Genomic DNA, 288358 nt, shown 5'->3' with positions numbered 1-288358 from the left:
GTATCAGTGGCGGGTGTATGTATAATGTGTGCATATGTATGTGTATATTTATGGTGTATGTGTCATGTGTATATATGATGTGTGTATGGTGTCTGTGTATGTGTGTAGGTACTGTATGATGTAGGGGGCAGCGGCAGGTGTATGTATGATGTGTGCATATGTATGGTGTATTTATGGTGTGAGTGTGTTTATATGATGTGTGTATGGTATATGTGTGATGTGTGTATGTAATGTATGATGTGGGGGGGGGAAGCGGCGGGTGTATGTATGATGTGTGCATATGTATGGTGTATATTTATGGTGTGAGTGTATGTGTATATATGATGTGTGTATGGTATATGTGTGATGTGTGTATGTAATGTATGATGTGGGGGGGGCAGCGGCAGGTGTATATTTATGGTGTATGTGTATAAATGATGTGTGTATGGTATATGTGTGATGTGTGTATGTAATGTATGATGGGGGGGCAGCGGCGGGTGTATGTATGATGTGTGCATATGTATGTGTATATTTATGGTGTGAGTGTATGTGTATATATGATGTGTGTATGGTATATGTGTGATGTGTGTATGTAATATATGATGTGGGGTGGGCAGCGGCAGGTGTATGTATGATGTGTGCATATGTATGTGTATATTTATGGTGTGAGTGTATGTGTATATATGATGTGTGTATGGTATATGTGTGATGTGTGTATGTAATATATGATGTGGGGTGGGCAGCGGCAGGTGTATGTATGATGTGTGCATATGTATGTGTATATTTATGGTGTGAGTGTATGTGTATATATGATGTGTGTATGGTATATGTGTGATGTGTGTATGTAATGTATGATGTGGGGGGGCAGCGGCAGGTGTATGTATGATGTGTGCATATGTATGTGTATATTTATGGTGTGAGTGTATGTGTATATATGATGTGTGTATGGTATATGTGTGATGTGTGTATGTAATGTATGATGTGGGGGGGAAGCGGAAGGTGTATGTATGATGTGTGCATATGTATGTGTATATTTATGGTGTGAGTGTATGTGTATATATGATGTGTGTATGGTATATGTGTCATGTGTGTATGTAATGTATGATGTGGGGGGGCAGCGGCAGGTGTATGTATGATGTGTGCATATGTATGTGTATATTTATGGTGTGAGTGTATGTGTATATATGATGTGTGTATGGTATATGTGTGATGTGTGTATGTAATGTCTGATGTGGGGGGGGGCAGCGGCAGGTGTATGTATGATGTGTGCATATGTATGGTGTATATTTATGGTGTGAGTGTATGTGTATATATGATGTGTGTATGATATATGTGTCATGTGTGTATGTAATATATGATGTGGGGTGGGCAGCGGCAGGTGTATGTATAATGTGTGCATATGTATGGTGTATATTTATGGTGTGAGTGTATGTGTATATATGATGTGTGTATGGTATATGTGTGATGTGTGTATGTAATATATGATGTGGGGTGGGCAGCGGCAGGTGTATGTATGATGTGTGCATATGTATGTGTATATTTATGGTGTGAGTGTATGTGTATATATGATGTGTGTATGGTATATGTGTCATGTGTGTATGTAATATATGATGTGGGGTGGGCAGCGGCAGGTGTATGTATGATGTGTGCATATGTATGTGTATATTTATGGTGTGAGTGTGTGTATATATGATGTGTGTATGGTATATGTGTGATGTGTGTATGTAATGTATGATGTGGGGGGGCAGCGGCAGGTGTATGTATGATGTGTGCATATGTATGGTGTATATTTATGGTGTGAGTGTATGTGTATATATGATGTGTGTATGGTATATGTGTGATGTGTGTATGTAATGTATGATGGGGGGCAGCGGCAGGTGTATGTATGATGTGTGCATATGTATGTGTATATTTATGGTGTGAGTGTGTGTATATATGATGTGTGTATGGTATATGTGTGATGTGTGTATGTAATGTATGATGTGGGGGGCAGCGGCAGATGTATGTATGATGTGTGCATATGTATGGTGTATATTTATGGTGTGAGTGTATGTGTATATATGATGTGTGTATGGTATATGTGTGATGTGTGTATGTAATGTATGATGTGGGGGGGCAGCGGCAGGTGTATGTATGATGTGTGCATATGTATGGTGTATATTTATCGTGTGAGTGTATGTGTATATATGATGTGTGTATGGTATATGTGTGATGTGTGTATGTAATGTATGATGGGGGGGCAGAGGCGGGTGTATGTATGATGTGTGCATATGTATGGTGTATATTTATGGTGTGAATGTATGTGTATATATGATGTGTGTATGGTATATGTGTGATGTGTGTATGTAATGTATGATGGGGGGGGCAGCGGCAGGAGTATGTATGATGTGTGCATATGTATGTGTATATTTATGGTGTGAGTGTGTGTATATATGATGTGTGTATGGTATATGTGTGATGTGTGTATGTAATGTATGATGTGGGGGGGGGCAGCGGCAGGTGTATGTATGATGTGTGCGTAAGTATGGTGTATATTTATGGTGTGAGTGTATGTGTATATATGATGTGTGTATGGTATATGTGTGATGTGTGTATGTAATATATGATGTGGGGGGGCAGCGGCAGGTGTATGTATGATGTGTGCATATGTATGTGTATATTTATGGTGTGAGTGTATGTGTATATATGATGTGTGTATGGTATATGTGTCATGTGTGTATGTAATATATGATGTGGGGTGGGCAGCGGCAGGTGTATGTATGATGTGTGCATATGTATGTGTATATTTATGGTGTGAGTGTGTGTATATATGATGTGTGTATGGTATATGTGTGATGTGTGTATGTAATATATGATGTGGGGGGGGCAGCGGCAGGTGTATGTATGATGTGTGCATATGTATGTGTATATTTATGGTGTGAGTGTATGTGTATATATGATGTGTGTATGGTATATGTGTCATGTGTGTATGTAATGTATGATGTGGGGGGGGGGCAGCGGCAGGTGTATGTATGATGTGTGCATATGTATGGTGTATATTTATGGTGTGGGTGTATGTGTATATATGATGTGTGTATGGTATATGTGTGATGTGTGTATGTAATGTATGATGTGGGGGGGGGCAGCGGCAGGTGTATGTATGATGTGTGCATATGTATGGTGTATATTTATGGTGTGAGTGTATGTGTATATATGATGTGTGTATGGTATATGTGTGATGTGTGTATGTAATGTATGATGGGGGGGCAGCGGCAGGTGTATGTATGATGTGTGCATATGTATGGTGTATATTTATGGTGTGAGTGTATGTGTATATATGATGTGTGTATGGTATATGTGTGATGTGTGTATGTAATGTATGATGTGGGGGGGCAGCGGCAGGTGTATATTTATGGTGTGAGTGTATGTGTATATATGATGTGTGTATGGTATATGTGTGATGTGTGTATGTAATGTATGATGTGGGGGGGCAGCGGCGGGTGTATGTGTGATGTGTGCATATATATGGTGTATATTTATGGTGTGAGTGTATGTGTATATATGATGTGTGTATGGTATATGTGTGATGTGTGTATGTAATGTATGATGTGGGGTGGGCAGCGGCAGGTGTATGTATGATGTGTGCATATGTATGTGTATATTTATGGTGTGAGTGTGTGTGTATATATGATGTGTGTATGGTATATGTGTGATGTGTGTATGTAATGTATGATGTGGGGGGGAAGCGGCAGGTGTATGTATGATGTGTGCATATGTATGTGTATATTTATGGTGTGAATGTATGTCTATATATGATGTGTGTATGGTATATGTGTCATGTGTGTATGTAATATATGATGTGGGGTGGGCAGCGGCAGGTGTATGTATGATGTGTGCATATGTATGTGTATATTTATGGTGTGAGTGTGTGTATATATGATGTGTGATGTGTGTATGTAATGTATGATGTGGGGGGGAAGCGGAAGGTGTATGTATGATGTGTGCATATGTATGTGTATATTTATGGTGTGAGTGTATGTGTATATATGATGTGTGTATGGTATATGTGTCATGTGTGTATGTAATGTATGATGTGGGGGGGCAGCGGCAGGTGTATGTATGATGTGTGCATATGTATGTGTATATTTATGGTGTGAGTGTATGTGTATATATGATGTGTGTATGGTATATGTGTGATGTGTGTATGTAATGTCTGATGTGGGGGGGGCAGCGGCAGGTGTATGTATGATGTGTGCATATGTATGGTGTATATTTATGGTGTGAGTGTATGTGTATATATGATGTGTGTATGATATATGTGTCATGTGTGTATGTAATATATGATGTGGGGTGGGCAGCGGCAGGTGTATGTATAATGTGTGCATATGTATGGTGTATATTTATGGTGTGATTGTATGTGTATATATGATGTGTGTATGGTATATGTGTGATGTGTGTATGTAATATATGATGTGGGGTGGGCAGCGGCAGGTGTATGTATGATGTGTGCATATGTATGTGTATATTTATGGTGTGAGTGTATGTGTATATATGATGTGTGTATGGTATATGTGTCATGTGTGTATGTAATATATGATGTGGGGTGGGCAGCGGCAGGTGTATGTATGATGTGTGCATATGTATGTGTATATTTATGGTGTGAGTGTGTGTATATATGATGTGTGTATGGTATATGTGTGATGTGTGTATGTAATATATGATGTGGGGGGGCAGCGGCAGGTGTATGTATGATGTGTGCATATGTATGTGTATATTTATGGTGTGAGTGTATGTGTATATATGATGTGTGTATGGTATATGTGTCATGTGTGTATGTAATATATGATGTGGGGTGGGCAGCGGCAGGTGTATGTATGATGTGTGCATATGTATGTGTATATTTATGGTGTGAGTGTGTGTATATATGATGTGTGTATGGTATATGTGTGATGTGTGTATGTAATATATGATGTGGGGGGGGCAGCGGCAGGTGTATGTATGATGTGTGCATATGTATGTGTATATTTATGGTGTGAGTGTATGTGTATATATGATGTGTGTATGGTATATGTGTCATGTGTGTATGTAATGTATGATGTGGGGGGGGGCAGCGGCAGGTGTATGTATGATGTGTGCATATGTATGGTGTATATTTATGGTGTGAGTGTATGTGTATATATGATGTGTGTATGGTATATGTGTGATGTGTGTATGTAATGTATGATGTGGGGGGGGGGCAGCGGCAGGTGTATGTATGATGTGTGCATATGTATGGTGTATATTTATGGTGTGAGTGTATGTGTATATATGATGTGTGTATGGTATATGTGTGATGTGTGTATGTAATGTATGATGGGGGGGCAGCGGCAGGTGTATGTATGATGTGTGCATATGTATGGTGTATATTTATGGTGTGAGTGTATGTGTATATATGATGTGTGTATGGTATATGTGTGATGTGTGTATGTAATGTATGATGTGGGGGGGCAGCGGCAGGTGTATATTTATGGTGTGAGTGTATGTGTATATATGATGTGTGTATGGTATATGTGTGATGTGTGTATGTAATGTATGATGTGGGGGGGCAGCGGCGGGTGTATGTGTGATGTGTGCATATATATGGTGTATATTTATGGTGTGAGTGTATGTGTATATATGATGTGTGTATGGTATATGTGTGATGTGTGTATGTAATGTATGATGTGGGGTGGGCAGCGGCAGGTGTATGTATGATGTGTGCATATGTATGTGTATATTTATGGTGTGAGTGTGTGTGTATATATGATGTGTGTATGGTATATGTGTGATGTGTGTATGTAATGTATGATGTGGGGGGGAAGCGGCAGGTGTATGTATGATGTGTGCATATGTATGTGTATATTTATGGTGTGAATGTATGTCTATATATGATGTGTGTATGGTATATGTGTCATGTGTGTATGTAATATATGATGTGGGGTGGGCAGCGGCAGGTGTATGTATGATGTGTGCATATGTATGTGTATATTTATGGTGTGAGTGTGTGTATATATGATGTGTGATGTGTGTATGTAATGTATGATGTGGGGGGGAAGCGGAAGGTGTATGTATGATGTGTGCATATGTATGTGTATATTTATGGTGTGAGTGTATGTGTATATATGATGTGTGTATGGTATATGTGTCATGTGTGTATGTAATGTATGATGTGGGGGGGCAGCGGCAGGTGTATGTATGATGTGTGCATATGTATGTGTATATTTATGGTGTGAGTGTATGTGTATATATGATGTGTGTATGGTATATGTGTGATGTGTGTATGTAATGTCTGATGTGGGGGGGGCAGCGGCAGGTGTATGTATGATGTGTGCATATGTATGGTGTATATTTATGGTGTGAGTGTATGTGTATATATGATGTGTGTATGATATATGTGTCATGTGTGTATGTAATATATGATGTGGGGTGGGCAGCGGCAGGTGTATGTATAATGTGTGCATATGTATGGTGTATATTTATGGTGTGAGTGTATGTGTATATATGATGTGTGTATGGTATATGTGTGATGTGTGTATGTAATATATGATGTGGGGTGGGCAGCGGCAGGTGTATGTATGATGTGTGCATATGTATGTGTATATTTATGGTGTGAGTGTATGTGTATATATGATGTGTGTATGGTATATGTGTCATGTGTGTATGTAATATATGATGTGGGGTGGGCAGCGGCAGGTGTATGTATGATGTGTGCATATGTATGTGTATATTTATGGTGTGAGTGTGTGTATATATGATGTGTGTATGGTATATGTGTGATGTGTGTATGTAATGTATGATGTGGGGGGGCAGCGGCAGGTGTATGTATGATGTGTGCATATGTATGGTGTATATTTATGGTGTGAGTGTATGTGTATATATGATGTGTGTATGGTATATGTGTGATGTGTGTATGTAATGTATGATGGGGGGCAGCGGCAGGTGTATGTATGATGTGTGCATATGTATGTGTATATTTATGGTGTGAGTGTGTGTATATATGATGTGTGTATGGTATATGTGTGATGTGTGTATGTAATGTATGATGTGGGGGGCAGCGGCAGATGTATGTATGATGTGTGCATATGTATGGTGTATATTTATGGTGTGAGTGTATGTGTATATATGATGTGTGTATGGTATATGTGTGATGTGTGTATGTAATGTATGATGGGGGGGGCAGCGGCAGGAGTATGTATGATGTGTGCATATGTATGTGTATATTTATGGTGTGAGTGTGTGTATATATGATGTGTGTATGGTATATGTGTGATGTGTGTATGTAATGTATGATGTGGGGGGGGGCAGCGGCAGGTGTATGTATGATGTGTGCGTAAGTATGGTGTATATTTATGGTGTGAGTGTATGTGTATATATGATGTGTGTATGGTATATGTGTGATGTGTGTATGTAATATATGATGTGGGGGGGCAGCGGCAGGTGTATGTATGATGTGTGCATATGTATGTGTATATTTATGGTGTGAGTGTATGTGTATATATGATGTGTGTATGGTATATGTGTCATGTGTGTATGTAATATATGATGTGGGGTGGGCAGCGGCAGGTGTATGTATGATGTGTGCATATGTATGTGTATATTTATGGTGTGAGTGTGTGTATATATGATGTGTGTATGGTATATGTGTGATGTGTGTATGTAATATATGATGTGGGGGGGGCAGCGGCAGGTGTATGTATGATGTGTGCATATGTATGTGTATATTTATGGTGTGAGTGTATGTGTATATATGATGTGTGTATGGTATATGTGTCATGTGTGTATGTAATGTATGATGTGGGGGGGGGCAGCGGCAGGTGTATGTATGATGTGTGCATATGTATGGTGTATATTTATGGTGTGAGTGTATGTGTATATATGATGTGTGTATGGTATATGTGTGATGTGTGTATGTAATGTATGATGTGGGGGGGGGCAGCGGCAGGTGTATGTATGATGTGTGCATATGTATGGTGTATATTTATGGTGTGAGTGTATGTGTATATATGATGTGTGTATGGTATATGTGTGATGTGTGTATGTAATGTATGATGGGGGGGCAGCGGCAGGTGTATGTATGATGTGTGCATATGTATGGTGTATATTTATGGTGTGAGTGTATGTGTATATATGATGTGTGTATGGTATATGTGTGATGTGTGTATGTAATGTATGATGTGGGGGGGCAGCGGCAGGTGTATATTTATGGTGTGAGTGTATGTGTATATATGATGTGTGTATGGTATATGTGTGATGTGTGTATGTAATGTATGATGTGGGGGGGCAGCGGCGGGTGTATGTGTGATGTGTGCATATATATGGTGTATATTTATGGTGTGAGTGTATGTGTATATATGATGTGTGTATGGTATATGTGTGATGTGTGTATGTAATGTATGATGTGGGGTGGGCAGCGGCAGGTGTATGTATGATGTGTGCATATGTATGTGTATATTTATGGTGTGAGTGTGTGTGTATATATGATGTGTGTATGGTATATGTGTGATGTGTGTATGTAATGTATGATGTGGGGGGGAAGCGGCAGGTGTATGTATGATGTGTGCATATGTATGTGTATATTTATGGTGTGAATGTATGTCTATATATGATGTGTGTATGGTATATGTGTCATGTGTGTATGTAATATATGATGTGGGGTGGGCAGCGGCAGGTGTATGTATGATGTGTGCATATGTATGTGTATATTTATGGTGTGAGTGTGTGTATATATGATGTGTGATGTGTGTATGTAATGTATGATGTGGGGGGGCAGCAGCAGGTGTATGTATGATGTGTGCATATGTATGGTGTATATTTATGGTGTGAGTGTATGTGTATATATGATGTGTGTATGGTATATGTGTGATGTGTGTATGTAATGTATGATGGGGGGCAGCGGCAGGTGTATGTATGATGTGTGCATATGTATGTGTATATTTATGGTGTGAGTGTATGTGTATATATGATGTGTGTATGGTATATGTGTGATGTGTGTATGTAATGTATGTTATGGGGGGGGCAGCGGCAGGTGTATGTATGATGTGTGCATATGTATGGTGTATATGTATGGTGTATGTGTGATGTGTGTATGTAATGTATGATGGGGGCAGCGGCGGGTGTATGTATGATGTGTGCATATGTATGTGTATATTTATGGTGTGAGTGTGTGTATATATGATGTGTGTATGGTATATGTGTGATGTGTGTATGTAATGTATGATGTGGGGGGCAGCGGCAGATGTATGTATGATGTGTGCATATGTATGGTGTATATTTATGGTGTGAGTGTATGTGTATATATGATGTGTGTATGGTATATGTGTGATGTGTGTATGTAATGTATGATGTGGGGGGGCAGCGGCAGGTGTATGTATGATGTGTGCATATGTATGTGTATATTTATGGTGTGAGTGTATGTGTATATATGATGTGTGTATGGTATATGTGTGATGTGTGTATGTAATGTATGATGGGGGGGGCAGAGGCGTGTGTATGTATGATGTGTGCATATGTATGTGTATATTTATGGTGTGAGTGTATGTGTATATATGATGTGTGTATGGTATATGTGTGATGTGTGTATGTAATGTATGATGTGGGGGGGGCAGCGGCAGGTGTATGTATGATATGTGCATATGTATGTATATATTTATGGTGTGAGTGTATGTGTATATATGATGTGTGTATGGTATATGTGTGATGTGTGTATGTAATGTATGATGGGGGGGGGCAGAGGCGGGTGTATGTATGATGTGTGCATATGTATGGTGTATATTTATGGTGTGAGTGTATGTGTATATATGATGTGTGTATGGTATATGTGTGATGTGTGTATGTAATGTATGATGTGGGGGGGGCAGCGGCAGGTGTATGTATGATGTGTGCATATGTATGTGTATATTTATGGTGTGAGTGTATGTGTATATATGATGTGTGTATGGTATATGTGTGATGTGTGTATGTAATGTATGATGTGGGGGGGGCAGCGGCAGGTGTATGTATGATGTGTGCATATGTATGTGTATATTTATGGTGTGAGTGTGTGTGTATATATGATGTGTGTATGGTATATGTGTGATGTGTGTATGTAATGTATGATGGGGGGGCAGCGGCAGGTGTATGTATGATGTGTGCATATGTATGTGTATATTTATGGTGTGAGTGTATGTGTATATATGATGTGTGTATGGTATATGTGTGATGTGTGTATGTAATGTATGATGGGGGGGCAGCGGCAGGAGTATGTATGATGTGTGCATATGTATGTGTATATTTATGGTGTGAGTGTATGTGTATATATGATGTGTGTATGGTATATGTGTGATGTGTGTATGTAATATATGATGTGGGGGGGGGGCAGCGGCAGGTGTATGTATGATGTGTGCATATGTATGGTGTATATTTATGGTGTGAGTGTATGTGTATATATGATGTGTGTATGGTATATGTGTCATGTGTGTATGTAATATATGATGTGGGGTGGGCAGCGGCGGGTGTATGTATGATGTGTGCATATGTATGTGTATATTTATGGTGTGAGTGTATGTGTATATATGATGTGTGTATGGTATATGTGTGATGTGTGTATGTAATATATGATGTGGGGGGGCAGCGGCGGGTGTATGTATGATGAGTGCATATGTATGTGTATATTTATGGTGTGAGTGTGTGTATATATGATGTGTGTATGGTATATGTGTGATGTGTGTATGTAATATATGATGTGGGGGGGCAGCGGCAGGTGTATGTATGATGTGTGCATATGTATGTGTATATTTATGGTGTGAGTGTATGTGTATATATGATGTGTGTATGGTATATGTGTCATGTGTGTATGTAATATATGATGTGGGGGGGCAGCGGCGGGTGTATGTATGATGAGTGCATATGTATGTGTATATTTATGGTGTGAGTGTGTGTATATATGATGTGTGTATGGTATATGTGTGATGTGTGTATGTAATGTATGATGGGGGGGCAGCGGCAGGTGTATGTATGATGTGTGCATATGTATGATGTATGTGTGATGTGTGTATGTAATGTATGATGGGGGGAGTAGCGGCGGGTGTATGTGTGATGTATGTATGTAATGTATAATATAGGGGGCAGTGGCCCGGTGTATGTATATCTTTATGCGTGGATGTTTTGTACAGGGGCGGACTGACAAGTGCTGCTGCCAGTTGTGCCGTCTAATTTTATTTATTTTTAGTGACTTCTCGCCACCCGCACTAAATTGCACCCCCAGAATCCCGCCCCCCTTCATACTCACCCGGCGACCAAGAGCCCCAAGGTTGCACGCAAACACGCCCGAACCAAAACTACAACTTCCAGCATGTTGCACCGTAACCTAAACTGTAGAACTATAAAGTGCAACATGCTGGGAGTTGTAGTTTTGGTTCAGGTCAGCTGCAGAGCCATAGGCTGCATCAGGGCATGCTGGGTGTTGTAGTTATCTAGTAACTAAATGCAACTTCCAGCAATTTCTGACACATAATTAGAGTAAATAAAATGTATCCCCTAAACTGGAGAAGCAGAACCCCCCCCCCAGTAACACAGCGGCGTTCAGTGTTTTCCAACCAAAAGGCTCCATATATAAGTCCCCATGAAGTCTGAAAAATAGTGATTAAAATATTTTAAGAAGTGCGTATATATGTGAATAAGCCCCTTTCCAGTAAAGTTCCGATAAAAACTACAGATCATGTCACACAAGATTACCCTCATCCCTGTATATGGAAAAATTGGAGTTATAGGGGTCAGATGGGGGGGGGGGGGGGCAATTTTCTGGGCTTGCCTCGGGTGTAAAAGGGTCTAGCTACAGCCCTCCCGCCGCTAATAGTCTGGCATGCTGCGATCCCTGTGGCCGCTAGTAAACCATTAGATCACCGCTGTCAACATTGACATCAGTGTCTAAAGGGATCTTATATCCATCCCTGGTGGTCTAGTGGGGGGGATCAGACTATTTTGGTTGAAATTATTTTATCTACCATGACAAGTGGATTTTCTTGAGGGACAAGTAGATTGTGTTCTCACTCGACCGCCAGTCGACTCAACTTCAGAAGCTAATAACTATTGGAAGGATTAAGATTTTTTAATAGAAGTAATTTACAAATCTGTTTAACTTTCCGGAGCCGGTTGATATATAAAAAAAAGTTTTTGCCTGGAATACCCCTTTAAATGTGGCCTCTCCTTTTGTCCTACAAGTCACGCCAAAAGCTTTGACTTATTTCTAGATCTCAACAATTTTATTAGGAAATTAACTATTAAAAGACATTTTATACTAAAAGGCGACTCAAATGATGGGCCAACACTGGCAGGGCCCAACAACGTGGACACCCCCACCTTTATTCACTCTGATCACAAGCCCAAATCAGTATTCTACCCACTACATTCCAGGGGCAGTTTCTTGGAAACTTTTTCTAGCCTCCTCTCCCAGGATCTAGAGAAAATGACTAAGAACAAGAAATCATACACTAATAATTTATCAAGACAAGAACAACAGCGAGATAGTAATCCGACCAGGTGATAAGGGTGGGGGTGTGGTTATTTTAAATACTAAAGACTATGACAGGCATTTATCAAGCGATTTAGTTAATTTTTCTTTACTAAAAATGTCACAAAAATGTCGCACCTGTGACTACGCGATTTTACAAGGTTACAAGGTTTTGCAAATCTTTTTGTGTGTCTTTTTAACCCCTTAAGGACCAAACCCATTTTGGCCGTAAGGACCAGAGCGTTTTTTGAAAATCTGACCACTGTCACTTTAAACATTAATAACTCTGGAATGCTTTTATCTATCATTCTGATTCCGAAATTTTTTTTTCGTGACATATTCTACTTTAACATAGTGGTAACATTTGTGGTAACTTGCATTCTTTCTTGTTGAAAAATCCCAAAATGTCATGAAAAAATTGTAAATTTTGCATTTTTCAAACTTTGAAGCTTTCTGCTTGTAAGAGAAAGGGATATTCCAATTTTTTTTTTTATTATTCACATATACAATATGTCCACTTTATGTTTGCATCATAAAATTGACAAGTTTTTACTTTTGGAGACATAAGAGGCTTCAAAGTTCAGCAGCAATTTTCCAATTTTTCACAACATTTTCAAAATCAAAATTTTTCAGGGACCAGTTCCGTTATGAAGTGGATTTGAAGGGCTTTCATATTAGAAATGCCCCACAAATGACCCCATTATAAAAACTGCACCCCCCAAAGTATTCAAAATGACATTCAGACAGTGTTTTAACCCTTTAGGTGTTTCACAGGAATAGCAGCAAAGTGAAGGAGAAAATTCAAAATCTTCATTTTCTACACTCGCATGTTCTTGTAGACTCAATTTTTGAATTTTTGCAACGGGTAAAAGGAGAACATTTTTAATTGTATTTGTAGCCCAATTTCTCTTGAGTAAGCACATACCTCATATGTCTATGTAAAGTGTTCGGCGGGCGCAGTAGAGGGCTCAGAAGGGAAGGAGCGACAAGGGGATTTTGGAGAGAACATTTTTCTGAAATGGTTTTTGGGGGGCATGTCACCTTTAGGAAGCCCCTATGGTGGCAGGACAGCAAAAAAAATCCACATGGCATTATATTTTGGAAACTAGACCCCTTGGGGAACGTAACAAGGGGTAAAATGAACCTTAATACCCCACAAGGGTTTCACGACTTTTGTATATGTAAAAAAAAAAAATTTTTGTCCCTAAAATGCTTGGTTTCCCAAAAATTTTACATTTTAATGAAGGGTTAAAGCAGAAAATACCCCCCAAAATTTGAAGCCCAATTTCTCCCGATTCAGAAAACACCCCATATGGGGGTGAAAAGTGCTCTGCTGGCGCACTACAGGTCTCAGAAGAGAAGGAGTCACATTTTGGCTTTTTGGAAGTAAATTTTGCCCTGGGGGCATGCTGCATTTAGGAAGCCCCTATGGTGCCAGGAGAGCAAAAAAAAAAAACACATGGCATACCATTTTGGAAACTAGACCCCTTGGGGAACGTAAAAAGGAGTAAAGTGAACCTTAATACCCCACAGGGGTTTCACGACTTTTGCATATGTAAAAAAAAATAATAATAATTTTACCTAAAATGCTTGGTTTCCCAAAAATTTAACATTTTTACAAAGGGTTAAAGAAGAAAATACCCCCCCCCCCCCCAACATTTGAAGCCCAATTTCTCCCGATTCAGAAAACACCCCATTTGGGGGTGAAAAGTGCTCTGCTGGCGCACTACAGGTCTCAGAAGAGAAGGAGTCACATTTTGGCTTTTTGGAAGCAAATTTTGCTCTGGGGGCATGCCGCATTTAGGAAGCCCCTATGCTGCCAGGACAGCAAAAAAAAAAACTACATGGCATTACATTTTGGAAACTAGACCCCTCGGGTACTTCCACCTCACAGGTTTTTTGAACAGTGAGCCATAAAAGTGAAAAATTAGATTTTTTTTGCACTATATTGATAGTGTTACCCCAAATGTTTCATTTTCACATTGGGTAATAGGGCAAAAGGCCCCCAAAATTTGTAGAACAATTTTGTCTGAGAAAAAAAATACCCCATATGTGGATGTAAATTGCTCTGTGGACGCACTGCAATGCTCAGAATAGAAGGAGTGAAAATTTTGTTGAAATTGAAGTCGGGGGTCATGTGCATTTATAAAGCCCCCAATAGCAAAAAAAAAAAAAACACATGTGACACCATTTTAGAAACTACACCCCTCAATGAACGTAACAAGGGGTACAGTGGGAAATAATACCTCACAGGTTTTTTAAAAGTGGGCCATACATTTTCCAGGAATGGATGAAGGGTAGCTTTTGAAAATTGCAATTTATAACTTATGCAATGCTTCATCTTACATAGTTAGTACGGTCGAAAAAAGACATATGTCCATCAAGTTCAACCAGGGAATTGAAGGGTAGGGGTGTGGCGCGATATTGGGGAAGGGATGGGATTTTATATTTCTTCATAAGCATTAATGTTATTTTGTTCCAGGAATGTATCTAATCCTGTTTTAAAGCTGTTAATTTTTCCTGCTGTGACCAGTTCCTGAGGTAGACTGTTCCATAAGTTCACAGTTCTCATGGTAAAGAAGGCGTGTCACCCCTTGAGACTAAATCTTTCTGGTAACAACTAACATGTGACTCCGAATTGTCGCCTGGAAATACGACAGAGCTCAGCGAGAACTCTTCGCATTTGAGGCGGAGGTTTGTTACGGACCTAACAGTTACATACATTCAGAGGAAAATACAAGAAAGGAACACCCACATGTGAGCCTATTACAAACTACACCCCCTAGGGAAGGTGTATAGGGTGAAGTGGAGATTTGGAACAGACGGGTGTTCCCTTCATTTATTTTCCAGGAATGGATGAAGTGTACTATGGGGGGAAGAAAATTGCAATTTTAGTACTGATATGCCAATTATTTTCCCAGAATGATGACCCAGAGTACAGCCAAAAGTAAAAATGATGCCCGCCCCAAACCCTATACTCTGAATCATCATTCTGGGAAGGGGATGTGTGGGGCCGTCCCTATTCTGTCACCTCAAATGCACAACCCGCTAAGGTGGGGAGGGAGCGTTGCGCATTTGAGGCAACTGCAAACCTCCAATGCTGTTGACTCTGTGTCCCATGACCAATTTTTTAGGGAGAAGAATAAAAAAAAAAGATATTGCCGTTATTGGGAAAAAGTTTATTTTTTTTTTGGGGGGGGGGGGGGTTTGGTATAAAATTTGGAAGACAATGTACCCTGAACTGGTACATTGGAGTCGAATTTTGGGGAATGAAAATTAGGGCAAAGGATGGAAAATTTAGTACTCCATGGAAGTGTGATACTCCCTGAAGCAGCCTATGCAGAGGCCCGGATTATCTGGGCAAGTGTCGCATTGAGTGGTGGTGTCCTTCCGAATCCCCCTCTTGCGACACAATCTGCATTTCTTCTGAGATCGTCCCTTCTTTCCAGTGTGGGGGATCACACCTGGAAAGTGTTGGCCGGGGACCTGAAGTTCCAGAGGTGCTCTGACCCGCTCTTTGGCGGTCACCATAGATGAGGGTCTTTAGAACTTCCTCTTGGAACTCCAGGTATGTCCCTGTGTTGCCAGCGTACTTGTACAGTACAAAAGAGTTGTACATGGCAACCTGTACCATGTAGACCGCAACTTTTTTGTACCATACCTTTGTTTTCCGCATGGCATTATATGGCTTGAGGACTTGATCAGAAAGATCAACTCCCCCCATATACCGATTGTAGTCCAGAATTCAATCGGGCTTGAGGACCGGCCCCACAGTACCTCACACAGGGACAGGGGTGCTGCCATTCCCATGAATAGTGGTGAGCAAAAGGACATCCCTCTTGTCCTTATACCGGACCAACAACAGGTTCTCATGGGAAAAGGCACGGGACTCATCCCGGGGGATAGGAGTCTGCAGGGGATAGGAAGGAAGGCCTCTTTGATTCTTCCGGACTGTCTCACAAGCGACCGTGGATCTGGCGGCGAGGGATGTGAAGAGAGGGATACTAGTATAAAAGTTATCCACGTAAAGGTGGTAACCTTTATCTAGCAATGGGTGCAAAAGGCTCCAAACGATTTTCCCGCTAACACCCAGAGTGGGGGAACAATCTGGGGGTTCAATGCGGGAATCTTGTCCCTCATATACTCTAAACTTGCAAGTGTACCCGGAGGTACTCTCGAAAAGTTTATACATCTTCACGCCCGCTTGGTAGGGATGTATTGCCGGAAGCTGAGTCTCCCCTTAAAGATGATGAGAGAATCATCAATAGCGACCTCCCTTCCAGGGACATAGGCCTCCCAAAATCTGGCCCCAAAGTGATTGATGACCGGCCTGAATTTATACAGGCGGTCATACACGGGATCAGTTCGGGGGGGACATGCCGCATTATCAGCATAATGCAAACCTTTCCGAACGTGGAACGTGCCATGGCCATACTGTAGAGCGGGGTCTGGTAAAAGACGTCCCCACTCCAATGTTGCCTGACACTGTTTTTTTAACTAGACCCATATGCAGCGCAAGGCCCCAAAAGGTCCTCATTTCGGCTGCATCGACTGGAGTCCAGCCACCGGGTCTAGCTAAAAATGAGCCCGGGTTAGCGGCGATGAACTGTTTGGCGTACAGATTCGTCTGTGTAACCATTAGATTAACAAAGTCGTCACTGAAAAAATGACCGAAAAAGTCCTTTTCAGTGAACCCGGCGATGTTAATCTTGATTCCTGAGTCACCAACAAACTCAGGAATCACGGGCTCGTGGTCCGCTGGCTCAGCCCAGACAAGTTCTCTGGTACGAGGTACCAGTGACCTTGGAAGGGGGGCTTCACTAGTATGAGCGCCAGGGGGACTCAAACTAGCATGGGGCACAGGGTCAAGGGCAGAGGAGGTTTGCGGCGCCGCACGGCGGCGTCTCCGCTGCCTTGGTGACTCATCATCAGAACTAGATGATGAGGAGGACAATGAAATAAGGAAGGTGGGGTCTTCATCGTCCTCTGAGCCGCTCTCGGTGTCGGAGGCAATTATGGCATATGCCTCCTCCGCCAAAAACGCTCTGCAGGCCATTTCCCTACTCTAATGGGGATGGGGGGGGGGGGGGGGGGAAACTTTATTGGTGTGTGGTGTGGTGCAAGACTACCTCCCTAACCTGCCCTATCCCTAACCCCTAACCCTAACTAAACTAACCCGCCCTAACAGAAAAAAATAAAAAGGGGACTTTTTTTTTTTTTAAAGGGACTTCTAGTGCAAAAAAGCCTTGCGCCAAAAAAAAGCGTTTATCTAATCAGTGATGTGCGCTCTGATTAGCGCTTGTGGCGGCAGGGGGCGCAGAAGTCAGTGGGGGGGTCCGGCCACTCAGTCCAGAACAGTGGCTGGTGGCTTGTACACAGACCTCCACACAAAAAACCCGAAAAATAAAATAAAAAAAACGCTTAACCCCGAAAAAATGCACCCGCTTGAACCCCCAAAAAAACGCTGATCAATGATAAATCACTGACAGCGGTTGGACAGGCTGCACACACAGGTACGGTCCGTCCACACAGTACATGCCTGCTACTGGTGGCACGGACCGCCTATGGGTGCAAAAAAAGAAAAACGCGTTAACCGAAAAAAGTGCCTTTACCACAAAAAAAAAACGCTGATCAGTGATAAATCACTGACAGCGGTGAGGCACACCACACACACACAGGTACGGTCCGGCCACACAGCACACGCCTGCTACTGGTGACACGGACCGCCTATGGGTGCAAAAAAACGCTAGAAAACGCGAAAAAAAAGTGCCGGCACCACAAAAAAAAAACAACACTGATCAGTACTACGGGACTGATCAGCGGCGGGTGGGCTTCTTTAACAAACGGTGGCGGACCACTCTTTTATAACTGAGAGGGTCCGCACACACGCTGAGGGAAAAAAAAAAGATCTGCGCCCAAAAAAAAAGGCTGGCGGCAGACCGCAGCGACCCAGCAGGGCCGGGGTCACGCAGCTAAAGGTGCTACGGACCCACGGACACCCACTGAGGTACGCCGGAAAAAAAATGTAATTTTTTTTTTAACCATAACCTGTCCCTACCTAAATCTAACGCTATCCCTGGGGATTTCTGTGCCAAGGGGCCACAGAAAGGGAGCAAGGGGCACTTTTTTTTTACAGTGAGGGAATGGTGGCAGCACGGGGCTCCGTCCTGCTCGCCAGATCTCTGTGAAATGGCGGGCAGAACGAAGCAACATGCTCCTAGCCCCCACCATTCTCTCCCATTACACTGTGATTGGTGTGGCCACTTTGGCCACCCAATCACAACTGCACTGAGGGGGGTGGCCACAATGCCAGCCCCCAGTACAGCACGGATGGTGAGCAGTCATCATCTATATCCGGGTCACAGGTTCACACGTGACCCTGATGACGCGGAACCGCTGCAGAATGCCGGTTAATACTTAACGGCGTCCTGCAGCGATCGCCGGTATAGGAGGTCCTCCGGACCTCCTCCAGCACACTGCCGGGATGTCTGCTGATTGAAATCAGCAGACATCCGGCTCCGATCCCCGCCCGGCGAGCGGCGGGGAACAGAATCGCAGCACATCGCTCGTCTGAATTGATAAGCGATGTGCTGCGATCGCCGACATGGGGGGTCATGATGACCCCCCTGGGCGATATGCAGAGATGCCTGCTGAACGATTTCAGCAGGCATCCGGCTCCGGTCCCCAACCGGCTAGCGGTGGGGACCGGATTTCCCACGGGCGTATGGATACGCCCTGTTTCCTTAAGGACTCGGAATGCAGGGCGTATCCATACGCCCTGTGTCCTGAAGAGGTTAAAAAATCTACTATCTACCCCCACCCCCTATTCCAGAACTGCATTTTCTATAAACGTTTTATTTATGATATATTTTTTATCTGGAAAGGCACACGGGTTTTATTGGAGGAGTTTTTATGTGTTCTTAATAATAATACTTGGGGTCTTCAATTCACACAAAATGTTTATAAAGACAATGCAGATGTGATAGTCTTCCATAATGGTCTGGGTAAACTTTTAACCAAAACGTTTTTTTAAAAAGTCGATAGCAGCAGCTATCTTGATTTAAGTAGTTCACATTATAAGAAATGGTTGACTAACGTCCCATTTGGACAGTTTAAGCGAATTAGACGGAACTGCACGTCCGACCAAGATTTTAATTACCAGAGTAAGATTCTTAAAGATCGTTTTAAAGCTAAAAGTTATCCCAGATCCATTGTGGAGGATTCCTTCAGAAGAGCCAGTAGCTTGTCCCAGGGGGGCTATCTAATAAACAAAACTACTCTTAACTCTGACAATAAGTGGACCACAAATTTCATTACCACTTACACCAGGGAACACAGGCAAATTCAGGAGATTCTACAAAAACACTGGCCCATTGTCCTCAGTGACCCGTTCCTGCGAGAAGCCCTTCATTACATTCAGGAGGGCGAGGACACTACGTAACATTATAGCGCCCAGTAGATTAAAAACTAAAGCTTCTTCCAACACTACTTTCCAATCTATCAATGGAGTGTCCAGATGTGGCCATGTGCAATGTAAGTGTTGTGCTAGCATTAATCGCCGTGCCAAGTCTTTGGCTCCAGGAGCACTGGTGAAACCTTCCCTATCAACACCCTCCTGAATTGTTCCACACAAGACGTAGTGTATCTCCTGGATTGTGCCTGTGGGATCCATTATGTGGGTAGAATGGTCAGGTGCCTACGCGAAAGGATCACAAAACATAGAAATAATTCAGAAAACGGCTTTATGCTACATAGTGTATCCAGGCACCTGACCGAGCACCATCACCAGGATTTTACATTTATTACTGTGACCCCAATTGAAAGTGTACCCAAAGACAACCCTCAGCGGTTCAATACTCTTCGCAGACGTGAGAACTACTGGATATATAAAATAAGAACACTAGTTCTGTCTGGCCTTAAAGGAAAACTCCAGAATATAAAAATTGTCGCCCATAGTGCCGGCAGTAAAAAAAATAAAGATGTACATACCTTCCTCCGTTCCCCCGGGGCCTCCGGTAACCAGCTCTGGTCTCTGCCGCGATCCTCTTCCTGGTTGCCGGTGGTCGGATGAATCATACTGCGCTCAGCCAATCACCAGCCGCAGCGAAGTCAGACTCGGCCGGCGATAGGCTGAGCGGCAGTGTGAAAACGCTTCAGGACACAAAATTCTTCACCACACCGGCACCTGCGGCCGGGGACGAAAACGTCACACTGCCGCTCAGCCTATCGCCGGCCGAGTCGGGACTTCACTGCAGCCGGTGATTGGCTGAGCGCAGTAAGACTCTCCGACCACCGGCAACCAGGAAGAGGATCACGGCGGAGGCCGGAGCCGGTTACCGGTGGCCCCGGGGGAGCGGAGGAAGGTATGTACATCTTTATTTTTTTTAATGCCGGCACTATGGGCGACAATTTTTATATGCCGGAGTTCTCCTTTAATGAACTGATAGAATGATCTCTGTGATCCCCATTAGGCATGAACATGACATGTTTGTCTTTTAATTGTTTTATTTATTTTATTTATACATTCTACCCATATATACAATTCTTGATATCAGTTTTTATATATGTGTGTATTTTTATGTTCTTAATATTTTAGCAGTTTTTACGACCGTTTATTTGGAATTCATACATTTTATAGATTTTTTATTACCCTCTATCGGTTTTATGCGCAAATAATTTATTACCCCCTGCTCCTTTAAATGTATGAACTCCAAACATAATAGAATATATATATATTTTGTTAAGTTTTTACCACTGCTATGTATTTATCTGTATATTTATTTATGAGTGCACACGTACAATAGTATTGTATATTGTGTGTACCATGTATCCTCTGGTCAAAGTAGCCTATTCACCTATTGTCCATTTATAGTATAACTTTAGGGCCCACCTTATTACCTATTATGGTGCCCGCATTGTCCGAATATCATGTAGAATATGTATACTATGTATCCTCTGGTCTAAGCAGCCGTTTAACCTAATGTCCATTTATGGGTATTATAACTTTAGGGCCCATTTCTACTACCTATTATGGTGCCTGCACTGTCCTAATAACATAATGATGGGTCATATGCTCCCCTATAGATTTATCCTCCCCGTCTGCCACATCGCTAACTAATCCGGGCCATCTACCTACTCATTCATCCACACATCATTTACCAATCTATATCCACACCATTGACAACAATGTACCTACAACCATTATCAGTGAAGGTCTGTCCCCCATTCAGTAAGCTCTCATTATGCTGCAGTAGCGTAGATCGCACTGTTTACATCAGCGATCCTCGCTGGCATCTATTGGCTATGCGCGGTCACGTGTCCGCCGTGCATAGCAACTCATCCTTAGTAACTGGGTGCCTGGAAGCTCACGGAAGCTGCGCCTGCTCGTTCTCACTGACAGGCGCGCACTTCCGGCCCTGCGCCCGCTGCACACACTAATTAAAATACTCTAAATGAATTCTAGTAGTATATATATGTTTGTGTAAGTGGTATTCCTTATATTTGTGTATGAAACATGTAGAATAAGCATTTATAGTGTGTAAATCATCTATTGTATATGTCAACCTGCATGATGTCATCAAGCCACGCCCCTTTTACCTGTACCTTGGCGGGTTTTTTGTGTGTTTGTATATAAGTTCACTGATCTGACTGTAAGCATCCTGATCTGAGGAAGGGAGGGCACCTCCCGAAACGCGCCATCCCCATTTTTTATTTTCTTGATTTAATAAAAGTGGTTCCACTGCGAACCTTTTACATTATATATCCAGTCCATCTCCTTCATTTTCAAAGAAGCCGCAGCGCCATCTCCAAAGGTTTTTTTCCGCAAATTTCTCCTCTTTCGCAACAGGACAGCAGTGCAGCTGTTCCCTGCAACCCAGAAGGCAAGCAGCGACTCCTACGCACATTGAGTACCCCATTATCACTGGAGTGGCAGGCTTTTATTTATCCTACTCAAGGTGAGTGGCCATCTATATGGTCTCCTCTGTCAACCCTTGAATTCACTACTCTTGTTATCAAGGGTAATGTGCTAGGCGCCGGTACCGGTCTCCTCTCTTTTTCCTCCTACAGAATCATCCAGGATGTGGGTCTTATCATCTTGGGTGTAGCTCCGGATGGTGGTGCCATCATATACACATTGTTTCAAGCACGATGGGAAGGGGGTGCGAGCTAGCTAGAGGCCATTTTAGCAAGCATATTCTAAATAGGCATTTTACCTTATCCATTACAACCCTAACCCCCTAACCCTTATCATAACCCCTATCCCTGCTAACACCTAACCTCTAACCCCTAACCCTAAAACTAACCCTGACCCTAACCCCTCACCCTGCTAACCCTATCTCTTTTCCGTTCTGGTGTGCAAGGTGCCAGGGCATCAGGATTTACATTTCCGTCCAAATGTCCTTAAGGGTTAAATATTAGGACAATTTAAATTTTTGTTTCTTTCTCTTCGCGGTCTAAATGCCAGAATTATTTAATTTTTCCGTCCACAGGCCCATTAGAGGCTTCTTTTTTGCAGGACCAATTGTACTTTGTAATGACACCTTTTATTTTTCCAATAAAATGTACAGAATACTATAAAGGATGATGAAAAAATGATTTGTGCATTAAAATTGAAACAAAAATAATCCAAGTATATTTTACTGTAAAACGGACATGTTATCTTTATTCTATGGGTCATTCCTAGTCAGTGATTTGAATCTTCATTTGGGGAAAAAAGATTTTCATATTTATTTATTTACTAGCTGAGTACCCGGTGTTGCCCGTTTTTCCCATCCTAATCCTTGTTGGGGAGGAAAATCAACAAAGGAGGAAGCTTTTGACTTCAAATCCCGTACTCATATATTGTTGTCATATCCCGTCGTCCTGTCCCATCCTCCTGTCCCGTCCTCCTGTGGGGCTGATTTGTGATGAAGAAATTGTAAGCTGAAAATAGAAGGGGATGTGTCTTTTGTGGCTTAAACAGTGGGCGTGTCTTTGTGAGATGGGGTGTGGCTTGCAAGCCGAACTGACACATTCACCAGGAGATGCAGAGCGGAGCTTGTGGAGTAAGGTACTGGAAGTCCCATATACTTGCATGGGAATTGAAACAAAAACCCATCTTTTACATAAGGGTGAAGGTAAGGGTTAATTTAACTATCATATATTTTTATTTGACATATAAGTAACATGGGACCAAGTATTATCGAAATATCTCCAGCTGTACGGACGTTATGTGGGAACATACATTTCCCATTGATTTGCATGGGAACAAAAACCCCGACCCTCACAAATGGGGGTAGTTAAGGGTTAAATTAACTATCCTATATTTTAAGTGGACATATAAGTAGCATGTGACCAAGTATTATCAAAATATCTCCAGCCGTTTGGAAGTTATGCAGTAACATATATTTCCCATAAACTTGTATGGGACTTTTAAACAAAAACCCTGACTGTTCGTGGATTTGGACCGTCACTAGGCTGTATCAAGAGTCCTACCGGACATAATACTGTTTGTGAAGATTCGACCAGAGTTCTAATTGACTTTGAAACCTGTTATTACAACATCCCTTCCCCTTATCCCCTTACACCCTTCCCTTCAATTCCCTGGTTGAACTTGATGGCCTTTTTCCTTTGTCAACCATACTAACTATGTAACTATGTTATGGGACAGTGAGCCATGTTATGGAGGTGTGTGCCGAGCTTGAGATTATACTGGGCAGAGACTTCCCATATTTTTGGCAGTTGTGGGATGAGGAGAGTGTGCCAGAGAAACCGCACACAACGATTCCTGAGGTAATGATGACTGGTGTGTCACTACTGGACTGTGTGTTATGAAGTAATGTGAACTGTTGCCAAGTCTGACGGCACAAAAGAAAACCTGTGTAAGCTGGTAGTAGGTGGTAAAAAGATGATTGCTTTGCTAGAGCCTTGGGGTATAATAAGTCTGGTGAAGCCGGACCCTGTCATAGTATCTATACAGGCAGTTATTTGGGATTGTAAAACTGTTAATGTCTGTTTTTCTACCCCCTATGGTACTGTGAGTCACAAGGTTGCAATAGAGCCCTCCTTGGAGTATGATGTAGTACTGGGAGTAACATCTGGAAGAGGTGATGTTGAACGGAAAAGAAGCTACAGAGATGTCTGTGGATAATGCAGAAGTACTGAAGAGAGTACATGTGGAGCTGGGTGCTGCGCTTACTGTCACATACAGAGTCCTGAGTGAAGGAGATGTGATGTCTGGACCAGAGATGGATCTTGATCAGGAAGGTCGAACCACTGGACCAGATGTTGTTGTTACAGACCCAGGAGCTCTTGACGTTTCTGCGAGTTAGCGGAGAGACGGTGGTGAAGTGAAAGAGAAGTCTGCCGGAGAGCAGAGAAACGGTTCAGAGAGACTGTCCGGGGACAACCCTGAGGCCCAAGGGGCCAAGATGCTTGCAAAGGGGATGACAACCCCTAAAGGAGGAAAAAAGTTGGAACAAGTTGGCTTGAAAGAGCAGGAAGCAAAGCTTGAGCTGCAGAAAAATGTGTTTGCGGCTCTGCAGGAGGAACTGTCCTGCTCCCAGAAGCAAGGAGATAGAATTTGAGATTCTGGCCAAGCAGGTCCCTTTCAAGGATGAAGAAGTGATTGTCCTGTGTGAGGCATATCTGGCTCTACAAAGTGATCACAAGGCTAGGTTTGTAGCCATGGCAAAGCTGGAGAAGGAGAAAGTAGTAATGGCTCATAAGGTGCAGAGCCTGGAGGCGCAGAACGAAACACACCTTAAGTCTCACGCAGCTACCTTAGATTCACTGGGAACTCAGCTCTCCGAACAAGAGGCTCAGCTAAAAGTCTATGAGCAGAAAGTGTCCAAGATGGCGCAGCTGAATAAAGACAATGAGCAGATGAGAGAACAACTGCTGTCCCTGGAGGATACTGTCAAAAACTTGACAGAATTGCTGGAAAGTAAGAAGGTGAACTCTTCTAAGCTCAAGAGTGAGCAGCAGAAATATATAAAGCTACTGAAGACTGAGATGCTTTCTCTAAAAGTCTGAGCAATGGACTCAAGAAACGGTAGAGTCTGAAGACCATGAGAGGAAGCCTTATGAGAAGTCCTCTGAAGCTGAGACTGAGGTGAAACCCTATGAAAGGTCCTCTGAAGCTGCAGAGATATGGACATTGGATGGTGAAAATGCTGAAGCAGAGAAGTTCTCTGAGGCAGAAGCTAAACCAGAGATAACTGCAGAAATTCTGCAAATGGGTGATACAGGCTTGGTTTGCCACCAGCAAAGTTCGGGCAATGGCCGCACCGGTGACAGAAGAAGACAAAGGCCTGGAGCATCTGCCTTGTCCGCACCTAGTGTCCAGAGCACTGCACAGACCAAAGTGCAAAGTGAGGAACCTGGCATTGGAAAAGTGTCACATGAATAGAGAATTCTACAAGGAATTTGTCAAAGGTGACCAAAAGTCTTGTGCTTGGTTGCCGGTGAAAGTGCGAATGAAAGAAGATTATGCCATTGAAGTGGTGCATATAAAATCTGCTGAAGAGGTAACACAAGTGCCCAAGGGGGGGGGGGGGGGGAAATGATATGTGACACTGTGGCAAGGGAAGGGTGCATTTCCCTAGCTAACCCTGGAGATTCCTCCACCTGTGGCCTAATTATTGAGGTAGCAGAAAAGGGAAGTGTGTCGGTCCCGGCGCTCATCAACGGCCAGGACCCGCGGCTAATACCACACATCGCCGATCGCGGCAATGTGCGGTATTAACCCTTTAGAAGCGGCGGTCAAAGCTGACCGCTGCTTCAAAAGTGAAAGTATCCCGGCTGCTCAGTCGGGCTGTTCGGGACCGCCGCGGGGAAATCGCGGCATCCCGAACAGCTTACAGGACACCGGGAGGGCCCTTACCTGCCTCCTCGGTGTTCGATCGACGAATGACTGCTCCGTGCCTGAGATCCAGGCAGGAGCAGTCAAGCGCCGATAACACTGATCACAGGCGTGTTAATACACGCCTGTGATCTGTGTAAAAGATCAGTGTGTGCAGTGTTATAGGTCCCTATGGGACCTATAACACTGCAAAAAAAAAAAGTGTTAATAAAGGTAATTTAACCCCTTCCCTAATAAAAGTTTGAATCACCCCCCTTTTCCCATAAAAAAAAATAAAATAGTGTAAAAAAATAAATAAATAAACATATGTGGTATCGCCGCGTGCGTAAATGTCCGAACTATAAAAATATATCATTAATTAAACCGCACGGTCAATGGCGTACGCGCAAAAAAATTCCAAAGTCCAAAAAAGCTTATTTTTGGTCACTTTTTATACCATTAAAAAATTTATAAAAAGTGATCAAAAAGTCCGATCAAAACAAACACCGTACTGATAAAAACTTCAGATCACAGCGCAAAAAATGAGTCCTCATACCGCCCAGTACGTCGAAAAATTTAAAAGTTATAGGGGTCAGAAGATGACATTTTTAAACGTATAAATTTTCCTGCATGTAGTTATGATTTTTTCCAGAAGTACAACAAAATCAAACCTGTATAAGTAGGGTATCATTTTAACCGTATGGACCTACAGAATAATGATAAGGTGTCATTTTTACCGAAATATGCACTGCGTAGAAACGTAAGCCCCCAAAAGTTACAAAATGGTGTTTTTTCTTCGATTTTGTCGCACAATGAGTTTTTTTTCCGTTTCGCCGTGAATTATTGGATAAAATGACTGATGTCACTGCAAAGTAGAATTGGTGACACAAAAAATAAGCCATAATATGGATTTTTAGGTGGAAAATTGAAAGGGTTATGATTTTTAAAAGGTAAGGAGGAGAAAACGAAAGTGCAAAAACTAAAAAACCCTGAGTCCTTAAGGGGTTAAAAGGAAGTCAGACAGAATAGTTGGTGCTCTCCCCACAAGACAGCAAGGTGGCTGTAGGGGTAGGCAGGGGTCCTGGTGAGGACACACAGCCCAAGTTGTGAGTAGCCCCAGGAGTTATGTGGACGAGACACAGCAAGAGGTTGCAAACGCTGTGTGTGAACAGTGAGTAAGTAGAAGGTCAGGCCACGCTGGATTGTTTAGTTAGTGACTAGACGGTCTAGGGTTTTGTTTGTTCCTCTCTTATGTTTTCATTTATCCTGCAACCTGTCTAATAAAGCTGGCGAGGTGCCGGACTTGCATGAAGTACTGCTGATTGAAGTGGAAATGTATCCTGTGGCGGTGTCAGGGACGATCCCAGAGCTATCCCCAGGGGGAAATCCTTACAATACATACATACACACACATTGGCCCAGAACTATCCAAATGTGTGAGAGAAAAGCAACCAATAACAGCTCAGCTTTCACTTTACCAGAGCTTGTTAGCTGAGCTGTGATTGGTTACTGTGGGAAAATCACTCCACTATTTCTCTCACACGTTTTGATAAATCTGGGCCATTGAGTTTTATATATATATATATATATATATATATATATATATATAAAAGATTGTTACACTTTTGAAGTCCCTCTAGGCACTAATCAATGTTATGCTAGTGCAGTGGTCTCCAAACTGCATTGCACCTTATGTTCCAAATAAAACTAAAGCTCTCAGCATGCCCGACACCCAGAGGCTGTCCGAGCATGCTGGAAGTTGTGGTTTTACAACAGGACTGCAGGTTGGAAACCACAGTGCTAGTGCATAGCATTGATCAGTTAGATCGGTGCTCTACGGGTACAACCTGTCTGAGGCAGACTGTATCAGCAGAATTACTGTGGCAGGCACTGGGGTCTAGTAATGGTCCCTGGTGCCAAATTTGTGTTGTGATCGTGCACTAGGAGCGACCCTTGTCACTCAGCCTTTTAACCCCTTAACGACCACAGACATAAATGTACGTCCTGGTTTGGCGGGACTTCCCTCACCAGGACATACATTTACATCCTGTGTATGACCGCAAGCATCTGAACGGTGCTCGTGTCATACACGGCAGGTACCAGCTGCTAGTAGCAGCCGGGGACCCGCCGGTAATGGCGGACATCCGCAATTGCGAGGATGTCCGCCATTAACCCCTCAGATGCCGTGATCAATACAGATGACGGCATCTGCGGCAGTGCGGTACTTTGAATGGATGATCGGATCGCCCCCAGCGCTGCTGCGGCGATCCGATCATCCAGCATGGCGGCTGGAGGTCCCCTCACCTTGCTCTGGCCGTCTCCTGGGGTCTTCTGCTCTGGTCTGAGATCGAGCAGACCAGAGCAGAAGATCACCGATAATACTGATCATTGCTGTGTCATATACATAGCACTGAACAGTATTAGCGATTAAAAGAAGGATTTCTATAGATAGTCCCCTATGGCGACATAAAAAGTGTAAAATAAAAGTTGAAAAATTTTAAAATAAAACGTAAAAAAAGTGAAAAATCCCCTCCCCCAATAAAAATGAAAATTGTCAGTTTTTCCCATTTTACCCCCAAAAAGCATAATTTTTTTCTATAAACATATTTGGTATCGCCGCGTGCGTGAATGTCCATACTATCAAAATATAATGTTAACTATACCGTACGTTGAATGGCGTAAACGTAAAAAATTTAAGTCCAAAAATGCAGCTTTTTTGTCACATTTTATAAAAAAAAAAAAGAGAAAAAAATTATCTAAAAGTTTTACATATGCAAATGTGGTATCGATAAAAAGTACAGATGACGGCGCAAAAAATGAGCACTCATACCACCCTATATATGGAAAAATGAAAAAGTTATAGGTGGTCAAAAAAGGGCGATTTTAGATTACTGATTTTGTACAAAAAGTTTTAGATTTTTTTTGGAGCGGTACAAAAATATAAACGTATCTAGCCATGGGTATCATTTTAATCGTATTGACCCACAGAATAAAGAACACATGTCCTTTTTACCGTAAAGTGTATAGTGTGAAAACAAAACCCTCCAAAATGCGCAAAATAGTGGTTTTCATAAAAATTTCTTCCCTAAAAATTTTATTAGGTGGGTTCGCCGTACATTTTATGGTAAAATGAGAGATTTCATTGCAAAGTACAATTGGTCTCGCAAAAAAAAAGCCCTTATATGGGTCTGTAAATGCAAATGTAAAGGAGTTATAGATTTTAGAAGGCGAGGAGGAAAAAAACGAAAATGTGGAAATAAAATTGTCCTGGTCCTTAAGGTGAAAATGGGCTTGGTCCTTAAGGGGTTAAATGTAGCAATCACTATTGATGGGGAGTGTGGGCTACTGATTTTCCCATTTAACTTTTTGATATGTAAATGCCATTTTATTTGTATAATTTATTTAATAAACATTGACGCCTATTAGTTTTTCATTTGACTGGCATATTCTATTTTCCTGACATATTGGTTTAATTTTTCTCTTCTGACACTTTGTTGTCTCCTTTAATTTACTTGTATGTTCTCTTTTTATAACCTTTTCTGTTTGTTAATAGCACACAGTTGACTAGGAACAACCAGCACCATTTGTTGCTACCTCTGCACCTCCTATAGCTACGTCCCTGGTTGGATTTCCAAATTCAAGTGTACCGGTCATTAGCAAAAACTTTTTAGATAATACCACTATATGCATATTTGTAATACACATTGGTTAAAAAATTAGTATATTTTGGGGTGAAAACATACTATGCCTGCAGCTATTATCTGTGTGTCTCCCGCTTGTCCTCAGTGTACAGAGCCCCGCTTGTCCTCGGTGTACAGAGCCCCGCTTGTCCTCGGTGTACAGGGCCCGCTTGTCCTCAGTGTACAGAGCCCCGCTTGTCCTCGGTGTACAGAGCCCCGCTTGTCCTCGGTGTACAGAGGCCCGCTTGTCCTCGGTGTACAGAGCCCCGCTTGTCCTCAGTGTACGGAGCCCCGCTTGTCCTCAGTGTACAGAGCCCCGCTTGTCCTCAGTGTACGGAGCCCCGCTTGTCCTCAGTGTACAGTGCCCCGGACTCCTTACAGAGACACACAGGCAATAGCTGCAGGGACCAAAATATACATATTTTAAAGCAAAGTATATTACAAATATACATATAATGTTATGTTCTACATTATGTAAAAGCTTTTGCTAATAAGAAAAAAGTTTTATAATCCATGATACAATTTACATCTTTGGGGTGCTGTAGGTTCTCCCACAATGACATAGAAAGAGATTTATCATTCTTTTCAAACGTTTGGCTTCTATATGACAATTTTTTTTAACTTACTTTTGCTTACATGCGACCTATTTATGAAATAGTCGCACGACCTTGATAAATAAATTGCACGTAAGCAAAGCCCGGGAAACCCGCTTACAAAAGCATTTTTTAAAACAGAAAAGTGTTCCCTTATGTTAATAGCTGAAGTTCTTTATCTACCCTTTTATTACTAGTAGCATTGTTAGAGAGTGACGGGGAGGGGGCAGGTGTACCGCATCGGGTAACACCCTGATTGGCCAGCCTGGCACTAAATAGCTGCACTCCAACTATCCTGCAACAACCCATCCACCCTCATCAGAAATAAAAAGTATTAAAAACATACTATGCCGCACCATGAATATGTGTACTCTGGAGGCTTTTTTGTTTAATAGTGAAGCCACAAAAAAAAAGTCTCTGTACGTTACCCACCCCAAAATGTGCATGAAGCTGTATTACTATGGATGTTTTTTTTTTTTTTTAACCCCTTAACCCTTTAAGGACCCAGCCAATTTTCACTGTAGGACCCGGCCATTTTTTGCACATCTGACCACTGTCACTTTAAGCATTAATAACTCTGATGCTTTTACCTTTCATTCTGATTCCGAGATTGTTTTTTCGTGACATATTCTACTTTACGTTAGTGGTAAAATTTTGTCGATACTTGCATCGTTTCTTGGTTAAAAATTCCAAAATTTGATGAAAAAATTGAAAATTTTGCATTTTTTTTACTTTGAAGCTCTCTGCTTATAAGGAAAATTAATATTCCAAATAAATTATATATTGATTCACATATACAACATGTCTACTTTATGATTGCATCATAACGTTGACATGTTTTTACTCTTACCTCCGTTTCTTTTATTGAAAAAGAAAATATATAATACCCATTAACCTCTTAAGGACCCAGCCATTTTACACCTTAGGACCCGGCCATTTTTTGAACATCTGACCACTGTCACTTTAAACATTAATAACTCTGGAATGCTTTTAGTTATCATTCTGATTCCGAGATTGTTTTTTCGTGACATATTCTACTTTAACATAGTGGTAAAAAAAAAAATTGTAACTTGCATCCTCTATTATGAAAAATTAGAAAATTTTTCATTTTTCTAACTTTGAAGCTCTCTGTTTGTAAGGAAAATGGATATTCAAAATATTTAATTTTTTTTTTCACATATACGATATGTCTACTTTATGTTTGCATCATAAAATTGACAAGTTTTTACTTTTGGAAGACACCAGAGGCTTCAAAGTTCAGCAGCAATTTTCCAATTTTTCACAACATTTTCAAAATCAAAATTTTTCAGGGACCAGTTCCGTTATGAAGTGGATTTGAAGGGCTTTCATATTAGAAATGCCCCACAAATGACCCCATTATAAAAACTGCACCCCCAAAAGTATTCAAAATGACATTCAAAAGGTTTGTTAACCCTTTAGGTGTTTCACAGGAATAGCAGCAAATTGAAGGAGAAAATTCAAAATCTTCATTTTTTTACACTGGCATGTTCTTGTAGACCCAGTTTTTGAATTTTTACAAGGGGTAAAAGGAGAGAAATCTTCCTAAAATGTGTAGCCCAATTTCTCTTGAGTAAGGAAATACCTCATATGTGTATGTCAAGTGTACGGCGGGAGCAGTAGAGGGCTCAGAAGGGAAGGAGCGACAATGGGATTTTGGAGAGTGAGTTTTTCTGAAATGGTTTTTGTGGGGCATGTCGCATTTAAGAAGCCCCTATGGTGCCAGAACAGCAAAAAAAAAAAAAAAAAAAAAAACACATGGCATACTATTTTAGAAACTACACCCCTCAAGGAACACATCAAGGGGTACAGTGAGCCTTAAAACCTCACAGGTGTTTGACGACTTTTTGCTAAAGTCGGATGTGTAAATGAAAAAAAATATATTTTTCACTAAATTGCTGGTTTTCCCCCACATTTTATATTTTTACAAGGGGTAATAGGAGAAAATGACCCCCAAAATTTGTAACCCCATTTCTTCTGAGTATGGAAATACCCAATGTGTGGACATCAAGTAATCTGCTGGCGCACTACAATGCTCAGAAGAGAAGGAGCACCATTGAGCTTTTGAAGACAGAATTTGGTTGGAATAGAAGTCGGGGGCCATGTGCGTTTACAAAGACCCCGTGGTGCCAGAACAGTGGACCCCCCCCCCCCCCCCCCCACGTGACCCCATTTTGGAAACTACACCACCCACAGAATTTAATAAGGGGTGCAGTGAGTATTTACACCCCACTGGCGTTTGACAGATCTTTGGAACAGTGGGCTGTGCAAATGAAAAATTACATTTTTCATTTTCACGGACCACTGTTCCAAAAATCTGTTAGACACCTGTGGGGCGTAAATGCTCACTGTACCCCTTATTACATTACGTGAGGGGTGTGGTTTCCAAAATTGGGTCATATGTGGGGGGTCCATTGTTCTGACTCTATGGGGGCTTTGTAAACACACGTAGTCTTCAATTCCGGACAAATTTTATCTTCAAAATCCCAATGGTGCTCCTTCTCTTCTGAGCATTGTAGTTCGCCCGCCGAGCACTTTACATCCACATATGGGGTATTTTCTTACTCAGAAAAAATGGGGTTACATATTTGGGGGGGGGCTTTTTTCCTATGTTTCCTTGTGAAAATGAAAAATTTTGGGTAACACCAGCATTTTTGTTAAATTTTTTTTTTTCATTTTTCCATCCAACTTTAATGAAAATTTGTCAAACACCTGTGGGGTGCAAAGGCTCACTATACCCCTTGTTACTTTCCGTGAGGGGTGTAGTTTCCAAAATGGGGTCACATGTGGGTATTTATTTTTTTGCGTTTATGTCAGAACCGCTGTAAAATCAGCCACCCCTGTGCAAATCACCAATGTAGGCCTCAAATGTACATAGTGCGCTCTCACTCCTGAGCCTTGTTGTGCACCCGCAGAGCATATGGGATATTTCTGTACTCAGGAGAAATTGCGTTACAAATTTTGGGGGGCTTTTTTTCCTTTTAACACTTGTGAAAATAAAAAGTAAAGGACAACACCAGCATGTTAGTGTAAAATTTTAAATTTTTTTACACTGACAGGCTGGTGTAGCCCCCAACTTTTCCTTTTCATAAGGGGTAAAAGGAGAAAAAGCCCCCCAAAATTTGTAACACAATTACGGAGATACCCCATATGTGGCCCTAAACTGTTTCCTTGAAATATGACAGGGCTTTGAAGTGAGAGCGCCATGCGCATTTGAGGACTAAATTAGGGATTGCATAGGGGTGGACATAGGGGTATTCTACGCCAGTGATTCCCAAACAGGGTGTCTCCAGCTGTTGCTAAACTCCCAGCATGCCTGGACAGTCAGTGGCTGTCCACAAATGCTGGGAGTTGTTGTTTTGCAACAGCTGGAGGCTCCGTTTTGGAAACACTGCCGTACAATACATTTTTCATTTTTATTGGGGGGACAGTGTAAGGCGGTGTTTATGTAGTGTTTTACCCTTTATTATGTGTTAGTGTAGTGTAGGTGTTTATGTAGTGTTTTACCCTTTATTATGTATTAGTGTAGTGTAGTGTATATGTAGTGTTTTACCCTTTATTATGTGTTAGTGTAGTGTAGTGTATATGTAGTGTTTTACCCTTTATTATGTGTTAGTGTAGTGTAGTGTATATGTAGTGTTTTACCCTTTATTATGTGTTAGTGTAGTGTAGTGTATATGTAGTGTTTTATCCTTTATTATGTGTTAGTGTAGTGTAGTGTATATGTAGTGTTTTACCCTTTATTATATGTTAGTGTAGTGTATTGTATATGTAGTGTTTTACCCTTTATTATGTGTTAGTGTAGTGTATTGTATATGTAGTGTTTTACCCTTTATTATGTGTTAGTGTAGTGTAGTGTATATGTAGTGTTTTACCCTTTATTATGTGTTAGTGTAGTGCAGTGTATATGTAGTGTTTTACCCTTTATTATGTGTTAGTGTAGTGTAGGTGTTTATGTAGTGTTTTACCCTTTATTATGTATTAGTGTAGTGTAGTGTATATGTAGTATTTTACCCTTTATTATGTGTTAGTGTAGTGTAGTGTATATGTAGTGTTTTACCCTTTATTATGTGTTAGTGTAGTGTAGTGTATATGTAGTGTTTTACCCTTTATTATGTGTTAGTGTAGTGTAGTGTATATGTAGTATTTTACCCTTTATTATGTGTTAGTGTAGTGTAGTGTATATGTAGTGTTTTACCCTTTATTATGTGTTAGTGTAGTGTAGTGTTTTTAGGGTACATTCACACGGGCGCAGGTTTACAGTGAGCTTCCCGCTAGAAATTTGCGCTGTGGCGAAAAATTTGCCGCAGCTCATACTTGAAGCAGGAAACTTACTGTAAACCCGCCCATGTGAATGTACCCTGTACGTTCACATGGGGGGGCAAACCTCCAGCTGTTTCAAAACTACAACTCCTAGCATGTACTGACAGACCATGAATGCTGGGAGTTGTAGTTTTGCAACAGCTGGAGGCACACTGGTTGGAAAACCTTCAGTTAGGTTCTGTTACCTAACTCAGTATTTTCCAACCAGTGTGCCTATAGCTGTTGCAAAACTACAACTCCCAGCATGTACTGATCGCCGAAGGGCATGCTGGGAGATCTAGTTATGCAACAGCTGGAGGGATCGCAACTACAACTCCCAGCATGCCGAGACAGCTGTTTCGGCATGCTGGGATTTGCAGTTTTGCAACATCTGGAGGACTACAGATAGAGACCACTGCACTGTGATCTCCAGACTGTGGACCTCCAGATGTTGCAAAACTACAAATTCCAGCATGCACAGACAGCAAATAGCTATGTGGGCATGCTGGGAGTTGTAGTTTTGCAAGATCTAGAGTGCTACAGTATAGAGATCACTGTGCAGTGGTCTCTAAACTGTAGACCTCCAGCTGTTGCAAAACTGCATCTCCCACCATGCCCAGCAGCTGTCTGGGCATGCTGGGAGTTGTAGTTTTGCAACATCTGGAGGGCTACAGTCTCAGACTGTAGCCCTCTAGATGTTGCTAGGCAACTTACCGACTTCCGTCGGATCCAGGGATCCTGTTCTGCTGCACGACATCGCCGCCCGCGCCGATCACCGCCGCCGATCCCGTCCCGCAGCTTCCACCGACGGGTAAGTGGATCTTTGGCGTTCGGTCCCCATCGTTTCCCCCGTTCTGCCCCGCCTATTGTGGGTGGGCAGAACGGGGGAAAACTAAAGTAAACCCCCCCCCCCCCGCCCCTAATCTACTATTGGTGGTCGCGTCTAGACCACCAATAGCAGAGATAGGAGGGGTGGCACCCTGCCACCTCACTCCTATCGCTACAGGGTGATCGTGGGTGCCTTAGACAACCGCGATCCCCCTTATATTCCGGGTCACCGGGTCACATAGACCCGAATGACCCGGAATTGGCGCAAATCGCAAGTGTGAATTCACTTGCGATTTGCGCCGATCACCGACATTTGCATTTGCACGGGGTGCCTGCTGATCGATATCAGCCCAGTGCGCGGCGGGGACCGAAATTCCCACGGGCGTACAGGTACGCCCTGGGTCCTTAAGACCCAGGTACAGAAGGCGTATCCATACGCCCTAGGTCCTGTACGGGTTAAGGACCCAGGGTGTATGGGTACGCTCTGGCTCCCTGGTACTTAACCCCTTGGGGACCGAGCCCATTTTGACCCTAAGGACGGGAGCATTTTTTGCAATTCTGACCACTGTCACTTTAAGCATTAATAACTCTGGGATGCTTTTACCTTTCATTCTGATTCCGAGATAGTTTTTTCGTGACATATTCTACTTTAACATAGTGGTAAATTTTCGTCGTTATTTGCATCCTTTTTTTGTGAAAAATCCCCAAATTTCATGAAAATTTGGAAAATTTTGCATTTTTCTAACTTTGAAACTCTCTGCTTGTAAGGAAAATGGATATTCCAAATAAAATATATATTGATTCACAAATACAATATGTCTACTTTATGTTGACATCATAAATTTGACATGTTTTTACTTTTTGAAGACATCAGAGGGCTTCAAGTATAGCAGCAATTTTCACAAAAATTTCTAAATCTGAATTTTTCAGGGACCAGTTAAGTTTGAAGTGGATTTGAGGAGCCTTTCTGTGAGAAATACCCCATAAATGACCCCATTATAGAAACTACACCCCTCAAAGTATTCAAATGACATTCAGAAAGTTTGTTAACCCTTTAGGTGTTTCACAAGAATAACAGCAAAGTGGAGGAGAAAAATCAAAATCTGCATTTTTTACACTAACATGTTGTTGTAGACCCATATTTTTTATTTTTACAAGGGGTAAAAGGAGAAAAAGGCCCCCAAAATTTGTAACCCAATTTCTCTCGAGTAAGGAAATACCTCATATGTGGATGTAAAGTGCTAGAGGGCTCAGAAGGGAAGGAGCGACAATGGGATTTTAAAGAGCAGATTTAGCTGAAATGGTTTTTGGGGGGCATGTCGCATTTAGGAAGCCCCCATGGTGCCATAACAGCAAAGAATACCCCACATGGCATACTATTGTGGAAACTACATCCCTCAAGGAACATAACAAGTGGTACAGTGAGCCTTAACACCCCACTGGTGTTTGATGACTTTGCGTTAAAGTTGGACGTGAAAATCAAAACATTTTTTTTTTTTACTAAAATGCTAATGTTACCTGAAAATTTTTCATTTTCACAAGGGGTAATAGGTGAAAATGTCCCCCAAAATTTGAAACCCCATGTCTCTCAAGTAAGGAAATACCTCATATGAGGATGTAAAGTGATCTGTGGGTGCATTAGAGGGCTCAGAAGGGAACGAGAGACATTGGGCTTTTGGAAAGCAAATTTTGCTGAAATGGTTTATGGGGGGCATGTCTCATTTAGGAAGCGCCCATGGTGCCAGAACAGCGAAAAACACCCCACATGGCATACTATTTGGAAACTACACCCCTCAAGGAACGTAATAAGGGGTGCAGTGAGCATTTACACCCCACTGGCGTTTGATAGATCTTTGTAACAGTGGGCTGTCCAAATGAAAAATTAAATTCTTCATTTTCACGGACCACTGTTCCAAAAATCTGTCAGACACCTGTGCGGCGTAAATGCTCACTGTAGGTTCTGTGAAGGGGTAGTTTCCAAAATGGGGTCACATGTGGGTGTTTATTTTTTGCGTTTATGTCAGAAATGCTGTAACCAGCAGCCACCCCTGTGCAAATCACCAGTTTAGGCCTCAAATGTACATAGTGCTCTCACTCCTGAACCTTGTTGTGCGTCCGCAGAGCATTTTACATCCACATATTGGGTATTTCCGTACTTGGGAGAATGTGTGCTACAAATTTTGGGGGTCTTTTTTTTTTTCCATTCACCTCTTATAAAAATGAAAAGTATGGGGCAACACCAGTATGTTGGTGTAAAAAAAACAAAATCAGGCTGGTGTAGACCCCAACTTTACATTTTCATAAGGGGTAAAAGGAGAAAAAGCCACCAAAAATTATCTCCCGAGTACGGAGATACCCCATATGTGGCCGTAAACTGTTGCTTTGAAATACGACAGGGCTCCGAAGTGAGAGAGCACCATGCGCATTTGAGGCCTAAATTAGGGATTTTCATAGGGGTGGACCCGGATGCAGCATTACACTTGCCTCCGCCACCAAAAATACTGTATGTCAGTTTTCCCCAAACAGGGTGCCTCCAGCTGTTGCAAAACTCCCAACATGCCTGGACAGTCAATGGCTGTCAGTTTGGAAAAACTGGCGTACAAGACATTTTTTGCTTTTATTGTGTGTGTGTGGGGGGGGGGGCACAGTGTAAGGGTGTAGTGTATATCTAGTGTTTTACTCTTTATTTAGAAGTAGTGTAGTGTAGTGTTTTTAGGGTACATTTACACAGGCGGAGGTTTACAGTTTGTTTCCCTCTGCAATGCAAAATTAGCCGCATCTTAAACTTGAAGCGGGGAAATTGCTTTAAACCCCCGCCTGTGTGAATGTACCCTGGGGGGCGGGGAACAAAACTACAGCTGCCAGCATGCACAGTTGTAGTTATGCAACAGCTGGAGGCACACTGGTTGGGATTGGGAAACACTGAGTTAGGTGACAGACTACCGCAGTGTTTCCGCACCACTGTCTGTTTCCTAACTCAGTGTTTCCCAACCCGTGTGCCTCCAGCTGTTGCAAAACTACAACTCCCAGCATGCATGGACTGTCAGTGCATGCTGGGAGTTATAGTTTTGCAACAGCAGGAGGCACACAGGTTGGGAAACACTGAGTTAGTAAAAATACAATGTTTCCCAACCAGTGTGCCTCCAGTTGTTGCAATACCACAACTCCCAGCATGCCCAGACAGCCGAATCGGCCAATCACAGGGGAGAGGAGGAGCTGGCACCCTGCCACCTCGCTCCTATCCTCTAGGATGATCTCTGACAGCCCCGATCATCCCTATTTTCCAGGCTATCAGGTCATCAGAGACCCGATCAGCCCGGAATAGCCGCAAGTTGCCGATCAGGACCCCCCCAGGCTTTTGCACAGATTCAGCATTTGAATCATTCAGCAGGCATCCCGGTCCCCGCCCGCCACGCGGTGGGGACCGAAATTCCCACGGGCGTACAGGTACGCCCTTGGTCCTTAAGTGCCAGGGAGCAAGGGAGTACCTGAATGCCCTTCGTCCCCAACAGGTTAAGGACCCAGGGCGTAGCTGTACGCCTGTGGGAATTTCGGTCGCCGCCGCGCGCCAGTCAGGGACCGGACCAGGATTACTGCTGATATCTATCAGCAGGCATCCCATGCACATGCCAAGGGTCATATGGGTCTCCGGTGACCCAGAAAATAAGGGGGATTGGGGTTGTCCAAGACACCCACGATCCCCCTGAAGGGATAGGAGTGAGAAGCGACCGACCAATAGCAGATCGGGGGTGGGGGGGGGGTTAAAGTTCGGTTCCCCCGTTCTGCCCACCCACAGTAGTGGGGGAGGACAGGGGAACTGTCCTGTTACTGGAGTCGGAGGTCCAATTACCATTGGCGGGGGTGGTGATCGGCGGGCGGCTGGCTCCCTGATGCGGCGTGCTGCAGACTACGGAAGCTGGTGAGTTTCCTAGGAACATCTGGAGGGCTACAGTTTGGAGACCACTATACAGTGGCCTCTAAACTGTAGCCCTCCAGGTTTTGCAAAACTACAACTCCAAGCATTGGCAAATAGCCATTGACTGTCCAAGCATGCTGGGAGTTTTTCAACAGCTGGAAGCACCCTGTTTGGGAAAGACTGCTGAATAGTATTTTTGGTGGCGGAGGCAATTTTAATGCTTACATCTGGGTCCGCCCTTATGCAATTCCCTAATTTAGCCCTCAAATGTGCATGGCGCTTTCTCACTTCGAAGCCCTGTCATATTACAAGGAAACTGTTTAGGGCCACATATGGGGTATTTCCGTACTCGGGAGAAATTGTGTTACAAATTTTGGGGGACTTTTTCTCCTTTTACACCTTATGAAAAGGAAAAGTTGGGGTCTACACCAGCATGTTAGTGTAAACATTTTCTTTTTTTTACACTGACATGCTAGTGTTGCCCCATACTTTTTATTTCCACAAGAGGTAAAAGGAAAAAAAGACCCCTGAAATTTGTAACGCAATTTCTCTTTGAGTACGGAAATACCCCAAATGTGGGCGTAAAATGCTTTGCGGGTGCACAACAAGGCTTAGGAGTGAGAGCGCACTATGTACATTTGAGGTCTAAATTGGGGATTTGCACAGGGGTGGCTGATTTTACAGCGGTTCTGACAAACGCAAAAAAATAAATACCCACATGTGATCCCATTTTGGAAACTACACCCCTCACGGAACGTAACAAGGGGTATAGTGAGCCTTAACACCCCACAGGTGTTTGACGAATATTCGTTAAAGTTGGATGGGAAGCTGAAAATGTTTATTTTTTTTTACTAATTTTTTTTTCATTTTTCATTTTTACAAGAGAAAATAGGAAAAATAGCCTCCCAAAATTTGTAACCCCATTTCTTCCGAGTAAGAACATAGCCCATATGTGGATGTAAAGTGCTCTGTAGGCGAACTACAATGCTCAGAAGAGAGGGAGCGCTACATAGCCCCCATAGTCCCAGAACAATGGACCCTCCCCACATGTGACCCCATTTTTGGAAACTACTCCCCACACGGAATGTTATAAGGGGTACAGTGAGCATTTACGCCCCTCAGGTGTCTGACAGATTTTTTGGAACAGTGGTCCGTGAAAATGAAAAATTGTATTTTTTATTTGCTCAGCCCACTGTTCCAAAGACCTGTCAAACGCCAGTGGGGTGTAAATACTCACTGCACCCCTTATTTAATTCTATGAGGGGTGTAGTTTCCAAAATGGGGTCACATTCTCTCTCCAAAAGCTCAATGGCGCTCCTTCTCTTCTGAGCATTGTAGTGCGCCAGCAGAGCACTTTACGTCCACACATAGTGTATTTCCATACCCAGAAGAAATGGGGTTACAAATTTTGGGGGGCATTGTCTCCTATTACCCCTGTAAAAATGTAAAATTTTGGGGGGAAAAATGCAAAAAAAAATTTTCATCATTTACACATCCGACTTTAACAAAAAGTTGTCAAACACCTGTGAGTTGTTAAGGCTAACTGTACCCCTTTTTACGTTCCTTGAGGGTATAGTTTCCGAAATGGTATGCCATGTGTTTTTTTTTTTTTTTGCTGTTCTGGCACCGTAGGGGCTTCCTAAATGTTACATGCCCCCCAAAAACCATTTCAGCAAAATTTGCTTTCCGAAAGCCAAATGTGACTCCTTCTCTTCTGAGCATTGTAGTACGCCCGCCGTGCACTAGAATGTCATTTTGAATACTTTGAGGGGTGCAGTTTTTATAATGGGGTAATTTATGAGGTATTTCTAATATGAAGACCCCTCATATCCGCTTCAAAACTGAACTAGTCCCTGAAAAATTCAGATTTTGAAATTTTTTTGAAAAATTTTAAAATTGCTGCTGAACTTTGAAGCCTCTGATGTCTACCAAAAGTAAAAACATTTCAACTTTATGATGCAAATATAATATATTGTATATAATATAAATATCCCAGGAGAGCAGCACAACCAGATAGTGCTTCAGGTAGCTGGTGCACGCTGTGTAGGAGCCTTGGTTCGGGATCCCAATAGATAAATCCAAAGAGGCAGCAGCACACAAGGTATACGGTGCAAAAAAGTATGTGGTTTTATTGCATCAGTGCATACAGAGCAACGTTTCTGCGACCTCCTCGTCGCCTTTCTCAAGCTCAACTAAGTGACCCCTCAGTGCAGTTTAAATACATTCAGTAATTACAACAATTGTTAACATAAGTGTGAGTATAGGGCATGACATAGTATACAACAAAGCGTCATACATTAGTGATCCAGTGATGGTGACGATAATTCCTCATCAGTGATTCCTCCCAGTGCAGGTGGATGTGGGCGGATACTTGAGATCTACGTTATTTAAATATATACATAATGTACAGAGTTATCATAAGCACTTACCCAACAGAGCATATCGCGGACTATAACACGTTGAATGAGCGGGGCAAAAAAGTGACTGCGCAGGTCAGAGCAGAACTGCCAATCAGAGGCAGACTGCGCTGATCGCGTGCACCCAATCGCATTCTGTGCAGTGTTGACATGCGTACTTGTAAAAAGAAGTCATGTGCGCCATCTTGGTAAAGGGAAAGAGTATCACATACTGCCCATAGTGTCAGGCGCTAGCGCAGCGCCATGTCAGTATGTCGCTATTCTCAATATTCCAAAGTCATCAATCCAGTAGTGTATGCAGGACCATTACTGCACTTAGGCAAACACTAATGGGCATTCCCGTGTTCTGTTTGCATGGGGCATAAAGCAGGTAGAGCTGGCATGGCTCATACCTTACGGCCATATATGGGGTTACGGGTGTATACATGCAAGTTGACCCATGTTTACACATATGTCATGCAAGTATGCGATGGGGAGCAGACTAACACCGGCTGGACAACCACTGATGCTGCACCTGACGCTACCCGATATTCCCGGCCGTGACATAGTATCCTGCAACCCCCAGAACAATGTGGATACCTCTATATAGTATTTGTTTTCAGTATTGCAGATAAACCGTCCTGCAGAGCTGGATGTATGGATGCTTAAACGTAATGAACATTTTTTAGGGTAGTAAACATATTATAGAAGGAGCGGAGAGTCTTGAAAAAAAACAACATGTTTTTTTAAAAATCCAAAAGGATAATGCTCTGTTGGTGGCTGTACATATTGTATTTCCATACATCTGAAAATTAAACAGAAGAGAAAAAAAATTAGAAGGGTCTGTTCACATACAGTACACAGAGAGTAATATAAACAAAACTTTAGGGGCTACATTGGAGGGCTATCTTTGACTCATTTTAGAAGTGGTTTTAAATTCTGCATTAAGACCCTGTGGTCTCATCGTATTCAACCTGAATATCCATCGAAGTTCACATTTTTTTAACATAGTTATACGGTCCCCACCCCGTTTCGGGGGTGGAATATGGTCAATGACCATAAATTTTAATTCACGTTCCTGGTGGTTGGCTTCAGCAAAATGTTTAGAGACTGGCAAGTCAAGTCGTTTTTTTCTGATAGTGTAGCGATGTTGGTTCAGACGAGTCCGAAGATCCAGACTCGTCTCACCAACATAGAGTTTCTGACAAGGGCACCACAATAGATAGATGACAAAGTCAGAATTGCACGTCAAATAAAATTTAATCACGTGTTCTTGTTTCGTCTGTGGGTGCACAAATTTAGTGCCTTTCTGCATGTAGCTGCAGTTAACGCAGCTGCGACATGGAAAGCATCCCTTATTACTAACCGTCAAGTATTTTTGTTGTGTCTTTGGTTTTTCAGATATGTCTGTTCTGACAATTTTGTCCTTTAGGTTAGGAGCCCTGCGGAAGGACATTAAGGGGGGTTCCTGAAACTCTTTCACCTGGGAGTGTCCCTCCCTCACCAGATACCAATATTTACGTACAATTGATGAAATTTGATATGAACAGTCACTATATGTGGAAATAAATGGAATTCTACTGTCCACATTTCTTGAAATTGTACTGTCAGTTTGTCCGTTTCGTTTTTGTTGTCTTAGATTAATAATGCGAGTACGTTGTTCCTGAATCAGTTTTTTAGGATACCGTCTTTCTAGAAAATCGTTAGTCATTTTAGATAGTGCTTTCTCTAGCTTCAAGTCATCGTCCGTAATTCTCTCAGCCCGGAGCATCTGGCTGAAAGGAAGGGACCTTATCATGGCTCTTGGATGCCCGCTATCGAACCTCAGTAATGTGTTACTGTCCGTGGGTTTATAATACATGTCTGTCGTCAGTTTGTCACCATTCTTGCTCACTGTCACGTCCAAGAAATTTACAGAGGTCATTGAATGGGTCAAGGTAAATTTAATGTCAACATGTATGTTATTGAGAAAATTGAAAAATATCAACAAATCCTCTGCAGTACCGGTCCAAAGTAAAAAGATATCATCTATGTAGCGCCACCACCTCAGCACTTGGCTGAAGTGGGGCGATACATAGATGTAATCCTCCTCAAGGTGGGCCACATAGATGTTCGCATATGTGGGCGCCACGTTGCTGCCCATTGCTGTCCCCCTCTTTTGCATGTAATAAGTGTCATTAAATATGAAATAATTACATTCCAGTACTACCTTCAGTAATGAAACAATGAAGTCAATTTTGTGTGGCGGACAATCTGACAAAATAAGTGCATTTTCCACTGCATGAACACCCCCATCATGACTGATGGAGGTGTACAAGCTTGTGACATCTAAGGTGGCCAGGATGGTCTGGTGGTCGACAGTCACATCATTGATTTTATTCAAAAAATCTGAGGTATCCCTAATGTATGATTGGGCATTGGTGGCATAAGTACGTAGTAATCTATCTAAAAAGATAGAGATATGTGATGTCACCGATTCTCGGCCTGACACAATAGGCCTGCCTGGAGGTCTTTCACGATTTTTGTGTATTTTTGGTAATAAATATAGCATTGGTGTAACCGGGTAATCAACTATTAAGTATTTACGTAGACTGTCATCAACCAGACCATCCTCAAAGCCACACTCCACCAACTGGGTAATACGAGTAATAATTTCTTTCTTAGGGTCTTTGGAAAGTGGCCGGTATACATTCACATCATTAAGCTGTCTTTCAGCTTCTTGTATATACTGGAGCTTGTCCATGACCACTATAGATCCGCCTTTATCAGCCGGTTTTATGACTAGGCGGTGGTCATGGACAAGCTCCCTCACAGCATCAAGTTCTTCCTGTCTCATATTTGGATGTTTAAGACGCTTATTCTGAGTACTCAATTTTTTAAGATCACGTTTAACACATTCTTCATATGTACTGATGGCATGAGATTCTAAAGGGGGTTGAAATTCACTGGGAACCCGTAAATTAAAGTCCTTCAGTGACATCATGGAGGAATCACCAATGTTGTCCTCACCCATGCGGTCACTGTCAACTGAAATTTTAGGGGCCTGCAAGGAAAACCACAACTTAAGTTTCAATTTGCGAATGAATTGAGTAACGTCTAGCTCAAGTTCAAACCAGTCTACATACATACTGGGACAAAAGCTTAAACCTTTCGATAAGACCTGTATTTGTGTATCAGTCAAGACAACAGAAGATATATTTACCACGGCATTGCTTTTCAGGCTCTCTTTTTCTTGTGACGGTTGTTGAAATTGTTGGGGTTGCTCTTGGCAACCGCTGTGCTCCTGTTCTGATTCTGGTTCTGATTTCTTGTTTTTACTCCCTCGGTGATGTTTACGTCCTCCCCGCCTTTGTTGTCTGGAGATTGTCCTTGGATATCTAAAAAAGGCTCTCTTTGTTCATCCCGTGAGGAGGGATCTGGTACCTGTGTATTAGAAATTCCTTGTTCTGTAAATATGTCCTTGGTTCTCCTATTCCGTCTGAAAGAAAATGGTGTATTGGTCCACAAATAGACTCTAGATAGAGAATAGTCCTGAGTGTCTCTAGACCACTTGTGTCTCTTAGTCTCCTCCAAACCGGATCGCATTTTGCTTAGAAAGTTGTCCTGTTTGTCAAAAAAAGCAATAGATTCTTCATTGGTTAGATGCTGTTTTAGTGATGCTTCTAGCTCAGAGACCTTAATCTTAGTCATCTCAAGATCCTTTTGTAAAAATTCTAGTTGTAATAACACTAGTTCCAGACAATATTGGTTGGTTATGCTCTCAAAGCGATTTCTATATTCAATGTCCATTGCATAAGCACAGTCTTTTGGTTGCACCCTCATGCCTCTTGGGACACGTGCAGCTTTATAATATTCCCTTAGAGTGGTATAATGCAGTTGCAACGTCATAGATTTCTTTGTTTCAGCCTCATAGCTACGCTGTAGATCAGTGATGGAAGGTATATATACCTTCCATCACTGATCTACAGCGTAGCTATGAGGCTGAAACAAAGAAATCTATGACGTTGCAACTGCATTATACCACTCTAAGGGAATATTATAAAGCTGCACGTGTCCCAAGAGGCATGAGGGTGCAACCAAAAGACTGTGCTTATGCAATGGACATTGAATATAGAAATCGCTTTGAGAGCATAACCAACCAATATTGTCTGGAACTAGTGTTATTACAACTAGAATTTTTACAAAAGGATCTTGAGATGACTAAGATTAAGGTCTCTGAGCTAGAAGCATCACTAAAACAGCATCTAACCAATGAAGAATCTATTGCTTTTTTTGACAAACAGGACAACTTTCTAAGCAAAATGCGATCCGGTTTGGAGGAGACTAAGAGACACAAGTGGTCTAGAGACACTCAGGACTATTCTCTATCTAGAGTCTATTTGTGGACCAATACACCATTTTCTTTCAGACGGAATAGGAGAACCAAGGACATATTTACAGAACAAGGAATTTCTAATACACAGGTACCAGATCCCTCCTCACGGGATGAACAAAGAGAGCCTTTTTTAGATATCCAAGGACAATCTCCAGACAACAAAGGCGGGGAGGACGTAAACATCACCGAGGGAGTAAAAACAAGAAATCAGAACCAGAATCAGAACAGGAGCACAGCGGTTGCCAAGAGCAACCCCAACAATTTCAACAACCGTCACAAGAAAAAGAGAGCCTGAAAAGCAATGCCGTGGTAAATATATCTTCTGTTGTCTTGACTGATACACAAATACAGGTCTTATCGAAAGGTTTAAGCTTTTGTCCCAGTATGTATGTAGACTGGTTTGAACTTGAGCTAGACGTTACTCAATTCATTCGCAAATTGAAACTTAAGTTGTGGTTTTCCTTGCAGGCCCCTAAAATTTCAGTTGACAGTGACCGCATGGGTGAGGACAACATTGGTGATTCCTCCATGATGTCACTGAAGGACTTTAATTTACGGGTTCCCAGTGAATTTCAACCCCCTTTAGAATCTCATGCCATCAGTACATATGAAGAATGTGTTAAACGTGATCTTAAAAAATTGAGTACTCAGAATAAGCGTCTTAAACATCCAAATATGAGACAGGAAGAACTTGATGCTGTGAGGGAGCTTGTCCATGACCACCGCCTAGTCATAAAACCGGCTGATAAAGGCGGATCTATAGTGGTCATGGACAAGCTCCAGTATATACAAGAAGCTGAAAGACAGCTTAATGATGTGAATGTATACCGGCCACTTTCCAAAGACCCTAAGAAAGAAATTATTACTCGTATTACCCAGTTGGTGGAGTGTGGCTTTGAGGATGGTCTGGTTGATGACAGTCTACGTAAATACTTAATAGTTGATTACCCGGTTACACCAATGCTATATTTATTACCAAAAATACACAAAAATCGTGAAAGACCTCCAGGCAGGCCTATTGTGTCAGGCCGAGAATCGGTGACATCACATATCTCTATCTTTTTAGATAGATTACTACGTACTTATGCCACCAATGCCCAATCATACATTAGGGATACCTCAGATTTTTTGAATAAAATCAATGATGTGACTGTCGACCACCAGACCATCCTGGCCACCTTAGATGTCACAAGCTTGTACACCTCCATCAGTCATGATGGGGGTGTTCATGCAGTGGAAAATGCACTTATTTTGTCAGATTGTCCGCCACACAAAATTGACTTCATTGTTTCATTACTGAAGGTAGTACTGGAATGTAATTATTTCATATTTAATGACACTTATTACATGCAAAAGAGGGGGACAGCAATGGGCAGCAACGTGGCGCCCACATATGCGAACATCTATGTGGCCCACCTTGAGGAGGATTACATCTATGTATCGCCCCACTTCAGCCAAGTGCTGAGGTGGTGGCGCTACATAGATGATATCTTTTTACTTTGGACCGGTACTGCAGAGGATTTGTTGATATTTTTCAATTTTCTCAATAACATACATGTTGACATTAAATTTACCTTGACCCATTCAATGACCTCTGTAAATTTCTTGGACGTGACAGTGAGCAAGAATGGTGACAAACTGACGACAGACATGTATTATAAACCCACGGACAGTAACACATTACTGAGGTTCGATAGCGGGCATCCAAGAGCCATGATAAGGTCCCTTCCTTTCAGCCAGATGCTCCGGGCTGAGAGAATTACGGACGATGACTTGAAGCTAGAGAAAGCACTATCTAAAATGACTAACGATTTTCTAGAAAGACGGTATCCTAAAAAACTGATTCAGGAACAACGTACTCGCATTATTAATCTAAGACAACAAAAACGAAACGGACAAACTGACAGTACAATTTCAAGAAATGTGGACAGTAGAATTCCATTTATTTCCACATATAGTGACTGTTCATATCAAATTTCATCAATTGTACGTAAATATTGGTATCTGGTGAGGGAGGGACACTCCCAGGTGAAAGAGTTTCAGGAACCCCCCTTAATGTCCTTCCGCAGGGCTCCTAACCTAAAGGACAAAATTGTCAGAACAGACATATCTGAAAAACCAAAGACACAACAAAAATACTTGACGGTTAGTAATAAGGGATGCTTTCCATGTCGCAGCTGCGTTAACTGCAGCTACATGCAGAAAGGCACTAAATTTGTGCACCCACAGACGAAACAAGAACACGTGATTAAATTTTATTTGACGTGCAATTCTGACTTTGTCATCTATCTATTGTGGTGCCCTTGTCAGAAACTCTATGTTGGTGAGACGAGTCTGGATCTTCGGACTCGTCTGAACCAACATCGCTACACTATCAGAAAAAAACGACTTGACTTGCCAGTCTCTAAACATTTTGCTGAAGCCAACCACCAGGAACGTGAATTAAAATTTATGGTCATTGACCATATTCCACCCCCGAAACGGGGTGGGGACCGTATAACTATGTTAAAAAAATGTGAACTTCGATGGATATTCAGGTTGAATACGATGAGACCACAGGGTCTTAATGCAGAATTTAAAACCACTTCTAAAATGAGTCAAAGATAGCCCTCCAATGTAGCCCCTAAAGTTTTGTTTATATTACTCTCTGTGTACTGTATGTGAACAGACCCTTCTAATTTTTTTTCTCTTCTGTTTAATTTTCAGATGTATGGAAATACAATATGTACAGCCACCAACAGAGCATTATCCTTTTGGATTTTTAAAAAAACATGTTGTTTTTTTTCAAGACTCTCCGCTCCTTCTATAATATGTTTACTACCCTAAAAAATGTTCATTACGTTTAAGCATCCATACATCCAGCTCTGCAGGACGGTTTATCTGCAATACTGAAAACAAATACTATATAGAGGTATCCACATTGTTCTGGGGGTTGCAGGATACTATGTCACGGCCGGGAATATCGGGTAGCGTCAGGTGCAGCATCAGTGGTTGTCCAGCCGGTGTTAGTCTGCTCCCCATCGCATACTTGCATGACATATGTGTAAACATGGGTCAACTTGCATGTATACACCCGTAACCCCATATATGGCCGTAAGGTATGAGCCATGCCAGCTCTACCTGCTTTATGCCCCATGCAAACAGAACACGGGAATGCCCATTAGTGTTTGCCTAAGTGCAGTAATGGTCCTGCATACACTACTGGATTGATGACTTTGGAATATTGAGAATAGCGACATACTGACATGGCGCTGCGCTAGCGCCTGACACTATGGGCAGTATGTGATACTCTTTCCCTTTACCAAGATGGCGCACATGACTTCTTTTTACAAGTACGCATGTCAACACTGCACAGAATGCGATTGGGTGCACGCGATCAGCGCAGTCTGCCTCTGATTGGCAGTTCTGCTCTGACCTGCGCAGTCACTTTTTTGCCCCGCTCATTCAACGTGTTATAGTCCGCGATATGCTCTGTTGGGTAAGTGCTTATGATAACTCTGTACATTATGTATATATTTAAATAACGTAGATCTCAAGTATCCGCCCACATCCACCTGCACTGGGAGGAATCACTGATGAGGAATTATCGTCACCATCACTGGATCACTAATGTATGACGCTTTGTTGTATACTATGTCATGCCCTATACTCACACTTATGTTAACAATTGTTGTAATTACTGAATGTATTTAAACTGCACTGAGGGGTCACTTAGTTGAGCTTGAGAAAGGCGACGAGGAGGTCGCAGAAACGTTGCTCTGTATGCACTGATGCAATAAAACCACATACTTTTTTGCACCGTATACCTTGTGTGCTGCTGCCTCTTTGGATGTATATAATATAAAGATATCTCCTGTATGATGGTGACATAATATATTGTATATAATAATATAAATGTTACGCCGAGCGCTCCGGGTCCCCGCTCCTCCCCGGAGCGCTCGCTACACTTCCCTCACTGCAGCGCCCCGGTCGGTTCCACGGACCCGGGGCGCTGCGTTACCACCTCCGGCCGGGATGCGATCCGCGATGCGGGTAGCGCCCGCTCGCGATGCGCACCCCGGCTCCCGTACCTGACTCGCTCCCCGTCAGTTCTGTCCCGGCGCGCGCGGCCCCGCTCCCTAGGGCGCGCGCGCGCCGGGTCTTTGCGATTTAAAGGGCCACTGCACCGCTGATTGGTGCAGTGGTTCCAATTAGTGTTTACACCTGTGCACTTCCCTATATCACCTCACTTCCCCTTCACTCCCTCGCCGGATCTTGTTGCCCTAGTGCCAGTGAAAGCGTTCCTTGTGTGTTCCTTGCCTGTGATTCCAGACCTTCTGCCGTTGCCCCTGACTACGATCCTTGCTGCCTGCCCCGACCTTCTGCTACGTCCGACCTTGCTTCTGTCTACTCCCTTGTACCGCGCCTATCTTCAGCAGCCAGAGAGGTTGAGCCGTTGCTAGGGGATACGACCTGGTCACTACCGCCGCAGCAAGACCATCCCGCTTTGCGGCGGGCTCTGGTGAAAACCAGTAGTGACTTAGATCCGATCCTCTAGCACGGTCCACGCCAATCCCTCTCTGGCACAGAGGATCCACCACCTGCCAGCCGGCATCGTGACAGTAGATCCGGCCATGGATCCCGCTGAAGTTCCTCTGCCAGTTGTCGCTGACCTCACCACGGTGGTCGCCCAGCAGTCACAACAGATTGCGCAACAAGGCCAACAGCTGTCTCAACTGACTGTTATGCTACAACAGTTACTACCACAGCTCCAGCAATCATCTCCTCCGCCAGCTCCTGTACCTCCTCCGCAGCGAGTGGCCGCTTCTGGAATACGACTATCCTTGCCGGATAAATTTGATGGGGACTCTAAGTTTTGCCGTGGCTTTCTTTCCCAATGTTCATTACACTTGGAGATGATGTCGGACCAGTTCCCCACTGAAAGGTCTAAGGTGGCTTTCGTAGTCAGCCTGCTGTCTGGAAAAGCCCTGGCTTGGGCCACACCCCTCTGGGACCACAATGACCCCGTCACTGCCTCTGTACACTCCTTCTTCTCGGAAATTCGAAGTGTCTTTGAGGAACCTGCCCGAGCCTCTTCTGCTGAGACTGCCCTGTTGAACCTGGTCCAGGGTAATTCTTCCGTTGGCGAGTATGCCGTACAGTTCCGTACCCTTGCTTCAGAATTATCCTGGAATAATGAGGCACTCTGCGCGACCTTTAAAAAAGGCCTATCCAGCAACATTAAAGATGTTCTGGCCGCACGAGAAGTCCCTGCTAACCTACATGAACTCATCCATCTTGCCACTCGCATTGACATGCGTTTTTCCGAACGGCGTCAGGAGCTCCGCCAGGATATGGACTCTGTTCGCACGAGGCGTTTCTTCTCCCCGGCTCCTCTCTCCTCTGGTCCCCTGCAACCTGTTCCTGTGCCTTCCGCCGTGGAGGCTATGCAGGTCGACCGGTCTCGCCTGACACCCCAAGAGAGGACACGACGCCGCATGGAGAATCTCTGCCTGTACTGTGCTAGTACCGAACACTTCCTGAAGGATTGTTCTATCCGTCCTCCCCGCCTGGAAAGACGTCCGCTGACTCCGCACAAAGGTGAGACAGTCCTTGATGTCTACTCTGCTTCTCCACGTCTTACTGTGCCTGTGCGGATGTCTGCCTCTGCCTTCTCCTTCTCTGCTGTGGCCTTCTTGGACTCTGGATCTGCAGGAAATTTTATCTTGGCCTCTCTCGTCAACAGGTTCAACATCCCGGTGACCAGTCTCGCCAGACCCCTCTACATCAATTGTGTAAACAATGAAAGATTGGACTGTACTATACGTTTCCGCACGGAGCCCCTTCTAATGTGCATCGGATCTCATCACGAGAGGATTGAACTGTTGGTCCTCCCCAATTGCACTTCTGAAATCCTTCTTGGACTTCCCTGGCTTCAACTCCATTCCCCAATCCTGGATTGGTCCACTGGGGAGATCAAGAGTTGGGGGCCCTCTTGTTCCAAGGACTGCTTAAAACCGGTTCCCAGTAAACCTTGCCGTGTCCCTGTGCTTCCTCATGTAACCGGTCTCCCTAAGGCCTATATGGACTTTGCGGACGTTTTTTGCAAAAAACAAGCTGAGACTCTACCTCCTCACAGGCCTTATGATTGTCCCATTGACCTCCTCCCGGGCACTACTCCACCCCGGGGCAGAATCTATCCTCTGTCCGTCCCAGAGACTCTTGCCATGTCTGAATACGTCCAAGAAAATTTAAAAAAGGGCTTTATCCGTAAATCCTCCTCTCCTGCCGGAGCCGGATTTTTCTTTGTGTCCAAAAAAGATGGCTCTCTACGTCCTTGCATTGACTACCGCGGTCTTAATAAAATCACGGTTAAGAACCGCTACCCCCTACCCCTCATCTCTGAACTCTTTGATCGTCTCCAAGGTGCCCATATTTTTACCAAACTGGACTTAAGAGGTGCTTATAATCTCATCCGCATCAGAGAGGGGGATGAATGGAAAACGGCATTTAACACCAGAGATGGACACTTTGAGTATCTGGTCATGCCCTTTGGTCTATGCAACGCCCCTGCCGTCTTCCAAGACTTTGTTAATGAAATTTTTCGTGATCTCCTATACTCCTGTGTTGTTGTATATCTGGACGATATCCTGATTTTTTCTGCCAATCTTGAAGAACACCGCCAGCATGTCCGTATGGTTCTTCAGAGACTTCGTGATAATCAACTCTATGCCAAAATAGAGAAATGTCTGTTTGAATGCCAATCTCTTCCTTTTCTAGGATACTTGGTCTCTGGCCAGGGACTACAAATGGACCCAGATAAACTCTCTGCCGTCTTAGATTGGCCACGCCCCTCCGGACTCCGTGCCATCCAACGTTTTTTGGGGTTCGCCAATTATTACAGGCAATTTATTCCACATTTTTCTACCATTGTGGCTCCTATTGTGGCTTTAACAAAAAAAAATGCCGATCCCAAGTCTTGGCCTCCTCAAGCGGAAGACGCCTTTAAACGACTCAAGTCTGCCTTTTCTTCGGCTCCCGTGCTCTCCAGACCTGATCCATCTAAACCCTTCCTATTGGAGGTTGATGCCTCCTCAGTGGGAGCTGGAGCTGTCCTTCTACAAAAAAACTCTTCCGGGCATGCTGTTACTTGTGGTTTTTTTTCCAGGACCTTCTCTCCGGCGGAGAGGAACTACTCCATCGGGGATCGAGAGCTTCTAGCCATTAAATTAGCACTTGAGGAATGGAGGCATCTGCTGGAGGGATCAAGATTTCCAGTTATTATTTACACCGATCACAAAAACCTCTCCTACCTCCAGTCTGCCCAACGGCTGAATCCTCGTCAGGCCAGGTGGTCTCTGTTCTTTGCCCGATTTAATTTTGAAATTCACTTTCGGCCTGCTGATAAGAACATTAGGGCCGATGCTCTCTCTCGTTCCTCAGATGCCTCTGAAATTGAACTCTCTCCTCAACACATCATTCCTCCTGACTGCCTGATTTCCACTTCTCCAGCCTCCATCAGGCAAACTCCTCCAGGAAAGACCTTTGTTTCTCCACGCCAACGCCTTGGGATCCTCAAATGGGGTCACTCCTCCCATCTCGCAGGTCATGCGGGCATTAAGAAATCTGTGCAACTCATCTCTCGCTTCTATTGGTGGCCGACTCTAGAGACTGATGTGGTGGACTTTGTGCGAGCCTGCACTATCTGTGCCCGGGATAAGACTCCTCGCCAGAAGCCCGCTGGTTTTCTTCATCCTCTACCTGTCCCCGAACAACCTTGGTCTCTGATTGGTATGGATTTTATTACTGACTTACCCCCATCCCATGGCAACACTGTTATTTGGGTGGTCGTTGATCGATTCTCCAAAATGGCACATTTCATCCCTCTTCCTGGTCTTCCTTCAGCGCCTCAGTTGGCTAAACAATTTTTTGTACACATTTTTCGTCTTCACGGGTTGCCTACACAGATCGTCTCGGATAGAGGCGTCCAATTTGTGTCTAAATTCTGGAGGGCTCTCTGTAAACAACTCAAGATTAAATTAAATTTTTCTTCTGCATACCATCCTCAATCCAATGGACAAGTAGAGAGAATTAACCAGATCTTGGGTGACTATTTACGACATTTTGTTTCCTCCCGCCAGGATGACTGGGCAGATCTTCTACCTTGGGCCGAATTCTCGTATAATTTCAGAATCTCTGAATCTTCCTCCAAATCTCCGTTTTTCGTGGTGTACGGCCGTCACCCTCTTCCCCCCCTCCCTACCCCCTTGCCCTCTGGTCTGCCCGCTGTGGATGAAATTTCTCGTGATCTTTCCACCATATGGAAAGAGACCCAAAATTCTCTCTTACAGGCTTCTTCTCGCATGAAGAGATTCGCAGATAAGAAAAGAAGAGCTCCTCCCATTTTTTCCCCTGGAGACAAGGTATGGCTCTCCGCTAAATATGTCCGTTTCCGTGTCCCGAGCTATAAGTTGGGACCACGCTATCTTGGTCCTTTTAAAGTTTTGTGTCAAATTAATCCTGTCTCTTACAAACTTCTTCTTCCTCCTTCTCTTCGTATCCCTAATGCCTTTCACGTCTCTCTTCTTAAACCTCTCATCCTCAACCGTTTTTCTCCTAGATCTGTTCCTCCCACTCCTGTTTCCGGCTCCTCGGACATCTTCTCTGTCAAAGAGATCTTGGCCTCTAAGAAGGTCAGAGGAAAAACTTTTTTTTTAGTGGATTGGGAGGGTTGTGGTCCAGAAGAGAGGTCCTGGGAACCTGAGGACAATATCCTGGACAAAAGTCTGATCCTCAGGTTCTCAGGCCCCAAGAAGAGGGGGAGACCCAAGGGGGGGGGTACTGTTACGCCGAGCGCTCCGGGTCCCCGCTCCTCCCCGGAGCGCTCGCTACACTTCCCTCACTGCAGCGCCCCGGTCGGTTCCACGGACCCGGGGCGCTGCGTTACCACCTCCGGCCGGGATGCGATCCGCGATGCGGGTAGCGCCCGCTCGCGATGCGCACCCCGGCTCCCGTACCTGACTCGCTCCCCGTCAGTTCTGTCCCGGCGCGCGCGGCCCCGCTCCCTAGGGCGCGCGCGCGCCGGGTCTTTGCGATTTAAAGGGCCACTGCACCGCTGATTGGTGCAGTGGTTCCAATTAGTGTTTACACCTGTGCACTTCCCTATATCACCTCACTTCCCCTTCACTCCCTCGCCGGATCTTGTTGCCCTAGTGCCAGTGAAAGCGTTCCTTGTGTGTTCCTTGCCTGTGATTCCAGACCTTCTGCCGTTGCCCCTGACTACGATCCTTGCTGCCTGCCCCGACCTTCTGCTACGTCCGACCTTGCTTCTGTCTACTCCCTTGTACCGCGCCTATCTTCAGCAGCCAGAGAGGTTGAGCCGTTGCTAGGGGATACGACCTGGTCACTACCGCCGCAGCAAGACCATCCCGCTTTGCGGCGGGCTCTGGTGAAAACCAGTAGTGACTTAGATCCGATCCTCTAGCACGGTCCACGCCAATCCCTCTCTGGCACAGAGGATCCACCACCTGCCAGCCGGCATCGTGACAATAAAGATATCTCCTGTATGATGGGGACATAATATATTGTATATAATAATATAAAGATATCTCCTGTATGATGGGGACATAATATATTGTATATAATAATATAAAGATATCTCCTGTATGATGGGGACATAATATATTGTATATAATAATATAAAGATATCTCCTGTATGATGGTGACATAATATATTGTATATAATAATATAAAGATATCTCCTGTATGATGGTGACATAATATATTGTATAAAATATAATAATATAAAGATATCTCCTGTATGATGGTGACATAATATATTGTATATAATAATATAATGATATCTCCTGTATGATGGTGACATAATATATTGTATATAATAATATAAAGATATCTCCTGTATGATGGTGACATAATATATTGTATATAATAATATAAAGATATCTCCTGTATGATGGTGACATAATATATTGTATATAATATAATAATATAAAGATATCTCCTGTATGATGGTGACATAATATATTGTATATAATAATATAATGATATCTCCTGTATGATGGTGACATAATATATTGTATATAATAATATAAAGATATCTCCTGTATGATGGGGACATAATATATTGTATATAATAATATAAAGATATCTCCTGTATGATGGGGACATAATATATTGTATATAATAATATAAAGATATCTCCTGTATGATGGTGACATAATATATTGTATATAATATAATAATATAAAGATATCTCCTGTATGATGGGGACATAATATATTGTATATAATATAAAGATATCTCCTGCATGATGGTGACATAATATATTGTATATAATAATATAAAGATATCTCCTGTATGATGGGGACATAATATATTGTTTATAATAATATAAAGATATCTCCTGTATGATGGGGACATAATATATTGTATATAATAATATAAAGATATCTCCTGTATGATGGTGACATAATATATTGTATATAATATAATAATATAAAGATATCTCCTGTATGATGGGGACATAATATATTGTATATAATAATATAGAGATATCTCCTGTATGATGGGGACATAATATATTGTATATAATAATATAAAGATATATCCTGTATGATGGGGACATAATATATTGTATATAATAATATAAAGATATCTCCTGTATGATGGGGACATAATATATTGTATATAATAATATAAAGATATCTCCTGTATGATGGGGACATAATATATTGTATATAATAATATAAAGATATCTCCTGTATGATGGTGACATAATATATTGTATATAATAATATAAAGATATCTCCTGTATGATGGTGACATAATATATTGTATATAATATAATAATATAAAGATATCTCCTGTATGATGGGGACATAATATATTGTTTATAATAATATAAAGATATCTCCTGTATGATGGGGACATAATATATTGTATATAATAATATAAAGATATATCCTGTATGATGGGGACATAATATATTGTATATAATAATATAAAGATATCTCCTGTATGATGGGGACATAATATATTGTATATAATAATATAATGATATCTCCTGTATGATGGGGACATAATATATTGTATATAATAATATAAAGATATCTCCTGTATGATGGGCACATAATATATTGTATATAATAATATAAAGATATCTCCTGTATGATGGTGACATAATATATTGTATATAATAATATAAAGATATCTCCTGTATGATGGTGACATAATATATTGTATATAATAATATAAAGATATCTCCTGTATGATGGTGACATAATATATTGTATATAATAATATAAAGATATCTCCTGTATGATGGTGACATAATATATTGTATATAATAATATAATGATATCTCCTGTATGATGGTGACATAATATATTGTATATAATAATATAAAGATATCTCCTGTATGATGGAGACATAATATATTGTATATAATAATATAAAGATATCTCCTGTATGATGGTGACATAATATATTGTATATAATATAATAATATAAAGATATCTCCTGTATGATGGTGACATAATATATTGTATATAATAATATAAAGATATCTCCTGTGTGATGGTGACATAATATATTGTATATAATAATATAAAGATATCTCCTGTATGATGGGGACATAATATATTGTATATAATATAATAATATAAAGATGTCTCCTGTATGATGGTGACATAATATATTGTATATAATATAATAATATAAAGATATCTCCTGTATGATGGTGACATAATATATTGTATATAATAATATAAAGATATCTCCTGTATGATGTGGACATAATATATTGTATATAATAATATAAAGATATCTCCTGTATGATGGGGACATAATATATTGTATATAATAATATAAAGATATCTCCTGTATGATGGTGACCTAATATATTGTATATAATGATATAAAGATATCTCCTGTATGATGGTGACATAATATATTGTATATAATAATATAAAGATATCTCCTGTATGATGGGGACATATTATATTGTATATAATATAATAATATAAAGATGTCTCCTGTATGATGGTGCCATAATATATTGTATATAATAATATAAAGATATCTCCTGTATGATGGGGACATAATATATTGTATATAATAATATAAAGATATCTCCTGTATGATGGGGACATATTATATTGTATATAATATAATAATATAAAGATGTCTCCTGTATGATGGTGACATAATATATTGTATATAATAATATAAAGATATTTCCTGTATGATGGTGACATAATATATTGTATATAATAATATAAAGATATATCCTGTATGATGGTGACATAATATATTGTATATAATATAAAGATATCTCCTGTATGATGGTGACATAATATATTGTATATAATATAATAATATAAAGATATCTTCTGTATGATGGGGACATAATATATTGTATATAATAATATAAAGATATCTCCTGTATGATGGTGACATAATATATTGTATATAATAATATAAAGATATCTCCTGTATGATGGTGACATAATATATTGTATATAATATAATAATATAAAGATATCTCCTGTATGATGGGGACATAATATATTGTATATAATAATATAAAGATGTCTCCTGTATGATGGGGACATAATATATTGTATATAATATAATAATATAAAGATATCTCCTGTATGATGGTGACATAATATATTGTATATAATATAAAGATATCTCCTGTATGATGGGGACATAATATATTGTATATAATATAAAGATATCTCCTGTATGATGGGGACATAATATATTGTATATAATAATATAAAGATATCTCCTGTATGATGGTGACATAATATATTGTATATAATAATATAAAGATGTCTCCTGTATGATGGTGACATAATATATTGTATATAATAATATAGAGATATCTCCTGTATGATGGTGACATAATATATTGTATATAATATAATAATATAAAGATATCTCCTGTATGATGGGGACATAATATATTGTATATAATATAATAATATAAAGATATCTCCTGTATGATGGGGACATAATATATTGTATATAATAATATAAAGATATCTCCTGTATGATGGGGACATAATATATTGTATATAATAATATAAAGATATCTCCTGTATGATGGTGACATAATATATTGTATATAATAATATAAAGATATCTCCTGTATGATGGTGACATAATATATTGTATATAATAATATAATGATATCTCCTGTATGATGGGGACATAATATATTGTATATAATATAATAATATAAAGATATCTCCTGTATGATGGGGACATAATATATTGTATATAATAATATAAAGATGTCTCCTGTATGATGGGGACATAATATATTGTATATAATATAATAATATAAAGATGTCTCCTGTATGATGGTGATATAATATATTGTATATAATAATATAAAGATATCTCCGGTATGATGGTGACATAATATATTGTATATAATAATATAAAGATATCTCCTGTATGATGGTGACATAATATATTGTATATAATAATATAAAGATATCTCCTGTATGATGGTGACATAATATATTGTATATAATAATATAAAGATATCTCCTGTATGATGGGGACATAATATATTGTATATAATAATATAAATATATCTCCTGTATGATGGGGACATAATATATTGTATATAATAATATAAAGATATCTCCTGTATGATGCAAACATAAAGTAGACATATTGTATATGTGAATCAATATATAATTTATTTGGAATGTCCATTTTCCTTATAAGCAGAGAGCTTCAAAGATAAAAAAAAATCAAAATTTTCATAACATTTTGGAATTTTTCACCAAGAAATGATGCAAGTATGGATGAAATTTTACTACTAACATAAATTTAAATATCACGGAAAAACTATCAGAATGAAAAGTAAAAGCATCTAAGAGTTATTAATGCTTAACCCCTTAACGACAAAGGACGTATATTTACGCCCTACGCCGGCTCCCGTGATATGCCGCGGGGTCACGCGGTGTCCCCGTGGCATATCGGGTCAGTCCCGGCGGCTATCAACGGCCGGGACCCGCGGCTAATACAGGACATCACCGATCGTGGTGATGCCCTGTATTAACCCTTCAGACGCGGCGATCAAAGCTGATTGCTGCGTCTGAAGTGAAAGTGACACGGCTTCTCAGTCGGGCTGTTCGGGACCGCCACGGTGAAATCACGCCGTCCCGAACAGCTTACAGGATACGGGGAGGGCCCTTACCTGCCTCCTCGGTGTCCGATCGACGAATGACTGCTCCGTGCCTGAGATCCAGGCAGGAGCAGTCAAGCGCCGATAACACTGATCACAGGCGTGTTAATGCACACCAGTGATCAGCATAGGAGATCAGTGTGTGCAGTGTTATAGGTCCCTATGGTATAAGAGATCAGTGTGTGCAGTGTTATAGGTCCCTATGGGATAATAATGATCAGTATAAGAGATCAGTGTGTGCAGTGTTATAGGTCCCTATGGGATAATAATGATCAGTATAAGAAATCAGTGTGTGCAGTGTTATAGGTCCCTATGGGATAATAATGATCAGTATAAGAGATCAGTGTGTGCAGTGTTATAGGTCCCTATGGGATAATAATGATCAGTATAACAGATCAGTGTGTGCAGTGTTATAGGTCCCTATGGGATAATAATGATCAGTATAAGAGATCAGTGTGTGCAGTGTTATAGTCTCCTATGGGATAATAATGATCAGTATAAGAGATCAGTGTGTGCAGTGTTATAGGTCCCTATGGGATAATAATGATCAGTATAAGAGATCAGTGTGTGCAGTGTTATAGTCTCCTATGGGATAATAATGATCAGCATAAGAGATCAGTGTGTGCAGTGTTATAGGTCCCTATGGGATAATAATGATCAGTATAAGAGATCAGTGTGTGCAGTGTTATAGGTCCCTATGGGATAATAATGATCAGTATAAGAGATCAGTGTGTGCAGTGTTGTAGGTCCCTATGGGATAGTAATGATCAGTATAAGAGATCAGTGTGTGCAGTGTTATAGGTCCCTATGGGATAATAATGATCAGCATAAGAGATCAATGTGTGCAGTGTTATAGGTCCCTATGGGATAGTAATGATCAGTATAAGAGATCAGTGTGTGCAGTGTTATAGGTCCCTATGGGATAATAATGATCAGTATAAGAGATCAGTGTGTGCAGTGTTATAGGTCCCTATGGGATAGTAATGATCAGTATAAGAGATCAGTGTGTGCAGTGTTATAGGTCCCTATGGGATAATAATGATCAGTATAAGAGATCAATGTGTGCAGTGTTATAGGTCCCTATGGGATAATAATGATCAGTATAGGAGATCAGTGTGTGCAGTGTTATAGGTCCCTATGGGATAGTAATGATCAGTATAAGAGATCAGTGTGTGCAGTGTTATAGGTCCCTATGGGATAGTAATGATCAGTATAAGAGATCAGTGTGTGCAGTGTTATAGGTCCCTATGGGATAATAATGATCAGTATAAGAGATCAGTGTGTGCAGTGTTATAGGTCCCTATGGGATAATAATGATCAGTATAAGAGATCAGTGTGTGCAGTGTTATAGGTCCCTATGGGATAATAATGATCAGTATAAGAGATCAGTGTGTGCAGTGTTATAGGTCCCTATGGGATAATAATGATCAGTATAAGAGATCAATGTGTGCAGTGTTATAGGTCCCTATGGGATAATAATGATCAGTATAGGAGATCAGTGTGTGCAGTGTTATAGGTCCCTATGGGATAGTAATGATCAGTATAAGAGATCAGTGTGTGCAGTGTTATAGGTCCCTATGGGATAGTAATGATCAGTATAAGAGATCAGTGTGTGCAGTGTTATAGGTCCCTATGGGATAATAATGATCAGTATAAGAGATCAGTGTGTGCAGTGTTATAGGTCCCTATGGGATAATAATGATCAGTATAAGAGATCAGTGTGTGCAGTGTTATAGGTCCCTATGGGATAATAATGATCAGTATAAGAGATCAGTGTGTGCAGTGTTATAGGTCCCTATGGGAGCTATAACACTGCAAAAAAAAAGTTTTAAAAAAAAGTGTTAATAAAGGTCATTTAACCCCCTTCCCTAATAAAAGTTTGAATCACCCCCCTTTTTCCATAAAAAAAAAAAACCGTGTAAATAAAAATAAACACATGTGGTATCGCCGCGTGTGTAAATATCTGAACTATAAAAATATATTGTTAATTAAACCGCACGGTCAATGGCGTACATGTAAAAAAATTCCAAAATCCAAAAAAGCTTATTTTTGGTCACTTTTTATACCATTGAAAAATGAATAAAAAGTGATCAAAAAGTCCGATCAAAACAAAAATGGTACCACTAAAAACGTCAGATCACGGCGCAAAAAATGAATCCTCACACCGCCCAGTACGTGGAAAAATAAAAAGTTATAGGGGTCAGAAAAGGAAATTTTTAAAAGTATACATTTTCCTGCATGTAGTTATGATTTTTTCCAGAAGTGCGACAAAATCACCTATATAAGTCGGGGATCATTTTAACCATATTAACCTACAAAATAATGATAAGTTGTCATTTTTACCGAAATATGCACTGCGTAGAAACGGAAGCCCCCAAAATTTACAAAATGGCGTTTTTTCTTCGATTTTGTCGCACAATGATTTATTTTTTTCCGTTTTGCCGTGAATTTTTGGGTAAAATGACTAATGTCCCTGCAAAGTAGAATTGGTGACGCAAAAAATAAGCCATAATATGGATTTTTAGGTGAAAAATTGAAAGGGTTATGATTTTTAAAAGGTAAGGAGGAAAAAACGTAAGTGCAAAAACTGAAAAACCCTGAGTCCTTAAGGGGTTAAAGTGACAGTCAGATGTGCAAAAAATGGCCGGGTCCTTAAAGCGCAACTGTCATGAGTTTTAACCCCCTTAAACCAGCCCCAGCTTGACAATGTTGTTAGAAAGCAGCAAAAGGTATGATTTAACTGTTCTTTCTAACAGCTTTAATGATGCTAAAAAATGCTTTTAACGATAGTCAGCAATAGTCGGATAGGCGTGGCTATGCCCGCAGCTGCCACGCCTATCCCCTGTATGTCAGTGCTGGGGACGCTGTGTGATTGGTCCACAGGTCCCAGCATTGAGAACCCTTATTACTGTACTGTACTGTAGAAGAATAAACGGCGCCCGTTCATCTATGCACTCCGGTGATGCGGGCAGCCAGCACTTACAGCAAGCACTAGCTCTCTTTCTGCCAGTACATGCTTCCTATAGTCCAATGCGCGGCATAATGCTGTAGCGGAATGATCTGGCCAGATCCGACTGTTGCTGACTATCGTTAAAACAATTTTTTAGCATCATTAAAGCTGTTAGAAAGCAGCAAAAGGTATGATTTAACTGTTATTTCTAACAACGTTGTCAAGTTGGGGCTGGTTTATGGGGGGTTAAAACTCATGACAGTTGCGCTTTAAGGGAAAAATTGGCTGGGTCCTTAAGGGGTTAAGGAAACATTTTAGTGACACAATTATTTTGTGCCTCATTCTATTTTAACACAACATTAATTTTAAAATTTAGTGGGTACACCAGCATGTACGTGTCCTAAAATTAACAAGATGTGCAGTGTGTATTTTAAACCTTAAAATTTATAGAGTTGTTAGTTATATAATATTTTTTTTCTATAATTAACATTAATGTAGTAGCTTTGTTTCATTAACAACAACTTTTTACCCCGGAATGGGTTAGGGTCAATTTAACATGTTTTGTTGTTTCGTTGCGCAACAAAACATGTAGAGGGGCATATTCAGCTTTTCTATAACCTCCTGTGTGTTTTAGTAACCAGTGATACTGCAGACCACTGGTTGTGATTATTATACTGGGATAGCGTTCAGCTTCCAGCTTACCACTAATACAGTTAGAACCCACAAGGAGGCCAGGTTTTAATTTCTTGATCACAATTATAATTTATCTGATATTCGTAATAAAAGTTAAGTTTTAGGGGGTGGGAAAAATAAGGGTATTCATGACCTAGGGCTTGTCCCTGGGTCAAAGGTGTTCAAGCTTTGTTTCATGATGCAGAACAAGAACAGTTGTTAAAGTGGGTGTTAATGTCCTTTTCTGCAGACGTATGCACTTTCTGTAAGCCAGGTTGGACCTGGAATACATATGCCACTTTTAAATGGAGATGCAACTTTTTTTCTTCATAAATGGTGACTGTGGCAATTGATAAATACATGACCACTGCAAAGTAAAAAAATAATTACTACGTGAGCAGATTTCAGAAATGTGCTTTGGAATAAGCAAAAATCAAAAGTCGCAGCATATATAAAAAAGTTGCACGTGCGCAAGTACATGCAACTTTTTTACGCAAAAAAAAATCTACTACGGAGCTTGATAAATCTCCTTCATAGTTCTCTTTAATTGATCTAAAACATGCCATTAAAATAATTCTGCTTCACGAGTCAGAGGTTTGTTTCATAAAGTTAAAGGAGATTTATCATTCTTTTCAAACGTTTGGCTTTTATATGACCATTTTTTTAACTTACTTTTGCTTACATGCGATCTATTTATGAAATAGTCACACGACCTTGATAAATAAACAAAAGCATTTTTTAACTCCTCGGGGACGAAGGGCGTATGCATACGCCCTCGCGTCCCGTCACTTAAGGACGGAGGGCGTATCCATACGCCCTCGGCATTTCCGATCACTGCCGCTCGCCGGGCGGTGATCGCACCAGGATGCCTGCTGATATCTATTGCAGCGCAGCGATCCGGGCAAATCGGGTCACTGGTGACCCGATCTCCCAGAAAATAAGACTGATCGGAGCTGTCAGAGACAGCTCCGACCAGCCTAAAGCATAGGAGCGAGGTGGCAGTGTTGCCACCCCCTCCTATCCCCTGCCATTGGTTGGTCAGGCTGACCACCAATGGCAGGAGGGGGGCGGGGGGTTAGAGTTCATTTCCCCCCGCTCTGCGCACCGATCGGAGGCGGTACAGAGCGGGGGGAACACGGGCGGCGAAGGGGGGGACATGGCCCGGCTTACCCAGACCTGCGGCGGCGGAGGCATCTCGAAGCAGCGGCGGCAGGAGGAAGAGCGGCGGCCGGAAAGTGCGGCTGAGAAGGCTGCAGTGAAGATCGCGATAAGTGATCTTCACTGTGGCCTTCTAAAAGCTGCAAAACTACAACTCCCAGCATGCCCACACAGCCAAAGGCTGTCTGGGCATGCTGGGAGTTGTAGTTTTGCAACATCTGGAGGGTCACAGTTTGGAGACCACTGTGTAGTGGTCTCTAAACTGTGGTCCTCCAGATGTTGCAAAACTACAACTTCCAGCATGCACTCACTGTCTGGGCATACTGGGAGTTGTAGTTTTGCAACATCTGAAGGGCCAGATATTGCAGAACTACAGGCCCAGCATCCCTGACTGTACGAATTGTAGTTTTGCAACAGCTGTAGGCACACTGGTTGGGAAACACTGAGCTAGAGTCTGTTTCCTAACTCAGTGATTCCAACCCGTGTGCCTCCAGCTGTTGCAAAACTACAACTCCCAGAGTGCACTGACAGACCGTACATGCTGGGAGTTGTAGTCTTGCAGCAGCTGGAGGCACATGGGTTGGAATCACTGAGCTAGAGTCTGTTTTCTAACTCAGTGGTTCCCCACCAGTGTGCCTACAGCTGTTGTAAAACTACAACTCCCAGCATGTACGATCTGTCAGTGCATTCTGGGAGTTGTCATTTTGCCACAGCTGAAGGTTTGGGGTGCCCCCCCCCCCCCCCCCCCCATGTGAATGTACAGGGTTTACACGGACGGGTTTACAGTGGGTTTCCTTCAAGGAAACTTACTGTGAACCCCTGCCTGTGTGAATGTACCCTAAAAAACACTATACTACACTAACAAATAATAAAAAGTAAAACACTACCCCCCCCCCCCCCCCCCCCAATAAAAATGAAAAACGTCTCATACGGCAGTGTTTCCTAAACGGCGCCTCCAGCTGTGGCAAAACCACAACTCCCAGTGTTGCCGGACAGCCATAGACTGTCCTGGCAGGCTGGGAGTCTTGCAACAGCTGGAGGCACCCTGTGGGAGACACTACTGTAGGGTTTTGGTGGAGACAAGCCCCATCCTTGTAACCGGGTCCACCCCTACTGCAAATTCCTTATTCAGGCCTCAAATGCGCATGGCGCTCTCTCACTTCAGAGCCCTGTCGTATTTCAAGGCAACAGTTTAGGACCACATATGGGGTATCTCCGTACTCGGGAGAAATTGCGTTACAAATTTTGGGGGGATTTTTCTCCCATTACCCTTTGTAGAAATGGTAAATTTGGGGGAAAAAACTGCACTTTAGTGAAATTTTTTTTTTTCATTTACACATCCGAATTTAACGAAAAGTCGTCAAACACCTGTGGGGTGTTAAGGCTCACCGGACCCCTTGTTACATGCCTTGAGGGGTGTAGTTTCCAAAATAGTATGCCATGTGTTTTTTTTTTTTTTTGCTGTTCTGGCACCATAAGGGCTTCCTAAATGCGACATGCCCCCAAAAACCATTTCAGCAAAACTCAAAACTCTCCAAAAGCCCATTGTCGCTCCTTCCCTTCTGAGCGCTCTACTGCGCCCGTCGAACACTAGACATACACATGAGGTGTTTCCATACTCGAGAAAAATTGGGTTACAAATTTTGGGGGTCTTTTTCTCCTTTTACCCCTTGTAAAATTTCAAAAACTGGGTCTACAAGAACATGCGAGTGTAAAAAATTAAGATTTTGAATTTTCTCCTTCACTTTGCTGCTATTCCTGTGAAACACCTAAAGGGTTAACAAACTTACTGAATGTAATTTTTAATACTTTGAGGGGTGCAGTTTTTATAATGGGGTAATTTATGGGGTATTTCTAATATGAAGGCCCTTCAAATCCACTTCAAAACTGAACTGGCCCCTAAAAAATTCTGATTTTGAAAATTTTGTGAAAAATTGGAAAATTGCTTATGAACCCTTATGCCCTCTGATGTTTTCCAAAAGTAAAAACATCTCAACTTTATGATGCAAACATAAAGTAGACATATTGTATATGTGAATCAAAATATTATTTATTTAGAATGTTTATTTTCCTTACAAGCAGAGAGCTTCAAAGTTAGAAAAATGCAAAATTTTTTATTTTTTCATCAAATTTTGGAATTTTTCACCAAGAAATGATGCAAGTATCGACAAAAATTTACCACTAACATAAAGTAGAATATGTCACGAAAAAACTGTCTCGGAATCAGAATGAAAAGTAAAAGCATCAGAGTTATTAATGTTTAAAGTGACACCCTGTAAATGGGGGGCGTACCACATCGGGTGACACCCTGACTGACCTGCCTGGCACTAAATAGCTGCACTCCAACTATCCCGCAACAACCCATCCACCCTCCTCACAAATTAAAAAATATTAAAAACATACTATGCCGCACCATGAACATCCGTACTCTGTAGGCTTTTTTGTTTAATTTTGAGCCCACATTTTGTGACGTTGGTGGGCGGAGCAAGCTTTTGAATATGTCCCCCAATATCTGTGTTCAGGAGCCTGGAACAGGAAGTTCTTTGATTTCAGTGAAAACAGAAATAAAGGTTATTACTGGCCTGCCATTTATATTCCCCCTAGGGCAGAAGGGCCTTGGTGATTGCTTTCCTTTTGGGGTAATTCCCCTTGTGTCCTCACCATCTTTGGGACCCTCTGGCTACTATGCACATTACATCCCAGCTTAACGGCTTTGAACTTTTATCATTTGATTTTTCCTAAATTCCAAAGGAAGCAACTTTCTATTTAAGTAAAAGTCAAGAATAAAAAAAAAAATAATAATTCAATTCAATTCAATTGAAGGGAACTCTGTAGTTCCATTTACTTGAATAGCTTCAGAAAGTTACAGTACCAGGCACTGGTTAAAGAGCTACATCTGGTTAAAAATAAAGTGGAATTACTGTAAGAATCTTCATCTGGCTGATCGGTGCTGGGAGTGGGACCGCCACCACCAATATAAATATCAGGGGTTGTTCAGTATTAGAAAAATGCTACTTTTTTTTTTAAACAGCACCATTACTGTCCACAGGTTGTGTGTGGTATTTCAGCTCAGCTCCATTGACGTGAATGAGACTAAGCTGCAGTACTACACAAGTGCTGCTATTTTTGCAAAGCAAAACAACAAAATAAGAAAACAGCATTTTTTTTATTCTGGACAACCCCTTTAAAGGGGTACTCTGCCCCTAGACATCTTATCCCCTATCCAAAGGATGTGGGATAAGATGTCTGATTACGGGGGTCCCAGTGCTGGGGACCCCGCGATCTCTCCTGCTGCACCCCCATACATCAGCAGCCTGGAGCTATGTTTGCTCCGTGGCTGATGACGTGTGATACAGAGGACGGGGTATCGTGACGTCACGGTCCTGCCTCCTTGTGACATCACGCCCCACCCCCTCAATGCCAGTCTATGGGAGAGGGCGTGGTGGCTATCACACCCCCTCCCATAGGCTTGCATTGAGGGGGTGGGGCGTGATGTCACAAGGGGGCAGGGCCGTGATGTCACAATACCCCGTTCTCTGTATCTCACGTCATCAGCCACTGAGCAAACATAGCTCCAGGCTGCTGATGTATGGGGGTGCAGCAGGAGAGATCTCGGGGGTCCCGGCTCTGGGGATAAGATGTCTTTGGATAGGGGATAAGATGTCTAGGGGTGGAGTACCCCTTTAAAGAGAATCTGTCAGCTGTATTTGCTGCTAAGAATTGTAGCCATAAATGCATAACTATAAGGGTTTGTTCACACGCGCATATTTTTGCTGCAGATTTTGCTGCCCATATAAATGCAAACTGCAGCTTTTCTGGAGCTGATGTTAGTTGCTAAACTTATAAAATCCCCTTTTTATTTTAACAAATTGTTAAGGAAGCGGAGCCAAGCTACTAAAATGCCATACCCTCTCATGCCTCCTCTGTCATTGATGTACAGAAACCTGTCCGCCAAAGGAAAGGCTGGGAGGTGAGAGTGAGCGAGGCGTCATAAGGCACTTGAGAAGCTTGGCTCCACCTCCTTGACCATTCCCTTTAATGCCAAAGCCTCCAAACCACTTTTTAAATTCTTCATATTCTCAAATGTAATAGGTAAGATGTCCAAACTTGGTTTAATAAAGTTTTTTTTATTGATTACAAGTATATAAAAGGTATCACGATAGCCCCATCTATAAGGTTAAGTGCTTGAAACAGCATAAAAGTTTTTTTTTTCCCCATTTTAAAACATATCTGACAATCACAGAATTTCATGCCAGAATAAAAAATAGCATAAAGCATATTTTATGTTGTGTATACCTCTAAGTAAAATATATTTGTCAATGTTTGTAAGGTTTATAAGCAGTGACCCTAACCTTAACTGTTCTTTTCAATTTTGCAAACAGTAATAATTTCAATAAAATATATTTAAAGTCACTTATCAAAGTAAACAAAAACAATAATGGAGAAAACAGCAAACTTCAGTACATGGACAATTTTTGTTAAGATTCACATCCCCAAAAATAGAAGAAAAAAAAAATAATAATCACATAATACAACTGACATGTTCAAAAAAACTATTTAAATAATTTTAAATATTTTATTTTTTGCCTTTTATACTTAAATTTATTAGAAATGCTTTATACATATTCTGAACTTTGAAGAAGACTTAAGAAAAAAAAATTGGGAATGATACGTAAAAGCGATAAAGTGGCACAAATTCATCAAAACAAGTGTTGAACTACAGTCTAGGAGGTAGATTACTTTTTATATTGATGACAGAGAAGGGTAAATAGACAATAGTAACCAAGAGAAATAAACTGAGGAATTTACTGCTCTGGATCATAGTGATTAAAAAAAAAAAAATATTATTCTAAGCGGCCAAAATGACTTCCAGCTACTCCACAGTACGGAGAAAGAGATGTGCGCAATATACCTCATCTGTTACTTATAAGAGCAACATCCATCCTTTATAATAAATGAAAGGAAAGGACATGTTCACACATCGCAGGCCCGATCTGCAACCGATACCAAATACAATGATCCGACACCAGATACATTGATCCGACACCAAATACAATGATCCAAACACCAAATACAATGATCCGACACCAAATACAATGATCCGACACCAGATACATTGATCCGACACCAGATACATTGATCCGACACCAGATACATTGATCCGACACCAGATACATTGATCCAACACCAGATACAATGATCCGACACCAGATACAATGATCCGACACCAGATACATTGATCCGACACCAAATACAATGATCCAAAAATCAAATACATTGATCCGACACCAAATACATTGATCCGATACCATATACAATGATCCGACACCAAATACATTGATCCAACACCAAATACATTGATCCGACACCAGATACATTGATCCGACACCAGGTACAATGATCCGACACCAGATATAATGATCCGACACCAGATACATTGATCAGACACCAAATACAATGATCCAAACACCAAATACATTGATCCGACACCAGATACAATGATCCGACACCAGATACATTGATCCGACACCAGATACATTGATCCGACACCAGATACCATGATCCGACACCAGATACATTGATCCGACACCAGATACAATGATCCGACACCAGATACATTGATCCAAACACCAAATACATTGATCCGACACCAGATACAATGATCCGACACCAGATACATTGATCCGACACCAGATACATTGATCAGACACCAAATACAATGATCCAAACACCAAATACATTGATCCGACACCAGATACAATGATCAGACACCAGATACAATGATCAGACACCAGATACAATGATCAGACACCAGATACATTGATCCGACACCAGATACATTGATCCGACACCAGATACATTGATCAGACACCAAATACAATGATCCAAACACCAAATACATTGATCCGACACCAGATACAATGATCAGACACCAGATACAATGATCAGACACCAGATACATTGATCCGACACCAGATACAATGATCAGACACCAGATACAATGATCCGACACCAGATACAATGATCAGACACCAGATACAATGATCAGACACCAGATACATTGATCCGACACCAGATACATTGATCAGACACCAGATACATTGATCCGACACCAGATACAATGATCCGACACCAGATACAATGATCAGACACCAGATACAATGATCAGACACCAGATACATTGATCCGACACCAGATACATTGACCGTTTTGCACATTGTCTGATTCGCAGTGTGTGAACAGACCCTAATGGTATATTCACACATACAGGATCTGCTGCAGATTAATGTGCAATCATTTACTTTACATTGTAGCAGGTCCTGTACATGTGAATGTGCCAGAAAAATATTTTTTTACGTTCCATACCTTTAGACTACAGCTCTGTGTGATATAAAAATGTGAAATTGAAGTTTGGTAAAACAATGTAGTAGGAAGAATAGTGATGTGCCTACTGCTGGGAATCTTATCGTTCTGAACGGTAATTGAATTCATATATTAGGCTTCAATTGCAGGATTTATAGAAAAAAAAATTTCAATCAGTTTGGTACTTTTCATCAAAGTACTTGTGTCAAATGCAGCAATATTTGAAAAACCCTGAATTGCCAACTTTAAAAATGTTTAGATTTTTATTTTTTAAATAAAGTCTGCAGGGACGATGGGTAAAGTCTACTTTATGTCCTGTATAAGGTCTTCCTCGTTCCGTGGACTGATGGCAATGAGCAGCTCCATGTTGGATGTCAGGAGTCCTCCTGGAATGAACAGTTTTTCAGCATGCCAGAAAACACAGAGGAAATGCAGACGATCCGGTGGTGAGAGCTGTGCGCCGCCTGCAGGGCGATCTCTGTAGTGCTTCATCTATCTTCATCATGCAACAGATATTCCATGTTTAGATGATCGCTGGAAAATGATACAGCTTAAACCGACCCCCCTGCAAAAGACAAAGATAAAGTTATATTAAAAATATTTTTCTTCTCTCAAGAGTCTCAGAGTTGAGAAAACTTGCAGTAAAATGGCTCGTAGTGAACTTCGCAGCTCGGCTGTTGATTACTTTAGTCTGCATAAATTAGTCCAGCTTTCCAAGGGCTCTGGATGCCTGGAAAAGTCTGGGATGAAAGTCTTAGGTCTCCTAGGTCTGTATCCACCTTTTCCAGGCAAATGGTGCCCTTGGAAAGCTGAACTAATTTATGCAGACTAATATAATCAACAGCTGAGCTGCGAGGTTCACTACGAGCCAATTTACTGTAAATTCGCTCAACTCTAGTCTCAGTGCTAATACCATAAATGTCCTATTAAGCGCTACTGATAAAGAGTAAAAAACTAAGGGAGAGACTTTAAGGAAAAGGAGGGAGCTGTACTATCTACAGGGAGAGGGGGCTGTACTATCAAGAGCGAGGGGGCTGTACTAACTACAGGGAGAGGGGGCTGTACTGACGAGAGGGAGAGGGGGCTGTACTATCAAGAGCGAGGGGGCTGTACTAACTACAGGGAGAGGGGGCTGTACTATCAACAGGGAGAGAGAGGGGGGCTGTACTAACTGTTACGCCGAGCGCTCCGGGTCCCCGCTCCTCCCCGGAGCGCTCGCTACACTCTCGCTACTGCAGCGCTCCGGTCAGATCCACTGACCCGGTGCGCTGCGATACCGCCTCCAGCCGGGATGCGATTCGCGATGCGGGTGGCGCCCGCTCGCGATGCGCACCCCGGCTCCCGTACCTGACTCGCTCCCCGTCGGTCCTGTCCCGGCGCGCGCGGCCCCGCTCCCTAGGGCGCGCGCGCGCCGGGTCTCTGCGATTTAAAGGGCCACTGCGCCGCTGATTGGCGCAAGTGGTTCTAATTAGTGTGTTCACCTGTGCACTCCCTATGTATACCTCACTTCCCCTGCACTCCCTCGCCGGATCTTGTTGCCATTGTGCCAGTGAATGCGTTTCCTTGTGTGTTCCTAGCCTGTGTTCCAGACCTCCTGCCGTTGCCCCTGACTACGATCCTTGCTGCCTGCCCCGACCTTCTGCTACGTCCGACCTTGCTTCTGTCTACTCCCTTGTACCGCGCCTATCTTCAGCAGTCAGAGAGGTTGAGCCGTTGCTAGTGGATACGACCTGGTCACTACCGCCGCAGCAAGACCATCCCGCTTTGCGGCGGGCTCTGGTGAAAACCAGTAGTGACTTAGAACCGGTCCACTAGCACGGTCCACGCCAATCCCTCTCTGGCACAGAGGATCCACCTCCTGCCAGCCGGCATCGTGACAGTAGATCCGGCTGAAGTCCCTCTGCCAGTTGTCGCCGACCTCACCACGGTGGTCGCCCAGCAGTCACAACAGATAGCGCAACAAGGCCACCAGCTGTCTCAACTGACCGTGATACTACCACAGCTTCAGCAATCATCTCCTCCGCCAGCTCCTGCACCTCCTCCGCAGCGAGTGGCCGCTTCAGGCCTACGACTATCCTTGCCGGATAAATTTGATGGGGACTCTAAATTTTGCCGTGGCTTTCTTTCTCAATGTTCCCTGCACTTGGAGATGATGTCGGACCAGTTTCCTACTGAAAGGTCTAAGGTGGCTTTCGTAGTCAGCCTTCTGTCTGGAAAAGCTCTGTCATGGGCCACACCGCTCTGGGACCGCAATGACCCCGTCACTGCCTCTGTACACTCCTTCTTCTCGGAAATTCGAAGTGTCTTTGAGGAACCTGCCCGAGCCTCTTCTGCTGAGACTGCCCTGTTGAACCTGGTCCAGGGTAATTCTTCCGTTGGCGAGTACGCCGTACAATTCCGTACTCTTGCTTCTGAACTATCCTGGAATAATGAGGCCCTCTGCGCGACCTTTAAAAAAGGCCTATCCAGCAACATTAAAGATGTTCTGGCCGCACGAGAAATCCCTGCTAACCTACATGAACTCATTCATCTAGCCACTCGCATTGACATGCGTTTTTCCGAAAGGCGTCAGGAGCTCCGCCAGGATATGGACTTTGTTCGCACGAGGCGTTTTTTCTCCCCGGCTCCTCTCTCCTCTGGTCCCCTGCAATCCGTTCCTGTGCCTCCCGCCGTGGAGGCTATGCAGGTCGACCGGTCTCGCCTGACACCTCAAGAGAGGTCACGACGCCGCATGGAGAATCTCTGCCTGTACTGTGCCGGTACCGAACACTTCCTGAAGGATTGTCCTATCCGTCCTCCCCGCCTGGAAAGACGTACGCTGACTCCGCACAAAGAGGAGACAGTCCTTGATGTCAACTCTGCTTCTCCACGTCTTACTGTGCCTGTGCGGATATCTGCCTCTACCTTCTCCTTCTCTACTATGGCCTTCTTGGATTCCGGATCTGCAGGAAATTTTATTTTGGCCTCTCTCATCAACAGGTTCAACATCCCGGTGACCAGTCTCGCCAGACCCCTCTACATCAATTGTGTTAACAATGAAAGATTGGACTGTACCATACGTTTCCGCACGGAGCCCCTCCTAATGTGCATCGGACCTCATCACGAGAAAATTGAGTTTTTGGTCCTCCCCAATTGCACTTCCGAAATTCTCCTCGGACTACCCTGGCTTCAACACCATTCCCCAACCCTGGATTGGTCCACTGGGGAGATCAAGAGTTGGGGTTCCTCTTGTTTCAAGGACTGCCTTAAACTGGTTCCCAGTTCTCCTTGCCGTGACCCTGTGGTTCCCCCTGTAACCGGTCTCCCTAAGGCCTATATGGACTTTGCGGATGTTTTTTGCAAAAAACAAGCTGAGACTCTACCTCCTCACAGGCCTTATGATTGTCCTATTGACCTCCTCCCGGGCACTACTCCACCCCGGGGCAGAATTTATCCTCTCTCTGCCCCAGAGACTCTTGCTATGTCTGAGTACATCCAGGAAAATTTAAAAAAGGGCTTTATCCGCAAATCCTCCTCTCCTGCCGGAGCCGGATTTTTCTTTGTGTCCAAAAAAGATGGCTCCCTACGTCCTTGCATTGACTACCGCGGTCTTAATAAAATCACGGTAAAGAACCGCTACCCCCTACCTCTCATCTCTGAACTCTTTGATCGCCTCCAAGGTGCCCACATCTTTACCAAACTGGACTTAAGAGGTGCTTATAATCTCATCCGCATCAGAGAGGGGGATGAATGGAAAACGGCATTTAACACTAGAGATGGACACTTTGAGTATCTGGTCATGCCCTTTGGCCTGTGCAACGCCCCTGCCGTCTTCCAAGACTTTGTTAATGAAATTTTTCGTGATCTCTTATATTCTTGTGTTGTTGTGTATCTGGACGATATCCTGATTTTTTCTGCCAACCTAGAAGAACACCGCCAGCATGTCCGCATGGTTCTTCAGAGACTTCGTGACAATCAACTTTATGCCAAAATGGAGAAATGTCTGTTTGAATGTCAATCTCTTCCTTTCCTAGGATACTTGGTCTCTGGCCAGGGACTACAAATGGATCCAGACAAACTCTCTGCCGTCTTAGATTGGCCACGCCCCTCCGGACTCCGTGCTATCCAACGTTTTTTGGGGTTCGCCAATTATTACAGACAATTTATTCCACATTTTTCTACCATTGTGGCTCCTATCGTGGCTTTAACCAAAAAGAATGCCAATCCTAAGTCATGGCCACCTCAAGCGGAAGACGCCTTTAAACAGCTCAAGTCTGCCTTTTCTTCGGCTCCCGTGCTCTCCAGACCTGACCCATCTAAACCCTTCCTATTGGAGGTTGATGCCTCCTCAGTAGGAGCTGGAGCGGTCCTTCTACAAAAAAATTCTTCCGGGCATGCTGTTACTTGTGGTTTTTTTTCTAGGACCTTTTCTCCGGCGGAGAGGAACTACTCCATCGGGGATCGAGAGCTACTAGCCATTAAATTAGCACTTGAGGAATGGAGGCATCTGCTGGAGGGATCAAGATTTCCAGTTATTATTTACACCGATCACAAGAACCTCTCCTATCTCCAGTCTGCCCAACGGCTGAATCCTCGCCAGGCCAGGTGGTCTCTGTTCTTTGCCCGATTTAATTTTGAAATTCACTTTCGGCCTGCCGATAAGAACATTAGGGCCGATGCTCTCTCTCGTTCCTCGGATGCCTCGGAAGTAGAGCTCTCTCCGCAACACATCATTCCTCCTGACTGCCTGATCTCCACTTCTCCAGCCTCCATCAGGCAAACTCCTCCAGGGAAGACCTTCGTCTCTCCACGCCAACGCCTCGGAATCCTCAAATGGGGTCACTCCTCCCATCTCGCAGGTCATGCGGGCATCAAGAAATCCGTGCAACTCATCTCTCGTTTCTATTGGTGGCCGACTCTGGAGACGGATGTTGTGGATTTTGTGCGAGCCTGCACTGTCTGTGCCCGGGATAAGACTCCTCGCCAGAAGCCCGCTGGTCTTCTTCATCCTCTGCCTGTCCCCGAACAGCCTTGGTCTCTGATTGGTATGGACTTTATTACAGACTTACCCCCATCCCGTGGCAACACTGTTGTTTGGGTGGTCGTTGATCGATTCTCCAAGATGGCACATTTCATCCCTCTTCCTGGTCTTCCTTCAGCGCCTCAGTTGGCAAAACAATTTTTTGTACACATTTTTCGTCTTCACGGGTTGCCCACGCAGATCGTCTCGGACAGAGGCGTCCAATTCGTGTCAAAATTCTGGAGGGCTCTCTGTAAACAACTCAAGATTAAATTAAACTTTTCTTCTGCCTATCATCCTCAATCCAATGGGCAAGTAGAAAGAATTAACCAGGTCCTGGGTGATTATTTACGGCATTTTGTTTCCTCCCGCCAGGATAACTGGGCAGATCTTCTACCATGGGCCGAATTCTCGTATAACTTCAGAGTCTCTGAATCTTCCTCCAAATCCCCATTTTTCGTGGTGTACGGCCGTCACCCTCTTCCCCCCCTCCCTACTCCCTTGCCCTCTGGTTTGCCCGCTGTGGATGAAATATCTCGTGATCTTTCCACCATATGGAAAGAGACCCAAAATTCTCTCTTACAGGCTTCATCACGCATGAAGAAGTTTGCTGATAAGAAAAGAAGAGCTCCCCCCATTTTTTCTCCTGGAGACAAGGTATGGCTCTCCGCTAAATATGTCCGCTTCCGTGTCCCTAGCTACAAATTGGGACCACGCTATCTTGGTCCTTTCAAAATTTTGTGCCAGATTAATCCTGTCTCTTACAAACTTCTTCTTCCTCCTTCTCTTCGTATTCCTAATGCCTTTCACGTTTCTCTTCTTAAACCACTCATCATCAACCGTTTCTCTCCCAAACTTGTTTCTCCCACTCCTGTTTCCGGCTCCTCGGACATCTTCTCCGTAAAGGAGATACTGGCCTCCAAGAAGGTCAGAGGGAAAACTTTTTTTTTGGTCGATTGGGAGGGTTGTGGTCCTGAAGAGAGATCCTGGGAACCTGAGGACAATATCCTAGACAAAAGTCTGCTCCTCAGGTTCTCAGGCTCTAAGAAGAGGGGGAGACCCAAGGGGGGGGGGTACTGTTACGCCGAGCGCTCCGGGTCCCCGCTCCTCCCCGGAGCGCTCGCTACACTCTCGCTACTGCAGCGCTCCGGTCAGATCCACTGACCCGGTGCGCTGCGATACCGCCTCCAGCCGGGATGCGATTCGCGATGCGGGTGGCGCCCGCTCGCGATGCGCACCCCGGCTCCCGTACCTGACTCGCTCCCCGTCGGTCCTGTCCCGGCGCGCGCGGCCCCGCTCCCTAGGGCGCGCGCGCGCCGGGTCTCTGCGATTTAAAGGGCCACTGCGCCGCTGATTGGCGCAAGTGGTTCTAATTAGTGTGTTCACCTGTGCACTCCCTATGTATACCTCACTTCCCCTGCACTCCCTCGCCGGATCTTGTTACCATTGTGCCAGTGAAAGCGTTTCCTTGTGTGTTCCTAGCCTGTGTTCCAGACCTCCTGCCGTTGCCCCTGACTACGATCCTTGCTGCCTGCCCCGACCTTCTGCTACGTCCGACCTTGCTTCTGTCTACTCCCTTGTACCGCGCCTATCTTCAGCAGTCAGAGAGGTTGAGCCGTTGCTAGTGGATACGACCTGGTCACTACCGCCGCAGCAAGACCATCCCGCTTTGCGGCGGGCTCTGGTGAAAACTAGTAGTGACTTAGAACCGGTCCACTAGCACGGTCCACGCCAATCCCTCTCTGGCACAGAGGATCCACCTCCTGCCAGCCGGCATCGTGACACTAACTACAGGGAGAGGGGGCTGTACTATCAAGAGCGAGGGGGCTGTACTAACGAGAGGGAGAGGGGGCTGTACTAACGAGAGGGAGAGGGGGCTGTACTAACGAGAGGGAGAGGGGGCTGTACTAACGAGAGGGAGAGGGGGCTGTACTAACGAGAGGGAGCTGTACTATCAAGAGCGAGGGGGCTGTACTAACTACAGGGAGAGGGGGCTGTACTAACTACAGGGAGAGGGGGCTGTACTAACTACAGGGAGAGGGGGCTGTACTATCAAGAGCGAGGGGGCTGTACTAACTACAGGGAGAGGGGGCTGTACTAACTACAGGGAGAGGGAGCTGTACTATCAACAGGGAGAGAGAGGGGGCTGTACTAACTACAGGGAGATAGGGCTGTACTATCAACAGGGAGAGGGGGCTGTACTAACTACAGGGAGAGGGGGCTGTACTAATTACAGGGAGAGGGGGCTGTACTAATTACAGGGAGAGGGGGCTGTACTAACTACAGGGAGAGGGGGCTGTACTAACTACAGGGAGAGAGAGGGGGCTGTACTAACTACAGGTAGAGGGAGCTGTACTATCAAGAGGGAGGGGGCTGTACTAACTACAGGGAGAGAGAGGGGGCTGTACTAACTACAGGGAGAGAGAGGGGGCTGTACTAACTACAGGGAGAGAGTGGGGGCTGTACTAACTCCAGGGAGAGTGAGGGGGCTGTACTAACTACAGGGAGAGAGAGGGGGCTGTACTAACTACAGGGAGAGAGAGGGGGCTGTACTATCAAGGGAGAGGGGGCTGTACTAACTACAGGGAGAGGGGGCTGTACAATCAAGAGGGAGGGGGCTGTACTAACTACAGGGAGAGGGAGGGGGCTGTACAATCAAGAGGGAGGGGGCTGTACTAACTACAGGGAGAGGGAGGGGGCTGTACTAACTACAGGGAGAGGGAGCTGTACTAACTATAGAGAGAGGGGGCTGTACTAACTATAGGGAGAGGGGGCTGTACTAACTATAGGGAGAGGGGGCTGTACTAACTATAGGGAGAGGGCCGTACTAACTATAGGGAGAGGGGGCTGTACTATCTATAGGGAGAGGGGGCTTTACTAACTATAGGGAGAGGGGGCTTTACTAACTATAGGGAGAGGGGGCTGTACTATCTATAGGGAGAGGGGGAGCTGTACTATCTATAGGGAGAGGGGGCTGTGCTAACTACAGGGAGAGGGGGCTGTACTAACTAGGGAGAGGGGGCTGTACTAACTATAGGGAGAGGGGGCTGTACTAACTATAGGGAGAGGGGGCTGTACTAACTACAGGGAGAGGGGGCTGTACTAACTAGGGAGAGGGCCGTACTAACTATAGGGAGAGGGGGCTGTGCTAACTATAGGGAGAGGGGGCTGTGCTAACTATAGGGAGAGGGGGCTGTACTAACTATTGGGAGAGGGCCGTACTAACTATAGGGAGAGGGGGCTGTACTAACTATAGGGAGAGGGGGCTGTGCTAACTATAGGGAGAGGGGGCTGCACTAACTATAGGGAGAGGGGGCTGCGCTAACTATAGGGAGAGGGGGAGCTGCACTAACTATAGGGAGAGGGGGCTGCACTATCTATAGGGAGAGGGGGCTGCACTAACTATAGGGAGAGGGGGCTGTACTAACTATAGGGAGAGGGGGCTGCACTATCTATAGGGAGAGGGGGCTGCACTATCTATAGGGAGAGGGGGCTGCACTAACTATAGGGAGAGGGCCGTACTAACTATAGGGAGAGGGGGAGCTGTACTATCTATAGGGAGAGGGGGCTGCACTATCTATAGGGAGAGGGGGCTGCACTAACTATAGGGAGAGGGCCGTACTAACTATAGGGAGAGGGGGAGCTGTACTATCTATAGGGAGAGGGGGAGCTGTACTATCTATAGGGAGAGGGGGCTGTACTAACTATAGGGAGAGGGGGCTGCACTAACTATAGGGAGAGGGCCGTACTAACTATAGGGAGAGGGGGAGCTGTACTATCTATAGGGAGAGGGGGAGCTGTACTATCTATAGGGAGAGGGGGAGCTGTACTATCTATAGGGAGAGGGGGCTGTACTAACTATAGGGAGAGGGGGCTGTACTAACTATAGGGAGAGGGGGCTGTACTATCTATAGGGAGAGGGGGCTGTACTATCTATAGGGAGAGGGGGCTGTACTATCTATAGGGAGAGGGGGCTGTACTAACTATAGGGAGAGGGGGCTGCACTATCTATAGGGAGAGGGGGCTGTACTAACTATAGGGAGAGGGGGCTGTACTAACTATAGGGAGAGGGGGCTGTACTAACTATAGGGAGAGGGGGCTGTACTAACTACAGGGAGAGGGGGCTGTACTAACTACAGGGAGAGGGGGCTGTACTATCTATAGGGAGAGGGGGCTGTACTAACTATAGGGAGAGGGGGCTGTACTATCTATAGGGAGAGGGGGCTGTACTAACTATAGGGAGAGGGGGCTGCACTATCTATAGGGAGAGGGGGCTGTACTAACTATAGGGAGAGGGGGCTGTACTAACTAGGGAGAGGGAGGGGGAGCTGTACTATCTATAGGGAGAGGGGGCTGTACTATCTATAGGGAGAGGGGGCTGTACTATCTATAGGGAGAGGGGGCTGTACTATCTATAGGGAGAGGGGGCTGTACTAACTATAGGGAGAGGGGGCTGCACTATCTATAGGGAGAGGGGGCTGTACTAACTATAGGGAGAGGGGGCTGTACTAACTATAGGGAGAGGGGGCTGTACTAACTACAGGGAGAGGGGGCTGTACTAACTATAGGGAGAGGGGGCTGTACTATCTATAGGGAGAGGGGGCTGTACTAACTATAGGGAGAGGGGGCTGTACTATCTATAGGGAGAGGGGGAGCTGCACTAACTATAGGGAGAGGGCCGTACTAACTATAGGGAGAGGGGGAGCTGTACTATCTATAGGGAGAGGGGGCTGCACTATCTATAGGGAGAGGGGGCTGCACTAACTATAGGGAGAGGGCCGTACTAACTATAGGGAGAGGGGGAGCTGTACTATCTATAGGGAGAGGGGGCTGCACTATCTATAGGGAGAGGGGGCTGCACTAACTATAGGGAGAGGGCCGTACTAACTATAGGGAGAGGGGGAGCTGTACTATCTATAGGGAGAGGGGGAGCTGTACTATCTATAGGGAGAGGGGGAGCTGTACTATCTATAGGGAGAGGGGGCTGTACTAACTATAGGGAGAGGGGGCTGTACTATCTATAGGGAGAGGGGGCTGTACTAACTATAGGGAGAGGGGGCTGCACTATCTATAGGGAGAGGGGGCTGTACTAACTATAGGGAGAGGGGGCTGTACTAACTAGGGAGAGGGAGGGGGAGCTGTACTATCTATAGGGAGAGGGGGCTGTACTATCTATAGGGAGAGGGGGCTGTACTATCTATAGGGAGAGGGGGCTGTACTATCTATAGGGAGAGGGGGCTGTACTAACTATAGGGAGAGGGGGCTGCACTATCTATAGGGAGAGGGGGCTGTACTAACTATAGGGAGAGGGGGCTGTACTAACTATAGGGAGAGGGGGCTGTACTATCTATAGGGAGAGGGGGCTGTACTAACTATAGGGAGAGGGGGCTGCACTATCTATAGGGAGAGGGGGCTGTACTAACTATAGGGAGAGGGGGCTGTACTAACTAGGGAGAGGGAGGGGGAGCTGTACTATCTATAGGGAGAGGGGGCTGTACTATCTATAGGGAGAGGGGGCTGTACTATCTATAGGGAGAGGGGGCTGTACTATCTATAGGGAGAGGGGGCTGTACTAACTATAGGGAGAGGGGGCTGCACTATCTATAGGGAGAGGGGGCTGTACTAACTATAGGGAGAGGGGGCTGTACTAACTATAGGGAGAGGGGGCTGTACTAACTACAGGGAGAGGGGGCTGTACTAACTATAGGGAGAGGGGGCTGTACTAACTACAGGGAGAGGGGGCTGTACTAACTATAGGGAGAGGGGGCTGTACTAACTATAGGGAGAGGGGGCTGTACTATCTATAGGGAGAGGGGGCTGCACTATCTATAGGGAGAGGGGGCTGTACTATCTATAGGGAGAGGGGGCTGCACTATCTATAGGGAGAGGGGGCTGTACTATCTATAGGGAGAGGGGGCTGCACTAACTATAGGGAGAGGGGGCTGTACTATCTATAGGGAGAGGGGGCTGTACTATCTATAGGGAGAGGGGGCTGTACTAACTATAGGGAGAGGGGGAGCTGTACTATCTATAGGGAGAGGGGGCTGCACTATCTATAGGGAGAGGGGGCTGTACTATCTATAGGGAGAGGGGGCTGTACTAACTATAGGGAGAGGGGGAGCTGTACTATCTATAGGGAGAGGGGGCTGTACTAACTATAGGGAGAGGGGGCTGTACTAACTAGGGAGAGGGAGGGGGAGCTATAGTAACTACTGTTCTAATTTCAGTTAAGTGTAGAGAGGGACACAGAGGAAAGCACGGAACGTCATTTATGCTACTACTATATACTGTGTATTGTGTGTGTGTTATATTACATTTGAGTAGCCGTATTAGTCCAGCGATGCAGATGCAAATCCAAAAATGTTGCAGTATCTTGTAATACCTTTTTTATTGGACTAACAGAATTTTGTAGAGGAAATTGTCCTGCTATAGGAACATAGACTAAGCAGTTACTTAATTATCAGTCTCCCCCCTCCCTCCCCCGTTTTCTCATCCTTATCTATTTATGGCCCATCTCAGTGTGAATTCTCCACATCTATTGTCTTAACCCCTGTATATCTGTGAGATGTAACCTGTGTCTTCTACTTGTGAGCTTAGATTTGCGTTGGACTTGATAAAGGGAGGAATCCCGAAAGCTTCTCTACAAAATTCTGTTATCGTGTTTCCCCGAAAATAAACCCTACCCCGAAAGTAAGCCCTAGCAGTATTTTCAGGGTGGGCTGCAATATAAGCCCTACCCCGAAAATAAGACCTAGGCCAGGGGTAATCAACTGGCAGACCACGGTCCAGATCTTGACCATGGCCGCCAGTAATGCCCGCAGACCCGACCTGTAGCAGTGTGGAGGATGGGGGGGGGGCTTTAGCAGTGTGGAGGATGTGGGCTGTAGCAGTGTGGAGGATGGGGGGCTGTGGGAGGATGGGGGGCTGTAGCAGTGTGGAAGATGGGTGGGGCATCCTCCACACTGCTACAGCCCCCCATCCTCCACACTGCTACAGCCCCCATCCTCCACACTGCTATAGCCCCCCATCCTCCCACAGCTCTCCACACTCCTGCAGCCCCCCCCCCCCCCCCATAAATAAATAAGCCCTACCCTGAAAATAAGGCCTAGTGTGTTTTTTTGGGACTAAAATTAATATAAGACCCGGGCTTATTTTCGGAGAAACACGGTAGTCTAATAAAAAAGGTATTACAAGATACTGCAACATTTTGGGATTTGCATATATATATATACATACATACATACCGTATATACTCAAGTATAAGCCGAGTTTTTCAGCACGATTTTTCGTGCTGAAAACACCCCCCTCGGCTTATACTCGAGTGAACTCTCCGCCCTCAGTGGTCTTCAACCTGCGGACCTCCAGAGGTTTCAAAACTACAACTCCCAGTAAGCCCAGGCAGCCATCGGCTGTCCGGGCTTGCTGGGGGTTGTAGTTTTGAAACCTCTGGAGGTCCGCAGGTTGAAGACCACTGCGGCCTTCGACATCATCCAGCCCCCTCTCACCCCCTTAAGTTCTGTACTCACCTCTGCTCGGCGCTGCAGGACTGTCCGGTGGGGAGGTCGTCCGGTGGGATAGTGGTTCCGGGCTGCCATCTTCACCGGGGGGGCCCTCTTCTCCACGCTTCGGGCCCGGAATAGAGGCGTTGTCTTGACGACGACGCAGAGGTACGTTCATTACCAACGTCCCTCTGCGTCATTGTCAAGGCAACGCCTCTATTCCGGGCCCGAAGCGCGGAGAAGAGGCCCCCCGGTGAAGATAGCAGCCCAGAACCACTATCCCACCGGACAACCTCCCCACTGGACAGTCCTGCAGCACCGGACCAGCGCCGAGCGGAGGTGAGTACAGAACTAAAGGGGGTGAGAGGGCGCTGGATGATGTCGAAGGCCGCAGTGGTCTTCAACCTGCTGACCTCCACAGGTTTCAAAACTACAACTCCCAGCAAGCCCGGACAGCCGATGGCTGCACGGGCTTGCTGGGAGTTGTAGTTTTGAAACATCTGGAGGTCCGCAGGTTGAAGACTACTGTATCAGACATTGACAAGCGGTGATGATGATGACATGTGGTGATGATGACAAGGAGATGATGAAGAGGGGGGGTGGGATTATGACAAGAGGATGATGACAAGAGGATGATGAAGGGGGGTGGGGATGATGACAAGGGGATGATGAAGGGGGTGGGGATGATGACAAGGGGATGATGAAGGGGGGTGTGGGATGATGACAAGGGGATGATGAAGGGGGGGTGTGTGGGATGATGACAAGGGGATGATGACAAGGGGATGATGAAGGGGGGGTGTGGGATGATGACAGGCGGTGAGGATGAAAGGGGGGATGATGACAGGCGGTGATGATGAAGGGGGTCTGGATGATGAAAGGAGGGGATGATGTATTTCCCACCCTAGGCTTATACTCGAGTCAATAACTTTTCCTGGGATTTTGGGGTGAAATTAGGGGCCTCGGCTTATATTCGGGTCGGCTTATACTCGAGTATATACGATACATACAGACACACAGTATGCATATGTATACATGCATTTAACAAGTTGACTTACTTTTATCTGGATTCTTGCCGTCCATCTTCCCTCTTATTGGAGTAGTCTGCAGAGCTTCTAGTTCGGGGTCCACTAACTCTATCTCTGAACTTTGTACTAAACTTGTCCTTTTTTTTCTTCTTGGCTAAATGCTTATTTGGCAACTTGTTCTTCTGCATCCGCATGTGGAGTTTCCTATGTGTTTTTCCAAATGGCTGGTGCAGAACTTGGAGTGTGGCTTTCTTAGATTTTTTCCCCTCGTTACCCATTTGGCCCTTGGGTAGTCTCAAAGGGCTCGAGTTCCTTACCATAGGTATACCCTGCTTCTTTGACTTCACAGGAGGAGCAGATTTTACGTTCTGCTTGGCTTTGATGGGCACTGCTGGTGGCAGAACAGGAGCAGGTGCCAAGCTCCTTGCTCTAGTTTTACCCAAATTTAACTCTGTGTTTTGCATCTGTATCTCAGCATCTGCTGTTCTCCGAGTGATGGTGTTTTTTTTTTTCTTGACAGACAATGGCTTCTTTGATGGTTTGGGGCTTGCTTTTTTGGTGGGTGGAGAAGCTGGCTTTTTGGGACAACTAAAGGAGGCATGCTTGTTCAAGCTTTTGATATAAGTAAACTCTCGATTGCAATAGGGGCAAAAATGAGGCACCGGGTCGATAGATCTGTGCCTTGCCTTCTTGTTCTTTTGTAAAATTGCCTTTTGCACTAGCTGGTTTTTTCTTTTTATTGCACCCAATTTGAGCTTTCCTGAAGACATTTTGCCAAGTTCAATAGTAAAATTAAGTTTTTTCGGCTGACCCATTCGTCTAAATGAATTCTTATCTGCAGCTTCCAAAACTACCACCCCTACTCCATTCTTATGCTGCACAGTCTGTTTCAAGGGGATTGGATTTTTTTTCGGAGTGTACCTTTTTTTGTCACTGGCAGAAGCACACACCAATATATGCTTGTGTAATTCAGGCATATTGTCAACACCCTTCCCACATTTAGTGCAACGTATAGCAGTAGTGAAAGTTTGTGGAATATTATGGGTAGTAAAATTTGTTGCAGTTGCTCCAAGAGCCAGGGGATTTTTGTTGTGGTATTGAAAAGGTGGTGGCTTAAAGCTTGGGTAGTGCTGATTGAGTCCCATGCGCACATCTGGATCTTTACATTTTTCTCCAGCAGCCATAATTTTTATTGTTGTATACAGTTCTTCAGAAGAATCATTTAAATCCCCATCATCCTCTGGAGATGGCGTCATGGGGTCATCATCCATCCTTTGACTGTGGATTAAATTTGCTCTGTTGGGGTCTGTGAAGTTCTGTGGCCTAAGCGTCCCACTTTCCAACTCCCTATGACTGTACTCTTTATCTGCATGCAGGTCCTGCTGATGCTGCTGCAAGTTACAAAGAAAAGCAAACTCCTTTTTGCATATAGAGCATACAAAAATCTTCCCCACCCCATGTAGCATCGAACGATGTTCTGAGAGATACGATACGTCTTTAAAAAGTTGCACACAGAATTCACATTTGAAAGGCCATTCCTCGGCATGCACAACAAGATGCTTGGCAAGGTCTTTAATAGATACAAATGGAGAGTCACAAACATTGCACACAAAGGACTTACTAAAACTTTCACAAATTGAGTCATTTTGACTCCTCTGCAAAGAGTCTTCGGTTGGTGCTTCCTCATGATGCTTCTCTTGCTTAAATATAGGTGCAGAGGATTCTGAATTTAAAGACGGAGATAAAACTGAAGAAACTACAGACAAAGGTGGAGGAGATGAACATGATGATGCAGATGATGATGATGATGATGAAGTGGTAGAAGAAGACGATGAAGAGGAAAGGGTAGGTGGGCCAGGGGAAGCGCACCCAGAAGGGTCATCAGTAGTAAGGGAAGGAGAAGGAGACACTGTGCGGGAGAGAACTGGAAGTGGGGATTGTGTACTCGCAGAAAGGGGTGAAGCACAAGATGGAGTAGGAGGTACACTGCATGAAGAATCTGGGAGTGAAGGAGCAATAGTTGTAAGAAGAGGTGGTGGCAATGTAGCATCTGTTAAAAATGGAGGACATGGGTTAGGTGAAGGAGCTTCAGAAGGTGTTAGTATAGGTGGTGACTCGCATTCTGCTATACATGTGCTTTCAAGAAAAGCAGAAGCAGCTTCTAAAGGAATAGGAACATCTTCACTTGAGCCAGCACTATGTTCTCCTAAAGGTCTGAGCTCATCTGTTCTGCAGGGAAGCGCAATAGTATCTGGCTGCGAAACACATTCCTCCGAAGCCTCTAACCCATCGTATTCATTTAGCAGGACCTTTTTTAACATACACGTTGTAGGCTTCTTCTTCTTTACACCAATTGTATTCCCTTTATATTCCTTTGCTTCACTGTCAGACAGTGACTTCCTATTTATGCTAAGATCAAGTACAGACTCCCAAGGAACCTGTGATCGACACTTGCTTTCACATTTCACTTTTACTCCACTGGATAAGTCCAAGGGTTGCTGGTTACAAGCACTGGCAAAAGATGCACTGGCAGCCCAGTCCTTATTGATCTTTAGATCTTCACATGGGCTCAGGTTATCTCTTTCTTCTCTACCAGATAAACTCCAGACAGGTGAGCTGCTTTGACTTTCTAACTTTGGTATTTTTGGGCCAAGTCCTTCATTCCAAGAAGATTTTCCTTCTTTAGGAGCTGGGCTGAGTTGTGGTGAACTTGGAGGAGAGCTGGTACGTCTTTTAAATCTGTTGGAATTAGCTGGCAAGGAAGACATGGCCGGGCTCAACTTTGGAATTTCGGAGAGTAATGATGGACTAATCTGAGACTTATTGCTTTCCTGCATTTGAAGTAGCTGCTTCAGTTTAGAAGATAAGTAAACATTTTTCTCCTTTGTAAAGGGCAAATTATCACCGACAGAAACACTAAGAGGAATTGTTAAGGAGCAAGAAGGTGTAACAGGCTCAAGCTCCACTTCAGTTTTAATTTTCGACAGTAAAGGAGGGCTGATTGTTCGTCTCTTCTTAGGCTCCAAGATTCCACTGCCAGAAGAGTCACTGAGTGGATTAGGATTATCGGGGGAAGGTTGGAGAGGTCTTACAGTTTGAGAAACTTCAACCTTGATAGGGGAAAGTAAGCAGTTAATTCCAAGGACCTCTGCAGTGTTGGTCTCTACCTCAATCACATCACATGTGCTACTTGTGCACGTTGGCAATTTACCATCAATAAAGTAGGTCAGATTCTCAGATATATTGTTGGAGATATCCATAATATACACATCGTCTGCTTCTCCATCTTCCTCGATTTCTGTGTTAGCTATGTATATGTTCTCTACTGGGGACATCTGTTCAGGTTTCAGTTGTGGATCTTCGAGCAGGTGCCCTTTTCGTCTGACTCCTTTTGGTATAAGATGACGTTCGTGAACTCTGCGTTGGTGCCGGCGCATGTTTGTATGGGTTCCAAAGACTTTCTTACAATATTTGCAAGGGTGCAATTCTCTGCTTGACTCGCTGTTTTCTTCGGAGAGTACAGAATGTGAAGTCTCCCTATCAGAATCAGTCATTCTACTTTGTATTCGAGAACTGCTGTATTCATCAGTTGCATTGAGAGAATCTATTATGTGTTTGTGAGCATGACCAAATTCACCAGAAGTAGTCAACACTAAAGACTTCCTTTTCGGGCCGGACTCATGACGTCTTTCATGTCTTCTCCGGTTAATCTGCGTTCCGAATGCTTTACCACAGTATCGACACTTGAATGCATGATTTACTGTAGAGACATGAATATGCATGTGTCGCTCTAGCCCTTGTTTTGTTGTGAATTTCCTCTCACAATGCTGGCATGGGAACATGAAAGCCTCTGCTAAATCTCCATTAACATCTCCTTTAGGTTTAAGGATTTTCATGGGTTTCTTTTTGGGTGACCCCTCGGGAGTCTCATCAGATGTACTCCTGAGGTCATCAAGCATCTCCACACTCTCTTCCTCCTGAGTGATAGACTCCCGCTCTGAACTTTCTTTCTGCAAGTCATCGATGGTCTCCTGCTCGATGAGGACATCCTCCACAGTCTGGTTGTCTGATAATGCAGGTAGTTCAGTGGTAGGGATGGAAATCGGATCTGGAAGGACATTGTGATTCACCATTTCTTGGATCACGGCTGTTTGTTCAAGAGACAGGACAGGAGAGCCAAGTGGCTTGGCATCCTCCTCGTTGGGAGCTGCAAAGACGAGAGAGATTGTTTGAGACATGTACTCCCCATTAATATGGGCAAGACTAGTATGTAACACAAAACATCAAGGAACTATAGAGAATTCCACCTGTAGTTCTGACATGAGCTTGGACCTCATTCATTCTCAGAATAAATGGCCTGTGTTGTTCTGTATAATGGGTGTAAACACCTTCTGCACTGGTGAAAGAATCAGCCAACTACAAATCTCCTATATAATAATAGATGGTGATATGATAGATGGAGGAGGTGTATAGTGATATAAGAGATGGGGAGGGACAGTATAGTGATATAATAATAGATGGAGAAGCAGCAAAGTGATATAATAGATGGAGGAGGAGCAGTATAGTGATATAATAATAGATGGAGGAGGGGCAGTATAGTGATATAATAATAGATGGAGGAGGAGCAGTATAGTGATATAATAATAGATGGAGGAGGAGTATAGTGATATAATAATAGATGGAGGAGCAGTATAGTGATATAATAATAGATGGCGGAGGAGCAGTATAGTGATATAATAATAGATGGAGGAGCAGTATAGTGATATAATAATAGATGGAGGAGGAGTATAGTGATATAATAATAGATGGAGGAGCAGTATAGTGATATAATAATAGATGGCGGAGGAGCAGTATAGTGATATAATAATAGATGGAGGAGGAGGAGTATAGTGATATAATAATAGATGGAGGAGGAGTATAGTGATATAATAATAGATGGAGGAGGAGTATAGTGATATAATAATAGATGGAGGAGGAGCAGTATAGTGATATAATAATAGATGGAGGAGGAGTATAGTGATATAATAATAGATGGAGGAGCAGTATAGTGATATAATAGATGGAGGAGGAGTATAGTGATATAATAATAAATGGAGGAGCAGTATAGTGATATAATAATAGATGGAGGAGCAGTATAGTGATATAATAATAGATGGAGGAGGAGTATAGTGATATAATAATAGATGGAGGAGGAGTATAGTGATATAATAATAGATGGAGGAGGAGCAGTATAGTGATATAATAATAGATGGAGGAGGAGTATAGTGATATAATAATAGATGGAGGAGGAGTATAGTGATATAATAATAGATGGAGGAGCAGTATAGTGATATAATAATAAATGGAGGAGCAGTATAGTGATATAATAATAGATGGAGGAGCAGTATAGTGATATAATAATAGATGGAGGAGCAGTATAGTGATATAATAATAGATGGAGGAGCAGTATAGTGATATAATAATAGATGGAGGAGCAGTATAGTGATATAATAATAAATGGAGGAGCAGTATAGTGATATAATAATAGATGGAGGAGGAGTATAGTGATATAATAATAGATGGAGGAGCAGTATAGTGATATAATAATAGATGGAGGAGCAGTATAGTGATATAATAATAGATGGAGGAGCAGTATAGTGATATAATAATAGATGGAGGAGCAGCAGTATAGTGATATAATAATAGATGGAGGAGGAGCAGTATAGTGATATAATAATAGATGGAGGAGCAGTATAGTGATATAATAATAGATGGAGGAGCAGTATAGTGATATAATAATAGATGGAGGAGCAGTATAGTGATATAATAATAGATGGAGGAGCAGTATAGTGATATAATAATAGATGGAGGAGCAGTATAGTGATATAATAATAGATGGAGGAGCAGTATAGTGATATAATAATAGATGGAGGAGCAGTATAGTGATATAATAATAGATGGAGGAGCAGTATAGTGATATAATAATAGATGGGGGAGGAGCAGTATAGTGATATAATAATAGATGGAGGAGCAGTATAGTGATATAATAATAGATGGAGGAGCAGTATAGTGATATAATAATAGATGGAGGAGGAGCAGTATAGTGATATAATAATAGATGGAGGAGGGGCAGTATAGTGATATAATAATAGATGGAGGAGCAGTATAGTGATATAATAATAGATGGAGGAGGGGCAGTATAGTGATATAATAATAGATGGAGGAGGAGTATAGTGATATAATAATAGATGGAGGAGCAGTATAGTGATATAATAATAGATGGAGGAGGAGTATAGTGATATAATAATAGATGGAGGAGGAGTATAGTGATATAATAATAGATGGAGGAGCAGTATAGTGATATAATAATAGATGGAGGAGGAGTATAGTGATATAATAATAGATGGAGGAGGAGTATAGTGATATAATAATAGATGGAGGAGGAGTATAGTGATATAATAATAGATGGAGGAGCAGTATAGTGATATAATAATAGATGGAGGAGGAGCAGTATAGTGATATAATAATAGATGGAGGAGCAGTATAGTGATATAATAATAGATGGAGGAGGAGCAGTATAGTGATATAATAATAGATGGAGGAGGAGCAGTATAGTGATATAATAATAGATGGAGGAGGGGCAGTATAGTGATATAATAATAGATGGAGGAGCAGTATAGTGATATAATAATAGATGGAGGAGGGGCAGTATAGTGATATAATAATAGATGGAGGAGCAGTATAGTGATATAATAATAGATGGAGGAGGAGTATAGTGATATAATAATAGATGGAGGAGCAGTATAGTGATATAATAATAGATGGAGGAGGAGGAGTATAGTGATATAATAATAGATGGAGGAGCAGTATAGTGATATAATAATAGATGGAGGAGGAGTATAGTGATATAATAATAGATGGAGGAGGAGTATAGTGATATAATAATAGATGGAGGAGGAGTATAGTGATATAATAATAGATGGAGGAGCAGTATAGTGATATAATAATAGATGGAGGAGGAGTATAGTGATATAATAATAGATGGAGGAGGAGTATAGTGATATAATAATAGATGGAGGAGCAGTATAGTGATATAATAATAGATGGAGGAGGAGCAGTATAGTGATATAATAATAGATGGAGGAGGGGCAGTATAGTGATATAATAATAGATGGAGGAGCAGTATAGTGATATAATAATAGATGGAGGAGGGGCAGTATAGTGATATAATAATAGATGGAGGAGCAGTATAGTGATATAATAATAGATGGAGGAGCAGTATAGTGATATAATAATAGATGGAGGAGGAGCAGTATAGTGATATAATAATAGATGGAGGAGGAGCAGTATAGTGATATAATAATAGATGGAGGAGGAGCAGTATAGTGATATAATAATAGATGGAGGAGGAGTATAGTGATATAATAATAGATGGAGGAGGAGCAGTATAGTGATATAATAATAGATGGAGGAGGAGTATAGTGATATAATAATAGATGGAGGAGCAGTATAGTGATATAATAATAGATGGAGGAGGAGTATAGTGATATAATAATAGATGGAGGAGGAGCAGTATAGTGATATAATAATAGATGGAGGAGCAGTATAGTGATATAATAATAGATGGAGGAGGAGCAGTATAGTGATATAATAATAGATGGAGGAGGAGTATAGTGATATAATAATGGAGGAGGAGGAGTATAGTGATATAATAATAGATGGAGGAGCAGTATAGTGATATAATAATGGAGGAGGAGGAGTATAGTGATATAATAATAGATGGAAGAGGGGCAGTATGGTGATATAATAATGGAGGAGGAGCAGTATAGTGATATAATAATATATGGAGGAGGAGCAGTATAGTGATATAATAATAGATGGAGGAGGAGCAGTATAGTGATATAATAATAGATGGAGGAGGAGCAGTATAGTGATATAATAATAGATGGAGGAGGAGCAGTATAGTGATATAATAATAGATGGAGGAGGAGTATAGTGATATAATAATAGATGGAGGAGGAGTATAGTGATATAATAATAGATGGAGGAGGAGCAGTATAGTGATATAATAATAGATGGAGGAGGAGTATAGTGATATAATAATAGATGGAGGAGCAGTATAGTGATATAATAATAGATGGAGGAGCAGTATAGTGATATAATAATAGATGGAGGAGCAGTATAGTGATATAATAATAGATGGAGGAGCAGTATAGTGATATAATAATAGATGGAGGAGCAGTATAGTGATATAATAATAGATGGAGGAGGAGCAGTATAGTGATATAATAATAGATGGAGGAGGAGCAGTATAGTGATATAATAATAGATGGAGGAGGAGCAGTATAGTGATATAATAATAGATGGAGGAGGAGCAGTATAGTGATATAATAATAGATGGAGGAGCAGTATAGTGATATAATAATAGATGGAGGAGGAGTATAGTGATATAATAATAGATGGAGGAGGAGTATAGTGATATAATAATAGATGGAGGAGGAGTATAGTGATATAATAATAGATGGAGGAGGAGTATAGTGATATAATAATAGATGGAGAAGGAGTATAGTGATATAATAATAGATGGAGGAGGAGCAGTATAGTGATATAATAATAGATGGAGGAGCAGTATAGTGATATAATAATAGATGGAGGAGCAGTATAGTGATATAATAATAGATGGAGGAGGAGCAGTATAGTGATATAATAATAGATGGAGGAGGAGCAGTATAGTGATATAATAATAGATGGAGGAGGAGTATAGTGATATAATAATGGAGGAGGAGGAGTATAGTGATATAATAATAGATGGAGGAGCAGTATAGTGATATAATAATAGATGGAGGAGGAGCAGTATAGTGATATAATAATAGATGGAGGAGGAGCAGTATAGTGATATAATAATAGATGGAGGAGGAGCAGTATAGTGATATAATAATAGATGGAGGAGGAGCAGTATAGTGATATAATAATAGATGGAGGAGGAGCAGTATAGTGATATAATAATAGATGGAGGAGGAGTATAGTGATATAATAATAGATGGAGGAGGAGTATAGTGATATAATAATAGATGGAGGAGCAGTATAGTGATATAATAATAGATGGAGGAGCAGAATAGTGATATAATAATAGATGGAGGAGGAGTATAGTGATATAATAATATAATGGAGGAGCAGTATAGTGATATAATAATAGATGGAGGAGCAGAATAGTGATATAATAATAGATGGAGGAGGAGCAGTATAGTGATATAATAATAGATGGAGGAGGAGTATAGTGATATAATAATAGATGGAGGAGCAGTATAGTGATATAATAATAGATGGAGGAGGAGTATAGTGATATAATAATAGATGGAGGAGCAGTATAGTGATATAATAATAGATGGAGGAGGAGCAGTATAGTGATATAATAATAGATGGAGGAGGGGCAGTATAGTGATATAATAATAGATGGAGGAGGGGCAGTATAGTGATATAATAATAGATGGAGGAGGAGCAGTATAGTGATATAATAATAGATGGAGGAGGAGCAGTATAGTGATATAATAATAGATGGAGGAGGAGGAGTATAGTGATATAATAATAGATGGAGGAGGAGCAGTATAGTGATATAATAATAGATGGAGGAGCAGTATAGTGATATAATAATAGATGGAGGAGGAGCAGTATAGTGATATAATAATAGATGGAGGAGCAGTATAGTGATATAATAATAGATGGAGGAGGAGTATAGTGATATAATAATAGATGGAGGAGGAGGAGTATAGTGATATAATAATAGATGGAGGAGGAGTATAGTGATATAATAATAGATGGAGGAGGAGTATAGTGATATAATAATAGATGGAGGAGGAGTATAGTGATATAATAATAGATGGAGGAGGAGTATAGTGATATAATAATAGATGGAGGAGCAGTATAGTGATATAATAATAGATGGAGGAGGAGTATAGTGATATAATAATAGATGGAGGAGCAGTATAGTGATATAATAATAGATGGAGGAGGAGTATAGTGATATAATAATAGATGGAGGAGCAGTATAGTGGTATAATAATAGATGGAGGAGCAGTATAGTGATATAATAATAGATGGAGGAGCAGTATAGTGATATAATAATAGATGGAGGAGGGGCAGTATAGTGATATAATAATAGATGGAGGAGCAGTATAGTGATATAATAATAGATGGAGGAGGAGTATAGTGATATAATAATAGATGGAGGAGGAGCAGTATAGTGATATAATAATAGATGGAGGAGGAGTATAGTGATATAATAATAGATGGAGGAGCAGTATAGTGATATAATAATAGATGGAGGAGGAGGAGGAGTATAGTGATATAATAATAGATGGAGGAGGAGCAGTATAGTGATATAATAATAGATGGAGGAGCAGTATATAATATATGGAGGAGGAGCAGTATAGTGATATAATAAAAGATGGAGCAGCAGGATAGTGATATAATAATAAGATGAGGAGCAGTATAGTGATATAATAATAGATGAGGAGCAGTATAGTGATATAATAATAGATGGAGGAGGAGTATAGTGATATAATAATAGATGGAGGAGGAGCAGTATAGTGATATAATAATAGATGGAGGAGGAGTATAGTGATATAATAATAGATGGAGAAGCAGTATAGTGATATAATAATAGATGGAGGGGAGGAGCAGTATAGTGATATAATAATAGATGGAGGAGGAGTATAGTGATATAATAATAGATGGAGGAGCAGTATAGTGATATAATAATAGATGGAGGAGGAGCAGTATAGTGATATAATAATAGATGGAGGAGCAGTATAGTGATATAATAATAGATGGAGGAAGGGGAGGGCAGTATAGTGATATAATAATAGATGGAGGAGCAGTTATAGTGATATAATAATAGATGGAGGAGGAGTATAGTGATATAATAATAGATGGAGGAGCAGTATAGTGATATAATAATAGATGGAGGAGGAGCAGTATAGTGATATAATAATAGATGGAGGGAGGGGCAGTATAGTGATATAATAATAGATGGAGGAGCAGTATAGTGATATAATAATAGATGGAGGAGGAGTATAGTGATATAATAATAGATGGAGGAGCAGTATAGTGATATAATAATAGATGGAGGAGGAGCAGTATAGTGATATAATAATAGATGGAGGAGGAGGCAGTATAGTGGTATAATAATAGATGGAGGAGGAGCAGTATAGTGATATAATAATAGATGGAGGAGGAGCAGTATAGTGATATAATAATAGATGGAGGAGGAGCAGTATAGTGATATAATAATAGATGGGGGAGGAGTATAGTGATATAATAATAGATGGAGGAGGAGCAGTATAGTGATATAATAATAGATGAAGGAGGAGTATAGTGATATAATAATAGATGGAGGAGGAGCAGTATAGTGATATAATAATAGATGGAGGAGCAGTATAGTGATATAATAATAGATGGAGGAGGAGTATAGTGATATAATAATAGATGGAGGAGGAGCAGTATAGTGATATAATAATAGATGGAGGAGGAGCAGTATAGTGATATAATAATAGATGGAGGAGGAGCAGTATAGTGATATAATAATAGATGGAGGAGGAGCAGTATAGTGATATAATAATAGATGGGGGAGGAGGAGTATAGTGATATAATAATAGATCGGGAGGAGGAGTATAGTGATATAATAATAGATGGAGGAGGAGCAGTATAGTGATATAATAATAGATGGGGAGGAGGAGTATAGTGATATAATAATAGATGGAGGAGGAGGAGTATAGTGATATAATAATAGATGGAGAGGAGAGTATAGTGATATAATAATAGATGGAGGAGGAGGAGTATAGTGATATAATAATAGATGGAGGAGGAGTATAGTGATATAATAATAGATGGAGGAGGAGCAGTATAGTGATATAATAATAGATGGGGGAGGAGTATAGTGATATAATAATAGATGGAGGAGGAGGAGTATAGTGATATAATAATAGATGGAGGAGGAGGAGTATAGTGATATAATAATAGATGGAGGAGGAGCAGTATAGTGATATAATAATAGATGGAGGAGGAGCAGTATAGTGATATAATAATAGATGGGGGAGGAGTATAGTGATATAATAATAGATGGAGGAGGAGGAGTATAGTGATATAATAATAGATGGAGGAGGAGCAGTATAGTGATATAATAATAGATGGGGAGGAGTATAGTGATATAATAATAGATGGAGGAGGAGGAGTATAGTGATATAATAATAGATGGAGGAGGAGGAGTATAGTGATATAATAATAGATGGAGGAGGAGCAGTATAGTGATATAATAATAGATGGAGGAGGAGCAGTATAGTGATATAATAATAGATGGGGAGGAGTATATGATATATAATAGATGGAGGAGGAGGAGTATAGTGATATAATAATAGATGGAGGAGGAGCAGTATAGTGATATAATAATAGATGGAGGAGGAGGAGTATAGTGATATAATAATAGATGGAGGAGGAGCAGTATAGTGATATAATAATAGATGGAGGAGGAGTATAGTGATATAATAATAGATGGAGGAGGAGTATAGTGATATAATAATAGATGGAGGAGCAGTATAGTGATATAATAATAGATGGAGGAGGAGCAGTATAGTGATATAATAATAGATGGAGGAGGAGGAGTATAGTGATATAATAATAGATGGAGGAGGAGCAGTATAGTGATATAATAATAGATGGAGGAGCAGTATAGTGATATAATAATAGATGGAGGAGGAGCAGTATAGTGATATAGATAATAGATGGAGGAGGAGGAGTATAGTGATATAATAATAGATGGGAGGAGAGTATAGTGATATAATAATAGATGGAGGAGGAGGAGTATAGTGATATAATAATAGATGGAGGAGGAGTATAGTGATATAATAATAGATGGAGGAGGAGCAGTATAGTGATATAATAATAGATGGAGGAGAGGAGTATAGTGATATAATAATAGATGGAGGAGGAGCAGTATAGTGATATAATAATAGATGGAGGAGGAGTATAGTGATATAATAATAGATGGAGGAGGAGTATAGTGATATAATAATAGATGGAGGAGCAGTATAGTGATATAATAATAGATGGAGGAGGAGCAGTATAGTGATATAATAATAGATGGAGGAGGAGGAGTATAGTGATATAATAATAGATGGAGGAGGAGCAGTATAGTGATATAATAATAGATGGAGGAGCAGTATAGTGATATAATAATAGATGGAGGAGGAGCAGTATAGTGATATAATAATAGATGGAGGAGGAGGAGTATAGTGATATAATAATAGATGGAGGAGGAGTATAGTGATATAATAATAGATGGAGGAGGAGGAGTATAGTGATATAATAATAGATGGAGGAGGAGTATAGTGATATAATAATAGATGGAGGAGGAGCAGTATAGTGATATAATAATAGATGGAGGAGGAGCAGTATAGTGATATAATAATAGATGGAGGAGGAGCAGTATAGTGATATAATAATAGATGGAGGAGGCAGTATAGTGATATAATAATAGATGGAGGAGGAGCAGTATAGTGATTATAATAATAGATGGAGGAGGAGCAGTATAGTGATATAATAATGGATGGGGGAGGAGCAGTATAGTGATATAATAATAGATGGAAGAGGAGCAGTATAGTGATATAATAATAGATGGAGGAGCAGTATAGTGATATAATAATAGATGGAGGAGGAGGAGTATAGTGATATAATAATAGATGGAGGAGCAGTATAGTGATATAATAATAGATGGAGGAGGAGTATAGTGATATTAATATAGATGGGGGAGGAGTATAGTGATATAATAATAGATGGAGGAGGGCAGTATAGTGATATAATAATAGATGGAGGAGGAGTATAGTGATATAATAATAGATGGAGGAGGAGTATAGTGATATAATAATAGATGGGGGAGGAGTATAGTGATATAATAATAGATGGAGGAGGGGCAGTATAGTGATATAATAATAGATGGAGGAGGAGTATAGTGATATAATAATAGATGGAGGAGGAGCAGTATAGTGATATAATAATAGATGGAGGAGGAGTATAGTGATATAATAATAGATGGAGGAGGAGTATAGTGATATAATAATAGATGGAGGAGGAGGAGTATAGTGATATAATAATAGATGGAGGAGGAGCAGTATAGTGATATAATAATAGATGGAGGAGGAGCAGTATAGTGATATAATAATAGATGGAGGAGCAGTATAGTGATATAATAATAGATGGAGGAGGAGTATAGTGATATAATAATAGATGGAGGAGCAGTATAGTGATATAATAATAGATGGAGGAGCAGTATAGTGATATAATAATAGATGGAGGAGGAGTATAGTGATATAATAATAGATGGAGGAGGAGTATAGTGATATAATAATAGATGGAGGAGCAGTATAGTGATATAATAATAGATGGAGGAGCAGTATAGTGATATAATAATAGATGGAGGAGCAGTATAGTGATATAATAATAGATGGAGGAGCAGTGTAGTGATATAATAATAGATGGAGGAGCAGTATAGTGATATAATAATAGATGGAGGAGCAGTATAGTGATATAATAATAGATGGAGGAGCAGTATAGTGATATAATAATAGATGGAGGAGGAGTATAGTGATATAATAATAGATGGAGGAGGAGTATAGTGATATAATAATAGATGGAGGAGCAGTATAGTGATATAATAATAGATGGAGGAGCAGTATAGTGATATAATAATAGATGGAGGAGCAGTATAGTGATATAATAATAGATGGAGGAGGAGTATAGTGATATAATAATAGATGGAGGAGGAGCAGTATAGTGATATAATAATAGATGGAGGAGCAGTATAGTGATATAATAATAGATGGAGGAGGAGTATAGTGATATAATAATAGATGGAGGAGGAGCAGTATAGTGATATAATAATAGATGGAGGAGGAGTATAGTGATATAATAATAGATGGAGGAGGAGGAGTATAGTGATATAATAATAGATGGAGGAGGAGTATAGTGATATAATAATAGATGGAGGAGCAGTATAGTGATATAATAATAGATGGAGGAGCAGTATAGTGATATAATAATAGATGGAGGAGGAGTATAGTGATATAATAATAGATGGAGGAGGAGCAGTATAGTGATATAATAATAGATGGAGGAGGAGCAGTATAGTGATATAATAATAGATGGAGGAGGAGTATAGTGATATAATAATAGATGGAGGAGGAGCAGTATAGTGATATAATAATAGATGGAGGAGGAGTATAGTGATATAATAATAGATGGAGGAGGAGCAGTATAGTGATATAATAATAGATGGAGGAGGAGCAGTATAGTGATATAATAATAGATGGAGGAGGAGCAGTATAGTGATATAATAATAGATGGAGGAGGAGCAGTATAGTGATATAATAATAGATGGAGGAGGAGCAGTATAGTGATATAATAATAGATGGAGGAGGAGCAGTATAGTGATATAATAATAGATGGAGGAGCAGTATAGTGATATAATAATAGATGGAGGAGGAGCAGTATAGTGATATAATAATAGATGGAGGAGCAGTATAGTGATAATAATAGATGGAGGAGGAGTATAGTGATATAATAATAGATGGAGGAGGAGGAGTATAGTGATATAATAATAGATGGAGGAGGAGGAGGAGTATAGTGATATAATAATAGATGGAGGAGGAGCAGTATAGTGATATAATAATAGATGGAGGAGCAGTATAGTGATATAATAATATATGGAGGAGGAGCAGTATAGTGATATAATAAAAGATGGAGCAGCAGGATAGTGATATAATAATAGATGGAGGAGGAGTATAGTGATATAATAATAGATGGAGGAGGAGTATAGTGATATAATAATAGATGGAGGAGGAGCAGTATAGTGATATAATAATAGATGGAGGAGGAGTATAGTGATATAATAATAGATGGAGAAGCAGTATAGTGATATAATAATAGATGGAGGAGGAGCAGTATAGTGATATAATAATAGATGGAGGAGGAGTATAGTGATATAATAATAGATGGAGGAGCAGTATAGTGATATAATAATAGATGGAGGAGGAGCAGTATAGTGATATAATAATAGATGGAGGAGCAGTATAGTGATATAATAATAGATGGAGGAGGAGCAGTATAGTGATATAATAATAGATGGAGGAGCAGTATAGTGATATAATAATAGATGGAGGAGCAGTATAGTGATATAATAATAGATGGAGGAGGAGCAGTATAGTGATATAATAATAGATGGAGGAGGAGCAGTATAGTGATATAATAATAGATGGAGGAGGAGCAGTATAGTGATATAATAATAGATGGAGGAGGAGCAGTATAGTGATATAATAATAGATGGAGGAGGAGCAGTATAGTGATATAATAATAGATGGGGGAGGAGTATAGTGATATAATAATAGATGGAGGAGGAGCAGTATAGTGATATAATAATAGATGAAGGAGGAGTATAGTGATATAATAATAGATGGAGGAGCAGTATAGTGATATAATAATAGATGGAGGAGCAGTATAGTGATATAATAATAGATGGAGGAGGAGTATAGTGATATAATAATAGATGGAGGAGGAGCAGTATAGTGATATAATAATAGATGGAGGAGGAGCAGTATAGTGATATAATAATAGATGGAGGAGGAGCAGTATAGTGATATAATAATAGATGGGGGAGGAGGAGTATAGTGATATAATAATAGATGGAGGAGGAGTATAGTGATATAATAATAGATGGAGGAGGAGCAGTATAGTGATATAATAATAGATGGGGGAGGAGGAGTATAGTGATATAATAATAGATGGAGGAGGAGGAGTATAGTGATATAATAATAGATGGAGGAGGAGCAGTATAGTGATATAATAATAGATGGAGGAGGAGGAGTATAGTGATATAATAATAGATGGAGGAGGAGTATAGTGATATAATAATAGATGGAGGAGGAGCAGTATAGTGATATAATAATAGATGGGGGAGGAGTATAGTGATATAATAATAGATGGAGGAGGAGGAGTATAGTGATATAATAATAGATGGAGGAGGAGGAGTATAGTGATATAATAATAGATGGAGGAGGAGCAGTATAGTGATATAATAATAGATGGGGGAGGAGTATAGTGATATAATAATAGATGGAGGAGGAGGAGTATAGTGATATAATAATAGATGGAGGAGGAGCAGTATAGTGATATAATAAGAGATGGAGGAGGAGGAGTATAGTGATATAATAATAGATGGAGGAGGAGCAGTATAGTGATATAATAATAGATGGAGGAGGAGGAGTATAGTGATATAATAATAGATGGAGGAGGAGCAGTATAGTGATATAATAATAGATGGAGGAGGAGGAGTATAGTGATATAATAATAGATGGAGGAGGAGCAGTATAGTGATATAATAATAGATGGAGGAGGAGGAGTATAGTGATATAATAATAGATGGAGGAGGAGGAGTATAGTGATATAATAATAGATGGAGGAGGAGTATAGTGATATAATAATAGATGGAGGAGGAGTATAGTGATATAATAATAGATGGAGGAGCAGTATAGTGATATAATAATAGATGGAGGAGGAGCAGTATAGTGATATAATAATAGATGGAGGAGGAGGAGTATAGTGATATAATAATAGATGGAGGAGGAGCAGTATAGTGATATAATAATAGATGGAGGAGCAGTATAGTGATATAATAATAGATGGAGGAGGAGCAGTATAGTGATATAATAATAGATGGAGGAGGAGGAGTATAGTGATATAATAATAGATGGAGGAGGAGTATAGTGATATAATAATAGATGGAGGAGGAGGAGTATAGTGATATAATAATAGATGGAGGAGGAGTATAGTGATATAATAATAGATGGAGGAGGAGCAGTATAGTGATATAATAATAGATGGAGGAGGAGCAGTATAGTGATATAATAATAGATGGAGGAGGAGCAGTATAGTGATATAATAATAGATGGAGGAGCAGTATAGTGATATAATAATAGATGGAGGAGGAGCAGTATAGTGATATAATAATAGATGGAGGAGGAGCAGTATAGTGATATAATAATGGATGGGGGAGGAGCAGTATAGTGATATAATAATAGATGGAAGAGGAGCAGTATAGTGATATAATAATAGATGGAGGAGCAGTATAGTGATATAATAATAGATGGAGGAGCAGTATAGTGATATAATAATAGATGGAGGAGGAGCAGTATAGTGATATAATAATAGATGGAGGAGCAGTATAGTGATATAATAATAGATGGAGGAGCAGTATAGTGATATAATAATAGATGGAGGAGGAGGAGTATAGTGATATAATAATAGATGGAGGAGCAGTATAGTGATATAATAATAGATGGAGGAGGAGTATAGTGATATAATAATAGATGGGGGAGGAGTATAGTGATATAATAATAGATGGAGGAGGGGCAGTATAGTGATATAATAATAGATGGAGGAGGAGTATAGTGATATAATAATAGATGGAGGAGGAGTATAGTGATATAATAATAGATGGGGGAGGAGTATAGTGATTGTCACGATGCCGGCTGGCAGGTAGTGGACCCTCTGTGCCAGAGAGGGATTGGCGTGGACCGTGCTAGTGGACCGGTTCTAAGCCACTACTGGTTTTCACCAGAGCCCGCCGCAAAGCGGGATGGTCTTGCTGCGGCGGTAGTGACCAGGTCGTATCCACTAGCAACGGCTCACCTCTCTGGCTGCTGAAGATAGGCGCGGTACAAGGGAGTAGGCAGAAGCAAGGTCGGACGTAGCAGAAGGTCGGGGCAGGCAGCAAGGATCGTAGTCAGGGGCAACGGCAGAAGGTCTGGAAACACAGGCAAGGAACACACAAGGAACGCTTTCACTGGCACTAAGGCAACAAGATCCGGCAAGGGAGTGCAAGGGAAGTGAGGTAATATAGGGAAGTGCACAGGTGAAAACCCTAATTGGAACCACTGCGCCAATCAGCGGCGCAGTGGCCCTTTAAATCGCAGAGACCCGGCGCGCGCGCGCCCTAGGGAGCGGGGCCGCGCGCGCCGGGACAGAACAGACGGGGAGCGAGTCAGGTAGGGGAGCCGGGGTGCGCATCGCGAGCGGGCGCTACCCGCATCGCGAATCGCATCCCGGCTGGCAGCAGGATCGCAGCGCCCCGGGTCAGAGGACGTGACCGGAGCGCTGCAGCGGAGGGAGTGAAGCGAGCGCTCCGGGGAGGAGCGGGGACCCGGAGCGCTCGGCGTAACAGTACCCCCCCCCTTGGGTCTCCCCCTCTTCTTGGAGCCTGAGAACCTGAGGAGCAGACTTTTGTCAAGGATGTTGTCCTCAGGTTCCCAGGATCTCTCTTCAGGACCACAACCCTCCCAGTCTACTAAAAAAAAATTTTTCCCTCTGACCTTTTTGGCAGCCAAAATTTCCTTGACCGAGAAGACGTCCGAGGAGCCGGAAACAGGAGTGGGAGGAACAGATTTGGGAGAAAAACGGTTGAGGATGAGTGGTTTGAGAAGAGAGACGTGAAAGGCATTAGGGATACGAAGAGAAGGAGGAAGAAGAAGTTTATAAGAGACAGGATTAATTTGACACAAAATTTTGAAAGGACCAAGATAGCGTGGTCCCAACTTGTAGCTAGGGACACGGAAGCGGACATATTTAGCGGAGAGCCATACCTTGTCTCCAGGGGAAAAAACGGGGGGAGCTCTTCTTTTCTTATCCGCGAACCTCTTCATGCGTGAAGAAGCCTGTAAGAGAGAATTTTGGGTCTCTCTCCATATAATGGAAAGGTCACGAGAAATTTCATCCACAGCGGGCAGACCAGAGGGCAAGGGGGTAGGGAGGGGGGGAAGAGGGTGACGGCCGTACACCACGAAAAATGGGGATTTGGAGGAAGATTCAGAGACCCTGAAGTTATACGAGAATTCGGCCCATGGAAGGAGATCTGCCCAGTCATCCTGGCGGGAGGAAACAAAATGTCGCAAATAATCACCCAGGATCTGGTTAATTCTTTCTACTTGTCCATTGGACTGGGGATGATATGCAGAGGAAAAATTTAATTTAATCTTGAGTTGTTTACAGAGAGCCCTCCAGAATTTAGACACGAATTGGACGCCTCTATCCGAGACGATCTGCGTAGGCAACCCGTGAAGACGAAAAATGTGTACAAAAAATTGTTTAGCCAACTGAGGCGCAGAAGGAAGACCAGGAAGAGGGATGAAATGTGCCATTTTGGAGAATCGATCAACGACCACCCAAATAACGGTGTTGCCACGGGAAGGGGGTAAATCAGTAATAAAATCCATACCAATCAGAGACCAAGGCTGTTCGGGGACAGGCAGAGGATGAAGAAAACCAGCGGGCTTCTGGCGAGGAGTCTTATCCCGGGCACAGATAGTGCAGGCTCGCACAAAGTCCCCAACATCCGTCTCCAGAGTCGGCCACCAATAGAAGCGGGAGATGAGTTGCACAGATTTCTTGATGCCCGCATGACCTGCGAGATGGGAGGAGTGACCCCATTTGAGGATTCCGAGGCGTTGGCGTGGAGAAACAAAGGTCTTTCCTGGAGGAGTCTGCCTGATGGAGGCAGGAGAAGTGGAGATCAGGCAGTCAGGTGGAATGATGTGTTGCGGAGGGAGATCAACTTCTGAGGCATCCGAGGAACGAGAGAGAGCATCGGCCCTAATGTTCTTATCGGCAGGACGAAAGTGAATCTCAAAATTAAATCGGGCAAAGAACAGAGACCACCGGGCCTGGCGAGGATTCAGCCGTTGGGCCGACTGGAGGTAGGAGAGGTTCTTGTGGTCGGTGTAGATAATAACAGGAAATCTTGATCCCTCCAGCAGATGCCTCCATTCCTCAAGTGCTAATTTAATGGCTAGAAGCTCTCGATCCCCGATGGAGTAGTTCCTCTCCGCTGGAGAGAAGGTCCTAGAGAAAAAACCACAAGTGACAGCATGCCCGGAAGAATTTTTTTGTAGAAGAACAGCTCCAGCTCCTACTGAGGAGGCATCAACCTCCAATAGGAAGGGTTTGGAAGGGTCAGGTCTGGAGAGCACGGGAGCCGAAGAAAAGGCAGACTTGAGTCGTTTAAAGGAGTCTTCTGCTTGAGGAGGCCAGGACTTGGGATCAGCATTTTTTTTGGTTAAAGCCACGATAGGAGCCACAATGGTAGAAAAATGTGGAATAAATTGCCTGTAATAATTGGCGAACCCCAAAAAGCGTTGGATAGCACGGAGTCCGGAGGGGCGTGGCCAATTTAAGACGGCAGAGAGTTTGTCTGGATCCATCTGTAGTCCCTGGCCAGAGACCAAATATCCTAGAAAAGGAAGAGATTGGCATTCAAACAGACATTTCTCAATTTTGGCATAGAGTTGGTTGTCACGAAGTCTCTGAAGAACCATACGGACATGCTGGCGGTGTTCTTCTAGATTGGCAGAAAAAATTAGGATATCGTCCAGATATACCACAACACAGGAGTATAACAGATCACGAAAAATTTCATTGACAAAGTCTTGGAAGACGGCAGGGGCATTGCACAGTCCAAAGGGCATGACCAGATACTCAAAGTGTCCATCTCTGGTGTTAAATGCCGTTTTCCACTCGTCCCCCTCTCTGATGCGGATGAGGTTATAGGCGCCTCTTAAGTCCAATTTAGTGAAGATGTGGGCACCTTGGAGGCGATCAAAGAGTTCAGAGATGAGGGGTAAGGGGTAGCGGTTCTTAACCGTGATTTTATTAAGACCGCGGTAGTCAATGCAAGGACGTAGGGAGCCATCTTTTTTGGACACAAAGAAAAATCCGGCTCCGGCAGGAGAGGAGGATTTACGGATAAAGCCCTTTTTTAGATTCTCCTGGACGTATTCGGACATGGCAAGAGTCTCTGGGGCAGAGAGAGGATAAATTCTGCCCCGGGGTGGAGTAGTACCCGGGAGGAGGTCGATAGGGCAATCATAAGGCCTGTGAGGAGGTAGAGTCTCAGCTTGTTTTTTGCAGAAAACATCCGCGAAGTCCATATAGGCCTTAGGGAGACCGGTTACTGGAGGAACCACAGAGTTACGGCAAGGGTTACTGGGAACCGGTTTTAGAGAGTTCTTGGAACAAGAGGACCCCCAACTCTTGATCTCCCCAGTGGACCAATCCAGGGTTGGGGAATGAAGTTGAAGCCAGGGAAGTCCAAGGAGAATCTCCGAGGTGCAATTGGGGAGGACCAAAAGTTCAATCCTCTCATGATGAGATCCGATGCTCATAAGAAGGGGCTCCGTGCGGAAACGTATGGTACAGTCCAATCTTTCATTATTTACACAATTGATGTAGAGGGGTCTGGCGAGACTGGTCACTGGGATGTTGAACCTGTTGACGAGAGAGGCCAAAATAAAATTTCCTGCAGATCCAGAGTCCAAGAAGGCCACTGTAGAGAAGGAGAAGGCAGAGGCAGACATCCGCACAGGCACAGTAAGACGTGGAGAAGCAGAGTAGACATCAAGGACTGTCTCACCTTTGTGCGGAGTCAGCGTACGTCTTTCCAGGCGGGGAGGACGGATAGGACAATCCCTCAGGAAGTGTTCGGTACTAGCACAGTACAGGCAGAGGTTCTCCATACGGCGTCGTGTCCTCTCTTGAGGTGTCAGGCGAGACCGGTCGACCTGCATAGCCTCCACGGCGGGAGGCACAGGAACAGATTGCAGGGGACCAGAGGAGAGAGGAGCCGAGGAGACGAAACGCCTCGTGCGAACAGAGTCCATATCTTGGCGGAGTTCCTGACGCCTTTCAGAAAAACGCATGTCAATGCGAGTGGCTAGGTGAATAAGTTCATGTAGATTAGCAGGAATTTCTCGTGCGGCCAGAACATCTTTAATGTTGCTGGATAGGCCTTTTTTGAAGGTCGCGCAGAGGGCCTCATTATTCCAGGACAATTCTGAAGCAAGTGTACGGAATTGTACGGCATACTCGCCAACGGAAGAATTACCCTGGACCAGGTTCAACAGGGCAGTCTCAGCAGAAGAGGCTCGGGCAGGTTCCTCAAAGACACTTCGGATTTCCGAGAAGAAGGAGTGTACAGAGGCAGTGACGGGGTCATTGCGGTCCCAGAGCGGTGTGGCCCATGACAGGGCTTTTCCGGACAGAAGACTGACTACGAAAGCCACCTTAGACCTTTCAGTGGGAAACAGGTCCGACATCATCTCCAGATGCAGGGAACATTGGGAAAGAAAGCCACGGCAAAACTTAGAGTCCCCATCAAATTTATCCGGCAAGGATAAGCGTATCCCAGGAGCGGCCACTCGCTGCGGAGGAGGTGCAGGAGCTGGCGGAGGAGATGACTGCTGAAGCTGTGGTAGCAACTGTTGTAGCATAACGGTCAGTTGAGACAGCTGTTGGCCTTGTTGCGCTATCTGTTGTGACTGCTGGGCGACCACCGTGGTGAGGTCAGCGACAACTGGCAGAGGAACTTCAGCGGGATCCATGGCCGGATCTACTGTCACGATGCCGGCTGGCAGGTAGTGGACCCTCTGTGCCAGAGAGGGATTGGCGTGGACCGTGCTAGTGGACCGGTTCTAAGCCACTACTGGTTTTCACCAGAGCCCGCCGCAAAGCGGGATGGTCTTGCTGCGGCGGTAGTGACCAGGTCGTATCCACTAGCAACGGCTCACCTCTCTGGCTGCTGAAGATAGGCGCGGTACAAGGGAGTAGGCAGAAGCAAGGTCGGACGTAGCAGAAGGTCGGGGCAGGCAGCAAGGATCGTAGTCAGGGGCAACGGCAGAAGGTCTGGAAACACAGGCAAGGAACACACAAGGAACGCTTTCACTGGCACTAAGGCAACAAGATCCGGCAAGGGAGTGCAAGGGAAGTGAGGTAATATAGGGAAGTGCACAGGTGAAAACCCTAATTGGAACCACTGCGCCAATCAGCGGCGCAGTGGCCCTTTAAATCGCAGAGACCCGGCGCGCGCGCGCCCTAGGGAGCGGGGCCGCGCGCGCCGGGACAGAACAGACGGGGAGCGAGTCAGGTAGGGGAGCCGGGGTGCGCATCGCGAGCGGGCGCTACCCGCATCGCGAATCGCATCCCGGCTGGCAGCAGGATCGCAGCGCCCCGGGTCAGAGGACGTGACCGGAGCGCTGCAGCGGAGGGAGTGAAGCGAGCGCTCCGGGGAGGAGCGGGGACCCGGAGCGCTCGGCGTAACAGTGATATAATAATAGATGGAGGAGGGGCAGTATAGTGATATAATAATAGATGGAGGAGGAGTATAGTGATATAATAATAGATGGAGGAGGAGCAGTATAGTGATATAATAATAGATGGAGGAGGAGTATAGTGATATAATAATAGATGGAGGAGGAGTATAGTGATATAATAATAGATGGAGGAGGAGGAGTATAGTGATATAATAATAGATGGAGGAGGAGCAGTATAGTGATATAATAATAGATGGAGGAGGAGCAGTATAGTGATATAATAATAGATGGAGGAGCAGTATAGTGATATAATAATAGATGGAGGAGCAGTATAGTGATATAATAATAGATGGAGGAGCAGTATAGTGATATAATAATAGATGGAGGAGGAGTATAGTGATATAATAATAGATGGAGGAGCAGTATAGTGATATAATAATAGATGGAGGAGCAGTGTAGTGATATAATAATAGATGGAGGAGGAGTATAGTGATATAATAATAGATGGAGGAGGAGTATAGTGATATAATAATAGATGGAGGAGCAGTATAGTGATATAATAATAGATGGAGGAGCAGTATAGTGATATAATAATAGATGGAGGAGGAGTATAGTGATATAATAATAGATGGAGGAGGAGCAGTATAGTGATATAATAATAGATGGAGGAGCAGTATAGTGATATAATAATAGATGGAGGAGGAGTATAGTGATATAATAATAGATGGAGGAGGAGCAGTATAGTGATATAATAATAGATGGAGGAGGAGTATAGTGATATAATAATAGATGGAGGAGGAGGAGTATAGTGATATAATAATAGATGGAGGAGGAGTATAGTGATATAATAATAGATGGAGGAGCAGTATAGTGATATAATAATAGATGGAGGAGCAGTATAGTGATATAATAATAGATGGAGGAGGAGTATAGTGATATAATAATAGATGGAGGAGGAGCAGTATAGTGATATAATAATAGATGGAGGAGGAGCAGTATAGTGATATAATAATAGATGGAGGAGGAGCAGTATAGTGATATAATAATAGATGGAGGAGGAGCAGTATAGTGATATAATAATAGATGGAGGAGGAGCAGTATAGTGATATAATAATAGATGGAGGAGGAGCAGTATAGTGATATAATAATAGATGGAGGAGCAGTATAGTGATATAATAATAGATGGAGGAGGAGCAGTATAGTGATATAATAATAGATGGAGGAGCAGTATAGTGATATAATAATAGATGGAGGAGGAGTATAGTGATATAATAATAGATGGAGGAGGAGCAGTATAGTGATATAATAATAGATGGAGGAGCAGTATAGTGATATAATAATAGATGGAGGAGGAGCAGTATAGTGATATAATAATAGATGGAGGAGCAGTATAGTGATATAATAATAGATGGAGGAGCAGTATAGTGATATAATAATAGATGGAGGAGGAGCAGTATAGTGATATAATAATAGATGGAGGAGGAGCAGTATAGTGATATAATAATAGATGGAGGAGGAGTATAGTGATATAATAATAGATGGAGGAGGAGCAGTATAGTGATATAATAATAGATGGAGGAGGAGCAGTATAGTGATATAATAATAGATGGAGGAGGAGCAGTATAGTGATATAATAATAGATGGAGGAGGAGCAGTATAGTGATATAATAATAGATGGAGGAGGAGCAGTATAGTGATATAATAATAGATGGAGGAGCAGTATAGTGATATAATAATAGATGGAGGAGGAGCAGTATAGTGATATAATAATAGATGGAGGAGCAGTATAGTGATATAATAATAGATGGAGGAGGAGTATAGTGATATAATAATAGATGGAGGAGGAGCAGTATAGTGATATAATAATAGATGGAGGAGGAGCAGTATAGTGATATAATAATAGATGGAGGAGGAGTATAGTGATATAATAATAGATGGAGGAGGAGCAGTATAGTGATATAATAATAGATGGAGGAGGAGCAGTATAGTGATATAATAATAGATGGAGGAGGAGCAGTATAGTGATATAATAATAGATGGAGGAGGAGCAGTATAGTGATATAATAATAGATGGAGGAGCAGTATAGTGATATAATAATAGATGGAGGAGGAGCAGTATAGTGATATAATAATAGATGGAGGAGGAGTATAGTGATATAATAATAGATGGAGGAGGAGTATAGTGATATAATAATAGATGGAGGAGCAGTATAGTGATATAATAATAGATGGAGGAGCAGTATAGTGATATAATAATAGATGGAGGAGGAGTATAGTGATATAATAATAGATGGAGGAGGAGCAGTATAGTGATATAATAATAGATGGAGGAGCAGTATAGTGATATAATAATAGATGGAGGAGGAGTATAGTGATATAATAATAGATGGAGGAGGAGCAGTATAGTGATATAATAATAGATGGAGGAGCAGTATAGTGATATAATAATAGATGGAGGAGGAGCAGTATAGTGATATAATAATAGATGGAGGAGCAGTATAGTGATATAATAATAGATGGAGGAGGAGTATAGTGATATAATAATAGATGGAGGAGGAGTATAGTGATATAATAATAGATGGAGGAGCAGTATAGTGATATAATAATAGATGGAGGAGGAGCAGTATAGTGATATAATAATAGATGGAGGAGCAGTATAGTGATATAATAATAGATGGAGGAGGAGCAGTATAGTGATATAATAATAGATGGAGGAGCAGTATAGTGATATAATAATAGATGGAGGAGGAGTATAGTGATATAATAATAGATGGAGGAGGAGTATAGTGATATAATAATAGATGGAGGAGGAGTATAGTGATATAATAATAGATGGAGGAGGAGCAGTATAGTGATATAATAATAGATGGAGGAGGAGTATAGTGATATAATAATAGATGGAGGAGGAGTATAGTGATATAATAATAGATGGAGGAGGAGCAGTATAGTGATATAATAATAGATGGAGGAGGAGCAGTATAGTGATATAATAATAGATGGAGGAGGAGTATAGTGATATAATAATAGATGGAGGAGGAGTATAGTGATATAATAATAGATGGAGGAGGAGCAGTATAGTGATATAATAATAGATGGGGGAGGAGCAGTATAGTGATATAATAATAGATGGAGGAGGAGCAGTATAGTGATATAATAATAGATGGAGGAGCAGTATAGTGATATAATAATAGATGGAGGAGGAGCAGTATAGGGATATAATAATAGATGGAGGAGGAGTATAGTGATATAATAATAGATGGAGGAGGGGCAGTATAGTGATATAATAATAGATGGAGGAGGAGCAGTATAGTGATATAATAATAGATGGAGGAGGAGCAGTATAGTGATATAATAATAGATGGAGGAGGAGCAGTATAGTGATATAATAATAGATGGAGGAGGAGTATAGTGATATAATAATAGATGGAGGAGGAGTATAGTGATATAATAATAGATGGAGGAGGAGTATAGTGATATAATAATAGATGGAGGAGGGGCAGTATAGTGATATAATAATAGATGGAGGAGGAGCAGTATAGTGATATAATAATAGATGGAGGAGGAGCAGTATAGTGATATAATAATAGATGGAGGAGGAGTATAGTGATATAATAATAGATGGATGAGCAGTATAGTGATATAATAATAGATGGAGGAGGAGCAGTATAGTGATATAATAATAGATGGAGGAGCAGTATAGTGATATAATAATAGATGGAGGAGCAGTTTAGTGATATAATAATAGATGGAGGAGGAGCAGTATAGTGATATAATAATAGATGGAGGAGCAGTATAGTGATATAATAATAGATGGAGGAGGAGCAGTATAGTGATATAATAATAGATGGAGGAGCAGTATAGTGATATAATAATAGATGGAGGAGGAGGAGTATAGTGATATAATAATAGATGGAGGAGCAGTATAGTGATATAATAATAGATGGAGGAGCAGTATAGTGATATAATAATAGATGGAGGAGGAGTATAGTGATATAATAATAGATGGAGGAGCAGTATAGTGATATAATAATAGATGGAGGAGCAGTATAGTGATATAATAATAGATGGAGGAGGAGGAGTATAGTGATATAATAATAGATGGAGGAGCAGTATAGTGATATAATAATAGATGGAGGAGCAGTATAGTGATATAATAATAGATGGAGGAGGAGTATAGTGATATAATAATAGATGGAGGAGCAGTATAGTGATATAATAATAGATGGAGGAGGAGCAGTATAGGGTATATAATAATAGATGGAGGAGGGGCAGTATAGGGTATATAATAATAGATGGGGGAGGGGCAGTATAGTGATATAATAATAGATGGGGGAGGGGCAGTATAGTGATATAATAATAGATGGGGGAGGGGCAGTATAGGGTATATATTACTGGGCCTACGGGGAATGTTGAGAGATTTCATTTCTAAGCTATAAAACAGGAAGTAATTACTAGTTACATAGAACGTAAAATAATTTTAGATGAATTTATGTCGCCTTTTTTTATCAGCCGACATATAAAGTTCTCACCGTCTGGTGAATCTTTCATTGTGGCTGAAGCCACGTCCGGGCCGCGTCTCTTCTTTTCTTGCTTGTTGTGGTTTAGGTTCCTTTTAAGAGATCTCCTCCGACCTGTAAGATAAACAACATAAAATACAACATCATATACTCCATCATGGAAAACCACGCCCAGTCACACAGTATATACCGCCCGGTCACACAGTATATACCGCCCAGTCACACAGTATATACCGCCCAGTCACACAGTATATACCGCCCAGTCACACAGTATATACCGCCCGGTCACACAGTATATACCGCCCAGTCACACAGTATATACCGCCCAGTCACACAGTATATACCGCCCGGTCACACAGTATATACCGCCCGGTCACACAGTATATACCGCCCGGTCACACAGTATATACCGCCCGGTCACACAGTATATACCGCCCGGTCACACAGTATATACCGCCCGGTCACACAGTATATACCGCCCGGTCACACAGTATATACCGCCCGGTCACACAGTATATACCGCCCGGGCACACAGTATATACCGCCCGGGCACACAGTATATTCCGCCCGGTCACACAGTATATACCGCCCGGTCACACAGTATATACCGCCCGGTCACACAGTATATACCGCCCGGTCACACAGTATATACCGCCCGGTCACACAGTATATACCGCCCGGTCACACAGTATATACCGCCCGGTCACACAGTATATACCGCCCGGTCACACAGTATATACCGCCCGGTCACACAGTATATACCGCCCGGTCACACAGTATATACCGCCCGGGCACACAGTATATACCGCCCGGTCACACAGTATATACCGCCCGGTCACACAGTATATACCGCCCGGTCACACAGTATATACCGCCCGGTCACACAGTATATACCGCCCGGTCACACAGTATATACCGCCCGGTCACACAGTATATACCGCCCGGTCACACAGTATATACCGCCCGGTCACACAGTATATACCGCCCGGTCACACAGTATATACCGCCCGGTCACACAGTATATACCGCCCGGTCACACAGTATATACCGCCCGGTCACACAGTATATACCGCCCGGTCACACAGTATATACCGCCCGGTCACACAGTATATACCGCCCGGTCACACAGTATATACCGCCCGGTCACACAGTATATACCGCCCGGTCACACAGTATATACCGCCCGGTCTCACAGTATATACCGCCCGGTCACACAGTATATACCGCCCGGTCACACAGTATATACCGCCCGGTCACACAGTATATACCGCCCGGTCACACAGTATATACCGCCCGGTCACACAGTATATACCGCCCGGGCACACAGTATATACCGCCCGGGCACACAGTATATACCGCCCGGGCACACAGTATATACCGCCCGGTCACACAGTATATACCGCCCGGGCACACAGTATATACCGCCCGGTCACACAGTATATACCGCCCGGTCACACAGTATATACCGCCCGGTCACACATTATATACCGCCCGGTCACACAGTATATACCGCCCGGTCACACAGTATATACCGCCCGGTCACACAGTATATACCGCCCGGTCACACAGTATATACATATATATATATATATATATATATATATATATATATACACACACACACACACACACACACACTGTATATAGAACGCACTGTACATATATATATATACACATACTGTATATACAGGGGTGTGGAAATTTAAACTTGTCCACGGGACTCAAACGGAGCAAAAAGATGTATATAATTGGTGAAGTGAACTTGAAATAGTAAAAGATAATTTTGCAGATTTGGTGGTTTTCTTTTCTGCGCCATTTACCTTGTGGTCAGATAACATGTTGTTTTGATACTTTACGTCGCCTGATTACAGCGATACCAGATTTGTATAGTTTCCGTCATGTTTTACTAATTTTAAACTTTTTCGATTTTTTTTAATTGCCCTTTTTTGACTCTTGTAGCTTTTTATTTAATTATTTTCCCCGCATACCAGGCTGTATGAGGGCTAATTTTTTGCGCCATAATCTGTCTTTTGTATCCGTACCATTTTGGTATTGATCTGACTATTTAATCGTTTTTAAACTTTTTTTTTTCTGGGATATTATAAAAATTGCAATTCTGTGGTTTGGTATTTTTTTTTACATTTACGTCATTTACTGTACAGGATACATAATGAAATATTGTAATAATTCGTCCAATTACGCACGCAGCGATACTAAATATGTTTATTTTTATTATGTTTACATGTTTTTATTTAGGAAAAGGGGGGATTTGAACTTTAAACATGGAACGGGTTAATGTGTGTATTTTAAACTTTTATTAATAATCTTTTTTTTTTTTTACACTTTATTAGACTTTTAGGAGGAATCATTAGATTCCTCATACAGATCAGTTCTATTGAACTCTATTGATCTGTGTGCTCTGTGATCTATTGATAGAGCCTAGTCCAGCCGGGATCCATCAATGACAGAGCCACAGACACCAGGGAACAGAGGTAAGCCCTCCGGCTACCTCTATAATGGATCTCCCCCATGCGATCACGCTATGGGGGGGGATCCACCCCACTAGCCCACCAGGGAGCATTCACATGTCCCTTTAGATGCTGCTGTCAGCTTTGACAGCGGCGATCTAAAGGGTTAAAAGCCAGCCGCAGCGATCGCTGCATGCTGGCTATTAGCGGCGGCCCCCGGGGGCTGCAGAGTACAGAGAGGGCAGGAGTCGGGAGCCGCTCCATACAGACTGCTGAGCGCTGCCACGCTTGTCAGGCCCTGCTTGCCCGGCACCCGGAACTGCATTACCCGGGCATCGGGCGGTAAGAATTCCACATCCCTTAGTATGGTATATACAGTATATCTCTGTGGATATTCACCCCATATACAGGAAGGTGCGGTACTGCAGTTATCGTGATGCCCAATTCCAATACTATATTGCCTGGAAGATCGTGAGTATAAATAAGAAAAAAAGAGCTTAGAAGGAATTCACAAACCCAGTGTGCCGGAAGAACGAGACCGACCGCTGAATACAAAACGTCTCGAGGCGCCACCTCCTCATATCACACAGAACCAGAGCCGACGTAACCGTATGTCCTTGTGTACACTGAGGACTAGGACCACCTCCTCATATCACACAGAACCAGAGCAGCAGAGCCGACGTAACCGTATGTCCTTGTATACACTGAGGACTAGGACCACCTCCTCATATCACACAGAACCAGAGCCGACGTAACCGTATGGCCTTGTGTACACTGAGGACTAGGACCACCTCCTCATATCACACAGAACCAGAGCAGCAGAGCCGACGTAACCGTATGTCCTTGTGTACACTGAGGACTAGGACCACCTCCTCATATCACACAGAACCAGAGCAGCAGAGCCGACATAACCGTATGGCCTTGTGTACACTGAGAACTAGGACCACCTCCTCATATTACACAGAACCAGAGCAGCAGAGCCGACATAACCGTATGTCCTTGTGTACACTGAGGACTAGGACCACCTCCTCATATCACACAGAACCAGAGCAGCAGAGCCAACGTAACTGTATGTCCTTGTGTACACTGAGGACTAGGACCACCTCCTCATATCACACAGAACCAGAGCCGACGTAACCGTATGTCCTTGTGTACACTGAGGACTAGGACCACCTCCTCATATCACACAGAACCAGAGCCGACGTAACCGTATGTCCTTGTGTACACTGAGGACTAGGACCACCTCCTCATATCACACAGAACCAGAGCAGCAGAGCCGACATAACCGTATGGCCTTGTGTACACTGAGGACTAGGACCACCTCCTCATATTACACAGAACCAGAGCAGCAGAGCCGACGTAACCGTATGGCCTTGTGTACACTGAGGACTAGGACCACCTCCTCATATCACACAGAACCAGAGCAGCAGAGCCGACGTAACTGTATGTCCTTGTGTACACTGAGGACTAGGACCACCTCCTCATATTACACAGAACCAGAGCAGCAGATCCGACGTAACTGTATGTCCTTGTGTACACTGAGGACTAGGACCACCTCCTCATATCACACAGAACCAGAGCAGCAGAGCCAACGTAACTGTATGTCCTTGTGTACACTGAGGACTAGGACCACCTCCTCATATCACACAGAACCAGAGCAGCAGAGCCGACGTAACTGTATGTCCTTGTGTACACTGAGGACTAGGACCACCTCCTCATATCACACAGAACCAGAGCAGCAGAGCCGACGTAACTGTATGTCCTTGTATACACTGAGGACTAGGACCACCTCCTCAAATTACACAGAACCAGAGCAGCAGAGCCGACGTAACCGTATGTCCTTGTGTACACTGAGGACTAGGACCACCTCCTCATATCACACAGAACCAGAGCAGCAGAGCCGACATAACCGTATGGCCTTGTGTACACTGAGGACTAGGACCACCTCCTCATATTACCCAGAACCAGAGCCGACGTAACCGTATGGCCTTGTGTACACTGAGGACTAGGACCACCTCCTCATATCACACAGAACCAGAGCAGCAGAGCCGACGTAACCGTATGTCCTTGTATACACTGAGGACTAGGACCACCTCCTCATATTACACAGAACCAGAGCATCAGAGCCGACATAACTGTATGTCCTTGTATACACTGAGGACTAGGACCACCTCCTCATATTACACAGAACCAGAGCAGCAGAGCCGACATAACTGTATGTCCTTGTGTACACTGAGGACTAGGACCACCTCCTCATATTACACAGAACCAGAGCATCAGAGCCGACATAACTGTATGTCCTTGTATACACTGAGGACTAGGACCACCTCCTCATATAACACAGAACCAGAGCCGACATAACTGTATGTCCTTGTATACACTGAGGACTAGGACCACCTCCTCATATTACACAGAACCAGAGCATCAGAGCCGACATAACTGTATGTCCTTGTATACACTGAGGACTAGGACCACCTCCTCAAATTACACAGAACCAGAGCAGCAGAGCCGACGTAACCATATGTCCTTGTGTACACTGAGGACTAGGACCACCTCCTCATATCACACAGAACCAGAGCAGCAGAGCCGACATAACTGTATGTCCTTGTGTACACTGAGGACTAGGACCACCTCCTCATATTACACAGAACCAGAGCAGCAGAGCCGACGTAACCGTATGTCCTTGTGTACACTGAGGACTAGGACCACCTCCTCATATCACACAGAACCAGAGCAGCAGAGCCGACGTAACCGTATGTCCTTGTATACACTGAGGACTAGGACCACCTCCTCATATTACCCAGAACCAGAGCAGCAGAGCCGACATAACTGTATGTCCTTGTATACACTGAGGACTAGGACCACCTCCTCATATTACACAGAACCAGAGCCGACATAACCGTATGTCCTTGTGTACACTGAGGACTAGGACCACCTCCTCATATCACACAGAACCAGAGCAGCAGAGCCGACGTAACCGTATGTCCTTGTATACACTGAGGACTAGGACCACCTCCTCATATTACCCAGAACCAGAGCAGCAGAGCCGACATAACCGTATGGCCTTGTGTACACTGAGAACTAGGACCACCTCCTCATATTACCCAGAACCAGAGCCGACGTAACCGTATGGCCTTGTGTACACTGAGGACTAGGACCACCTCCTCATATCACACAGAACCAGAGCAGCAGAGCCGACATAACCGTATGGCCTTGTGTACACTGAGGACTAGGACCACCTCCTCATATTACCCAGAACCAGAGCCGACGTAACCGTATGGCCTTGTGTACACTGAGGACTAGGACCACCTCCTCATATTACAAAGAACCAGAGCAGCAGAGCCGACGTAACTGTATGTCCTTGTATACACTGAGGACTAGGACCACCTCCTCATATCACACAGAACCAGAGCAGCAGAGCCGACATAACCGTATGGCCTTGTGTACACTGAGGACTAGGACCACCTCCTCATATTACCCAGAACCAGAGCCGACATAACTGTATGTCCTTGTGTACACTGAGGACTAGGACCACCTCCTCATATTACCCAGAACCAGAGCCGACATAACTGTATGTCCTTGTGTACACTGAGGACTAGGACCACCTCCTCATATTACCCAGAACCAGAGCCGACATAACTGTATGTCCTTGTGTACACTGAGGACTAGGACCACCTCCTCATATCACACAGAACCAGAGCAGCAGAGCCGACGTAACTGTATGTCCTTGTATACACTGAGGACTAGGACCACCTCCTCATATTACACAGAACCAGAGCCGACATAACTGTATGTCCTTGTATACACTGAGGACTAGGACCACCTCCTCATATCACACAGAACCAGAGCCGACATAACTGTATGTCCTTGTGTACACTGAGGACTAGGACCACCTCCTCATATTACACAGAACCAGAGCCGACATAACTGTATGTCCTTGTATACACTGAGGACTAGGACCACCTCCTCATATTACACAGAACCAGAGCCGACATAACTGTATGTCCTTGTATACACTGAGGACTAGGACCACCTCCTCATATAACACAGAACCAGAGCCGACATAACTGTATGTCCTTGTATACACTGAGGACTAGGACCACCTCCTCATATTACACAGAACCAGAGCATCAGAGCCGACATAACTGTATGTCCTTGTATACACTGAGGACTAGGACCACCTCCTCAAATTACACAGAACCAGAGCAGCAGAGCCGACGTAACCATATGTCCTTGTGTACACTGAGGACTAGGACCACCTCCTCATATCACACAGAACCAGAGCAGCAGAGCCGACATAACTGTATGTCCTTGTGTACACTGAGGACTAGGACCACCTCCTCATATTACACAGAACCAGAGCAGCAGAGCCGACGTAACCGTATGTCCTTGTGTACACTGAGGACTAGGACCACCTCCTCATATCACACAGAACCAGAGCAGCAGAGCCGACGTAACCGTATGTCCTTGTATACACTGAGGACTAGGACCACCTCCTCATATTACCCAGAACCAGAGCAGCAGAGCCGACATAACTGTATGTCCTTGTATACACTGAGGACTAGGACCACCTCCTCATATTACACAGAACCAGAGCCGACATAACCGTATGTCCTTGTGTACACTGAGGACTAGGACCACCTCCTCATATCACACAGAACCAGAGCAGCAGAGCCGACGTAACCGTATGTCCTTGTATACACTGAGGACTAGGACCACCTCCTCATATTACCCAGAACCAGAGCAGCAGAGCCGACATAACCGTATGGCCTTGTGTACACTGAGAACTAGGACCACCTCCTCATATTACCCAGAACCAGAGCCGACGTAACCGTATGGCCTTGTGTACACTGAGGACTAGGACCACCTCCTCATATCACACAGAACCAGAGCAGCAGAGCCGACATAACCGTATGGCCTTGTGTACACTGAGGACTAGGACCACCTCCTCATATTACCCAGAACCAGAGCCGACGTAACCGTATGGCCTTGTGTACACTGAGGACTAGGACCACCTCCTCATATTACAAAGAACCAGAGCAGCAGAGCCGACGTAACTGTATGTCCTTGTATACACTGAGGACTAGGACCACCTCCTCATATCACACAGAACCAGAGCAGCAGAGCCGACATAACCGTATGGCCTTGTGTACACTGAGGACTAGGACCACCTCCTCATATTACCCAGAACCAGAGCCGACATAACTGTATGTCCTTGTGTACACTGAGGACTAGGACCACCTCCTCATATCACACAGAACCAGAGCAGCAGAGCCGACGTAACTGTATGTCCTTGTATACACTGAGGACTAGGACCACCTCCTCATATTACACAGAACCAGAGCCGACATAACTGTATGTCCTTGTATACACTGAGGACTAGGACCACCTCCTCATATCACACAGAACCAGAGCCGACATAACTGTATGTCCTTGTGTACACTGAGGACTAGGACCACCTCCTCATATTACACAGAACCAGAGCCGACATAACTGTATGTCCTTGTATACACTGAGGACTAGGACCACCTCCTCATATTACACAGAACCAGAGCCGACATAACTGTATGTCCTTGTATACACTGAGGACTAGGACCACCTTTTCTCTGAAATCCTCTCTCTGCTTAAACAAATGAGGCAGAATTGGTGCTTACTGGGGACTTGAATTTGAAGCAGAAATACAAAGTCCAATTGACTTCATAGGATTTTACTCCCAGATTCACAGAACTTTCTTATTAATTCTTCCAGTGGAAATTAAATCTACATTTCTGGGTGAAAATTACTCAACAAATTTCAGGAAATCCCCCGAACTCTGCTCCTCCTCGTGTTTCCATCGTTCTGCCCCATTATGACAAAGTGATCACATAACTGAGCAAATCTTTACTAATTTATTGCAGTGACAGAAGTATTCATACCCTTTACTATGACATGTGACAGAAGTATTCATACCCTTTACTATGACATGTGACAGAAGTATTCATACCCTTTACTATGATATGTGACAGAAGTATTCATACCCTTTACTATGATATGTGACAGAAGTATTCATACCCTTTACTATGATATGTGACAGAAGTATTCATACCCTTTACTATGATATGTGACAGAAGTATTCATACCCTTTACTATGATATGTGACAGAAGTATTCATACCCTTTACTATGATATGTGACAGAAGTATTCATACCCTTTACTATATGTGACAGAAGTATTCATACCCTTTACTATGATATGTGACAGAAGTATTCATACCCTTTACTATGATATGTGACAGAAGTATTCATACCCTTTACTATGATATGTGACAGAAGTATTCATACCCTTTACTATGACATGTGACAGAAGTATTCATACCCTTTACTATGATATGTGACAGAAGTATTCATACCCTTTACTATGATATGTGACAGAAGTATTCATACCCTTTACTATGATATGTGACAGAAGTATTCATACCCTTTACTATGATATGTGACAGAAGTATTCATACCCTTTACTATGATATGTGACAGAAGTATTCATACCCTTTACTATGATATGTGACAGAAGTATTCATACCCTTTACTATGATATGTGACAGAAGTATTCATACCCTTTACTATGATATGTGACAGAAGTATTCATACCCTTTACTATATGTGACAGAAGTATTCATACCCTTTACTATGATATGTGACAGAAGTATTCATACCCTTTACTATGATATGTGACAGAAGTATTCATACCCTTTACTATGATATGTGACAGAAGTATTCATACCCTTTACTATGACATGTGACAGAAGTATTCATACCCTTTACTATGATATGTGACAGAAGTATTCATACCCTTTACTATGATATGTGACAGAAGTATTCATACCCTTTACTATGATATGTGACAGAAGTATTCATACCCTTTACTATGATATGTGACAGAAGTATTCATACCCTTTACTATGATATGTGACAGAAGTATTCATACCCTTTACGGCCTCTAGTCTTCTTGGTGATGAGGCCACAAGGTTAACATACCTCAGGGATGTGGAATTCCTATGGCCTGAAGCCCGGGACATGCAGTTCCGGGCACCGGGCAGGTGAATTTTTCCGGTCCTTAGCCCAACTTCGGGCAAGCAAAGCCGGACCTGAAACACGCAGCGGCGCTCAGCAGTCTGTATGGAGTGGCTTTGGACTCGAGCCCGCTCTGTACACTGCAGCCCCCGGCAGTTCTCAGTAGCCAGGGGCCACCGCTGTAGTGGATCTCTCCACCCAGCACCCCCGCCCCCCACAATCACAAGCTGCGGTAATTGCAGCATGCTGGCTATTAACTCTTTAGATCGCCGCTGTCAAAGCTGACAGCGGCGTTAAAGGGACATGTGAATGCTCCCTGGTGGGCTAATGGAATGGATCGTCCCACCCCCATCCCCCCCCCACCCCATGGAGCGTGATTGCGGGGGGGGGGGGGACTTTCTCGGGTGGGTTGGTGGAGAGATCCACTATAGAGGTAGCCAGCTTACCTCTGTTCCCTGGTGTCTGTGGCTCTGTCATTGATGGATCCCGGCTGGACTAGGCTCTATCAATAGATCACAGAGCACACAGATCAATAGAGTTCAATAGAACTGATCTGTATGAGGACTCTAATGATTCCTCCTAAAAGTCTAATAAAGTGTAAAAAAAAAAAAAAAAAGTCATAAAAATGTAAAAGACGCACATTAACCCCTTCCATGTTTAAAGTTCAAATCACCCCCTTTTCCTATATAAAAACATGTAAACATGAATGAAAATGAAAATAAACATATTTAGTATTGCTGCGTGCGTAATTGCACGAACTATTAAAATATAACATTATGTATCCTGTACAGTAAATGACGTAAATGTAAAAAAAAATACCAAACCACAGAATTGCAAATTTTTATAATATCCCAGAAAAAAAAAGTTAAAAAGCGATTAAAGGACATCTGCAGCGTGATTAACACTTATCCCCTATCCACAGGATAGGGCATAAGTGTTTGATCGCGGGGGGTCCCGTGCAGGGGGCGTGCCAGCCGCAGCATGAAGTTGCGGGCGGCACACTTCCTCCATACATCTCTATGGGAGAGGTGGGGAGGCAGGGAGCCTCCCCGCCTCCCCCAATAGAACTGTATTGGGACAGGGAGGAGACGGGGCGTCACCGTCGACCTCTAGGTCGACGCTACACTCCTTAGCGCTCACTATGAGCGCTAATGGCGGTGCCCTGTTAGGGAGATCGCGGGGGGGTCCCAGCGGTCGGACCCCCCCGCAATCAAACACTTATCCCCTATCCTGTAGATAGGGGATAAGTGTATATTGCGCTGCAGTTTTCCTTTAAAAAGTCAAATCAATACCAAAATGGTACCGATACAAAAAACAGATTATGGCGCAAAAAATGAACCCTCATACAGCCTGGTATGCGAAAAAAAAAGCTACAGGGGTCAAAAACTGGCAAAGTTCAGAATTTTTTAAAAATTTGTAAAACATGACGGAAACTATACAAATTAGGTATCGCTGTAATCAGGCGACGTAAAGTATCAAAACAACATGTTATCTGACCACAAGGTAAATGGCGTAAAAAAGAAAACCACCAAATCTGCAAAATTATCTTTTACCATTTAAATTTCACTTCACCAATTCATATATATATATATATATATATACATATATATATATATACACACACACAGTACAGACCAAAGGTTTGGACACACCTACTCATTCAAAGAGTTTTCTTTATTTTCTTATTTTCATGACTGAATATTGTAGATCAACTCAGTAGGGACTCATTAGGGTTATAGGTTGAACTTGATGGACTCTGGGCTTTTTTCAACCTCATGAACTATGTTACTATGTTACACTGAAGGCATCAAAACTATAAATTAACACATGTGGAATTATATACATAACAAAAAAAGTGTGAAACAACTGAAAATCTGTCATATTCTAGGTGGAAAGTGTCCCCAAGTGCAGTCACAAAAACCATCAAGAGCTACAAAGAAAGTGTCTGCCATGCGGAGCCCCAGGAAAGGACGACCAAGAGTCACCTCTGCGGAGGAGGAGAAGTTCATCCGAGTCACCAGCAATCTCAGAAATGGTTACCAGCAGCTCAAATTAGAGAGCAGGTCAATGCCACACAGAGTTCTAGAGCAGACACATCTCTAGAACAACAGAGGAGACTGTGTGAGGCCTTCATGGTAGAATATCTGCTAGGAAACCACTGCTAAGGACCGGCAACAAGCAGAAGAGAGAACACATGGAATGGACATTAGACCAGTGGAAATCTGCGCTTTGGTCTGATGAGTCCAAATGTGAGATCTTTGGTTCCAACCACCGTGTCTTTGTGCGACGCAGAAAAGGTGAACGGATGGACTCTACATGCCTGGTTCCCACCTTGAAGCATGGAGGAGGAGGAGGTGTGATGGTGTGGGGGGGGGGGGGGGGGGGGGCTTTGCTTGTGACACTGTTGGGGATTTATTCAAAATTGAAGGCATACTGAACCAGCATGGCTATCACAGCATCTTGCAGCGGCTGCTATTCCATCCGGTTTGCGTTTAGTTGGATCATCATTTATTTTTCAACAGGACAATGACCCCAAACACCTCCAGGCTGTGTAAGGGCTATTTGACCAAGAAGGAGAGTGATGGGGTGCTGCGCCAGATGACCTGGCCTCCACAGTCACCGGACCTGAACCCAATTGAGATGGTTTGGGGTGAGCTAGACCGCAGAGTGAAGGCAAAAAGGGCCAACAAGTGCTAAGCATCTCTGGGAACTCCTTCAAGACTATTGGAGACCATTTCAGGTGACGACAGCTCATCAAGAGAATGCCAAGAGTGTGCAAAGCAGGAATTAAAAGGAAGAACCTAGAATATGACAGGTTTTCAGTTGTTTCACACTTTTTTGCTATGTATATAATTCCACTTGTGTTAATTCATAGTTTTGATGCCTTCAGTGTGAAACTACAATTTTCATAGTCATGAAAATAAAGAAAACTCTTTGAATGAGAAGGTGTGTCCAAACTTTTGGCCTGTACTGTGTATATATATATTTTTTTGGTTTGGAGAATATGTTATTGAAAAATTAAGAAGGTATCATTATAGTAGTTAGTTATGGCTATTATAGGGCGAGGAGGAAAAAATGAGAGTGTAAGAGCGAAAATTGGTCCGGACAAGTGAATCGTCATGATTTTGTCCGTTTTAGTCCCGGGGACAAGTAGTTTTTTATTACATTTCCACACCCCTGACACCTGGGTTTTGGGATTTTCTGCCATTTTTCTCTGAAGATCCTCTCAGCTCTGTCAGGTTGGCCATCTGCTTAGGGTCATTGGGGAAGATTTATCTAAACAAGTGAAGAGGAAAAGTGGTGCAGTTGCCCAATTAGGTTGCTACTTCCTTTTCAGAAAGGAAAAAAATAAATCTTCTCCTACACAGGGTTTGATACATCTCCCCCATTATCTTGTTGGAAGGTGAAGCTTCTGCCCATTCTGAGGTCTAGAGCTCTGGATCAGGTTTTCATTAAGAAGGTTTCCATTCAGCTTTTCCTCAACATTGACCATTCTCCCGGTCCCCATAGCATAAATGTTGCCCCCTCCATGATCACTGTAGGCATGTATTGGGCCGGTGATGGGCAGTGCCTGGTTTCCCCCAGACAGGATGCTGCCCCCACCATGATCACTGTAGGGATGGTATTGGGCAGGTGATGGGCAGTGCTTGGTTTCCCCCAGACATGATGCTGCCCCCACCATGATCACTGTAGGGATGGTATTGGGCAGGTGATGGGCAGTACCTGGTTTCCCCCAGACATGATGCTGTCCCCACCATGATCACTGTAGGGATGGTATTGGGCAGGTGATGGGCAGTACCTGGTTTCCCCCAGACATGATGATGCCCCCACCATGATCACTGTAGGGATGGTATTGGGCAGGTGATGGGCAGTACCTGGTTTCCCCCAGACATGATGCTGCCCCCACCATGATCACTGTAGGGATGGTATTGGGCAGGTGATGGGCAGTGCCTGGTTTCCTCTATACATGATGCTGCCCCCCCCCATGATCACTGTAGGGATGGTATTGGGCAGGTGATGGGCAGTGCCTGGTTTCCTCTATACATGATGCTGCCCCCACCATGATCACTGTAGGGATGGTATTGGGCAGGTGATGGGCAGTGCCTGGTTTCCTCTATACATGATGCTGCCCCCACCATGATCACTGTAGGGATGGTATTGGGCAGGTGATGGGCAGTGCCTGGTTTCCCCCAGACATGATGCTGCCCCCACCATGATCACTGTAGGGATGGTATTGGGCAGGTGATGGGCAGTGCCTGGTTTCCTGCAGACAGGATGCTGCCCCGACCATGCACATGCTGATCCCTTAGATGCTTTTCTGTAATCTCTAGGGCTCTTTCATGTGCTATTCCTGAGGAGGCTTCTTTCGTCCATAAAGCCCAGATTGTTGCAGTGATGGCTTGGGACCTTCTTGAAGTTTTCTCCAATCTGCACACAGGACCTTTGGAGCTCAGCCAGAGTGACCATTGGTTTTTGGTCTCCTCTTCTAATCAAGACCCTTCTGCATGGTTACTTAGTTCGGTGGGGAGGCAGCTCTAGGAAGAGTCCCGGTTGCTCCTTCTTCCACATTAGAATTATGGAGGCCACTGAGCTCTTGCAAATTTTCAATGCAGCAGAAATGTTTTGTCCCCTTCTCCAGATCTGTGCCTCTACATAATCCTGTGTCTGAGCTCTACAGGCAGTTCTTTCCTCCTCATGGTTTGGTATTTGCTCTAATATACATTTTAATCTGTGAGATGTTTTCACATCTTGTCCAATCAGCTGAATTTACCACAGGTGACTCCAATCAAGGTGGAGAAACATCTTCAAGGGGATCAATTATCCTAGCGATGGTGCCCCCAGTGATCAGACATTTATCCCATCGATGGAGCCCCCAGAAATCAGAAATTTATCCCAGCGATGGAGCCCCCAGAGATCAGATATTTATCCCAGCGATGGAGCCACCAGTGATCAGATATTTATCCCAGCGATGGAGGCCTCAGAGATCAGACATTTATCCCAGCGATGGAGCCCCCCAGAGATCAGACATTTTTCCCAGCGATGGAGCCCCCCCAGAGATCAGACATTTATCCCAGCGATGGAGGCCTCAGAGATCAGACATTTATCCCAGCGATGGAGCCCCCCAGAGATCAGACATTTATCCCAGCGATGGAGGCCCCAGAGATCAGACATTTATCCCAGCGATGGAGCCCCCAGAGATCAGACATTTATCCCAGTCGATGGAGCCCCCAGAAATCAGACATTTATCCCAGCGATGGAGCCCCCAGAGATCAGATATTTATCCCAGCGATGGAGCCATCAGTGATCAGATATTTATCCCAGCGATGGAGGCCTCAGAGATCAGACATTTATCCCAGCGATTGAGCCCCCAGAGATCAGACATTTATCCCAGCGATGGAGGCCCCAGAGATCAGACATTTATCCCAGCGATGGAGGCCTCAGAGATCAGACATTTATCCCAGCGATGGAGCCCCCAGAGATCAGACATTTATCCCAGTGATGGAGCCCTCAGAGATCAGACATTTATCCCAGCGATGGAGCCCCCCAGAGATCAGACATTTATCCCAGTGATGGAGGCCCCAGAGATCAGACATTTATCCCAGCGATGGAGGCCCCAGAGATCAGACATTTATCCCAGCGATGGAGCCCCCCAGAGATCAGACATTTATCCCAGTGATGGAGGCCCCAGAGATCAGACATTTATCCCAGCGATGGAGCCCCCCAGAGATCAGACATTTATCCCAGTGATGGAGGCCTCAGAGATCAGATATTTATCCCAGTGATGGAGGCCCCAGAGATCAGACATTTATCCCAGTCGATGGAGGCCCCAGAGATCAGACATTTATCCCAGCGATGGAGGCCCCAGAGATCAGACATTTATCCCAGCGATGGAGGCCCCAGAGATCAGACATTTATCCCAGTCGATGGAGCCCCCCAGAGATCAGATATTTATCCCAGTGATGGAGGCCCCAGAGATCAGACATTTATCCCAGTCGATGGAGCCCCCCAGAGATCAGACATTTATCCCAGTGATGGAGGCCCCAGAGATCAGACATTTATCCCAGTCGATGGAGGCCCCAGAAATCTTTAAACCCAACATCATTTTTGGTCTTACATCATATTGATTTCCGAAGTGACCAAACATCATGAGGCCATAGACAGATCCTGTGGATCAATATTTTAGGCCAATGATGTGCATTAATGTGGTAATATTCATCCACACTGGGCATCTCCGTAATCAAATGGAACACTGCATGCACAGCATGGTTGTACCAACACCTAGCACCTGCAGCAGCTGCATATCAGCAGATCATTTCATGTTACTTCAAACAGGAGAACAACCTTTACACATACAGTCAGGTCCATAAATAATGGGACATCGGCACAATTCTAACATTTTTGGCTCTATACACCACCACAATGGATTTGAAATGAAGCATACAAGATTTGCTTTAACTGCAGACTGTCCGCTTTAATTTGAGGGTATTTACATCCAAATCAGGTGAACGGTGTAGGAATTACAACAGTTTGCATATGTGCCTCCCACTTGTTAACCCCTTAAGAACCATGGACGTACGCGTACGTCTAAGCATCCTGGTAGTTAAGGACCAAGGACGTACGCATACGTCCGTGGGAAATTCGGTCCCTGCCGCGCGCCGGGCGGGGACTGGACCGGGGTGACTGCCGATGTCGATCAGCAGTCACCCCACCCAAATACCCATGGGGGTCATCAGACCCCCCCATGTCGGCGATCGGCCCAAATCGCAAGTGAAATCACACTTGCAATTTGCGCGATTCCGGGTCTATGGTGACCCGGAATATAAGGGGGATCGCGGTTGTCCAAGACACCCACGATCCCCCTGAAGCGATAGGAGTGAGGTGGCTGGGGTGCCACCCCTCCTATCCCTGCTATTGGTGGTCTAGACGCGACCACCAATAGCAGATCGGGGGCGGGGGGGTTAACTTTCGTTTTACCCGTCCTGCCCACCAACAATAGGTGGGGCAGAACGGGTAAACCGAAGAGGAGCGGCGCCGGAGTCCACTTACCCTGCGGACGAGGCTGCGGACGACGATTGGCGTTGGAGATTGGCGGGCGGCGATGTCATGCAGCAGGCTTCCTGGATCCGACGGAAGCCGGTAAGTTGCCTACCAATATCTGGAGGGCTACAGTCCGAGACCACTATACAGTGGTCTCTATACTGTAGCACTCCAGATGTTGCAAAACTACAACTCCCAGCATGCCCAGACAGCTGTTTGAGCATGCTGGGATTTGTAGTTTTGCAACAGCTGGAGGGCTACAGTTTGAGACCACTATATGGTAGTCTCTGAACTATAGCCCTCCAGATCTTGCAAAACTACAACTTCTAGCATGCCCACACAACTGTTTGCTGTCAGGGCATGCTGGGATTTGTAGTTTTGCAACATCTGGAGGGCCACTGCAGTGGTCGCTATACTGTAGCTCTCCAGCTGTTGCATAACTACATCTCCCAGCATGCCCTTCGGTGATCAGTACATGCTGGGAGTTGTAGTTTTGCAACAGCTGGAGGCACACTGGTTGGAAAATATTGAGTTAGATAACAGAACCTAACTGAACGTTTTCCAACCTAATAAAGGGTAAAACACTACATATACGCCCCCTTACACTGTCCTCCCCAATAAAAATTAAAAACGTCTTGTACGGCAGTATTTCCAAAACGGAGCCTCCAGCTGTTGCAAAACAACAACTCCCAGCATTTCTGGACAGCCACTGACTGTCCAGGCATGTTGGGAATTTAGCAACAGCTGGAGGCACCCTGTTTGGGAATCACTGGCGTAGAATACCCCTATGTCCACCCCTATGCAATCCCTAATTTAGTCCTCAAATGCGCATGGCGCTCTCACTTCAAAGCCCTGTCGTATTTCAAGGAAACAGTTTAGGGCCACATATGGGGTATTTCCGTAGTCGGGAGAAATTGCACTAAAAATTTTGGGGGACTTTTTCTCCTTTTACCCCTTATGAAAAGGAAAAGTTGGGGTCTACACCAGCCTGTTAGTGTAAAAAAAAAAAATGTTTTACACTAACATGCTGGTGTTGCCCTTTACTTTTTATTTTCACAAGAGGTAAAAGGAAAAAAAGACCCCCAAAATTTGTAACGCAATGTATGGAAATACCCCATATGTTGGCGTAAAATGCTCTGCGGGCGCACAACAAGGCTCAGGAGTGGGAGCGCACTATGTACATTTGAGGCCTAAAGAGGGGTGGCTGATTTCACAGCGGTTCTGACATAAACGCAAAAAAAGAAATACCCACATGTGACCCCTTTTTGGAAACTGTATGAGAAAGGAATGATAGCACGGCACTCACCATCCAACAGTGATTTATTCAGATCGGGGTACAGTCCATGTGTAGATCACATCAGTACAGTGGAATCTGGGGGAGACAGGAAAGAGAGCTCATAGGAGCTTGTGCAGCAACGTTTCGCGGTAAAAACCGCTTGGTCACGCCTTACAGACCAGTTCACACCGCCAGGTAATATCCTCTTACCTGGCCGTGTCAGAACTACGCCGCAATGATTGACGTCTAGACAACCAATAAGATACGAGGGAATGCGCTAACCACTGTCTTGTGTACGGGCGAATCAGGGTCAACATAGCCACAGTGGGTCTAAGTATGTGTCCCTCCAGCAGTTCGCCCTGCCAAATTGAATAAGATCGCTACGGACAGTATATTGGTGACAGCGCTCCCGTCCAGCCGTCATGCCCGCAGGGTAGGGGAATCGAGCGCCACCATGGGCGCAAGTATGTGTCCCTCCAGCAGTTGCTAAAGCGCTGTTCATTAAGCTAATACAGCTAATACAAAAAATGAGTGGGTCCTGAGGATCACAAAAAATCATAGTCACAGTCCGGTTTAGCAGGTTGCTGGATTATTAGGTCACTGGCAGAAATATGTAGCAGATTAGCAGAAGATGTTCAGTTTGTTTCTCGCATTAAACCCTGCAGGGCTGATAGCATTAAGTTTAGAAATCCATTTGGCTTCTTTCTGTAAAAGTGTTGTTTTTTTGTCTTGTCCAGGTTGAGGTCCTTTTACACTCTCTAAGCCAAAGAAGGATAACACTGCAGGGTCTCCGGCATGACAGTCCTTCACGTGTTCTGCAATACTGGGGACTCCGGTCCCTAAGCGGGTAAGTCTATAGTGTTCTCTGAATCTGATGAACATTGATCTCGTGGTGCATCCTATATAAAACATTTGGCAAGGACATTTTATGCAATAAATTACATGGTTTGTCCTACATGTAATGAAGTCCTTCACGTACACTTCATTCCCACCAACTTGATAGTTTTTTCCCTGGGAGAAGGAACTTGCAAAAAGAACAATTTCTACATCTATAGTTCCCAATCGGGTTTGATTCGTTGAGCCAGGTTTTCTTTGTCCCACCTTTTGACTTGTATGTGCTCCGGACTAAAACGTTCTTAATGGTGGTAGTTTTCCGGTATGCCACGACTGGTTTATTTTTTGCAGTTTCTCTCAGACTGGGGTCATCCTCAATTAAATGCCAATGCCTATGTATGGCTTGTCTAATTTCATTTGCCATCGGACTGTACTTGAAGGAAAATGCAAATTTCTTGTTTTCATTTTTATCTTTATCTTTCTGCTCTTGGTTCGTTTTATTTAGCAGAGAGTTCCTATTCACCTCTTTCGCTTTCTCAAGCGCATTATCCAAAGCTTTCTTGGGATAGCCTCTTGATACTAAATGCAATTTGAGCATATTGGCTTGCATTATGAAATCCTCTTCCTTACTGTTTATTCTCCTAAGCCGGAGGAATTGACTGTAAGGGACATTTTTCTGAAAAATAATTTCTTTCAGTTTGACAGTTTATGGTACAAGCAGTGCACGGGAACGGCAATGGGGACGCCGGTCTCGTGCACTTTTGCAAATATATTTCTTGCATATTTGGATGCAAAGATGATATACTCGGAAAATAACCCATTTCTGCGTCACCTGAAAATGTACAAAAGATTCGTGGACGATGTATTCATTATATGGCACGGGTCAGAATATGAATTTTCACAATTCGTCCAATACCTTAATGAATGTAAGCATATGAATATGGCATTCACATCTGTCTTCAGCGGGGAGGAATTGCCTTTTCTGGACGTAATAGTCTCCTTACAGGAAGGTACAGTCACTACAAAGGGTTATAGAAAACCATCAGCACCCTTGCTATATCTACATTACAACTCCTTCCATCCATCCCACACGAAAGAAGCTGTCCCTTACAGTCAATTCCTCCGCCTTAGGAGAATAAACAGTAAGGAAGAGGATTTCATAATGCACGCCAATATGCTCAAATCGCATTTAGTATCAAGAGGCTATCCCAATGGATAATGCGCTTGAGAAAGCGAAAGAGGTGAATAGGAACTCTCTGCTAAATAAAACGAACCAAGAGCAGAAAGATAAAAATGAAAACAAGAAATTTGCATTTTCCTTCAAGTACAGTCCGATGGCAAATGAAATTAGACAAGCCATACATAGGCATTGACATTTAATTGAGGATGACCCCAGTCTGAGAGAAACTGCAAAAAATAAACCAGTCGTGGCATACCGGAAAACTACCACCATTAAGAACGTTTTAGTCCGGAGCACATACAAGTCAAAAGGTGGGACAAAGAAAACCTGGCTCAACGAATCAAACCCGATTGGGAACTATAGATGTAGAAATTGTTCTTTTTGCAAGTTCCTTCTCCCAGGGAAAAAACTATCAAGTTGGTGGGAATGAAGTGTACGTGAAGGACTTCATTACATGTAGGACAAACCATGTAATTTATTGCATAAAATGTCCTTGCCAAATGTTTTATATAGGATGCACCACGAGATCAATGTTCATCAGATTCAGAGAACACTATAGACTTACCCGCTTAGGGACCGGAGTCCCCAGTATTGCAGAACACGTGAAGGACTGTCATGCCGGAGACCCTGCAGTGTTATCCTTCTTTGGCTTAGAGAGTGTAAAAGGACCTCAACCTGGACAAGACAAAAAAACAACACTTTTACAGAAAGAAGCCAAATGGATTTCTAAACTTAATGCTATCAGCCCTGCAGGGTTTAATGCGAGAAACAAACTGAACATCTTCTGCTAATCTGCTACATATTTCTGCCAGTGACCTAATAATCCAGCAACCTGCTAAACCGGACTGTGACTATGATTTTTTGTGATCCTCAGGACCCACTCATTTTTTGTATTAGCTGTATTAGCTTAATGAACAGCGCTTTAGCAACTGCTGGAGGGACACATACTTGCGCCCATGGTGGCGCTCGATTCCCCTACCCTGCGGGCATGACGGCTGGACGGGAGCGCTGTCACCAATATACTGTCCGTAGCGATCTTATTCAATTTGGCAGGGCGAACTGCTGGAGGGACACATACTTAGACCCACTGTGGCTATGTTGACCCTGATTCGCCCGTACACAAGACAGTGGTTAGCGCATTCCCTCGTATCTTATTGGTTGTCTAGACGTCAATCATTGCGGCGTAGTTCTGACACGGCCAGGTAAGAGGATATTACCTGGCGGTGTGAACTGGTCTGTAAGGCGTGACCAAGCGGTTTTTACCGCGAAACGTTGCTGCACAAGCTCCTATGAGCTCTCTTTCCTGTCTCCCCCAGATTCCACTGTACTGATGTGATCTACACATGGACTGTACCCCGATCTGAATAAATCACTGTTGGATGGTGAGTGCCGTGCTATCATTCCTTTCTCATACTGTATGCTATCATTGTCTAAGCGCTTGTGCACCGCTGCAGTGAACAGTACAGATTTCCCTACATTAAGCTAATAGCCCCCAGATACCCAGTGCTGGGTGCTCTCATCTCTATTCATATTTGCCATTTTGGAAACTACACCCCTCACGGAATGTAACAAGGGGTAAAGTGAGCCTTAACACCCAACAGGTGTTTGACAAATTTTCGTTAAAGTTGGATGGGAAAATGATTTTTTTTTTTTTAATTCACTAAAATGCTGGTGTTACCCTAAATTTTTCATTTTCACAAGGTAAAATAGGAAAAAAGCCCCCCAAAATTTGTAACCCCATTTCTTCTGAGTAAGAACATACCCCATATATGGATGTAAAGTGCTCTGCGGGCGAACTACAATGCTCAGAAGAGAAGGAGCGCCATTGGGATTTTGAAGAGAAAATGTGTCCGGAATTGAAGGCCACATGTGTTTACAAAGCCCCATAGTGCCAGAACAATGGACCCCCCAACATGTGACCCCATTTTGGAAAGTACACCCCTCACATAATGTAATAAGGGGTACAGTGAGCATTTATGCCCCACAGGTGTCTGACAGATTTTTGGAACAGTGGTCCGTGAAAATGAAAAATTTTATTTTTCATTTGCTCAGCCCACTGTTCCAAAGATCTGTCAAATGCCAGTGGGGTGTAAATACTCACTGCACCCCTTATTACATTCTGTGAGGGGTGTACTTTCCAAAATGGGGTCACATGTTGGGGGGTGGGGCCACTGTTCTGGCACCACAGGGGGCTTTGTAAACGCACATGGCCCCTGACTTCCATTCCAAACATATTCACTCTTCAAAAGCTCAATGGCGCTCCTCCTCTTCTGAACATTGTAGTTCGACCGCAGAGCACTTGACGTCCACACATGGGGTATTTCCATACTCAGAAGAAATGGGGTTACAAATTTTGGGGGTAATTTTCTCCTATTACCCCTTGTAAAAATGTAAAATTTGGGGAAAAGCAGCATTTTTGTGATTTTTTTTTCATTTACACATCCAAGTTTAACAAAAAGTTGTGAAATACCTGTGAGGTGTTAAGGCTAACTGTACCCCTTGTTACGTTCCTTGAGGGGTGTAGTTTCCAAAATAGTATGCCATGTGGGTATTTTTGCTGTTCTGGCACCATAGGGGCTTCCTAAATGCGACATGCCCCCAAAACCATTTCATCAAAATTTGCTTCCCAAAAGCCAAATGTGACTCCTTCTCTTCTGAGCATTGTAGTTCACCCGCAGAGCATTTTACGCCCTAACATGGGGTATTTTCATACTCAAAAGAGATGGGGTTACAAATTTTGGGGGTCATTTTCACCCATTACCCTTTATAAAAATGGTAAATTTGGTAAAAAACCTGCACTTCAGTGAAAAAAATTTTTTTCTTCATTTACACATCTGACTTTAATGAAAAGCTGTCAAACACCTGTGGGGTATTAAGGCTCACTGGACCCCTTGTTACTCTGTTCTGGCACCATAGGGGCTTCCTAAATGTGACATGCCCCCCAAAAACCATTTCAGAAAAACTCACTCTCCAAAATCCCATTGTCGCTCCTTCTCTTCTGAGCCCTCTACTGCGTCCGCTGAACACTTGACATCCACATATGAGGTATTTCCTTACTCGAGAGAAATTGGGTTACAAATTATGAGAGGATTTTTCTCCTTTTACCCCTTGTAAAAATTCAAAAACTGGGTTTACAAGAACATGCGAGTGTAAAAAATGAAAATTTAGAATTTTCTCCTTTGCTGCTATTCCTGTGAAACACCTAAAGGGTGTTACTGAATGTCATTTTGAATACTTTGAGGGGTGCAGTTTTTATAATGGGGTCATCTGTGGGGTATTTCTAATAAGAAAGCCCTTCAAATCCACTTCAAACCTCAACTGGTCCATGAAAAATTCTGATTTTGAAAATGTTGTGAAAAATTGGAAAATTGCTGCTGAACTTTGAAGCCTCTGATGTCTCCAAAAGTAAAAACATCTCAACTTTATGATGCAAATATAAAGTAGACATATTGTATTTGTGAATCAATATATAATTTATTTGGAATGTCTATTTTCCTTACAAGCAGAGAGCTTCAAAGTTAGAAAAATGCAAAATTTAGAATATTTCACGAAAAAACAATCTCGGAATCAGAATGAAAGGTAAAAGCATCAGAGTTATTAATGCTTAAAGTGACAGTGGTCAGATGTGGTTAGCGAGTTTTGCACATTTACACTCAAAACAATCCCTATTTACAATACATAAAAAATTACGCCTGATATGTGGATGACATATTGGTAATATGGTCCGGTAGTGAGCAACAGTTTTCGGATTTTGGCGCACACCTGAACGGGATAAATTCTGAGAATATGTCATTCACTAGCCACTTCGGTGGAGACACGCTCGACTTCCTAGATGTAAGGGTAAAAAATGTACAAAACTCGCTAACCACAGAGGGATACAGAAAAGAAGTAGCCAGGAATACCTTATTGCACTATAACAGTTCACATAGATATGCAATAAAAAAGGGCATCCCATACGGGCAATCCGCTTAAAGTGGAATAATAGCAGTGAAGGAACATACATATAACAAGCTAATGAGTTAACAGAAAGGTTAAAAGAACGAGCCTATCCAATAGAATTGATAAGAAAAAGCAGACATAAAGTAGACCTGAAAGACAGAAAAGAACTACTAGTCGAAAGAAAGAAAATAACCCCAGAAAAACGATTCACATTCGTGTTTGACAACTCACCAATGAACAAAAAGATAGAAGCCGCAATAAGACGAAATTGGTATATAATAGTCAGATGAAATACTAAAAGCTGTAGCATTGAGGAAACCAAGGATTACATATAGAGATGAGCGAACTTACAGTAAATTTGATTCGTCACGAACTTCTCGGCTCGGCAGTTGATGACTTTTCCTGCATAAATTAGTTCAGCTTTCAGGTGCTCCCATGGGCTGGAAAAGGTGGATACAGTCCTAGGAGACTCTTTCCTAGGGCTGTATCCACCTTTTCCGGAGCACCGGAAACCTGAACCATATTATGCAGGAAAAGTCAGCAACCGCCGAGCGGAGAAGTTCGTGACGAATCGAATTTACTGTAAATTCGCTCATCTCTATTTACATACAAAAAGAACAAAACAATAGGAGACGAGCTGCCCAGAATAAGGAGGAAAGAAAAAGAACATGGTTAGGAGACTTCACCGAAAGGGAATCTAAAATGCAGAAACTACAATGACTGTAAATACAACATGGTAATGAGGCATCTAAGGCTAGGGCCCATTTACCATACAGTAAACGAATTGATAACTTGCAAGTCCAAAAATATTGTATATGCAATTCTCTGCCCGTGTGGCTTCTTTTATATTGGGAAGACGCACCGCCAGTTGTTCGTTCGGATCAGGGAGCATTTTTACTCCATCCAAACGAGTAGACAAAGAGCGACTCGCTTAATATCACATGTAAAGGAGGCACACGGAAATAACCCTGAAGTTCTCCGATTTGTAGGCCTCGAAATCGAACCCAGAGAAGGAGAAAATACAGAGAGAACGCTTCTTAAAAGGGAGTTGCATTGGATACTAAGGTCAAATGCATTGGGCCCTTTAGGGTTAAATGAAAGAGCAGATACAGCGGTATACCTGTGATTTGCTCCGCCTCTCCTCGGGTGTTGCACATCACGTGTGTGGGTGGTCACTAATGGGTTTTACCTGAATATAAAGTGCACTTGTCCAGACAGAGTGGTGTGGCCGGATAAAGCACTGATCAGTGCGAAACGGAGCTTGTCGCCTGTTGGTATCCCCCCTGTAAATGTCCCCTCCCTATGAATTTATGTGAGTATTTCTCCAAATAAAGAAGTCGGAAGACGTGAATTTGGTGAGTCGCCGTTTTTTTCTATACCTTCGCTTGGTTATGAACACAAAACCGTGAAATAACTCTGCAACTCAGATCATCAGAAAACATGACACTGGCCGAACAGATTCAACGTGTGAAGTTACTTAGATGCTAAAAACAGTTTAACATGTATACACCTCGTCAAGGAGAGAGCAAAAAGAAAAAAAATAAGCTTTTAAGGCACTTTGAATCAGATATGATGCAGATTCTGCACTATTCATTGTACGGATGACACAGAGGACATGTCTTTGAGGATCCCCTTAACCTACATATAGTCCATTAGAAGACGGCTGATGTTAGGGAGGAACATAAATGGAGAAGTCAAAACCCACTGAGACTCAAGCTACCGCTATTGCCTTCACCGGGGCTGACACTACCTATAGGCGATGTAGAAGCCAGCCTAGAGTGCCCAGTGGATGTGGGTGCTCCCCAGGGATCCAAGATACACGTCCTGGACTCAGGAGTGAGTGTAGCTTTAAACGGTGTGTGCCTCTAAGATGCATACAGAGGTTGAAGAACGACATGGCCGTAACAGGACAGAGCAACACTGTTCCATCCTGTCACTTCAGGCAGCGTTTACTGTGCAGAAAGTGTCTCTGTATGATGTTATATTCACAGAAGGAGAAGAAGCCACAGGGAGAAGAGCATCTGGAGCTTCAGGGGAATGATGGAATGGTGTCTTTTAAATTGGGGGCAATCTAAGGGGATATGGGGGCACTGTGAGATCAGAGATCATATGGAGCAAAGTGACGCAATATGGGGGTAGTGAGAGGGGATATAGTGGTAAAGTGAGGTGGCCTGCTATAAGGGGGCAATGTTACAGGTCTGCTATATAGGAGCAATGTGAGGGAATATGGGCATAAAGTGGGCACTATTACTATGTGGAGCAATACACATGGGATAGTTTGTATAGAGGTGAGAATTGTGCTGGACAAGGAGTCTAAAATGCTTGTGGTCTGTAGAGCCTGTGTACAGCTGGTATCACCCTCAATATAGTCACTGTATGTAATCCCTTATATGGTCTGAAGAGCATGTGTACGGCTGGTATCCACCTCAATATAGTCACTGTATGTAATCCCTTATATGGTCTGTAGAGCCTGTGTACGGCTGGTATCCACCTCAATATAGTCACTGTATGTAATCCCTTATATGGTCTGTAGAGCCTGTGTACAGCTGGTATCGCCCAGTCACTGTATGTAATCCCTTATATGGTCTGTAGAGCATGTGTACGGCTGGTATCCACCTCAATATAGTCACTGTATGTAATCCCTTATATGGTCTGTAGAGCCTGTGTACGGCTGGTATCCACCTCAATATAGTCACTGTATGTAATCCCTTATATGGTCTGTAGAGCCTGTGTACAGCTGGTATCCACCTCAATATGGACACTGTATGTAGGAATATTAATCTGTATAAAGTACATTTTATTTAATAACAGTATAGTGCAGAAAAACAGGGGTGTGACTAAGGGGCAGAAACAAAGGGGTGGAGCCAAGGGGTAGCAAAATGAGGTTTTGCCTAGGGTGGCAAGAAACCTTTCAACAGCCGTGGCTTTCACCATGTAGAAGAAAACAAGGAGTCCTGTAATATGTAGGACTGTTCCACCAGATGGTCCAGATGAAGTCAGAGCAGATTCATGGTCTCTTTTTTTAACTCCTTAGTAGAGGGCAGCAGGGTAATATACATATAATACTGCATGGTATTACTGAAATCATATCAAATTGCAATACACACGTACCTTAAGTGAAGTCATATGCAAAGTATAAAAAGTATGGTACAGTGCAGGTAAAAGAATAAAGGAGTAGCACAGTGTATAGGATGTGGCCATCAGACCTACATCCACTATGCCCACTACCCAATTGCCCCAGGTTCTCAGACACCCCTAATTTAAGGCAGACAGGGATAGATAAATAATGTATAGCTTCCTCCAAACCAGCGACGGGAGTGAAAGGGCGCTGGACACACAGTATAAGGAAAGGATTTGGTTTAATCACCCATGATGCAACGCATTTCACAGTAAGACTGCTTCATCAGGCATCCTGATGCCTTACTGTGAAACATGTTGCATCATGGGTGATTAAACCAAATCCTTTCCTTATACTGTGTGTCCAGCTACCTTTTACTCCCTTCGCTGGTTTGGAGGAAGCTATACATTGTGGATTTTAGAGACGTGGAGCGGCTGCAGGCCCCTCAATCATACACACTGTTCCATCGTTACACTTGGTGGAGTGTAACTTTATGGGGTTAGCGCTACCTTACTTACCCTGTATATATATTTTAATGTTACAACACCACGGAGCGCTGTCTTCATTTGTTTCAGTCAGATAAATAACAAGGCATATATCCCAATTATGTCGTGTAGCATTTAGTGACCATGCCATAAATGGGTACCCACAACCCTGGATACAACGAGTGGAGCTTCAGTGTCCCTCACCCAGCAGCGGGCATAGTGGATGTAGGTCTGATGACCACATCCTATACACTGTGCTACTCCTTTATTCTTTTACCTGCACTGTACCATACTCAATATACTTTGCATATAACTGCACTTTAGGTATGTGTGTATTGCAATTTCATTTGGTTTCAGTAACACCGTGCAGTAAATTTATTTATCTATTCATAGTGTTGCTATAGTTGTCTTATATAGTTTTTGTATGCTTATATAGTAGGTATTTGTGTCTTTCGAGGACGCTTGTTGTAACAAATAAGTAGAAACGCGTTGGGAGACTATACCAGCATATGTTTTAAATGATTTAATTGCCTAGTGTGAGACCTCTGATACATAGGAGATTGGTATCACTTTGATTGTTGTTGGCTCGGTTGGAAGTAATTTGCCATTGTCTGACTGTAGCTACAAGCAGTGGCTAGGAGAATTTTTTTACTCACTTAGGGATTCACATTTTGTACTGGTGGTTTTTAATGAGTTATTAATAAAAGTTGTTTTTAGGCACTTCTTTGTTTGATTAAGTTTTGCCAACTCTCCCTGATGACAGAATTCAGGGGACAGAAGGATCGGCATGTGGGAATTCAAATGCTTGATCCTTCGCTCGTGAGGTAGGTAAGTCAAGATTCAATATAGCAGAAACAGGTTCTATTCGGCACCGCTCATACAGGTGGATCTCTTAATTGCATAAACTGGATCCTAAACACCTTCAGACAAGCTAACCCCTGTTGGCTTAGAATAGCAGTGCTTCACGTGTCAAAAGTGGAGTAATCGGCACATATATACTTCCATAGAAAGAAAACCGGAGCACATACCAATTCTGTTGATAGCCGTTGATTCTCTATTACATAGCTTCAATGTCGGGGTTTGCGGGAGAGGGTGGACCCGCAGCGGGAAGGGGAACGTCAGGCAACGGTCCATGTCACGCTGGAATGCGCTTCGTCAGGCCCTACGTCACCGGACTTGAGGGAGTGTTTTAACATCACCACGGGATGAATGGGAAGGGAGTGACGTATACATGGATCAAGGACGGGGAACAAAGGTAAGACAACAGTGAAACATGAAAAACAAAAAAGTGATGATAAAAACAATAACACTTGTCATAGAATCAAGTAGATGCACCATGGAAACTGCTAAATAAATACTCAAGCCCCAATGGGCCCGTAGCATTTGTACAGAGAATCCATCTGGATTCTTGTAACGGTAAATGTTGGTGCATGTCTCCTCCATTTGAGGACTGTTCAATCCTCTCAAGGACCATAAATTTGAATGCCTTTGGATTTCCCTCATGGTTCTCACACATATGTTGGATGAATCTTGTGCAGCCTTTTTTTGTGATTAATGAACGAATATGTTCTCTTATTCTATGATACAGTGGTCTTTTTGTCTTGCCTATGTAGTAACGCCCGCATAAACAAATGAGGGCGTATACCACATAGGTCGTTTTACACGTAGCAACATTTTCTGTGTGGTCATTCCGCCGTGTGAACATGGCTTCAGCCTGCTTGAATGTCAACATTCGATCCTTCTCTTCCCTGACATCAGTTTTTGAGAGTTGGAAGGACCCACACCCATGAGACAACTAGTCGGAGAGTTCAGATGACCTTGATGTAATGTGTATAGAGCCTTAAAGCTTTACTGTCACTTATGAAAAGTTTTTTTAATGTCACATAGAGATTTGGTTAGGGGATAAGATGTCTAGGGGCAGAGTATCCCTTTAAGGCTCCGTACAGTTCAGAGGTCACTGAGTGGCCCTGAAGGAAATCCTTTTCGCTAGAAGCAGCTGATGGTCAAACATTCAACGGATGAACAAACAATGAGCCACTGCGGCCACCCACATCCCTAGCCCATATGGGCTATTCTAATTATTTAACCATTTAAGAAATATACTGGGGCAGTTAGGGTGTAGAGACCCAGATCAATATCTACCCTATATGGTGGTTATCTCCGCTGCCAGCTATTTTAACTGTTTAGATGCCACTATGAACATTGACATCGGAATTTAAATGGTAGCCCCACATGTCATTGGTGGTTCAGTGGTTTGGATCAACTCGCTGTAACAAGATTGCGTGCTGTGATAGATAGCCAGGCTATACTAGCAGATAACAGATAATTCAATTCAAGGCATTGCAATGAGCAATCAAATGATTCCTTATAGAAGTCTCTAGTCAAAAATGTGTTCATTGTTACAAAAAATTTTCAATCCCCTCTATAACAAAAACAAGAACAGGAAGAATGTACACAAAAAAAGCAATAACTGATTTCGCCATTTCTGCATGTGGTGATAACGTAAAAAAATACCAAATGCCAGAATTGTCGTTTTTCGGTCACATCACATTCCACAGAAAACGCTGTGAAAAGCGGTCAAATGATTACAAAGTTATGGCACAAAAAATGACTCCCCACACAGCTTCATAGACCGAAAAGTAAAGAATAATAATAGATGAGGAAGTTTGCTAAATTAAAGTTTTTTTTCCTTTTTCAATTTTACCTAACAAAACTATTGTAGGAAAATTTCAAACATGGCTTCAAGCTGCACTTCAGTTGCTATCAGCAAAAAAAAAAATTTCCAATGGCAAATATTCGTATACGGTTAAAATAACCACTTTAATGTAATGTGTCGGTGAACTTGAGCAAAATCCACAGAAGTTTTGGCTACTTAAGGCTCTGGCTAATTTAGCAGGAGTTCCCATCACACGGCTCAGTCAGTCAGCTGGATCCTCCGTGTGACCCTTTAATTTCCGCGGCCGCACATCCCCCTGACAAACCAGAACTTTCTCTCGGCTGATTGTTGGCCCAATTATCAGGAACGTTCATTTGCTAATCCGGTAAGAGCTGATCTTTTTATTTTACTTTTAACCCCCTTTTTATTTTAACCCCCTTCCCTCAGAAACCCTCCCCGCCACCACCTGCCCCTCCGCACCCACAAACATGACGATGATAATAGAATCCCAAGTTTCACATGGCATATAACATCATATCCAAAAAGATTTCAGGGCAGGAATATCTGCAACATATATAAAATGCGCAAAACCCCCAGTCCCACCCCAGAGGGCTCCGTCCTACATCCTATAGGACCTAACAAGCATGGTTTAGGCTCCAATGGTGGGATAATCCCATATACTGTACAAATGAGCAATAGCACATCCCTCCAGTAAGGAACCAAAAGAGTGCTGTTCCACACCATTTAAATAAGTGAGTCCCTGACTGGCCACACCGTGGTCCGGTGGAATAATCATTTTCTACACCCTGTGTATTGGGAACAGCTGTGACAAGCGATTGCGGTATGCAAAGGGTTGTGGAATCATATCGTCCGACGCTCGGGACATGCAGTACTGGGCACATGGCAGGTGAATTCTTCAGGCATTTAGCCCTGCTTCGGGGCAAGCAGAGCCAGGCCCGGATGTTCCGAGTGAGCACCGCTTTAACCCTTTGCCAAAGAATGGCGTCATTATACAGTGGTGCAGCAGCACCACAGAGGTATGAAGCGAACATTGGGGCGGAGCGCACTTCATACCGACTTGGTCCCAGCTGCTATCAGCAGCTGGAACCCATGGATTATGCCAGACATCAGGCCGGTGTCCTGCATTAACCCTTTAGACGTCGTAATAAAAGTTGATTGTGGCTTCTAAAAATGACAAAATCTAGTGCCAGTAGCTCAGGGTGTAGCATTGCAGGCTGTAGCAATAGATCGCCAATAAAACTGATCAATGCTGTTCCATGTGTAATAGTCTCCTATGAGGAGAATACGGTGTGAATAAAGTTAATTAAAAAAAAGTTAATAAATATGAATTAACCCCTTTTATAATAAAAGTTTGAATCACCCCCTCTTTTCCCATTTTGTAAATAAAATTATATTAACAAAAAAATAAACATAAAACATGTGGTATTGCCATGTGTGTAAATGTCTGACCCATTAAAATATTATGTTAGTTAAACTGCATAGTAAACATAAAAAATATACCAAAGTCAAGAATTGCATATTTTTGGTCACTTCATATACCGGAATTTTTTTTTATAATGTCCCAATAAAAACTAATAAAAACTAAAAGACCATGACACACACACACACACAAAAAAAAATAATAAAAAAAAGCCCTTATACATCCCATTATACTGTAAAATAAAAGTTATGAAGGGTCAGAAGAAGAGGCTTTAAAAAATACTTATTATCTTATGGACCGACAGAATAGTGCACAATTTGGTGGTAAAATAAGTGATGTTTTGAAAGTATTACGGCTTTTAGAGGGAAAAAAAAACAAAACCTCCCCTCATTTTGTGTACCAGGACAAGTGCATTGTGCTCCAGTTTTAGTAGTGGTTTGTTTTTTTTGTAGTTTTATTTTGTAATTTCCACACCCCTGACAAAACAGTGGACTACACCTCATCTGACCGAGGTCCCACATCACCCTTCTATTTACTATGGACCACCAAGGGAAATTTGTTATGTGGGAGTGTAAATGTTCTTTATACATCCAATGATGGACTCCAATATAGCATTAGTATGGATCTCCAGTGATCCCACCTTACAGTATAGCATTAGTATGGATCTCCAGTGATCCCGCCCTACAGTATAATATCAGTATGGATCTCCAGTGATCCCGCCCTACAGTATAGCATTAGTATGGATCTCCAGTGATCCCGCCCTACAGTATAATATCAGTATGGATCTCCAGTGATCCCGCCCTACAGTATAGCATTAGTATGGATCTCCAGAGATCCCGCCCTACAGTATAGCATTAGTATGGATCTCCAGTGATCCCGCCCTACAGTATAGCATTAGTATGGATCTCCAGTGATCCCGCCCTACAGTATAGCATTAGTATGGATCTCCAGAGATCCCGCCCTACAGTATAGCATTAGTATGGATCTCCAGTGATCCCGCCCTACAGTATAGCATTAGTATGGATCTCCAGTGATCCCGCCCTACAATATAGCATTAGTATGGATCTCCAGTGATCCCGCCCTACAGTATAGCATTAGTATGGATCTCCAGTGATCCCGCCCTACAGTATAGCATTAGTATGGATCTCCAGAGATCCCGCCCTACAGTATAGTATTAGTATGGATCTCCAGAGATCCCGCCCTACAGTATAGCATTAGTATGGATCTCCAGAGATCCCGCCCTACAGTATAGCATTAGTATGGATCTCCAGTGATCCCGCCCTACAGTATAGCATTAGTATGGATCTCCAGAGATCCCGCCCTACAGTATAGCATTAGTATGGATCTCCAGTGATCCCGCCCTACAGTATAGCATTAGTATGGATCTCCAGTGATCCCGCCCTACAGTATAGCATTAGTATGGATCTCCAGTGATCCCACCCTAAAATATAGCATTAGTATGGATCTCCAGTGATCCCGCCCTACAGTATAGCATTAGTATGGATCTCCAGTGATCCCGCCCTACAGTATAGCATTAGTATGGATCTCCAGAGATCCCGCCCTACAGTATAGCATGAGTATGGATCTCCAGTGATCCCGCCCTACAATATAGTATTAGTATGGATCTCCAGTGATCCCGCCCTACAGTATAGCATTAGTATGGATCTCCAGTGATCCCGCCCTACAATATAGTATTAGTATGGATCTCCAGTGATCCCGCCCTACAGTATAGTATTAGTATGGATCTCCAGTGATCCCACCCTACAGTATAGCATTAGTATGGATCTCCAGTGATCCCGCCCTACAATATAGTATTAGTATGGATCTCCAGTGATCCCGCCCTACCGTATAGCATTAGTATGGATCTCCAGTGATCCCGCCCTACAATATAGTATTAGTATGGATCTCCAGTGATCCCGCCCTACAATATAGTATTAGTATGGATCTCCAGTGATCCCGCCCTACAGTATAGTATTAGTATGGATCTCCAGTGATCCCGCCCTACAGTATAGCATTAGTATGGATCTCCAGTGATCCCGCCCTACCGTATAGCATTAGTATAGATCTCCAGTAATCCTGCCCTACAGTATAGCATTAGTATGGATCTCCAGTGATCCCGCCCTACAGTATAGTATTAGTATGTATCTCCAGTGATCCCGCCCTACAGTATAGTATTAGTATGGATCTCCAGTGATCCCGCCCTGCAATATAGTATTAGTATGGATCTCCAGTGATCCCACCTTACAGTATAGCATTAGTATGGATCTCCAGTGATCCCGCCCTACAGTATAATATCAGTATGGATCTCCAGTGATCCCGCCCTACAGTATAGCATTAGTATGGATCTCCAGTGATCCCACCTTACAGTATAGCATTAGTATGGATCTCCAGTGATCCCGCCCTACAGTATAATATCAGTATGGATCTCCAGTGATCCCGCCCTACAGTATAGCATTAGTATGGATCTCCAGTGATCCCGCCCTACAGTATAGCATTAGTATGGATCTCCAGTGATCCCGCCCTACAGTATAGCATTAGTATGGATCTCCAGTGATCCCGCCCTACAGTATAGCATTAGTATGGATCTCTAGTGATCCCACCTTACAGTATAGCATTAGTATGGATCTCCAGTGATCCCGCCCTACAGTATAGTATTAGTATGGATCTCCAGTGATCCCGCCCTATAGTATAGTATTAGTATGGATCTCCAGTGATCCCGCCCTACAGTATACCATTAGTATGTATCATAAAAATGGCAGAGTTGTAGATATATAAAAAAATAAAAAGGAGGAACGTGGCAGCTTGAGCTAAATGATCTGAATATACCATTCGTCTACAGCTGCTCCAATCTACATATCCCTCTCCACTCCCAGAACTCAGCATCATGTAAAGAGTAACATTCAGGCAGAACGGGGTTCTGCCATAGGTGTAAATTTAGGGTATCCCAATAAATCAAGCATAGTCCTGGCCTTTACCCAAATCTTACACAGTAGATGAGTAGAGGGGAAGCATCAGGGGGCCTGGTGAGAGCACCAATGTCCAGAATATGTAAAGGTACACGGCCACCATGCCTAGCTATAAACATTCTACCTGTGGGACCCAAAGCAGTTACACCCGCCCAGCCCATGATTTGATATATTTGGGATGTAATAAAATATAACCAATGATTAGGTAAAGTAAACCCATTATAGGTCCTACTCCACTGCAATGTCTCTAGCCGAATCCTAGCATACTGCCCCACCCCCCCACACAAGCTGTCTTAAGAGGCGCTGTATTCTTTGAAAGTACGACATAGAAACATAGAATGTGTCGGCATATAAGAACCATTTGGCCCATCTAGTCTGCCCAATAATCTGAATCCTATCAATAGTCCCTGGCCCTATCTTATATGGAGGATAGCCTTATGCTTATCCCATTGCATGACAATCCACACTGGAGAACTTTGGAGTATGTAAAGCAGTTGGGGCATCAGTACCATCTTTGCCACCTATCAGCTCTTTGGTGCCCCACACTTCACAGTAACATAGGTTGGAAGTTATGTTTCTTTTGTTATGTAGTGGTGGTACCGGGGTACTGCAGGTTAGTTTTCATTTAACCTCTTCAGGACATAGGGCGTATGGATACGCCCTGCATCCCGAGTCCTTAAGGACCGAGGGCGTATCCATACGCCCGTGGGAATTCCGGCCCCCACCGCTAGCCGGTTGGGGACCGGAGCCGGATGCCTGCTGAAATCGTTCAGCAGGCATCCCGGCATATCGCCCAGGGGGGTCATTATGCCCCCCCATGTCGGCGATCGCCGCAGATCGCTGGACAATTCAGTCCAGCGATCTGCGGCGATTCCGGGTCAATCGGGTCTCCAGTGACCCGGTGACCCGGAATTACTGGCTGTTCGGGGCCGTCTCTGACGGCCCCGAACAGCCAGAGCCTGCAGGGGTGAGGGGGCACTGGTGCCACCTCACGATCGCCCTGATTCGTCGGCTGGATTACCGGCCGACCAATCAGGGCGCCTGCTGCGGGTGTCACTCCCGCACCCGCTCCGCCCCTCTTCTGGAGGACGTGAGCGGGTGCGGGACGTGCACCCCGGGTGCTGGGGACCCCGATCCCCGGCGTTAATGTTGGGAGCTAGGCCCCAGGAGCAGCGGCGACGACGAGGGACTGACCTGCAGCGTCTGGATCGTTGGAGGTGAGTGACAGCCTCCTGCTGTTGCTTAGCAACAGCTCCCAGCATGCAAAAAGGGCATGCTGGGAGCTGTAGTTATGCAACAGCAGGAGGCAGACCACCACAACTCCCAGCATTCCCTTATGGGCATGCTGGGACTTATGGTTTTGCAACAGCTGGAGGCACATTCTTTCTATGGAAAAGTGTACCTTCAGCTGTTGTATAACTACAACTCCCAGCTTGCACAAACAGCTAAAGTGCATGCGGGGAGTTGTAGTGGTGCATCTGCTGGTTGCATAACTACAACTCCCAGCATGCCCGTTGGCTGTCGGTGACTGCTGAGAGTTGTAGTTTTGCAACAGCTGAAGGCACACTGGTTGTGAAACTCAGAGTTTTTTTTTTTACCTAACTCAGTGTTTCACGACCGGTGTGCCTCCAGATGTTGCAAACTACAACTCTCAGCAGTCACCGTACACCATGCACCGTACATGCTGGGAGTTGTAGTTTTGCAACAGCTGGAGGCACACTGGTTGTGAAACACTGAGTTAGGTCACAAACTCAGTGATACATAACCAGTGTGCCTACAGTTGTTGCAAAACTGCAACTCTCAGCAGTCACCGACAGCCAACGGGCATGCTGGGAGTTGTAGTTATGCAACAGCTGGATGTCCCCCCCAATGTGAACGTACAGGGTACACTCACATGGGCGGAGGATTACAGTAAGTATCTGGCTGCAAATTTGAGCTGCCGCAAACTTTCTGCTGCAGCTCAAATTGCCAGCGAGAAACTACTGTGAACCCCCGCCCGTGCGACTGTACCCTAAAAACACTACACTAACACACAATAAAATAAAAAGTAAAAAACACTACATATACACATACCCCTATACAGCCCCCCTCCCCTCCCCAATAAAAATGAAAAACGTCTGGTACGCCACTGTTTCCAGAACGGAGCCTCCAGCTGTTGCAAAACAACTCCCAGTATTGCCGGACAGCCGTTGACTGTCCAGGCATGCTGGGAGTTTTGCAACAGCTGGAGGCACCCTGTTTGGGAATCACTGGCGTAGAATACCCCTATGTCCACCCCTATGCAATCCTTAATTTAGGCCTCAAATGCGCATGGCGCTCTCACTTTGGAGCCCTGTCGTATTTCAAGGCAACAGTTAAGGGTCACATATGGGGTATCGCCGTACTCGGGAGAAATTGTGTTACAAATTTTGGGGGGTATTTTCTGGTTTTACCCTTTTTAAAAATGTAACATTTTTGGGAAAACAAGCATTTTAGGTAAAAAAAAAATTTTTTTTTTACATATGCAAAAGTCGTGAAACACCTGTGGGGTATAAAGGTTCACTTAACCCCTTGTTACGTTCCCCGAGGGGTCTAGTTTCCAAAATGGTATGCCATGTGTTTTTTTTTTGCTGTTCTGGCACCATAAGGGCTTCCTAAAGGTAACATGCCCCCCAAAAACCATTTCAGAAAAACGTACTCTCCAAAATACCCTTGTCGCTCCTTCCCTTCTGAGCCCTCTAATGCGCCCACCGAACAATTTACATAGACATATGAGGTATGTCCTTACTCGAGAGAAATTGGGCTACAAATACAAGTAAAAATTTTGTCCTTTTACCCCTTGTAAAAATTCAAAAATTGGGTCTACAAGAACATGTGAGTGTAAAAAATGAAGATTGTGAATTTTCTCCTTCACTTTGCTGCTATTCGTGTGAAACACCTAAAGGGTTAAAATGCTGACTGAATGTCATTTTGAATACTTTGGGGGGTGTAGTTTTTATAATGGGGTCATTTATGGGGTATTTCTAATATGAAGACCCTTCAAATCCACTTCAAACCTGAACTGGTCCCTGAAAAATACTGAGTTAGAAAATTTTGTGAAAAATCGGAAAATTGCTGCTGACCGTTGAAGCCCTCTGGTGTCTTCCAAAAGTAAAAACTCATCAATTTTATGATGCAAACATAAAGTAGACATATTGTATATGTGATCCCAAAAAAAATGTATTCGTAATATCCATTTTCCTTACAAGCAGAGAGCTTCAAAGTTAGAAAAATGCAAAATTTTCAAATTTTTCATCAAATTTACGGATTTTTCACCAAGAAAGGATGCAAGTATCGACAAAAATTTACCACTATGTTAAAGTAGAATATGTCACGAAAAAACAATCTCGGAATCAGAATGATAACTAAAAGCATTCCAGAGTTATTAATGTTTAAAGTGACAGTGGTCAGATGTGCAAAAAAACGCTCCGGTCCTTAAGGCCAAAATGGGCTCCGTCCTGAAGGGGTTAAACTGCAGTACTCTAGCACCACCACTACACAGCTACCAGCCCAGTTCATTGTTTAGTGTGGGCACGATCGGCTGGGTGTCACCATCCTCCAGGGATAGCCCAGCAAATCTTGAGGATATCCCAGCAATCATTTAAGCCCAGAAAAACTCATTTAAGTCTCATTCGTAATTAATGACTCCACTTCAGCATTAGAAAAAATGGTCTAGAACTCAAATTGTAAAATTAGAATTCAAAGCACTATAAGAGCCAGACAGAGATGCCAACACATTGGGGACTGGTGTAGTGGATCTGATGGTGACCAACACATTGGGGCCTGGTGTAGTGGATCAGATGGTGACAACACATTGGGGACTGGTGTAGTGGATCTGATGGTGACCAACACATTGGGGCCTGGTGTAGTGGATCAGATGGTGACAACACATTGGGGACTGGTGTAGTGGATCTGATGGTGACCAACACATTGGGGCCTGGTGTAGTGGATCAGATGGTGACAACACATTGGGGACTGGTGTAGTGGATCAGATGGTGACAACACATTGGGGACTGGTGTAGTGGATCTGATGGTGACCAACACATTGGGGCCTGGTGTAGTGGATCTGATGGTGACCAACACATTGGGGCCTGGTGTAGTGGATCAGATGGTGACAACACATTGGGGACTGGTGTAGTGGATCTGATGGTGACCAACACATTGGGGACTGGTGTAGTGGATCAGATGGTGACAACACATTGGGGACTGGTGTAGTGGATCTGATGGTGACCAACACATTGGGGACTGGTGTAGTGGATCTGATGGTGACCAACACATTGGGGCCTGGTGTAGTGGATCAGATGGTGACAACACATTGGGGACTGGTGTAGTGGATCTGATGGTGACCAACACATTGGGGACTGGTGTAGTGGATCAGATGGTGACCAACACATTGGGGACTGGTGTAGTGGATCAGATGGTGACAACACATTGGGGACTGGTGTAGTGGATCAGATGGTGACAACACATTGGGGACTGGTGTAGTGGATCTGATGGTGACGACACATTGGGGACTGGTGTAGTGGATCAGATGGTGACAACACATTGGGGCCTGGTGTAGTGGATCTGATGGTGACCAACACATTGGGGCCTGGTGTAGTGGATCAGATGGTGACAACACATTGGGGACTGGTGTAGTGGATCTGATGGGGACCAACACATTGGGGACTGGTGTAGTGGATCAGATGGTGACAACACATTGGGGACTGGTGTAGTGGATCTGATGGTAACAACACATTGGGGACTGGTGTAGTGGATCTGATGGGGACCAACACATTGGGGACTGGTGTAGTGGATCTGATGGTAACAACACATTGGGGACTGGTGTAGTGGATCTGATGGTAACAACACATTGGGGACTGGTGTAGTGGATCTGATTTGACTGGTTTAGCTCAGTCCTTGTGATCTGAAGTGGATCTGATGGAGACCAGCGCACAGTCAATAGATAATCCACTAACCAGCTGTCATTTCCAGCAAGAAGGATGTATCTGATGTACAAGAATTGAGCATTACTTATGCATACAAGATCACACACCATATAAACACCATGACCTACATAAGGGAAACACTGCCCATTGCCAGTTACTTAGTCACAAGCGAGACCAAGTGTTATGACAGCTCAGAATGTCACTAGTGCCATATGAAACTGCATGAAAGCTTAACCCTACGGTAAAGGGATTGCTCCTAAAAAGAGAAGCATATTGAGGGACATTTATCAAGGTTTGCTTATGTATTCTTCTTTTTTAGTACTTTTTTCCTTACTTTTTTTTTGCTTATGTGTGACTTATTTATCAACTGGTTTCAGCCTGTGGATAATTTTCTTTCACGTAAGCAATTTTTCCTTTTTTACTTTGGTAGTAGCTTTTTCTTCTCCATATTTGAGCTGGAATAAATGTAGTAAATTTTTAACCCTGTTGCGACTTTTTTTTGGCGCAGTTGCGACTGTCGCAGTTAATAAATACCTGACTACCCGTAGTCCATTTTAAATGTATTACTACGTAGTTAATGTTTGAAAAACTTGCTTTTCTCGCTTTCCAGTCAAAATGTCGCACGAAAAATCGCGTAGTCGCAGTTGCGACAATTATAGTAAAGAAAACCTGACTAAACCCGTTGATAAATGTCCATAATTGTGATCATTCTTGCTCACATGTGACTCTGGTCCGGTTGATCATGGATCTGATTAGCAGAAGAATTAGACAGCGTTAGTTTCTCTTTGAAGTAACTGGAAGAATTTTCGAACCATAACCCACTGGAAAAGTTTTTGGGTCATAAAAGGGCCTTTCAGAGGGGGAGATTATGAGCTGATTGGGATTAATATTTCCCCTTGTAAAAGACTCTGTGATCAGCAGACGAACAAGAATTGCTTATTCACTGACAGATCACTGGGATCATGGCCAGTCAACAGCACCCCCCCCCCCCTTATGATATGTGGACAACTATTATATACGAGAAGGGCCAGCATCTTTATAGAGCTTGAGAGAAGGCTCATTAAACAAACACTGATCCTTTAGATCACTGGTCCCCAAATCTGCCCCTCAAAAATGCCCCCAGCCTCTGGGACAATTTTTAGAACTGTTACCCAATGATTGCTCTGGAGTGTCTTGAAATGGGGGATGTATACATGATTTTATGGTGGTCACAAGCTTCAAATTTTAACCCATTGTAAGAATGTTGAGGACCTTAACCCCAATGGATCATATATTCAGGACCCTTAGTAAACTTAGTGACACTGAACACCATATATTTCTTTATTATTGGCAAAACCACAAAGACAAAAAGTAAAAACCTCTTCAAGCTAAAGTAGAAATTCACAATCCCTCGTATTCGAGCTACAATTTGTCAGAACTTAAAGCGTAACTGCAGAATATATGTTTAAATCTCCTACAACTCTGTAGCTCAAGGGTACGTAGACTTGCATGGGACGAGAGTGAAGAGTGCAGCTTCATTCCCCACTCCGTGTATACGCTAAGTGCACAATTCTCCCGGCTCGATGGTCAGTCAATTTCTACGACAAATCAGTAGGTTTTCCTTATGACAGCGCTGATTTAACCATTTAATGGCATTATTTTGGTCAGAATCTTCTTCTAAACATTTTGCAGAATCTGTAGGATAAGTTACAATACTTTCAGTCAGGTGGGGAACAACCACAGAGAAAAACTGGAAAAGATTTTTCTCCTCGTCAGTCTTTCGTAGGTACAGAGCTATTCTCCCCTTTTGCTTTAAAAGCTGTATAAATCGAGGTTAAATATACAAATCCAGGTAAATTACAAAATGTCATTAAAGGGGTATTCCAAGATGTTTTTTATTTGACTATGCTACAGGGGCTGAAGTGTAGTTCATAATATAGTGTCTGTACCTGTGTGTGATGCTTTCTCACAATTCTTCTGTGATTTTAACCCCAATATTTATTGTTAACAGCATTTAAAGACTTGTCTCAGACTTTTCCCAGGTTGCAATGCGGCTGAGGCCTTACTCACTAATCAGCTGATGACAGGGAGCCTGTCTGCTTCAATGGGTGGAGCGATCGCTTGGTGGGAGATAGATCAATCTGAAACTAATGCAACAGCTGGAGGCACCCTGATTGAAAACCACAGGTCTTTTGAATGGATGCAGCTCATTAATGTTTCAATGGGTGGGGTGGTTGATGTGTGGGAGGGAGGAAAATGGAATTATGGGATTTGTAGGCAAAAAAGAAAAAGAAACATTGTTATGGTAATCTCACGACATAGCCATTTAGCCCCAAGACAAGCGCAGATCCTTCCTAAGCATGTCCATTACTGTCTGCCAGGTACATACTAAAATCACCTTATGGTGGAGAACCCCTTTAAGTATAGATACAAGAACTGACTTAAAAGGGTTCCCTGATGGAATGTTTTATTTTCATATGTCCCCAGCCTCCGCGCCCTCGTAGCCAGACCTGTAGATGTGACATCACATCACCGCTCAGCCAATCACTTATTGTGGCACCTCGGCCAACGATTGGCCAGATCCACTGTCAGTTCCCCTTGGTGTAGACACTAAGCTCTGCATTTCGGGGGGAAAAAAAAATTCCACCAGACAACCCTTTTAAAGTATCTCAGGACACAGGGACATTTCTAAAGTTACAATTGGTTGGGGTCTGAGTGTAGGGATTGGCCTCAGACAGTCAGTTGGTGCAGATGACTCCCCGGGGGTCACCACCTCATCTCTAGTCAGTGACAACCTCAATCCATGGACATTACAGTGCGACTAATCCTGACCGGAGGATCTGGCCTCAGTTTAGTAACATATTGGCGTCATTACATGTGACGGCTTACATTGGAATTTCACATTTCTTCTCAGGAAGTTGAGCAACAGATCTCAATAACTCATTAAAATACTTCACAGATCACCATTTCCTTGTTCCCCCACTAGGCCCTACTCCAGCGGCTGTACAAAAACTATCCCCAACGTAATGTATACATGTACACTACACACAGGACACACTATAAAATATAATTGTATTAACTGACACTATGTATACACACAATAAATGTGTAGAACACAACAAAATACAGTAGCAAATATGTATACGCCAGTCCTAGACTAAAATATAGTGTAATATATATCTACAAATACTGCATACACACACTATATATAGTATACATGACATATATAACCACACTATACAGTATAGAGCGGATCCATGATCTACACAATACATACATAATCTATATATACGGTATAAACACTATATACAGCACATACGAGATCTACGCACAATGTATACCGTACTTCACAGACAGACGAGCATTGGTAAATGAAATGTGATTAAACACCAGAACAGCTGATGAGATCCAGGAGGACAGCCATAATCCCGGCCCGTGATCCCTCTCTGCTCTGTTACTATCCTGGGACGCCGTCCGATCTGCAGTTTAACCGGAATAGCATGAAGCTGTCGGTCTCCCAGATCAGCCATGAAGCCACCGTCTGAACTTCACTTGCCACCCTAACTCCTGTATAAACCTGACACCCAGCTCACCGCACAGCAGAGCCAGACCAATACAAGAAGGAGCCAACAATCCAGGCCCTTTCTGGCTGCAGTAGGAAGGGGAGGGCGCGGAATCTGCAGAGCTGGCACATCATATGATTCAGCCATGGTGGAAGCTACAAGAATACATGCAGACAGTGCAGTCTGGGAAAGGTCACAGCGACATGCAGGCACACACACAGCATGGAGACCCCCGCCTCCCCCTCCTCTCAGCCCAGCTTACCCCTCCTGGATTTGGGCGAGCTCCTCTTGCTCCTGTGGCTGGCAGCTCTCTCCTCCTCTATGGCAGCTGCTACCTCGGGGTTGTCTACTCCATTGTACCAGACTAAGAGCTCCTCTCCCGGCTCAATTGGCTGCAAGAATTACAGAGACAAATATAACACCAATCAGAGGGGAGATTGTTAGTACATTGCAAAAAAGGGAGAGGGAAAGGGAGAGAGAAGCAGGCTGAGGGCCAGAGGGCGTGGAGAGGCGCTGGGGATTATAAACAGCTGTAGTCTGCACTGACTACTGACTAACCAAACAGGAAGAGCAAGAGGGGGAGGGCTGCTGACTGGGCCAGGAGGGAAGGATTCTTCCCTCTGCTGGAAGGAGGACTGCACCTTCCCTGCCCCTCACCAGGGTAAGAAGGGCCACAGCATATACCAGGGCAAGAAGGGTGACAGCTGCAGCTTATACCAGGGCAAGAAGGGTGACAGCTGCAACTTATACCAGGGCAAGAAGGGTGACAGCTGCAGCTTATACCAGGACAAGAAGGGTGACAGCTGCAGCTTATACCAGGGCAAGAAGGGTGACAGCTGCAGCTTATACCAGGACAAGAAGGGTGACAGCTGCAGCTTATACCAGGGCAGGAAGGGTGACAGCTGCATCTTATACCAGGGCAAGAAGGGTGACAGCTGCAGCTTATACCAGGGCAGGAAGGGTGACAGCTGCAACTTATACCAGGGCAAGAAGGATGACAGCTGCAGCTTATACCAGGGCAAGAAGGGTGACAGCTGCAGCTTATACCAGGGCAAGAAGGGTGACAGCTGAAGCTTATACCAGGGCAGGAAGGGTGACAGCTGCAACTTATACCAGGGCAAGAAGGGTGACAGCTGCAGCTTATACCAGGACAAGAAGGGTGACAGCTGCAGCTTATACCAGGGCAGGAAGGGTGACAGCTGCATCTTATACCAGGGCAAGAAGGGTGACAGCTGCAGCTTATACCAGGGCAGGAAGGGTGACAGCTGCAACTTATACCAGGGCAAGAAGGATGACAGCTGCAGCTTATACCAGGGCAAGAAGGGTGACAGCTGCAGCTTATACCAGGGCAAGAAGGGTGACAGCTGCAGCTTATACCAGGGCAAGAAGGGTGACAGCTGCAACTTATACCAGGGCAAGAAGGATGACAGCTGCAGCTTATACCAGGGCAAGAAGGGTGACAGCTGCAGCTTATACCAGGGCAAGAAGGGTGACAGCTGCAACTTATACCAGGGCAAGAAGGATGACAGCTGCAGCTTATACCAGGGCAAGAAGGGTGACAGCTGCAACTTATACCAGGGCAAGAAGGATGACAGCTGCAGCTTATACCAGGGCAAGAAGGGAGACAGCTGCAGCTTATACCAGGGCAAGAAGGGTGACAGCTGTAGCTTATACCAGGGCAAGAAGGGTGACAGCTGCAGCTTATACCAGGGCAAGAAGGGTGACAGCTGTAGCTTATACCAGGGCAAGAAGGGTGACAGCTGCAGCTTATACCAGGGCAGGAAGGGTGACAGCTGCAGCTTATACCAGGGAAAGAAGGATGACAGCTGCATCTTATACCAGGGCAAGAAGGATGACAGCTGCAGCTTATACCAGGACAAGAAGGGTGACAGCTGCAGCTTATACCAGGGCAAGAAGGGTGACAGCTGTAGCTTATACCAGGGCAAGAAGGGTGACAGCTGCAGCTTATACCAGGGCAAGAAGGGTGACAGCTGCAACTTATACCAGGGCAAGAAGGGTGACAGCTGCAGCTTATACCAGGGCAAGAAGGGTGACAGCTGCTGCTTATACCAGGACAAGAAGGGTGACAGCTGCAGCTTATACCAGGGCAAGAAGGGTGACAGCTGCAATTTATACCAGGGCAAGAAGGGTGACAGCTGCATCTTATACCAGGGCAAGAAGGGTGACAGCTACAACTTATACCAGGACAGGAAGGGTGACAGCTGCAGCTTATACCAGGGCAGGAAGGGTGACAGCTGCAACTTATACCAGGGCAAGAAGGGTGACAGCTGCAGCTTATACCAGGGCAAGAAGGGTGACAGCTGCAACTTATACCAGGGCAAGAAGGGTGACAGCTGCAGCTTATACCAGGGCAAGAAGGATGACAGCTGCAACTTATACCAGGGCAAGAAGGGTGACAGCTGCAACTTATACCAGGGCAAGAAGGATGACAGCTGCAGCTTATACCAGGGCAAGAAGGGTGACAGCTGCAACTTATACCAGGGCAAGAAGGATGACAGCTGCAGCTTATACCAGGGAAAGAAGGGTGACAGCTGCAACTTATACCAGGGCAAGAAGGGTGACAGCTGCAGCTTATACCAGGGCAAGAAGGGTGACAGCTGCTGCTTATACCAGGACAAGAAGGGTGACAGCTGCAGCTTATACCAGGGCAAGAAGGGTGACAGCTGCAATTTATACCAGGGCAAGAAGGGTGACAGCTGCAGCTTATACCAGGGCAAGAAGGGTGACAGCTGCTGCTTATACCAGGGCAAGAAGGATGACAGCTGCAGCTTATACCAGGGCAAGAAGGGTGACAGCTACAACTTATACCAGGGCAGGAAGGGTGACAGCTGCAGCTTATACCAGGGCAAGAAGGGTGACAGCTGCAGCTTATACCAGGACAAGAAGGGTGACAGCTGCAGCTTATACCAGGGCAAGAAGGGTGACAGCTTATACCAGGGCAAGAAGGGTGACAGCTACAACTTATACCAGGGCAGGAAGGGTGACAGCTGCAGCTTATACCAGGGCAAGAAGGGTGACAGCTGCAGCTTATACCAGGACAAGAAGGGTGACAGCTGCAGCATATACCAGGGCAAGAAGGGTGACAGCTGCAGCTTATACCAGGACAAGAAGGGTGACAGCTGCAGCTTATACCAGGGCAAGAAGGATGACAGCTGCAGCTTATACCAGGACAAGAAGGGTGACAGCTGCAGTTTATACCAGGGCAAGAAGGGTGACAGCTTATACCAGGGCAAGAAGGGTGACAGCTACAACTTATACCAGGGCAGGAAGGGTGAGAGCTGCAGCTTATACCAGGGCAAGAAGGATGACAGCTGCAGCTTATACCAGGGCAAGAAGGGTGACAGCTGCAGCTTATACCAGGGCAAGAAGGATGACAGCTGCAGCTTATACCAGGGAAAGAATGGTGACAGCTGCAGCTTATACCAGGGCAAGAAGGATGACAGCTGCAGTTTATACCAGGGCAAGAAGGATGACAGCTGCAATTTATACCAGGGCAAGAAGGGTGACAGCTGCAACTTATACCAGGGAAAGAATGGTGACAGCTGCAGCTTATACCAGGGCAAGAAGGGTGACAGCTGCAGCTTATACCAGCGCAAGAAGGGTGACAGCTGGAACTTATACCAGGGCAAGAAGGGTGACAGCTGCAACTTATACCAGGGCAAGAAGGATGACAGCTGCAACTTATACCAGGGAAAGAAGGATGACAGCTGCAGCTTATACCAGGGCAAGAAGGGTGACAGCTGCAACTTATACCAGGGCAAGAAGGGTGACAGCTGCAACTTATACCAGGGCAAGAAGGATGACAGCTGCAGCTTATACCAGGGAAAGAAGGATGACAGCTGCAGCTTATACCAGGGCAAGAAGGGTGACAGCTGCAGCTTTTACCAGGGCAAGAAGGGTGACAGCTGCAGCTTATACCAGGGCAGAAGGGCCACAGCTTTTACCAGGGCAAGAAGGGAGACAGCTGCAACTTATACCAGGGCAGGAAGGGTGACAGCTGCAGCTTATACCAGGGCAAGAAGGGTGACAGCTGCAATTTATACCAGGGCACGAAGGGTGACAGCTGCAGCTTATACCAGGGCAAGAAGGGTGACAGCTACAGCTTATACCTGGGCAGAAGGGTGACAGCTGCAAGGCAAGAAGGGTGACAGCTGCAGCTTATACCAGGGCAAGAAGGGCGAGAGCTGCAGTTTATACCAGGGCAAGAAGGGCGAGAGCTGCAACTTATACCAGGGCAACAGCTGCAACTTATACCTGGGCAAGAAGGGTGACAGCTGCAGCTAATAACAGGGCAAGAAGGGTGACAGATGCAGCTTATACCAGGGCAAGAAGGGTGACAGCTGCAACTTATACCAGGGCAAGAAGGGTGACAGCTGCTGCTTATACCAGGGCAAGAAGGGTGACAGTTGCAGCTTATACCAGGGCAAGAAGGGTGACAGCTGCAGCTTATACCAGGGCAAGAAGGGTGACAGCTGCAGCTTATACCAGGGCAAGAAGGGTGACAGCTGCAACTTATACCAGGGCAAGAAGGGTGACAGCTGCAACTTATACCAGGGCAAGAAGGGTGACAGCTGCAGCTTATACCAGGGCAAGAAGGGTGACAGCTGCAGCTTATACCAGGGCAAGAAGGGAGACAGCTGCAGCATATACCAGGGCAAGAAGGGTGACAGCTGCAACTTATACCAGGGCAGGAAGGGTGACAGCTGCAGCTTATACCAGGGCAAGAAGGGTGACAGCTGCAGCTTATACCAGGGCAAGAAGGATGACAGCTGCAGCTTATACCAGGACAAGAAGGGTGACAGCTACAACTTATACCAGGGCAAGAAGGGTGACAGCTGCAGCTTATACCAGGGCAAGAAGGATGACAGCTGCAGCTTATACCAGGACAAGAAGGGTGACAGCTACAACTTATACCAGGGCAAGAAGGGTGACAGCTGCAGCTTATACCAGGGCAAGAAGGGTGACAGCTGCATCTTATACCAGGGCAAGAAGGGTGACAGCTACAACTTATACCAGAGGGAGAAGGACCACAGCTGCAGCTTATACCAGGACAAGAAGGGTGACAGCTGCAGCTTATACCAGGGCAAGAAGGGTGACAGCTACAACTTATACCAGAGGGAGAAGGACCACAGCTGCAGTGCACAACAAAGTCCACAAACTGGGCTCCAAAATGGGGATATGTCGTCTTAGGAAGCAAAAAGAGAAAAAGAAAGAGAGAGAGGGAGACAGAGGAGAGAGAGAACAAGACAGAGAGTGAGGAGACAGAGAAAGATACAGAGAGATAGAGAGAAATTAGATTATTTTTTTTTTTAACAGTAAGAAAGGATCTCTTAACCCTTGAAGCACTGATCACACAGACAATTATGGTTCTTATTGTGAAAACAGGAAAATGCAGCAAAATATTGAATGTGTCAGCAAAGTATTGAATATTAGATTCTGCTCAACATATTCTTACAACTGGTATGATTTAACCCCTGAGGTGCTCTCACACAGTGCAGTTTTGTATAGGCCTTTTCTGATGCAGTTTGAAGCCACATTCAGGTGCACATTGAAATGAATGAGATAATATACAGAACCTACTTCTACTCCTAATGTGGATCGTAATACAGTCAAATGCAAAAGTTTAGGCCCCCTTGCATTTTAATTTATAAATAATTGGGGGGTTTATGTCAGCAATTTAATTTTGAGCTATCAAGTATAAGAGAAACAGTAATATTTCAGTAATAAAATGAGGCTTATTGTATGAACAGAAAATCTGCAGGTGAATAAATTTGGGCCCTAATATAAATATCCTACTAATATTTAGTTTCTCCTACTTTAGGCGTCCTCTCCCTGTTGAAAGTACTGACCCCGTTTAACTAGTCACAGGCCTCTCACCTCAGCCAAACCAGATAACCCTGGTCTGTACTGACAAGGGGCAAACACCCCGAAACAGCTGTCTGCAGATGGGTCCTCTCTCCTTCTGGAGAGAGTTCTGGCTTGGCATAAATCCCAATTAGTTCTGAGACTTCTTAACTGGAGCCTGAGCTGTTTGCAGGACACACTACCTGTGAAGGTGGTGTGATGAGCTGATTTGCATATTTTTTTACCCAGGAGCCCGCAGAGTGCTATATGGCCTACTTGAATCTCCGTTTTACACCAGAAGTGGTGTCCTCTCCCTGAGGAAAGTACTGACCCCGTCCTACAGAAATTCCATCCTTTAGCTGTAAGGAGAGTCTGGATTCTAGTTGAAGATATTTTGGACCAAACATTTCCAGTTCAGTTCGGCTTGATGGTGGCCGAGCATGGATGGCGGCTTTACATCACACCACAGACTGTCAATGATATTTACGCCTGGGGACTGGGATGGCCATTCCACAACATGATGCCCCTTGTTATGACCAAATAACTCCAACTTTGTTTCATCAGTCCACAGCACCTTCTTACAAAATGAAGCTGGCTTGTTTAAATGTGTTTGCATCTCAAGTGACTCTACTAGAGATAAGCAAACTTACAGTGATTCGATTCGTCACTAACTTCTCGGCTCAGGGGGTTGCTGACTTTATCCTGCATAAATTAGTTCAGCTTTCAGGTGCTCCGGTGGCTGGAGACTCTCCTAGGACTGTATCCACCTTCTCCAGCCACCGGAGCACCAGAAAGCTGAACTAATTTATGCAGGATAAAGTCAGCAAACGCCGAGCCGAGTAGTTTGTGACGAATCAAATTAATGTAACTTCCCTAATCTCTAGACTCTGCATTGATCCAAAAGCACAATTATTTATAAAATGAAAATCATGGAAATTTTCTGGGGTGCCTAAATATTTTCATAGAACTCTAGATTAGTTAATATACAGAACAGACACTTCTACTAGTGTGGATCATAATGGATTAGATGATATACAGAACAGACGCTTCTTCTTCTTCTACAAGTGTGGTCATTATGGATTAGATAATATACAGAACAGACGCTTCTTCCACTCCTGGTGTGGATCATAATGGATTAGATAACATACAGAACAGAAGCTTCTTCCACTACTGGTGTGGATCATAATGGATTAGATAATATACAGAACAGACGCTTCTTCCACTCCTGGTGTGGATCATAATGGATTAGATAATATACAGAACAGAAGCTTCTTCCACTACTGGTGTGGATCATAATGGATTAGATAATATACAGAACAGAAGCTTCTTCCACTACTGGTGTGGATCATAATGATTAGATAATATACAGAACAGACGCTTCTTTCACTCCTGGTGTGGATCATAATGGATTAGATAATATACAGAACAGACGCTTCTTCCACTCCTGGTGTGGATCATAATGGATTAGATAATATACAGAACAGAAGCTTCTTCCACTACTGGTGTGGATCATAATGGATTAGATAATATACAGAACAGAAGCTTCTTCCACTACTGGTGTGGATCATAATGATTAGATAATATACAGAACAGACGCTTCTTTCACTCCTGGTGTGGATCATAATGGATTAGATAATATACAGAACAGAAGCTTCTTCCACTACTGGTGTGGATCATAATGGATTAGATAATATACAGAACAGACGCTTCTTCTTCTTCTACAAGTGTGGATCATTATGGATTAGATAATATACAGAACAGACGCTTCTTCCACTCCTGGTGTGGATCATAATGGATTAGATAATATACAGAACAGAAGCTTCTTCCACTACTGGTGTGGATCATAATGGATTAGATAACATACAGAACAGAAGCTTCTTCCACTACTGGTGTGGATCATAATGGATTAGATAATATACAGAACAGACGCTTCTTTCACTCCTGGTGTGGATCATAATGGATTAGATAATATACAGAACAGACGCTTCTTCTTCTTCTACAAGTGTGGATCATTATGGATTAGATAATATACAGAACAGACGCTCCTTCCACTCCTGGTGTGGATCATAATGGATTAGATAACATACAGAACAGACGCTTCTTCTACGTTTTTTACTTGGTATTGTACAGTTTCAGATGAATTGTGTTTGGTCAGTAATTGTTGCCTGTATTGATTCAGCCATTTCCGTCCACACAGATATCTTGGAATTTACATGTTGTATTTATGTAATGTCCTAGAAAATCTTTTATTTTTATCAATCTGGGGGGTGATACAGTAACAAATGAATCCATATATGTGTCTAATATTTCACAACTTTTTTACCATAATTCCACTTTTCTGAATTCTAAGAGCCATAGCTTTTGTTTTCCTGTAGGGATCGGTCTGAGCTCTTGTTTTATTGCAGAACGTGTTTTGTAGATTTCATTCCTTTGTATTTTTTTTTTTTTTTTTTTTATTCCTTTTTTTTATTTGGAAAGTTGGATTTACAAAAAAAAAACCTTCTGTAAGGGTGCATTCACATTACATTTTTGCTATACAGTTGCCATATACGGTTTTCTATTTGACCACCAATACAAAAACTTACACAACTAAATGTACCAGGTTGTGTTGGTTTTTGTCCAGGTATGATGTTTGTAGTGCCGCAGCGCTGAGGGACGACTTCTGCACATCCCTCGGCTGGGGGAGTCTGCCGGCTGCTCTGGTGACTGCAGTAGCACTTGAACTACAATTCCCATCAAGGAACAGTCTGTTCCATGTTGGGAGTAGTAGTAGAGGGACCAATCTCACTCCTGAGATCCACTGCGATCCTAACTTATAAACCAGGGAAGCGGGCAGCATGCCAGTGATGTAAAGAATAGAACATCTCTGCGCTGTAACTTCATATTCCCCGCCGGAAGCCCTGATTGGCCGGCATTACAGTGATGCAGTAAAATTACTTACTATAAAAATACTTATGGTTTGTCAGTTTTTGTTTCCCATTTTTTGGGGAGAAAAAAATGATACAAAACGTATGTTAAAATTGTGATGTGAATGATTATTGGCACAATAAATTATATATTTTTTATTATATTTACTGAGTTAGCCCCCTCCCTGTGTCTAACCACTTAGATTGATTGCAGCATCTGAGGGGTTAAATGGCTGGGATCAGGGTTATCTGCCATCCCCGGAGGAGATCCGACACAGAACCATACAGGTACAGAGCATTGCGTTAACCCCTGGGGGTCAGCACTGAATATGGGGGATCTCACCAAGAGTTACATTTCTCTGCTAAATATACGACTAAACAGATTGAGGAAAAATGGGATAATACAGTGACGTCCTTCAGTCATCCGTTCTATAGTTCATTTTGTGGTATTTGTTTTGGACTCCTGGTTTTCCCTTGTAGTTGATCTTGGTGTCGGTCTTTGGCCATGACAAATCCATGGACCCCACTAATTCTAGATTGTCCAAGTTGTCATGAACTGGACCTAAACTAAACTTCTTACACAGATATACTGGAGAAGTAAACCTGTGGAGCCTTGGCACGTGTACGTGAAGAAATCCGATAGATGTAACAGCTCCCTCATACTCTAGCTCAGCGTTTCCCAACCAATGGACCTCCAGCTGTTTAAGAACTACAACATCCAGCAAACCCTGACAGCCAAAGGCTGGTGGCACAATGGTTGAGAAACACTGCTCTAGCTTTATGCCCAAATTACAGAAACAGTAGGCGACCGCGGGGAAATGCAAACTAAGGACTTCACTTTAGTTTGTATTTTGTGGGAGAATGTGACACAACACTTGGAGAAACGTATCCAGAAGTCCCTGATGTGGTAGACAATGCACTGGTCTGACCGGAGGCCAATAAAAAAAAACATAGCAAGGTCCTTACATAGGAAGTATGCCTGACATTAGCAGTACCTAGGATCACAAAATTTAGTCTCAGAAGGAAGTATAATAGAGCTAAGGGACTATCATGTGTTCCCAGCTATGGCCAAAGCAGAACCAGGTGCGTAATTTGTAGATTCTGGGCCCTAATGCAAGATTTGCTCCTGGCCCCCTGTCTACCAGGTGCCATTTATAATACTGGTCTCTAATGCGGTAAATGTGCTTTAGGTTCTCCTGGGCACCAGTGCCCCGGAGCGACTGTTACCTCTGCAACCCCTATAGTTACACCACTCAGAACTAACCAGAAAAGATCAATGTCCACCTTTATTCCCAGGCTAGGGGGGTGGATTTGGGACAGGCTTCTGCAATCATTGACTAGGAGTGCTACATGTGACTAGATCCTTGTTCAACTGAACAAGAAATGTAACATACAAACAAATTAACCCTGTACATGCTGTTGACCTCAGTGTATGCAAATAATGAAAAATACTTGTGAAATGTAGAAAACACCTTGGCCTTCAGCACCTGAAATTCACATTACAGTTCCAGCAAACCCTTTATACAACCTGACTCCTCTGGAAAAAAAACTTTGCTGGGCCACCAAATCTCTATGGAAGTAAAACAGAATGACCATGACCTTCACAGCCATAAATAGTACAGCTGTCAAATTAATGTATGTACGCACAAAGTACCATTTTACTATTGCCATTTTTGCCATTCCCAAACTACTATATGTGAACGTAACCGGCCTCACAAGAGCTCTGTTCTCCTGTCTTCCTCCACTGACCCACACAGAACGTAGTCCCTCAGCTGCAGAGATCTCACATGGAGCTATTAGACTGAATCTCTGCAGAATTTTCTTCTCTGCTGCCTCAAACAATTTATCTTCTTTATTATCTGTGCTTTATATACTTCCTTTACGCACTTCTATAAGCTTGTATACGTAGATGGCGAGGAAATACTTCTACACATACATTAATTCTCTATGAATTTCTGTGTAGCCCTAGTTCTCTCCCTTTGTTATGATGTACAAATCTCTACACAGGTATCAATGTGCCTGTTGGGAAGGCCGCACCGAAATTTGTGTGTCCATCACTGGACACTGCAAAACACGGAACCAGAGGGGGTGCTACCACTGACATCAATGTAACACTATTCTCATAATAGAAACAGATTTATTTATTCTTTATTACTGTAGAAATGCTTCTTTCTTACATATTGTGAGAATACACAGAATGTCTGGTGGGATAACTCCTTTAAGAAATGAACCCCTTAGACATTGTGAGGGCATCACGACCACAGAGCAGATCTCATTCCCCTCCACAGATGATCGCCCAGTGTTTTCTGCCCCGGCTGTATACCCCTCCTGATGTTTCTGCCCCTCACCGTGTCCTTCTGGGTGTAGATCTGGTATCTCCTGGTATTGTGTGATGAGGACTCTGCATAGTCCGGGAATTTGGTGTCACCATTTATATATCCTACTCGGGAGCTGAGATCTTTAACACATTAAAGAAGACGACGTGTATGAAGGGAAAATCTCTGATATTTGTAAGATCCTGCGATGTCGTCTACTGTCAAGTTGACAAGAATTTGTAATGTCAGTTTCTGGTAAAGTAGGGTGACCGGTGTGTGGGAGCTGGAATGGTGACCATATAACGGCCCCCAGTATGCAGCTTATTATATAGTGACAGATTCCCAGCTTCAGTGCTCAAGCCATTCCAGACTGAGGAAAAGCTGGGTGGCTTCCATATTGCCTATCTTGCTGGTATAGTCATTTTTAGTTCTACTTTAATTCCCGGGTAAAGTTAAAATGAAAACCCCAGGAAATGTTCACAGCATTTCTGAGTCCTCTTCTTCTCTCACGCATATAATCTTCCCTCAGATATTTGGCAGACCACCATATTGCCTGTTTTGTCTTCACCCATAAAATCAGTATCTGCCCAAAAAATCTGAGCTTGAGCGATAATACAACCTTTATAACGTTTTGTTTTTTTTATCTCCTCCTCAAAATAAAAAAGCATTTTTTTTGTTAATTTCCTTTTAAATAGCTCCACAGAACTACGTATTTGGTAACACCACAATTGTAGAAATCTGTACAAAAAATTTTCATTTTACTGTAAAAAATAAAAAATGTACCCCAAAATGGTACTAATAAAAACATCCAATAATAAAAACAAGTTCTCAAAATAAAAGTAATATCAGGAAGTATTACTTTACTAAGAGAGTAGTGGATGCATGGGATAGCCTCCCTGCTGAAGTGGTGGCTGTAAGCATGGGATAGGCATTAGGCTATCCTTAATATAAGATATAGGCATAAGGCTATCCTTGATATAAGCATTAAGCTATCCTTTATGTAAAATAGACATTGGCATAAGGCTATCCTTCATATAAGATAGGGCTAGACATAAGACTATCCTTCATATAAGATAGGGCTAGATATAAGACTATCCTTCATATAAGATAGGTATAAGGCTATCCTTCATATACAATAGGAATAGGCATAAGGCTAATCCTTCATATAAAATAGGAATTGGCATAAGGCTTTCCTTCATATAAGATAGGGATAGGTATAAGGCTATCCTTCATATAAGATAGGGATAGGCATAAGGCTATCCTTCATATAAGATAGAGATAGGTATAAGGCTATCCTTCATATAAGATAGGGAGAGACATGAGGCCATCCTTCATATAAGATATAGATAGGTATAAGGCTATCCTTCAAATAAGATATATGAAGGATAGCCTTATATCTATCTCTATCTTATTTGAAGGATAGCCTTATACCTATCTCTATCTTATATAAAGGATAGCCTTATACCTATCTATATCTTATATGAAGGATAGCCTTATATCTATCTCTAAGATATAGATAGGTATAAGGCTATCCTTTATATAAGATAGAGATAGGTATAAGGCTATCCTTCATCTAAGATAGGGACAGGTATAAGGATATCCTTCATATAAGATAGAGATAGGTATAAGGCTATCCTTCATATAAGATAGAGATAGGTATAAGGCTATCCTTCATATAAGATAGAGATAGGTATAAGGCTATCCTTCATATAAGATAGAGATAGGTATAAGGCTATCCTTCATATAAGATAGGGATAGGTATAAGGATATCCTTCATATAAGATAGAGATAGGTATAAGGCTATCCTTCATATAAGATAGAGATAGGTATAAGGCTATCCTTCATATAAGATAGAGATAGGTATAAGGCTACCCTCCATATAAGATAGAGATAGGTATAAGGCTATCCTTCATATAAGATAGAGATAGGTATAAGGCTATCCTTCATATAAGATAGAGATAGGTATAAGGCTATCCTTCATATAAGATAGGGATAGGTATAGGGCTATCCTTCATATAAGATAGGGGTAGGTATAAGTAGGGATGTGGAAATTTAATAAAAAAACTACTTGTCCACGGGACTAAAACGGAGCAAAATCTACTTGTCCCTCCTAACGATCCACTTCTCTGGACCAATTTTCACTTTTACAGTCTTATTTTTTCCTCCTCGCCCTATAATATCCATAACTACCTACTATAATGATACCTACCTACTATAATGACACCTTTTCATTTTTCAATAACATATTCTCCGAACCAAAAAATATATAAATATAATTGGTGAAGTGAACTTGAAATAGTAAAAGATAATTTTGCAGATTTGGTGGTTTTCTTTTCTGCGCCATTTACCTTGTGGTCAGATAACATGTTGTTTTGATACTTTACGTCGCCTGATTACAGCGATACCAGATTTGTATAGTTTCCGTCATGTTTTACTAATTAAAAAAAAATGTATTGCCATTTTTTGACCCCTGCTTTTTTTCTTTTTTTTTTTCGCATACCAGGCTGTATGAGGGCTAATTTTTTGCGCCATAATCTGTCTTTTGTATCCGTACCATTTTGGTATTGATCTGACTATTTAATCGTTTTTAAACTTTTTTTTTTCTGGGATATTATAAAAATTGCAATTCTGTGGTTTGGTATTTTTTTTTACATTTACGTCATTTACTGTACAGGATACGTAATGAAATATTGTAATAATTCGTCCAATTACGCACGCAGCGATACTAAATATGTTTATTTTTATTATGTTTACATGTTTTTATTTAGGAAAAGGGGGGATTTGAACTTTTAACATGTAATGGGTTAATGTGTGTATTTAAAACTTTTATTTAAACTTTATTAATTTTTTACACTTTATTAGACTTTTAGGAGGAATCATTAGATTCCTCATACAGATCAGTTCTATTGAACTCTATTGATCTGTGTGCTCTGTGATCTATTGATAGAGCCTAGTCCAGCCGGGATCCATCAATGACAGAGCCACAGACACCAGGGAACAGAGGTAAGCCCTCCGGCTACCTCTATAATGGATCTCCCCCATGCGATCACGCTATGGGGGGGGATCCACCCCACTAGCCCACCAGGGAGCATTCACATGTCCCTTTAGATGCTGCTGTCAGCTTTCACAGCGGCGATCTAAAGGGTTAATAGCCAGCCGCGGCAATCGCTGCATGCTGGCTATTAGCGGCGGCCCCCAGCTACTGAGAACAGCCGGGGGCTGCAGAGTATGGAGCGGGCAGGAGTCGGGAGCCCGCTCCATACACACTGCCGAGTGCCACCGCGCTTGTCAGGTCCGGCCCCGCTTGCCCGAAGCCGGGCAAAGGGACGGAAAAATTCACCTGGCCGGCACCCAGAACTGCATGTCCCGGGCATCGGTTGTTAGGAATTCCACATTCCTGTATAAGGCTATCCTTCATATAAGATATAGATAGGTATAAGGCAACCTTTCATATAAGATAGGGATAAGCATAAGGCTATCCTTCATATAAGATAGGTATACGGCTATCCTTCATAGAGAATAGGGATAGGCATAAGGCTAACCTTCATATAAGATAGCGCCAGGGACTATTCATATTATTTAGAATATTGGGCAGACTAGATGGTTCTAATCCACAGACACATTCTAGGTTTCTCTCAGAATGAGGCGACACAGATATTACTTTATTTTATAACATGCTTATATTGTGCAAAAGTAGTAAAACGTTAAAAACGAATATACTAATTTGATAAGGGAGAAGGAAGGCTGCGCTCATCACCTACTGACTTATATGGGAGAGTACTGTGGTTATGCTCTGTGTCCTGTGAAGAGTTCACTGCACAGAAGAAAGAAGGCTGTGCCCATCACCTACTGATTGCTATGGAAGAGTACTGTGGTTATGCTCTGTTCCCTGTGCTGAGTTCACTGTACAGGAGAAGGAAGGCTGTGCCCATCACCTACTGATTGATATGGGAGAGTACTGTGGTCATGCTCTGTGCCCTGTGCCGAGTTCACAGTAGAGGAGAAGGAAGGCTGTGCCCATCACCTACTGACTTATGTGGGAGCGTACTGTGGGCATGCTCTGTGCCCTGTGCCGAGTTCACAGTACAGGAGAAGGAAGGCTGTGTCCATCACCTACTGATTGATATGGGAGAGTACTGTGGTTATGCTCTGTGTCCCGTGAAGAGTTCACTGCACAGAATAAAGAAGGCTGTGCCCATCACCTACTGATTGATATGGGAGAGTGCTGTGGTTATGCTCTGTTCCCTGTGCTGAGTTCACTGTACAGTAGAAGGAAGGCTGTGCCCATCACCTACTGATTGATATGGGAGAGTACTGTGGTCATGCTCTGTGCCCTGTGCCGAGTTCACAGTACAGGAGAAGGAAGGCTGTGTCCATTAACTTCTGATTGATATGGGAGAGTACTGTGGTTATGCTCTGTTTCCTGTGCTGAGTTCACTGTACAGGAGAAGGAAGGCTGTGCCCATCACCTACTGATTGATATGGGAGAGTACTGTGGTCATGCTCTGTGCCCTATTCTGAGTTCACAGTACAGGAGAAGGAAGGCTGTGCCCATCACCTACTGACTGATATGGGAGTGTACTGTGGGTATGCTCTGTGCCCTATTCTGAGTTCACAGTACAGGAGAAGGAAGGCTGTGGAGGGAGGGGTTAGAATAGTTAATAGGGATAGGAGAGGGGTAGGGGTTAGAATATTTAATAGGGATAGGAGCGGGGGGAGGGTTTAGAATAGTTAATAGGGATAGGAGCGGGGGAGGGGTTAGAATAGTTAATAGGGATAGAAGGGGGAGGGGTTAGAATAGTTAATAGGGATAGGAGCAGGGGGGAGGGATTAGAATAGTTAATAGGGATAGGAGAGGGGGAGGGGTTAGAATAGTTAATAGGGATAGGAGAGGGGTAGGGGTTAGAATATTTAATAGGGATAGGAGCGGGGGGGGGGGTTTAGAATAGTTAATAGGGATAGGAGCGGGGGGAGGGGTTAGAATAGTTAATAGGGATAGAAGGGGGAGGGGTTAGAATAGTTAATAGGGATAGGAGCAGGGGGGAGGGATTAGAATAGTTAATAGGGATAGGAGAGGGGGAGGGGTTAGAATAGTTAATAGGGATAGGTGTGGGGAGAGGGGTTAGAATAGTTAATAGGGATAGGAGGGAGGGGTTTGAATAGTTATTAGGGAAAGGAGTGGGGGAGGGGTTAGAATAGTCAATAGGAATAGGAGCGGAGGGAGGGGTTAGAATAGAGACAAAAAGACTCATTGCCAAAGAGAGTAAAACTAACCCCAAAATGTTCATTAAGGGTGCGTTCCCACCTGGCGTATATACAGCGTACAGCGGGAAATACGCTGCATATTCCTTTATCACTATACACTCAGGGCTTTCCGGCAACAGCCCTATGCGTATAGTACATTTTGGAGGCGTGGCCGTGCGTCATAGTCACGTCGGCACACGGCCCTGCCTCCAAAACTTACTACACGCATAGGGCTGCCTCCGGAAAGCCCTGAGTGTATAGTGATAAAGGAATATGCAGCGTATTTCCTGCTGCTGCTGCACATTTTGCGCAGCGTGAAATACACTGCTTGTACGCCAGGTGGGAACGCACCCTAACTATTTAAATAGCAAAAAAGTTAAAAATGAAAGTGTTGGCCCTTTAAAAAATTATGAGGAAGAAATTATAGACGGGGATCAGGAAAAAGCAAATATATTAAACAAATTCTTCTCCACTGTATTCACTGAGGAAAATGAAATGCCAGGTGAAATACAGCGAGATAAGGTAAAAGCCCCAGTACAGGTCACCTGTCTAACCCAGGAAGAAGTACAGGTCACCTGTCTAACCCAGGAAGAAGTACAGGTCACCTGTCTAACTCAGGAAGAATTACAGGTCACCTGTCTAACCCAGGAAGAATTACAGGTCACCTGTCTAACCCTGGAAGAAGTACAGGTCACCTGTCTAACCCTGGAAGAAGTACAGGTCACCTGTCTAACCCTGGAAGAAGTACAGGTCACCTGTTTAACCCAGGAAGAAGTACAGGTCACCTGTCTATCCCAGGAAGAAGTACAATGCCGGCTACAAAAAACCTAAATAGACAAATCAGCAGGTCCAGATGGCATTCACCCGCGTGTTCTAAAGGAATTAAGTAATGTAATAGACAGACCCCTGTTTTTAATATTCAGGGACTCTATAGTAACAGGGACTGTTCCCCAGGACTGGCACATGGCAAATGTGGTGTCAATATTTAAAAAGGGGTCAAAAGGTGACCCCGGGAATTATAGTTTAACCTCCGTTGTATGTAAATTGTTTGAGGGTTTTCTAAGAGATGCTATTTTGGAATATCTTAATAAAAATAAATGTATGACTACATATCACATGGCTTTATGAGGGATCGGTCCTGTCACTTGATCAGCTTTTATGAGGAGGTGAGCTCCAGACTGGACCAGGAGGCAATCGCTGGATGTCATATATCAAGATTTTTCCAAAGCATTTGATACGGTTCCACATAAACGGTTGGTGCATAAAATGAGAAGGATGGGGCTGGGGGAGAATGTGTGTAAGTGGGTAAGTAACTGGCTCAGTGATAGAAAAAAGAGGGTGGTTATTAATGGTACTTATTCTGATTGGGTGACTGTTACTAGTGGGGACCACAGGGGTCAGTCTTGGGTCCTGTCCTAGTAACATAGTAACATAGTTTTATAAGGTTGAAAAAAGCCCAGAGTCCATCAAGTTCAACCTATAACCCTAATGAGTCCCTACTGAGTTGATCCAGAGAAGGCAAAAAACCCTCATACTAGAGGTAAAAATTCCTTCCTGACTCCAAATATGGCATCAGAATAAATCCCTGGATCAACGTTCTGTCCCTATAAATCTAGTTTACATAACCAGCAATGTTATTATTCTCCAAGAATGCATCCAGACCCCTTTTATATTCTTTTACAGGGTTCACCATGACACCTCCTCCGGGAGAGAATTCCACAGTCTCACTGCTCTTACAGTAAAGAACCCCCGTCTGTTTAGAGGAAAGAAGGTTTCTACACCAGCACAAAGAGGATGCCCCCTTGTTATATATACAGTCCTGGGTATAAATAGAGCATGGAGAGATCTCTGTACTGTCCTGATATATTATATATATTATTAGGTCACCTCCTTGTTATATATACAGTCCTGGGTATAAATAGATCATGGGAGAGATCTCTGTACTGTCCTGATATATTATATATATTATTAGGTCACCTCCTTGTTATATATACAGTCCTGGGTATAAATAGATCATGGAGAGATCTCTGTACTGTCCTGATATATTATATATATTATTAGGTCACCTCCGTGTTATATATACAGTCCTGGGTATAAATACATCATGGAGAGATCTCTGTACTGTCCTGATATATTATATCTATTATTAGGTCACCTCCTTGTTATATATACAGTCCTGGGTATAAATAGATCATGGAGAGATCTCTGTACTGTCCTGATATATTATATATATTATTAGGTCACCTCCTTGTTATATATACAGTCCTGGGTATAAATAGATCATGGGAGAGATCTCTGTACTGTCCCCTGATATATTTATACAGTTATTAGGTCTCCACTAAGCCTTCTTTTTTCTAAACTAAATAACCCTAATTCTGATAATCTGTCTGGGTACTGTAGTCCTCCCATTCCCCGTATTACTCTGGTTACCCGTCTTTGAACCCTCTCCAGCTTCACTATATCTTTCTTGTACACTGGTGCCCAGTACTGTACACAGTATTGTATGTGTAGTTTGACTAGTGATTTGTACAGCGGTAGAATTATTTTCTTGTCGTGGGCATCTATGCCACTATTGATGCCCCCCATGATTTTATTTGCCTTGGCCGCAACTACCCGACACTGGTCACTACAGCTAAATTTACTGTTAACTAAGACTTCCAAGTCCTTTTCCACGTCAGTCGTCCCAAGTGTTCCCCCATTTAACACATAATCCCAGCCCAGATTTTTCTTCCCCATGTGCATTTCTTTACATTTATCAGTGTTGAACCTCATATGCCACTTCCCAACCTATCCAGATCCATATGTAACAGTGCACTGTCCTCTATAGTATTATCTACTATACACAGTGCACTGTCCTCTATAGTGTTTACCGCTTTATAGAGTTTAGTATCATCTGCAAAGATTGCTACTTTACTATTCAACCCCTCTACAAGGTCATTAATGAATATATTAACCCCTTAAGGACTCAGGGTTTTTCAGTTTTTGCACTTTCGTTTTTTCCTCCTTACCTTTTAAAAATCATAACCCTTTCAATTTTCCACCTAAAAATCCATATTATGGCTTATTTTTTTTGCGTCACCAATTCTACTTTGCAGTGACATTAGTAATTTTACCCAAAATTTCACGGTGAAACGGAAAGAAAAATCATTGTGCGACAAAATCAAAGAAAAAACGCCATTTTGTAACTTTTGGGGGCTTCCGTTTCTACGCAGTGCATATTTCGGTAAAACCTTATTATTCTGTAGGTCCATACGGTTAAAATGATTCCCTACTTATATAGGTTTGATTTTGTCGTACTTCTGGAAAAAATCATAACTACATGCAGGAAAATTTATACGTTTAAAAATGTCATCTTCTGACCCCTATAAGTTTTTTATTTTTCCACATACAGGGCGGTATGATCTGAAGTTTTTATCGGTACGATTTTTGTTTTGATCGGACTTTTTGATCACTTTTAATTCATTTTTTAATGGTATAAAAAGTGACAAAAAATACACTTTTTTGGACTTTGGAATTTTTTTGTGCATACGCCATTGACCGTGCGGTTTAATTAATTATATATTTTTATAGTTCGGACATTTACGCACGCGGCGATACCACATATGTTTATTTATTTTTTATTTACATTGTTTTATTTTTTTTATGGGAAAAGGAGGGTGATTCAAACTTTTATTAGGGAAGGGGTTAAATGACCTTTATTAACACCAACAACTGCACACACTGATCTTTTACACAGATCACTGGCGTGTATTAACACACCTGTGATCAGTGTTATCGGCGCTTGACTGCTCCTGCCTGGATCTCAGGCACGCGTTGATCGGACACCGAGGAGGAAGGTAAGGGCCCTCCCGGTGTCCTGTAAGCTGTTCGGGATGCTGCGATTTCACCGCGGCGGTCCCGAACAGCCCGACTGAGCAGCTGGGATACTTTCACGTTAGAAGCGGCGGTCAGCTTTGACCGCCGCTTCTAAAGGGTTAATACCGCACATTGCCGCGATCGGCGATGTGTGGTATTAGCCGCGGGTCCCGGCCGTTGATGAGCGCCGGGACCGACGCGATGTGATATCGTAGGAGCCGGCACCGGACGTAAATATACGTCCTGCTTCGTTAAGGGGTTAAATAGAACAGGACCCAAGACAGAACCCTGTGGTTCCCACTATTAGCAGTCACTCAATCAGAATAAGTACCATTAATAACCACCCTCTGTTTCCTATCACTGAACAAGTTACTTACCCACTTGCACGCATTCTCCCCCAGCCCCATCCTTCTCATTTTATGCACCAACCTTTTATGTGGAACCGTATCAAATGCTTTGGAAAAATCCCGATATACGACATCCAGCGATTCCCCCTGGTCTAGTCTGGAGCTCACCTCCTCATAAAAGCTGATCAAGTGACAGGACCGATCCCTCATAAATCCATGCTGATATGGGGTCATACATTTATTTTTATCAAGATATTCCAAAATAGCATCTCTTAGAAAACCTTCAAACAATTTACATACAACAGAGGTTACACTAACAAGTCTATAATTCCCGGGGTCACCTTTTGTCCCCTTTTTAAATATTGGCACCACATTTGCCATGCGCCAGTCCTGTTACTATAGAGTTCCTGAATATAAAAAATAGGGGTCTGTCTATTACATTACTTAATTTGTTTAGAACACAGGGTGAATGCCATCTGGACCTGGTGATTTGTCTATTTAGATTTTTTGTAGGCGGCACTGTACTTCCTGGGTTAGACAGGTGTCCTGTACTTCTTCCTGGGTTAGACAGGTGACCTGTACTTCTTCCTGGGTTAGACAGGTGACCTGTACTGTGGAGTTTACCTTATCTCACTGTATTTCACCTGGCATTTTATTTTCCTCAGTGAATACAGTGGAGAAGAATTTGTTTAATATATTTGCTTTTTCCTGATCCCCGTTTATAATTTCTTCCTCATCATTTTTTAAAGGGCCAACACTTTCATTTTTGACCTTTTTGCTATTTATATAGTTAAAGAACATTTTGGGGTTAGTTTTACTCTCTTTGGCAATGAGTCTTTCTGTCTCTATTTTTGCGTCTTTTATCAGTTTTTTTACATATTTTACATTTTTCTCTATAGCTTTTTAATGTTTCTTCACTGCCATCCTGTTTTAGTAGTTTAAATGCTTTATTTTTGTCATTTATTGCCCCCTTAATGTTTTTATTCATCCATATTGGTTTTCTTTTATTTCTGACCCTTTTATTCCCATAAGGTATATACATCTTACAGTGAGAGTTTATGATATTTTTAAAAGTCTCCCATTTAGTGTCAGTATTCTTGTTTTTGAGGACATTATCCTATTTTATATTCATATTATTAATCATTAATGAATATATGAATATTAATATAGAGGGGTTGTAAAGTAGCAATCTTTGCAGATTATACTAAACTCTGTAAAGCTATAAACACTATAGAGGACAGTGCACTGTATATAGTAGATAACACAATAGAGGACAGTGCACTGTTACAAATGGATCTGGATAGGTTGGAGGTTTGGGCTGAGAAGTGGCAGATTAGGTTCAACACTGATAAATGTAAGGTTATGCACATGGGGAAGAATAATATGGGCTGGGATTATGTATTAAATGGGAGCACACATGGGACGATTGACGTGGATAAGGACTTGGGAGTCTTAGTTTACAGTAAATTTAGCTGTAGTGACCAGTGTCTGGCAGCTGCTGCCAAGGAAAATAAAATCATGGGGGGCATCAAGAGGGGGCATAGATGCCCATGACAAGGAAATAATTCTACCGCTGTACAAATCACTAGTCAGACCACACATAGAATACTGTGTACAGTACTGGTCAGACCACACATAGAATACTGTGTACAGTACTGGTCAGACCACACATAGAATACTGTGTACAGTACTGGTCAGACCACACATAGAATACTGTGTACAGTACTGGGCACCAGTGTACAAGAAAGATATAGTGGAGCTGGAGAGGGTTCAAAGATGGACAACCAGGGTAATACGGGGAATGGGAGGACTACAGTACCAAGAAAGATTTTCAGAATTAGGGTTATTTAGTTTAGAAAAAAGAAGGCTTAGGGGCGACCTAATAACTATGTATAAATATATCAGGGGACAGTACAGAGATCTCTCCATGATCTATTTATACCCAGGACTGTATCTATAACAAGGAGGTGACCTAATAATATATATAATATATCAGGGGACAGTACAGAGATCTCTCCATGATCTATTTATACCCAGGACTGTATATATAACAAGGAGGTGACCTAATAATATATATAATATATCAGGACAGTACAGAGATCTCTCCATGATCTATTTATACCCAGGACCAGGCCCGGACTGGCCATCGGGCACACCGGGCAAATGCCCAGTGGGCTAGGGCCATCTGTGAACCGGGACCAGGCGCGGACTGACTGGCCGTCTGGCTGGCATTCAAGCGGCCAGAGAGGGGGCCGACTGCTGTCATGTTTTTTGTTTTAATTAAATTAGTTACTGGAGCTGGGCTCAACCACCGGAGGCTGGATGCAGCCAGTGAAACAATGACACACTGGCTGCTGGTATGAGGCGTGCCTGCACGCGGCATGTCAATAACCAGCAGCCATTAGGAGAAGATGCTGGCCAGTGACGTCAACAACAGACACTGCTGAAGAGACGGCTTCCTCCTTTAAATAAAACCTGTCTATCCTAGACCTACAACTACCCCAATGATAGGTGAATCCTGTGTGGCCTGGGGTGTGCCGGAGGTGGACATCCACCAGGCGAGCCTCACTCGCTATGCTATTAAGGGCGACGCTATCATAAGTCAGCTTGTCTCTGGAACCCCCCCTATCTTGGGGCCTCGTGACAGCATAGAAGTCCCCTCCAAAGACCATCTGCCGACTTGTAAAAAGATAGGGCTTGATCCTCATAAAGAGACACTTCCGGTCCCACTTAGACTGTGGGCCGTAGATGTTAATAAGGCGAAGTTCTTGTCCCTTCATGAGGACATGCAAGATCAGGCACCTCCCCATTTCTAACTCGATAACCCGTCGGCATTCTACCGCTGCGGTAAAAAGGACCGCCACTCCGCTATACGGCTCGGCCCCAAGAAACCAGTAAGAGGGCCCATTCCTCCATTCTCTTTTAGCCTTGTAGATAGATGACATATCTCTTAGCCTGGTCTCCTGCAAAAATAAAATATCAGCATTAATATGGGCAAAAAAATCATAGGCCGCAAATCGAGCCGTATCTGACTTTATGCTGGCAACATTAATGGATGCCAGAGTCAACGGAGAGGGTGCTGCCATCAAGGGTGATTGAGTTAGACAGCTTTCTTTTTCCCACCATCCTTCCCATCCACCCCACCACCCTCCTCATCAGATGATGGTTTACCCCTTTTAAGTGAAATAGATGTGTCCATTTTCCCTTTATATACATTTTCCTCATCCCCTGACTCTGGGCCAGTCTCCCCCACCCTGAAGACATAGATTCCCCAGGGAGAGAGGACTCCGAAGAGGAGATGTAGCGGAGGGCTCGGAACCGGTTGGAGAGACCAATCAGAGGGAGATCAATTGTACCTTCCTTTGGCATATGGCGGGTTGGAGATGATCTTACATCTCTCCTTTTCTTATTCCTCCGAGTACCCCGCTTTGTTTCTGCCCATCCCCCACTGTCCTCATCCACGCTCCCACCATGGGAGGACAGTGAGGAGACGGCATCTCCCTCTTTGTGGATCTTCCCAATATCCTAATCCAGTTCACTATCCCCCAGGGCCTCAGCAGTAAGACTGGCCGCAGGGACAGGATCAGGAGTCACCCCAGTTGGCTGACCCTCCTGTTACTCCTGAATCTCCTTATCCCTTTGGCGCTTCTCGAGACGCCTCAGTTGGGCAGGCGTCTTCTGCTTACTTTTCTTCCCTGGCCCCTGCACCCCTTCATCCCCGACAGCCATCCACCCAGCAGAATCCACCTCACGGCTTACTCCCACCTGGGCAACAACCGCGTTGACAAAGGAACGAGGGCAGCGACTGAATGGGTGACCTAAGTCACCACACAGGTGACACCTAATCTCCGCACAAGATCTGTGACAGAGCTTCGGCTGACCCTGGTAGAAGATCTGGATACCCATATACCATCTGGATACGAGGAAGGTCGCAGATGGTATATGGGTAACAGTGTTTCCTGAACGCCTAAGCTTGACCATAAACGTCCAGGCCCCTGACCAGATGCCATATTCATCCCTGTTCTTTTTTGGGACCTCCACCACCTTACCATACCGACCTAGCCACGTCATGATGTCAATACAAGAAAGCGATTCGTTAGGGGTTAAAACGGTCACCTTCTTGACATTATTTTGGCGAGACACTGCCTGAATGGCAAACTCTCGCCAGCCGGGCTCATTCTTTACCAACTCATAATTCGACCAGAAGAGCTCAAGCCCCTCCGGCCGAACAAAGCTGATATCGAACTCAGGGGTACCATAAGGATGTATTAAGGCATAGATGTCAGCTGCCTTAAAGCCCAACTTCAGCAGAAGCTCAACAACTTTAGATCTTGGAGGACATGTATCACTGCCTCTCCACCTCAGCCGGACCACATTCCTTCGGAGACCACCTGGCCCGGCTGTAGGGAGGGACCACACAGTATCCCCCCCTCTTTCCTCTCGAAAGGCTGAAAGACCATGTCTCTCTATCCAGAAGGATAGATCAACCTCCCTACCCTCTACATTGATTGATATCTCCCCTCTCCTTAAGGCCCCCAGGAGACGCTGCTGCAAACTGCTCCCCCCAGAGCCAGAGGATGAGGAAGCTGCCCCCCTTCCCCCAGCGGTGACATTCGCGTAGCTGCGGACCGGTGCTGCCACCGCTGGGGGTGCAACTGGACCAGGCCCTACATTCCCACCACTAATCTGTGCCCCTTCACCACCCTCCTCCACATAATCCATACCCAAACCATTGACCCCTATTTTAGCTGATGTGCCCCCCATACCTCCACCCGTGCTACAGCCCAAGCCACCATTCAAAGCCCCAGACAGATTTTTAGTAACAGATTAATTATTCCCCTCATTCACACCCTCAGTCACTCCAACATTAACCTCCACATTCATACTGGCTGGACCGATGCGTTCTGGCGCAGATTTTGTACTGTCAGCATCACTGGGTACCAGGGCTGGAGCCATCACCACAGGACAGGTCACCGGTCACTTATACAAGGACCGGGAAGCTTGCCTAGCCTGTTTATTAGCAGCCCCAGCCCAATTTTACCGGTACCCTCCGCCTCATCCGTACTAGAATGTCCAGCTCCTGGGCGCCGCTGATCTGGATCAGCGGCGCCAATGCAAAACAAAAGTTTTTTTTTTTACTTTTGGGTGAATCTATTTTGTCCTTAGCCACCACGACTACCTCCGGCACTGAGTCACCCCCCTCTCCCACAGGGGAGCGAACTACAGCCTCGGAGTCTGCCTCTCTGCCCACCGCTGGGCCGCCCTCACTGTACAGCCTTGCGGCTGATGCCTTCTCTGCTCCATCCCTGCTACTGCAAACAGGCATGGAGCTCTGCGCCCTTTTAGTATCTGTACTCTCCCCGCACCTTTGCACCGAGTCCACCACAGAACACGGGCTGGCCTGGGTAATGGGGCTTGCACAATGAGCTGACCCTGCAGCCGACTCAGGGTTTACAGGGAGGGGGGTGTAGATGTAACTCACCACTTCTTGCTGCTTTGGCTTGGTCTTCTTCTTACCCCCAGGTGCCTCATCTGGGAGCTCATCTCCAAACACCAGATTCTGAGGACACACTGGGGATTCCAGCATGCGGATCTGGGCCATTAGCGCCCCTCCCTGGTAGCTGCTGTCACTGTCTTCCCCTGAGTCGGCAGGTGATACTGCTGGTTGCTGTGCAGGGGGCCCACTGTACGGGACCTGCTGCTGTTGCAGCAGGCCACAAGGTGGATCTGGCTGTTGTTCTTCCTCCATCTCCTCCGCATCATCCACCTGGCTCTCAGGTTGCAGCCCCATCAACCTTTTATTTTCCTTTTCCTCCATTACCTTGAATCTTTCTCCATTTTCCAATTTTTCTTTAAATGGCCCACTCTTCGCCAGTAATTCTGCTCTCCTCTCCTCCAAAGCTTGTATTTCAGCCATAAGTCTCTTTATCTGCCCCTGGATCTCTGTCTTTTTCTTTTTTGGAGTTACCTTAGCCCTGGCACGGGCACAGCGCAGTTCCTCTTGGAGCCTCCTGATGGCCTTACAGGCGTCTTCATACTCACGGAGGTGACTTTTTACCCGGGAGGTATAGGTGGAAATAGACTCCCGGGTCCTCAGCACTCCCCAGCCTTCCTCACTGAGGTCGGCTTCACCTCCGTGAGCACTCTGCCTTCTTCCTGATGAACCCAGCTTTCCCGAGGTGGATCCAGCCTTGGAGCTTCTCACCTCTGTGGGGGGAGTTGGAGCAGCATTGCTGCGACTCCTAGTGGAAAGCCTCACCCCCAAATCCTCCGATGTTCCGGCCGCTTGCTGGCTTCTACTGCTCCCCTGCGGCCTATTCTGAGGAGCAGAAGCCTGGGCCTCGCCTCCCTCATTCATGCCTGGAAACCCACTCCCTCCCTGGGGAGGAGGAAGCAGGCCCCAGGTGGAACAGGTGGTAATTCCCTGGAGCTCAGGAGGCAAAGCAGACACACAGCTGAAGCAGAACCACACCCACAACTGATTGGCTCACACTCCAGAGCTGTACTCACTATTCTGCTGGTGAGGTCACTGTGTACATACATTACATTACTTATCCTGTACTGATCCTGAGTTATATCCTGTATTATACTCCAGAGCTGTACTCACTATTCTGCTGGTGACATCACTGTGTACATACATTACATTACTTATCCTGTACTGATCCTGAGTTATATCCTGTATTATATACTCCAGAGCTGTTCTCACTATTCTGCTGGTGAGGTCACTGTGTACATACATTACATTACTTATCCTGTACTGATCCTGAGTTATATCCTGTATTATACTCTAGAGCTGTACTCACTATTCTGCTGGTGAGATTACTGTGTACATACATTACATTACTTATTCTGTACTGATCCTGAGTTATATCCTGTATTATATACTCCAGAGCTGTACTCACTATTCTGCTGGTGAGGTCACTGTGTAATACATTACATTACTTATCCTGTACTGATCCTGAGTTATATCCTGTATTATACTCCAGAGCTGTACTCACTATTCTGCTGGTGACATCACTGTGTATATACATTACATTACTTATCCTGTACTGATCCTGAGTTATATCCTGTAGATCTTTTATTAAAATTTCAAACATAACAATAAAAAAATTACAAAACATAAACATATCATATCCGACAGAACATATCAATATAACGATCATAAAACCAACACCATAGCATAAAATACAACACTGGTCCACCCCACACTCATTCCTGCACACAAACAAATATATACAATATTTACAAAAGACATATTCCTATAATACCCATACCATACTAATAAACTATATACACTAATACTAAATGTGAATTTCCTGGCCCAGTTGCAATACCAAAAACCCAATACCAGTAATATACCAAAAAGAATAACAACAACAACAATAATAATATATACAAAATAATAAAAACCAACACAAACAAAATAACACCACTTTTTTTTTGGCCCTGAGCTGGTCCCGCATCCCATGCCCCCAGTACATGTTACCAGACGTCCATGAACCAGTCCAGGATTTTCTGTATATATAAAAGTCCCATACAAACCCCCTCCCCCCTTTTTAACCCACCACCCAACCTAAACTAAACCCAAACCCCAGGTGGCATCACACAATATATACAATATATACATTACATAAAATATGAACAGACTGACAATATATACAATACATAAGTATACAAATAGACTACAACAATAAATACAATAACAAATACATATAACACTATAAGCCAAACAACAAACCCCTAAAGCTCAAGTTCAGTGCCTGCAAGCCCTATATTACCATAAACCAACTGCTCAAAACAAAAAGACTAATGTGCCAGCATCAGCCCACCACCAGGGGAGACAACAGGCTAAGGCACTTTAAAAGGCAGAGCCCCTCCATAGACGAGAGGCCCTGCCAGCACCCAGCCTCTCGTACTCCAGAGAACGCACCTTCACCAGGTCACCGAAAATGTTCCTAACCACCACATCCACAGGGAGGATTTTACGCTGCGTCGACACTAAACACCGTGCGTTCCACGTGTAATACCTAACCACTGAGCTGACTAGGAATAAAGTGCACCGGTCCCAGCCTCCAAGGTTTCTGAATGCCCCATAGGCCCATTCCGCATAGGAGAGACTGGCCAGCCGAGGCCAACCAATGGAAGCGCCCACCCTGTTGTAAACCTCTGTGTTAAAGGGACAATGAAGCAGAAAATGCTCCATGCTTTCCAGCATGCCTCCACACTCCTCGCGGGGACATCCCCGGTCATCAGAGCTCCTGCACTTCAGATTGTCCTTCACACACAGTTTCCCATGGAAGCAGCGCCAAGTCAAGTCCCAAAACTTCAAGGGGATCCTGATAGAATTCAAAAGCTCTAAACCCACCTCCAGATCCCGACTTGGGCAGTCCTTGAGCGCCAATGGCCTCTGGAAATGAGAAGACAGGACCCTCTTGTCAAGGAATTTCCTCGACAGAGTCTTAATCTCCCCCATCCCCAGACCCCACCGACGAATAACCTTCAGAACCGGGGTAGCGTAAGCCGGGAGATGCCCGTGTGGTGTGCGAAGATCCTTCACTTGCCCTCCTGTCTCCCATTCCTGAAAGAAAGGCCAAAACCATCCCCTACAGGAGGATACCCACGGAGGAGCCCTCTCTGACCAGAGGTTTGCTATATTGGTCTTAAGAAAGGTATTCACTAGGAACACCACAGGGTTGACCATACACAACCCCCCTAGTCTCCTCGTACGGTAAGTAACCTCCCTCTTCACTAGGTTCAGTCTGTTCCCCCATAACATCTGGAAGAACACACTGTAGACCAGGGTCCAAAGAGGTTCTGGCAACATGCATACACTGCCCAGGTATATCAATAAAGGGAGCAGGAATGTTTTGATCAGGTTAACCCTTTCCCGGAGGGTCAAAGACCAACCCTTCCACTGATCCACCTTCTGAGCGGCGATCTTAAGCCTGCTGTCCCAGTTTTGTTTGGGGTAATCCCCTTGGCCAAATTCGATGCCGAGAACTTTTGCAGATTCCTGGGGCTCTGGAAGGGTGTCCGGGAGATCAAAACCAGGATCTCCCCCTCCCAGCCAGAGACTCTCGCACTTATCCCGGTTGATCTTGGACCCGGATGCCTACGAGTAGCGGTCCACCTCTAACATCACCCATTGGCCTTCCTCTTGTGAGGAGACAAACACGGTGACATCATCAGCATACGCTACCGCCCTCAGAGCCAAATCCGGCACCGCCAGGTCCATTCTCACCCCCGCCAACGGTCCACAATCAATCCTCCTAAGGAAAGGATCAATTGCAAACACGTACAGCAACGGGCTCAAAGGACAACCCTGACGGACGCCAGACCCAACCTCAAAAGAGCGGCCAATCCAACCATTCACAAGCGGGAAACTCTCTGCCCCTGCGTACAAGGTCTTAAGCCAATCAACAAAACCCACTGGCAGGCCATACCTCAGAAGGACAGACCAGAGGTACTCATGGTTAACCCGATCAAACGCTTTTGCCTGATCCAAGGACAGCAAGTACCCCTTCCAGTGGCCAGCCCTACCCTGCTCCACAGCCTGTCGGACACTGAGCACAGCACTAAATGTACTGCGGCCCCGAACAGAGCAATGCTGAGCCCCCGAAAGGAGCCGGGGTGCAAACTCCACCAGCCGGTTAAACAGCACTTTTGCCAGAATCTTTCGGTCCACATTGAGAAGCGCTATGGGACGCCAATTCTCAATGTGGGACGGGTCTCTACCCTTTGACAGGATGATCAGCGCTGACCTCCTCATTGACTTTGGCAGAGTGCCCGAGGATAGACACTCATTAAAAACCCCAGTCAAGAGGGGAACCAAAGTGTCCTTAAAGGTCTTATAGAACTCAGATGTTAAGCCATCCGGACCGGGTGACTTCTTGAGGGCAAGCCCATCAATAGCCATCCTGACTTCCTCTTCCCGGATCATCTCTGTCAAAACGTCAAGAGAGGAGTCTACTCCTGGTTCAGGGACGGTTTCAGCCAAGAAAGCTGATACCTTATCTCGATCTAGATCCTTCCTTCCCAAGAGGTGCGAGTAGAAGGATCTGACGACCTCCAGGATCCCTGATCTGGACCTTTTCAAGGATCGCGTACTATCAATCAGTCCTGAGACTATTTTACTATTCACTGACATCTTGCAGTTTCTGTAAGGGTCGGGCGAGCGGTACTTCCCGTAATCCCTCTCAAAAACCAAAGATGCGTGTCTGTCATACTGGCACTTCATCAACAAGGACTTCACACTGGAGATATCGTCACGACTACCTCCAGTCGAGACAAGGTTCTCAAGTTTCTTCCTCAGGCCCTGGTACAAACGGTACCTGTTTAGGCTTCTGAGGCCCGAGAGCTGGCGGAAGAATCTCGCAACCCTTTCCTTGAAGATCTCCCACCACTCTGACTTACTGCTACAAAGGCCCAGCAATGGTACCTGGCTCTGAAGAAAATCCTCAAAGGACTGTCTTATCTCCGCTTCTTCCAAGAGAGACGAATTCAGCTTCCAATAGCCTCTGCCCATCCGGGGGGTCTGTGTGACATTCAGAGAAAACAAAATTAAACAGTGATCGGAGAACTCCACCTCAACAACAGACACTGCTGAAGAGACAGCCTCCTCCTTTAAAAAAAACCTATCTATCCTAGACCTACAACTACCCCTATGATAGGTGAATCCCGCGTGGCCTGGGGTATGCCGGATGTGGACATCCACCAGGCGAGCCTCACTCGCTATGCTATTAAGGGCGACGCTATCATAAGTCAGCTTGTCTCTGGCACCTCCCCTGTCTTGGGGCCTCGTGACAGCATTAAAATCCCCTCCAAAGACCAAATGCCGACTTGTAAAAAGATAGGGCTTGATCCTCATAAAGAGACACTTCCGGTCCCACTTAGACTGTGGGCCGTAGATGTTAATAAGGCGAAGTTCTTGTCCCTTCATGAGGACATCTAAGATCAGGCACATCCCCATTTCTAACTCGATAACCCGTCGGCATCCTACCGCTGCGGTAAAAAGGACTGCCACTCCGCTATACGGCTCGGCCCCAAGAGACCAGTAGGAGGGCCCATTCCTCCACTCTCTTTTAGCCTTGTAGATAGATGACATATCTGTTAGCCTGGTCTCTTGCAAAAATAAAATATCAGCATTAATATGGGCAAAAAAATCATAGGCCGCAAATCGAGCTGTATCTGACTTTATGCTGGCAACATTAATGGATGCCAGAGTCAACGGAGAGGGTGCCGCCATCAAGGGTGATTGAGTTAGACAGCTTTCTTTTTCCCACCATCCTTCCCATCCACCCCACCACCCTCCTCATAAGATGATGGTTTACCCCTTTTAAGTGAAATAGATGTGTCCATTTTCCCTTTATATACATTTTCCTCGTCCCCTGACTCAGGGCCAGTCTCCCCCCCTGAAGACATAGATTCCCCAGGGAGAGAGGACTCAGCGTCTCCTGTGAGCCCCACCGCAACATCCGGAACCTCACCCCCAAGCCCCCCCCCTCCTCCGAAGAGGAAATGTCGCGGAGGGCTCGGAACCGGTTGGAGAGACCAATCAGAGGGGGGTCAGTTGTACCTTCCTTTGGCATCTGGCGGGTGGGAGAAGATCTTACATCTCTCCTTTTCTTATTCTTCCGAGTACCCCGCTTTGTTTCTGCCCATCCCCCACTGTCCTCATCCGCGCTCCCACCATGGGAGGACAGTGAGGAGACGGCATCCCCCTCTTTGTGGATCTTCCCAATCTCCTCATCCAGTTCACTATCCCCCAGGGCCTCAGCAGTAAGACTGGCCGCAGGGACAGGATCAGGAGTCACCCCAGTTGGTTGATGCTCCTGTGAGTCCTGAATCTCCCTGTCCCTTTGACGCTTCTCGAGACGCCTCAGTTGGGCAGGCGTCTTCTGCTTACTTTTCTTCCCTGGCCCCTGCACCCCTTCATCCCCGACAGCCATCCCCCCAGCAGAATCCACCTCACGGCTTACTCCCACCGGGGCAACAACCGCGTTGACAAAGGAACGAGGGCAGCGACTGAATGGGTGACCTAAGTCACCACACAGGTGACACCTAATCTCTGCACAAGATGTAGCGAGATGGCCTATTTCCCCACACAGAGTGCACTTCTACACAGTGCAATTGGCACTAAAATGTGTGGGGTCACCACATCTGTGACAGAGCTTCGGCTGACCCTGGTAGAAGATCTGGATACGATCCCTTCCGAGGAAGGTCGCAGATGGTATATGGGTAACGGTGTTTCCTGAACGCCTAAGCTTGACCATAAACGTCCAGGCCCCTGACCAGAAGCCATATTCATCCCTGTTCTTTTTTGGGACCTCCGCCACCTCACCATACCGACCTAGCCACGTCATGATGTCAATACAAGAAAGCGATTCGTTAGGGGTTAAAACGGTCACCTTCTTGACATTATTTTGGCGAGACACTGCCTGAATGGCAAAGTCTCGCCAGCCGGGCTCATTCTTTACCAACTCATAATTCGACCAGAAGAGCTCAAGCCCCTCCGGCCGAACAAAGCTGATATCGAACTCAGGGGTACCATAAGGATGTATTAAGGCATAGATGTCAGCTGCCTTAAAGCCCAACTTCAGCAGAAGCTCAACAACTTTAGATCTTGGAGGACATGTATCACTGCCTCTCCACCTCAGCCGGACCACATTCCTTCGGAGACCACCTGGCCCGGCTGTAGGGAGGGACCACACAGTATCCCCCCCTCTTTCCTCTCGGAAGGCTGAAAGACCATGTCTTTCTATCCAAAAGGATAGATCAACCTCCCTACCCTCTACATTGATTGATCTCTCCCCTCTCCTTAAGGCCCCCAGGAGACGCTGCTGCAAACTGCTCTCCCCAGAGCCAGAGGACGAGGAAGCTGCCCCCCTTCCCCCAGCGGTGACATTCGCGTAGCTGCGGATGGGTGCTGCCACCGCTGGGGGTGCAACTGGACCAGGCCCTACATTCCCACCACTAATCTGTGCCCCTTCACCACCCTCCTCCACATAATCCATACCCAAACCATTGACCCCTATTTTAGCTGATGTGCCCCCCATACCTCCACCCGTGCTACAGCCCAAACCACCATTCAAAGCCCCAGAAAGATTTTTTGTAACATATGAATTATTCACCTCATTCACACCCTCAGTCACTCCAACATTAACCTCCACATTCATACTGGCTGGACCGGTGCGTTCTGGTGCAGATTTTGTACTGTCAGCATCACTGGGTACCAGGGCTGGAGCCATCACCACAGGACAGGTCACCGGTCCCTTATACAAGGACCGGGAAGCCTGCCTAGCCTGTTTATTAGCGGCCCCAGCCCTGTTTTTACCGGTACCCTCCGCCTCATCCGTACTAGAATGTCCAGCTCCTGGGCGCCGCTGATCTGGATCAGCGGCGCCAATGCAAAACAAAAGTTTTTTTCTACTTTTGGGAGAATCTATTTTTCCCTTAGCCACGACTACCTCCGGCACTGAGTCACCCCCCTCTACCACAGGGGAGCGAACTAAAGCACCGGAGTCTGCCTCTATGCCCACCGCTGGGCCGCCCTCACTGTACGGCCTTGCGGCCGATGCCTTCTCTGCTCCATCCCTGCTACTGCAAACAGGCATGGAGCTCTGCGCCCTTTTAGTATCTGTACTCTCCCCGCACCTTTGCACCGAGTCCACCACAGAACACGGGCTGGCCTGGGTAACGGGGCTTGCACAATGAGCTGACCCTGCAGCCGACTCAGGGTTTACAGGGAGGGGGGTGTAGATGTAACTCACCACTTCTTGCTGCTTTGGCTTGGTCTTCTTCTTCTTACCCCCAGGTGCCTCATTTGGGAGCTCATCTCCAAACACCAGATTCTGAGGACACACTGGGGATTCCAGCATGTGGATCTGGGCCATTAGCGCCCCTCCCTGGTAGCTGCTGTCACTGTCTTCCCCTGAGTCGGCAGGTGATACTGCTGGTTGCTGTGCAGGGGGCCCACTGTACGGGGCCTGCTGCTGTTGCCACAGGCCACCAGGTGGATCTGGCTGTTGTTCTTCCTCCATCTCCTCCGCATCATCCACCTGGCTCTCAGGTTGCAGCCCCATCAACCTTTTATTTTCCATTTCCTCCATTACCTTGAATCGTTCTCCATTTTCCAATTTTTCTTTAAATGGCCCACTCTTCGCCAGTAATTCTCCTCTCCTCTCCTCCAAAGCTTGTATTTCAGCCATAAGTCTCTTTATCTGCCCCTGGATCTCCGTCTTTTTCTTTTTTGGAGTTACCTTAGCCCTGGCACGGGCACAGCGCAGTTCCTCTCCGAGCCTCCTGATGGCCTTACAGGCGTCTTCATACTCACGGAGGTGACTTTTTACCCGGGAGGTATAGGTGGAAATAGACTCCCGGGTCCTCAGCACTCCCCAGCCTTCCTCACTGAGGTCAGCTTCACCTCCGTGAGCACTCTGCCTTCTTCCTGATGAACCCAGCTTTCCCGAGGTGGATCCAGCCTTGGAGCTTCTCACCTCTGTGGGGGGAGTTGGAGCAGCATTGCTGCGACTCCTAGTGGAAAGCCTCACCCCCAAATCCTCCGATGTTCCGGCCGCTTGCTGGCTTCTACTGCTCCCCTGCGGCCTATTCTGAGGAGCAGAAGCCTGGGCCTCGCCTCCCTCATTCATGCCTGGAAACCCACTCCCTCCCTGGGGAGGAGGAAGCAGGCCCCAGGTGGAACAGGTGGTAATTCCCTGGAGCTCAGGAGGCAAAGCAGACACACAGCTGAAGCAGAACCACACCCACAACTGATTGGCTCACACTCCAGAGCTGTACTCACTATTCTGCTGGTGAGGTCACTGTGTACATACATTACATTACTTATCCTGTACTGATCCTGAGTTATATCCTGTATTATACTCCAGAGCTGTACTCACTATTCTGCTGGTGAGGTCACTGTGTACATACATTACTTATCCTGTACTGATCCTGAGTTATATCCTGTATTATACTCCAGAGCTGCACTCACTATTCTGCTGGTGAGGTCACTGTGTACATACATTACATTACTTATCCTGTACTGATCCTGAGTTATATCCTGTATAATACCCCAGAGCTGTACTCACTATTCTGCTGGTGAGGTCACTGTGTACATACATTACATTACTTATCCTGTACTGATCCTGAGTTATATCCTGTATTATACTCCAGAGCTGTACTCACTATTCTGCTGGAGAAGTTGCTGTAAACATATGCTACACATTTGTCCTCCGTGCCATTTAAGTTCGCTCTGATTACCACTGCCTGCCAGAGCTGCCATTGACACAAGAAGGGTGAGAGAATGCAGCGAGCACAGATTTGGAGGTACCACTATTAGATAGAAGTGTAACTTTGTTGTAGAATGGTGTGACGCTCAGGACATTGCTGACTGTGCCGAGTTCACAGTACAGGAGAAGGAAGGCTGTGCCCATCACCTACTGACTGATATGGGAGTGTACTCTGGGCATGCTCTGTGTCCTGTGCTGAGTTCACAGAACAGGAGAAGGAAGGCTGTGCCCATCACCTACTGACTGATATGGGAGTGTACTCTGGGCATGCTCTGTGTCCTGTGCTGAGTTCACAGAACAGGAGAAGGAAGGCTGTGCCCATCACCTACTGACTGATATGGGAGTGTACTCTGGGCATGCTCTGTGTCCTGCGAGGAGTTCACAGTACAGAAGGAAGGCTGTGCCCATCATCTACTGACTGATATGGGAGAGTACTGTGGGCATGCTCTGTGTCCTGTGCTGAGTTCACAGAACAGGAGAAGGAAGGCTGTGCCCATCACCTACTGACTGATATGGGAGTGTACTGTGGGCATGCTCTGTGTCCATCACCTACTGTCAGTGGCGGGATCCTGTATTATCTGGGGTCACTTTTCTTTGCAATCCTTCCTATGATAAAACTGTTGAGGAGTGATCAGAACAGGATGTGTCGTATACTGTGAGGTTTAGGATTTTAGGACAGGGATAGGGCACCATTATTACATATGCTTGATATGGCCACATACTCATCAGGTAACCTTCAATTTCCAACACAGACACCTAAAAATAAAACAAGATTGTCTGCAACACAAGTGCAATGATCCGGCCTCTACAACAGCAGAAAAAAGAACGACCTTGTAGAATGACCGCGCTTATACAACGTCGCGAGCTGCCGCCTGTGACTGGCATCGAGATCACAGGAGACGTGTGTGACAGCGTCTGCAAAAATCTTATACTACAAGGCGGCGAAGATACAGGAATCTAATGAGAAGGCACGGACTTTACCCCAGAAGCCGGGAATTATGGGTAACATATTAACTGGCCTGACAGGAAGAGAACACAGCAACCTAAGGCAGAACTGAAGGACTCACTATAACCCCCAGCACCTCACTATACCCCCCAGTACCTCATTATACCCCCTAGGACCTCACTATACCCCCCAGTACCTCATTATACCCCCCTAGTACCTCACTATACCCCCCAGGACCTCACTATACCCCCCAGGGCCTCACTATACCCCCCAGGACCTCACTATACCCCCCAGTACCTCACTATACCCCCCAGCACCTCACTATACCCCCCAGGACCTCATTATACCCCCTAGGACCTCACTATACCCCCCAGTACCTCACTAAACCCCCCAGGACCTCACTATACCCCCCCAGGACCTCACTATACCCCCCAGGACCTCACTATACCCCCCAGTACCTCACTATACCCCCCAGCACCTCACTATACCCCCCAGTACCTCATTATACCCCCTAGGACCTCACTATACCACCTAGTACCTCATTATACCCCCTAGGACCTCACTATACCCCCCAGTACCTCATTATACCCCCTAGGACCTCACTATACCCCCCCAGTACCTCATTATACCCCCCAGGACCTCACTATACCCCCCAGGACCTCACTATACCCCCCAGTACCTCACTATACCCCCCAGCACCTCACTATACCCCCCAGTACCTCATTATACCCCCTAGGACCTCACTATACCACCCAGTACCTCATTATACCCCCTAGGACCTCACTATACCCCCCAGTACCTCATTATACCCCCTAGGACCTCACTATACCCCCCCCAGTACCTCATTATACCCCCCAGGACCTCACTATACCCCCCAGGACCTCACTATACCCCCCAGCACCTCACTATACCCCCCAGGACCTCACTATACCCCCCAGTACCTCATTATACCCCCGAGGACCTCACTATACCCCCCAGTACCTCACTATACTGCCCCAGTACCTCACTATACCCCTCAGGACCTTACTATACCCCCAGTACCTCACTATACTGCCCAAGTACCTCACTATACCCCTCAGGACCTCACTATACCCCCCAGGACCTCACTATACCCCCCAGGACCTCACTATACCCCCCAGTACCTCATTATACCCCCTAGGACCTCACTATACCCCCCAGTACCTCACTATACTGCCCCAGTACCTCACTATACCCCTCAGGGCCTTACTATACCCCCCAGTACCTCACTATACTGCCCAAGTACCTCACTATACCCCTCGGGACCTCACTATACCCCCCAGGACCTCATACCCCCTAGGACCTCACTATACCCCCCCAGTACCTCACTATACCCCCCAGGACCTCACTATACCCCCCAGGACCTCATTATACCCCCCAGTACCTCACTATACCCCCCAGCACCTCACTATACCCCCCAGCACCTCACTATACCCCCAGGACCTCACTATACCCCCCAGTACCTCATTATACCCCCTAGGACCTCACTATACCCCCCAGTACCTCACTATACTGCCCCAGTACCTCACTATACCCCTCAGGACCTTACTATACCCCCCAGTACCTCACTATACTGCCCAAGTACCTCACTATACCCCTCAGGACCTCACTATACCCCCCAGGACCTCACTATACCCCCCAGTACCTCATTATACCCCCTAGGACCTCACTATACCCCCCCCCCCAGTACCTCACTATACCCCCCAGGACCTCACTATACCCCCCAGGACCTCATTATACCCCCCAGTACCTCACTATACCCCCCAGCACCTCACTATACCCCCCAGTACCTCATTATACCCCCTAGGACCTCACTATACCCCCCCAGGACCTCACTATACCCCCCAGTACCTCATTATACCCCCTAGGACCTCACTATACCCCCCAGTACGTCACTATACTACCCCAGTACCTCACTATACTGCCCCAGTACCTCACTATACCCCTCAGGACCTCACTATACCCCCCAGGACCTCACTATACCCCCCAGTACCTCACTATACTGCTCCAGTACCTCACTATACTGCCCCAGTACCTCACTATACGCCTCAGGACCTCACTATACGCCTCAGGACCTCACTATACCCCCCCAGGACCTCACTATACCCCCAGTACCTCACTATACCCCCCAGTACCTCACTATTCCCCCCCCAGTACCTCACTATTCCCCCCCCAGTACCTCACTATTCCCCCCCCCCCCCCCCAGTACCTCACTATACCCCCCCAGGACCTCACTATACCCCCCAGGACCTCACTATACCCCCAGTACCTCACTATACCCCCCCAGTACCTCACTATACCCCCCAGTACCTCACTATACCCCCCAGGACCTCACTATACTGCCCCAGTACCTCACTATACCCCCCCAGTACCTCACTATACCCCTCAGGATCTCACTATACCCCCCAGGACCTCATTATACCCCCAGTACCTCACTATACCCCCCAGGACCTCACTATACCCCCATGACCTCACTATACCCCCCCAGGACCTCACTATACCCCCCAGTACATCACTCTACCCCCCAGTACCTCACTATACCCCCCAGTACCTCACTATATCCCCCCCAGTACCTCACTATACCCCACAGGACCTCACTATACTGCCCCAGTACCTCACTATACCCCTCAGGACCTCACTATACCCCCAGTACCTCACTATATCCCCCCAGGACCTAACTATATCCCCCCAGGACCTCACTATATCCCCCCCAGTACCTCACTATATCCCCCCAGGACCTCACTATATACCCCCCCCCCCCCGGCCATTGTCACCTAACCCGGCTGACACCATGATATATGTCCCCCCAGGACCTCACTATATACCCCCCCCCCCCCCCGTCCATTGTCCCCTAACCCGGCTGACACCATGATATACTCCACCTCAGGACCTCAATATATCCCCCCAGGACCTCACTATATCCCCCCCAGTACCTCACTATATCCCCCCCAGGACCTCACTATATACCCCCCCGGCCATTGTCACCTAACGCTGCTGACACCATGATATATGTCCCCCCAGTACCTCACTATATCCCCCCAGGACCTAACTATATCCCCCCCAGAACCTCACTAAACCCCCCCCCCCTGTCCATTGTCACCTAACCCGGCGGACACCATGATATACTCCACCTCAGGACCTCACTATATCCCCCAAGGACCTCACTATATACCCCCCCCCCCCCAGCCATTGTCATATAACCCGGCTGACACCATGATATATGTCCCCCCAGTACCTCACTATATCCCCTCCCCCCAGGACCTCACTATATCCCCCCCCCCCCCGACCAATGTCACCTAACCCGGCTGACACCATGATATACTCCACCTTAGGACCTCACTATATCCCCCCAGGACCTCACTATATCCCCCCAGGACCTCGCTATATCCCCCCCAGGACCTCACTATATCCCCCCCAGTACCTCACTATATCCCCCCAGGACCTCACTATATCCCCCCCCAGTACCTCACTATATCCCCCCCCAGGACCTCACTATATCCCCCCCCCCAGGACCTCACTATATCCCCCCCCCCCCCAGGACTTCACTATATCCCCCCCAGCCGTTGTCACCTAACCCGGCTGACACCATGATATACTCCACCTCAGGACCTCACTATATTCCCCCCAGGACCTCACTATATACCCCCCCCCCCCTCAGCCATTGTCACCTAACCCGGTTGACACCATGATATATGTCCCCCCAGTACCTCACTAGATCCCCCCAGGACCTCACTAGATCCCTCCAAGACCTCACTATATCCCCCCAGGACCTCACTATATCCCCCCCGCCCCCGTCCGTTGTCACCTAACCCGGTGGACATCATGATATAGTCCACCTCAGGACCTTACTATATCCCCCCAGGACCTCACTATATAACCCCCCCCCCCCCCCCCCCCGGCCATTGTCACCTCACCCGGCTGACACCATGATATACTTTGCCTCAGGACCTCACTATATCCCCCCAGGACCTCACTATATCCCCCCCCCTCCATTGTCACCTAACCCGGCTGACACCATGATATATGTCCCCTCAGTACCTCCCTATATCCCCTCCCCCCAGGACCTCACTATATCCCCCCAGGACCTCACTATATCCCCTCCCCCCAGGACCTCACTATATCCCCCCAGGACCTCACTATATCCCCTCAGGACCTCACTATATCCCTCCCAGTACCTCACGATATCCCCCCCCCCCCCCCCGTCCATTGTCACCTAACCTGGCGGACACCATGATATACTCCACCTCAGGACCTCACTATATCCCCCCCCAGGACCTCACTATTTAAACCCCCCCCCCCCCCCATATCTCAGCTACCAGCAACTCTAGGGCTTTGACAATTTGGTAAGAAGAATATCTACATTTCATACAATAATAAACTTATGAATTCAGATATTCATAGTTGCCCAATAAGACAAGAAAAAAAGGAGAATAACTGATCCTATAACAACGTATAGTGCCCACTGTACAGTGTGTTATTCAGCATTACAAAAATGTGTGAGGTATTGTAGCTCAGTTCTATGGAAGTAAATGGAGACAATGTGTAATACCACACACTACCTGAGCACAGGGGTGGTGCTGTCTTTTAAAGAAATTAGCTCTGTTCTGTTGCTGGATACATTTAAGAGCCATGGAGCCATGAAACCAGAACCTCAAAAGGAAGAGTTCCCCATCTGCAGACGGCTGTTCTTTCCCCTCGTCAGTACAGAGCAGGGGGCTGGCAGGCTGAAAGGCCTTTGTTGTGGGACTAGGGTTAAGGTTTCTCCTTGAGTAGGGCCAGGTGTTGATTTTCAGGGCCGCTGCTTCCAGTAGGTGGCACCAGTAGGTAGATCTCCTCCTTCTGGGGGAGGATAATTTGCATATCTATTCCCAATCAGCATTGCATGGCTTATAAGACTTAATATGCATTTTGGTGATCTCCTCAAGGTGAAACGTTACCCCATCCTTCCCAAGCAAAAAAAGACATAGAAGTAGCCGGAGTCTGTCCTCAAAATATTCCAGATTATCAGATGTTATAGAAAAATATTGCACACAAAACAGAAGTTCTGTGCTAGAAATAATGATGAGACTTCTATAATATTGGATGTATAACCAATAATTGTTGGGTATTAGATTTCTAGAATATTGGATGTATAACAAATAATTGTTGGGTATTAGACTTCTAGAATATTGGATATATAATAAATAATTGTTGGGTATTAGACTTCTAGAATATTGGATGTATAATAGATAATTGTTGGGTATTAGACTTCTAGAATATTGGATGTATAATAGATAATTGTTGGGTATTAGATTTCTAGAATATTGGATGTATAATAAATAATTGTTGGGTATTATAGAATATTGGATGTATAATAAATAATTGTTGGGTATTAGACTTCTAGAATATTGGATGTATAATAAATAATTGTTGGGTACCGTATTATAGAATATTGGATGTATAATAAATAATTGTTGGGTATTAGACTTCTAGAATATTGGATGTATAACAAATAATTGTTGGGTATTAGATTTCTAGAATATTGGATGTATAACAAATAATTGTTGGGTATTAGACTTCTAGAATATTGTATATATAATAAATAATTGTTGGGTATTAGACTTCTAGAATATTGGATGTATAATAAATAATTGTTGGGTATTAGACTTCTAGAATATTGGATGTATAATAAATAATTGTTGGGTACCGTATTATAGAATATTGGATGTATAATAAATAATTGTTGGGTATTAGACTTCTAGAATATTGGATGTATAACAAATAATTGTTGGGTATTAGATTTCTAGAATATTGGATGTATAACAAATAATTGTTGGGTATTAGACTTCTAGAATATTGTATATATAATAAATAATTGTTGGGTATTAGACTTCTAGAATATTGGATGTATAATAAATAATTGTTTGGTATTAGACTTCTAGAATATTGGATGTATAACAAATAATTGTTGGGTATTAGATTTCTAGAATATTGGATGTATAACAAATAATTGTTGGGTATTAGACTTCTAGAATATTGGATATATAATAAATAATTGTTGGGTATTAGACTTCTAGAATATTGGATGTACAATAAATAATTGTTGGGTATTATAGAATATTGGATGTATAATAAATAATTGTTGGGTATTATAGAATATTGGATGTATAACAAATAATTGTTGGGTATTAGACTTCTAGAATATTGGATGTATAACAAATAATTGTTGGGTATTAGACTTCTAGAATATTGGATGTATAATAAATAATTGTTGGGTATTAGATTTCTAGAATATTGGATGTATACTAAATAATTGTTGGGTATTATAGAATATTGGATGTATAATAAATAATTGTTGGGTATTAGACTTCTAGAATATTGGATATATAATAAATAATTGTTGGGTATTAGATTTCTAGAATATTGGATGTATACTAAATAATTGTTGGGTATTATAGAATATTGGATGTATAATAAATAATTGTTGGGTATTAGACTTCTAGAATATTGGATGTATAACAAATAATTGTTGGGTATTATAGAATATTGGATGTATAATAAATAATTGTTGGGTATTATAGAATATTGGATGTATAATAAATAATTGTTGGGTATTAGACTTCTAGAATATTGGATGTATAATAAATAATTGTTGGGTATTATAGAATATTGGATGTATAATAAATAATTGTTGGGTATTATAGAATATTGGATGTATAACAAATAATTGTTGGGTATTAGATTTCTAGAATATTGGATGTATAACAAATAATTGTTGGGTATTAGACTTCTAGAATATTGGATGTATAACAAATAATTGTTGGGTATTAGACTTCTAGAATATTGGATGTATAATAAATAATTGTTTCTCTGTTATTCAGATCTACAGATTATTTTCTGACAAATAACCAGAGAGTTTTATCTAGACAGAAGAAAAGACATGGGTAGGAATATTCTGCACATTTTTTCTTTTACATGAATTATTAATTTACTTAGGATTCTCAAAGACCCCACCCCCTTTTTTTAAAAATATATTGTTAAAAAATTCCCGCGCCACTTTTTTGATTTTCCACGCCAAATAGTTACTATTCTGTGCCACTTTTGCCGAGCTATGAGCCAAAATTGCAAACCCGGGGAAAAACAGGCAGGGCAAGCTAGGGGAAGAAAATACGAAAATGCAAAAATAAAAATAGCCTGGTCTGAAAAGTCAAAATGGGCTTGGTCCTTGAGGGGTTAAAAAAATTATATGGGTGTGCAGGTGACAAAATAAAAGCTTTAAGACTTTGAGAATGAGTACTCCAAAAAAGAATATTCTACAATTAATAAAAAATAAAAAAAATTGGTCATTAAGGGCAAAATGTTATGAGTAATTAAAGGGGTATTCCAGGCAAAACCTTTTTTTATATAGATCAACTGGCTCCGGAAAGTTAAACAGATTTGTAAATTACTTCTATTAAAAAATCTTAGCTAATAACTAATAACTAATAACTATTGGAAGGATTAAGATTTTTTAATAGAAGTAATTTACAAATCTGTTTAACTTTCCGGAGCCAGTTGATCTATATAAAAAAAAGTTTTGGCCTGGAATACCCCTTTAAGGGGTTAAACTGCTATTAATAGTTATATACAGCTATACATTGTTTGTCTACGCTTTTAACATAACATTTAGTGCAAAAAAATTTACATGATATTTTTCAAGTAAATTGTCTACACAGCCCTTGAAAATACATACCGCGTTTCTCCGAAAATAGGACCGGCCGCAGCGATGTCCCGCCTCTACCGATGATAGGCTGATGTAATGAGCCGGCCTGCTTCTTACATCACAGTGGGCTCAGCCTATCATCGGCCGAGGCGGGACATCGCTGCGGCCGGTGATAGGCTGAAGGCTCTGTGACGTTCCCATCCCCAGGACTGAGGACAGTGAGGTTGGTTCCTTAGCAGCGGGGGAACGGAGGACGAAGGTAATTTAAAGTTTGTTTTTTAATATTTGCAGCCCGGGCATTGTCTAGGTCAGTGGTCTTCAACCTGCGGACCTCCAGATGTTGCAAACATTTGCAACATCTGGATGCCCGCAGGTTGGAGACCACTGGTCTAGGTCTTATTTTCGGGGTAGGGTTTAGATTGCAGCCAGCTAGGGCCTATTTTTGGGGTAGGGTGTATTTTCGGGGAAACACGGTAGTAAATTCTCAAATTACGTTGACAGGCCCACTTTAGCAGTTTTGACGTGAACCGTGCAGAAAACCAACGTACACAGTTATGAATATCCTCCTCATGGAGTACGGCAGGGGGGTAGAGAATAACCGGCTGAGGCGAGGACCCAAAGTCACAGTCTCAGGCGCTCAGGTTGTGTTCGCAGCTCTCCCTGGGTCCTCATCTGGCTCCCGGTTGGGAAATGGTTATAGAGCAATGTCTGCCGATGGAGCTGTGGGAGACCTCACAGGAGATGGTGTATTTTTTTGCCATTTCTGGTGGGTTCTCGTGACGATCCGGTTAGGAACAACTGGCGGACCTGATAAAATAATGCGGCAGGACATATACGGCCCGTGGGCCAAATGATCCCTACCATTACTCTACATAATTGCTTTCAGTTGTGATATGGTGGAATCAACAGGCTGTCACCCCCTAAAACCCTAAACTTAAATGTTTTTGGTCTTTGCTCTAGAGAGGGGAGGCCATGGAGGCCAGCCGAGCCAAAAAGAATTGATAATGCAGTTTAAGACCCAGTCCTGCTAACAAATCCTACCTTGAGGGTTTTATAGTATATAGCTCTGTTAATCTCCAGGGGGCAGAGGTTTTGCTCCTTTGCTGAGCGCGCCCAGTTCACATACCGCAGCCAGTTGCCTTTCTGTGGATCTGTGGCATCAACGCACATCCAGCCCAGGTTCGGGTAATACACCTAAGCAAAAAAGAGAAGACATCAATGACTGATGTAACAAAACCGAAAACAGAGGAAATCGAAGGCCAAGAAAACGTTCAGCTGGTGATAACATGTAGCATGGGTCTGAAAACTGTGCAGATGGCAGCTTTAAAAGTGGCACAAGCAAACATAAGAACTATATATAACTATACAAGGACTGTCCAGAACCACGCAGGAAATTACAAGCAAGTTCAAGTTCTATCCAACAGAAGGACTAACAGGTCCAGGTCCTTACAGGTCATTCTAGTTAATGGAGCCGGTTGAAATTTGAAATAAAGATGGTGTATTTCTTGTTCATATTTTCTAACCCTTCATAACACCTTTGGGCTCTTCTCCAGTGGGAATACCAGTTCTTGAATGGTCAGTCTCAGAATATGTTTGGAAACGGACCAAATGCAGTCACCAGTAGACTACACTCGTCCCATTAAAGCCAATGGGCCTACCAGGAGTACACCATGGTGAATGTCAGCATTCCGCTTTATCAGATTCTCAAGCATGATGGCTGTGAATGGCCCCCTAGGCAGATTTTCTGCTATGGATTCCAGGAAAGCTGGGTGCTGTGGCTTGTAAGGCCCCATATTTGGTGAGAAGTTGCAGCATATATGGACCTTTTCAGGTGACATTTGCTGTTACCCGTCCTGATCACGGGTGATCTGTCAGTAAATTGATCAGTCAAGGTGGATTGTTACGTCTGTTAGTTAAATGTTATCCACGCTTAAATATTAAGATAAATGTTATCCACGCTTAAATATTAAGATAAATGTTATCCACGCTTAAATATTAAGATAAATGTTATCCACGCTTAAATATTAAGATAAATGTTATCCACGCTTAAATATTAAGATAAATGTTATCCACGCTTAAATATTAAGATAAATGTTATCCACGCTTAAATATTAAGATAAATGTTATCCACGCTTAAATATTAAGATAAATGTTATCCACGCTTAAATATTAAGATAAATGTTATCCACGCTTAAATATTAAGATAAATGTTATCCACGCTTAAATAACAATTTGCTAATATTACTTCTATAGTTTGATGCAGATGTTTAAGCCAAAATTGGGAGTAGATAAAAAAACAAGAGAAGCAGAATCTTTCATTTATACAATTACGATCTACTCCTGACACGTATCATAAAAGGCTTGTGTAAGAGCCCCTCAATGTGTATAGTGACCTGTCATTGGGTCCTCCTGGGGTGCTGCAGAATTCCCACAGTCCACATGGTGGCTAGAAAAAAAATGATTGAACTTGCATTCTAGCAGACATGCCACATGCTAGGTACGTCTGTCAGAAGTATCGCAAAACAGTTCCTTCCAGGATGGAACCTTTGAAATCAACCTTGGTTGGATGACAAATGCTTTGTTTAATGCTGCTTGAACATATACATGAGAAGGTTACTGCTTGTGGGGAACCTGTGTTTTGTTTTTTTTTGCTACATGAGCAGATACGTTTATATGGGAGTATATCTGTTGGGGGGGGGGGGGTTAATTATAGGGTGTATATGCAATGCCAGAAAGTTATTATTGCTGGAAGGGATGAGTTCTGATCCCCAAATGTGACTACTGCTGGAGGGGGGGGGGGGTGAGATGTGAGCCCTGAATGTGATTACTGCTGGGGGGGGGGGGGGGTGAGATGAGATGTAAACCTGAATGTGATTACTGCTGGGGGGGGGGGGGGGATGACATGTGAGCCCTGAATGTGATTACTGATGGGGGGGTGAGATGAGATGCGAGCCCTGAATGTGATTACTGTTGGTGGGGGGGGGGGGAGGAAATGTAAACCCTGAATTTCATTACTGCTGGGGGATGAGATGAGGTGTAAGCCCTGAATGTGATTTCTGCTGGTGGGGGGGGGGGGGGGGGGAGTTAGATGTAAACCCTGAATGTAATTACTGCTGGGGGGGAGGGGATGAGATGTGAGCCCTGAATGTGATTACTGATTGGGGGGGGGACATGGGTTGAGATGAGATGTTAGCCTTGAATGTGATTACTGCTGGGGGGGATGAAATGTAAACCTTGAATGTGATTACTGCTGGGGGGGGGGATGAGATGTGAGCCCCTGAATATGATTACTGCTGGGGATGAGATGAGATGTGAGCCCTGAGTGTGATTACTGCTGGGGGGGGGGGGGGGATGAGATGAGATGTGAGCCCTGAATGTGATTACTGGTGGGGGGGGATGAGATGTGAGCCCTGATTGTGATTACTGCTGGGGAGGGGGTGAGATGTAAACCCTGCATGTGATTACTGCTGGGGGGGGGGGATTGAGATGAGATGTTAGCCCTGAATGTGATTACTGCTGCCCAAAACAGGACAATTCTTTATTCTGACCATGTTCAAGATGTCATTATGTCTCAACTAGAAGAGCTGATGTCAGACAAAAGGCATTAATGACCCCAACAATGATGGCAATTAGGGCCCCATATATGGTGGTTAAAGAGGTTTCCTTGGATTTATTGATATAGGCCATAAAATAAGAGTCCATTCCCCAGGACCCTCACAAATCCACAGTCAGAGCAGATATGTGAGGACCCCTGTACAGAGATGGAAACTCATTCATTTACCAGACTGTTAGAAATCAAATTTCCCTAAAATTAAATTTTGGCAGAGCACCTCTTTAAGCATAAAAGTCAAAGTAACAATATATATTACAGTAACTCTAAAAGATCCCTCCGGTTTTGTTTAAAGTCTCGGTGGGAAATGTGTTTTGAGAAATATTCATAAAGTTACAAGAAAATTCATTGAAAAAGACTTAAACATAAGCAAGCGATGCAGCCAGGCAATGGGTGAAGGCAGCAGAAGTGCGGAGCGCAGGACATTACCAGAACCAATCCACCTTAAAGGGCTTTACTTAGGAGTGCGTCCATGTCTGTAGACCACATCTCCAGAGTGATATTACCAAACTAGAAAAAGAAAGAAGAGCAGCTGGATGGAACACGTATGAAAAGTTCTCAAACCCTAAAACAATCACCAGATGACCATTAACTTGTGACTACAGGGGACGACCGCAACCTTGTCTTAAACACCATTAAAGGCATTTTTAGGGTTACAAAAAGGGTCGATTAATCCACAGTTCTACTCAGTGATTGACAGCCTTCCTTTTACATATGTGCCGTCAGTCCCTAATCAGGACCGCCCACTGGACTCCTAAGCTCAGAATAAGCAGAGGTTTAGATGAATAAAATCCTGCTTTCCCATTGTGACAGGTCCCCCTGGAACTATTTGCATATAGTCAGGTTCCTAACTTCAGTCCCATAGAAATACCAAAGTGTCAGGATGGAACTATAGGGGGTGTTTCCAACCAGTGTGCCTCCAGCTGCTGCAAACAAAGCTTTTGGCTGTCCGGGCATGCTGGGAATTGTAGTTTTGTGACAGCTGTGGGCACCCGGGTTGGGATACACAAATATCGGAAGTGCAGTTGTACCCAGGCCCTGAAAACTGAAGGTCCCCAATAAGAGGACACCCACTATAAATGAGCGGATCCATTATGACATCATTCATAAACAACGTTCTGAGGTCATCAATTCCCCTGCACACAGATACAATAACTATTTGGTTTTGGTTACTGCTAAAATTAAGGACCCCTTCTAACTAAAATGGGTGAATTGTACCTGAGTTTTATTATCCCACCTGGTTTTATTAAATTAACCCTTCATAGTGGTGACAAGGTGATGTTAGTGATCTCATTGCTGCTAATGGGGGGGGGAGGAGGGTCACACAAGGGGGGAGGAGGGTCACACAGGGGAGGAGGAGGGTCAGCACAGGGGGAGGAGGATCAGCACAGGGGAGGAGGAGGGTCAGCAGAGGGGAGAAGGAGGATCAGCACACGGGAGGAGGAGGATCACATAAGGGAGGAGGAGGATCACATAAGGGAGGAGGAGGGTCAGCACAGGAGAGGAGGAGGATAAGCACAGGGAGGAGGGTCACACGGGAGGAGGAGGAGGGGTCAGCACAGGGGACTAGGATCAGCACAGGGGAGGAGTAGGAGGATCAGCACAGGGGAGGAGGAGGAGGATCAGCACAGGGGAGGGGGAGGATCAGCACAGGGGGGGGATCAGCACAGGGGAGGAGGAGGGTCAGCACAGGGGAGGAGGAGGGTCAGCACAGGGGGAGGAGGATCAGCACAGGGGAGGAGGAGGAGGGTCAGCACAGGGGAGGAGGAGGATCACACAGGGGAGGAGGAGGATCAGCACAGGGGAGGAGGAGGGTCACACAGGGGGGGGAGGAGGGTCGAACAGGGGGGAGGAGGTTCACACAGGGGAGGAGGAGGGTCAGCACAGGAGGAGGATCAGCACAGGGGAGGGAGGAGGGTCAGCACAGGGGGAGGAGGATCAGCACAGGGGAGGAGGAGGATCAGCACGGGGAGGAGGATCAGCAGAGGGGAGGAGGAGGGTCAGCAGAGGGGAGGAGGAGGGTCAGCAGCGGGAAGGAGGAGGATCAGCACAAGGGAGGAGGAGGATCAGCACAAGGGAGGAGGAGGATCAGCACAGGGGAGGAGGAGGAGGGTCAGCACAGGCAAGGAGGAGGATCAGCACAGGAGAAGAGGAGGATCAGCACAGGGGAGGAGGGTCACAGTGGAGGAGGATCAGCACAGGAGGAGGAGGAGGAGGGCCAGCACAGGGGAGGAGGAGGATCACACAGGGGAGGAGGAGGATCAGCACAGGGAAGGAGGAGGATCAGCACAGGGGGAGGAGGATCGCACAGGGGGGGGAGGAGGGTCGCACAGGGGGGGAGGAGGGTCGCACAGGGGGGGGAGGAGGGTCACACAGGGGAGGAGGAGGGTCAGCACAGGGGGAGGAGGATCAGCACAGGGGAGGAGGAGGGTCAGCACAGGGGGAGGAGGATCAGCACAGGGGAGGAGGAGGAGGGTCAGCACAGGGGAGGAGGAGGATCACACAGGGAAGGAGGAGGATCACACAGGGAAGGAGGAGGATCAGCACAGGGGAGGAGGAGGGTCACACAGGGGGGGGGAGGAGGGTCGAACAGGGGGGAGGAGGTTCACACAGGGGAGGAGGAGGGTCAGCACAGGGGGAGGAGGATCAGCACAGGGGAGGAGGAGGGTCAGCACGGGGAGGAGGATCAGCAGAGGGGAGGAGGAGGGTCAGCAGAGGGAGGAGGAGGGTCAGCAGAGGGGAGGAGGAGGGGAGGAGGAGGGTCAGCAGAGGGGAGGAGGAGGGTCAGCAGCAGGAAGGAGGAGGATCAGCACAAGGGAGGAGGAGGATCAGCACAGGGGAGGAGGAGGATCACACAGGGGGGGAGGAAGGTCGCACAGGGGGGGAGGAGGGTCGCACAGGGGGGGAGGAGGGTCGCACAGGGGGGGGAGGAGGGTCACACAGGGGAGGAGGAGGGTCAGCACAGGGGAGGAGGAGGGTCAGCACAGGGGGAGGAGGATCAGCACAGGGAGGAGGAGGAGGGTCAGCACAGGGGAGGAGGAGGATCACACAGGGGAGGAGGAGGATCAGCACAGGGGAGGAGGAGGGTCACACAGGGGGGGGGAGGAGGGTCGAACAGGGGGGAGGAGGTTCACACAGGGGAGGAGGAGAGTCAGCACAGGAGGAGGATCAGCACAGGGGAGGAGGAGGGTCAGCACAGGGGGAGGAGGATCAGCACAGGGGAGGAGGAGGATCAGCACAAGGGAGGAGGAGGATCAGCACAGGGGAGGAGGAGGAGGGTCAGCACAGGCAAGGAGGAGGATCAGCACAGGAGAAGAGGAGGATCAGCACAGGGGAGGAGGGTCACAGTGGAGGAGGATCAGCACAGGGGAGGAGGAGGAGGGCCAGCACAGGGGAGGAGGAGGATCACACAGGGGAGGAGGAGGATCAGCACAGGGAAGGAGGAGGATCAGCACAGGGGGAGGAGGATCGCACAGGGGGGGAGGAGGGTCGCACAGGGGGGGAGGAGGGTCGCACAGGGGGGGCAGGAGGGTCACACAGGGGAGGAGGAGGGTCAGCACAGGGGGAGGAGGATCAGCACAGGGAGGAGGAGGGTCAGCACAGGGGGAGGAGGATCAGCACAGGGGAGGAGGAGGAGGGTCAGCACAGGGGAGGAGGAGGATCACACAGGGAAGGAGGAGGATCACACAGGGAAGGAGGAGGATCAGCACAGGGGAGGAGGAGGGTCACACAGGGGGGGGGGGGGGTCGAACAGGGGGGGAGGAGGTTCACACAGGGGAGGAGGAGGGTCAGCACAGGGGGAGGAGGATCAGCACAGGGGAGGAGGAGGGTCAGCACAGGGGGAGGAGGATCAGCACAGGGGAGGAGGAGGATCAGCACGGGGAGGAGGATCAGCAGAGGGGAGGAGGAGGGTCAGCAGAGGGGAGGAGGAGGGTCAGCAGCAGGAAGGAGGAGGATCAGCACAAGGGAGGAGGAGGATCAGCACAGGGGAGGAGGAGGATCACACAGGGGGGGGAGGAAGGTCGCACAGGGGGGGAGGAGGGTCGCACAGGGGGGGAGGAGGGTCGCACGGGGGGGGAGGAGGGTCACACAGGGGAGGAGGAGGGTCAGCACAGGGGGAGGAGGATCAGCACAGGGGAGGAGGAGGGTCAGCACAGGGGGAGGAGGATCAGCACAGGGGAGGAGGAGGAGGGTCAGCACAGGGGAGGAGGAGGATCACACAGGGAAGGAGGAGGATCAGCACAGGGGAGGAGGAGGGTCGCACAGGGGGGGGAGGTTCACACAGGGAGGAGGAGGTCAGCACAGGGGAGGAGGATCAGCACAGGGGAGGAGGAGGGTCAGCACAGGGGGAGGAGGATCAGCACAGGGGAGGAGGAGGGTCAGCAGAGGGGAGAAGGAGGATCAGCACACGGGAGGAGGAGGATCACATAAGGGAGGAGGAGGATCACATAAGGGAGGAGGAGGGTCAGCACAGGAGAGGAGGAGGATAAGCACAGGGGAGGAGGGTCACACGGAGGAGGAGGAGGGTCAGCACAGGGACTAGGATCAGCACAGGGGAGGAGTAGGAGGATCAGCACAGGGGAGGAGGAGGAGGATCAGCACAGGGGAGGGGGAGGATCAGCACAGGGGGGGGATCAGCACAGGGGAGGAGGAGGGTCAGCACAGGGGAGGAGGAGGGTCAGCACAGGGGGAGGAGGATCAGCACAGGGGAGGAGGAGGAGGGTCAGCACAGGGGAGGAGGAGGATCACACAGGGGAGGAGGAGGATCAGCACAGGGGAGGAGGAGGGTCACACAGGGGGGGGAGGAGGGTCGAACAGGGGGGAGGAGGTTCACACAGGGGAGGAGGAGGGTCAGCACAGGAGGAGGATCAGCACAGGGGAGGAGGAGGGTCAGCACAGGGGGAGGAGGATCAGCACAGGGGAGGAGGAGGATCAGCACGGGGAGGAGGATCAGCAGAGGGGAGGAGGAGGGTCAGCAGAGGGGAGGAGGAGGGTCAGCAGCGGGAAGGAGGAGGATCAGCACAAGGGAGGAGGAGGATCAGCACAGGGGAGGAGGAGGATCACACAGGGGGGGGAGGAAGGTCGCACAGGGGGGGAGGAGGGTCGCACAGGGGGGGAGGAGGGTCGCACGGGGGGGGAGGAGGGTCACACAGGGGAGGAGGAGGGTCAGCACAGGGGGAGGAGGATCAGCACAGGGGAGGAGGAGGGTCAGCACAGGGGGAGAGGATCAGCACAGGGGAGGAGGAGGAGGGTCAGCACAGGGGAGGAGGAGGATCACACAGGGAAGGAGGAGGATCAGCACAGGGAGGAGGAGGGTCGCACAGGGGGGGGAGGTTCACACAGGGGAGGAGGAGGGTCAGCACAGGGGAGGAGGATCAGCACAGGGGAGGAGGAGGGTCAGCACAGGGGGAGGAGGATCAGCACAGGGGAGGAGGAGGGTCAGCAGAGGGGAGAAGGAGGATCAGCACACGGGAGGAGGAGGATCACATAAGGGAGGAGGAGGATCACATAAGGGAGGAGGAGGGTCAGCACAGGAGAGGAGGAGGATAAGCACAGGGGAGGAGGGTCACACGGGAGGAGGAGGAGGGTCAGCACAGGGGACTAGGATCAGCACAGGGGAGGAGTAGGAGGATCAGCACAGGGGAGGAGGAGGAGGATCAGCACAGGGGAGGGGGAGGATCAGCACAGGGGGGGGATCAGCACAGGGGAGGAGGAGGGTCAGCACAGGGGAGGAGGAGGGTCAGCACAGGGGGAGGAGGATCAGCACAGGGGAGAGGAGGAGGGTCAGCACAGGGGAGGAGGAGGATCACACAGGGAGGAGGAGGATCAGCACAGGGGAGGAGGAGGGTCACACAGGGGGGGAGGAGGGTCGAACAGGGGGGAGGAGGTTCACACAGGGGGAGGAGGAGGGTCAGCACAGGAGGAGGATCAGCACAGGGAGGAGGAGGGTCAGCACAGGGGAGGAGGATCAGCACAGGGGAGGAGGAGGATCAGCACGGGGAGGAGGATCAGCAGAGGGGAGGAGGAGGGTCAGCAGAGGGGAGGAGGAGGGTCAGCAGCGGGAAGGAGGAGGATCAGCACAAGGGAGGAGGAGGATCAGCACAAGGGAGGAGGAGGATCAGCACAGGGGAGGAGGAGGAGGGTCAGCACAGGCAAGGAGGAGGATCAGCACAGGAGAAGAGGAGGATCAGCACAGGGGAGGAGGGTCACAGTGGAGGAGGATCAGCACAGGGGAGGAGGAGGAGGGCCAGCACAGGGGAGGAGGAGGATCACACAGGGGAGGAGGAGGATCAGCACAGGGAAGGAGGAGGATCAGCACAGGGGGAGGAGGATCGCACAGCGGGGGGAGGAGGGTCGCACAGGGGGGGAGGAGGGTCGCACAGGGGGGGGGAGGAGGGTCACACAGGGGAGGAGGAGGGTCAGCACAGGGGGAGGAGGATCAGCACAGGGGAGGAGGAGGGTCAGCACAGGGGGAGGAGGATCAGCACAGGGGAGGAGGAGGAGGGTCAGCACAGGGGAGGAGGAGGATCACACAGGGAAGGAGGAGGATCACACAGGGAAGGAGGAGGATCAGCACAGGGGAGGAGGAGGGTCACACAGGGGGGGGGAGGAGGGTCGAACAGGGGGGAGGAGGTTCACACAGGGGAGGAGGAGGGTCAGCACAGGGGGAGGAGGATCAGCACAGGGGAGGAGGAGGGTCAGCACAGGGGGAGGAGGATCAGCACAGGGGAGGAGGAGGATCAGCACGGGGAGGAGGATCAGCAGAGGGGAGGAGGAGGGTCAGCAGAGGGGAGGAGGAGGGTCAGCAGAGGGGAGGAGGAGGGGAGGAGGAGGGTCAGCAGAGGGGAGGAGGAGGGTCAGCAGCAGGAAGGAGGAGGATCAGCACAAGGGAGGAGGAGGATCAGCACAGGGGAGGAGGAGGATCACACAGGGGGGGGAGGAAGGTCGCACAGGGGGGGAGGAGGGTCGCACAGGGGGGGAGGAGGGTCGCACAGGGGGGGGAGGAGGGTCACACAGGGGAGGAGGAGGGTCAGCACAGGGGAGGAGGAGGGTCAGCACAGGGGGAGGAGGATCAGCACAGGGGAGGAGGAGGAGGGTCAGCACAGGGGAGGAGGAGGATCACACAGGGGAGGAGGAGGATCAGCACAGGGGAGGAGGAGGGTCACACAGGGGGGGGGAGGAGGGTCGAACAGGGGGGAGGAGGTTCACACAGGGGAGGAGGAGAGTCAGCACAGGAGGAGGATCAGCACAGGGGAGGAGGAGGGTCAGCACAGGGGGAGGAGGATCAGCACAGGGGAGGAGGAGGATCAGCACAAGGGAGGAGGAGGATCAGCACAGGGGAGGAGGAGGAGGGTCAGCACAGGCAAGGAGGAGGATCAGCACAGGAGAAGAGGAGGATCAGCACAGGGGAGGAGGGTCACAGTGGAGGAGGATCAGCACAGGGGAGGAGGAGGAGGGCCAGCACAGGGGAGGAGGAGGATCACACAGGGGAGGAGGAGGATCAGCACAGGGAAGGAGGAGGATCAGCACAGGGGGAGGAGGATCGCACAGGGGGGGAGGAGGGTCGCACAGGGGGGGAGGAGGGTCGCACAGGGGGGGCAGGAGGGTCACACAGGGGAGGAGGAGGGTCAGCACAGGGGGAGGAGGATCAGCACAGGGAGGAGGAGGGTCAGCACAGGGGGAGGAGGATCAGCACAGGGGAGGAGGAGGAGGGTCAGCACAGGGGAGGAGGAGGATCACACAGGGAAGGAGGAGGATCACACAGGGAAGGAGGAGGATCAGCACGGGGAGGAGGAGGGTCACACAGGGGGGGGGGGGGGGGTCGAACAGGGGGGGAGGAGGTTCACACAGGGGAGGAGGAGGGTCAGCACAGGGGGAGGAGGATCAGCACAGGGGAGGAGGAGGGTCAGCACAGGGGGAGGAGGATCAGCACAGGGGAGGAGGAGGATCAGCACGGGGAGGAGGATCAGCAGAGGGGAGGAGGAGGGTCGCACAGGGGGGGGAGGTTCACACAGGGGAGGAGGAGGGTCAGCACAGGGGAGGAGGATCAGCACAGGGGAGGAGGAGGGTCAGCACAGGGGGAGGAGGATCAGCACAGGGGAGGAGGAGGATCAGCACGGGGAGGAGGATCAGCAGAGGGGAGGAGGAGGGTCAGCAGAGGGGAGGAGGAGGGGAGGAGGAGGGTCAGCAGCGGGAAGGAGGAGGATCAGCACAAGGGAGGAGGAGGATCAGCACAAGGGAGGAGGAGGATCAGCACAGGGGAGGAGGAGGATCACACAGGGGAGGAGGAGGAGGGTCAGCACAGGGGAGGAGGAGGATCACACAGGGAAGGAGGAGGATCAGCACAGGGGAGGAGGAGGGTCGCACAGGGGGGGGAGGAGGGTCGCACAGGGGGGGGAGGAGGGTCGCACAGGGGGGGGAGGGTCGAACAGGGGGGGAGGAGGGTCGCACAGGGGGGGAGGAGGGTCACACAGGGGAGGAGGAGGGTCAGTAGAGGGGGAGGAGGATCAGCACAGGGGAGGAGGAGGGTCAGCACAGGGGGAGGAGGATCAGCACAGGGGGAGGAGGATCAGCACAGGGGGAGGAGGATCAGCACAGGGGGAGGAGGATCAGCACAGGGGGAGGAGGAGGATCAGCACAGGTGAGGAGGATCAGCACAGGTGAGGAGGATCAGCAGAGGGGAGGAGGATCAGCAGAGGGGAGGAGGATCAGCAGAGGGGAGGAGGATCAGCAGAGGGGAGGAGGATCAGCAGAGGGGAGGAGGAGGATCAGCAGAGGGGAGGAGGAGGATCAGCACAGGGGAGGAGGAGGATCAGCACAGGGGAGGAGGAGGATCACACAGGGGAGGAGGAGGATCACACAGGGGAGGAGGAGGATCAGCACAGGGGAGGAGGAGGGTCAGCACAGGGGAGGAGGAGGAGGGTCAGCATAGGGGAGGAGGATCAGCACAGGGGAGGAGCAGCAGAGGGGAGAAGGAGGGTCAGCACAGGGGAGGAGGAGGATCAGCACAGGGGAGGAGGATCACACGGGAGGAGGATCAGCACAGGGGAGGAGGAGGGTCAGCACAGAGGAGGAGGAGGAGGGTCAGCAGAGGGGAGGAGAAGGGTCAGCAGAGGGGAGAAGGAGGGTAACACAAGGGGGAGGAGGGTCACACAGGGGAGGAGGAGGGTCAGCACATGGGGAGGAGGATCAGCACAGGGGAGGAGGAGGGTCAGCACAGGGGGAGGAGGATCAGCACAGGGGGGAGGAGGAGGGTCAGCACAGGGGGAGGAGGATCAGCACAGGGGGGGAGATGGAGGGTCAGCACAGGGGGAGGAGGATCAGCACAGGGGGGAGGAGGATCAGCACAGGGGGGGAGGAGGATCAGCACATGGGGGAGGAGGAGGATCAGCACAGGGGGAGGAGGAGGATCAGCACAGGTGAGGAGGATCAGCACAGGTGAGGAGGATCAGCAGAGGGGAGGATGATCAGCAGAGGGGAGGAGGAGGATCAGCACAGGGGAGGAGGAGGATCACATAAGGGAGGAGGAGGGTCAGCACAGGAGAGGAGGAGGATAAGCACAGGGGAGGAGGGTCACACGGGAGGAGGAGGAGGGTCAGCACAGGGGACTAGGATCAGCACAGGGGAGGAGTAGGAGGATCAGCACAGGGGAGGAGGAGGAGGATCAGCACAGGGGAGGGGGAGGATCAGCACAGGGGGGGGATCAGCACAGGGGGGGGAGGATCAGCACAGGGGAGGAGGATCAGCACAGGGGAGGAGGATCAGCACAGGGTAGGAGGAGGATCAGCACAGGGGAGGAGGAGGTTCACATAGGGGAGGAGGAGGATCAGCACAGGAGAAGAGGAGGATAAGCACAGGGGAGGAGGGTCACAGTGGAGGAGGATCAGCACAGGGGAGGAGGAGGAGGGTCAGCACAGGGGAGGAGGAGGATCACACAGGGGAGGAGGAGGATCAGCACAGGGAAGGAGGAGGATCAGCACAGGGGGAGGAGGGTCGCACAGGGGGGAGGAGGGTCGCACAGGGGGGGAGGAGGGTCGCACAGGGGGGGAGGAGGGTCACACAGGGGAGGAGGAGGGTCAGCACAGGGGAAGGAGGATCAGCACAGGGGAGGAGGAGGGTCAGTACAGGGGGAGGAGGATCAGCACAGGGGAGGAGGAGGAGGGTCAGCACAGGGGAGGAGGAGGATCACACAGGGAAGGAGGAGGATCAGCACAGGGGAGGAGGAGGGTCGCACGGGGGGGGAGGTTCACACAGGGGAGGAGGAGGGTCAGCACAGGGGAGGAGGATCAGCACAGGGGAGGAGGAGGGTCAGCACAGGGGGAGGAGGATCAGCACAGGGGAGGAGGAGGATCAGCACGGGGAGGAGGATCAGCAGAGGGGAGGAGGAGGGTCAGCAGAGGGGAGGAGGAGGGGAGGAGGAGGGTCAGCAGCGGGAAGGAGGAGGATCAGCACAAGGGAGGAGGAGGATTAGCACAGGGGATGAGGAGGAGGATCACACAGGGGAGGAGGAGGAGGGTCAGCACAGGGGAGGAGGAGGATCACACAGGGAAGGAGGAGGATCAGCACAGGGGAGGAGGAGGGTCGCACAGGGGGGGGAGGAGGGTCGCACAGGGGGGGGAGGGTCGAACAGGGGGGGAGGAGGGTCGCACAGGGGGGGAGGAGGGTCACACAGGGGAGGAGGAGGGTCAGCACAGGGGGAGGAGGATCAGCACAGGGGAGGAGGAGGGTCAGCACAGGGGAGGAGGATGGTCAGCACAGGGGGAGGAGGATCAGCACAGGGGGGAGGAGGATCAGCACAGGGGGGAGGAGGATCAGCACAGGGGGAGGAGGAGGATCAGCACAGGTGAGGAGGATCAGCACAGGTGAGGAGGATCAGCAGAGGGGAGGAGGATCAGCAGAGGGGAGGAGGATCAGCAGAGGGGAGGAGGATCAGCAGAGGGGAGGAGGAGGATCAGCACAGGGGAGGAGGAGGATCAGCACAGGGAGGAGGAGGATCAGCACAGGGGAGGAGGAGGATCACACAGGGGAGGAGGAGGATCAGCACAGGGGAGGAGGAGGGTCAGCACAGGGGAGGAGGAGGGTCAGCACAGGGGAGGAGGAGGAGGGTCAGCATAGGGGAGGAGTATCAGCACAGGGGGGAGGAGGAGGGTCAGCACAGGGGAGGAGGAGGGTCAGCACAGGGGAGGAGGAGAATCAGCACAGGGGGGGGAGGAGGATAACATAGGGGAGGAGGAGGAGGATCAGCACAGGAGAAGAGGAGGATCAGCACAGGGGAGGAGGGTCGCACAGGAGGAGGATCAGCACAGGGGAGGAGGAGGAGGGTCAGCACAGGGGAGGGGAAGGGTCAGCACAGGGGAGGAGGAGGATCACACGGGAGGAGGAGGAGGATCAGCACAGGGGAGGGGGGTCAGCACAGGGAAGGAGGAGGATCAGCACAGGGGAGGAGAAGGGTCAGCACAGGGGAGGAGGAGGATCACACGGGAGGAGGAGGAGGATCAGCACAGGGGAGGAGGGTCAGCACAGGGGAGGAGGAGGGTCAGCACAGGGGAGGAGGAGGGTCAGCACAGAGGAGGAGGAGGATCACACAGGGGAGGAGGATCAGCACAGGGGAGGAGGAAGGTCAGCACAGAGGAGGAGGGTCAGCACAGGGGGGGAGGAGGGTCAGCACAGGGGGGGAGGAGGGTCGCACAGGGGGGGGGGAGGGTCACACAGGGGGGGGGGGAGGGTCACACAGGGGAGGAGGAGGGTCAGCACAGGGGGAGGAGGATCAGCACAGGGGGGGAGGAGGAGGGTCAGCACAGGGGGAGGAGGATCAGCACAGGGGGGGAGGAGGATCAGCACAGGGGGGAGGAGGATCAGCACAGGGGGGAGGAGGATCAGCACAGGGGGGAGGAGGAGGATCAGCACAGGGGGGATTAGGAGGATCAGCACAGGTGAGGAGGATCAGCAGAGGGGAGGAGGATCAGCAGAGGGGAGGAGGAGGATCAGCACAGGGGAGTAGGAGGATCACATAAGGGAGGAGGAGGGTCAGCACAGGGGAGGAGGGTCACACAGGAGGAGGATCAGCACAGGGGAGGAGGAGGAGGATCAGCACAGGGGAGGAGGATCAGCACAGGGGAGGAGAAGGGTCACACAGGGGAGGAGGAGGAGGATCAGCACAGGGGAGGAGGAGAATAAGCACAGGGGAGGAGGAGGATCAGCACAGGGGAGGAGGAGGATCAGCACAGGGGGGGAGGATCAGCACAGGGGGGGAGGATCAGCACAGGGGAGGAGGAGGGTCAGCACAGCGGAGGAGGAGGATCACACAGGGGAGGAGGAAGAGGGTCAGCACAGCGGAGGAGGAGGATCACACAGGGGAGGAGGAGGATCAGCACAGGGGAGGAGAAAGGTCAGCACAGAGGAGGAGGAGGGTCAGCACAGGGGAGGAGGAGTAGGGTCAGAAAAGGGGAAGAGGAGGGTCAGCACAGGGGAGGAGGAGGATCTGCACATGGGAGGAGGAGGGTCAGCACACGGGAGGAGGAGGGTCAGCACACGGGAGGAGGAGGATCAACCCAGGGGAGGAGGAGGATCAGCACAGGGGAGGAGGATCAGCACAGGGGAGGAGTGATTTTACTGTGCACAGGGGAGGAGGAGGAGGAGGGTCAGAAAAGGGGAAGAGGAGGGTCAGCACAGGGGAGGAGGAGGATCTGCACATGGGAGGAGGAGGGTCAGCACACGGGAGGAGGAGGGTCAGCACACGGGAGGAGGAGGATCAACCCAGGGGAGGAGGAGGATCAGCACAGGGGAGGAGGAGGATCAACCCAGGGGAGGAGGAGGATCAACCCAGGGGAGGAGGATCAGCACAGGGGAGGAGGATCAGCACAGGGGAGGAGGATCAGCACAGGGGAGGAGGATCAGCACAGGGGAGGAGTGATTTTACTGTGAAGATCCAGGGCAGATGTCATGGTGCAGTAAGCTACTTTATTCTGGCTTTATACATCTTATCCCCTTATATTCATAGGATAGGGGATAAGATGTATGATTGCAGGGGTCCCACCGCTGGAGACCCCCACGATCTCGGTGCAGCCCCCGGCATTATTTGAAAAAAAATTCTTATAAATTTACAATTCTATCCTCATTGGTGCGTGCGGATATGGACCTGTCCTGTATAAACTTCCTTAAACCTGAGCACACAGCTAGCGGCCGGGTGACCGCCACGTTCCTACATATCCTGAATGAGGAGAAAGGAAGAAGCTGCTGACAGACTCCTCTGCTGACAGACTTCTCTGCTGACAGACTCCTCTGCTGACAGACTCCTCTGCTGCCAGACTTCTCTGCTGACAGACTCCTCTGCTGACAGACTCCTCTGCTGACAGACTCCTCTGCTGACAGACTCCTCTGCTGACAGACTCCTCTGCTGCCAGACTTCTCTGCTGACAGACTCCTCTGCTGACAGACTCCTCTGCTGACAGACTCCTCTGCTGACAGACTCCTCTGCTGACAGACTCCTCTGCTGCCAGACTCCTCTGCTGCCAGACTCCTCTGCTGCCAGACTCCTCTGCTGACAGACTCCTCTGCTGACAGACTCCTCTGCTGCCAGACTCCTCTGCTGCCAGACTCCTCTGCTGACAGACTCCTCTGCTGCCAGACTCCTCTGCTGACAGACTCCTCTGCTGACAGACTCCTCTGCTGACAGACTCCTCTGCTGCCAGCTTATCTCCCTGAACACAATAGGATTCGGCATGTTGACCTTCTCTCTCCTGATATGTGCAGTTGGGGCGACCACCATATGTATTAGATGGTTGGCCGATTCCAAAATAATCTGTGGGTTCAGTCCCAATTCATCTCATGTATATGGATGGCAAGCTATAGAGCCAACATGGCAACGCCGGAGTGATCAATTCTACAAGTCACACAGCAGATCAGCGCTCCGCTCCACAATTCCCCAGACTATATGAGAGATGTATCCTGCCGTGTAGTGATTGCAGAGGACAGCCTGACACATTGTACCCCTGAAAAATCTACAGAATATTAATATATATATATATATACACATAAAATTCTACCAAGGGTTTATAGGGAAAGTGTCTGGACCTCATGGGAACCTTTAGGTGACAACATGGCTGCCCTGACCTCCCGTAACGATCATATATTACAGTCATAGATGTTTCCTTCTGGGCACGTTCCCTATTGTGGAGCCATAACCCCCCCCCCCCCCCCCCATATAAGACAATAGAGGCCGAGACCCAGATCCACGTTTCACCATTTCAGCCTCCATCACAAAATACACCTAAAAAACTAAGCACTGCGCCCATAGAGAAAAGGTCCCAAATCTGCGAGGAGCCCAGATCTTACCTCCCACATGTAGACGTTGTTCTTCACTTGAGATCGTTTTTTCTTCTCTCCAATAAAAGGTCCAAATTTCTTTCCTCTTGGAAGCGGCTTCTGGGCCCAGATACCTAAAATAATAATGGTTGTTGTATTGAGATCCCGATAGCGATCAGTATTATCTTTCCATATATATTTCTAATATTTCTGCGTACAGTCTGTAAATAAGAGGCCACACGTGCAGCGTCCCGAGAATAGTGCAACAACTTTTATTTTCATAACCGGACAATTATTTTATCAATTAATCAAACAAAAAAATCGCAGCATCTGATGTTCTTATTAGTACCGGGTTGTGGTAGATCAGGCATTTCATTCCATTTTTTTCTGGGATGTGGCCTAAAAAAACCGCATTTCTGGTATTTGGGATTTTTACAGGATCAATAATGATAATCACGACTATGATTAAGGCTCTTTAGCCAAAACGTGTCAGACTGTGACCGTGTTCCCTGTACTTGGATTTTAAGGATCTGGGGCCAAACATCTTTTTCCTTTACGTTGGATGATGTTATGTTAATAGTTCAGACAATTCCGCACATAGTAAAACAAATTATTTTCTTTATTTAATTTTGAAAATGGAAAAAGATTGGGGCGGGTTTATCTAAAATATATATATGAATTGCCCCTGTCATTTGGTTCCTTATACAGATATTTATATTCTGCAGTGATCCATGAGATATATATATACATTCATCATGCACATGCTCGTAGTATTCTATGTATTCGGCCATATTGTTACTCGGTGCGCAGCCTTCACAGTTTGTATATGATCATTATGCGCATACGTTTCCCAGCATTCATACGGTTAGGATGTTGTGCATTCGGTTGGCTGTATTCTGTGTTTACGGTTTTATTCTGCGCATATGGTTATTATTTTATTGTGGGCCTCCGGTTAGTATGTTTTACTCTGGATATACAGTTAGCTGGGTGTGCGTTCCATATCTTGCAATACATACATTATATATGATTACAGTATTTCATAGCAGCTATATCGAGCGTGTACCTATACCTGCCAGGTCGGCAGAGGGACGCCATACATTGTTGTTACTCAGGGCCAGATTAAGGCTGCCTGGAAGACAGAGCACTTCATTATGATGGCCCCCGACAGTTCCCCCACATTAGGTACAGTACAGTTCCCCCCACATTAGGTGCAGTACAGTTCCCCCCACATTAGGTGCAGTACAGTTCCCCCACATTAGGTACAGTACAGTTCCCCCACATTAGGTACAGTACAGTTCCCCCACATTAGGTACAGTACAGTTCCCCCCACATTAGGTACAGTACAGTTCCCCCCACATTAGGTGCAGTACAGTTCCCCCCACATTAGGTGCAGTACAGTTCCCCCACATTAGGTACAGTACAGTTCCCCCCACATTAGGTGCAGTACAGTTCCCCCCACATTAGGTGCAGTACAGTTCCCCCCACATTAGGTGCAGTACAGTTCCCCCACATTAGGTACAGTACAGTTCCCCCCACATTAGGTGCAGTACAGTTCCCTCCACATTAGGTACAGTACAGTTCCCCCCACATTAGGTGCAGTATAGTTCCCCCCACATTAGGTGCAGTACAGTTCCTCCACATTAGGTACAGTACAGTTCCCCCCACATTAGGTGCAGTACAGTTCCCCCCACATTAGGTGCAGTACAGTTCCTCCACATTAGGTGCAGTATAGTTCCCCCCACATTAGGTGCAGTATAGTTCCCCCACATTAGGTGCAGTATAGTTCCCCCCACATTAGGTGCAGTACAGTTCCCCCCACATTAGGTGCAGTATAGTTCCCCCCACATTAGGTGCAGTACAGTTCCTCCACATTAGGTGCAGTACAGTTCCCCCCACATTAGGTGCAGTATAGTTCCCCCCACATTAGGTGCAGTATAGTTCCCCCACATTAGGTGCAGTAAAGTTCCCCCCACATTAGGTGCAGTATAGTTCCCCCACAATAGGTGCAGTATGGTTCCCTCACATTAGGTACAGTATAGTTCCCCCACATTAGGTGCAGTATAGTTCTCCACATTAGGTGCAGAAAAGTTCCCCCACATTAGGTGCAGTATAGCTCCCCCACATTAGGTTGGCAGTATAGTTCCCCACATTAGGTACAGTCCAGTTCCCCCACATTAGGTGCAGTATAGCTCTCCCCATTAGGTGCAGTACAGTTCCCCCCACATTAGGTGCAGTATAGTTCCCCCCACATTAGGTGCAGTATAGTTCCCCCACAATAGGTGCAGTATGGTTCCCCCACATTAGGTACAGTATAGTCCCCCACATAAGGTGCAGTATAGTTCCCCCACATTAGGTGCAGTATAGTTCTCCACATTAGGTGCAGAAAAGTTCCCCCACATTAGGTGCAGTATAGCTCCCCCACATTAGGTTGGCAGTATAGTTCCCCACATTAGGTGCAGTATAGTTCCCCCACATTAGGTTGGCAGTACAGTCCCCGCACATTAGATTGGCAGTATAGTTCCCCCCACATTAGGGTTGGCAGTATAGTTCCCCCACATTAGGTTGGCAGTACAGTCCCCGCACTTTAGATTGGCAGTATAGTTCCCCCCACATTAGGTTGGCAGTACAGTCCCCCCCCACAGTAGGTTGGCAGTATAGTTCCCCCACATTAGGTTGGCAGTACAGTCCCCGCACATTAGATTGGCAGTACAGTCCCCCCACAGTAGGTTGGCAGTATAGTTCCCCCACATTAGGTTGTAGTTCCCCCACATTAGGTTAGCAGTACAGTCCCCGCACATTAGATTGGCAGTACAGTCCCCCCACATTAGGTTGGCAGTATAGTTCCCCCACATTAGGTTGGTAGTACAGTCCTTGCACATTAGATTGGCAGTACAGCCCCCCACATTAGATTGGCAGTATAGTTCCCCCACATTAGCTTGTAGTTCCCCCACATTAGATTGGCAGTACAGTCCCCGCACATTAGGCTGGCAGTACAGTCCCCGCACATTAGGTTGGCAGTATAGTTCCCCCACATTAGGTTGTAGTTCCCCTACATTACGTTGGCAATACAGTCCCCACACATTAGGTTGACAGTACAGTCCCCGCACATTAGGTTGGCAGTACAGTCCCCGCACATTAGGTTGGAAAAAGTTCCTCCACATTAGGTTGGCAGTACAGTCCCCCACATTAGATTGGCAGTACAGTTCCCCCACATTAGGTTGTAGCTCCCCCACATTAGATTGGCAGTACAGTCCCCCCACAGTAGGTTGGCAGTATAGTTCCCCCACATTAGGTTGTAGTTCCCCCACATTAGGTTAGCAGTACAGTCCCCGCACATTAGATTGGCAGTACAGTCCCCCCACATTAGGTTGGCAGTATAGTTCCCCCACATTAGGTTGGTAGTACAGTCCTTGCACATTAGATTGGCAGTACAGCCCCCCACATTAGATTGGCAGTATAGTTCCCCCACATTAGCTTGTAGTTCCCCCACATTAGATTGGCAGTACAGTCCCCGCACATTAGGCTGGCAGTACAGTCCCCGCACATTAGGTTGGCAGTATAGTTCCCCCCACATTAGTTTGGCAGTACAGTCCCCGCACATTAGGTTGGCAGTATAGTTCCCCCACATTAGGTTGTAGTTCCCCTACATTACGTTGGCAATACAGTCCCCACACATTAGGTTGACAGTACAGTCCCCGCACATTAGGTTGGCAGTACAGTCCCCGCACATTAGGTTGGAAAAAGTTCCTCCACATTAGGTTGGCAGTACAGTCCCCCACATTAGATTGGCAGTACAGTTCCCCCACATTAGGTTGTAGTTCCCCCACATTAGGTTAGCAGTACAGTCCCTGCACATTAGGTTGGCAATATAGTTCCCCCACATTAGACTGGCAGTACAGTCCCCGCACATTAGGCTGGCAGTATAGTTCCCCCACATTAGATTGGCAGTACAGGTCCCCCACATTAGGCTGGCAGTACAGTCCCCCCACATTAGGTTGGCAGTACAGTTCCCCCACATTAGGCTGGCAGTACAGTCTCCGCACATTAGATTGACAGTACAGTTCCCCCACATTAGGTTGGCAGTACAGTCCCCGCACATTAGATTGGCAGTATAGTTCCCCCACATTAGGTGCAGTACAGTTCCCCCCACATTAGGTGCAGTACAGTTCCCCCCACATTAGGTGCAGTACAGTTCCCCCCACATTAGGTGCAGTATAGTTCCCCCCACATTAGGTGCAGTATAGTTCCCCCCACATTAGGTGCAGTAAAGTTCCCCCCACATTAGGTGCAGTATAGTTCCCCCACAATAGGTGCAGTATAGTTCCCCCACATTAGGTACAGTATAGTTCCCCCCACATTAGGTGCAGTATAGTTCTCCACATTATGCGCAGAATAGTTCCCCACATTAGGTGCAGTATAACTCCCCCACATTAGGTTGGCAGTATAGTTCCCCACATTAGGTGCAGTATAGTTCCCCCACATTAGGTTGGCAGTACAGTCCCCGCACATTAGATTGGCAGTATAGTTCCCCCACATTAGGGTTGGCAGTATAGTTCCCCCACATTAAGTTGGCAGTACAGTCCCCGCACATTAGATTGGCAGTATAGTTCCCCCCACATTAGGGTTGGCAGTATAGTTCCCCCACATTAGGTTGGCAGTACAGTCCCCGCACATTAGATTGGCAGTACAGTCCCCCCACAGTAGGTTGGCAGTATAGTTCCCCCACATTAGGTTGTAGTTCCCCCACATTAGGTTAGCAGTACAGTCCCCGCACATTAGATTGGCAGTACAGTCCCCTTGGCAGTATAGTTCCCCCACATTAGGTTGGCAGTACAGTCCTCGCACATTAGATTGGCAGTACAGTTCCCCCACATTAGGTTGTAGCTCCCCCACATTAGGTTGGCAGTATAGTTCCCCACATTAGGTGCAGTATAGTTCCCCCACATTAAGTTGGCAGTACAGTCCCCGCACATTAGATTGGCAGTATAGTTCCCCCCACATTAGGGTTGGCAGTATAGTTCCCCCACATTAGGTTGGCAGTACAGTCCCCGCACATTAGATTGGCAGTACAGTCCCCCCACAGTAGGTTGGCAGTATAGTTCCCCCACATTAGGTTGTAGTTCCCCCACATTAGGTTAGCAGTACAGTCCCCGCACATTAGATTGGCAGTACAGTCCCCTTGGCAGTATAGTTCCCCCACATTAGGTTGGCAGTACAGTCCTCGCACATTAGATTGGCAGTACAGTTCCCCCACATTAGGTTGTAGCTCCCCCACATTAGATTGGCAGTACAGTCCCCGCACATTAGGTTGGCAGTATAGTTCCCCCCACATTAGGTTGTAGTTTCCCCACATTAGGTTGGCAGTACAGTCCCCGTACATTAGGTTGGCAGTATAATTCCCCCCACATTAGGTTGTAGTTCCCCCACATTAGATTGGCAGTACAGTCCCCGCACATTAGGCTGGCAGTACAGTCCCCGCACATTAGGTTGGCAGTATAGTTCCCCCCACATTAGGTTGGCAGTACAGTCCCCGCACATTAGGCTGGCAGTACAGTCCCCGCACATTAGGTTGGCAGTATAGTTCCCCCCACATTAGGTTGGCAGTACAGTCCCCGCACATTAGGTTGGCAGTACAGTCCCCGCACATTAGGTTGGCAGTATAGTTCCCCCCACATTAGGTTGTAGTTCCCCTACATTACGTTGGCAGTACAGTCCCCACACATTAGGTTGGCAGTATAGTTCCCCCCACATTAGATTGACAGTACAGTCCCCGCACATTAGGTTGGCAGTACAGTCCCCTCACATTAGATTGGCAGTATAGTTCCCCCACATTAGGTTGGCAGTACAGTCCCCGCACATTAGATTGGCAGTACAGTCCCCACACATTAGGTTGGCAGTATAGTTCCCCCCACATTAGATTGACAGTACAGTCCCCGCACATTAGGTTGGCAGTACAGTCCCCTCACATTCGATTGGCAGTATAGTTCCCTGTTACGCCAAGCGCTCCGGGTCCCCGCTCCTCCCCGGAGCGCTCGCTACACTTCCCTCACTGCAGCGCCCCGGTCGGTTCCACGGACCCGGGGCGCTGCGTTACCACCTCCGGCCGGGATGCGATTCGCGATGCGGGTAGCGCCCGCTCGCGATGCGCACCCCGGCTCCCGTACCTGACTCGCTCCCCGTCAGTTCTGTCCCGGCGCGCGCGGCCCCGCTCCCTAGGGCGCGCGCGCGCCGGGTCTTTGCGATTTAAAGGGCCACTGCACCGCTGATTGGTGCAGTGGTTCCAATTAGTGTTTACACCTGTGCACTTCCCTATATCACCTCACTTCCCCTTCACTCCCTCGCCGGATCTTGTTGCCCTAGTGCCAGTGAAAGCGTTCCTTGTGTGTTCCTTGCCTGTGATTCCAGACCTTCTGCCGTTGCCCCTGACTACGATCCTTGCTGCCTGCCCCGACCTTCTGCTACGTCCGACCTTGCTTCTGTCTACTCCCTTGTACCGCGCCTATCTTCAGCAGCCAGAGAGGTTGAGCCGTTGCTAGGGGATACGACCTGGTCACTACCGCCGCAGCAAGACCATCCCGCTTTGCGGCGGGCTCTGGTGAAAACCAGTAGTGACTTAGAACCGATCCTCTAGCACGGTCCACGCCAATCCCTCTCTGGCACAGAGGATCCACCACCTGCCAGCCGGCATCGTGACAGTAGATCCGGCCATGGATCCCGCTGAAGTTCCTCTGCCAGTTGTCGCTGACCTCACCACGGTGGTCGCCCAGCAGTCACAACAGATTGCGCAACAAGGCCAACAGCTGTCTCAACTGACTGTTATGCTACAACAGTTACTACCACAGCTCCAGCAATCATCTCCTCCGCCAGCTCCTGTACCTCCTCCGCAGCGAGTGGCCGCTTCTGGAATACGACTATCCTTGCCGGATAAATTTGATGGGGACTCTAAGTTTTGCCGTGGCTTTCTTTCCCAATGTTCATTACACTTGGAGATGATGTCGGACCAGTTCCCCACTGAAAGGTCTAAGGTGGCTTTCGTAGTCAGCCTGCTGTCTGGAAAAGCCCTGGCTTGGGCCACACCGCTCTGGGACCGCAATGACCCCGTCACTGCCTCTGTACACTCCTTCTTCTCGGAAATTCGAAGTGTCTTTGAGGAACCTGCCCGAGCCTCTTCTGCTGAGACTGCCCTGTTGAACCTGGTCCAGGGTAATTCTTCCGTTGGCGAGTATGCCGTACAGTTCCGTACCCTTGCTTCAGAATTATCCTGGAATAATGAGGCACTCTGCGCGACCTTTAAAAAAGGCCTATCCAGCAACATTAAAGATGTTCTGGCCGCACGAGAAATCCCTGCTAACCTACATGAACTCATCCATCTTGCCACTCGCATTGACATGCGTTTTTCCGAACGGCGTCAGGAGCTCCGCCAGGATATGGACTCTGTTCGCACGAGGCGTTTCTTCTCCCCGGCTCCTCTCTCCTCTGGTCCCCTGCAACCTGTTCCTGTGCCTCCCGCCGTGGAGGCTATGCAGGTCGACCGGTCTCGCCTGACACCCCAAGAGAGGACACGACGCCGCATGGAGAATCTCTGCCTGTACTGTGCTAGTACCGAACACTTCCTGAAGGATTGTCCTATCCGTCCTCCCCGCCTGGAAAGACGTCCGCTGACTCCGCACAAAGGTGAGACAGTCCTTGATGTCTACTCTGCTTCTCCACGTCTTACTGTGCCTGTGCGGTTGTCTGCCTCTGCCTTCTCCTTCTCTGCTGTGGCCTTCTTGGACTCTGGATCTGCAGGAAATTTTATCCTGGCCTCTCTCGTCAACAGGTTCAACATCCCGGTGACCAGTCTCGCCAGACCCCTCTACATCAATTGTGTAAACAATGAAAGATTGGACTGTACTATACGTTTCCGCACGGAGCCCCTTCTAATGTGCATCGGATCTCATCACGAGAGGATTGAACTGTTGGTCCTCCCCAATTGCACTTCTGAAATCCTTCTTGGACTTCCCTGGCTTCAACTCCATTCCCCAATCCTGGATTGGTCCACTGGGGAGATCAAGAGTTGGGGGCCCTCTTGTTCCAAGGACTGCTTAAAACCGGTTCCCAGTAAACCTTGCCGTGTCCCTGTGCTTCCTCATGTAACCGGTCTCCCTAAGGCCTATATGGACTTTGCGGACGTTTTTTGCAAAAAACAAGCTGAGACTCTACCTCCTCACAGGCCTTATGATTGTCCCATTGACCTCCTCCCGGGCACTACTCCACCCCGGGGCAGAATCTATCCTCTGTCCGTCCCAGAGACTCTTGCCATGTCTGAATACGTCCAAGAAAATTTAAAAAAGGGCTTTATCCGTAAATCCTCCTCTCCTGCCGGAGCCGGATTTTTCTTTGTGTCCAAAAAAGATGGCTCTCTACGTCCTTGCATTGACTACCGAGGTCTTAATAAAATCACGGTTAAGAACCGCTACCCCCTACCCCTTATCTCTGAACTCTTTGATCGTCTCCAAGGTGCCCATATTTTTACCAAACTGGACTTAAGAGGTGCTTATAATCTCATCCGCATCAGAGAGGGGGATGAATGGAAAACGGCATTTAACACCAGAGATGGACACTTTGAGTATCTGGTCATGCCCTTTGGTCTATGCAACGCCCCTGCCGTCTTCCAAGACTTTGTTAATGAAATTTTTCGTGATCTCCTATACTCCTGTGTTGTTGTATATCTGGACGATATCCTGATTTTTTCTGCCAATCTTGAAGAACACCGCCAGCATGTCCGTATGGTTCTTCAGAGACTTCGTGATAATCAACTCTATGCCAAAATAGAGAAATGTCTGTTTGAATGCCAATCTCTTCCTTTTCTAGGATACTTGGTCTCTGGCCAGGGACTACAAATGGACCCAGATAAACTCTCTGCCGTCTTAGATTGGCCACGCCCCTCCGGACTCCGTGCCATCCAACGTTTTTTGGGGTTCGCCAATTATTACAGGCAATTTATTCCACATTTTTCTACTATTGTGGCTCCTATTGTGGCTTTAACAAAAAAAAATGCCGATCCCAAGTCTTGGCCTCCTCAAGCGGAAGACGCCTTTAAACGACTCAAGTCTGCCTTTTCTTCGGCTCCCGTGCTCTCCAGACCTGACCCATCTAAACCCTTCCTATTGGAGGTTGATGCCTCCTCAGTGGGAGCTGGAGCTGTCCTTCTACAAAAAAACTCTTCCGGGCATGCTGTTACTTGTGGTTTCTTTTCCAGGACCTTCTCTCCGGCGGAGAGGAACTACTCCATCGGGGATCGAGAGCTTCTAGCCATTAAATTAGCACTTGAGGAATGGAGGCATCTGCTGGAGGGATCAAGATTTCCAGTTATTATTTACACCGATCACAAGAACCTCTCCTACCTCCAGTCTGCCCAACGGCTGAATCCTCGTCAGGCCAGGTGGTCTCTGTTCTTTGCCCGATTTAATTTTGAAATTCACTTTCGGCCTGCTGATAAGAACATTAGGGCCGATGCTCTCTCTCGTTCCTCAGATGCCTCTGAAATTGAACTCTCTCCTCAACACATCATTCCTCCTGACTGCCTGATTTCCACTTCTCCAGCCTCCATCAGGCAAACTCCTCCAGGAAAGACCTTTGTTTCTCCACGCCAACGCCTTGGGATCCTCAAATGGGGTCACTCCTCCCATCTCGCAGGTCATGCGGGCATTAAGAAATCTGTGCAACTCATCTCTCGCTTCTATTGGTGGCCGACTCTTGAGACTGATGTGGTGGACTTTGTGCGAGCCTGCACTATCTGTGCCCGGGATAAGACTCCTCGCCAGAAGCCCGCTGGTTTTCTTCATCCTCTTCCTGTCCCCGAACAACCTTGGTCTCTGATTGGTATGGATTTTATTACTGACTTACCCCCATCCCATGGCAACACTGTTATTTGGGTGGTCGTTGATCGATTCTCCAAAATGGCACATTTCATCCCTCTTCCTGGTCTTCCTTCAGCGCCTCAGTTGGCTAAACAATTTTTTGTACACATTTTTCGTCTTCACGGGTTGCCTACACAGATCGTCTCGGATAGAGGCGTCCAATTTGTGTCTAAATTCTGGAGGGCTCTCTGTAAACAACTCAAGATTAAATTAAATTTTTCTTCTGCATACCATCCTCAATCCAATGGACAAGTAGAGAGAATTAACCAGATCTTGGGTGACTATTTACGACATTTTGTTTCCTCCCGCCAGGATGACTGGGCAGATCTTCTACCTTGGGCCGAATTCTCGTATAATTTCAGAATCTCTGAATCTTCCTCCAAATCTCCGTTTTTCGTGGTGTACGGCCGTCACCCTCTTCCCCCCCTCCCTACCCCCTTGCCCTCTGGTCTGCCCGCTGTGGATGAAATTTCTCGTGATCTTTCCACCATATGGAAAGAGACCCAAAATTCTCTCTTACAGGCTTCTTCTCGCATGAAGAGATTCGCAGATAAGAAAAGAAGAGCTCCTCCCATTTTTTCCCCTGGAGACAAGGTATGGCTCTCCGCTAAATATGTCCGTTTCCGTGTCCCGAGCTATAAGTTGGGACCACGCTATCTTGGTCCTTTTAAAGTTTTGTGTCAAATTAATCCTGTCTCTTACAAACTTCTTCTTCCTCCTTCTCTTCGTATCCCTAATGCCTTTCACGTCTCTCTTCTTAAACCTCTCATCCTCAACCGTTTTTCTCCTAAATCTGTTCCTCCCACTCCTGTTTCCGGCTCCTCGGACATCTTCTCTGTCAAAGAGATCTTGGCCTCCAAAAAGGTCAGGGGAAGAACTTTTTTTTTAGTGGATTGGGAGGGTTGTGGTCCAGAAGAGAGGTCCTGGGAACCTGAGGACAATATCCTGGACAAAAGTCTGATCCTCAGGTTCTCAGGCACCAAGAAGAGGGGGAGACCCAAGGGGGGGGGTACTGTTACGCCAAGCGCTCCGGGTCCCCGCTCCTCCCCGGAGCGCTCGCTACACTTCCCTCACTGCAGCGCCCCGGTCGGTTCCACGGACCCGGGGCGCTGCGTTACCACCTCCGGCCGGGATGCGATTCGCGATGCGGGTAGCGCCCGCTCGCGATGCGCACCCCGGCTCCCGTACCTGACTCGCTCCCCGTCAGTTCTGTCCCGGCGCGCGCGGCCCCGCTCCCTAGGGCGCGCGCGCGCCGGGTCTTTGCGATTTAAAGGGCCACTGCACCGCTGATTGGTGCAGTGGTTCCAATTAGTGTTTACACCTGTGCACTTCCCTATATCACCTCACTTCCCCTTCACTCCCTCGCCGGATCTTGTTGCCCTAGTGCCAGTGAAAGCGTTCCTTGTGTGTTCCTTGCCTGTGATTCCAGACCTTCTGCCGTTGCCCCTGACTACGATCCTTGCTGCCTGCCCCGACCTTCTGCTACGTCCGACCTTGCTTCTGTCTACTCCCTTGTACCGCGCCTATCTTCAGCAGCCAGAGAGGTTGAGCCGTTGCTAGGGGATACGACCTGGTCACTACCGCCGCAGCAAGACCATCCCGCTTTGCGGCGGGCTCTGGTGAAAACCAGTAGTGACTTAGAACCGATCCTCTAGCACGGTCCACGCCAATCCCTCTCTGGCACAGAGGATCCACCACCTGCCAGCCGGCATCGTGACATTCCCCCACATTAGGTTGAAATAAATAGAAAGAAAAAAGACCGGGGAACGGCGCCTCGTGTATTACCCTTAAACACAAACAGCAAGTGTAAATGTGGGAGAAACCCACGGCACTTATAGGTGGCTGCTCACCAGATGTAAATAGAAGTAACGCATATCACCCCAAATAGGGGTACTCACTGATGTCCAAAGGAGGGCTGCAAGCCGGAGGTCACAGGCACATACGTCCTGACGTAGTCATCAAACGGAAAATGGAAAAGGACCTCATTCATCCAGGCGCTGCCGGTTAGGTCATCAGGTGCACAAAATGATGCAATGTATACCTTGGAATATTGTATACATGAAAGTTTATTAAAAAATAATAAACAACATACAGATTACGCGTTTCGAGGGTGACTCCCCTCTTCCTCAGATCAGGTGTCACCTGATCTGAGGAAGAGGGGAGTCACCCTCGAAACGCGTAATCTGTATGTTGTTTATTATTTTTTAATAAACTTTCATGTATACAATATTCCAAGGTATACATTGCATCATTTTGTGCACCTGATGACCTAACCGGCAGCGCCTGGATGAATGAGGTCCTTTTCCATTTTCCGTTTGATGCCCACATTAGGTTGGCAGTACAGTCCCCGCACATTAGGTTGGCAGTATAGTTCCCCCACATTAGGTTGGCAGTACAGTCCCCGCACATTAGGTTGGCAGTATAGTTCCCCCCACATTAGGTTGTAGTTCCCCCACATTAGGTTGGCAGTACAGTCCCTGCACATTAGGTTGGCAATATAGTTCCCCCAAATTAGACTGGCAGTACAGTCCCCGCACATTAGGCTGGCAGTATAGTTCCCCCACATTAGATTGGCAGTACAGGTCCCCCACATTAGGCTGGCAGTACAGTCCCCCCACATTAGGTTGGCAGTACAGTTCCCCCACATTAGGCTGGCAGTACAGTCTCCGCACATTAGATTGGCAGTACAGTTCTCCCACATTAGGTTGACAGTACAGTCCCCGCACATTAGGTTGGCAGTACAGTCCCCGCACATTAGATTGGCAGTACAGTTCCCCCACATTAGGTTGGCAGTACAGTTCCCCCAGATTAGGTTGGCAGTATAGTTCCCCTACATTAGGTACAGTATAGTCCCCCACATTAGGATCAGTATAGTTCCCCCACATTAGGTACAGTATAGTCCCCCACATATTAGGTGCAGTACAGTTCCCCCACATTACGTGCAGTATAGTTCCCCCCACATTAGGAGCAGTATAGTTCCCCCACATTAAGTGCAGTACAGTTCCCCCCACATTAGGTGCAGTATAGTTCCCCCCCATTAGGTGCAGTATAGTTCCCCCACATTAGGTGTAGTACAGTTTCCCCACAGACAGACAGTCTTCAGCCATATACAGTGTATGGCTGGAGGCTGTATGCCTATTTGCCTCAGTGTTCCGACCCCTGCTCCTCCAGTCCGGGGACCGGGGTCACGATCTACTGCTATGGCCTATGGGCCATAGCAGTAGGTCCCAGGACCGTAGGAGCGGAGGTCGGGAGGTCCATGAGCGCCAATGATGATCCGGCCCTGTTGTTACTGACATATCTTTAGAGCTATAATATCTTTATTCATAGGTAGTTGTTTAGCTATTTGTGCCTGCTATGTCTGCAGGGGGATGCACCAAATAGGTTATCGTTACGGACACATCTTCAGAGCGATAACATCTCTATTAGCATGTTTTATATTTTTCATACTGTTAGCAAGGTTATTCTGTGCATGATTAGCATGTTTATTCGGTACATACGGTCAGTATATTTTATGCTGTGCATAAGGTTGGCTTTTATGCTGGGCTTACCGTTAGCATGTTTTATTTGTGCATACGGTTTAGGGTGTTAGTCTGTGCATATGATTAGTGTGTTTTACTCAGGGCGTGCGGTGAGTATGTTTATTCTGTGTATCCTTTTAGCAGGTTTTTGTGCATTCCGTTAGCATGTTTATTCAGTACACAAGTCTATTCGGTTTAACATGTTTTATTCAGTGCATATGGTTAGCATGTTTCATTATGTTCATATGGTTAGTGCGTTTCATTATGTGCATACGGTTAGCGTGTTTTTATTTCGTGCATACGGTTAGCATGTTTGTCCTGTGTATATGGTTAGCATGCTTACCCTGTAGCATGTTTGTCCTGTGCGTTTCATTATGTGCATACGGTTGGCGTGTTTTATTCTGTGCAAACAGTTAGCGTGTTATGGAGTGCATCAGTTATCAGTTTATTCGGTTATGTAGCAACTGTTTGGGTGTGCGTTTCAGCCTCTTAATGTACATTCATTCGATATTCATTCACAGCATTCATACTGTGCACATGTTCATAGCAACCATCCCGAGCATATGTTTCTTATGACTGCCACGTCTGCAGGGGTATGTAGTACATAGGTTAATGTTACTGACATGTTTTCAGAGTAATAACATCTTGATTCGTAGGTGGTTGTTTAACCATTGTGCCTGCCACGTCTGCAGGGGGATGAACCATATAGGTTATTGTTACTGACACGTTTTCAGAGCAATAATGTCACAAGGGTAAGTGGTTGTATACCCGTTATGCCTGCCACGTCTGCAAGGGGATGCACTACACAGGTTGTGGTTACTAACACGCTTTCAGAGCAATAACATCTTGACTCGTAGTTGGTTGTTACCCGTTGGTGCCTGCCACGTCTGCAGGGGCAGGGATGTGGAAATCCTATCGCCCGATGCCCGGGACAAGTAGTTTTGGGTGCCGGGCAGGTGAATTGTTTATAGATTTAGCCCTGTATCGGGCTAGCAGGGCCGGACAGACTTCCCCCTTATTTTTCTTTAATGCCGGTGTGAGGCGCAGGAGCGGATGGAAGTCTACACCTCACACCGGCGCTCAGAGTGTATGGAGGGGGCGGCGGCCTCCAGCTGACTGCAGAGCCCCCTTATCTCCCCTCCCGGAGGATGGACGGAGCTCAGAAGACACAGCAGGGTGAGAGAGAGGACGTAGACAGCTCCGTGCACAGCTCCATCCCCCACACACTGCTCCATCCCCCGCACACAGCTCTATCCCTCCCCCTCCCCCTGCTCTTTCTTCACAGGACCTAATCCACCACGGGGAGGTTGCTAGTTTGCACGGGGAAAACACAGAGCAGGGGGGAGGGGAGAGAGGAGAGGACGGAAATGTCACCTCACACCGGCCGGGACTACAGCTCTGATGTCCACTCATGGCGGCTCAGGTGAGGAGACAGAGAATGCAGGCGGCGGCAGGAAGGGTGGTTGTATATGTATGGTGTGAGTGTATGTGTGATGTGTGTATGTAATGTATGATGGGGGGGGGGCAGTGGCAGGTGTATGTATGATGTGTGCATATGTATGGTGTATATCAGTGTTTCCCAACCAGGGTGCCTCCAGCTGTTGCAAAACTACAACTCCCAGCATGCCCTGGGCATGCTGGGAGTTGTAGTTTTGCAACAGCTGGAGGCACCCTGGTTGGGAAACACTGGTGGATATGTATGGTGTGAGTGTATGTGTATATATGATGTGTGTATGGTATATGTGTGATGTGTGTATGTAATGTATGATGGGGGGGGGGCAGCGGCAGGTGTATGTATGATGTGTGCATATGTATGGTGTATATCAGTGTTTCCCAACCAGGGTGCCTCCAGCTGTTGCAAAACTACAACTCCCAGCATGCCCTGGGCATGCTGGGAGTTGTAGTTTTGCAACAGCTGGAGGCACACTGGTTGGGAAACACTGGTGGATATGTATGGTGTGAGTGTATGTGTGTATGATGTCTATGTGTGATGTGTATGTAATGTATGATGTGTGTATGATGTCTATGTGTGATGTGTATGTAATGTATGATGTGTGTATGATGTCTATGTGTGATGTGTATGTAATGTATGATGTGTGTATGATGTCTATGTGTGATGTGTATGTAATGTATAATGTGTGTATGATGTCTATGTGTGATGTGTGTGTAATGTATAATGTGTGTATGATGTCTAAGTGTGATGTGTATGTAATGTATGATGTGTGTATGATGTCTATGTGTGATGTGTATGTAATGTATGCTGTGTGTATGATGTCTAAGTGTGATGTGTGTGTAATGTATGATGTGTGTATGATGTCTATGTGTGATGTGTATGTAATGTATGCTGTGTGTATGATGTCTAAGTGTGATGTGTATGTAATGTATGATGTGGCGGGGGCAGCGGCAGGTGTATGTATGATGTGTGCATATGTATGGTGTATATTTATGGTGTGAGTGTATGTGTATATATGATGTGTGTATGGTATATGTGTGATGTGTGTATGTAATATATGATGTGGGGGGGGCAGCGGCAGGTGTATGTATGATGTGTGCATATGTATGTGTATATTTATGGTGTGAGTGTATGTGTATATATGATGTGTGTATGGTATATGTGTGATGTGTGTATGTAATGTATGATGGGGGGGGGCAGTGGCAGGTGTATGTATGATGTGTGCATATGTATGGTGTATATCAGTGTTTCCCAACCAGGGTGCCTCCAGCTGTTGCAAAACTACAACTCCCAGCATGCCCTGGGCATGCTGGGAGTTGTAGTTTTGCAACAGCTGGAGGCACCCTGGTTGGGAAACACTGGTGGATATGTATGGTGTGAGTGTATGTGTGTATGATGTCTATGTGTGATGTGTATGTAATGTATGATGTGTGTATGATGTCTATGTGTGATGTGTATGTAATGTATAATGTGTGTATGATGTCTATGTGTGATGTGTGTGTAATGTATAATGTGTGTATGATGTCTAAGTGTGATGTGTATGTAATGTATAATGTGTGTATGATGTCTATGTGTGATGTGTATGTAATGTATGCTGTGTGTATGATGTCTAAGTGTGATGTGTGTGTAATGTATGATGTGTGTATGATGTCTATGTGTGATGTGTATGTAATGTATGCTGTGTGTATGATGTCTAAGTGTGATGTGTATGTAATGTATGATGTGGCGGGGGCAGCGGCAGGTGTATGTATGATGTGTGCATATGTATGGTGTATATTTATGGTGTGAGTGTATGTGTATATATGATGTGTGTATGGTATATGTGTGATGTGTGTATGTAATGTATGATGTGGCGGGGGAAGCGGTGGGTGTATGTATGATGTGTGCATATGTATGGTGTATATTTATGGTGTGAGTGTATGTGTATATATGATGTGTGTATGGTATATGTGTGATGTGTGTATGTAATGTATGATGTGGGGGGGCAGCGGTGGGTGTATGTATGATGTGTGCATATGTATGTGTATATTTATGGTGTGAGTGTATGTGTATATATGATGTGTGTATGGTGTATGTGTGATGTGTGTATGTAATGTATGATGTGGGGGCAGTGGCTGGTGCATGTATGATATGTATATGCATGAATGTTTTGTATAGGAGCGGACTGTCACGTCGGGCATTAGGGCAGTTGTGCCATCTAATTTTATTTATTTTTAGTGGTTTCTGGCCCCCGCAATAAATTGCACCATCAGAATCCCGCCCCCTTCATACTCGCCCGCCGACCAAGAGCCCCACGGATGCACGCAAACACGCCGGAACCAAAACTACAACTCCCAGCATGTTGCACCATAACCTGAACTCCAGAACTATAAAGTGCAACATGCTGGGAGTTGTAGTTTTGGTTCAGGTCAGCTGCAGAGCCATAGGCTGGGAGTTGTAGTTACTAACTGCAATTCCCAGTATTCCTTGACACATCCTATGGCTCTGCAGCTGACACAAACCAAAACTACAACTCCCAGCATGTTACACAATAACCTTAACTGTACTACTATACAGTGCAACATGCTGCAACACCCACACAACCATAGGCTGCATCAGGGCATGCTGGTTGTTGTAGTTATCTAGTAACTAAATGCAACTTCCAGCATTTTCTGACACAAAATGAACCTCATAAACTGGAGCAGAACACCCGCCAGTAACACATAAGTCCCTATTGAGACTGAAAAGTAGTGATATTTTAAAAAGTGCGTATTTATGTGAATAAGCCCCTTTCCTGATAAGTTTCCAATTTTCTTTAAATAAAAATAATGTACAAAAATAAACATAAGTGGTATCTCTACATGTGGAAATGTCCAGGCTATTAAAATATAATGTTAATTAAATCGTACGGTGAACGGTGTAAATGTAAAAAAGATTCCAGAATTGCTCATTTTTGGTCACTTCATATGAGAAATGTTTTATAAGGTGATCAAAAAGTTACATCTAGACTTTTCTGGGCTTCCCTCGGGTGTAAGAGGATCTACAGTTCTCCCGCCGTTAATAGTCTGGCATGCTGCGATCGCCTATTAACCCATTAGATCATCGCTGTCAGCAGTGTTTGAAGGGATCTTATATCCATCCCTGGTGGTCTAGTGGGGGGGATCAGACTATTTTGGTTGAAATTATTTTATCTACCAGGACAAGTGGATTTTCTTGAGGGACAAGTAGATTGTGTTCTGCTTTAGTCCCTTGGACAAGTAGTTTTTTTATTTTATTTCCACACCCCTGCCACCCCCACCCTTATCACCTGGTCGGATTACTATCTCGCTGTTGTTCTTGTCTTGATAAATTATTAGTGTATGATTTCTTGTTCTTAGTCATTTTCTCTAGATCCTGGGAGAGGAGGCTAGAAAAAGTTTCCAAGAAACTGCCCCTGGATTGTAGTGGGTAGAATACTGATTTGGGCTTGTGATCAGAGTGAATAAAGGTGGGGGTGTCCACGTTGTTGGGCCCTGCCAGTGTTGGCCCATCATTTGAGTCGCCTTTTAGTATAAAATGTCTTTTAATAGTTAATTTCCTAATAAAATTGTTGAGATCTAGAAATAAGTCAAAGCTTTTGGCGTGACTAGTAGGACAAAAGGAGAGGCCACATTTAAAGGGGTATTCCAGGCAAAAACTTTAAAAGGTTTACTGTACTATTAGCTTTTATTGCTTGATTTTTCTCAATTTATGTACATACTTTGTGTATGCTACGCATCTCTGACTTGTATTTTTGACTTGTATTGTGTATATAAGTTTTTTTGATGATTATGTTTAAATGATATAAACTGCCGATTTTTGCAGGTTTTTCCCGTCTATAAATTGCAGCCTGGCCCACTAGTCCTTTAACCTCTTCAGAACATAGGGCGTATGGATACGCCCTGCATTCCGAGTCCTTAAGGACCGAGGGCGTATCCATACGCCCGTGGGAAATCCGGCCCCCACCGCTAGCCGGAGGGGCGCCGGAGCCGGATGCCTGCTGAAATCGTTCAGCAGGCATCCCGGCATATCGCCCAGGGGGGTCATTATGTCCCCCCATGTCGGCGATCGCAGCACATCGCTCATCAATTCAGATGAGCGATGCGCTGCGATTCCGTTCCCCGCCGCTCACCGGGCGGGGATCGGAGCCGGATGTCTGCTGATTTCTATCAGCAGACATCCCGGCAGTGTGCCGGAGGAGGTCCGGAGGACCTCCTATACCGGCGATCGCTGCAGGACGCCGGTAACTACTAACCGGCGTTCTGCAGCGGTTCCGGGTCCTCAGGGTCACGTGTGACCCTGTTACCCGGATATAGATGGTGACTGGTGGTGTAGTATACACCACCAATCACCATCCGTACTGTACTGGGGGCTGGCATTGTGGCCACCCCCCTCAGTACAGTTGTGATTGGGTGGCCAAAGTGGCCACACCAATCACAGTGTAATGGGAGGGGATGGTGGGGGGTAGGAGCACGTTGCTCCGTTCTGCCCACCATTCCACAGAGATCTGGTGTGCAGGACGGAGCCCCGTGCTGCCCACCATCCCCTCAGTAAAAAAAAAGTGCCCCTTGCCCCCTTTCTGTGGCCCCTTGGCACAGAAATCCCCAGGGATAGCTTTAGATTTAGGTAGGGACAGGTTAGGGTTAAAAAAAAAAAGTTTTCTTTTTTTTTCTTTTTTCGGCGTACCTCAGTGGGTGACCGTGGGTCCGTAGCACCTTTAGCTGCGTGACCCCGGCCCTGCTGGGTCGCTGCGGTCTGCCGCCAGCCTTTTTTTTTTGGCGCAGATCTTTTTTTTTTTCTTTTTTCCCTAAGCGTGTGTGCGGACCCTCTTAGTTATAAAAGAGCGGTCCGCCACCGTTTGTTAAAGCCCACCCGCCGCTGATCAGTCCCGTAGTACTGATCAGCGTTTTTTTTTTGTGGTGCCGGCGCTTTTTTACGCGTTTTCTAGCACTTTTTTTGCACCCATAGGCGGTCCGTGCCACCAGTAGCAGGCGTGTACTGTGTGGCCGGACCGTACCTGTGTGTGTGTGGTGTGCCTCACCGCTGTCAGTGATTTATCACTGATCAGCGTTTTTTTTTGTGGTAAAGGCACTTTTTTCGGTTAACGCGTATTTTTTTTGCACCCATAGGCGGTCCGTGCCACCAGTAGCAGGCGTGTACTGTGTGGACGGACCGTACCTGTGTGTGCAGCCTGTCCCACCGCTGTCGGTGATTTATCACTGATCAGCGTTTTTTTTTTTGTTCAGGCGGGTGCATTTTTTCCGGGGTTAAGCGTTTTTTTATTTTATTTTTCGGGTTTTTTGTGTGGGGGTCTGAGTACAAGCCACCAGCCACTGTTCTGGACTGAGTGGCCGGACCCCCCTCTGACTTCTGCGCCCCTTGCCGCCACAAGCGCTAATCAGTGCGCACACCACTGATTAGATAAACGCTTATTTTTTTGGCGCAGGGTTTTTTTTGCGCTAGAAGTCCCCCCTTTTTTTTAAAAAGTCCCCTTTTTATTTTATATTTTTTTCTGTTAGGGCGGGTTAGTTTAGTTAGGTTAGGTTAGGGCGGGTTAGGGCGGGTTAGGGAGGTAGTATCGCACCACACCACACGCAGCACACACACCAATAAAGTTTCCCCCCCCCACACACACACATACCCGTATCCCCATTAGAGTACGGAAATGGCCTGCAGAGCGTTTTCGGCGGAGGAGGCATATGCCATAATTGCCTCCGACACCGAGAGCGGCTCAGAGGACGATGAAGACCCCACCTTCCTTATTTCATCGTCCTCCTTATCATCTAGTTCAGATGATGAGCCACCAAGGCGGCGGAGACGCCGCCGTGCGGTGCCGCAAACCTCCTCTGCCCTTGACCCTGTGCCCCATGCTAGTATGAGTCCCCCTGGCGCTCATACTAGTGAAGCCCCCCTGCCAAGGTCACTGGTACCTCGTACCGGAGAACTTGTCTGGGCTGAGCCAGCGGACCACGAGCCCGTGATTCCTGAGTTTGTTGGCGACTCAGGAATCAAGATTAACATCGCCGGGTTCACTGAAAAGGACTTTTTCGGTCATTTTTTCAGTGACGACTTTGTTAATCTAATGGTTACACAGACGAATCTGTACGCCCAACAGTTCGTCGCCGCTAACCCGGGCTCACTTTTAGCTAGACCCGGTGGCTGGACTCCAGTCGATGCAGCCGAAATGAGGACCTTTTGGGGCCTTGCGCTGCATATGGGTCTAGTTAAAAAACCCAGTGTCAGGCAATATTGGAGTGGGGACGTCTTTTACCAGACACCCCTCTACAGTATGGCCATGGCACGTTCCCGGTTCGAGGCCATTCGGAGATGTTTGCATTATGCTGATAATGCGGCATGTCCCCCCCGAACTGATCCCGCGTATGACCGCCTGTATAAAATCAGGCCGGTCATCAATCACTTCGGGGCCAGATTTTGGGAGGCCTATGTCCCTGGAAGGGAGGTCGCTATTGATGAGTCGCTCATCAGCTTTAAGGGGAGACTCAGCTTCCGGCAATACATCCCGACCAAGCGAGCGCGGTATGGCGTGAAGATGTATAAACTTTGCGAGAGTACCTCCGGGTACACTTGCAAGTTTATGGTGTATGAGGGACGAGATTCCTGCATTGAACCCCCAGATTGTTCCCCCACTCTGGGTGTTAGCGGGAAAATCGTTTGGGGCCTTTTGCACCCATTGCTAGATAAAGGTTACCACCTTTACGTGGATAACTTTTATACTAGTATCCCTCTCTTCACATCCCTCGCCGCCAGATCCACGCTCGCTTGTGGGACAGTCCGGAAGAATCAAAGAGGCCTTCCTTCCTATCCCCTGCAGACTCCTATCCCCCGGGATGAGTCCCGTGCCTTTTCCCATGAGAACCTGTTGTTGGTCCGGTATAAGGACAAGAGGGATGTCCTTTTGCTCACCACAATTCATGGGAATGGCAGCACCCCTGTCCCTGTGCGAGGTACCGTGGGACCGGTCCTCAAGCCCGATTGTATTCTGGACTACAATCGGTATATGGGGGGAGTTGATCTTTCTGATCAAGTCCTCAAGCCATATAATGCCATGCGGAAAACAAAGATATGGTACAAAAAAGTTGCGGTCTACATGGTACAGGTTGCCATGTACAACTCTTTTGTACTGTACAAGAACGCTGGCAACACAGGGACATACCTGGAGTTCCAAGAGGAAGTTCTAAAGGCCCTCATCTATGGTGACCGCCAAAGAGCGGGTCAGAGCACCTCTGTAACTTCAGGTCCCCGGATCGTCCCCGGCCAACACTTTCCATGTGTGATCCCCCACACTGGAAAGAAGGGACGATCTCAGAAGAAATGCAGAGTGTGTCGCAAGAGGGGGATTCGGAAGGACACCACCACTCAATGCGACACTTGCCCCGATCATCCGGGCCTCTGCATAGGCTGCTTCAGGGAGTATCACACTTCCATGGAGTACTAAATTTTCCGTCATTTGCCCTAATTTTAATTACCCACAATTCGACTCCAATGTACCAGTCCAGGGTACATTGTCTTCCAAATTTTATACCAAACCCCCCCCCCCAAAAAAAAAAAATAACCTTTTTCTCAATACCCCCAATATCTTTTTTTTTTCTTCCCCCTAAAAAATGGGTCATGGGACACAGAGTCAACAGCATTGGAGGTTTGCAGTTGCCTCAAATGCGCAACGCTCTCTCTCCCCACCTGAGCGGGTTGCGCATTTGAGGTAACAGAATAGGGACGGCCCCACACATCCCCTTCCCAGAATGATGATTCAGAGTATAGGGTTTGGGGCGGGCATCCTTTTTACTTTTGGCTGTACTCTGGGTCATCATTCTGGGAAAATAATTGGCATATCAGTACTAAAATTGCAATTTTCTTCCCCCCATAGTACACTTCATCCATTCCTGGAAAATAAATGAAGGGAACACCCATCTGTTCCAAATCTCCACTTCACCCTATACACCTTCCTTAGGGGGTGTACTGTTTGTAATAATCTCACATATGGGTGTTCCTTTCTTGTATTTTCCTCTGAATGTATGTAACTGTTAGGTCCGTAACAAACATCCGCCTCAAATGCGAAGAGTTCTCGCTGAGCTCTGTCGTATTTCCAGGCGACAATTCAGAGTCACATGTTAGTTGTTCCCAAAAAGATGAAGCAGAGCATAGGTTGAAAATTGCAATTTTCAAAAGCTACCCTTCATCCATTCCTGGAAAATAAATTTAGGAAACCCCTGTGCGTTAGAAATGTCCTCTTTACCCCTATACCCATTCCTCAGGGTGGGTACTTTCTGTAATGGTGTCACATGTGGGTGTTTCATTTTTGTATTTTCCTCGGAATGTATGTAACCGTCAGCTACTGATATGCCATAGGCCACAAATACAAACTGACCTCTATGACTTCTGAGCCTTGTTGTGCGCCCGCCCAGCACGTTACCCCATATGTGGATGGATTTTTATAGTCAGGGGAAAAAGCCCTCCAAAATTTGTAACCCAATTCCTCATATTACCCCTTGTGAAAATGTTAAAAATTGGGTAACCCCAGCATTTTAGTGTAAAAAAATCAAATTTTTCAATTTAGGCCCACTTTTCAAAAAACCTGTGAGGTGTAAGAACTCACTGTAACACTGTTACGTTCCCCGAGGGGTCTAGTTTCCAAAATGTAATGCCATGTGGTTTTTTTTCTGCTGTCCTGGCACCAAAGGGGCTTCCTAAATGAGGCATGCCCCCAGAGCAAAATTTGCTTCCAAAAAGCCAAAATGTGACTCCTTCTCTTCTGAGACATGTAGTGCGCCAACAGAGCACTTTTTACCCCCATATGGGGTGTTTTCTGAATCGGGAGAAATTGGGCTTCAAATTTTGGGGGGTATTTTCTGCTATTACCCTTTTAAAAAATGTAAAATTTTTGGGAAAACAAGCATTTTAGGTAAAAAATTTTACTTTTTTTTTACATTTGCAAAAGTCATGAAACCCCTGTGGGGTATTAAGGTTCACTTTACCCCTTGTTATGTTCCCCAACGGGTCTAGTTTCCAAAATGGTATGCCATGTGTTTTTTTTTTTGCTGTCCTGGCACCATAGGGGCTTCCTAAATGCGGCATGCCCCCAGAGCAAAATTTGCTTCCAAAAAGCCAAATGTGACTCCTTCTCTTCTGAGACCTGTAGTGCGCCAGCAGAGCACTTTTTACCCCCATATGGGGTGTTTTCTGAATCGGGAGAAATTGGGCTTCAAATTTTGGGGGGCATTTTCTGCTATTACCCTTTTCAAAAATGTAAAATTTTTGGGAAAACAAGCATTTTAGGTAAAAAATTTTACTTTTTTTTTACATTTGCAAAAGTCATGAAACCCCTGTGGGGTATTAAGGTTCACTTTACCCCTTGTTATGTTCCCCAAGGGGTCTAGTTTCCAAAATGGTATGCCATGTGTTTTTTTTTGCTGTCCTGGCACCATAGGGGCTTCCTAAATGCGACATGCCCCCAGAGCAAAATTTGCTTCCAAAAAGCCAAATGTGACTCCTTCTCTTCTGAGACCTGTAGTGCGCCAGCAGAGCACTTTTTACCCCCATATGGGGTGTTTTCTGAATCGGGAGAAATTGGGCTTCAAATTTTGGGGGGCATTTTCTGCTATTACCCTTTTCAAAAATGTAAAATTTTTGGGAAAACAAGCATTTTAGGTAAAAAATTTTACTTTTTTTTTACATTTGCAAAAGTCATGAAACCCCTGTGGGGTATTAAGGTTCACTTTACCCCTTGTTATGTTCCCCAAGGGGTCTAGTTTCCAAAATGGTATGCCATGTGTTTTTTTTTGCTGTCCTGGCACCATAGGGGCTTCCTAAATGCGGCATGCCCCCAGAGCAAAATTTGCTTCCAAAAAGCCAAATGTGACTCCTTCTCTTCTGAGACCTGTAGTGCGCCAGCAGAGCACTTTTTACCCCCATATGGGGTGTTTTCTGAATCGGGAGAAATTGGGCTTCAAATGTTGGGGGGCATTTTCTGCTATTACCCTTTTCAAAAATGTAAAATTTTTGGGCAAACAAGCATTTTAGGTAAAAAATTTTACTTTTTTTTTACATTTGCAAAAGTCATGAAACCCCTGTGGGGTATTAAGGTTCACTTTACCCCTTGTTATGTTCCCCACGGGGTCTAGTTTCCAAAATGGTATGCCATATGTTTTTTTTTTTGCTGTCCTGGCACCATAGGGGCTTCCTAAATGCGGCATGCCCCCAAAGCAAAATTTGCTTCCAAAAAGCCAAATGTGACTCCTTCTCTTCTGAGACCTGTAGTGCGCCAGCAGAGCACTTTTTACCCCCATATGGGGTGTTTTCTGAATCGGGAGAAATTGGGCTTCAAATTTTGGGGGGCATTTTCTGCTATTACCCTTTTCAAAAATGTTAAATTTTTGGGAAAACAAGCATTTTAGGTAAAAAATTTTACTTTTTTTTTACATTTGCAAAAGTCATGAAACCTTTGTGGGGTATTAAGGTTCACTTTACCCCTTGTTATGTTCCCCAAGGGGTCTAGTTTCCAAAATGGTATGCCATGTGTTATTTTTTTGCTGGTTTGACACCCTAGGGGCTTCCTAAAGGTGACATGCCCCCCAAAAACCATTTCAGAAAAATGTTCTCTCCAAAATCCCCTTGTCGCTCCTTCGCTTCTGAGCCCTCTACTGCGCCCGCCGAACAATTAACATAGACATATGAGGTATGTGCTTACTCAAGAGAAATTGGGCTACAAATACAAGTAAAAATTTTCTCCTTTTACCTCTTGCAAAAATTCAAAAATTGGGTCTACAAGAACATGCGAGTGTAAAAAATGAAGATTTTGAATTTTCTCCTTCAGATTGCTGCTATTCCTGTGAAACACCTAAAGGGTTAAAACACTGACTGAATGTCATTTTGAATACTTTGGGGGGTGTAGTTTTTATAATGGGGTCTTTTATGGGGTATTTCTAATATGAAGACCCTTCAAATCCACTTCAAACCTGAACTGGTGTCTGAAAAATAGCGAGTTTGAAAATTTTGTGAAAAATTGGAAAATTGCTGCTGAACTTTGAAGCCCTCTGGTGTCTTCCAAAAGTAAAAACTTGTCAATTTTATGATGCAAACATAAAGTAGACATATTGTATATGTGAATAATAAAAAAAAAAAAAATGGAATATCCATTTTCCTTACAAGCAGAGAGCTTCAAAGTTTGAAAAATGCAAAATTTTCAATTTTTTCATGAAATTTTGGGATTTTTCACCAAGAAAGGATGCAAGTTACCACAAAATTTGACCACTATGTTAAAGTAGAATATGTCACGAAAAAACAATCTCAGAATCAGAATGATAACTAAAAGCATTCCAGAGTTATTAATGTTTAAAGTGACAGTGGTCAGATGTGCAAAAAACGCTCCGGTCCTTAAGGCCAAAATGGGCTTGGTCCTGAAGGGGTTAAAGGGGTAGTCCAGTGGTGAAAAACTTATCCCCTATCCTAAGGATAGGGGATAAGTTTGAGATCGCGGGGGGTCCGACCGCTGGGGCCCCCTGTGATCTCTCTGTACGGGGCCCCGGCTCTCCGGCCAGATAGCGGGTGTCGACCCCCGCACGAGGCGGCGGCCGACACGCCCCCTCAATACATCTCTATGGCAGAGCCGGAGATTACCGAAGGCAGCGCTTCGGCTCTGCCATAGAGTTGTATTGAGGGGGCGTGTCGGCCGCCGCCTCGTGCGGAGGTCGACACGCCCCCTTCCAGCGGGCTGTCGGGGCTCCGTACAGGAGATCGCGGGGGGCCCCAGGGGTCGGACCCCCCGCGATCTGCAACTTATCCCCTATCCTTAGGATAGGGGATAAGTTGCTCACCACTGAATCACCACTGGACTACTCCTTTAAGGATTGGACCTGAGGAAGAGGGGAGCGTGTCCCTTCGCAACGCGTAGTCCCGTTTTAAGTTGAAAATAAAGTATGCCTTTACTTACCATCGGCTTGTGACATCCATTTCTGCCACACGGGTGAGCGCCGCAACTGGATCGTTTCTTCACTTCACTGAGTGCTTGGTGTAACTATTGGATATAACGGTGTGTGATTATCACCATTATATAGGAGAGGGAAAAAACTGTGGGGGGGGGGGTTAGCAAATGCAGCGCCCTGAACCCCTAATAGGGCTCAGGTCACACTGAAAAAGCTATGGTGGACCCTTGGGGGCCTATTAGGGGGTCGGGGGGGGGGGGGATTTTATTTTTTACCTTTTTACACTCACTCCTACCTTGCCCTGGAGTGTATTCTTTCCCTGCTCTGTCCCTGCAGATCTTCTTTCCTGAGGGGGCTCTGATCGCACAGAGGGGGGTCCCTGGCACCTCCGAACAGCTCTGCCCGCTGACTGAACTCAGTAAACGGGCAGAGCTGCAAGAAGATGCAGTTAACCCCTCCCCTGCCGGCTGCTATTGGCTGGACCAGCCAATGGCAGCGCTCCTGGGGGGGGGGGGGGGGAGTGAGGAAATCGCCACCTCACCATAGATACAGTCGCTCACACATTGGACGTTGGTCACTTACAATCTCTGGAGAAACGTCTGTTGGTATCATATAAAGCTGTTATGTATGACTTACCCAAACGCAACTTATTGACAGCAGAGGGAGCGAGTGCCACCTCCTCGGGGAGCCCCCTGTGGACATGTTCAGGTACTTCAGCCAACGTCTCCGCCACCTCTAGAGGCTTCACTGCATCCTGCAAGACAAAGCACGAGCACAATAGAGAAGATGCTGCACATAAAACATCATATATCTTTCCTAAATATTCCTAAAGATACCCCCCGACTATACACAAGATACCCCCCGACTATACACAAGATACCCCCCGACTATACACAAGATACCCCCCGACTATACACAAGATACCCCCCCGACTATACACAAGATACCCCCCGACCATACACAAGATACCCCCGACCATACACAAGATACCCCCCGACTATACACAAGATAGCCGCCCCGACTATTCATAAGATACCCCCCGACTAAACACAAGATACCCCCCGACTATACACAAGATACCCCCCGACTATACACAAGATACCCCCCCGACTATACACAAGATACCCCCCGACTATACACAAGATACCCCCCGACTATACACAAGATTACCCCCCGACTATACACAAGATTACCCCCCGACTATACACAAGATACCCCCCGACTATACACAAGATACCCTCCGACTATACACAAGATACCCCCCGACTATACACAAGATACCCCTCATGACTATACAGATACATATCCTGACTATACACAAGATACCCCCAGACTATACACAAGATACCCTCCAACTATACACAAGATACCCCCCAACTATACACAAGATGCCCCTCCTGCCTATACAGATACATCTCCTGACTATACACAAGATATCCCCCCGACTATACACAAGATACCCCCCTACCCCCCCGACTATACACAAGATACCCTCCGACTATACACAAGATTACCCTCTGACTATACACAAGATTACCCCCCGACTATACACAAGATACCCCCCCGACTATACACAAGATACCCCCCTGACTATACACAAGATACCCCCGGACTATACACAAGATACCCCCTGACTATACACAAGATACCCCCCGACTATACACAAGATACCCCTCCGACTATACACAAGATACTCCCCTACCCCCCCGACTATACACAAGATTACCCCCCGACTATACACAAGATACCCCCGACTATACACAAGATACCCCCCCCCCCCGACTATACACAAGATACCCCCCCCCCCCGACTATACACAAGATCCCCCCCAACTATACACAAGATACCCCTCATGCCTATACAGATACATCTCCTGACTATACACAAGATACCCCCCTACCCCTCCGACTATACACAAGATACCCCCCTACCCCCCCGACTATACACAAGATACCCTCCGACTATACACAAGATACCCCCCAACTATACACAAGATACCCCCCCGACTATACACAAGATACCCCCCGACTATACACAAGATACCCCCCCGACTATACACAAGATACTCCCCGACTATACACAAGATACCCCCCGACTATACACAAGATACCCTCCGACTATACACAAGATACCCCCCCGACTATACACAAGATACCCCTCATGACTATACAGATACATATCCTGACTATACACAAGATACCCCCCAGACTATACACAAGATACCCCCCCGACTATACACAAGATACCCCCCTGACTATACACAAGATACCCCCGGACTATACACAAGATACCCCCGGACTATACACAAGATACCCCCTGACTATACACAAGATACCCCCTGACTATACACAAGATACCCCCCGACTATACACAAGATACCCCCCGACTATACACAAGATACCCTCCGACTATACACAAGATACCCCCCGACTATACACAAGATACCCTCCGACTATACACAAGATACCCCCCCGACTATACACAAGATACCCCTCATGACTATACAGATACATATCCTGACTATACACAAGATACCCCCAGACTATACACAAGATACCCTCCGACTATACACAAGATACCCCCCAACTATACACAAGATACCCCTCCTGCCTATACAGATACATCTCCTGACTATACACAAGATACCCCCCCACCTATACACAAGATACCCCCCTACCCCTCCGACTATACACAAGATATCCCCCCGACTATACACAAGATACCCCCTACCCCCCCGACTATACACAAGATACCCTCCGACTATACACAAAATTACCCTCTGACTATACACAAGATTACCCCCCGACTATACACAAGATACCCCCCCGACTATACACAAGATACCCCCCTGACTATACACAAGATACCCCCGGACTATACACAAGATACCCCCGGACTATACACAAGATACCCCCTGACTATACACAAGATACCCCCTGACTATACACAAGATACCCCCCGACTATACACAAGATACCCCCCGACTATACACAAGATACCCCTCCGACTATACACAAGATACTCCCCTACCCCCCCGACTATACACAAGATTACCCCCTGACTATACACAAGATACCCCCCTGACTATACACAAGATACCCCCGGACTATACACAAGATACCCCTCCGACTATACACAAGATACTCCCCTACCCCCCCCGACTATACACAAGATTACCCCCCGACTATACACAAGATACCCCCGACTATACACAAGATACTCCCCCGACTATACACAAGATCCCCCCCCCCGACCATACACAAAATACCCCCCGACTATACACAAAATACCGCCGACTATACACAAGATACCCCCGACTATACATAAGATACCCCCCCAACTAGGGATGTCCCGATACTGGTATCTGTATTGGGGACTCGTTTAATGTCCCGATACCTGGTGCCGCTCTGCTGCCCCGTTCTGCCATCCTCCCGTCCGCATCATAGTGTTCCATGGAGGAGCATGTGACACACATGTTACTCCGCCTCCTCCCCTGCGCCCAGCGTAACGCTACGGAGGAAGCAGAGTGACGTGTATGTCACATGCTCCTCTATAGGACGACACGATGCGGACCGGAGGATGGGAGAACGGGGCAGCAGAGCGGGAGCACCAGCACCCGACAGAGGAGGTGAGCTACCTGCAGGGAGGGGGCTGCTACACAAGATACCCCCCCCCCCCCCAACTAGGGATGTCCGATACTGGCATCGGGGACTCGTTTAATGTCCCCGATACCTGGTGCCGCTTTGCTGCCCCGTTCTGCCATCCTCCCGTCCGCATCATAGTGTTCCATGGAGGAGCATGTGACACACATGTCACTCCGCCTCCTCCCCTGCGCCCAGCGTAACGCTACGGAGGAAGCAGAGTGACGTGTATGTCACATGCTCCTCCATAGGACGACACGATACGGACCGGAGGACGGGGCAGCAGAGCGGCAGCACCCGACCCGAGGAGGTGAGCTGCCTGCAAGGAGTGGGATGCCACTAATGTCTAAAGGGGGGGGGGCTCTGCTGCTGTCTAAAGGGGGGGGGGGTCTGCTGTTGTTTAAATGGGGGCCCACTGTCTAAAGGGGGGCTGTGGTCTGCAGGGGGGCTGCTACTTATGTCTACAGGGGGGCTGCTGTCTACAAGGGGGGCAGCTGTCTACGGGGGGGGGGGGGGGGCTGCTACTAATGACTGCCAGGGGATACTCCCTACTATTAAAGGCAATCTTACAGCAGAGTCACCTGCACTAACTTGGATTTATATGTAGATAGTTCAGGTGACCCGGTTTCTACCGCTGCTCACCATGTGGTCATCGTTCTCGCCACCAATGCAAATTCCCTGTTTTGTCCAATGGAGAAGAGAGAAATCTTGGCTCATACTACAGCAGCCGCCTCCATTGTACACAACAAGAACCCACATATCATACGGTAAACAGCACCAGAAACCGGGTCACCCTGCTGTCAGATTCCCTTTAAAATATAAGTACTCATACTTGGTATCGGCGAGCACTAGAATTAAAGTATCAGTACTCTGACGTAAAAAAATGGTATCGGGACATCCCTACCCCCAACTATACACAAGATACACCCCCGACTATACACAAGATACCCCTCATGACTATACAGCTACATCTCCTGACTATACACAAGATACCCCCCCCCCCGACTATACACAAGATACCCCCCCCCCGACTATACACAAGATACCCCCCCCCGACTATACACAAGCTACCCCCCCGACTATACACAAGATACCCCCCCCCCGACTATACACAAGCTACCCCCCCGACTATACACAAGCTACCCCCTGACTATACACAAGATATCCCTCCTGACTATACATATACACAAAATATCCTCAGACCGTACACAAGATCTCCTCAGACTGTACACAAGATCTCCTCAGACTGTACACAAAATATCCTCAGACTGTACACAAGATCTCCTCAGACTGTACACAAGATCTCCTCAGACTGTACACAAAATATCCTCAGACTGTACACAAGATCTCCTCAGACTGTACACAAGATCTCCTCAGACCGTATACAAGATATCCTCAGACCGTACACAAGATCTCCTCAGACCGTACACAAGATCTCCTCAGACCGTACACAAGATCTCCTCAGACTGTACACAAGATATCCTCAGACCGTACACAAGATCTCCTCAGACCGTACACAAGATCTCCTCAGATTGTACACAAGATATCCTTAGACTGTACACAAGATCTCCTCAGACTGTACACAAGATCTCCTCAGACTGTACACAAGATCTCCTCAGACTGTACACAAGATCTCCTCAGACTGTACACAAGATCTCCTCAGACTGTACACAAGATCTCCTCAGACTGTACACAAGATCTCCTCAGACTGTACACAAGATATCCTCAGACTGTACAAAAGGGGGCAGCTGTCTACAGGGGGGGCTGCTACTAATGACTGCCAGGGGATACTCCCTACTATTAAAGGCAATCTTACAGCAGAGTCACCTGCACTAACTTGGATTTATATGTAGATAGTTCAGGTGACCCGGTTTCTACCGCTGCTCACCATGTGGTCATCGTTCTCGCCACCAATGCAAATTCCCTGTTCTGTTCAATGGAGAAGAGAGAAATCTTGGCTCATACTACAGCAGCCACCTCCATTGTACACAACAAGAACCCACATATCATACGGTAAACAGCACCAGAAACCGGGTCACCCTGCTGTCAGATTCCCTTTAAAATATAAGTACTCGTACTTGGTATCGGCGAGTACTAGAATTAAAGTATCGGTACTCTGTCGTAAAAAAATGGTATCGGGACATCCCTACCCCCAACTATACACAAGATACACCCCCGACTATACACAAGATACCCCTCATGACTATACAGATACATCTCTTGATTTTATTACAAGCAAGAGGCTCATATTATAATGCCATTCTTTCTTTACTGATTCAAATAGCAGCAAACAAACAGTTAACATAGTGCAAAGATAAAAGGGTTTTAGTAAGTAACAGGTGAGCTATTGGATAATGGTTCCACCAATCAGTATGCAGCACAGGTGATATAATGTCCAGGTAACACAGCATCTCCCTCTTTCTTTGCTGCTCTGGTCAAAGATAAGTACCTGTATTTTATTCAAATTCATGTAATACCTTATTATTTTGTGAAGTACCAACACTTCAAGATGGAAGGCATCCATCTCTTAAAAGATCTTTTGATCAAGGATGACTGGATGGTCAAAATAGACCTAAAAGATGCCTACTTGAAAGTACCTGTGCATCCTTCACATCATCCATACCTGCAATTTCTATGGAAGGGCCAAAAATGGCAGTTTCGGAGTCTTCCATTTGGACCGTCCTCAGCTCCCTGGTGCTTTACAAAGCTGTTAAAACCAGTGGTAGCAATATTGAGGAGCAGAGGAGTACGTCTCATAATTTACTTGGACGACATCCTCATTATGGCCCAAACCCTACACTTGATCAACCTGCATACGCAATGGACTCTGTCGCTCTTCACCAATCTGGGTTTCCTTATCAACACCAAAAAATCTGTATTAACCCCTTCAAAGGAGGTAGAATTCTTGGGTTTTTCAATCAATACCCAATTGGCTCTCCTAAACCTTCCCAACAGAAAACTATCATTAATTCGGAAAGAAATTCGGTCGATCTTGAACAAGAGACAAATTTCTCTGAGGAGCTTAGCTCGCATAGTGGGTCTTCTATCAGCCTCTATCCAGGCAATATTTCCGGCACCACTTCACTACAGAGCTCTCCAATGCCTCAAGGCTCAACACCTAAGAGAGGGTCTATCATACTCAGACCAGGTGACTCTGAATTCAGACACCGAAGAGGAACTCTTATGGTGGTTACATCACATTCAAGAATGGAATGGGAAAGCCATTTTCAATTCCATTCCAGACCATATTCTAGAATCGGATGCCAGTCGCCTTGGTTGGGTCGCTCGTTGTGGTCATCTATCCACAGGTGGCAAATGGTCAGAAGGAGAAGCCACCTTACACATAAATTGCCTGGAACTTCTGGTGGGCTTCTTTGCCCTCAAAAGTTTTGCAAGAGACAAATCTCATTGTTGTATCCTCTTGAAGATGGACAACATCTCAGCGGTACAATACATAAACCGTCTTGGGGGCACCAAATCAAAACCCTTAGCGAACATCGACAAAGAAATTTGGCACTTTTGCCTAGACAAGAATATTGTCCTCAAGGCAGAATACCTACCGGGTCTCTCCACCCTTAAACTCCCACCCTATCACGATATATGTTTTGTCTTCCTACAGCTTCATAGACTCCTCATCGTTGGACTCCATCCATTCCTGTTCTTGTTTCCTTCGGGGATCCTTCTTAGATTACACCAAGCCTTCGCCTGAAGATGTTTCCAAGATTCCCATCTGATATTTCTCGTTGCAGTAGTTATGTTATCTGTTTTACTTACCTTCATTCCACTTCACATCAAAGAAAGAGGGAGATGCTGTGTTACCTGGACATTATATCACCTGTGCTGCATACTGATTGGTGGAACCATTATCCAATAGCACACCTGTTACTAACTAAAACCCTTTTTTCTTTGCACTATGTTAACTGTTTGTTTGCTGCTATTTGAACCAGTAAAGGAAGAAAGGCATTATAATACTCGCCTCTTGTCTTTAATAAAATCTATATTTTCCTTCATTAAAAACTAGGAAAATCTCAAACTATACACAAGATACCCCTCATGACTATACAGATACATCTCCTGACTATACACAAGATACCCCCCCGACTATACACAAGATACCCCCCCTGACTAAACACAAGATATCCCTCCTGACTATACATATACACAAAATATCCTCAGACCGTATACAAGATATCCTCAGACCGTACACAAGATCTCCTCAGACCGTACACAAGATCTCCTCAGACTGTACACAAGATCGCCTCAGACTGTACGCAAGATCTCCTCAGATTGTACACAAGATCTCCTCAGATTGTACACAAGATATCCTCAGACTGTACTTACCTGATTCATTGTGAATTGTTGGTGGGTTCTATAAAGCTGCGCATAACACAGTCGTCTCTGATCACATATGCGCTAAAAGGTTAAAAACAAAAAGGATAAATTGTAGTTTTTGTATCCATCAGAAGGTTTCCCCACTGCTACGCCTCAGCACTTCTGGCTTCGGGGCCTTTTTTATTTTTTCTCTCATAACGCAGCATGCTCTAGGGGTGGCATTTTTTTTTTCACCCAATATGTGGTGTTTTCTCCCATAGATCTCCATAGGTTTTTCCCCTGCTCATAATGACACATGTAATTGTGTGTTGAATTTTTTGTAATCTATGAATCACATAAGCAAAGAGTCACATGATTTGTAAAAGAAAAAACACAAAAAAATGCAAGTACTAAAAACACACTATTTTGAAAAAATTTACAAAAAACAAAAAAAGTGTCAGAAGACCTAATGCTACTAAACCAGTCACACTGCTTATGTTTGACGGTATATTTCTGCTCACGGCTGCTTACATCTGCTCATAGATCTATTCACGGCTGTGTATATCTGGTCACAGCTGTATATATTTGCACACGGCTGCGTATATCTTCTCATGGCTGTGTGTATCTGCTTAGTGATCTGCTCACGACTGCGTATATCTGTCAGTGATCTGCTCACAGCTGGGTATATCTTCTCATGGCTGTGTATCTGCTCAGTGATCTGCTCCCAGCTGCGTAAATCTTCTCATGGCTGTGTGTATCTGCTCAGCGAACTGCTCACGGCTGCATATATCTTCTCATGGCTCTCTGTATCTGCTCAGTGATCTACTCACAGCTGCGTATATCTGCTCAGTGATCTACTCACAGCTGCGTATATCTTCTCATGGCTGTGTGTATCTGCTCAGTGATCTGCTCACAGCTGCGTATATATGCTCAGTGATCTGCTCACAGCTGCGTATATCTTCTCATGGCTGTGTGTATCTGCTCAGCGAACTGCTCACGGCTGCATATATCTTCTCATGGCTCTCTGTATCTGCTCAGTGATCTACTCACAGCTGCGTATATCTGCTCAGTGATCTACTCACAGCTGCGTATATCTTCTCATGGCTGTGTGTATCTGCTCAGTGATCTGCTCACAGCTGCGTATATATGCTCAGTGATCTGCTCACAGCTGCGTATATCTTCTCATGGCTGTGTGTATCTGCTCAGCGAACTGCTCACGGCTGCATATATCTTCTCATGGCTCTCTGTATCTGCTCAGTGATCTGCTCACAGCTGCGTATATCTGCTCAGTGATCTGCTCACAGCTGCGTATATCTTCTCATGGCTGTGTGTATCTGCTCAGTGATCTGCTCACAGCTGAGTATATATGCTCAGTGATCTGCTCACAGCTGCATATATCTTCTCATGGTTGTGTGTATCTGCTCAGTGATCTGCTCACAGCTGCATATATCTGCTCAGTGATCTGCTCACAGCTGCGTATCTCTTCTCATGGCTGTGTGTATCTGCTCATTGATCTGCTCACGGCTGCATATATCTTCACATGCTGTGTGTATCTGCTCAGTGATCTGCTCACAGCAGCGTATATCTTCTTATGGCTGTCTGTATCTGCTCAGAAATCTGCTCACAGCCGCGTATATCTTCTCACACTGTGTGTATCTACTCAGTGATCTGCTCACAGCTGCGTATATCTTCTCATGCTGTATGTATCTGCACAGTGATCTGCTCACAGCTGCATACATCTTCTCATGGCTGTGTGTATCTGCTCAGTGATCTGCTCACAGCTGCATATATCTTCTCATGCTGTATGTATCTGCACAGCGAACTGCTCATGGCTGCATATATCTTCTCATAGCTGTCTGTATCTGCTCAGTGATCTGCTCACAGCTGCGTATATCTGCTCAGTTATCTGCTCACAGCTGCGTATATCTTCTCAGGGCCGTGTGTATCTGCTCAGTGATCTGCTCACAGCTGCGTATATCTTCTCATGGCTGTCTGTATCTGCTCAGAGATCTGCTCACAGCCGCGTATATCTTCTCACACTGTGTGTATCTGCTCAGCGATCTGCTCACAGCTGCGTATATCTTCTCATGCTGTATGTATCTGCACAGTGATCTGCTCACAGCTGCGTACATCTTCTCATGGCTGTGTGTATCTGCTCAGTGATCTGCTCACAGCTGCGTATATCTTCTCATGGCTGTCTGTATCTGCTCAGTGATCTGCTCACAGCTGCGTATATCTTCTCATGGCTGTGTGTATCTGCTCAGTGATCTGCTCACAGCTGCGTATATCTGCTCAGTGATCTGTTCACAGCTGCGTATATATTCTCAGGGCTGTGTGTATCTGCTCAGTGATCTGCTCACAGCTGCATATATCTTCTCATGGCTGTCTGTATCTGCTCAGTGATCTGCTCACAGCTGCGTATATCTTCTCATGCTGTATGTATCTGCACAGTGATCTGCTCACAGCTGCGTATATCTTCTCATGGCTGTGTGTATCTGCTCAGTGATCTGCTCACAGCTGCGTATATGTTCTCATGGCTGTGTGTATCTGCTCACAGCTGCGTATATCTGCTCAGTGATCTGCTCACAGCTGCGTATATCTTCTCATGGCTGTGTGTATCTGCTCAGTGATCTGCTCACGGCTGCATATATCTTCACATGCTGTATCTGCTCAGTGATCTGGTCACAGCTGTGTATATCTTCTCAAGGCTGTGTGTATCTGCTCAGTGATCTGCTCACAGTTGCGTATATCTGCTCAGTGATCTGGTCACAGCTGTGTATATCTTCTCAAGGCTGTGTGTATCTGCTCAGTGATCTGCTCACAGCTGCGTATATCTGGTCAGTGATCTGGTCACAGCTGTGTATATCTTCTCAAGGCTGTGTGTATCTGCTCAGTGATCTGCTCACAGCTGCGTATATCTGCTCAGTGATCTGGTCACAGCTGTGTATATCTTCTCATGCTGTATGTATCTGCTCAGTGATCTGCTCACAGCTGCGTATATCTTCTCATGGCTGTCTGTATCTGCTCAGAGATCTGCTCACAGCTACGTATATCTGCTCAGTGATCTGCTCACAGCTGCATATATCTTCTCATGGCTGTGTGTATCTGCTTAGTGATCTGCTCACAGCTGCAGTGATCTGCTCACGGCTGTGTATATCTGCTCAGTGATCTGCTCACAGCTGCGTATATCTTCTCATGCTGTATGTATCTGCACAGTGATCTGCTCACAGCTGCGTATATATTCTCATGGCTGTGTGTATCTGCACAGTGATCTGCTCACAGCTGCGTATATCTTCTCATGGCTGTGTGTATCTGCACAGTGATCTGCTCACAGCTGCGTATATCTTCTCATGGCTGTCTGTATCTGCTAAGTGATCTGCTCACAGCTGCGTATATCTTCTCATGCTGTATGTATCTGCACAGTGATCTGCTCACAGCTGCGTATATCTTCTCATGGCTGTTTGTATCTGCTCACAGCTGCGTATATCTGCTCAGTGATCTGCTCACAGCTGCGTATATATTCTCAGGGCTGTGTGTATCTGCTCAGTGATCTGCTCACAGCTGCATATATCTTCTCATGGCTGTCTGTATCTGCTCAGTGATCTGCTCACAGCTGCGTATATCTTCTCATGCTGTATGTATCTGCACAGTGATCTGCTCACAGCTGCGTATATCTTCTCATGGCTGTGTGTATCTGCTCAGTGATCTGCTCACAGCTGCGTATATGTTCTCATGGCTGTGTGTATCTGCTCAGTGATCTGCTCACAGCTGCGTATATCTTCTCATGGCTGTGTGTATCTGCTCAGTGATCTGCTCACAGCTGCGTATATCTGCTCAGTGATCTGCTCACAGCTGCGTATATCTTCACATGGCTGTGTGTATCTGCTCAGTGATCTGCTCACGGCTGCATATATCTTCACATGCTGTATCTGCTCAGTGATCTGGTCACAGCTGTGTATATCTTCTCAAGGCTGTGTGTATCTGCTCAGTGATCTGCTCACAGCTGCGTATATCTTCTCATGGCTGTCTGTATCTGCTCAGTGATCTGCTCACAGCTGCGTATATCTGCTCAGTGATCTGGTCACAGCTGTGTATATCTTCTCAAGGCTGTGTGTATCTGCTCAGTGATCTGCTCACAGCTGCGTATATCTTCTCATGGCTGTCTGTATCTGCTCAGAGATCTGCTCACAGCTACGTATATCTGCTCAGTGATCTGCTCACAGCTGCATATATCTTCTCATGGCTGTGTGTATCTGCTTAGTGATCTGCTCACAGCTGCAGTGATCTGCTCACGGCTGTGTATATCTGCTCAGTAGATCTGCTCACAGCTGCGTATATCTTCTCATGGCTGTGTGTATCTGCACAGTGATCTGCTCACAGCTGCGTATATCTTCTCATGGCTGTGTGTATCTGCACAGTGATCTGCTCACAGCTGCATATATCTTCTCATGGCTGTCTGTATCTGATCAGTGATCTGCTTACATCTGCGTATATCTGCTCATGCTGTGTATATCTGCTCAGGGAGCTGCTCACAGCTGCGTAAATATCTGCCCAGTGATCTGCTCACAGCTGCGTATATCTTCTCATGCTGTATGTATCTGTACAATGATCTGCTCACAGCTGCGTACATCTTCTCATGGCTGTGTGTATCTGCACAGTGATCTGCTCACAGCTGCAGTGATCTGCTCATGGCTGCGTATATCTTCTCAAGGCTGTGTGTATCTGCTCAGTGATCTGCTCACAGCTGTGTATATCTTCTCATGGCTGTCTGTATCTGCTCAGTGATCTGCTCACAGCTGCGTACATCTTCTCATGGCTGTGTGTATCTGCTCAGTGATCTGCTCAGAGCTGCATATATCATCTCATGGCTGTGTATATCTGCTCAGTGATCTGCTCACAGCTCTGTATATCTGCACAGTGATCTGCTCACAGCTGCGTACATCTTCTCATGGCTGTCTGTATCTGCTCAGTGATCTGCTCACAGCTGCATATATCTTCTTATGCTGTGTGTATCTGCTCAGTGATCTGCTCACAGCTGTGTATATCTTCTCATGGCTGTCTGTATCTGCTCAGTGATCTGCTTATATCTGCGTATATCTGCTCCTGCTGTGTATATCTGCTCAGTGATCAGCTCACAGCTGTGTAAATATCTGCCCAGTGATCTGCTCACAGCTGCGTATATCTTCTCATGCTGTATGTATCTGCACAATGATCTGCTCACAGCTGCGTACATCTTCTCATGGCTGTGTGTATCTGCTTAGTGATCTGCTCACAGCTGCGTATATCTTGTCGTGGCTGTGTGTATCTGCACAGTGATCTGCTCACAGCTGCGTATATCTTCTCATGGCTGTCTGTATCTGCTCAGTGATCTGCTCACAGCTGCATATATCTTCTTATGCTGTGTGTATCTGCTCAGTGATCTGCTCACAGCTGCGTATATCTTCTCATGGCTGTCTGTATCTGCTCAGTGATCTGCTCACAGCTGTGTGTATCTTCTCATGGCTTTCTGTTTCTGCTCAGTGATCTGCTCACAGCTGCGTATATATCTTTTCATGGCTGTGTGTATCTGCTCAGTGATCTGCTCACAGCTGCGAATATCTGCTCAGTGATCTGCTCACAGCTGCGTATATCTTCTCATGGCTGTGTGTATCTGCTCAGTGATCTGCTCACAGCTGCGTATATCTGGTCACGGCTGCATATATATCTGGTCACAGCTGCGTATATCTGCTCACAGCTGCTTATATCTGCTCTAGGGCTGGGCGGTATGACCAAATCACAGTATTTTTGTAACTTATGGGGGTTCCACGGTCTATAACAGTATTTCCCCGCCCAATTAATTATCAGCCCAGCGCTGTGCTGTCCCCATCGGGGTACTACTCACATATCACCCGCAAGCGCTGCCCTCCTCGTCCTCTTGTTTGTTGCGGGCCGCCGGCGCTGACACTCTATACTGTACGCGGTATCCCTATGCCCGGGCTGCAAAAGGTAAACAAAATAAACTTTAATGCACGTTCCTACGTCGGCCTTGCGCTCTTCCTGGGGACGGGAACGTCGGAGAGCCGTCAGTCTATCACCGGCCGCAGCGATGTTCTACCTTGGCCGGTGATAGGCTGAGCCCACAGTCATGTAAGAAACCAGCCAGCTTCTTACATGACAGTGGGCTCAGCCTATCACCGGCCGAGGCGGAACATCGCTGCGGCCGGTGATAGGCTGACGGCTCTCCGACGTTCCCGTCCCCAGGAAGAGCGTAAGGCCAACGAAGAAGGTGAGTTAAAGTTTATTTTGTTTATCTTTTGCAACCTGGGCATAGGGATACAGCATACAGTATAGAGTGTCAGCGCCGGCGGCACGAAACAAACAGGAGGACGAGGAGGGCAGCGCTTGCGGGTGATGTGAGTATTTACCCCGATGGGGACAGCGCAGCGCTGATAATTAATTGGGGTGGGGGGAGCAGAACAGCGCTCGTGGGTCACATATGATTAGTTCCCTGATGTGGGGACAGCACAGTGCTGGGCTGATGATTCATTCATTCCCGAGGGGGAGGGGCCAAACCGGTATTGCGGTATGGGGGAAAATTCATATCTTGCAGCACAAAAATTTCGGTATTCGGTATGAACTGGTATACCGCCCAGCCCTAATCTTCTTACGGATGACTATATCTGCCCAAGGATTAGGTTCTAGCCATGTATATCTGGTATTACCATTAGTCCCTTTTGTTGGAGCTTTAGTACCAGGTACATCCACTATCATGTGTGCCGAGCTGTGCAGGGTGAAAAATTATGCAGCCGATCGGTGGGGGTGCTTGGACCCCATCATTCTAACACTGATGACCAGTCCTAAGAAAATGTCCATTCTTATTTCAAGTTGGTAGTTTATGACTGAGGGTAAAGGGTTATTTCTCCTTCACTGATACAAGTGCATTATATGTTAATCCCATGAGGCCTTGGGGATCGATAGTGCGTCTTATTACGGCTTCATTCAAAATGACAGCGGAGAGAACACTCCACATGGCTGCCACACTTCCCAGTCACATAAAGCAATAGGAAAGTACCATTTACACAGTGCGGGGGAGCACTTCTTAGAATGCACAACAGTAAGCATTAGAACCAGTACATATAAAATTGCACAGAAACATTAAATAACTTATACGTCACTTGTCTAATCTCAGCACTCACTAATATATATACATTAAAGATGATGATGGGTGAATGAGCTTCTCTACATTAATCTGCTCCAGTTCTTACATACTTTATAGTGTAGAATATGGAGTCCATATAATAGTGCGCCAAAGCTGCCATAGAAAGTCTGACTATAATCCGCCATCTATCTATAGCTATGGGCTCAGCCTCTATGAGTGTATTCCTCAGGAACACATGGCAGAAAAGCAAGTCCCAGAACAGTCCCTACACTAATAAAGCGGGGCTACAATAATTTTCTGTTTCAAAATTTGACATAAATGTGTCCAAAGTGTCAAATATACAGCTATGAGTCACATGCCAACCTATGGGCACCCACTGGGATCCTATGGGTCGTATGCCAGCCCATGGCCACCGAATGGGACGCTATAGGTTTCAGCCTATGGGCACCAGATGGACTGCTATAGGTCACATGCCAGCCCATGGGCAACAGATGGTATTGTATGGGTTGCATGCCAGCCTATAGGCAGTGGATGGGACGCTATGGTTCAGGTACCAGCCCATAGACAACAAATGGGATGCTATTGGTCTTGTCCCAGCCCATGGGCACTGGATAGACTGCTATGGGTCACATGTCAGCCCATGGGCAACAGATGGGAAGTGTTACGCCGAGCGCTCCGGGTCCCCGCTCCTCCCCGGAGCGCTCGCTTCACTCCCTCCGCTGCAGCGCTCCGGTCACGTCCTCTGACCCGGGGCGCTGCGATCCTGCTGCCAGCCGGGATGCGATTCGCGATGCGGGTAGCGCCCGCTCGCGATGCGCACCCCGGCTCCCCTACCTGACTCGCTCCCCGTCTGTTCTGTCCCGGCGCGCGCGGCCCCGCTCCCTAGGGCGCGCGCGCGCCGGGTCTCTGCGATTTAAAGGGCCACTGCGCCGCTGATTGGCGCAGTGGTTCCAATTAGGGTTTTCACCTGTGCACTTCCCTATATTACCTCACTTCCCTTGCACTCCCTTGCCGGATCTTGTTGCCTTAGTGCCAGTGAAAGCGTTCCTTGTGTGTTCCTTGCCTGTGTTTCCAGACCTTCTGCCGTTGCCCCTGACTACGATCCTTGCTGCCTGCCCCGACCTTCTGCTACGTCCGACCTTGCTTCTGCCTACTCCCTTGTACCGCGCCTATCTTCAGCAGCCAGAGAGGTGAGCCGTTGCTAGTGGATACGACCTGGTCACTACCGCCGCAGCAAGACCATCCCGCTTTGCGGCGGGCTCTGGTGAAAACCAGTAGTGGCTTAGAACCGGTCCACTAGCACGGTCCACGCCAATCCCTCTCTGGCACAGAGGGTCCACTACCTGCCAGCCGGCATCGTGACAGTAGATCCGGCCATGGATCCCGCTGAAGTTCCTCTGCCAGTTGTCGCTGACCTCACCACGGTGGTCGCCCAGCAGTCACAACAGATAGCGCAACAAGGCCAACAGCTGTCTCAACTGACCGTTATGCTACAACAGTTGCTACCACAGCTTCAGCAGTCATCTCCTCCGCCAGCTCCTGCACCTCCTCCGCAGCGAGTGGCCGCTCCTGGGATACGCTTATCCTTGCCGGATAAATTTGATGGGGACTCTAAGTTTTGCCGTGGCTTTCTTTCCCAATGTTCCCTGCATCTGGAGATGATGTCGGACCTGTTTCCCACTGAAAGGTCTAAGGTGGCTTTCGTAGTCAGTCTTCTGTCCGGAAAAGCCCTGTCATGGGCCACACCGCTCTGGGACCGCAATGACCCCGTCACTGCCTCTGTACACTCCTTCTTCTCGGAAATCCGAAGTGTCTTTGAGGAACCTGCCCGAGCCTCTTCTGCTGAGACTGCCCTGTTGAACCTGGTCCAGGGTAATTCTTCCGTTGGCGAGTATGCCGTACAATTCCGTACACTTGCTTCAGAATTGTCCTGGAATAATGAGGCCCTCTGCGCGACCTTCAAAAAAGGCCTATCCAGCAACATTAAAGATGTTCTGGCCGCACGAGAAATTCCTGCTAATCTACATGAACTTATTCACCTAGCCACTCGCATTGACATGCGTTTTTCTGAAAGGCGTCAGGAACTCCGCCAAGATATGGACTCTGTTCGCACGAGGCGTTTCGTCTCCTCGGCTCCTCTCTCCTCTGGTCCCCTGCAATCTGTTCCTGTGCCTCCCGCCGTGGAGGCTATGCAGGTCGACCGGTCTCGCCTGACACCTCAAGAGAGGACACGACGCCGTATGGAGAACCTCTGCCTGTACTGTGCTAGTACCGAACACTTCCTGAGGGATTGTCCTATCCGTCCTCCCCGCCTGGAAAGACGTACGCTGACTCCGCACAAAGGTGATACAGTCCTTGATGTCTACTCTGCTTCTCCACGTCTTACTGTGCCTGTGCGGATGTCTGCCTCTGCCTTCTCCTTCTCTACAGTGGCCTTCTTGGACTCTGGATCTGCAGGAAATTTTATTTTGGCCTCTCTCGTCAACAGGTTCAACATCCCAGTGACCAGTCTCGCCAGACCCCTCTACATCAATTGTGTAAATAATGAAAGATTGGACTGTACCATACGTTTCCGCACGGAGCCCCTTCTTATGAGCATCGGATCTCATCATGAGAGGATTGAACTTTTGGTCCTCCCCAATTGCACCTCGGAGATTCTCCTTGGACTTCCCTGGCTTCAACTTCATTCCCCAACCCTGGATTGGTCCACTGGGGAGATCAAGAGTTGGGGGTCCTCTTGTTCCAAGAACTGTCTAAAACCGGTTCCCAGTAACCCTTGCCGTAACTCTGTGGTTCCTCCAGTAACCGGTCTCCCTAAGGCCTATATGGACTTCGCGGATGTTTTCTGCAAAAAACAAGCTGAGACTCTACCTCCTCACAGGCCTTATGATTGCCCTATCGACCTCCTCCCGGGTACTACTCCACCCCGGGGCAGAATTTATCCTCTCTCTGCCCCAGAGACTCTTGCCATGTCCGAATACGTCCAGGAGAATCTAAAAAAGGGCTTTATCCGTAAATCTTCCTCTCCTGCCGGAGCCGGATTTTTCTTTGTGTCCAAAAAAGATGGCTCCCTACGTCCTTGCATTGACTACCGCGGTCTTAATAAAATCACGGTTAAGAACCGCTACCCCTTACCCCTCATCTCTGAACTCTTTGATCGCCTCCAAGGTGCCCACATCTTCACTAAATTGGACTTAAGAGGCGCCTATAACCTCATCCGCATCAGAGAGGGGGACGAGTGGAAAACGGCATTTAACACCAGAGATGGACACTTTGAGTATCTGGTCATGCCCTTTGGACTGTGCAATGCCCCTGCCGTCTTCCAAGACTTTGTCAATGAAATTTTTCGTGATCTGTTATACTCCTGTGTTGTGGTATATCTGGACGATATCCTAATTTTTTCTGCCAATCTAGAAGAACACCGCCAGCATGTCCGTATGGTTCTTCAGAGACTTCGTGACAACCAACTCTATGCCAAAATTGAGAAATGTCTGTTTGAATGCCAATCTCTTCCTTTTCTAGGATATTTGGTCTCTGGCCAGGGACTACAGATGGATCCAGACAAACTCTCTGCCGTCTTAAATTGGCCACGCCCCTCCGGACTCCGTGCTATCCAACGCTTTTTGGGGTTCGCCAATTATTACAGGCAATTTATTCCACATTTTTCTACCATTGTGGCTCCTATCGTGGCTTTAACCAAAAAAAATGCTGATCCCAAGTCCTGGCCTCCTCAAGCAGAAGACTCCTTTAAACGACTCAAGTCTGCCTTTTCTTCGGCTCCCGTGCTCTCCAGACCTGACCCTTCCAAACCCTTCCTATTGGAGGTTGATGCCTCCTCAGTAGGAGCTGGAGCTGTTCTTCTACAAAAAAATTCTTCCGGGCATGCTGTCACTTGTGGTTTTTTCTCTAGGACCTTCTCTCCAGCGGAGAGGAACTACTCCATCGGGGATCGAGAGCTTCTAGCCATTAAATTAGCACTTGAGGAATGGAGGCATCTGCTGGAGGGATCAAGATTTCCTGTTATTATCTACACCGACCACAAGAACCTCTCCTACCTCCAGTCGGCCCAACGGCTGAATCCTCGCCAGGCCCGGTGGTCTCTGTTCTTTGCCCGATTTAATTTTGAGATTCACTTTCGTCCTGCCGATAAGAACATTAGGGCCGATGCTCTCTCTCGTTCCTCGGATGCCTCAGAAGTTGATCTCCCTCCGCAACACATCATTCCACCTGACTGCCTGATCTCCACTTCTCCTGCCTCCATCAGGCAGACTCCTCCAGGAAAGACCTTTGTTTCTCCACGCCAACGCCTCGGAATCCTCAAATGGGGTCACTCCTCCCATCTCGCAGGTCATGCGGGCATCAAGAAATCTGTGCAACTCATCTCCCGCTTCTATTGGTGGCCGACTCTGGAGACGGATGTTGGGGACTTTGTGCGAGCCTGCACTATCTGTGCCCGGGATAAGACTCCTCGCCAGAAGCCCGCTGGTTTTCTTCATCCTCTGCCTGTCCCCGAACAGCCTTGGTCTCTGATTGGTATGGATTTTATTACTGATTTACCCCCTTCCCGTGGCAACACCGTTATTTGGGTGGTCGTTGATCGATTCTCCAAAATGGCACATTTCATCCCTCTTCCTGGTCTTCCTTCTGCGCCTCAGTTGGCTAAACAATTTTTTGTACACATTTTTCGTCTTCACGGGTTGCCTACGCAGATTGTCTCGGATAGAGGGGTCCAATTCGTGTCTAAATTCTGGAGAGCTCTCTGTAAACAACTCAAGATTAAATTAAATTTTTCCTCTGCATATCATCCCCAGTCCAATGGACAAGTAGAAAGAATTAACCAGATCCTGGGTGATTATTTGCGACATTTTGTTTCCTCCCGCCAGGATGACTGGGCAGATCTCCTTCCATGGGCCGAATTCTCGTATAACTTCAGGGTCTCTGAATCTTCCTCCAAATCCCCATTTTTCGTGGTGTACGGCCGTCACCCTCTTCCCCCCCTCCCTACCCCCTTGCCCTCTGGTCTGCCCGCTGTGGATGAAATTTCTCGTGACCTTTCCATTATATGGAGAGAGACCCAAAATTCTCTCTTACAGGCTTCTTCACGCATGAAGAGGTTCGCGGATAAGAAAAGAAGAGCTCCCCCCGTTTTTTCCCCTGGAGACAAGGTATGGCTCTCCGCTAAATATGTCCGCTTCCGTGTCCCTAGCTACAAGTTGGGACCACGCTATCTTGGTCCTTTCAAAATTTTGTGTCAAATTAATCCTGTCTCTTATAAACTTCTTCTTCCTCCTTCTCTTCGTATCCCTAATGCCTTTCACGTCTCTCTTCTCAAACCACTCATCCTCAACCGTTTTTCTCCCAAATCTGTTCCTCCCACTCCTGTTTCCGGCTCCTCGGACGTCTTCTCGGTCAAGGAAATTTTGGCTGCCAAAAAGGTCAGAGGGAAAAATTTTTTTTTAGTAGACTGGGAGGGTTGTGGTCCTGAAGAGAGATCCTGGGAACCTGAGGACAACATCCTTGACAAAAGTCTGCTCCTCAGGTTCTCAGGCTCCAAGAAGAGGGGGAGACCCAAGGGGGGGGGTACTGTTACGCCGAGCGCTCCGGGTCCCCGCTCCTCCCCGGAGCGCTCGCTTCACTCCCTCCGCTGCAGCGCTCCGGTCACGTCCTCTGACCCGGGGCGCTGCGATCCTGCTGCCAGCCGGGATGCGATTCGCGATGCGGGTAGCGCCCGCTCGCGATGCGCACCCCGGCTCCCCTACCTGACTCGCTCCCCGTCTGTTCTGTCCCGGCGCGCGCGGCCCCGCTCCCTAGGGCGCGCGCGCGCCGGGTCTCTGCGATTTAAAGGGCCACTGCGCCGCTGATTGGCGCAGTGGTTCCAATTAGGGTTTTCACCTGTGCACTTCCCTATATTACCTCACTTCCCTTGCACTCCCTTGCCGGATCTTGTTGCCTTAGTGCCAGTGAAAGCGTTCCTTGTGTGTTCCTTGCCTGTGTTTCCAGACCTTCTGCCGTTGCCCCTGACTACGATCCTTGCTGCCTGCCCCGACCTTCTGCTACGTCCGACCTTGCTTCTGCCTACTCCCTTGTACCGCGCCTATCTTCAGCAGCCAGAGAGGTGAGCCGTTGCTAGTGGATACGACCTGGTCACTACCGCCGCAGCAAGACCATCCCGCTTTGCGGCGGGCTCTGGTGAAAACCAGTAGTGGCTTAGAACCGGTCCACTAGCACGGTCCACGCCAATCCCTCTCTGGCACAGAGGGTCCACTACCTGCCAGCCGGCATCGTGACAGGAAGCTATGGGTCGGGTACCAGCCTATGGGCACTGCTTAACCCCTTAAGGACTCAGCCCATTTTGGCCTTAAGGACTCAGACAATTTAATTTTTACGTTTTCATTTTTTCCTCCTCGCCTTCTAAAAATCATAACTCTTTTATATTTTCATCCACAGACTAGTATGAGGGCTTGTTTTTTGCGCAACCAGTTGTCCTTTGTAATGACATCACTCATTATATCATACAATGTATGGCGCAACCAAAAACCACTATTTTTGTGGGGAAATTAAAACGAAAAACGCAATTTTGCTAATTTTGGAAGGTTTTGTTTTCACGCCGTACAATTTATGGTAAAAATGACATGTGTTCTTTATTCTGTGGGTCAATACGATTAAAATGATACCCATTATTACATACTTTTATATTATTGTTGCGCTTAAAAAAAATCACAAACTTTTTAACCAAATTAGTACGTGTCACGATTCGGCTTACAGGTAGTGGATCCTCTGTGTCAGCGAGGGATTGGCAAGGACCGTGCTGGTGGACCGGTTCTAAGAGGCTACTGGTGTTCACCAGAGCCCGCCGCAAAGCGGGATGGTCTTGCTGCGGCAGTAGCAACCAGGTCGTATCCACTAGCAACGGCTCAACCTCGCTGACTGCTGAGAAGGCGTGGGACAGAAGGACTAGGCAGAGGCAAGGTCAGACGTAGCAGAAGGTCGGGGCAGGCGGCAAGGTTCGTAGTCAAGGTGGATAGCAGGAGTTCAGGTAACACAGGCTTTGGACAACACTAAACGCTTTCACTGGCACAAGGCAACAAGATCCGGCAAGGGAGTGCAGGGGCAGTGAGCAGATATAGCCAGGGAGCAGGTGGAAGCCAATTAAGCTAATTGGGCCAGGCACCAATCATTGGTGCACTGGCCCTTTAAGTCTCAGAGAGCTGGCGCGCGCGCGCCCTAGAGAGCGGAGCCGCGCGCGCCAGCACATGACAGCAGGGGACCGGGACGGGTAAGTGACTTGGGATGCGATTCGCGAGCGGGCGCGTCCCGCTGTGCGAATCGCATCCCCGACGGCCATGTCAGTGCAGCGCTCCCGGTCAGCGGGACCGACCGGGGCGCTGCAGGGAGAGAGACGCCGTGAGCGCTCCGGGGAGGAGCAGGGACCCGGAGCGCTCGGCGTAACAGTACCCCCCCCCTTAGGTCTCCCCCTTTTTTTGTCCGACAACTGCTTTACCTGGGACGAGGACACCGGGAAAGAATGGAGGGTTTCCTCAATGGCAGGCAGTACAGCAGGAGTGGGAATGGGGAGGGAGGGCAGAGGGTGAAGCTTGGCACGGGGCAGGGTGACACCAGGACGGGGGCCATGAGGAGGCACTGAGGCTTGCCTGACGGGACTGGGAGGGGGGGAGAGGCATTTCTTGTGGCAAGCAGAGTCCCAGTTCTTGATCTCCCCGGTGGTCCAGTCAAGGGTGGGAGAATGAAGCTGGAGCCATGGCAGACCGAGGAGGACCTCAGAGGTACAGTTGGGAAGGACGAAAAATTAAATCCTTTCGTGGTGGGGTCCAATGCACATTAAGAGGGGTTTTGTGCGGTAACGCACGGTGCAATCCAATCTAACTCCGTTGACCGCGGAAATGTAGAGCGGCTTGACGAGACGGGTCACCGGGATGCAGAACTTATTCACCAAAGACTCCAAAATGAAATTCCCAGAGGCACCAGAGTCCAAGCAGGCCACGGCTGAGAGGGAGGAATTGGCTGAAGGAGAAATCCGCACGGGCACCGTGAGACGTGGAGAAGCAGACTTTGAACCAAGAGACGTCACACCCACGTGAGCTGGGTGCGTGCGTGCGTTTCCCAGACGTGGAGGACGAATAGGGCAATCCACCAAGAAATGCTCGGTACTGGCACAGTACAGACAAAGATTTTCTTCCCTACGGCGATTCCTCTCTTCCTGGGTCAGGCGAGACCGATCCACTTGCATGGCCTCCTCGGCGGGAGGCCCAGGCGTAGATTGCAAAGGATGCTGTGGGGGAGGTGCCCAGAGATCTAAGTCTTTTTCCTGGCGGAGCTCCTGATGTCTCTCAGAAAAACGCATGTCAATGCGGGTGGCCAAATGGATAAGTTCTTGCAGGTTGGCAGGAATCTCTCGTGCGGCCAGCACATCCTTGATGCTACTGGATAGGCCTTTTTTAAAGGTCGCGCAGAGAGCCTCGTTATTCCATGATAATTCGCAAGCAAGAGTATGAAATTGGATGGCGTACTCGCCCACTGAAGAATTACCCTGGACCAGGTTCAGCAGGGCAGTCTCGGCAGAAGAAGCTCGGGCTGGTTCCTCGAAGACACTACGGACTTCAGCGAAGAAGGACTGGACTGTGGCTGTGGCAGGATCATTGCGGTCCCAGAGCGGTGTGGCCCAAGACAAGGCCTTTCCTGAAAGAAGGCTCACTACGAACGCCACCTTAGACCGTTCTGTAGGAAACAAGTCCGACAACATCTCCATATGCAGGGAACATTGAGACAGAAATCCACGGCAGAGTCTAGAGTCCCCATCAAATTTGTCTGGCAGGGACAAGCGGAGGCTAGGGGCGGCCACTCGCTGCGGAGGAGGTGCAGGAGCTGGCGGAGGAGATGGTTGCTGCTGTAGCAGAGGCAGAAGTTGCTGTAACGTGGCGGTCAACTGCGACAGCTGCTGTCCTTGTTGGGCAATCTGCTGCGATTGCTGAGCGACCACCGTGGTAAGGTCAGCGAGACTTGGCAGCGGCACCTCAGCGGGATCCATGGCCGGATCTACTGTCATTCGGCTTACAGGTAGTGGATCCTCTGTGTCAGCGAGGGATTGGCGTGGACCGTGCTGGTGGACCGGTTCTAAGAGGCTACTGGTGTTCACCAGAGCCCGCCGCAAAGCGGGATTGTCTTGCTGCGGCAGTAGCAACCAGGTCGTATCCACTAGCAACGGCTCAACCTCGCTGACTGCTGAGAAGGCGTGGGACAGAAGGACTAGGCAGAGGCAAGGTCAGACGTAGCAGAAGGTCGGGGCAGGCGGCAAGGTTCGTAGTCAAGGTGGATAGCAGGAGTTCAGGTAACACAGGCTTTGGACAACACTAAACGCTTTCACTGGCACAAGGCAACAAGATCCGGCAAGGGGGTGCAGGGGCAGTGAGCAGATATAGCCAGGGAGCAGGTGGAAGCCAATTAAGCTAATTGGGCTAGGCACCAATCATTTGTGCACTGGCCCTTTAAGTCTCAGAGAGCTGGCGCGCGCGCGCCCTAGAGAGGGGCGCTGCAGGGAGAGAGACACCGTGAGCGCTCCGGGGAGGAGCAGGGACCCGGAGCGCTCGGCGTAACAGTACCCCCCCCTTAGGTCTCCCCCTTTTTTTGTCCGACAACTGCTTTACCTGGGACGAGGACACCGGGAAAGAATGGAGGGTTTCCTCAATGGCAGGCAGTACAGCAGGAGTGGGAATGGGGAGGGAGGGCAGAGGGTGAAGCTTGGCACGGGGCAGGGTGACACCAGGACGGGGGCCATGAGGGGCGCTGCAGGGAGAGAGACGCCGTGAGCGCTCCGGGGAGGAGCAGGGACCCGGAGCGCTCGGCGTAACAGTACGTTTATAATCCCTTTATTTTGATGACCTCTAACTTTTTTATTTTTCCGTATAAGCGGCGGTATGGGGGCTCATTTTTTGCGCCATGATCTGTACTTTTTTTTGATACCACATTTGCATATAAAAAACTTTTAATACATTTTTTATAATTTTTTTTTTAATAAAATGTATTAAAAAAGTAGGAATTTTGGACTTTTTTTTTTTTTTCATTCACGCCGTTCACCGTACGGGATCATTAACATTTTATTTTAATAGTTCGGACATTTACGCACGCGGCAATACCAAATATGTCTATAAAAAATGTTTTTTACGCTTTTTGGGGGTAAAATAGGAAAAAACGGACGTTTTACTTTTTTTATTGGGGGAGGGGATTTTTCACTTTTTTTTTACTTTTACTTTTACATTTTTTTACATTTTTTTTTTTACACTTGAATAGTCCCCATAGGGGACTATTCATAGCAATACCATGATTGCTAATACTGATCTGTTCTATGTATAGGACATAGAACAGATCAGTATTATCGGCGATCTTCTAGTATTGTCTGCTCGATCACAGACCAGAGCAGGAGACGCTGGGAGCCGCACGGAGGAAGGAGAGGGGACCTCCGTGCGGCGTTCTGAATGATCGGATCCCCGCAGCAGCGCTGCGGGCGATCCGATCAATCATTCAAATCGCGCAATGCCGCAGATGCCGGGATCTGTATTGATCGCGGGCGTCGGCCATTGCCGGCGGGTCCCTGGCTGCGATCAACAGCCGGGATCAGCCGCACATGACACGGGCATCGCTCCGATGCCCGCGGTTATGCACAGGACGTAAATGTACGTCCTGGTGCGTTAAGTACCACCTCACCAGGACTTACATTTACGTCCTGCGTCCTTAAGGGGTTAAGACGCTGGGAGCAACATTCAGTATTCCCATCTAGGAGGTCTTCAGATCACTATACACAATATAAACCTACCCTTATAACCCAAGTAGAGGTGGACTTAAAAGGGTACTCTGGAAGGGGAAAAAAATTACTTTATATCAACTGGTGCCAGAAAGTTATACAGATTTGTAAATCACTTCTATTTAAAAATACCAAGCCTTCCAGTACTTATCAGCTGCTGTATGCTCCACATGAAGTTGTGTAATTCTTTCTAGTGTCACCATAGTGCTCTCTGCTGCCACCTCTGTCAGGTGTGAGGAACTGTTCAGAGCAGGAGAGGTAGGAAAGGTTTGCTATTGGGATTTTCTCCTACTCTGGACAGTTCGTGACACAGACAGAGGCATTAGCAGAGAGCACTGTGGTCAGACTAAAAAGAGCTACACAACTTCCTGTGGAGCATACAGCAGCTGATAAGTACTGGAAGATTGAGAATTTTAAATATAATCCATTTACAAATCTGTAGAAAGTTCTGGCTTCAGTTGATCTGAATACATTTTGTTTCCTCCAGAGTACCCCTTTAAGCCTGGCCCCTACGCAGGAAATCCCCAAGCCATAGAACATTTTACAAGAATTTACAGAAAACAGTTGTGGAATGGTACAAAACAAAAATGGGACTAATGAGAGAGACGGTGTCGAGGACATGAACAGAACAACAACTGGCAGCAGAAAGTGTGGATAAAATTCCATCTAAGAAAACTGGTAAAAAAACATTTTACAGCAGCATAACCATAGGATATGCAATGAACACCTCCCGCCCATTATACAGGATCCCATGTGCACCTCCCGCCCATTATACAGGATCCCATGTGCACCTCCCGCCCATTATACAGGATCCCATGTGCGCCTCCCGCCCATTATACAGGATCCCATGTGCACCTCCCGCCCATTATACAGGATCCCATGTGCACCTCCCGCCCATTATACAGGATCCCATGTGCGCCTCCCGCCCATTATACAGGATCCCATGTGCGCCTCCCGCCCATTATACAGGATCCCATGTGCGCCTCCCGCCCATTATACAGGATCCCATGTGCGCCTCCCGCCCATTATACAGGATCCCATGTGCGCCTCCCGCCCATTATACAGGATCCCATGTGCGCCTCCCGCCCATTATACAGGATCCCATGTGCGCCTCCCGCCCATTATACAGGATCCCATGTGCACCTCCCGCCCATTATACAGGATCCCATGTGCGCCTCCCGCCCATTATACAGGATCCCATGTGCGCCTCCTGCCCCATTATACAGGATCCCATGTGCACCTCCCGTCCATTATAGATGATCCCATGTGCGCCTCCCGCCCTATTATACAGGATCCCATGTGCACCTCCCGCCCATTATACAGGATCCCATGTGCACCTCCCGCCCATTATACAGGATCCCATGTGCGCCTCCCGCCCATTATACAGGATCCCATGTGCGCCTCCTGCCCCATTATACAGGATCCCATGTGCAACTCCCGCCCATTATACAGCATCCCATGTGCACCTCCCGCCCATTATACAGGATCCCATGTGCGCCTCCCGCCCATTATACAGGATCCCATGTGCACCTCCCGCCCATTATACAGGATCCCATGTGCGCCTCCTGCCCCATTATACAGGATCCCATGTGCACCTCCCGCCCATTATAGAGGATCCCATGTGCGCCTCCCGCCCTATTATACAGGATCCCATGTGCACCTCCCGCCCATTATACAGGATCCCATGTGCACCTCCCGCCCATTATACAGGATCCCATGTGCGCCTCCCGCCCATTATACAGGATCCCATGTGCGCCTCCTGTCCCATTATACAGGATCCCATGTGCAACTCCCGCCCATTATACAGCATCCCATGTGCAACTCCCGCCCATTATACAGGATCCCATGTGCAACTCCCGCCCATTATACAGGATCCCATGAGCGCCTCCTGCCCCATTATACAGGATCCCATGTGCGCCTCCCGCCCTATTTTACAGGATCCCATGTGCACCTCCCGCCCATTATACAGGATCCCATGTGCGCCTCCCGCCCATTATACAGGATCCCATGAGCGCCTCCCGCCCCATTATACAGGATCCCATGAGCGCCTCCCTCCCATTACACAGGATCCCATGTGCCCTTCCCCCCTATTATACAGGAACCCATGAGCACCTCACCCATTATACAGGATCCCATGTGAACTCCCCCCCTATTATACAGGATCACATGTGCACCTCCCGCCCCATTATACAGGATCCCATGTGCGCCTCCAACTCCCTTATACAGGATCCCATGTGCGCCTCCCATCCCATTATACAGGATCCCATGTGCGCCTCCCACCCCATTATACAGGATCCCATGTGCACCTCCCTCCCCATTATACAGGATCCCATGTGCGCCTCCCACCCCATTATACAGGATCCCATGTGCGCCTCCCACCCCATTATACATGATCCTACGTGCACTCCCCATTACACAGGATCCTATGTGCGCCTCCCTCCCCACTATACAGGATCCCATGTGCACTCCCCCCCTATTATACAGGATCTCATCTTCACCTCCCTCCCTATTATACAGGATCCCATGTGCTCCTTCCTCCCCATTATACATAATCCCATGTGCACTCCCCCCCCCCCTATTATACAGGATCCCATGGGCACCTCCCCCATTATACAGGATCCCATGTGCACTCCCCCCCTATTATACAGGATCACAAGTGCGCATCCCGCCCCATTACACAGGATCCTATATGCGCCTCACACCCCATTATACAGGATCCCATGTACACTCCCCCCCTATTATACAGGATCCCATAAGCACATTATACAGGATCCCATGTGCACTCCCCCCCCTTTTATACAGGATCACAAGTGCGCATCCCGCCCCATTACACAGGATCCTATGTGCGCCTCACACCCCATTATACAGGATCCCATGTGCACTCCCCCCCTATTATACAGGATCCCATGAGCACATTATACAGGATCCCATGTGCACTCCCCCCCCCCTTTTATACAGGATCACAAGTGCGCCTCCCACCCCATTATACACGATCCCATGTGTGCCTCCCGCCCCATTATACAGGATCCCATGTGCGCCTCCCGCCCCATTATACAGGATCCCATGTGCGCCTCCCACCACATTATACAGGATCACATGTGCACCTCCCTCCCCATTATACAGGATCCCATGTGCGCCTCCCACCCCATTATACAGGATCCCATGTGCGCCTCCCACCCCATTATACAGGATCCTATGTGCACTCCCCATTACACAGGATCCTATGTGTGCCTCCCTCCCCACTATACAGGATCCCATGTGCACTCCCCCCTATTATACAGGATCTCATCTTCACCTCCCTCCCTATTATACAGGATCCCATGTGCTCCTCCCTCCCCATTATACATAATCCTATGTGCACTCCCCCCCTATTATACAGGATCCCATGGGCACCTCCCCATTATACAGGATCCCATGTGCACTATCCCCCTATTATACAGGATCCCATGTGCTCCTCTCTCCCTATTATACAGGATCCCATGTGCACTCCCCCCCTATTATAATGGATCACAAGTGCGCCTCCCGCCCCATTATACAGGATCCTATGTGCGCCTCACACCCCATTATACAGGATTCCATTTGCACGCCCCCTCTAATATACAGAATCTCATCTTCACCTCCCTCCCTATTATACAGGATCCCATGTGCTCCTCTCTCCCTATTATACAGGATCCCATGTGCACCCCCCCCTATTATACAGGATCCCATGTGCTCCTCCCTACCCATTATACAGGATCCCATGTGTGCCTCCCGTCCCATTATACAGGATCCTATGTGCACCCCGTCCCATTATACAGGATCCTATGTGCGCCCCGGCCTATATACAGGATGCCATGTGCACTCCCCTCCCTATTAAACAGGATCCAAGGTGCACTCCCCCCCTATTATACAGGATCCGATGTGCACTCCCCTCCCTTTTATACAGGATCCAAGGTGCACTCCCCCCTATTATACAGGATCCCATGTGCACTCCCCTCCCTTTTATACAGGATCCAAGGTGGCCTCCCACCCCATTATGCAGGATCCTATGTGGGCCCCGCCCCATTAAACAGGATCCTATGTGCGCCCTGCCCCATTATACTGGATCTCATCTTCACCTCCCTCCCCATTATACAGGATCACATATGCACCTCCCTCCCCATTATACAGGATCCCATATGCACCTCCCTCCCCATTATACAGGATCCCATATGCACCTCCCTCCCCATTATACAGGATCCCATATGCACCTCCCTCCCCATTATACAGGATCCCATATGCACCTCCCTCCCCATTATACAGGATCCCATGTGCACCTTCCTCCACGTTATACAGGATCCCATGTGCACCTCCCTCCCCATTATACAGGATCACATATGCACCTCCCTCCCCATTATACAGGATCCCATGTGCACCTCCCTCCCCATTATACAGGATCCCATGTGCACCTCCCTCCCCATTATACAGGATCCCATGTGCACCTCCCTCCCCATTATACAGGATCACATATGCACCTCCCTCCCCATTATACAGGATCCCATGTGCACCTCCCTCCCCATTATACAGGATCCCATGTGCAACTCCCTCCCCATTATACAGGATCCCATGTGCACCTCCCTCCCCATTATACAGGATCCCATGTGCACCTCCCTCCCCATTATACAGGATCCCATGTGCACCTCCCTCCCCATTATACAGGATCACATATGCACCTCCCTCCCCATTATACAGGATCCCATGTGCACCTCCCTCCCCATTATACAGGATCCCATGTGCAACTCCCTCCCCATTATACAGGATCCCATGTGCAACTCCCTCCCCATTATACAGGATCCCATGTGCACCTCCCTCCCCATTATACAGGATCCCATGTGCACCTCCCTCCCCATTATACATGATCCCATGTGCACCTCCCTCCCCATTATACAGGATCACATATGCACCTCCCTCCACGTTATACAGGATCCCATGTGCACCTCCCTCCCCATTATACAGGATCATATATGCACCTCCCTCCCCATTATACAGGATCCCATGTGCACCTCCCTCCCCATTATACAGGATCACATATGCACCTCCCTCCCCATTATACAGGATCCCATGTGCACCTCCCTCCCCATTATACAGGATCCCATGTGCAACTCCCTCCCCATTATACAGGATCCCATGTGCACCTCCCTCCCCATTATACAGGATCCCATGTGCACCTCCCTCCCCATTATACAGGATCCCATGTGCACCTCCCTCCCCATTATACAGGATCACATATGCACCTCCCTCCCCATTATACAGGATCCCATGTGCAACTCCCTCCCCATTATACAGGATCCCATGTGCACCTCCCTCCCCATTATACAGGATCCCATGTGCACCTCCCTCCCCATTATACAGGATCACATGTGCACCTCCCTCCCCATTATACAGGATCCCATGTGCACCTCCCTCCCCATTATACAGGATCCCATGTGCACCTCCCTCCCCATTATACATGATCCCATGTGCACCTCCCTCCCCATTATACAGGATCACATATGCACCTCCCTCCACGTTATACAGGATCCCATGTGCACCTCCCTCCCCATTATACAGGATCACATATGCACCTCCCTCCACGTTATACAGGATCCCATGTGCACCTCCCTCCCCATTATACAGGATCATATATGCACCTCCCTCCCCATTATACAGGATCCCATGTGCACCTCCCTCCCCATTATACAGGATCATATATGCACCTCCCTCCCCATTATACAGGATCCCATGTGCACCTCCCTCCCCATTATACAGGATCATATATGCACCTCCCTCCCCATTATACAGGATCCCATGTGCACCTCCCTCTTTATTAAAGAGAACCTGTCATCAAACCATATTTTCTAAACTTACTCCAGTTACATTCCCTAACTCCTCCTCACCCCTCCTGTATTATACCTTTCCCTCTAATCCCATTGTGTGAGCTCCCGGCAGGAGAGAGTGGGCGGAGGTCACTAAAGCCTATGAGAGATGTGCCTCGCCGCGGCCCGCCCCCATTTCCTGCCAGGCCGAGAGGAGACCAAACTAACTGTAGGGAACAGAATAGAGCCACCTAGTGGCCGTTTTTTTCAATAACATTAAGAACATAAAGGTTTAGAATTTTAACAGCAAGTAAATAGCAAAGTGTCTTATAATTACACAAAGAACAATCTATACAAAGTTTGTTTGGTGATAGTTCTTTAAAGTCTATAGGAATAGGGCTCAGGTCTTTCCATAACTATAGATTTTATCACACGACAGGAGACGAACATTATGCTGATCTTCTTTACTGTCATAAATAGCAGCAAGTACAATTAAGTTTTTACAAATAAATAAAAAACAAAAATATGCAAATAGGTATGCCCTGACCACCAATCAGAGGTGAGGACAGGTGATATAAGGTGCATACAGGTAAACTACTTCCTCTTCCTTGCTTCTTTGCATCAAGGTTAAGTGCTTCAGAACCTTTCCGTATTTATCGGCGTATAACACGCACTTTTTAGGCAAAAATTTTTAGGCCGTCGCTGCCCGCTTCTCTCCCCCTGGCCTTTCCTGGGGTCTAGAGCGCTGCTGTCGGCCCTTTTCACCCCCTGGTTATCGGCGCCGACAGCCAGGGGGAGAGAAGGGGCAGCGGCACCCATTGCCGGCGCCGCTGCCCCGTTGCCTCCCCCCATCCCCGGTGGCATAATTACCTGAGTCGGGTCCGCGCTGCTCCAGGCCTCCGTCGTGCGTCCCCGGCGTCGTTGCTATGCGCTGAACGGCGCGGCGCATGATGTCAGAGCGCCGCGCCGTGCATAGCAACGATGCTGGGGACGCACGACGGAGGCCTGGAGCAGCGCGGACCCGACTCAGGTAATTATGCCACCGGGATGGGGGAAGACAACGGGGCAGCGGCGCCGGCAATGGGTGCCGCTGCCCCTTCTCTCCCCCTGGCTGTCGGCGCCGGCACCGATAGTCAGGGGGACAGAACGGGCAGCGGCGCTGATAACCGGGGGTGAAAAGGGCCGACAGCAGCGCTCTAGACCCCAGGAAAGGCAGGGGGAGAGAAGCGGGCAGCGACGGCCTCTCTCCCCCTGCCTTTCCTGGGGATGTATCGGGGTATACATGCGCACACACGCACCCTCATTTTATCATGGATATTTGGGTAAAAAACTTTTTTTACCCAAATATCCTTGGTAAAATGAGGGTGCGTGGTATACCCCGATGCGTGGTATACCCCGATAAATACGGTATATATATTTTGGTTTTGCAAGTATATATAATTTCCATACCCTTTTTGTTATTATACCCCGTGCTGGTATTCTATATATATATATATATATATCGGTATATATTCCTATTGTCCCACATATTAATTTCCTTCATAGTTTTTCTTCGTTTATTTCCTTCTCCTGATTCTTATAAATTCCCTATATACATTTTTTCTTTTCCCTGCCTTCTGTGCTCCTACCTTTTCCTTGCTATTCAATCACCCAACTTTCTTTGATTTCTTCATACCGTCGCTGCCTGTCCTCGCGCGCATCTATTCCCCTCACAGCTGTTCTCGCGATATTTCGCGCTGGGCTGGCACTCAGCCTTGTGGCGCGCTTATTTGAATTGTTTCACAGAGATCCTGTCAGAATGGGGTTTCTGTGAAAAAACAAGAACACCGCGTCTATCAGACATACAATTGAATTCATTGTATGGTCTCTGACAGAGTTTGTTACAAGTGAAGGCATTTCTCATCCTGCAACGCCATCTACTGGGCTGTAGTGATATTGTATTATAAATTCAATAATTAATACAGTGAACACTAATATATTATATACATATATATATATATATACATACATACATACATATATATATATATATATATATATATATATATATATACCTAGAAAGAATAATCGTAAAGGGAACCTTTAAAACATTAATTTTAATTTATCCTTAAAAACGTACAAAAAAACAAAATAATAAATGGTAAATTTTTCTTGACCGCCACCAGTGTATATAATATACTTTTTGTTCAAACAATGTTCATAATTCCGTAATAATTCTGAAAGTTCAAACAATGTTCATAAGTTCCTGTGTGTTGAAGGTCTATTGATCAATCTCAGTATCGGTGCCTATTCACATAGGTAGCCGCTGTGCCTGCGTTATTCTCCTTTTCTCATTTCGGTATATAATAGGCGCATCCACATTGGAATACCAGTACAATACAACAGCAGTTCCGTAATATATTGCTCATAGTGCTTTGTTTTAATTGCAATTAATCCCATATTGCTATATGCTTGTTCACATCCATGCCGGTTGCGATATATTTGTTATACACCACATGGGTTTGTTCATTAGTACACAGGGTTAGTCGCCATCCCGGGCGTATATCCAACACCCTATATATGCGCTTGTTCACACTCCTGCTAGTAGATCGTCAACCTGGGTGTATGTCCAACCCCCTATGTATGTGCTTATTCACACTGCTGCCGGTTGATTGCCCTTCTGGGCGTATATCCAACACCTTGTGTAGGTGCTCATTCACACTCCTGCTGGTTGTGATATTTGAATAGTTTTCAGATTGAGGTTCTTAAATAAATCGTTTTTTCACCGGCTAAGGCGTATATCCTCCACTGTATAACACTCTCCGATTGGGATTAATTTAAATCACATATAAACATATACGGTCCTAGTTATTCGTCCTCGGTATTTGTTTTATTTGTGTAGTTCTAATATCCACTCTGCGTTATTAGATTTTAGCTTTATGTTCACATTGGTGTATTCATGTCTCAGCCTTTTTTAACCCTCTCCATGAGACATTCACAATCACCACAGCACCTCATTCATACAGTGTTATCTGTTCATTATTATTATACTGAGGGTGTATATATTCACTGCACTGACCTCTATATAGTGACTATTCAGGGTGTAATTCATACAGTGTTATCTGTACATTATTATTATACTGAGGTGTATATATTCACTGCACTGACCTCTATATAGTGACTATTCAGGGTGTAATTCATACAGTGTTATCTGTTCATTATTATTATACTGAGGTGTATATACTCACTGCACTGACCTCTGTATAGTGACTATTCAGGGTGTAATTCATACAGTGTTATCTGTTCATTATTATTATACTGAGGTGTATATACTCACTGCACTGACCTCTATATAGTGACTATTCAGGGTGTAATTCATACAGTGTTATCTGTACATTATTATTATACTGAGGTGTATATATTCACTGCACTGACCTCTATATAGTGACTATTCAGGGTGTAATTCATACAGTGTTATCTGTTCATTATTATTATACTGAGGTGTATATATTCACTGCACTGACCTCTATATAGTGACTATTCAGGATGTAATTCATACAGTGTTATCTGTACATTATTATTATACTGAGGTGTATATACTCACTGCACTGACCTCTATATAGTGACTATTCAGGGTGTAATTCATACAGTGTTATCTGTACATTATTATTATACTGAGGTGTATATATTCACTGCACTGACCTCTATATAGTGACTATTCAGGATGTAATTCATACAGTGTTATCTGTACATTATTATTATACTGAGGTGTATATATTCACTGCACTGACCTCTATATAGTGACTATTCAGGGTGTAATTCATACAGTGTTATCTGTACATTATTATTATACTGAGGTGTATATATTCACTGCACTGACCTCTATATAGTGACTATTCAGGGTGTAATTCATACAGTGTTATCTGTACATTATTATTATACTGAGGTGTATATATTCACTGCACTGACCTCTATATAGTGACTATTCAGGGTGTAATTCATACAGTGTTATCTGTACATTATTATTATACTGAGGTGTATATACTCACTGCACTGACCTCTATATAGTGACTATTCAGGGTGTAATTCATACAGTGTTATCTGTTCATTATTATTATACTGAGGTGTATATATTCACTGCACTGACCTCTATATAGTGACTATTCAGGGTGTAATTCATACAGTGTTATCTGTACATTATTATTATACTGAGGTGTATATATTCACTGCACTGACCTCTATATAGTGACTATTCAGGATGTAATTCATACAGTGTTATCTGTACATTATTATTATACTGAGGTGTATATACTCACTGCACTGACCTCTATATAGTGACTATTCAGGATGTAATTCATACAGTGTTATCTGTTCATTATTATTATACTGAGGTGTATATATTCACTGCACTGACCTCTATATAGTGACTATTCAGGATGTAATTCATACAGTGTTATCTGTACATTATTATTATACTGAGGTGTATATATTCACTGCACTGACCTCTATATAGTGACTATTCAGGGTGTAATTCATACAGTGTTATCTGTACATTATTATTATACTGAGGTGTATATACTCACTGCACTGACCTCTATATAGTGACTATTCAGGTGTAATTCATACAGTGTTATCTGTTCATTATTATTATACTGAGGTGTATATATTCACTGCACTGACCTCTATATAGTGACTATTCAGGGTGTAATTCATACAGTGTTATCTGTTCATTATTATTATACTGAGGTGTATATATCACTGCACTGACCTCTATATAGTGACTATTCAGGGTGTAATTCATACAGTGTTATCTGTACATTATTATTATACTGAGGTGTATATATTCACTGCACTGACCTCTATATAGTGACTATTCAGGGTGTAATTCATACAGTGTTATCTGTTCATTATTATTATACTGAGGTGTATATATTCACTGCACTGACCTCTATATAGTGAGTATTCAGGGTGTAATTCATACAGTGTTATCTGTACATTATTATTATACTGAGGTGTATATATTCACTGCACTGACCTCTATATAGTGAGTATTCAGGGTGTAATTCATACAGTGTTATCTGTTCATTATTATTATACTGAGGTGTATATACTCACTGCACTGACCTCTATATAGTGACTATTCAGGGTGTAATTCATACAGTGTTATCTGTTCATTATTATTATACTGAGGTGTATATATTCACTGCACTGACCTCTATATAGTGACTATTCAGGGTGTAATTCATACAGTGTTATCTGTACATTATTATTATACTGAGGTGTATATATTCACTGCACTGACCTCTATATAGTGACTATTCAGGGTGTAATTCATACAGTGTTATCTGTTCATTATTATTATACTGAGGTGTATATATTCACTGCACTGACCTCTATATAGTGACTATTCAGGGTGTAATTCATACAATGTTATCTGTACATTATTATTATACTGAGGTGTATATATTCACTGCACTGACCTCTATATAGTGACTATTCAGGGTGTAATTCATACATTGTTATCTGTTTATTAGTATTATACTGAGGTGTATATATTCACTGCACTGACCTCTATATAGTGACTATTCAGGGTGTAATTCATACAGTGTTATCTGTACATTATTATTATACTGAGGTGTATATATTCACTGCACTGACCTCTATATAGTGACTATTCAGGGTGTAATTCATACAGTGTTATCTGTTCATTATTATTATACTGAGGTGTATATATTCAACTGCACTGACCTCTATATAGTGACTATTCAGGGTGTAATTCATACAGTGTTATCTGTACATTATTATTATACTGAGGTGTATATACTCACTGCACTGACCTCTATATAGTGAGTATTCAGGGTGTAATTCATACAGTGTTATCTGTACATTATTATTATACTGAGGTGTATATAGTTCACTGCACTGACCTCTATATAGTGGACTATTCAGAGTGTAATTCATACAGTGTTATCTGTACATTATTATTATACTGAGGTGTATATACTCACTGCACTGACCTCTATATAGTGAGTATTCAGGGTGTAATTCATACAGTGTTATCTGTACATTATTATTATACTGAGGTGTATATATTCACTGCACTGACCTCTATATAGTGACTATTCAGGGTGTAATTCATACAGTGTTATCTGTACATTATTATTATACTGAGGTGTATATATTCACTGCACTGACCTCTATATAGTGACTATTCAGGGGTGTAATTCATACAGTGTTATCTGTACATTATTATTATACTGAGGTGTATATATTCACTGCACTGACCTCTATATAGTGACTATTCAGGGTGTAATTCATACAGTGTTATCTGTACATTATTATTATACTGAGGTGTATATACTCACTGCACTGACCTCTATATAGTGACTATTCAGGGTGTAATTCATACAGTGTTATCTGTACATTATTATTATACTGAGGTGTATATACTCACTTGCACTGACCTCTATATAGTGACTATTCAGATGTGTAATTCATACAGTGTTATCTGTACATTATTATTATACTGAGGTGTATATATTCACTGCACTGACCTCTATATAGTGACTATTCAGGGTGTAATTCATACAGTGTTATCTGTTCATTATTATTATACTGAGGTGTATATATTCACTGCACTGACCTCTATATAGTAACTATTCAGGGTGTAATTCATACAGTGTTATCTGTACATTATTATTATACTGAGGGTGTATATATTCACTGCACTGACCTCTATATAGTGAGTATTCAGGGTGTAATTCATACAGTGTTATCTGTTCATTATTATTATACTGAGGTGTATATATTCACTGCACTGACCTCTATATAGTGACTATTCAGGGTGTAATTCATACAGTGTTATCTGTACATTATTATTATACTGAGGTGTATATATTCACTGCACTGACCTCTATATAGTGACTATTCAGGGTGTAATTCATACAGTGTTATCTGTACATTATTATTATACTGAGGTGTATATACTCACTGCACTGACCTCTATATAGTGACTATTCAGGGTGTAATTCATACAGTGTTATCTGTACATTATTATTATACTGAGGTGTATATATTCACTGCACTGACCTCTATATAGTGACTATTCAGGGGTGTAATTCATACAGTGTTATCTGTACATTATTATTATACTGAGGTGTATATACTCACTGCACTGACCTCTATATAGTGACTATTCAGGGTGTAATTCATACAGTGTTATCTGTACATTATTATTATACTGAGGTAGTATATACTCACTGCACTGACCTCTATATAGGGAGTATTCAGGTGTAATTCATACAGTGTTATCTGTACATTATTATTATACTGAGGTGTATATATTCACTGCACTGACCTCTATATAGTGACTATTCAGGGTGTATTCATACAGTGTTATCTGTTCATTATTATTATACTGAGGTGTATATATTCACTGCACTGACCTCTATATAGTGACTATTCAGGGTGTAATTCATACAGTGTTATCTGTTCATTATTATTATACTGAGGTGTATATACTCACTGCACTGACCTCTATATAGTGACTATTCAGGGTGTAATTCATACAGTGTTATCTGTCCATTATTATTATACTGAGGTGTATATATTCACTGCACTGACCTCTATATAGTGACTATTCAGGGTGTAATTCATACAGTGTTATCTGTTCATTATTATTATACTGAGGTGTATATACTCACTGCACTGACCTCTATATAGTGACTATTCAGGGTGTAATTCATACAGTGTTATCTGTACATTATTATTATACTGAGGTGTATATACTCACTGCACTGACCTCTATATAGTGACTATTCAGGGTGTAATTCATACAGTGTTATCTGTAGTCATTATTATTATACTGAGGTGTATATACTCACTGCACTGACCTCTATATAGTGACTATTCAGGGTGTAATTCATACAGTGTTATCTGTACATTATTATTATACTGAGGTGTATATATTCACTGCACTGACCTCTATATAGTGACTATTCAGGGTGTAATTCATACAGTGTTATCTGTACATTATTATTATACTGAGGTGTATATATTCACTGCACTGACCTCTATATAGTGACTATTCAGAGTGTAATTCATACAGTGTTATCTGTCCATTATTATTATACTGAGGTGTATATATTCACTGCACTGACCTCTATATAGTGACTATTCAGGATGTAATTCATACAGTGTTATCTGTACATTATTATTATACTGAGGTGTATATATTCACTGCACTGACCTCTATATAGTGACTATTCAGGGTGTAATTCATACAGTGTTATCTGTACATTATTATTATACTGAGGTGTATATACTCACTGCACTGACCTCTATATAGTGACTATTCAGGGTGTAATTCATACAGTGTTATCTGTACATTATTATTATACTGAGGTGTATATATTCACTGCACTGACCTCTATATAGTGACTATTCAGGGTGTAATTCATACAGTGTTATCTGTTCATTATTATTATACTGAGGTGTATATATTCACTGCACTGACCTCTATATAGTGACTATTCAGGTGTAATTCATACAGTGTTATCTGTACATTATTATTATACTGAGGTGTATATACTCACTGCACTGACCTCTATATAGTGACTATTCAGAGTGTAATTCATACAGTGTTATCTGTTCATTATTATTATACTGAGGTGTATATACTCACTGCACTGACCTCTATATAGTGACTATTCAGGGTGTAATTCATACAGTGTTATCTGTTCATTATTATTATACTGAGGTGTATATATTCACTGCACTGACCTCTATATAGTGACTATTCAGGGTGTAATTCATACAGTGTTATCTGTTCATTATTATTATACTGAGGTGTATATATTCACTGCACTGACCTCTATATAGTGACTATTCAGGGTGTAATTCATACAGTGTTATCTGTTCATTATTATTATACTGAGGTGTATATATTCACTGCACTGACCTCTATATAGTGACTATTCAGGGTGTAATTCATACAGTGGTTATCTGTACATTATTATTATACTGAGGTGTATATATTCACTGCACTGACCTCTATATAGTGACTATTCAGGGTGTAATTCATACAGTGTTATCTGTACATTATTATTATACTGAGGTGTATATACTCACTGCACTGACCTCTATATAGTGAGTATTCAGGGTGTAATTCATACAGTGTTATCTGTACATTATTATTATACTGAGGTGTATATATTCACTGCACTGACCTCTATATAGTGACTATTCAGGGTGTAATTCATACAGTGTTATCTGTACATTATTATTATACTGAGGTGTATATATTCACTGCACTGACCTCTATATAGTGACTATTCAGGTGTAATTCATACAGTGTTATCTGTTCATTTATTATTATACTGAGGTGTATATATTCACTGCACTGACCTCTATATAGTGACTATTCAGGTGTAATTCATACAGTGTTATCTGTACATTATTATTATACTGAGGTGTATATACTCACTGCACTGACCTCTATATAGTGACTATTCAGAGTGTAATTCATACAGTGTTATCTGTTCATTATTATTATACTGAGGTGTATATACTCACTGCACTGACCTCTATATAGTGACTATTCAGGGTGTAATTCATACAGTGTTATCTGTACATTATTATTATACTGAGGTGTATATACTCACTGCACTGACCTCTATATAGTGACTATTCAGAGTGTAATTCATACAGTGTTATCTGTTCATTATTAATTATACTGAGGTGTATATATTCACTGCACTGACCTCTATATAGTGACTATTCAGGGTGTAATTCATACAGTGTTATCTGTTCATTATTATTATACTGAGGTGTATATACTCACTGCGACTGACCTCTATATAGTGACTATTCAGAGTGTAATTCATACAGTGTTATCTGTTCATTATTATTATACTGAGGTGTATATATTCACTGCACTGACCTCTATATAGTGACTATTCAGGGTGTAAATTCATACAGTGTTATCTGTTCATTATTATTATACTGAGGTGTATATACTCACTGCACTGACCTCTATATAGTGACTATTCAGGAGTGTAAGATTCATACAGTGTTATCTGTTCATTATTATTATACTGAGGTGTATATATTCACTGCACTGACCTCTATATAGTGACTATTCAGGGTGTAATTCATACAGTGTTAGTCTGTACATTATTATTATACTGAGGTGTATATATTCACTGCACTGACCTCTATATAGTACTATTCAGGGTGTAATTCATACAGTGTTATCTGTACATTATTATTATACTGAGGTGTATATACTCACTGCACTGACCTCTATATAGTGAGTATTCAGGGTGTAATTCATACAGTGTTATCTGTACATTATTATTATACTGAGGTGTATATATTCACTGCACTGACCTCTATATAGTGACTATTCAGGGTGTAATTCAGACAGTGGTTATCTGTACATTATTATTATACTGAGGTGTATATATTCACTGCACTGACCTCTATATAGTGACTATTCAGGGTGTAATTCATACAGTGTTATCTGTTTCATTATTATTATACTGAGGTGTATATATTCACTGCACTGACCTCTATATAGTGACGATTCA

At 45.4% G+C, this 288358-nt stretch overlaps 1 protein-coding gene across 1 annotated transcript; it reads right to left on the bottom strand.

Annotated features, from left to right (window-relative positions):
* Positions 1-85300: 85300 nt before the first annotated feature.
* Positions 85301-254326, bottom strand: PRDM2 (PR/SET domain 2). The gene is made up of 7 exons (XM_056553416.1): positions 254054-254326; positions 246708-246825; positions 219290-219393; positions 202387-202539; positions 157144-157273; positions 113956-114057; positions 85301-89475 (listed from the first exon to the last, which is right to left on the bottom strand). The coding sequence occupies exons 1-7, from the start codon at positions 254060-254062 to the stop codon at positions 85301-85303; spliced, it is 4791 nt and encodes a 1596-aa protein (XP_056409391.1). The 5' UTR covers positions 254063-254326.
* Between the last annotated feature and the right edge of the window lie 34032 nt (positions 254327-288358).

The sequence above is a fragment of the Hyla sarda genome, unplaced genomic scaffold (genome assembly GCF_029499605.1).
Source record: "Hyla sarda isolate aHylSar1 unplaced genomic scaffold, aHylSar1.hap1 scaffold_301, whole genome shotgun sequence".
Lineage (NCBI taxonomy): Eukaryota > Metazoa > Chordata > Amphibia > Anura > Hylidae > Hyla > Hyla sarda.
This window is presented reverse-complemented; position numbering and strand designations above follow the sequence as displayed.

Bases quoted from the DNA above. Each gene is read 5' to 3' on its own strand.
- PRDM2 (XM_056553416.1), bottom strand. The intron at 219,394-246,707 runs GTAAGTCATACA...TTATTATTTTAG, and splicing joins TGTCAATAAGTTGCGTTTGG to GTATCTGGGCCCAGAAGCCG. The intron at 89,476-113,955 runs GTGAGAACTTTA...TCGTCTTTGCAG, and splicing joins AATGAAAGATTCACCAGACG to CTCCCAACGAGGAGGATGCC.